The sequence below is a fragment of the Carettochelys insculpta genome, chromosome 10, assembly GCF_033958435.1.
Source record: "Carettochelys insculpta isolate YL-2023 chromosome 10, ASM3395843v1, whole genome shotgun sequence".
In the NCBI taxonomy this organism is placed as follows: Eukaryota; Metazoa; Chordata; order Testudines; family Carettochelyidae; genus Carettochelys; species Carettochelys insculpta.
Window position 1 is genome coordinate 3,810,895 of NC_134146.1, and position 263,191 is coordinate 4,074,085.

The 263,191-nt window shown below is 58.4% G+C and overlaps 9 protein-coding genes across 16 annotated transcripts; 4 read left to right on the top strand and 5 right to left on the bottom strand.

The window, feature by feature from the left end:
- Positions 1–21,462: 21,462 nt before the first annotated feature.
- Positions 21,463–24,874, bottom strand: CRYGS (crystallin gamma S). The gene is made up of 2 exons (XM_075004167.1): positions 24,699–24,874; positions 21,463–21,735 (listed from the first exon to the last, which is right to left on the bottom strand). The coding sequence occupies exons 1-2, from the start codon at positions 24,786–24,788 to the stop codon at positions 21,463–21,465; spliced, it is 363 nt and encodes a 120-aa protein (XP_074860268.1). The 5' UTR covers positions 24,789–24,874.
- Positions 24,875–36,624: 11,750 nt separating this feature from the next.
- TBCCD1 (TBCC domain containing 1) lies at positions 36,625–51,097 on the bottom strand. The gene is made up of 7 exons (XM_075004165.1): positions 50,582–51,097; positions 47,304–47,459; positions 45,271–45,637; positions 43,569–43,755; positions 42,931–43,428; positions 41,330–41,491; positions 36,625–37,240 (listed from the first exon to the last, which is right to left on the bottom strand). Exons 1-6 carry the CDS (start codon positions 50,915–50,917, stop codon positions 41,362–41,364), a joined length of 1,674 nt encoding a protein of 557 aa, XP_074860266.1. The 5' UTR covers positions 50,918–51,097; the 3' UTR covers positions 36,625–37,240; positions 41,330–41,361.
- A 504-nt stretch (positions 51,098–51,601) lies between these two features.
- Positions 51,602–73,938, top strand: DNAJB11 (DnaJ heat shock protein family (Hsp40) member B11). The gene is made up of 10 exons (XM_075004151.1): positions 51,602–51,714; positions 52,837–52,993; positions 57,360–57,457; positions 59,111–59,243; positions 61,700–61,842; positions 62,769–62,851; positions 65,343–65,400; positions 67,573–67,684; positions 69,010–69,169; positions 71,969–73,938. Exons 1-10 carry the CDS (start codon positions 51,647–51,649, stop codon positions 72,031–72,033), a joined length of 1,077 nt encoding a protein of 358 aa, XP_074860252.1. The 5' UTR covers positions 51,602–51,646; the 3' UTR covers positions 72,034–73,938.
- Positions 59,251–77,303, bottom strand: PROCR (protein C receptor). 4 transcript variants are annotated; one of them, XR_012646811.1, is made up of 5 exons: positions 77,162–77,303; positions 76,467–76,706; positions 75,475–75,756; positions 74,941–75,210; positions 73,937–74,181 (listed from the first exon to the last, which is right to left on the bottom strand). XR_012646811.1 is itself a non-coding variant. In XM_075004153.1 (4 exons), exons 1-4 carry the CDS (start codon positions 77,205–77,207, stop codon positions 59,288–59,290), a joined length of 666 nt encoding a protein of 221 aa, XP_074860254.1. In that variant the 5' UTR covers positions 77,208–77,303; the 3' UTR covers positions 59,251–59,287. The 4 variants fall into 4 exon arrangements, 2 of the variants coding, with proteins under 2 accessions (XP_074860254.1, XP_074860253.1); XR_012646810.1 differs by having other exon boundaries at positions 74,899–75,210; XM_075004153.1 differs by lacking the exons at positions 73,937–74,181; positions 74,941–75,210 and adding an exon at positions 59,251–59,385.
- Positions 77,304–91,179: 13,876 nt separating this feature from the next.
- Positions 91,180–128,412, top strand: PFKL (phosphofructokinase, liver type). 2 transcript variants are annotated; one of them, XM_075004569.1, is made up of 22 exons: positions 91,180–91,328; positions 99,228–99,301; positions 100,972–101,049; positions 104,247–104,436; positions 105,189–105,354; positions 105,575–105,619; positions 106,018–106,126; positions 107,944–108,039; positions 108,131–108,223; positions 108,602–108,727; positions 109,047–109,111; positions 122,617–122,680; positions 123,121–123,267; positions 123,392–123,462; positions 124,520–124,607; positions 124,995–125,147; positions 125,619–125,783; positions 125,974–126,035; positions 126,287–126,398; positions 126,589–126,688; positions 127,174–127,279; positions 127,499–128,412. In XM_075004569.1, the coding sequence occupies exons 1-22, from the start codon at positions 91,235–91,237 to the stop codon at positions 127,644–127,646; spliced, it is 2,352 nt and encodes a 783-aa protein (XP_074860670.1). In that variant the 5' UTR covers positions 91,180–91,234; the 3' UTR covers positions 127,647–128,412. The 2 variants fall into 2 exon arrangements, with proteins under 2 accessions (XP_074860670.1, XP_074860671.1); XM_075004570.1 differs by lacking the exons at positions 91,180–91,328; positions 99,228–99,301; positions 100,972–101,049 and adding an exon at positions 103,011–103,032.
- A 5,011-nt stretch (positions 128,413–133,423) lies between these two features.
- On the bottom strand, positions 133,424–140,025 carry CFAP410 (cilia and flagella associated protein 410). Of its 4 annotated transcripts, none has more exons than XM_075003898.1 (7): positions 139,797–140,025; positions 139,286–139,304; positions 137,961–138,007; positions 137,143–137,354; positions 136,412–136,583; positions 135,859–135,952; positions 133,424–135,178 (listed from the first exon to the last, which is right to left on the bottom strand). In XM_075003898.1, the coding sequence occupies exons 1-7, from the start codon at positions 139,955–139,957 to the stop codon at positions 135,029–135,031; spliced, it is 855 nt and encodes a 284-aa protein (XP_074859999.1). In that variant the 5' UTR covers positions 139,958–140,025; the 3' UTR covers positions 133,424–135,028. The 4 variants fall into 4 exon arrangements, with proteins under 4 accessions (XP_074859999.1, XP_074859998.1, XP_074859997.1 ...); XM_075003897.1 differs by having other exon boundaries at positions 133,424–135,175; positions 137,143–137,372; positions 139,797–140,024; XM_075003896.1 differs by having other exon boundaries at positions 137,143–137,372; positions 139,797–140,023.
- Positions 140,026–146,903: 6,878 nt separating this feature from the next.
- Positions 146,904–193,471, top strand: TRPM2 (transient receptor potential cation channel subfamily M member 2). Its single transcript, XM_075003642.1, has 32 exons — positions 146,904–147,093; positions 147,639–147,724; positions 150,380–150,548; positions 151,068–151,248; positions 154,312–154,478; positions 155,678–155,858; positions 156,259–156,320; positions 158,651–158,851; positions 165,820–165,922; positions 166,481–166,602; positions 167,078–167,428; positions 168,096–168,233; positions 169,109–169,238; positions 170,167–170,312; positions 170,907–171,019; positions 171,988–172,201; positions 174,448–174,566; positions 174,928–175,060; positions 175,211–175,382; positions 175,813–175,993; positions 181,851–182,032; positions 182,937–183,069; positions 184,982–185,069; positions 185,471–185,558; positions 186,042–186,193; positions 187,047–187,123; positions 187,696–187,797; positions 188,940–189,026; positions 189,683–189,788; positions 190,406–190,507; positions 191,476–191,592; positions 192,094–193,471. The coding sequence occupies exons 1-32, from the start codon at positions 146,929–146,931 to the stop codon at positions 192,217–192,219; spliced, it is 4,494 nt and encodes a 1,497-aa protein (XP_074859743.1). The 5' UTR covers positions 146,904–146,928; the 3' UTR covers positions 192,220–193,471.
- An 11,850-nt stretch (positions 193,472–205,321) lies between these two features.
- On the top strand, positions 205,322–206,107 carry LRRC3 (leucine rich repeat containing 3). The gene has a single exon (XM_075004591.1). It carries the CDS (start codon positions 205,322–205,324, stop codon positions 206,105–206,107), a length of 786 nt encoding a protein of 261 aa, XP_074860692.1.
- A 7,970-nt stretch (positions 206,108–214,077) lies between these two features.
- TSPEAR (thrombospondin type laminin G domain and EAR repeats) lies at positions 214,078–243,267 on the bottom strand. Its single transcript, XM_075004470.1, has 12 exons — positions 243,171–243,267; positions 235,547–235,767; positions 235,057–235,295; positions 233,397–233,487; positions 232,691–232,847; positions 230,842–230,973; positions 229,669–229,901; positions 227,272–227,458; positions 219,272–219,501; positions 215,651–215,838; positions 215,431–215,532; positions 214,078–214,231 (listed from the first exon to the last, which is right to left on the bottom strand). The coding sequence occupies exons 1-12, from the start codon at positions 243,265–243,267 to the stop codon at positions 214,078–214,080; spliced, it is 2,031 nt and encodes a 676-aa protein (XP_074860571.1).
- Positions 243,268–263,191: the final 19,924 nt, after the last annotated feature.

Sequence of the window (263,191 nt, forward strand, 5' to 3'; positions counted from 1 at the left end):
TGGTGGGACTTTCCACTGCCCCCTCGGCCAGACCCAGACCACATCCCAGAAGTACATTCTTATACACAGGTACAAACAATTCACACATCACTCCTGACGTATTGAGGTACAACCCTTCTACGTAGTCAGGTGCCACCTCTCACCTTGTACATGTTGGTTCGAACAAAACAACTCTATCCATCATATTACCCTTCTGCCCCTGTCATTGGGATGGGTCGGCCTGTTCTTTCTTATCTGTGGAATGTTCCAGGGTAGGGTGTTCTGGTACCATGTTCCTACTTCAATACGCTAGGTAGAGATGTTTATGCAACATCAACCCTCTTCTTGCCAACTTCTGTGAGCAACGCATTCCTTTAGCTCACAGCCGCACTTTGCTTTCTGTTAGCAAAGTCTTGCCCATTACTTTAGTTCAGGCCTAAGGCCTCATACTGGCCCTGAACATACTAAGCCCAGACCAGAGAATGCAAAGGTAGAGAGGTTCAGCCTGTAGGTTGAAGTAATTCTTGGTACCATTTGAACGAAAACAGGGAGAGTTACACCCATTGCCTCCCAGTCTTCCAGCTTCTCCCCGCTCAACTACCTGGAAGTGAGATTTAGGTTCTGGATCTCCCTGTTGCTGTAATATTCCAGACTCACCAGCCAAACAGAGTCCTATCTCATTGTGGGTTTTATTTTTCACGTGCTTTGTTTGACTCAAGCGGCTGATGGAATTAACTGGACAGTTGTGTCCTGTAATATTTAGTTTATGATCAAAGCCAGACTTGGTCATGGTCCTTTTTGCAATTGTATTTTATATGCAAAATGATCTATGTGTATTTTGCTTAAATGGCATCCACTGCTAGGAAAGAAGGACTTCTATGCAGCTACTTAATTCCGCTAGCTGCAATAATTTTTTTCTGCTAGCAATGCTTGTCTGAATCGAATATAGTTTATTTCGTTTTAAGAAGTCTTTTTTTTTTTTTTCATTTCAGGAAAATGAATGTTAGCACCAGATAAGAAACTATAGTCTGCTTTCAAGCAGGTTACAAGAAAACTGCATCTTGCATTACTAATCCTTTATCTTTCATGTTAACAAAAAGATTACTGACATATTTTTGAATGAAAGAAAATAAAATAGCAAATGCATCTAAAGAACTGTGTAACTTTCATGCAACACACAAATCAGTTGTTAAATGGGGAGAAAAAAAGAAGAGGAATGAAGGGGAAATTCATAATACATCCCCTTTGTAAAGTGAGCAAACCAACTTTCTGCAACAGAAGAAACTATTGCAGGACTAGAAGATGCCTCCTTTGTAGTCCAAGAACAATTATATTTTTAACCAAAGGCCCAATTCTGACTGCAGTGGGACTGCTTGTGAGTTCAGGATAAGACCAAACATCAACATAGTCCTTTCTTGGGACAAGAATTTGCATCCATCTGTGTGAAAATTCCAGTGGGAAATGGCAAAAGAAGCTACACGAAGCTAAAGCCGACGGGCCTGGTTCTCCATTGCCCTGAACCTTTGGGATAATTAATTCCAGTGAGGTTATTGCTGACCAGACTGCTCAGCACCTTGAAGGCACAATTGGAGCAAAGGCAATAACATAAACGGACTGCGGAAGACACGCAGAAGGAGCGTAACATATGCCACAACCTGGGGCACTTTAAAGTCCTTGAGAGGCATCCCGAACGCTGCCTCTGCAAGATCTTGAAAGTCAAGCAGGAAGACAGCCACACCAACGTCAGTGCTCTGGAAGAGGCAACGACCACTGGTATCAAGGCAATGATGATCCACTAGCAGCTCTGCTGGACAGGTCATGTGGTCTAGATGCCGGAGCATCACCTCCCAGAGCAGGTCCTGTTCTTTCCGCTGAAAGGAGGCGCCGTAACTTGGGAGGACAACGGAAGCGTCAGAAGGACTTGCCGAAGGATAATTTAAAGAAGTGCATAGGACTCCTCTCCATTTTGAGGGATCCTGGGTGAGTGTCTCCCAGGGTAGCTCCAAATGGAGAGACGTCCTCTGTGATGGTCCCCTGAATTTTGAAATTGCCCAACGAGAAGCTGAGGAGGAGAAACAGGCACGGGCAGAAGCAGAGACGGGCTTCCACTCGTGGTCAACGGTCTCCTGCTGTACCTGGGAACGTCCTTCCTCGCTGCCCTAGCACTTGTGGCTCCAGGACAGGCCGCATCAGCCACCTGAGGAGCCACAACGCCCATGGATAATGATCATAGTCAACAAAAGGGATTGCCATCGAGGCACGTAGGAGGGGAAGGGTGTGGGGTTAGCTGTGCTGTTTGTGAAATAGACATGACCCTTTATTTAGAGTAAATCATAATCCAGCCTGTAACTTGGGCGTTTTCTGGCTTTTATGCACAATCTTAACAGTCTGTTAATGTAGGAGGGTTTGGGCATTTTTTTCTCTTCATATTGCAGTATATAGCCCCTCCAGGAACAAAGGGGAATGCAACAGAAATTCCATCTTCCACATTCACACAATTCAAATTCCTACAGCGGAACAACATTTCCCCAGGGCTGTATTCTACATCTCCCATGTCGCATGTACAGGCAGAGTGATCAGAGACGTGGTGTGTTAACCTATAAATAGGGCTGGTACAGGTGTGCAACCTGGCAGAGTAACCTGCAGGGTTCCTCTAATTTTTCCCACCCCCTGTGTGGAATGCATTTTGTTGTGTGCACCCAGGCATGGGCAGAGGTGAACCACCAGTGGAAACACACGCTGCCGGCTGTGGGTGCCCTGCTACTCAGCTGGGCGGCATTTGAACCTCTCAGCTTAGAGGGACCCCTGGTTAACCGATGGGTCTGAACTGCCACCTTTTTTGCTCCCTGCCTTCTAAAGCAGCTAACGGCCTGGCCAGCCTGCAGCATGGGAAGAGGTAATACATGAGCTCCCCACATCCTCTCAGACCCTGGGATGGGCCAAGCAGCACGGCAGAGCTGGGAGATGTGGGGATTACAAGGGAAGGAAGGTATTTTAGCTGGAGACTTTCAGCCCACCACAGGAAAGGTAACGCTGGGGAGACAGGTCTGCTCCTGGATCGGCCTTGGCCGTGCTGTTGGGCCTTGAACAAGCCACCTCACCTCTGTGCCTCCAGTATGCCCGCCCTGCGTGCACACAGACTGGGAGCACTTCCCAGACCAGCCTGGGTGACTTCTGCTGCTAGTTAATCTGCAGGACGGAATCACGCAAGCTGGTTCCCCCGGTGCACTTTGTGGGTCTGTGGCCCACACACTGTCACTGGCTGTTTGTACTGGGTGTGTGCCTGGCAGCCCCAGCTGAGAGCAGAGCCCCCTTGCACAGTACCAGCGCCTCACGAGACAGCTGCTTGGTGGAGGAGTTAACACACGGGTCACCATGTCCCGCCACCACTACCTGTCCACCACCGTTCACCGAACACCACCGAGGCCAGCTGTATATCAGCAGAAGTCATCTGCTGGGGCCCTGTCTCTAACTCAGAGCTACCTCACGAGTGTCGGCCTCAGGAGAAACATAGGTAAAGCCACATGTCTCAACAACACCATGCACCTGACCCTCCCTCCCAACAGCATGGGGCTCTGCATGTCTTCAGCCACAGCCCTGAGGGCCAAGTTCTCTCCTTGGGCTTAACTCTTTACACCTCCCTAGAAAATCCAGGCCAGAGCCCCTGCTCTGTCTTTCCAATGGAAAATACATCCAGCAGCTCAGGCCTCCGCTGGCCCGACAGGAAATCCAGAACTGGAATTCAGCTGCCGGCTGCCAATGCAGAATCTCAAAACCCCCTCGACACCAAACTTCCCCAGAAACCCACGCTCCAACTCGCCCTGATGCCCACCACAGCCCTTTCTCCACCAGCCTCGCCGGGCTAGAAGAGGCCTTTCAATCTAAGCGATTCAGTATCATCCAGCCTAAAGTGCACACGGATTTCATTATTGTCCATCATTCAGCTTGACTGTTCCTGCAGTGGGACCTGGTCTGGCTGCAGCTTTTTCTGGGGAGGAGACAAGCAGCAGTGCCACCTAGCGGAGCCCCGCTGAAAAACCAACTACAGCCGGGTAGGACGTTCCATTAAAATCCCCCCAAACGCCTCCCCGCCTGCAGTGTCCATAACTGTCCCTCCCGCTGCAGGAGCTCACTGTACTGCCTGGTCTATAACAGGTCTCCTGAGCCACCTGCTTTCACTTCTGATTGACCCCCTGCATGGTGGCGCTGTAGGCCACTCCAGGGGGAAGAGGGTTCAAATGAGGCTGGAGGGCGCCCACGCAAAGCCAGCCAATCGGGGCACAGCAGGAGACAGCCAATCAGGGCCTGGTTGGGCCCAATATAAAGGCTGCAGCACAGAAAGGCACTCACTCTTGCTCTGGCCAGCGAGGGTGAAGGAGTAGATCTCAGTGTGGAGACAGTACCTGGGACAGAGCTGTGCTGGGCAGGCTCAGAGGAGCTGGACAAACTGCTAACTGCCCGGCGGGGGGCCTTGATGCAAGGGCCAAGCAAGTGCAAGGCTCCTGGGGAAGTGGCCCAGGAAATGGGAGCAGTAAACGGGGGAGGAGGATGGAAGATTGTTGCTGCCAGACGGTCCCTTGGTTGGGACCCAGAGAGGTGTACAGGCCTAGGTTCCCCCAACGCTCTGCGCCACACCCAGCCTCCATGAAGCGTAAGCTATACAGACTGCAGCTTGCCCCTGCGGTGAGGATCTAGACCTTGGCTGCGGTTGGCTGTGGTGGTGGGTGGGAGACAGGACTGCTGATACCTCCCAGAAAGCGGGAGAGAGACCGGGGTGGCGGGCACCACCAGAGGGCAATGTCTTGAAGAGGATGCCATGGTCCCAGGAGCAATGCAGCTCCTACGAGACAGCAGAGCCAACGAGTGAGACGCCGGCCAGAGGGGGGCACTGCTGAGGGTCAGAGCCAATTCCCGCTGTGACCAGCGGGCAGTGCCGGGGCCATGAGTGCTCCAACCTGCCAGTTACAAGGAGTTACTCCTGGAGGGTGGGGCCTTGAGTCTCCCAGGAGTCTCCGGTCATTGTTCACAGCCTGCGAGAAAACCCTGGAAGCTGCAAGCCTCAGAAAACTCCCCAACTTCTCCATCCAGTCACAGATTAGCCACAGGTCTCGCAGCAAGGAGCTGGGGGGTCCATAAGAGCCAGGCTTCCTGGATCCAGGCAGGCTAGGACAGCAGCTGGTGAAGGAGGAGGACCAGGAAGGGCCAGAAGGGCAATCCAGATAGGAGCTGGCACCCGGCCGAGCAGCCCGCTGGGTCTCGTCTTTGCTGCTGGGCTACACTGCAGGAAGCAGGATCGGCGCCAGTGTGACCCTGGTCTGATGGCTACTCGCAAACTCTTGTCAAATGTGCCAGCATCAGCGAATCTGGACGTGCTTTGCACAGGGGCAGTCCATCAGCCTTGGGTCGCGTGTGCACAGAGAGGGAGCTGGCCCCCTCTGCCCACCGCGTCAGACGCAGCTGCCTTTCCAAAGCACCAGCAGCAAGCTTGCCCCGGCGCAACGAGAGCTGAGCCGTTGCCCTGGCCGCTCTGTTGGGAAATTCTGCCCAATCCCCAGGCCTCGCAGAAAGGGCCTGGGATTTATGGGAGTTTTGACCTCCTCAAGCAAAAGTAACGGGAGGTCTTAGCACTCGGCCTCTCCCCTCTTCTCCTATCCCTATGTCGACAGTTCCTGAAGGCTCCCACAGCAGGTTGTTGCAGCTTGGAGATTTGTGACTCTTCCACCAAAGGGGATCTCTTAACTTAAAAGCGAAAACGCTTCCGGCTTGCCAGACCTACTAACATAACCCTGCACCTGTGAAAGAGCCGTTTGAGCAGCAATGAAACCATTTAGCAGGCGTGTGCCAACCCCATTCACTGACAAAACCAGCTGTGCACTACTCCCTCTACATTTGCTTTTTTAAATATTTAGTTTGTGGCTGAAGATTATAAAATCGCAGCTCTAAAAAAATTCTTCCATAGATATGTAGATGCACAAGCCGAGTATTCAACGTTAGTCTTAAATGCTTGGCTCTGCAGACTTCTAGTTCTTTAAATAAATTCTTCCAGTGGTCTTCTTCACCCTCAACTAAAATATGCATTTTAATTTTAATTATGAAACTTGCTTCCCAAGTCACCCTGTACTTCCTATCCATCCTATCGCCCCCTTACAGGTACAATGTTCCTTTTCTTCCAAACCGCTGAACAAACTTGTTTCTGTTTTACTTCTGACTATTTGAGGAATTAGGTCTCAGCAAATCTTCCCCCAAAATCAGCACCGTGCTAAGATATAAAGGCCTTTGGTGTGCCTGGCATCTTTGGAAACATATTTTAACAAGAACATATAGTTAAATTTCATAAAAAACGTGTCTTGTTACGAAGATCACACAAAATAAATTACTGCTCCCTTTTTCTAAAAGCAACAAGCTTTGTTGTGAACACACACTAAACTGCTCTGACTGGTTAATTTAAAGTAACGTCTTTGTTCCAGTGAGTTTAAGTATGTAGACATCTGGAACGATTACTTTATTAAGGCTTAAACATAAAATCAGCTTAGAAATACTGATGAAGAGAATGTAAAGCAGAGAAAGGCTGCATTGTGTAACCCGTAATATTTAATGTTGTATTCAGCAAGACAGCTGGTTTGCCCTTATACAGAGCTTTTGCAAATAAATCTCTGCAAACTTTGGGGAATATCAAAAAAACACTGACTGACATTTTTTATTCCCAAATTTAGTGCTTTTAATTAAAGGCCTTTCGCCTAGAATCAGAGAGTCCTCAGGCTGGAAGGGACCTCAGGAGGTCAATGAGCCCAGCCCCCTGCCCAAAGCAGGATCAACCCCAACTAAGTCATCCCAGCCAGGGCTTTGTCAAGCAGGACTTAAAAGCCTCTAGGGATGGAGATTCCACCACCTCATTAGGGCTGCGTCTACACAACGAGCTAAAACAGGTTTATTAATTCTGGGTTGTATCAATTTGATTTTGAGCAGCCTCACATTCCCACATGCTCCCCACAAAATCCACTTACTGCTGCCACCACACGTCTTGTTTAAAGCGAGAGATGCAGCAGTGTATTGTGGGAACCTGTCCCACAGTTCCCTGAGCCCTGTGGCATTCTGGCTCTTTTCACTGGTGTGGCATGGGAAGAAATTACCCTGCAAGTGGATGTGGGTATCTTCACACATTTCATTCATTCCATTTCCCTCCCATGTTAACCAGATGTCCCTTTTTCCAGGTGGGGCCTGACCTGCCTGTATCAGAGATGTGCTTTTTATAATTGAGGGGAGGGGAGAGGTAGCAAACCACATGGTGTGGCAGGGAGGAGGTACCAGCGGCTGGCGCCAGGCAGCATAGAAAAAAAGGCAGCTAGCAGGGGTGTACACAGAACCACAGACCTCAGAGTTTTCCTGTTGCCTAATTCCTCCCCACCTGAGAGCAGCGGAGACGGAAGAGGCCAGAGCGGAGAACTGTGGGACATTGTGGGGCACGTACGGGACGTGTCTGGAGGCTAATGAGTTCGATTTAAAGACCTGGCACTTCCTCACTACCCTTCATTCGGAAGTTTCAATTCGAACGGAACGCTACAGCCGTCAGGTTACTGCGATGTTGAGATTTCAATATTATGTCAGTTTTAATGCTCCATAAACGAGCTGATGGAATTGACAGTGAGGACAGGCACTTGGACAAATCGAGCTAACTGAATTAAAATTGATATTATCTCGTTGAATAGGCCTAGCCTAAGTAACACATTTGAGTGCTTCACCACTGTTTTTTCTAACAGCCAACCTTCCCCCCTCCCCTTTAACTTGAGACCATCGCTCCTTGTTCTGCCATCCGTCGCTACTGAGAGCAGCCTCTCTCCATCCTCTTTGGAGCTCCCCTTCAGGAAGTTGAAGGCTGCTGTCAAATCACCCCTCACTCTTCTCTTCTGCAAATTAAATAAGCCCAAATCCCTCAGCCTCTCCTCATGGGTCATGTGCCCTCATTGTTTTCATTGTTCCCTCCTAGACTCACTCCAATGCATCCACATCCTTTCTATACTTGGGGGGCCCAGAACTGGACACAATACTCCAGATGTGGCCTGACCAGTGCCGAGTAGATGGGAATAACAACTTCTCTAGATCTGCCGGAAATGCTTCTCCTAACACACCCAATGTGCCGTCAGCCTTCTTGGCTACAAGGACTCACTGTTGACTCATATCCAGCCTCTCATCCACTGTAATCCCCAGGTCCTTTTCTGCTGCACTGCTACTTAGCCAGTCAGTCCCCAGCCTGTAACAGTGCTTGGGATTCTTTCACCCCAAGTGCAGGACTCTGCACTTGTCCTTATTGAGCCTCATCAGATTTCTTTTGGCCCAGTCCTTCAATTTACCTAGCTTGCTCTGGACGCTATCCCTACCCTCCAACCTATCTACCTGTCCCCCGAGCTTAGAGTCATCTTAAAATTTGCTGAGGGTGCAATCCATCCCCTCATCCCGGTCATTAATAAAGATGTTGAACAATACTGGCCCTAGAATTGATCTTTGGGGCACTCCACTTGAAACCAAATGCCAACGAGACATAGAGCCATTGATTGCTACCTGTTGGGCCCAACCATCTAGCCAGCTTTCTATCCACCTTACAGTCCATGAATCCAATCCATACTTCCTGAACTTACGGGCAAGAATGTTTTAGGAGACTGCGTCAAAAGCTTTGCTAAAGTCAAGGTATATCACATCCATTGACCTCCCCATGTCCGCAGAGCCAGTTACCTCATCATAGAAGCTAATCAGATTGGTCAGGCAGGACTTGCCCTTGGTGAACCCATGTTGACTACTCTTGATCACTTTCCCCTCTTCCAAGTGCTTCAAAATGGATTCCTGGAGGATCCCTTCCGTGATTTTCCTGGGGACTGAGGTGAGGCTGACCAGTCTATAGTTCCCTGGGTTGTCCTTCTTTCCTTTTTTAAAGATGGGCACTACATTTGCCTTTTTCCAATCATCTGGGGCCTCTCTTGATCTCCACATGTTTTCAAAGATAATAGCCAAAGGCTCTGCAATGACATTTGTCAATTCCCTCAGCGCCCTTGGATGCATTAAATCTGGACCCACGGATTTCTGTATCACTAGCTTTTCTACATAGCCCTTAACCTGTTCTTTCCCCACCAAGGGCTCTACATCTCCTTCCCATACTGCATTGCCTAATGCCGTAGTCTGGGAGCTGACCTTGTCCATGAAGACAGAGGCAAAGCAAGCATTGAATACTTCAGCCTTTCCCACATCATCTGTCACCACGTTACCTCCCTCAACCACTAATGGCCCCACACCCTCTCCGTCCTCCTCTTATTGTTAACATACCTTCTTGTTGCCATTCACATTCTTTGTTAGCTGCAGTTCCAATTGTGCTTTCGCTTTACTGATTACTCCGCTCCATTCTCCAACAATATATTTATACTCCTCCTTAGTCATCTGTTCACGTTTCCACTTTTTAGATGCATCCCTTTTGAGTTTAAGCTCATCAAGGATTTACCTGGTAAGCCAAGCTGGTTGCCTACCATATTTGCTTTTCTTGCTGCACATCGGGATGGTTAGTTTTTGTGCCTTCAATAAAATTTCTTTAAAATACTGCCAGCTCTCCTGAATTCCATTACTTGTTATATTAGCTTCCCAGGGCATCCTGCCCATCAGTTCTCCCAGGGTGTATATTTTACTGCTCACCTTTCTTCTTTTTGTCACAACCTTGAAATCTACAATCTCATGGTCAGTGCAGCCCAGGTTGCCACCCACTTCTATTTCTCCTACTAGTTCTTCCCTGTTTGTGAGCAGCAGGTCAAGCTGTGCATGGGCCCTGCTCGGTTCCGTCAGCACTTGTACCAGGAAGTTATCCCCAACATTCTCCAAAAACTTCCTGGATTGTCTGCGTGCTGCTGTATTGGTCTCCCAACAAATGTCAGGGTGATTGAAGTCTCCCATGAGAACCGGGGCCTGTGATTTGGCAGCTTCTCTTCGTTGTCTGAAGAAATCCTCATCTACCTCATCTGGCGGTCTAGAGCAGACACCAAGCACAACATCACCTTCCGCTTCTAAGCTTAACCCAAAAACACTCAAAAGTGGCTTTTCTCCCTCCATATACTGGAGCTCTGAGCAGTCATACTGCTCCCTCACATCCAGTGCAACTCCTCCTCCTTTTCTCCCCTGCCTGTCCTTCCTGAACAGTTTATACCCTTCCGTGACCGTGCTCCAGTTATGCGAGTCATCCCACCAAGTCTCCGTTATGCCAATCACCTCATATTCTTTTGACTGTTCCAGGGCCTCTTGTTCTTCCTGTTTGTTTCCCAGGCTTCCTGCATTTGTGTTAGCTGATTGGCCTACTTTTTCCTTTCAAATTTGCTGTTCCTTCCTCCCTCCCCATTTACCTCAGGGCCGGTATCACTGTCCCCTGACGAACCTAGTTTAAAGCCCTCCTCACTAGGTTTGCAAGCCTGCCTGCAAAGATGCTCTTTCCCCTCTTTGTTAGGTGGATCCCATCTCTTCCCAGAAATCCTTGTTCCCAAAACAGAATCCTATGGTTGAAGAAAGCAAGTCTGGCACGCAGTGGGAAACATGCTCCCGGCTACTTCTCTGACTCCTTGCAAAGTTGAGGAGTACAGAGGTTGACTGTTGACCTCAGATAGTTCAGTTTCTCATGTCCCTACTAGACATGTGAAATTGAACCCCAGAAACTTCTGCATAGTGAAGACCTACCCCTTAGACATTCATTGGCGCCACTTCAGAGCACACTACAAACAAGAAAGAGACCCAAGTGGAGAACGTCTCTACTTTAGAACAGGCTTTTTTGGGTTTTAGAGGGCAAATGCCTTAAAATACAGTCCACAAAAATGGGCTTTGGCATCAATACCAGACAGAGAGAGCTTTTTATTCAGCATCTGGGCTAGCAACCAACCACCACACACGGATGTACCTCTTCCAGGGAGAATAATGAAGATACGTTGGCCTTCAGTGCCCTCTGCTGGTAATTTAAATGGGCTGCTTATTCTAGAGCTCTTCTAGATGACACGAGGAAGGACTTTTTGAGCATGTTCTGGAGGATAGGATTAAAAATCAGCTGGATCTGGACAGGCTGGAGAAATGGTCTGAAATAAATAGGATGGAATTCAATAAGAATTAATACAAAGTACTCCAATTAGGAAGGAACAATCAGCTGCACACATACAAATTGAGAAGTGACTGCCTAGGCAGGAGTACCTTTCAAAGGGATCTGGGAGACCAAGGGGACCACAAGCTAAACATGAGTCAACAGTATAACACTGCTGGACAAAAAGCAAACATCATTTTGGGGTGTATTATCTAGGGTGTTGTAAGTCAGGCGTGAGAAGTCATTCTTCTGCGCTACTCTGTGCCGACAGTACAGGAGTAGTGTGGCCAGTTCCGGAGACCACATTTCAAGAAAGATGTGGACAAACTGGTGAAAGCCCAGAGAAGCACACCAAAAATGATTAAAGGTTTGGAGAGCATGAGCTATCAGGGAGACTTTAAAAATTGGGTTTGTTTAGTCTGCAAAACAGAGGTCTGAGGGGCATGATAATAGATGTCAAGTACGTAAATGGTTGTCGTATGGTTGTAATCAAGTAATTCTTGGCCAAGGGCCCTGGATATCAGTTAGAGAATTTCAGTTAAATTATCTCTTCTACTTCTTCTTCTTCTTCTTCTTCTTCTCACAACCTGTAGCACCAAGACAAAACAGAACCAAACCACAAGAAGCTCATATTCAAAGACTACTTGACCCAGAGTATCATTTTGCCATTGCTGGGGGTGAGAGACAGGCTCTTTGAACACTGTTGTGGGTATATAATCCTGAATTCTTGCAGATGCTTGGTCAGGGTCCTGGCTCCCTCCTTGCATTGAGGCCCTTGGGATGTCTCCCAACGCCACTGGTGATCTGAGGAGCCTTGCTGGACCAGGGGGCTCCCTTCATGCTAGAAGAAGTGCGGTGGGCTGTGGAATCCTGCCTCAGGCCTTGTGAAATGTGGCACCCTAGCAAAGCCCAGGAACTATGTGCAACGCTATCTCAAATCCTGAAGCACTGCCTCCCTAGTGTACCTCTCCACAGCTTTTCAAACTCACATCTGGTCACCAGCTGTCTTCTAGCACATTTTACTCTGGCTTTCCAGCCACCTCCCTCACCACCTTCCAGTCTGCCCAGCACGCACCCACAAACTTATCTTCTTTGTCTGCTGCTCTTCACTAATTCGACATCCCAATCTTCATTGACTAAGGGTCTGACTCCCTGCAGAGAAAACCCCATAGCAGACACACAGGGGCTCCCAGAGCTCAGGCTGCAGGGCTGTTTCATTGCTGGAACCTGGGTTCTAGGATGCTTGGAAAGCTGTGGGAAACAGCCAGGGAACTTGCTCTCTGCCTTAGTCTCTCTGGAGGCAGCATGTGAGAGAAGACATCAGTAACAGGACATCATGTGCATGCTGCTTGTGACCACCTCTGCTGAAGGATTGGTGCATACAGTAACAAACATACAAGTCGCATGAAGCAAATTCCACATCAATGATTTCTCCTCAAATGAGAAACCGACCCGGAAGGCCCCAACATCTGCAGCTGGTCTTAAACTGCAGGAAGGGAGATTTAAGTTGGACATCAGGAGAAACTTACGCACTGTCAGTATTGTTAAGCACTAGAATAAATTGCCTGGGGAGGTTCTGGAAACTCCATCACTGAAGATATTTAAGAGCAGGTTAGACAGACATCTGTCGGGGATGGTCTAGATGGTGCTTGGTCCTGCCCTGAGGGCAGGGGACTGGACTTGATAAACTCTTGAGATCCCTTCCAGTTCTTGTGTTCTATGACTCTATGAAGTGCTTGGCCGAGAGAGACAACAGAAGAATCGCAACAAACCTGACAATGCTATTGCTAACAGCACACATTCGGGAAAGGTGAGGAGAAGGGAAAAACCGTGGAGAAAGGCCTCAGCTGCTGATGCTCCATGGACGGGAACAGGGCGATCCCATCCAGATGGCAGTGGCCCCATCCAGCCAGAGAAAGGCTGGAGACAGACCCCGAAAAGGGAGAGTTCTGTATCTCTTCACCCCAATACCTGAGGTTTGAAGGAGCCTGACCTGTGGAAAGGTTCCCTCTCCCCAGAGATTTCAGAGGAGTCTAATCTATGAGGCAACCAACTCCAGGGGTCAGAGACCCATCAGAGTTAGGGGGCAGTGCAGCGTGGAGCCTGAGGAGAGGGTGATTCATGCGGAGAGCTTCTTCCGAGGTGCAGACGATCCAGCTACTTACCCCCCTGAGTGTGCCCACCAAGTTCTGCCACTCTTAGCAATACACCCGCCTGGACTCCTCTGGCTTTCAGCCCATTCCCCGTGCATGCTAACCCCAGATGACCGCTGCCATCTGGTAGCTGGCGCGCCAGTACAGACAGGCAGCTAGGACCCGATCACTCTTTAAAGGTTCTTCAGGAGAAAGAAATCGCAGACATCCCACTGGGGCCCTGATATCTAAGCATCCAGGCAGAAACCCAGAGTTCTGCTGCTCTGGCTCAGAGATAACCATGCCCCTTGCTGAGCTGCCACCAGCCATGAGAAGTAACAAATTGATGGCATTCAGAGAAATATTCTTCATTTCCAACCGTATCACTCAGACCCTCTGGCACAAAGCGCCTGCTGTCTTATTAACGGCTTTTACCGGTTTGTCGCGCCGAATCCAAGGTGAGATGGGGGAGGGGGAGGAGGAGAGAGTGAAGCCCAGGTTCTTTTGGAAACTGGGAGAACACAGCAGCAGCCATTTACTGTGGTCTCGGAAGCAGAATTTCTTTGCTTGGTTATTGTTAGATTTCACTCTAGGAGACAGGTTAGCCCAAGGGCGAGCTGATTGTACCTCTGTAATATCCCACTCTCTCCCATGTGGGCCCCACAAGTTACAGGAACCCCCACTTAGAAAGGTTCTCACAAAAACAGGTGGTTGGGAGAATGTTTGTGACAACCCAGCGTCGTCACGCCAGGAGCTGCTGTGCACGGGCAGACCCTTGCAGTGCCATGGAGACTCCTAGAGGTCAGTGAGGTCCTGCCTGGGGGAAATGTTATCTAGGACTGGGGCCTTGCTGACCATGAGTCAAACCCCACACGGTGTGGAGGGACCCATAAAAACCTCTACAGCGGATGTCCAAGAGCTCTGATATGCACAGCGTGAAGGGGAAGAACATGCTGCTTCCACAGTCCCGTTAGGAAGCTAGAAGTTTCCCCATCCCAGCGGCAGACAAGGATGGCAGATGAGGTGGCCAGAGGTCCTGATGCTGATTTATCCCACCCTTCAGCAGCTTGATGCCGAAACACCATTTACAATTACAAAAGAGGAGAGGTGCAAACACTCAGTCCCCAGTCTGGGGTGAGCTGCTGTCCCAAAGGAGAGTCATGAAACCTGTCCTCCCCTCTCCCAACCACGTGTACGCATTGTACACTGCCTGTGGTGCACAGGAAAGAGTCCCAGAGTTTTGAAGAAACTGCTTACGGTGGTGGTAGCATCTCCATCGTTGGAGGTATTTAAGAACGGGCTGGATAAAGATCTAACAAGAATGGTCTAGGCTGTGCTCGGCGGGGAAATGGGCTTGATGACCTCTTGAGGTCCCTTCCAGTTCCAGTGTTCTATGCGTCTACGCTTTGTGATGGGGAGAGGTCCCCTTGCGATTGTTCCCCTGTGTGCCGATCGCTGACACCTATCTGCTTGCTCGCTGGGGCTCCTCCACCACCTGTCCTGCTGGGCCAGATTCTCTGGTCTCCCCCGGGCAAGGCACAGAGTTGGGGTTACCGCCAGCGTTCTCTGTAAGCTGGTCACGTGGCCAGCTGCTCAGGAGAGATTCAAAAGCTGCGTGTGCCTGAGGGGTCAGGTGGTGCTTTGGGTACTGCTGAGAAACCGGATTTGCGCACTGTGCTGAAGGGTCCCTTCCATCTACGCACAGATTGTGCTAACCCAGGGCAGGAAGCAAGGTCCCAGGACCCCTCAGAGGTGGGAAGTCAAAGCCTGAGCTAAGCCAGGACTCAAGCATTGTTGCTTTGGACTGTGGACATGGCCCCGCTGGACTCAAGCTCTGGAAGTCCTCCAGAAGTATCCCACAATCCCACAGGGCTGGCTTTCTTTGTCCTCTGGACAGGCCCCTTGGTGGTTAGTCAAGTTTTCTTGCACTGCGCCATGAACAAAGGGCTAGTAGTGTGGCCGCCTGTGGCTAGGAAGTCTGGGATACGTGTGGTTAGACACAAGCCCCTGTAGACTCCAGAGCTCCAGGCTGGGACCCAGAATTCAACGTGTCCTATTCCGCAGTTCAGCCGAGCAATGGAAACAGGGTCTGCTCTAGCGCCTCAAAGTTCTCTTCGCTCCTCAGGAATATTGAGTGACAACCCATTCGGCTAATGGCGCGCAAGATCAAACCACTGGAGCAGTTTTCATTGGCTGACCCATGATTCTGAAGCCAAGATGTTGTTTCCTAGCAACTCCTGAGACCGACTCAACCCTTGAGGGGCGTGATGCAGCACAGCCAGACACGGACATGCGAATAGTAAAGCACACAGAGGGCAAACATGACCTCCCACATCTCCTGCTGGTGTAGCTGGAGGTCATCAACATTCCGGTAGGAGTTTTCGCGGTGGTAATGTGCCCACTGCAGGAAGCCTCCATGAAAGGACTCGGTTTGTTCTAGTATCTGACTATTGCACACATCTATCGCTCGGGCGGGGGTCTCCTCCTCTCTGTGCTCCAAGGGAAAAAGACTTGATGCTTGTGGCTGATCCACATGACCTAAGCCGGTGAGAATTATCCTTCGAGAACGCACAGGAACAATACCCATTTAGACCAAACAGAGGCAGCAAAGACGCACTATGATTTGGACTAGGCTATCCAAATGTCTCGCATGCCCGGTGGATTAAGGGCGATGGAAGAGAGAAACGCCTCCTGCCAATTAATTCCGGGAGCGTAATTAACTAGTGGGCCAGTTCTGGAGGACCCTAAGCTTTTTAATGAACCATGGCATCTCTTTAATTTCCCCCACCCGTCTTTGATTATTAAAGTCAAGAGTGGCTGCTGTCACGTATCCCTTGAAGGGGGGTGGGGGGGAAGGAAAGCGAGAGAAAACCTGGGAAGGGTTCCTCGCAGTGAAATATGATAGATTAGCGTTTGCAGGGTAAAGAACGTAGGAGGGGGAGGGTATGAAATGTGAAATGTGTGTGTGTGTGTGTGTGTGTGTTTATATATATTCTCTTTTGACCTCCTTCTGCCCCATCCATCAGCCTGGGGTTGGCTTATTTTAACTAGCAGATTCTTTTCCCGCGGTACAACAGCCCCATCAGACACAATCTGCATGCCAATTATTGGAACAGACCCCCTGATACTAAGAAATGGAAATTAGCTGTCAAGCCAAGGCATCAGCAGCCCAGGCTTGGACTGCCTGCTTCTTCCATTCCCTCGGTCGCTGGCTCATATACATACCCGCTCAGTTCTGTGGGCAGCCGTGACAAGGGAGCCCCCGGTGGAAAAAGTCATCTAAAAAAAATTATAAGCAAAAAAGAAAGAAAAAATATTCCTGTTGTTCTTCCGATGAGTTGCCCACATTTGGGGTACAATGCAAAATTCACCAGAGGGCAAGAGCTGTTTGGAGGAGGGGGAAAAAAGGGCGTTCCGGTAATTGCATTGTGGTGGCGAGCCGACCGAGGGCTCCGGTAAAGGACGTGTGAGGAAAATGTTAATGGAAGGGCAAGTGGACGAGCAAATGGTTTGCACGTTGGAATCAGCCGCGCTGCTCTTCCGCTCAGCCACTGGCGCACGCGGGTGAGAGAGCAGCGGCCAGGTGGAATGGGGTGGCGATAGCCCAAAGGGGGCAAGATCGAGCCCGCAGGCTGCCTCCAGCTCACCTAGCACTAGGATGTGGCCCATATATTATTTATATTCCGCTACCAGAGCGCTGGCAGGGGCCAGGAACCGTGGGCTTTTTAAATAGCCTCAGGGCCCCCCAGGCAGCGGCCAGGCAGCGCAGTAGAGGTGGTGGCTGGGAGCCACAAGCCCGGAGCCCTTTACACCACTGTTATATAAAAAGCCCACCGCTCCCAGCTCCCACTGCTACGCTTGCTCTGGGCTATAAATTCTATACAGGCCAGACGCAGCCTGGGGGTGGGATCCAACCCACAGGTCGTGTCTTGGGCCGCCCCTGCAATCCAAGGTGAGTTTTTCACTCATGAGAAAGGTGCGGCCCTCGGCACCTTTCCCAAATTCGTGCAGTCCCCCCCTCCACCGGCAAAAATTATCGCCCACCCCTGGGCTAGCCTGTTGGAAGAGATTGCCACGGTCCTGGCCGCTTCGCCTTGATATGCAGGACGGTGGAGTGGCTCAGGCTGGGATCGCAGGCTCAAGCGAGAATGGTCTTTCCTGTCCACATGGGGCTCCATCCAGGGGCGTTTCACATCAGTATCTCTGCTCCCAGCCTCTCCAAGGGGCCCCCGAAACACGACTATCTCCTTAGACTTGATCAAACCCCACCATGTTGATTCCTATCTCCACCAGAAGGGGTCACTCCTTCCAGGGATGGGACATCCGCCCTCTGCTGGCAGAGAAGGGGTTAACAGAGCCTTCAGAGAAAGCAGCCTATAGGAGAGGGGCCGTGAATAGCAGCCAATCAGAGCCCTCAGACTCCTATAAAAAGGGACTCAAGGCAGAGCGGCCAAATAATGCCTGGAGCTCAAGGGGTGAGGGTTGTGCCTCTTGCAGCAACTTAGACAGAGCTACTTCAGGCGGACCCCAGGCGGCGAGGGGGGTGCCCGGGTGGCTGCTGGGACTGGGTCGCTGCAGGCCTGCAGAAAGGGTGAAGGCGGTGCCGGGGCTGTGGGGAAGTGGCCCAGGGAGGCCCAGCAGGAGTGAGGGGAACATGAGACATTGCAGGAGACGACAATCCACGGGGGGTCCCGGGGCTGGGATCTGGAGGAGAGGTCAGGCCCAGGTCCCAGGAGACTCCTTCCCCTGGGAGGGGGCACACGGACAGTGCGGAGGTGGGAGGGCCAGGAGGACGCCAGAGACACGAGGGGGATGTGCAAGCTGGGGACGGGGACAGGAGGGAGCACCGATCCGGCACTAAGGGACATGACGGGGACCCCTCCACCCCCACCCCGCAGCTCTCCTCGGAGACGCACAGCGCCACGTTTGCAGGGGCACCGGGGTGCCTGGCCCACACTCAGAAGGGGCCCTGATGCCTGCACAGTGGCACTGCCCTTGGTCAGCCTCTCCTGCACCCCTAAGGCCCTGCCCCCAGCTCACCCCTTTCTGTCCCCTGGCCCTACGGCTCCTCCCTCCCTGCCCCCCCTCCCCCCCCGAGGCAAGCTGAGGTGGAAGCAGCTGAGCAGTGGTGGGGTCTTGGGGTGAAGCAGGGGGCAGGGCCACGGTCACAGCCGTCCCTGGGGGGTACAGGGCCCCCACTGCAGTCCCCTCCCCTGCTCCATCTCTGCCCTGCCCCCAAGCAATGCAAGCCGGGGGGACAATCGGGGCCCTGGCACGAAGCAGCAGCAAGGGCCCCCCCCCGCGCCCCGCACTCCCTGCAGCAGTGGGAAGGGGTACCCAGAAGCGGGTAGAGGAGTGACGGGTCCCTCCCTCAGTGCCCTCGCGCTGGGAAGGGGTGAGCCGCAGAGGAGAGCAGCCGCTGGCAGGACAGGGTGTGCATTCACCTTCCCTGGCAGTGCCCCACGGGGTCAGCCCGGCGGCTGGTGAGGCACAGCCCGCAGAGCCCCTGGGCTCCCCGACCTCCCAGCTGGCGCTCTGGCCTCAGGCTGGGGCAGGGGGCTGCCCAGCGGGGTGCAAGGGGCGGCTGTGAGCGGGGGAAGCCCTGGGCACTCGTGGTCCGGGACAGAGAGGGAGGTGGGGGAGAAACTGTCCAGCCGGGGGGAGAAACGAGCTGCTGGTGCCCCATCACCTGTCTACCTGCAGCAGCTTCCCCTGCACAAGTCGCCCTCCACACGTTGAGTCCACGGCCCCCTGGTTAAACTTGCTCTGGGCCCTTCCCCTCACACCCAGCCCAGCGCGCCATCAGACCCCAGAGCCCGCCACCAACCAGGGCACCCGGCCGGCCCAAGCTGCGCAGGGGCCTCTCCTCAGGAGCAGGACCCTTCCCACGTACTCAGCGACCCACAGGGGGCCGGACGGCTCTGGATGCTGCCAAACATCACTTAACCTGCCTCACTGCCACGTAATAACCTCATCTATCACCCTGCACGAGACGCCCAGGCCTTGCTACGGGGGCTCTCCTGAAGCAGCGAATTTCATTAGCCAAAGTCCCCGCTCCCCTTGCTTGAAATGCAAAAGCTGAAGGGCTCCCCAGAGGCCCGGGCAAAGAAAATGCCCTGCCACACGGATATTTGTCATGTCCCGCACGCCGCGGCAGCGCCCAAGAAAGGTGAGCGATTGCTGGGGGGGCCCCGGCAGAGCCAGCCTGACACCCGGTGGCACAGCCGGGAAGCACACCTCTGCCGGAGATGGGCCCCGACCAGGACTGGCTGGAGAGAACGTGAACCTGAACCTTCCAAAGACCCGTTCGCTCCTGCCTTGCTCCTGGCGTTCACCCGCTCGGCTGCTCCCGGCTGAGAAAATTTCTGTGCCACTCCGACAGGCTCAAAAGATGAGTTGGTGACAGGAGCAGTTCCCGCAGAGGCACGCAAGAACAGCCACACTGGGTCAGACCAAAGGTCCATCCAGCCCAGTGTCCTGTCCGCCGACAGCGGCCAAGGCCAGGTGCCCCGGAGGGAGTGAACAGAACAGGAATCGTTGACTGATCCCTCTCCTGTCATCCATTTCCAACCTCTGCAAACAGAGCCCAGGGACACCATTCCTACCCAGCCTGGCGAATAGCCCTTGGTGGACCTAACCTCCGTGAATTGATCTAGCTCTTTTTCGAACCCTGTTCAAGTCCTGGTCTTCACCACACCCAGTGGCAAGGAGTTCCGCAGGCTGCCGATCCTCACCCTCCCGTTGGTTCTTTCTGCCTCACATAACTAAGGTCCGGCCTCCCTGTCCCAGCTAAAACTCCCCCTCATGCCTAAGTCACTCTGTTTCTGCTGCCTGGAGAAACAGGGTCTCGGCTCGCTCTTGGCGCCTCAGGATGTTGCTGCAAAGAGCATTTTCCTAGTGCATCATCCCGCCTCTCTTTGGAGCTCCCCACTGGCTCCCCCTTCTCTGCTGCATCCAGCCCCAAGTCACTGTCTGCACTTCAGGACTATTCGTGGCCTGTTCTCACCTCCTGGCATCCCCCATCTGTGGTTGTGACTCACACGCACCTTGCCCCCCCAGGGCCACCATTTCGAGCTGCCCGTCACTGCAGCTCCTTGGGGCTGGGGACCGACGAGGCCGTGGCACACTGAGCAGGCCAGGCTGGGCCACATGGGCCGGGGGCAGACTGCTTTGCTGCTGCCCAGGCTGGGCCTGCTCTGTCCAGAACTGGGGGGGGTCGGTCAGTAGGGGCTGTCACTTGGCCCAATGCACGAGGGTGACCATCTTGCAGCCTCCCTCATCCCACTTTCCTGCTTCTAGAAACCCCTCCAGCCCGTTCGGCCGTAGCCCCAGACCTGGGTTGGTGGGTGCAGGGAGGGGGGAGAATCTGAACTGCGCCCCAAGTGGGCCGGGAGGTGGGACTGTGTCGGGGGAGGGGGGGGACCAAGGCAATGGAGGCGGGAGCTCACCTACGATGAGTGTGTGAGGCCGCTAGAGAGGAAGACAAAGGCGGCTCAGGAGAGTCCATCTGTCCCTCAGACGTGGGCAGGTGCCAGGTGGAAATGCGGCTGGTTCCTGTTGGCCCTGGTCCCCGCGTCTCCGACAGGGCCTTGTTCTCTTGCAGGAAGATTCACAGGTAAGGTCGTGTGCCAGCTACAGCCCAGCCCTCCCCTTTGCCAGGAGCCTGAGGCGCTGCAGACGCTGTGCTGCTTAAGGCATCTGGCATGGGGTGCACAACCCCACACTGGGCCAGGAGGGGATGGAGAGCAGTCCTGGGCTGCTGGGATCTGCCCCACTGCCCCTGCAGGGCCTGCTGCGGCTGAAGGAGAAGCAGCGAAGCAGAAACCAGCCAGCCTTCGAGCCCAGAGGGCCATCCCCCGTCTGGGAGGCCCATGGGAGCTGGAAGTCGCCGGCCTCGCCCGGGATGCGAGGGAAAGGGAAGAGACTAGGAACTCAGAGCAGGGCAAAGAAGAGATCGGTGAGTCAGGGATTAAAGGGGAGAGATCAGGGTTAACCGGAAAGGGGGCCCAGCTCAAGGCTGGTGGTGCAGCCTGGAGGGGCCCCAATAGGAAGGACAGGTTGGGGCAAAGGCAGCGCAGTGAGGGGCGAAGGGGGTAGCAGGGGCTAGTGGCAAAGGGGTGCCAGAGGGCGGTGCAGAGTCTGGAGAGCCGGGGGCAGCCACCCTGATCAGAAATAAGGACAAGCCGCTTTGCATCAGCCACTCACTTTATTGACAGACTCCACTCCAGCTCCCTGTCAAAGAGGAGGGAGCTGCCCAGCCCCTCACTCCACAACGCAGCGGAAGGACTGCACGGTGGGGGACACAGCCCCCCAGTCAACTGGCTTGCGGTACTCCCCCTTCTCCAAGAGGTACTGCCTGCCCCGGAAGTTGGGGTGCTCATAGAAAACCCAGGCCCCCTCCAGCACTTTGCAGGCCTGGATTTCCCGGAGGTGGAACTCATCCATGACCGAGGGGCAGTCCCCCGAGGATTCGTGCATCTGCCCGCCGAAGTCCCCCTTCTCGAAGATCTGAATCCGGTGCTGGCCTCCGCTGGACTGGAAGAGGAGAGAGAGTCACAGCCCTGGGGAGCGCACTGCTGGGGGCAGAGGGACTGATCGCTCCCGGGACGGGCACTACCAAACACGCCCCGGGTGCCCTTGGGCTCTCCTGGCCCAAGTCTGGATTTTACAGCTGCACCTGTAGCGCCTCCTCTGCCGCCCAGAGGTGTGAACGCTTGGGGCACAGCCCTGCAGCATCTGAGGCTCTGGGACACCCACACACACACAGGGCTGGGCCAGGCCGGGCAGACCCCGGCTCCAGGGGGCAAAGGCTGGAGCCCTGCTGGTGATGGCTCAGAGGCGCAGCAGGGCGGGTGCTGGCCAGCTGCCTCTCCTTGGGACAGCCTGTTCCTCTGGCCCTGCCCACGGCAAAGGAATGCTTCTCTGGGGGAGCCTCCTGCAGCTCACGCTCACCTCCGGGCCAGCCCTGTCAAGCACCCATCACAGCTGCAGGCAGTGATACACCTGACCTTGGCGAAGGCAGCAAGGGAGGCCAAGCCTGCTAAGCCCGGGCCCAGCTGGCTGGGTTAACGCTCAGAATTAGGATGAGTTAAATACTCCATGGCAGGCTTTGATGCTGGAGGACCCACTCAAGCAAGCAGGAAGGGGCAGCTCTTTGGGACCAGTGGCAGAGGAGGTGAGGTCCTCTGCAGGGCCCACCCAGCTGTTGCAAAGCAGAGTCCTGTGGCCCCTGCAGGGAGAGGTACTCTGGCTGCCCCACGCCTGGGGGACGGGGGCTTGTGGTATGGATTTCCCTCTTGTGGTGGGGGCAGTTCTCTGGCCACTGGCTGAGTAGCTCCTTCTTTACGGCAGTTGGTTGCCACATGGCATTGCTGATGGCCTCCAGCCTTACACTGAGCCTCACCCTATCTCACAGGGCTGGGAGGGACCTTCAGAGGTCATTGAGCCCCATTCCCCTGCCCTCAGGCAGGGCCTATCGCCATCCCAGGCAGATTATTTTGTTTAACCTATTGGCCCAGCTCCCTAAACAGCCTCCTCAAGGATTGAACTCGCCACCCTGGGCTGAGCAAGCCGATGCTCAAACCACTGAGCTGTCCCTCCCCCCCGTGACCTGCGTTTGCAGGGGTGTCCTTACAGCCAGACTAGGGCACCCGCAGGCAGGAGCTACTAAGAAGCACTTGGTCAGCTCAAAGCCTGCCCAGCCAACCCAGGAAGGATGGTGTAAAGGGGCGCGGTGCACCACCCTGCTGAGCTGCGCGCTTTCCAGACTCGGCTTTGGCCGAAGCACTGGCTGCGGATGAAAGCTTCCCTGCTCTTCGCCGCCTGGCTGCGACCACGCGTGCCTCGCACAGGCTGGCTGGGCACGAGTGGCAAAGCCTTCCTTTGAAAGAGGGGCCAGAGAAGCCAGCCAAGGACCGCGCTCTGCGGGGGTAGCAAAGGGAACAGACTGCCCTGTGCTCAGGGTGTACCCTTTGGTTACCCCAGCAGGCCCAGCTGGCCTGAATGTCAGGCTGCTCCATGCAACCCGTTCATCAGCTCTCGGCAGGGCGCCAGCCCGCCCCTCTGCCATACACGGCAGCCACGGCTACTGAGTGGTCACGGCCCCTCGCCGACAGGAGCAGGCTGCCCACGGGCTGAGCCAGCACCATTGCAGATTGCAGGACGCACACTCCTGCGCAAGGGCCAAAGGGTGGATTCCTCGGGCCCAGGCCAGACCACTGAAATACCCAGCCAGAGCAATCCGGGACCACGGCAGAAATCAGAGCTCCAATAATCCTGCACTTGGTGCAGGTGCCAGAGCTGAGTCAGGGCTCAAAATCCCCGTCCCCTTTGCACTCTGGTCTTAGGGAGCTGGCTCGGGGCTTTTGCTCCACACTCAGCCCCAAGGGCTGGGGAAGGCCCGGAGAAGAACAGCCCTCCATGAACTGGGGTTGCGCTCCCAGGGGCTCTTTCCAACACTCCTTCCCTGGCTCCTTCCTGCTGCCAGTACATGGCGAAGGGGACTCTGCCCTCTACTGAAAGTCTGGTATCAAAATGCAATTGGCTTTGACGCCAGCCCCTGCTGCAGGTCGCGGGCGCCATGCCGAGCTCACGCACGGGGAAGCTGGCTGATTGAAAGGGAAGGAGCCCGCGGTGAGAACAGGCAGACCGCTGTCTCCTAACACACTTTGAACCCAGGGGAGGGGCCAAGCCATCTTGTTTGCAATTACCTTAGGCAGATGAGGTCTGGGAGTTTTGCATCCGTGGCGCGCTCCTCTGAGAACAACCCCTAGCTGGATCCCAGGCGCTCGGAGAGGGCTGGCCGCCTGCCTGCCTGCCTGCCCGCCAGCCAGCCCGAAACTGAACCCTGGGGAGGCTGGCTCTGCTGGTGGTTCACACAAACGCAAGCTGCTGCAGGCCAGGCCGGGCAGGGCAGGGGAGATTCTCCAAAACAACGGTCTGGGGAGCACAGCTCCCAATGTTGGAAATGCCCAGGGGGCTGGCGCCCCCAGCTGCTGCAAGCTACGTCTGCAGGGAAGAGGAGCAAGGGGGTATGGCGGAGCCCCCTCTCCTGCGAAATTCCACACCCCAGCTGCCTAGGAGCAAACTGCAGCAAGGTTATTCCCCTTGCAAACTACGCTGACGCCCCCACTGTTAGAGGCATCCACCTGCAGCTTGCCGAGAGCCTGCAGTCGGTGGGGGAGGTTCTCTCCATCTGTTGACATCAAATGTCTTTGCCCCCTGGGGCAGAGGCCTGGGGAAGCTCGGAGTCTTTCCCTGTGTTCAGGGGCAGACCAACCGGCAGCAGCGGCTGGACAGAACCACAGCTACGGCCCTCCTGGGAAGGCTTCTCTTTCTCTTCCTGTGCTCCCGGGGCTGGGGTTTGCCTTTAGATCACCACCTTCTGGGGATGCAGAAACTCTTCCATGTGACCCATTACCCCCGCTCCCAAGCAGACCTGGGAATAGCCCACCCTGTGCTTTGGGGGAGACTGGGGAGAAAGGGACGGTCAGACTTACTACATGAATGGCTTTGCAGGAGCTGAGGCGGTCATTCAGACCCATCCAGCGCTGGTACTCAGGGTACTCGCCCTGGGTCAGAATGTACATGTTCCCTGCATAGTTAGGTCGCTCATAAACCACCCAGGCGCCGCCCTCCACACGGATGGAGTTGCAGCGGCTTAGGAAGGCGTGGAAGTCTGGGCAGTCACTGTCACAGTCATAGCGCCGGCCCTGGAAATGCTTGTCTTCATAGAAAGTGATCTGAAACGCAAGCAGAGCAGAGAGAGGAGAGGTGCCGTCTCGCAAACACCCAGCAGCCCTGCCTCACTCCTTGGGCAACGGCAGCAGAGTCAGGGGGAGAAGGCAGAACTTCAAAGCAAGCAGCTGTTAGTTGAACCCCTGGAAGAAGAATGACTCCTTGGCTGCTGCCTTTAACGAAAAGGCGCCTCCTTAAACGTGAGCTGTGAAAGGGGGCTGCCCTGGGAAGAAACGACACCACTGAACGTTAGACGCGTTTGACCGACGTTCAAAGAAAGAGGAAGCAAGAGCGTTGTTTACATTTCAATTGCCGGCAGCAGGCCAGGTCAGCTTTGGTCACAAGGGCAGAATCGGCCCCCCTGTTTGTGCCCCAAACGCCGCAGCATTGTTTTAATTCTGCAGAATGAACCAGGCTGTTTCCAGCAGTAGAGCTAAGGGAAATGCAAAAGGAAACAAGCCCTCCAGAGGGGCACAACTCTTGTCATTTTAGCACAGGGGTGGTTCATAGCAGAGGTGAAGATTTTTTACGCTCCAAGCACTGCGTGTGGGGACGGCTGGTTTTAACTTATGCGTGTTTGTATGATCAGGGCCTTACCTCTAAACTGCATGATTTAGGTTAGGAAGGGAGGTTTGCATTGGACATTAGGGAAAACCTCCTGTCAGGGTGGTTAAACACCGGAGTAAATTGCCTGGGGAGGTTGTGGAATCTCCATCACAGGAGGTATTTAAGAGCAGGTTAGGTAGGGATGGTCCAGAAACTCTAGTCAGTGCTTGGTCCTGCCACGAGGGCAGGGAACTGGACTTGCTGCCCTCTCGAGGTCCCTCCCAGTTCTAGTGTTCTAGGGTTTTAATTTAACACCCCCCTATTCATGGCCTTTGTGTTTAACACACGGCAACTCGTCCCCACTTCCTGCGCCACAGGGCCACAACATGACCAGTTTGGTTTGCCACTTACAAAGTTCCGAAAGTAAAATTGATCACAAAGCTGGGATTTGCTGGGTTTCGAAACATATCGGGGAGGGAAATGAAATGCATTTTCCCAGAGAACATTTCGCTGCCCCCCCTGTGCAGGCTGTTTCCTCCCCACCTTCAAATACGATCCCTACCAGAACTGAGAAGCCCTGACTGTCACTCTCAGCCCAGACTAATTACACAGATCCATATGCCCAGCTGTAACCAGAAAAGGTCAGGGGACACGTAAGAAACGTGCTCCTCCCGACCAGCCCGCGCCTGAGCTCCTTTCCAGCGTGTCGACATCACCACAGGTGGGCACAGATCCTGATTTCCTCCCCGCCTGTCTCTGCAATGGCCTAACGACGTGCACACCTGTTGCCTGCGCTTGAAGTTACATCAGCAATGAGCAAACAAGTTACCGAAGGAATCTTTGTCCTTGGGCTTTAGCCAGGTCCTGTCCACTGTGCCCCACTACGCTGCCAGAGCATGATTTTGTGTTAGACCCCCACAGCAGTGCCCCCCTGCTCCCAGCAACAAGGTGCCCTTGGCCAGACAAAGCACCTTTCCCCCAGCTCGCCAGAGCTTAGATCCCGGGAGTAGGTGGGGGAGGAGAGTTCTACGCAAGCTGCTCTTGTGCCCGGCTGACACCAGGCAGGTCTCCAGCTACAGCCCCTTGTTCTGGGCCTGCACTGGGACTCAGCAGGAGCAGATCACACACTGCACCCATTTCGCATACAGGCACCCACCGTGTCCCCTGTGGGAGGAGGTTCAGAATTTGGCCCTCAATACCCAGGGTCACTCAGGCAGGCACCGCTCAGGCTCACGCCCACCGGTCACTAGGGAGAACGCAGGCACTGCACGCCAAGGTTGTGCCCGGCCCGTGTTTGGGTGCCCTACCCAGACTGGCAGGGCCTGCTAGCGCTCTAGAAATAGCGCCAGAGCCGGCACGCTGACGCTGCAGGGGTGTGGGCTTTGCAGCCCGGAGCTCTGGCCCAAGCCGCACCATCGAAGTGCTGCCTGCAGAAGGAGAGCTGGCTTGGAGGCCTGCTCCTAATCGCTGGAGAGCCAAGCTCTGAATCACACACCTCACACCTGTCTCCCCCGCCAGCCATGATGCGGACCTTTGCCCTGGCCAGCCTAACTCTGGAGCATACCTTGTAAAGCATACTAGCTGCTTGCTTTGGAGCTCAACTGCTCTGCCGACAGACTGCACCTTTCCCCACAAGCTCATCTGCTCTCCCCGGCACAGTGGCCCTCCCCGGGATGGCCAGGAGGGCACAGGCATTTGAAAGTCTCCCCAGCAGCCACGCCATCCACCTCCCAGCTCCGCAGAAACAGCCAGCGTGAAGGACCAGGAAGGCGAGACTGTCGCTGGGAACCCAGCCCTGTATTTTAAATACCCACCTGACGTAAGCAAGCTTGCAGACCTTTCGGTCACCTCTAACTTGACCTCCTAAAGAACGGACTCCCCTCTGCTCCCTCACTCTAAGGGCTTCCTGCGCTTCTGCCAGCTATCTAAACAGGCTGCCTCAGCAGCGCCCCTGCCCCGGGAACACCACCCAAACTTACCCTGGTTCCCGTTTTGGACATGCTCGTCCTAGGCACCAAGAATTCCAGAAGCAACTGCCCCAAGCCCGAATCTGGGGGCCCCTCTTGATAATGGGCCCCTTTTATACCAGACATTTGCTTTGTCATGAGAACGGGATCCAAGAATTGAGTCAGTGGTTCTTGGGCAAGGGATTGTTTCCAGAAAAGCCAGCGGGATTATGGGATAAAGGGAGGCTTTGCTGGACCCTTTATTTTTTGCTGTTGCACCATCAGAGCTGAACGCTTCGCCGAGTCAGAAAAGCAAACTCCAGCCAGCCCATTCCAGCTAAGAATGCCCCTGCCTGGGGACAGATGGGATGGGCCGGCTGCTCTCTCTCGCCTTTGAGGACTCACTGCTGACTGGAATCCTAAGTTCTCAGGCCCCACGCCCCACTGTGGAAAGGGACCACGGCTCATGAGGGCATGTCCCAGCTGCTGCCGGGTGTCGGGGGAAGTTCAAACACACGCTCAGCAGGAGGCAGACTGGAGAGAGCAGCCTCTGCTGCGGGAACGCTATCTGAAAACGAGCGACAGGAATCTCAGGGCAGCAGCAATCACACTGCACTTGGCAGCGTAGCCTAGTGGATAGAGCACAGGGCTAGGACTTGGTAGACCTGCATTCCCTGACTGGTTCTGCCAGCAGTCAGCTCAGTGACCTTAGACCAGTCATGTCCCCGTGCCTCAGTTTCCCCACCAGTGGAGTAGCGATAGGTATACTGACCCGTCAAGGGAGCCAGCAATCTCTAGCTAAAAAGCACCCTTCTTCCCGGGCCTTCACATTTCTGTTAGAAACACTCACCACAAACCAGGGAGGGGAGGGCTTTTATCCCCTGTGACAATGAGGAACATGGAGACCAGAGGGATGAAATGAGGTAACCACAGTCCCACAGGAAGCCCACGTCAGAGCCAGGACCAGAGCGAAAATGACTTGAGACCACTGGTCCCCCTAACCTTTTCCCTCCCTTTGCAGACTCTCTTTTCCACGCGCACAGAATAAGATTTGCTGTGGGCACGCAGGCTTGTGCCAATGTGCACCCGCCAGCTGCACAACACCTGGCTAGGGCGCTCGGCTAATCAGCTGGGCAGCAGAGAAGCCTCTCCTGATCGGCGGACGCAGAACGCAGCCCGAGACCACCCTTCTGAGGGACACGGCGAAGCCTTGCCATGGGTGCAGCGTGGCAGAGAAGGTGCTTGTGCCCCAGCTGTCACGCTCTGCTACAAACACCGCTCCCACGACAGGCACCCATCCAACGGCTTAGCGACACAAAGGCAGATGAATTTGGCACAGCAGCACCTGAATCACTCAGCCAGTCTTTTGAGCCTGTCAGAACGGATCCATCTCATCCCCCGCTCTTCTACACACTGAGCTGGTCCAGCTTTCAACCCTGCCCCCTCCACAAGCACCCGGAGGGCAGGAGCGTGAAAGAGATCTTCCTGCTGGCATCCCATTTTCCCCAGTCTCCTCCTGAGGGAGGCTCTGGCTTTGGCACGCTGATTCTCTGCTAGCAGGACAGGAGGCTGCTCTCCTTGTAATCCAAGAGCTGTTTAGGACAATCCCACAGCAGCTCCCCAGAGCCAGATTCCCTTTTGCTACCCCACGGCAGGGGGACTCCACAGCCAGCACCTCCATTTCTTCCCCGGGCCCAGGACGCTCACATCCGCCATTGGGGGAAGGGGCAGGGGGAGCCCCGCAAGGGGTGGGGAGCCTGTGACATTACTAGGCTGTGCTCCCACTTAGATCATCGCCATGCTGCAAACACGGGAGAAGCGGCATGTGATGGAGTGGGGGGGGTGCATGTGTAAGTCAGGCTGGATGTCCGAGGCAAGCAGCAGCTCCCAGTGGCTAAGGATGACCCTGGGGCTACAACTGGCAGATAACACCTCTGCCTGAACAAAGAGCAGGGAGGAGCTGAGCTGGGTTTTGAATCGGGGGCGGCAGTTAGAGGCGAGGAGAAGGGAGAGCTGGAAGGCAGCCAGCCTGAGGAGGGGGAAGCTACACCCCAGAGGGGCACCCCTCGGGGTCTTCCCCCCAGGACAGGTTGGAAGGACTGTCTCTGGCTGCTGTGCTGTTGCTTCTGTGACAAACTGGACATCTGTTGCCTAATAAACCTGCTGTTGTACCTGCTGAGTGAGAGTCACTCCTGCCAGCGGGCGGGGTGCAGTGCAGGGGGACCCCTGAACCCCATCACACTGGTGTCAGAAGTGGGATGCACTGCACCCACGGATGAGCTCCCAGCAGTGGCTGACTGAGCACCAGAGAAGGAAGGAGTCTCACAAGAGTCAGAGGGAGAACAGAGCCATTCCTGCAGCTGCTGCTGGTGAGTGGATACCCCGGGAGATAGCGGGGAGATGGATTATACCCGACTCCTGAAGGCAGAGCTAGCGGGGCTGTGCAGAGAGAGGGGCCTGACCGTGGGGAAGGCGACCAAGGCCCAGCTGATTGCACAGCTGGAAGAGAATGACCGATCCGGGGGGGCAGAGCCTGTCCCGGCAGAAAGTGGCCGGTCAGCCTCGGGAAGCATTTCGGATTCTCCGACAGGAGCGGGGGCTCGACGCCGTCAGACAGACGCGGTGCCCGTCAGGTCGCGCTCAGCTAGCGGTGGTCCATCGCGGGCAGAGTCCCCCACCGCAGAGCTGCAACGGCTGGAACTCGAGGTGAAATTAAAGGAACTGGAGCACCAGGAACGGGAAAGAGAGCGTGAGCGCCAGGAACGGGAAAGAGAGCGTGAGCATGAGCGCCAGGAACGAGAAAGAGAGCGTGAGCACGAGCGCCAGCTACAAGAGACACAGCGGGAGGAGAAAGAACGAGAACGGAAGGAGAGAGAGCGAGAGCGGGAGCATGAGCGAACCATGGCAGAGGCGAGACGCCAAGAGGCCCCAGCTGCGGTAAGCGGGGAGAGGGCCAGACGGCTCGGGGTGGCCAGTCACTTGGAGACGCGTGTGCTGGCCCAGTGTCAGGACCCAGGGGACATGGACGAGTTCCTTACCGCCTTCGAGCGAGCCTGTGAGTTGCATGAGGTTCCCCCAGATGAGTGGCTCCGGCACCTCACCCCCTTGCTGGGCCGGAAGGGCGCAGCGGTGCTCAGCCAGCTGGTGGGGCTGCAGCCTGGGGACTATGAACAGTTCAAACAGGCCCTGCTGCATAAGTTCGGGCTGACTCCGGAGATGTACAAGAAGAAGTTCCAGGAGGCGCAGAAGAGGCCAGAGGAAACCCACGTAGATACAACTGCCCGCCTGAAGCAATACTACCAGAAGTGGGCATTCGGAATGGGAGTCCAGTCCGTAGAGGACCTGATCGAGCTGGCGGTTGTGGAGCGATTCTACGAGATGTGCGCACCTGACCTGAGGGTGTGGCTCGTGGACCGGAAGCCAGGGGACTCACATGATGCAGGGAAACTGGCAGATGACTTCACAAACAGCCGGGCCAGGTTTGAAAGTGAGCCCCACAAAGAGAGGGAGTCTCGGAGAGAGAGGGAGTCCCGGAGGGAGAGGGAGTCCTGGAGAAACCGAGAATCTCCGAGAGACCGGTCCCTAACTGTACGACAGAGGGGACCACCTCTTGGGCAAGCCCAGGAAAGAGGGGCCAGCCACCCACCCCCCAGAGAGCCAAACAGAGCCCGGACAGAGCAGCCGGCCCGAGGGACACAACAAGACCCAGGCTGTTACCGCTGTGGGCGAAAGGGGCATAGAGCAGCCCAGTGCCCCAGGCTCCCAGACAGGTTGAGCAGGCCGGGGGGTCATGGAGTCAACTGGGTGGGGTCCCAGAAGTCAGAGGGGCTGGCGGCCAAGGCGGGTGGTGCTGACAATGGGCACTCGGATTGGGCCGAATCCGCCCCACAGACCAGCTCCTCAGGGGGACCAAATGCTCAGAGGCCAGTTTACAGAGTGGGGGCAGCGCTACCTCTGTGGAGCAAGTGTCTCAAACACCTCGAGGTAGACGGGAAAAAGGTCACGGGGTTCTGGGACACAGGCGCTGACGTGACGCTGGCCCGACCCGGGGTGGTGGCACCGGGTTGCATGATACCCGATTCCCACCTGACGATAACAGGAATTGATGGGACCCCTTTCAAGGTGCCCATGGCGAGGGTGCACCTGAAATGGGGGAAGAAGGAAGGCCCCAAGGAAGTGGGCGTGCACAGCCATTTGCCGGCAGATGTACTGATGGGGGCTGACCTGGAGAACTGGCAAGGTGAATGCCCTCGTGCCCTGGTCCTGACCCGTAGCCAAAGAAAACAAGGGGTGCACTCCCCAGACTCAGGGGTACAGGCCCAGCCAAAGCCACAGGGGCCAACCCTGAGAGAAAGGGGGCCCCCAAAAACCAGATCTCACAGGCCAGGGATGCTGGAGCCAGGCAGGGATGGGGAAGTAGGATCCGCTCCTGCCCGAGCGGAAGAATTCCAGGCAGAGCAGCAGAGAGACCCCTCCTTGCAGAAGCTGAGGGAACTGGCCAGTCTCAGCCCAGCTCCACAGCTGGGGGAGGGCTGCAGGGAGAGATTCCTGTGGGAAAAGGGATTCCTGTACCGGGAATGGGCTCCCAAACGCAAAGCGGAGCCATGAAAGGTCCAGAGGCAACTGGTGGTTCCCCAAAAGTACCGGCGCAGGCTGCTGTACCTAGCCCATGATGTCCCGCTCGCAGGACACCAGGGGATCCACCGCACCAGGAGAAGGTTGTTACAAAACTTTTTCTGGCCAGGAATCTTTGCAGCTGTCCGTCTGTATTGCCTGTCCTGCGATCCCTGCCAGAGGGTGGGGAAAAGCCGGAACAAGGGGAAACCTGCCTTGAGGCCACTGCCCATCATAAAGGAGCCTTTCCAGAAAGTGGCTATAGACATAGTGGGCCCCTTCAGCAAGGCAACGCGTTCGGGGAAGAAATATATTTTGGTAATGGTAGATTTTGCCACGCGATACCCAGAAGCAGTGGCCTTGACCTCTATCGACGCTGACACCGTGGCGGATGCACTGCTGTCCATTTTCAGCAGAGTGGGGTTCCCCAAGGAGGTCCTCACAGATCAGGGGTCCAACTTCATGTCGGCCCTACTGCAAAGCTTGTGGGACAAGTGTGGGGTCCGGCACACCTGGGCCACAGCCTACCACCCGCAGACCAATGGGCTGGTGGAGAGGTTCAATGGGACTCTAAAGCAAATGCTGAGAACCTTCATGAATCAATACCCCCATAACTGGGACAAGTACTTACCCCACCTGCTGTTTGCATACAGGGAGGTGCCCCAGGAATCCACGGGGTTCTCCCCGTTTGAGCTGCTGTATGAAAGGAGGGTACGGGGACCCTTGGACTTGCTCAGAGAAGAGTGGGAGGGGACGGCCTCTCCTGAAGGGGAGTCAGTGGTACAGTATGCACTAACCTTCCGGGAAAAACTCACCGAGCTCATGGGCCTGGCCAGGGAGAACCTCTCCATGGCCCAAAGGAAGCAAAAGGTCTGCTATAACCGTAACGCCAGGGCCCGAGCCTATGCCACCGGGGATCAAGTGATGGTCCTTATACCTGTGCGGCGGAACAAGCTGCAAGCGGCCTGGGATGGGCCCTTCAAGGTCGTCAAACAGCTAAATGACGTAAATTATGTGGTGGAACTGTCGAACCGGGCCCACAGCCACCGGGTCTATCATGTGAACATGATGAAACCTTACTGGGACAGGCAGAACTTGGTGCTGGCCGTGTGCAGACACTGGGAGGGGCAGGGGGATGATCCCTTGGTGGATTTACTCACAAGGACTGGAGCCGGCTCCTTGCTGGAGTCTATTCCCCTCTCAGACCAGCTGACCCCTGCCCAGCAGACGGAGATCAAGGAGGTGCTGCATTTGCATCAACAGCTGTTCTCGGACAGACCCGGACGCACTGACCTGGCTGTCCACCTAATAGAGACAGGCACCCACGCCCCTATCAAGTGTGTGCCATTCAGAGCCACAGGGAGGACGGCTCAGGACATAGAGCAGGAGGTTGAAAACATGCTGGCTCTGGGGGTGATCCAACCCTCGTCCAGCCCCTGGGCCTCTCCCGTGGTGTTAGTCCCTAAAAAAGATGGGTCTGTTCGGTTTTGTGTGAACTATCGCAAGCTTAACGCCATCACTGTCTCGGACGCCTACCCCATGCCCAGGCCTGATGACCTTTTAGACAAGCTGGGGGGAGCCCGTTACCTCACCACCATAAACCTCACCAAGGGGTACTGGCAAGTGCCATTAGACCAAGATGCCCGGCTAAAGTCGGCTTTCATCACTCCTGTGGGGCTCTACGAGTTCTTGGTCCTTCCCTTCGGCCTCAAGGGGGCACCCGCTACCTTCCAGCGTCTGGTGGACCAGCTACTGAAAGGGATGGAGAGCTTTGCCCTGGCTTACATGGACGACATTTGCATCTTCAGCCAGACGTGGGAGGACCATGTGTCCCAACTCAAGCAGGTGCTGGACCGACTCCAGAAGGCTGGTCTGACTATCAAGGCAGGGAAGTGCAAGGTGGGAATGGCTGAGGTGACCTACCTGGGCCACAAGGTGGGCAGCGGCTGCTTAAAGCCAGAGCCAGCTAAAGTGGAGGCTGTCAGAGATTGGCCAACACCCCAGACTAAGAAGCAGGTCCAGGCCTTCATTGGGATGGCGGGGTACTACCGGAGGTTTGTGCCCCACTTTAGCTCCATCGCAGCCCCCCTCACGGAGCTGTGTAAAAAGGGAAAGCCTGACAAGGTGGTCTGGACCGAGCAGTGCCAAAAGGCCCTCTGCGCGCTGAAGAAGGCTCTGGTCAGGGCCCCAGTGCTGGCAAATCCAGACTTCAACAAGCCCTTCCTGGTGTTCACCAATGCCTCGGACGTGGGGCTGGGGGCGGTGCTAATGCAGGTGACTGACAAAGGGGAGAAACACCCCATCGTGTACCTAAGTAAGAAGCTGCTGCCCCGGGAGCAGAACTACGCAGCCATAGAAAAGAAATGTCTGGCCATGGTGTGGGCGCTGGGGAAGCTGCAGCCGTACCTGTTTGGACGGCGTTTCACCATGTACACCGATCACTCACCCCTGACCTGGCTGCATCACATGAAAGGGGCCAACGCCAAGCTCCTGCGGTGGAGTCTGCTCCTGCAGGACTACGACATGGAGGTGGTCCACGTCAAGGGGAACAACAACACCATAGCCGATGCCCTGTCACGCAGGGAGGGCCCCGAACTTCCCCAGGTCACTGGCTAAGTGACCCCGCTCAGTGCGGTCTGGAAGGGGGAAGAGATGTGATGGAGTGGGGGGGGGTGCATGTGTAAGTCAGGCTGGATGTCCGAGGCAAGCAGCAGCTCCCAGTGGCTAAGGATGACCCTGGGGCTACAACTGGCAGATAACACCTCTGCCTAAACAAAGAGCAGGGGGGAGCTGAGCTGGGTTTTAAATCGGGGGCGGCAGTTAGAGGCGAGAAAAAGGGAGAGCTGGAAGGCAGCCAGCCTGAGGAAGGGGAAAGCTACACCCCAGAGGGGCACCCCTCGGGGTCTTCCCCCCAGGACAGGTTGGAAGGACTGTCTCTGGCGGCTATGCTGTTGCTTCTGTGAGAAACTGGACATCTGTTGCCTAATAAACCTGCTGTTGTGCCTGCTAAGTGAAAGTCTCTCCTGCCAGCGGGCGGGGTGCAGTGCAGGGGGACCCCTGAACCCCATCACACGGCATCATCCACTCTGGACGGGGTAGTGACCTGAGGGCGGAGGCGGGTTTGTCCTCCACCTCGAGGGCCAAGTCCAAGTCTTCCCGTCACTCTCCGCTCGAGCAAAAGCAATGCCCGTGCGTGGCAAGGAGAGTCCTGGCTGAGCAGCAGCAGGCCAGATCCCCAGCTGCCGTCCACCGAGGTCCCCAGAGCTCCACCAGTTTTGCACCAGGGACCCCGCTGGTGCTCCTCAGAGCACACCCCAGGCACCCCCTTCTCCCTGAGCGCTTTGGAGATGCTCCGAAGACGCAGCGACAGGGGCGTCAGATCCTGCTACCTGCCTTGTCCTCCTCCCCTTGGGCTGCTGGTTCACCTTTGCCAGGTGGGTGGCCAGGGTCCCATGTGCTCAGCCATGCAGCAGCTGGCCTCATTTGCCTTCCTGACTGTCAGCTGCTCTCTTCGCCATACCCATGAACACTGCAGCTGCTGATTCGGATTCAGGGGCTACAACTCGTGGCACAGGTGTTCAAGCTCCGGCAGAAGCCTGCACTTGAGACCCTCCACCCTCCCAGGGTCCCATAGCTCAGGTTCTGCCCCAGGCCCAATGCCACCACAGCAACTTTTCAGGTCGAGCCAGGCCAGGCATAGTTTAGGGCTTTGTTCCCTGCATAGATATACATGGACACTGGCTGTCTTAACAGCAGAAAATGAGAGCAAGGCTCCCGCCAGGTGATCTGCAGCTGTGGGATGCAGAAACACAGGTGACAGGAACTCTGCTCCAGCTGCCAGGAAGCTCACGGAGCCCCAGGGTAGAGAAATCACTCCTGCTGTTGCCAAGAGCATTAACAGCAGCTCGGCCCTGGGGGTGCTGGTGAAGACATTCTCTGTGGTGGGAAGAGCTGAGCTGAGCTGAGCTGAGCTGAGCTGTCGGACCCTGCTCTCCACTGCATGTGTGGGGGCTGTTCCCCGTAGCCCAGCCTGAGGGGGCCAAAGGAGCGAGCCCACCTGCTGTGCCTGTCGGGGCTGAACCCAGCACTCTATGCTGGCCTGTTGACTCACCAGTTGGAGCTGCAGTGGCAGGCTCTTCTAAAGGGGTGAGGGATGTGCGAGGGGTTGTGGGGAGGATGTTTTGTGAAGGTTGGTTCATCTAGGGGAGCAGGATGGCAGTGAGGTGGTTATGTCTGCCTTCTTCCTCCACAGCCCCTAGCCAGTGGCTCCCTCTCACCCTTCCTGGCACCAGCCCCAGCCAGTACCGCAGAGGAATGCAACCCCACCGCACCAGCACTGGGTGCTGGCCACTCTCAGCGGGACTCTGCCCCAGGCTGGGGCCTGGCTCACAGCTCTTGCTGCTGCCTCCAAGGACTCTCCCCCTGCTTCTTGGCAGCCACACAGCTCAATGTCAAGCCAACCCAGGAACTGCCAGAGGCAGAGCTCTGCCAGCCCAGCTGGATTAAGAGCGCTCAGATGTGGGGGACTGAACCCCCCTCCCCCCCATTACTGAGAAGTCTTCTCCCACAAAACACGCCTGGCTTCACTTTCAAGTCCATTTATTGAAATTTATTGAAAGCAAGGAGGCAGCAAAGACAAACTTAGGCAATTTCATGAATCTTCATCCTTCAAGCGCCAATGCCATTGCCATGTAAAAAGAGGCTCCAATTCATTTTAGACGTACACGAGTAGAACCACCCAATAACCCACCAACCATTTGCTCTTCATTTCTGGAAGAGCATAACGAGCTTCCCCGGACAGGGAGCACAGCCGCCAGCCTCTCGCCAGAGTGCGCCTTCTCAGGACACAGACACGCCCCAAACTTGGACTCTGCATTTAGCCTCCTGCTTAACAGGCTCACGGTGAGGTGCAGGCTTGCCTGAACTCTACCGTCCCTTACTTTGCAATCCTTCACCTTGTTTCCTCCTGAAGCCAGGTGGGATTAAGTGGGACAAGAACAGAGATACCCTACGTGTGCGGAAGGGGCCACATGATGCAGTGGTGCCCTGAGTAGGTTTGAAAAAGAGTTCAGCTCAGGCAGATGCTCAAGGTCCAACTATCTCGATTCATTTGCAACACCACAGGAGCGTCCAACTAAGACGGCCCAAAGCATTCGCCGGGAACCACTGTCAGTTTGTCGCCATCTGTCTTCACATCGCTGCAACAAAACAGAACTTTACTGCAATCGCCAGCAGTTCCGTAACTTTCCCTCCCCAGCCCACAAGCAAACACCTCCCTGCCCTCTGACAAGCGTGGTAATTGTACCCGTCCCATGGGCAAGTGGCCGGCTCCTTGTGCACCTCCGGGTACAAATTCAAGAGATTATAGGGAAACAAATTCTTTGAAGCATCAAGGAAGTGGCTGCTAAGGGCTTGTCCTCAGGGCAGTAATCCACAGAACGAGAAGCACAGTATAAAAGGTGCGTCACTAGTGTAAACCTGGGGTGGTTCTACCTTCTCAGTTGGCAACAGTGTCAACGGTCTTGTGATGCATCACGCACAGGGCATTCTTGGAGGGAATCCCCTGGTCCTTTGCTCCACTGAGCAGTGTGCATGCTGGGGTGCACAGAAGCCAGTGGAATTCAGGCCTTGGAGTAATTTCAGAAACAACCCAGGAGCCCCCTTTCTGATTTGCACATTTCTCACCGCCAGAGAACTGGGCATGGCAACTGGGCATGGCAGCAGCTGCCTGGGATGCAGCTCAGCTCTCGCCTTCATCCACCACCGCCACACCAAGCAGATAATGCAGCTCCAGTAGCAGCTCTGGCAGTGGTGGAGGAAAACAAGACTAAGGAAGACAAGGACAATAACTAGCGACTGCTGCTACAGGAGGTGTTCTCGAAGCAGGGCCACACTTGTCTGGGTATGTGCAATCAGCATGGACTGATGGGACGGGAGGACGCTGGACACCCAGCAATGAGAAAAGAATTTCAGGGTGGAGATGACTTTTACTGAGACTTATGCAGATCCGGCCTTGGAGGTGCACTGGCAGCATACAGACATGTAGTGCCCATACCCAGAGAGAGAGCTGGTGGTCCCCAATGCCATGCGGAAGCCGGCCACCCACAAAGCTACTGGTCTGTAGCCAGTTCAGGAGACTGCTGATGGCTTTGCAGGCATCGGGTTCCCAAACAGAATCGAGGCAAATAAGACCTTTGTGACAACTGCGGTCACCCGCACCGTGGCTGGAGCCTGTAACCAGAGGGCAAGTTCTCCGTGGTGTTCCAGAGACTGGTTGCCCGGGGCAAGCTCACAGACAGTGGCCTGGAAAGGCCCACAAAGTTAGGCTCTTTTGGCACTCAGCTCTAGTTACCGGAATGAATGGAGAGTTTGTCTCAGCATCACCTTGGACGTTAATGGCGTGTGGACTGCTCCGGTGATGCTGGGTGCATGAACCTATCACCTCAGGAGCTGCAGAACGAGCGCCGAGTGTGCATTCAGCCACCTGCAGGGAAGGTGGTGCTGTTGTGGAACAGGTTGGAAACTGGAGAAAAAAGCAAGCTGCACGGTGTATTTTGCACAATATTTGAGACAGGGAGTGAGAGGCTTCTCGATGAGTGGGAAGCCAAGGTGCAAAGGCTTGCACGTAAGTTTGAGCAGCCAGCAAAAACGTCCAGTGAAAAATGGAAACCGTATAGTATCGTCAGGGATGTTTATTGCTCTTGGACCTTCCGCCCTGCAAGCATGCCGCTGTACATCCAGCTGGTAGCCCGAGGGAGAGCCCCCTGTGAGCTGTGCAGTCCCTGAGCGGCGGGAGTAGTGGCAACCCTGATCTTATCTCATCTGTGCCACTACCCTTTTGTAAAACCCTGTGATTTAGCCAAAATGAACAGACAGGCTGTACACAGGGCGTCGCTGACGCCTTATGAACGGAGTTTTACACCAGCAAAACCCCTGCTTTAAAAGAACATTGAAGCAAAGCTTTAATGTGGCAGTGCCGCGGATGGCAGACAGCCTCCTCTTGGCCGCCTCTCGTTCTTGGAGTATCTGGTGTTGAATGGCAGGACTCTCAGTCCTCAGGAGCACTGGATGGGCTCCAAAGAGCTGGGTTCCCAGGAGCAACTGCTCTCCCTGCCTGGAGCTTGCACTGGGGGACATGGCTTCAGGATACAGTGGGGAACGCACACTGGTTTCCCAGTACCTCATGCGGTTCACAGGCTGAAGAACACCTCTGCGAGCCAGGACTGTCCGGGGGCCCACTCGCCGTACAGGCTAGAGCAGAGCATTCTGGGCCTGTACCACTCCCTGAACTACCTCTGCATTTCTTCTTCTTCCTCCCACAGCGCCTTTTGCCATGGCAACGCTGTCCCTAGCCTCGGTGATACTCCCTCCTTAAACAGTTCCCTCTCGAATCTCAAAACCAGCCACCAGCTCTTCACTGGCTTCTTTTTATTTGGGGGGGCGGGGAGGGGACCTGCAATGAAGGCTGAATACTTCATCCAATGTTGTCTGGTTTCCGCCCCCACACGCCATTCATAAAGGCTCCCTCTCTCCTTGAAGGTCTGCTCGCTGCTGGCGACACTGCTTAGGGAGTAGGGGAAAGACCAGCAAAGCAGTTCTGAGGGGCATTTCAGCAGACTAGGACAGCTTTTATCATCACATCCTTCTCACTGTGCCCACCCGGAGACTCTTCCCGTCTCGCTAGACCCAGTAAGCGACAAGTGCACGAGGAAGGCAGGACTGGCTGTGACGTACGCTGCTCTACATGCAGCAGCCTGGAAGTGGGATTCGGCATTACACTCCCGCTCTGGCTTTGCAATTTTGTTGCACAGAGGAGTAAGTGGAGAGCATATGGGACACGCAGGATAGTAATGCCCTGAGCTGAGAGCCAAGGACCTCATGCAGAGACACAGACTGGCCTTATTCACAAGGGCAAAGGGCAGACCAGTGAGATACAGTGTGAAGTCATTCAGAGAAGCATTGCAGGAGTGGAAGGGAATTATGAGCTACACCGAGGCAACAAATGTGCAATTGTCCCCCCATGAAGTCCAGCAAGGATGGGGGGAAAAATCCAAAAACAAAATTTCTCTGATTTTGCCTTATCTCCCCTGCAGCCATGCTGAAAGGCAGAGAAATGCACGCCAGGTTTTGCACAGACTGCCCAAAACATGAACTACTGGAAGTCTCTACGCAAGCCTGTAAAAAGTCATAAAAAGCTGCATGCTCGCCTTGGGGTCGATTGCTTTTCTGTGTCCGAAGGCGCCTCTCTCTCAGCAGGGAGCTGTAGGTAAGCTTGGTGCCTTTACAGGCAGACCAGCTCTAATCCAACTCCCCCTGAGTGGTCTCTTCTTTGTCCAGCACTGGTCGGTATCCTGCTGGTGGCATCTCACAGACCAATGCTTAGCAGCGCCCACAAAGAGATCCATAATGCGACGGCTGGCTGCAGGAACCCGCTGCACTGACCCCAAGATGGCGCTGAGATCCGGGACACAGCAAGGTGCTAAGTGGCTGCTGTACAGGCCACGGAAGCGTGAAAAAATGCTGACACAGGCAAACCCAGGAGCAAATGGGCAAATTCTGTTCCCCGGACAGTTTTTAAAGCAGGGAAGGAACTTCCGGTCCCCTTGAGCCCAGAGCACAGCGTGGTGTATAGGCGGACAGAGCAATGCCCTGGACACATACACAGCAATGGGAAATACCAGCCGGAGGACGGCCAAAGCAGCGCATGCTAGCACCGCACGCACACCGCCAACCACACTAACTCAATCTGCATGAAACGTGATACGCTTTGAAAGAGGATGCCAGCGTTTGTGGTATTCCTGTTCTCTCGTGAGCTGCGAGTACACAAACAGCTTCAGTCCAATCTCACACTACTGTGGATTAAAGCCCCGTGTAGACGAGCCCTTAGCGACCACGTGAGCAGAAAGGGTGCCTCAGAACCAGGCTGCTCTAATTCTTTTGGCTTCAGACCACACCTGAAGCGCGCACGCACACGCACCCCCGAGGTGAAAGTAAAGTGCTTCAACCTCATTTCAGGATGAGTCCTTCAGAAACCATAACAAAGATCTCTCTTTCCTTCCATCCCCATGGTCTTTTTGGCTAAAAACTGGAGTGGCACAAGGGAGCAGACAAGCTCGGAAAAGATTTTGGCTCCAAACTGAAAGCCAAAGCCAGATCTGAAGCTAGTGGAAGGAGACCCATGGACAATTTCAGACTCACTGTTCCCATCTGGATACCACGTGCGCACCCGTGTATGTAACGTAGTAGGAAGATTTCTCTATCTGTAGCAGAACAGAAGATGAACTCACCACCATTCCTTTCCTTGTCATAGGAGAACATCCTACCCTGCCGCTTGCTTGGAGCCAGCTGCAGGAGGCACAAGGCTGTCCAGCTGCTGACGATGTCCTGTGTCAATTAGCCATTCATAGAATTTGTTCTCCACCATTACCTGGAACTGCTTCCTCTGATCCCTGAAAATCAACAGCACATCAATAACACTGTAAGCAAGAGAGCCTCATCAGCTTTCACACCAGACTTCCAAACATCTCTCCTTGGCTACCCAAAGGAGTGGCCTTTTCCACCCTCAATGAAAATAAAGATCTGCAGTTACTGTGGCTAACAAAGCCACTTAGTTTGGTTCTCACACCGTCGACAAGGAGGAGATTGAAATTCAACTAACAAAGTCTATTAGTGAGAATGCCCCTGAAAGAGAAAGATTGCTGATGTTGATCTAAGCCCTGTGGATGCTGTTTACTGAAACCTCTGCCCTGTAGGACTTGCGCGTCATGGAGCTCACCGATCCTACGAGTTTACGTGACCGCTGTGGATACAGCTCTGGCTGGCTGGCCTCACACATCCGTGATTGTTTAGAGGATTTACCTGGCATGGCTCAGGTCCTTATGAAGCAGGAGAGGGGAAACCGTAAGTCAAGGAAGGAACGGGGGAAATCGAGGGGTACAAGCTGCGTAAATCTTGAAATCTGCACTGAGTGCAAAGAGCACTTTGATCAAATGTAGTATATGCACGACAAGGGACCCCACGGAGAGGCACTAAACAAAAGGTAAAAAATCTGGACGAAGCTACGGAATCCCTACAAGACTTTGGCTAGCTGCCCCTAAATATAAAAGCCATAGGCAGAGCCCAGAACGGGACATGCAGGGAGGGGTGTGACAGCTGAAACACAAGGTTGTTTCCTTCCCTTCTAGCCTTTAAAATTGACAGTCCAAATCTCTATCCCATTGTGCGTTTGTGAAAGTGTTTATGTTGCAATTTGGTTTCCATCAAAATGGCACCAAGAGCAAATCCTGGAGACCAGACCAGTTACAATTCAGACATGCAGTATCTAGAATCCTGCATGCCTACCCAGCCAATTTAGCATCAAAAGAACGTTTTAACTTTGAGGTGCTGAAAAAGCAGTAAGAGTGTCACGTAGTAGGCAAGCTCAGCTACAAAAGCATAGTGAGGCCTGGTTCTAGAAGGCTGGAGACTTGATTGTGTTAATAAATTTTACATGCAGGACGACAGGCTTTTGATCTTATGTTTGAGAAGTCGATATGTGAATCCCATAGCATGGGTGTTCTTTTGTTTCATAAACTCTTTGCACAATTTGTCCTGTATTTTGTAAGCATGGGGAAAAAACCATAACACACCCCCTCTCTACCCCCCCAGAAAATTTCATTCAGGGTAAGGTGGCAGGAGTTTTCAATACAAAAGCAGTACACCAAACTCTGGCAGCTCCTCTTGTCCTCCCCACACTCATGCATAACACACAGACTCAACAGCCCTCACGCAAGGGTGTTTTTGTTCAGCAATGTCAAGTGCATACAACCACAAATCTCTTTCACAAGTTCATCTTCAAGGTATCAGCCAGACACAGTGGCTTCCTCCAGGAACTGAGAGTATTACTCACTTTGTCAGTCCTGCCTCCTTCACAGTTTTCTGCCAGACTTGGATCTTCTGTTGTCTTTGACTCAGTGCCTTCTGGTACGCAAGTGGCAGACCCCCAGGCGTTTCTGTTGTGTCTCCTTCCATCTCGAAAGGAATAACAAAGGTATAAAACTCACTGGGTGGTAGAAGTCGGAAGACACTTGCATCGCTGTTCTCTTTGCACACCAGCATTGGACTGTCCCAGTAGTTAGGCACTGTAGCCAGGCCTGTCCGGGCCATGTGGTCCTCAAGCATTGGGTAATGGGTATGGTATGGCGCAAAAGTTACTTGCTGGTTACCCAAGAGAATCAGAGGGTTCGTAGGCGTGAGAATGTTGAAGGTGCAGCCCGTTGTAGAAGAGAGAGACAGACGGTGGCAGATGCCTATGACTTGGACATTATCACAGCTGTGGAGGTGAATGGCTGTCTGCACAGGGCCCAGGACAAAAGTGCTATTCCTGCACTTCTCAATGGTCACAGATCTGAAAGGGAGAAAGATCACAGTAAACCAGGCTTCCCAAGAACAAGACACGGCCACACAATGTTCCGGGGGGCAGCCACGGCTAACCTGTGCAACCCACTCAGACATGTTTTACTGCATCCTGGGAGAAAGTAAACTCACCGTAAAGGGGATAGCAGATATATGAAGGACTCATTGCAGCGATGGATCTGCACATGAGCACCCACCAGGGTATCTGAGCTCTTGGCCAGCGTCTGCTTGTAAACTTGGCTCATCACCACCATGCGGTGAACCTCAGGGACCATATGAGCATTGCAGGCAATCTTTGCTCTCTTGGTTGTTCCTTCAACTGCAGGCAAAAGGTACACGTTAGCCAGAAAAGGCACAGAACACCTGAACACACTTCCTAAGCTGGAGCACCACCACATTTCTCCTGGCAGCCACAAAATAAATATCTCAAAGCTGTATCAGTCACCCTGAGGCTTGGGATTATCTACATCTCTGCTCTCTTCCTAAGATTCCTCTTGAACACAACGGCTTTTTCTGCCAAGCTGAGAATTACAGCAGCCTGCAGGTTTTCACTGCTGTGTTGAATGAACAGACGCATTTCTGAGGCAACCCATTCTTATGCAGAGGTGTGCTCCCTGTAGGTGTTCGGCCCTTAGAGGACTTTGCTACCACCCGGTGCTTTTCCATCCTTACTGCCATGCACTCTGAGGAACACAAAGGATTAAGACTAGTTTTCTCCTCCCACCGCCAGCCCCCCGAAAATCTATAATTGCACGTTAAATGAGATCAGTAGTCTTTTATTCTGATGCCCACAGACAGCTGGCACCATTACAAAGGAAGTCCTTGAAGTTAAAGCACCGGCTTGTCCCAGAAGCCTGGTTCAATTTGCTCTGTCTCAGGGAATGTCTACGTAGTGAACAGGAGGTGAGAGTGGCAGCGCAGGCAGACTTAACTGAGATCTCTGATCTCGTAAGCTCAAGTAACAAGAGCAGCGAGGTCTTGGCAGCATGTGTAGCAGCATGGGTTAGTTCTGCTTGCCCAGGATCCTGCGTACATACTTGGACAGGTTCACTGCTATTGTTACTCAAACTAGCTGTGATCCCTAGATCAGAGCTAGCCTAGACACATGAATACATGCCGTGGCCACACGTCTCTGCTGCAGTGCAGATACTTCACCAACTGCCCCGAGACCTTGGGCAAGTCACTTAATCTGCACTGTGCCTCAATTCCCATTTGCCAGTTGGGGCAAATGATCCTGACCTCCATCACAGGGGTGTTTGCCTCTCAAGCATTAATTTATCTTCACTCAGGTACAACTGTGACTGAGGTCATGAAAGTCCCTAACCAGCCAGCGAGCCATCACACTCATGTAGTAGTCCCCACTTTGAAACAAGAGAGCAGTAATACTGGTCAGGACTGACTTACACTGACAGGGTTACATGGAGCAGCTTTCACAGCAATTCCACCTAACCCTGGGCTTAGCCTGTACAATCCACCCTTTGCTTTCACGGGCATTCACACTTCCTGTGCAGCAAAATGCACAATCTACATAAATACGCATCTCCAAGAATAAGGAAGTCTGCTAGCAACAGCCAATATATACCAGGCCATATGTAGTCAACAACTTGAAGGAGGGAGGCAGACATGTGCAAGGTAGAGAACAGAGAGAGAGAAATGAGTGCTAAACAGGAGAGAAGGCACTGCGCAGGATATGCTCATTCAGCTGTGAACTCCCCCTTCCCTCCTGCAAAGACAAGGACAAGGCAGGAGGGCAGCAATGCCCATAAACCTGACTCCTGACGAAAACAGAAAGTTGATACTAGAACTACAGAGCCAAGCCAAGGACTTTCAGTACCTTGCTGTGCCCATGCAAGTTTCTTCCCAGACTTGAGGCAGGCAGTTGTCCCAAAGGGGCTCCCAGTCAGACAGGCCCTAAGCCAGGCCTCTAGCTTGGGGAAAGAGAAGGTTTTGGTAATCTTTGAATAGCCATTCTTCACATGCATGGGTTGCCAGAGAGCTAGCTCATGAAGAGGATGAACGGTCCTGGTTTTGTTCACAGTCCCCTCAATGAGAAAGCTGAGAGCTCGAACCGCTTCAATGGTGACCAGGCTACTGTGGGTGGAATGGGAAGAGGCTGTGAGCTGGTCCGGATCCAGTAGCAGTTCCAGCAGATCCAACAGATGGTTCTGCACAAACGCTTGGTAGGTGTAATCATTCCAGTTCTTGGAAATCAAAACAAACACAAACAGAGGAGCGCTTACCACACTGATACACTTCCCCAATGCCACATCCATCGCATCCTGCTCAGATTCCACCCACCCCTCTCAACGGGGAAAGCAGCAGAAGCAGAGTATAAATTCCTTCTCTCACCGCATTAATTCTGTGGGCCTGCCCCTAACCACAGACTCCCACCGCAGATTGCCACTAAATGACACTGGATCTACTAGCCATCTTCAGAGGGAGAGAGGTTCTGTAACTGTACTTCCTGTAGCCCTGACTAACCTTTCACTGCATTAGTGTCCAAGTTCAGTACACAGCTGCTGGGAAACGAGAGCGGAAATAAACTGCAATGAACCCCTCACACATTCTAAGCTTCCATGAAGGCAATTATGATTCCTATTGGATCTGGATGCTTAGAATAGATGCAGTCAAGTACTACCTTAAGAAAAACTGGGGAAAAACCCTCAGACAGTCCCACTAAAACTAAACACTCATCTGAAAGGATCATTATAGTTCAGGCACTGAAGGTCTCCATAGCAAGGGGAGACCAGAATACAGGACAGCCAATGATGAAAACTGAGCTTGTTCTGCACAGGCCTCACTGGACCACACCAAAGTAGCTGCTCTTTGGAGTGTGTACGATGGATATCCATAAAGTTAATGTAAAGCAAGGGCATTTCCTCAATGGTTCACAAAAGGCAAGCCTCAATGAATATAAACCCCCATTCTGTGGGGGGACTGAAGCTGCTGAAATAGATCTGGCAGTTCCATTATATCTACTCATTTGCGGTACAGGCCAGTCTAGTTTTGAACCTGAACTGCAGTTAACAAAAATCATCCGATATAGAATGACGCTGAATGCCCTGAACAGCCTACGTACAGAGGACCATTCAGCATAAAGCCCCCGATAAGCACTTTCCCTCTCTTTTCTATTGTAAGCCTATTTTTAGTTTCAGATGCTTCGGAGTTGCAGTTCAACAATTTCTGTTCCACGTGACATTACTGTATTGATGCCGTGCTCATGACAGAATCCTGCTGACACTAGCAGTTGGCCTTTTTTCAAGGTGTGGATCAGGTACGTGTCTCTATTGTGCTGCTGTCCGTCTGCAATTCACTTTCAAATAGGATAGTACAGCACAATTGGCATGCCTGGCTAACTTTGGATACTTCTGAACGTGAGACGCAAGACTTAGCCACATACAGCTGATTATATCTGACTAGCTAATCTCCTTCGCTGAATCACAGCTTTGTGCAGCTTACTCAGACATTGCTCTAAGAATGGCTACCCTAAAAGCCATAACGCGTAATTATGGAGGAGCAGCCTCTGAAATGAACTAACACTTTCAGCTTTTTCACACTTGTCTAATTTAAAGGGCAAAGACATTTGAGGTGGGGGAGGTTAAGAAAAATCTATCACAGTTTGAGACCATATGTTCAGTCTGCAGCAATTGTTTATGGGCAAGTTAGATTTTTTTGAAAATTCATGTTACAGTGACCATAGGAGAAGGATCTTAACCTCATTCATAAGCTCAGCTGACTGAGTGCACCCATAGGTGCACACACAAGCCTTGGACAGGAACTTTCTCCCCCACAAAGCAGTTCTGCCTCCCACCCCACTTTAAGGTGAAGGTTTTGTAACCTCTCTGGGGACAGGGTTACAAACAATACCTTATTCTGACAGGTGGATTTTCCAGTCAGGTTGGCAGACTGAGATTTGGCCCTGGGACTTGGCCACTCTTCTCCAATCAGAGATGTCCGCAAGGAAACCTTGTTTAGCTGCTGAATGTATAAGAACAGCAGGAACTGCAGGGTGTCTACTGACAGCTGGCCAAGAGGGAACAGAAAATTAACACATGCCAGAACATGACCAATGCATGCACTAATTCAACCAAAGAGCCTACTCTTTTAGAACACGGACACCCGAGCACCTGAAATATCACAACCAGGACTCTGGTGTTACTATCAGCTATTAAAACAATCCTTAGGAAAGATGTTACGTACACACACTGAAATTGGGAGGTTTAAAGGCTCGACAAGTGCTTGCTTTCTACAAGATTTCTCTTTCTGTGATTTTAACCATACATCCCTTCTTCCCAAGCCTCACTGGTAGACACTTTACACCATGCAAAAAGCTCAGCCTCACTCACCATCTGCATCACAATATTGCACAGGCCATCGACAACCTCAGGAGACACTCATTCTCAAGCCTCTTCTTCACTTGCCACAGTTCCTAAAACAGCTTCTCCTTGGGCTCAATATGCAGTTTGGGACCCCATCAAACAAAAGCACTAAGCGCCACCACCCCCTCCCCGAGTGAAAAATTGACATAAAGTGTCAAATTTAAAAAAACGTAATTCAGTACAGCCTTTAACGAGCATGTTACAATTGTTTTCAAAGGAATGTTGTTTTGCACCCTCTACCTAGCACTAGCTCAAATGACCAACCTTTGTTCAAATACTGCCCCCTAAAGACCACATGTTTCAGAGAACAACATAACCCTCTTTTGCAGCAGACAAAATTGCAAAACAGATTTGTTTTGTGCAAAGTCTTACCAAAGACCCAATATACGACAGCATGTAGACTTTATGGAGGAGCACAAGACCCAAAGAAAATGACTAATGGATAGTTACATCTGGGCTAGGGAACTTCCTGTTTAAGCTCACAATGTCAGGAGTACCACATGGATTTATGAGGTGTGTTCTCCTTTGTATGCTTCTACACCACATGAGTTGGTCATAAAACTGCATTACTACTTCAGAAAACCTAAGGCTTTTCCAGAATAAAGGAAGGGAGATCAGGTTTCTCCCACAAACATAAGCCTTCATCCAGACCCTTTCACCAGGGCCACAATAAACAAACACTGAAAGAGTGTAAAGTTTATCAAAAAGAGTACAACAGGGACATGCAAAGGACAAATACTGGGTGGTACTTTTCTTTTTGGTGGAGGGGAAGAGATGTTCTATTGTATTTACAAAAAGAAAAGCAATCCAAACCATCTTCGTCTAAAGGAAAACAAAAAGCTTTCTTCTGCCTTCCCTCCTACCCGCTTACAAATTCTCAACCTGCGTAGACTTACGAAAACTAGAAAAATAAGTGAAATAACATTGCAAGAGGCAAGAAAAACAGGAGTGTATTTTTAATCAGGCTGTTTAGAACTCTTTTCTGGCAAGACCAACTAGCACATTAAAAGATGCCCTTGCTGAAAGGTTCCACCCTTTGTGGTGGAACATACATTCTGAGACCTTTCTTTTCAAACCTTCTCCCTAACAAGTCAGCCAGCAAAACCAATGAAAAAGTAACTGTCAGTCCTGAGAAAGCAAAACAAGGAATAAATGTAGATGCTCAGAGCTATTTCATGTAGCATAACAGGGCGAAAAAAAAAGAAGGAGTAAGCTAATTTAAATGGTTTGCAGGCCACCTTTCTGGAAATCCTCTTTGTGCACACTGTGTGGAAAACAAGTGTTAGAAACAAATCAGACCTGGGATTTCTATGCTTTTGAGAGTGTGATGGTTTTTGGAAACAGACCTATGAATATGGCATAACTCAAATATGATTTATACAAAATAATTCTTTTAAGGTATTACTGGAAAGCTTGTAATCTACTAAATGTGTACATATATTCTATCACCATGTATCATCCCTGCATTTGAAGTTGGACAAGAAGTACAAATCCCTTCACTAATCTAGATATGCTGAGTGAGGGCCATTTGTACTCCTAAAGGATCAGAAAAATGCTCCGTAAATAGTTTTGGTTTTCTTGTTTGCATGAACTATGTTTGGTCCTGCAAAGACGGGTGCTCAGGTCACCTTAGGTCAGAATCCATTTTGGATGCTGTACTTTTCCAAGGAGAAAAAGGTTTAACTGAACAGGAAGAATTCTGGCCTTGGGCAAAAATCTGCATATATGCAGGAAACCAAACCAAAACGGGCAACACATAGACTTCAGGATACCTGTATTTGTCATCTAAGACATCTGCTGCCATTGCTTGGAACCGTACATTAAGAAGGCTCAGACCCAAGTTGGGAGGCTACCCAGCTTGTGAGAAAAGATTATTAGAACTTGTTGGGTAAGAAACTGCATTAACAAGTTTCTTTGTGCATTATAGGCTTAACTGGCATAGCTTTTTTTTTTTTTTGCTTAATAACTTACTTTGACCAGTCTGCCATTACTTGCAGACACTTAAAACCTACTTTTTTTACACTTAATGACTTTTGCTTATTATAAACCCAGTGTAAATAAAGTATTAATGGTGCAACAACAGCTTTGCATCTCACTGATAACAGGAGCAAGCAGCTGATGAGCTCACACTGAACTTTATGCAGACTAAGACTGATTGGGGCTGTCCACAGAAATATTTGGTCAAGTCCCTTTGACAGAGCCCTCCCAGAACTGAGCTAAATGGGGTATCTTTGTTGCTCTGCTGTGGTTTGTGACCCCAATGCTGGGTCACGGTTTGAGGAGACCAGAGGGTCTGACTCACCGGGACAAGGGAGGAAGGAAGCTGCACCACAGGGCAGGCAGGCAGGCTCAATGATATTTCAGCCTGTCAAGCCACAGTCAAAGGGGATCTTTAAAACCAAACCCGTCAGAGGAAGTTCAAGCAAGACCCGGTATTTCAGATCAAACAGTCCCTCTAGAAAAGCGTCTGGGTTACACCCACCACACAAACGTTGCTGAACAAGACCTGCTCTGCGCTTTAAGAGACCAGGTGGCACTGCAGACGCAGCAGCGGGGCTCGCAGCGGGCAGACCCCGTTGCTGGTGTGACCCCCCGTCAAACGCAACCCTAGTGACTGGAAGGGCTGCGCGGCCGCAGGGGGGCTGCGGGCGATCTGACCGCACGCCACTGCCGATGCCGAGGGGCAAGGGGCCGCGGCCGGCACAGCCCAGGCGCGCCCAGGCCTGGGGAGAGCGGGGGGGGGGGCGCGGGAATTGCGGTTCGTGCCTTATTCCTCTGCGCCTCCAGCTCCTCTTCGGAGGCGCAGCCGGACGCCAGCTCGGCCCACTCCAGGCGCTGCTCCGCCGCGCGCTCCGCCAGGCTGTCGAAGAGCTCGAAGTAGAGCCAGGCCAGGCCCGGGGCCAGCTGCAGCTTCCCGCAAGCGATGTGCCGCCACCGGGGCCAGGCCAGGCGCGGGTAGCAGCCCTCGGCGGCCCGCGCGCGCGCGTAGGCGGCCATCTTGCGCAGGTAGTGCGGGCCCAGCTTGGCGGGCGGCGGGACCTGCAGGGCCCCCACCAGGAAGGGCTCGGTTTTCACCCACAGCTGCGCCGCGGCCGGGGCCATCGTAGCCGCCGCGGCGCCGGGCCGGGCCCTGCGGAGGGGACACGGGGCCCCGCCGGGCCCGCTCCCCGCGGCACAGACGGCCCCACGCCCGGCTCCGCCAGGCGTTTGAATCCCCAGCCGCGCCTAGCAACCGCGCGTGCGCACTGGGCGCCGACCAGAGAGAGGGGGGCTAGCCGGTCCCCAACCACACCATCGAGTCACGGCCTAGACGTGCCCCGCTCTGGCCACTGGGAGGATGGGACAGGCTCCGCCCTAGTCCTCCGCGCGGGGTCAGCCCCGTCGTCAGGCCCCGGCTGCTTTCAGTTCTTCCGGGTGGGCAGTCGTCGTGATTGGCCAGCAGGCAAGGGAGGTCAGGGATTGGCTAACCGCTAGCCCGGCACTCTCTCCTTAGTGCGTTCCTGATAGGGATGGCCTTTGGCCTTCCGGGCGTTGTGATTGGACACAAGGGCCGGTGACGCAGACAGTAGCCATTGGTCAGGCAGCGTTCCGCTGATGTAGAGGGATGTGATTGGCCAGTCCGGCCGGGCGGTTGGTGAAGTGTGAGATTGTGATTGGCGAGGCGTGCCCGGGCCGCGTGCTGTGCCGCTCGCCCATTGGCCTGCTCTCTTCGCCGGGCTCTGGTTCATATCTATGGTTACCGGCGAGTGAGGCTCGGCCGCTGCGGGACCCGGCCTGAGACCCCCCACCCCCCACCCCCCCGCTCCCTCGGCCGAGTGAGGCGCGGCCGCCATGGCCCCCCGCTCCCTCGGCCGGCTCTGCCTGCTGCTGCTCTACCTGCTGGGCGAGGCCAGCGCCGGGTGAGTGCGGCCGGGCCCGGGGCCGCCCCTGCCCTCACGGAGGCGCCTCCGCCGGCCTGTCCCAGCCGCGGCCCAGCCCGGGCCCCCGATCCACCCATCCCCTTCCTGCCCTCGCCCAGCCCGGGCCCCCGATCCACCCATCCCCTTCCTGCCCTCGCCCAGCCCGGGCCCCCGGGCCCCTTCCTGCACTAGCCCCCCCCCCGGGCCCCCGATCCACCCATCCCCTTCCTGCCCTCGCCCAGCCCGGGCCCCCGGGCCCCTTCCTGCCCTCGCCCAGCCCGGGCCCCCGATCCACCCATCCCCTTCCTGCCCTCGCCCAGCCCGGGCCCCTTCCTGCACTAGCCCCCCCCCCGGGCCCCCGATCCACCCATCCCCTTCCTGCCCTCGCCCAGCCCGGGCCCCCGATCCCCTTCCTGCCCTCGCCCCCCCCCGGGCCCCCGATCCACCCATCCCCTTCGTGCCCTCGTCCACCCCGGGCCCCTTCCTGCCCTCGCCCACGCCGGGCCCCCGGGCCCCTTCCTGCCCCAGCCTGTGCCCCCTTCCCTTCCTGCCCGCCCCAGCTTATCCCGGCCCACCCCCATCGCCCTCAAGCTCCGCCCCAACCTTCCCTTTCTGGCCTCTCTCCACCCTACTTCTTCCCTCACGCACACCTGGCCCACGCCCAGCAGGGACCTCCCCATTGTCCACCCCCCCGCCCCCGACACAGCACCCCACTGTTCCGGCTCCTGTCCGTATCTCCCAACGTAGCCCACATCCCCCCTTACTATCCTGGGCACCACCCATCCACCCCCAGCTCAGCCCCACTGCAGCCTTCCTGCCCACACCAAGCAGAGACCAGCCCCTGCCCGTGGGTGCCCCCTGAGTCCTTACTATTCTGGGCCCTACCCATTCTCCCCCCACATGCCCAGTACTCACCCTTCTTTTCCTGGCCGCCATGCCTACACCACAGACCAGCCGCTGCCCTGCCCAGCCCAGCCCCCTAGGTGTTCTAGGAGGTTTAAGTTTGGGTGGTCCAATGGTGGTGGTGTTATATGAGTACCTAGGTAGATGTCTTGCGCGTGTGGAATAGCTCGAGATGGCAGAGCCCAGGACTAGATACTTCCTTTGCTCTGTTTTTCTCAGGAGAGATTTCTATAAGATTCTGGGCGTGTCCCGCGGCGCATCAGTGAAAGACATTAAAAAGGCCTATCGGAAACTGGCTTTGCAGCTTCATCCAGACCGAAACCCTGATGACCCACGAGCACAAGAAAAGTTCCAGGATCTGGGTGCTGCCTATGAGGTCAGTGAGTTAATCAGGTATCTGCTCTGAATACTAATGCAAACATGGTTTTCCTGTGTAGGTGGACTCTCTTCGGCTGCCTCAGTTTGGGGAGGGTGCAACCTGTGTTCTTTCCCAGACATCCTGGGACAGCTACATTAATCTGCAGGGGTGAGCAACAGTTATGTATCAGCGGTAACGAATTGCTGCAACAAAAGTGAAAAGTCAGATTTATTAGCTAAAAACTGCAGGTGGGTTTGTGTCTAGGCTGGGGGCTTTGTGTCTAGGCTAATGGGAAACTGGTTTGAAATTGACTCCTGGTTGTCCATAAGTGTGCAGCTGAAGCTGGCAGGTTTGAAGTCTTAGAAGTATGTGTGAAATGGAAAGTGTCAGAACATTTGACAAACAACCAAGCTGTGTGATATCTGGCTTCTATTATCTGGTGCTCATGGCACAATTCATGTTTTCAGGCTTAAACTGAAAGCGGGGGTTATAGAATCATAGAACACTACGACTGGAAGCGAACTCGAGAGGCCATCAAGTCCAGCCCCCTGCCCCAATGGCAGGACCAAGTACTATCTAAACCATCCCTGATAGACATCTATCTAACCTGTTCTTAAATATCTCCAGCGATGGAGATTCCACAACCTCCCTTGGCAATTTATTCCACTGTTTGACCGCCCTGACAGTTAGGAACTTTTTCCTCATGTCCAACCTAAACCTCCCTTGCTGCAGTTTAAGCCCGTTGCCTCTTGCTCTATCCTCAGAGGCCAAGAAGAACAAGTTTTCTCCTTCCTCCTTATGACTCCCTTTTAGATACCTGAAGACCGCTATCATGTCTACCCTCAATCTTCTCTTTTCCAAACTAAGCAAGCCCAATTCTTTCAGCCTTTCTTCATAAGTCACATTCTCTAGACCTTTAATCATTCTTGTCGCTCTTTTTCTGGACCCTCTCTAGTTTCTCCATATCTTTTTTGAAGTGCGGTGCCCAGAACTGGACACAACACTCCAGCTGAGGCCTAACCAGCACGGAGTAGAGCGGGAGAATGACTTCTCGTGTCTTGTTCATGACACACCTGTTAATGCATCCCAGAATCATGTTTGCTTTTTTTGCAACAGCATCACACTGTCGACTCATATTTAGCTTGTGGTCCACTATAACCCCTAGATCCCTTTCTGCTGTACTCATTCCTAGACAGTCTCTCCCCATCTGTATGTGAAACTGATTGTTCCTTCCCAAGTGGAGCACTTTGTATTTGTCCTTAGTAAACTTCATCCTGTTTACCTCAGACCATTTCTCCAATTTATCCAGATCATTTTGAATTATGACCCTATCCTCCAAAGCAGTTGCAACCCCTCTTAGGTTGGTATCATCTGCAAACTTAATAAGCATACTTTCTATGCCAATATCTAAATCATTGATGAAGACATTGAACAGAAGCGGTCCTAACAGAGACCCCTGCGAAACCCCACTTGTTATACTTTTCCAACAGGATTGAGAACCATTAAGAACTACTCTCTGGGTACGGTTATCCAGCCAGTTATGCACCCACCTTATAGTAGCCTCATCTAAATTGTATTTGCCTAGTTTTTTTTTATAAGAATATCGTGAGAGACCGTATCAAATGCTTTACTAAACTCTATGTAGACCACATCTACTGCTTCTCCCCTATCCACAAGGCTCGTTGTCCTATCAAAGAAAGATATTAGATTAGTTTGACAAGATTTATTTTTTACAAACCCATGCTGGCTGTTTCCTATTACCTTACCACCTTCCAAGTGCTTGCAGATGATTTATTTAATTACCTGCTCCATTTGTTGTCTCACTGTGTCAGGGTGAATCGATCTTAGAAATGTACAGTGAAAGCTAAGAGATTTTTTGATTGTGTTAGGGGAGTACTTACTTGAGTAGACAATCTGGGAGACAAAGGTATTGACCAAGTACCTGGACTCAAAACTGAAATTTGATTAACTCGGCTTAAACATAGAAGCAAACCAGTAGTGAGGGCATGATGTTTCAGTGGTTAATTGTCACGTAGTGTCTTCTCAGTCACCTAAAGCCTTTAGATTGACTGAAAGCTGTTATAAAAATATGCTCCACTTCAGCCACAAGATATGGGTTTGATTCAGGCGTACTTACTGGCTGAAACCCTGTGACCTGTGCTAAACGATTGGTCCCTCTGGGCCTTCGCCTCAATTAGACCCCTTTTGGAGTCTCTATTTAACTCACACAGTGAGAAAGCATCCTTAAAAATGGTTCTGTCGCTTCTGTTGGGCTGTTTGGCCCAGCAGAGAGGAGTGAAGGGGCGGGAGATGTACCTTCCCAGCCACTGAAGAGCTCAGTGAGGGAATTGTAGGGAAGTAAAATCCAGTCAAATTCATTAACCGGTTATAAACGCTAGATGTAACCAGTTAACTCATTAAATGGTGTTGGGGAATAGGGGCTGCTCCAGCAGGGCTGCAGCACTCCCACTCACAGCATGCCAGGGACCAGGGCTGCTTTGACCTGCCTGAAGCATCCATGCCCACGGCATTGATGTGGGTAGGGGGAGCTCCAGCCAAGCCAAAGCAGCCCCAATCCTAGCACACTACAGGCTGGGCCATTCCAGCCAAGCCTCCCCTCCTGCCTTTCCAGCCGCCCCTTCCCTGCTAGGGCCACCGTGGACAGGACTACTTTGGGCCTGCTAGCATGGCCCTGCCCAGGGCCGTCCTGTGGGCTAGAGCTTTACAGGCTTAAAGTAAGGACCATCTGACAATCTCCTGCTTAGTTAAAACAAAAGCCCACAAAGCAGTAACTCTCATTGAGAATTCTACCCTTGCCATGTTTCATGTGCCAGCTGTTTTTGCTTTTTAAGTGTCTTTTAAGAAATGTGCATGTGGCTCCGGCCTCCTCCCCCTAATTCAGAACCGCTTAACCCAAAGTATTCCACCAACACAAAGCACTTCAGCTTTGGGCAGGCCAAGCAGGGAACACATCTGTTTGAAATGTATCTATTTTGGAAGCCACGAGCCTGCGAAGAAAGGTGTAGTAAAACCTTTATTTGTTTTTAACAGCCAAGATATACCTGTTGCTGCTGGTAATTATTCTCATACCAAGCTAAATCAGCAAGCAAAATCTGTTTAGTAGCGCTTAAAATTGCATTATAGTGCACCCTGCTAAGAGGAAAAGCTTGTGCCTTCCTTCTCACCTTTATGCAGACTGTCAGTAACAGACTCCAGTGCTCCATAGGTTTACGGCTCCGTCTCCAACAGACCCCTAAAAGCCGTATATATCCCACCTTTATCAAGCTCTCACTCTGGTGCAGAATTTTAACTTCCTTTTCACCTGCTTTGGGATCTAATTGTCACGTATTCCATGCATTTGGGACGTTATTCTGCCTTAACCCGGCCAAGGCCACTGCTCTCTCTCGTTCCCCTCTTCCCCCAGTGTTGTCCCAGAACTGAGTGCCCATGTTTGCACCACAGAAGATTTATTGTATATGGTGGCTTCGCTTTGGTGCTCAAACTTTAGATTATGGCTAAAAGGTTCTATAGACAAGTGTTCCCTCTGTGTGGCTGATTCTGGAGTAAGAAGTAGCAATACGATTCACAAAGAAGAGTGACGCGTCCGTGAAAGACTGCCGAAAGGACTCTATGTTTGATCTTCGCTTCTTCTGTCAATTCATTTTCAATTGGCCCACCATGAACATCTGAAATAGTGTTGAATTATATGTCTAGTTTTGTGTTTCAACTAGATGAGTACAAAATAAAGGTTTATAGCTCTTGTTTAAGTGAAAGCTGCTGATTATGGAGTCATAACCCAGCACTACCATAATACAAGCTCTCTGGATACCTCCCTGGCCTCTCGTTCCTAATCTACTATATATTTTAGAGAGCTTATCTGTCTGTGTGGTCAAGAGCTCTCCCTAAACGGTAGGCTCTAGAACCACCAAATTCAGTATATATCTTCCTTATAGCATAACTCAAAGTAACGTAAGGGTTTGGTTGTGCCAGGAAAAGATGTGCCTGGAATGGGATTTCTTCCATCAAACCATATCAAAGAAACGGAATCAGCAGGCCGGTGAAAGGGACCACCTGAGGGCATGACTCCCCCTCCTCCAGGACTGCCACAGCCCTAAAACTCCTTCCCCTGCACAGATGCCCTTTCAAGAGGGTAGGGAGCTGAAGTCCCCTCCCCCACCCCCCAGATTTGTATGAGGGCATTGCTAGCTATTCCCCTTCATCGCTGTCAGAGAGAGAGGGAAAAGTGAACAAACTTGATTGAGTTAAGAGCCTGAGCAACACCAGGTAAGTGTGCCAGATGAGGAATAAAGGCAGGGTTCACCTCCAATAAGCCAACTCACATACTCCAGTAGTGTTTATGGTCGCACATCTTCTGCCCTTCCAGGTGCTCTCGGACGAGGAGAAGAGAAAGCAGTATGACACGTATGGCGAGGAGGGATTGAAGGATGGTCAACAGGGTTCCCATGGAGACATCTTCTCACAGTAAGCTGTAGCCCCTGCAAACTGCTCTGCAGGCTGGGAAGGCTAATTTTGTCCATTGATACAAGGACACCACTATTCCTTCAGATTCCCGATGCTTTGTTGTTACTGCCCTGGGCGATAAATGGCTCAGAATTGACTGCTAATGACAATGGGTGATCTGAGAGGTGTATTCAGCACACGCTTTCTAGTTGCTGCTTTCACAAGTGCCACCTCTTCCTCCACAGTAACGAGCACAAAGTCCAGTTTTGTTCTGTCTTCCCCACTAACTAGCACTGATCACATGGCAGATTTGTTAGTGTGAGTGGTGTGTAACAAGGTAGCTGCATTAAATATGCATACACTTTCTAGCATCCTCTGGGGTCTGCCTGGCGGATTATCCAGGTCCAGATCATGTTTGGGAAGGGAGCGTAGTGAAGGAAAACTGTACAGCGTCTTTTCCCATACCCCCTGGGTGCGTCTACACTTGCAGTCCTCTTTTGAAAGAGGTATGCAAATGAGGTATAACTTTGCATGGTTGGCACCTCATTTGCATATTCTAATTTCGAAAGCGCTTCTGTCGGAAGAAGAAAGCCAGTGTAGACGCTGCTCTTTTGAAAGTAAACCCCCTCTTCGAAAGATTCCTTCTTCCCATTAAATAAAGGGAAGAAGGGGTTTTCAAAGATGGGGTTACTTTTGAAAGAGCAGCATCTGCACTGGCTTTCTTCTTTTGAAATTGGAATATGCAAATGAGGTGCCAGCCATGCAAAATTATACCTCATTTGCATATCTCTTTGGAAAGAGGAATGGAAGTGTAGCTGCATCCCCAGTGTAATTGCTAAATCTTGATCTCTTCATTCAATAGCACTTCAAACGGCATCCCTTGCGTCAGGGTAAACCTGTGGATTAGTCATTTCTGATGGTGATGTCTTGCTACAACTATTCTTGAGGGTGCTACTGTCAGCTGGTCTGCTTGAAAGATGAGAGCAGCCATTAGTGACTGCTTTGTAAAGTTGGGTTGAATAAAAAGAGAGGCCGTGCTTGTTTCTGTCTCTTACTTTTCTAAACACTCCATCTGCTCGGCCTGGATTCCACTGAAGCCAGTTAGATGGCTTCTTTAAAACCCCTGAGCTTCCACCCTCAGATGTTGTCTGAACATTAGTACTACATAGACGGGTGTCCCAATAGTTAGGTCTCTAACCCAGGACTTGGGGGCCTGGGTTCCTTTTCCTACTTTATCACAGGCTTTCTTTGTGAGGATGCAAGTGTCTTACCTCACAGTGCTTCAGTTCCCATCTGTAAGTGAAGTTAACGCTTCCTGCTTCACAGGAGATAAATGTTAACCTTTGTGTGTCTAAGTACTTCACAGGCTGGCTGGACCCTGTAAGTAGCTTAAATATGGTGCCAAAAATGTACTCCCAGTTGTGATGACTTTAAGAAAATCTCTCCCAAAACAATGGGTTTCTGTTTGTTTTTTTCCTTGTGTTTAAGGGAATATCATCCATGGACAGGCATTTGGGTGCAATGTTCAGTTTGCTTTATAGTTCTTATTACATGGTGGTAAGGGGCTTCCAGGGAATCTAGTACTGCGTTACTACAGAGATCTTGGTACGCAACCGTGTGGCTGGAGTAAACATAAACTTCTTCCTGAATAAATGAATGTCCATTATTCTGTAGCTTCTTTGGGGATTTTGGTTTCATGTTTGGAGGAAGTCCTCGTCAGCAAGACAGGAATATTCCACGAGGAAGTGACATCATTGTGGACCTGGAAGTTACACTGGAGGAAGTGTATTCAGGAAACTTTGTGGAAGTAAGTGAGACAGTCTGTTTTCAGGAGCTTTCCTGCTGAACCTTTCAGCTTGCTGTTGATTTCTGACCACATTGTTGGTGGGAACGGTGCATTCTTAGAAAGCCATGGAAATGGGTCACTTCCTGACAGAGCGTCTGAGAAGCTGTGAGGTACAAAAGAGACATGGGTGAGACAGGATGCTGGGATTTCTTATGTGTTACCTCCTGCTGTTGCTGCTTAGTACCCATTGTTGTCCTGGGACCCAAAGCCCTGCAGTGGAAGGATTGTTCCCAGTTAGGTCACTGAAAAATAACGGAAGGCTGCAGCACAGAGCTGAAATGTTAAACAAGATGGAAGTTTTTTAGCCTCTTGAAGGCGTCTCCGCTCATCAGACCAGGCCTCTTTCAACAAAGTAGTTACCACTGTATTAATCTAACTTAACTTTACATGACCAACCATCCGTGTCACAACCCACTTCCAAAATTCAGTGTTTTGCCAACATACGATGCTCTCATTATCTAGCTAGGTCCCTGCTGTTGGCAGTCCCCCCCCCCCCATTAAATGCAAAAAGCTATAATGATTGAGGTGTGGAAATCAAGCAACACAAAATTTATGGTTCCTAAAGCAATTACTCGTTCACTCACAGGGTACCATGTGTTTACACTGCAGTCAGATGTGATTGCAGCTCATGGAGATGTAACCCTGCTACCTATGATGAAAGATGAAAGCTAGGTTGGATGGCAGCCCTTGAAGTATGCCCTGGGCAGGAATGACTGGGCTATCTTCACGTGCTAATGTTGTTCAAGCTACCTTTGAGCTACCCAGATTACCCTGGCTGTAATCACACCTCACCCAGTGCGTAAACAGCACACGATATCATATGTATAAAATGTATACCTGAATCTATAAAATATGGCCAAATTGCAGTAGCTTTAGAAACTGTAACTTCCTGAATGTCAATATTATCTTAAGACAGTTTCACATTTAATTTCCAGAAGTTCTTAACCAAAAAAAAAAAAAAGATTTTATTCCCTCCCCCTCCAGCTAATATGTAAATGGACACAGGTGCATGTTGGGAGTACTTGCACCTGGACATGGCAATCCTGTTAGGTTTTGAACTCAGAAAAAAAACACATAAAAACACGTTATGAAGTAAAGTCAGGGACTCATGCTGTTGGGATGTGATCATCATACACTGCGCTTGCAAGCATTGTCTCTTCAGCGTCAAGAGCCTCTGCCTGATTTACAGCTTTAATCTAAGCTAGTTCAGAGAGAAGCCATATCTAAGCTGGTTCATAGCTAGAAATATCTGTTGTGAAAGGACTCTTTCCTAGTCACGGAAATGAATGGAGTTTTAGCCAGTTTTCCAAAATAATTCATCAAAGGGCACAAGATGTTTCAGCCTAATGTTACCTTTTCTATTCTGAGAGGTGCAGGCTTAAACAGAAAGTGACTCACAGCAGCATGGTGGCTTCTCTGCTAGCTTGGCATAATCAGCAGTAAGGGTGAACTGAAGACTGCATACAGCAGGCGTGGGGAACCTCCAGCCCCCTGCTTAATTTCATCTGCCTGAGGGTCACGGCAGGTCTCCAGCCCATGGGCCAGGAGCCCTGAGACTTTGAACCCACCCCCCACTATCCCCTGCTGCCCCACACATGGGTGGAATTCTGAGCACCGGTTCACCTGCCTGCAGGAGGAGGCCAGGGTGCCAGGCTGGTCACCTGTACCCACAGCCCCCAGGCACAGGTGGCCAGGGAAGCACCCGCTGTCACATGCCAACCCCCTGGCCCCAGCTCTAAGCCCCTTAACAGAGGCTGCACTTCCACCCTGAAGCCCTGCCCGAGGTTAAACCCCCTCCGACACCTTAACACCTTCCCCCACCCCTCCCTGCACCAGTGTTCCCTCTAACTGTTTTTCTGTCTGTGCATGGACTAAATTGTATGTGCCCCGAAGCATGTGTGGCTGTGCACCCCAATAGAAACACCTGCTGCCAGTGGGAGGCACCTGAATCTCTGCTGGGCAGCTGCCCTAGCACTCATCTTACAGCAAACAGACACTTACCCCCTGCCAAGCGTTGGAACCTGCTTCTGCCTCAGAGCCAACGCTTAAACCCCCAACCCTGAGCCCTCTCCTGCACTCCAGTGCCCTTGTACCCAGTCTGGAACCCACTCTTGTACCCTAAACGCCCCCTTGCTAGCCTCACCTGGGACCGAGGGGAAGCCCCGAGTCTCCATGCACACCCCAGGGGACTGTGTGGCCTGTGGCTGATTTTTGTTTCGAGTCAGTGGCCCCAACAGAGGAAAGGTTCTCACCCCAGCCTACAGAAGGGCATTTACTGGATCAAAGGCAGTTACAGTTTGGGGTGTAGCACATCTTTTTGGCTGTAAAAAGACTTGTTGTCCAGAATGTGCTGCTCGAAGGAACCTTGCTACTTGCAAAGCCTTGGAAAAGTTACATCTTTCCGGTGTTCCCTGCAGGTTGTCAGGAACAAGCCAGTGGCCAGGCAGGCTCCTGGAAAACGGAAATGCAACTGCCGACAGGAGATGAGAACCACCCAGCTGGGCCCGGGGCGTTTCCAGATGACACAAGAAGTTGTCTGTGACGAGTGTCCCAATGTCAAGTGAGTGTGTGGTTTCTACTTTGTGCTGCCATATGGCTGGCTAATCCCAGCTAGCTGGGGCAGGGACGGGTGCTTGGACCCAGGTGACTCACCCAGGGGGCTGACGTAGTTGGGGGAAAAGCAGCTAGTTTTCTTGTGTGCTTTGCGGTCGTGGCAGGAACACAAGGCTGCACTAGCTGAAAAGTCTTTTAACTTGCTTTTTCAGCTCCCCCCTCCTTGACCCAGGTGTGATGGAGTGGGGGGAGGGCCTGTGTGAGTCAGGCTGGATGTGAGAGGCAAGCAGAGCAGCTCCCAGTGGCTAAGGATGACCCTGGGGCTACAAATGGCAGGTAACACCTCTGCCCTGAACAAAGAGGAGGCAGGAGCTGAGCTGGTTTTTGAATCGGGGGCGGGAGTTAGAGGCTAGGGGAAGAGAGAGCTGGAAGGCAGCCAGCCTGAGGAGGGGGAAAGCTACACCCCAGAGGGGCACCCCTCGGGGTCTTCCCCCCAGGATGGGTTGCAAGGACTGTCTCTGGCTGCTGTGCTGTCGCTTCTGTGAGAAACTGGGCTTCTGTTGCCTAATAAACCTCCTGTTGTACCTGCTGAGTGAGTGTCACTCCTGCCAGTGGACGGGGTGCAGTGCAGGGCGACCCCTGAACCCCACCACACCAGGCAAGGGGTGAAGGTGGATAGGAACGCAGTTCCCCACAGGGATGCGTGGAGGTGCGGGTGGGTTCAGTAGCTTAGCTCTTTGCTGTCTGTAGTGCTTGACTGGCGGAGACAGCAAGAGATGCCCTGCTGGCCTCCACTCTGGGCAGCGTGCAATCAGCGAAGCAAGCAGCAGTGCACCGTGGGAGCGGCCCGGGCTAGCCCCATAAAACGAGTAACACCTGGCGCCTTGCTGAGCACGGCACCCAGCCTTCTGCTCTTTCTCCTTCTCTCCCCAGGCTTGTGAATGAGGAGCGAACGCTGGAGGTGGAGATAGAGCCGGGGGTGAGGGACGGCATGGAGTACCCCTTCATCGGGGAAGGTACGGAACTAGCTACTGCCACACGTGACAGCGGATGGTGCAGGCAGCAGTCAGGAACCTCGGTGCTTGCTGTGGGCTATTGGTTTGTACTTGTCCCTTTTAAGCAGTCGGTTGGTGTTGAGACTGCACCCGGAGGTCCCCCTCAGCAATGCCTTGCTTCCCCTAGTTTTCATACTCGCTGGCCGGCAGCAGGCAGGGAAGGCGTTCCTGTGACATATGTCCGCCCATGATGCGCAGCTCTCTTTGGAGCATTTTCCCCATTATTCCCTCTTCCAGCTCTAACGGCGTGAGAACGGAAAGCTGAGAGGGAAAACAGACAGAGTGTGCTCCCCAGGGACCTAAAAGTGCATGCTGCAGAAGCAGGCCCCGTTTCTGCCTGGAACCTGCTTGGTCAGCAAGTCTGCTTTATGCAGCCACTCTACTAGCCATTTAACAGAGATGCTTACACCAGAACCTCAGTTACGAGCGCCTTGAGAATGCAGGGTGTTGTCCATAACCCTCAACAAAACGGAATGGTTGTTCTTTCCGAAGCTTGCAACTTCGTACAGCTTCAAAACATAAAAATGCCGCATTTAACTGAACCAAGCCCAGAAACCATTCCCTTAGCTTGGCAAGGGGTTTTTTTCTAAACTCGTCCTTTATTTTTCTTGGTTGGTTGGTTGACGTAGAACTGTACCGTCGTGAGGTGTGATGCGGGGGCACAGGTTAAGTTTCTGCCACTGCCTGGTTGTTCCCTTCCAGTTCCAAATGAGGAGGTGTGTGGTTGACTGGTCAGTTCATAACTCTTGTGGTCATAACACTGAGGCTGTAGCGTAGCATTGTGTTGTCCTGTCATTGGTTGGCTGCAGCCATCTCTGTGATGCTAAGCAAGCCTAAGGATAGCTGCATAGGACTTGGCTAACAAGACAAATCCACATTGTCACAGTACATGGCCGCTGCTCCTGTGCTCCTCCACTGTGGTTGCTCAAGCACCCCTTACGGGTTTCCAGTTTCTCAGCAGTCACCTCTGTGGGCCAGCGGCTCACAGCTCGCTCCTTCCAGGTAAGGGATCTTCAGGCTGGCCCAGGTGCCGGTCTGCCCTGTGGTTTATCCCGGATGGCAGGCTGCCCAGAAGACCAGTGTCTGCCCAAATCCGTTCATCAGACACGTTTTTAATATAGTCCTTTGGATCTCAGGTCTCACACCTGTCACCTCTCTCCCCTCCATCCCGGGAGTTTGCGGGTAAGTCCGGCTGACAGTCGCCATTATCGTAGAACACTAGGACTGGAAGGGACCTCGAGAGGCTGTCGAGTCCAGCCCCCTGCCCCAGTGGCAGGACCAAGTACTGCCTAGACCATCCCTGACAGACATCTATCTAACCTGTTCTGAAATAGCTCCAGCCATGGAGATTCCGCAACCTCCCTTGGCAATTTATTCCACTGTTTGACCACCCTGACAGTTAGGAACTTTTTCCTCATGTCCAACCTAAACCTCCCTTGCTGCAGTTTAAGCCCGTTGCCTCTTGTTCTATCCTCAGAGGCCAAGAAGAACAAGTTTTCTCCCTCCTCCTTATGATGCCCTTTTAGATACCTGAAAACCGCCATCATGTCCTCCCCATCAATCTTCTCTTTTCCAAACTAAACAAGCCCAGTTCTTTCAGCCTTTCTTCATAGGTCACGTTCTCTAGGCCTTTAATCATTCTTGTCACTCTTTTGTGGACCCTCTCTAATTTCTTTACATCTTTCTTGAACTGCAGTGCCCAGAACTGGACACAACACTCCAGCTGAGGCCTAACCAGTGCAGAGTAGAGCGGGAGAATGACTTCTCGTGTCTTGTTCACAACACACCTGTTAATGCATCCCAGAATCATGTTTGCGTTTTTTGCAACAGCATCACACTGTTGACTCATATTTAGCTTGTGGTCCACTATAAGCCTTACATTAGATCCCTTTCTGCCATACTCCTTCCTCGACAGTCGTTTCCCATTCAGTATGTGTGAAACTGATTGTTCCTTCCTAAGTGGAGCACTTTGCATTTGTCTTTTTTAAACTTCATCCTGTTTACTTCAGACCGTTTCTCCAATTTGTCCAGATCGCTTTGAATTTTGACCCTATCCTTCAAAGCAGTTACAGCCCCTCCCAGCTTGGTGTCATCTGTATCATAGCAGAACCTACTACAGTGGACCTCAAAGATGTATAAACTTAATTCATCGGTGCCCCAGGAGTGTGACAAACCCTTGCTGTCTGTATCTGTTGTGCAGTCTGTAGGTGAGTCCTCTGCACTGAGTTCATGTCCAGCGTTCACTCAGACTCCCGAAACTTTGGTTCCTGCATCCCTGAAGCTGCCTGGCGGTGGGGAGCCTGGGGAAAGAAGGGAGTGGGGTTTTTGTTTAGAAGAAGTGCACGAGACCACGCCACAGAGTGAGCCAAGTCTTTCTCCCATCAGACAAGCTGCTGAGTTGCTGGTGAAGCGTCAACCCAGCATAACCCTCGCTGCTTCCTTCCTTCCACAGGTGAACCCCACGTGGATGGGGAGCCGGGTGACTTACGCTTCCGGATCAAAGTTCTCAAGTAAGTAACCAACTTCTCTCCTGGCAACCAGAAATAAAACTGACTAGTGGTTTTGGTATCCGTTTTGCCAGGTCAAGTGGCACCTATGTTAGTTACCTGTCAGCAGCTTCAGTGAGGCCGGGTTTGATGGAGGGCTGGAGGCAGGGCCCTGATGTTCAGAGGAGACTCCCTTTTGCTGTGTTTGGCCCAATTCCTAGAATTAAATGGTAGCTGGATGAATCCCACGGTACTTGGAGGCTCGTCTCCACCTCTTGCCCTGTGAATGGAAAGGTCCTTAGTCGTCCGCATCCCTAGAACAGGCAAAGGGAGCTGCTGGACAAGTCATGTGGCACCGTTTGACCTAGGTACCCCTTTGTGCCAGGCACAGGGCACAGGCATGCCCCTTGGCTGTCCTCTGCCCGCTAGCTGAGCGGAGTCTCACAGGAGTGCTCAACAATAGCCCGGCTCATGCTTGTTGTTATGATCACGGGGAGATAAACACAGGGAACATAGGATGGGCTGGGGTTAGGGTGCAACCAGACCAGAGAGGTGGTGTTTCGTCACCTGCCCTGCAACCCTTGCTGCCGGGCAGTGCTGTGCTGGTGTAGCTCCCAGCCTGGGGTGCCCACAAACAGCCACCTGTGTGCAGGTCGCACCCTGAGCTTGAGTGTGCTAAACCGGATCAGGTCACCGGGGAAAGCCCCCGGCAGGCTGCCAGCACTTCCTGTACCCACACATGCGCAGGTGTAGTCACTTGCAGCTCCTGCTGGTCCCGGATCACTGTGGGAAGTGGCGCTGGCGGGGACGCTGGTTCCTGCAGCTCCTATTGGCCGCAGAGGGCGATGTGTAGCCAGTGGGAGCTGCCAGGAGCCGTACCTGGGGACAGGCAGGTAACTGGGTGCTGGTGGCCCACCAGGGGCTGCTGAACCATGTCTGGCCAGCAGGCTGCTTATTGCTCACCCCTCAGCTAAACAGTGCTGGGGCAGCAGCTCTGCCTCCACGGACCTGTCTCCAGCCGCAGGCTGGCTACCAGCTACCCTTGCTGCTTCGGCTGTGCGTTACAGGGAGCCATGTCCTAAGGCAGTGGCTCTGAGCCAGGGGACTAGGGTCCCGCAGCACAGAGGCCAAGTCCAGGCAGAGGTACTCGGCAATGTTAAGGAAAATCCGCTAAAGCTGCGGGGTGGGAAGGGGGCTCGAGCAGGTATCAAGGGAGCCACGCAGCAAGGCCAGGCTTAGACTTGCCAGAGCGGAAACCCAAAGCCCCACCACATAAGGCTGAAGTGCAGGGCTCTGAGCCCGGCCTCCCTCCTGGGGCTGAAGCCAAAGCTTGAGAGTGAGCCTTGCAGGAGCCCTATGGCACGGAACCAGGTAGTTGCCCTGCTCGCCAGCCCTGGCCTTACCTGCAGAAAGCCATTTACTCTGACGCAGCTGGGCCAGGGAGCTCTTCTGGGGAAGCCTCCGGAGAAAGGTTGAGAGCCACGGTCCTGAGGTGTAAGTAAGCAACAGTGGAGCTCTTCCTCTGCCCCAGCAGGCCTGGTAGCTCTGAGTGCCTGATGGAAAAGGGGCTGGACTCCATGGAGAGTGCCTGTCGTGCCTGCAGCTGGGAGAGTCGGGGACTGCTCCTGGCAGGCTCCCTCCAGCTCAGGGCAGGTGCTAGCGAGGTGTCTCACAGCTTGGGTATGCTTAGGGAGTGTCCTGCCTCTCCCCTGCTTTCAGCTCAAGGCTGAGAGTCTTCGTCAACACGTCCCCTGGGGCAGGAAAAGGAAACTGAATCAGACTTATGAATGTCTTCTCTAGTCGTCTGCGAGCTGTGGGAGCTCTCTTAGGGGCGGGGAGCATGGAACCTGGAGGCTCTGCCCGACTGCTCAGGCCTGTGGCCGAGCAGAAATCTTCTTTGGAAGAACAGCTCCCGATTCTTCCGGTTTCATTTTTTCTCTCCCCAGTGAAAAACAGAGACATTTGGTTCCACTTGAAACAAAACCTTTCAAATACCGAATTGAAACGACGTCTTTTGACGGTTTTATTCTCTGTTCTTTTCAGCTGAAAGTGTGAAAAATCCACCTAAAGTCATGAGTTGTTTCAGTGCCCTGAAAGTGTGTGTGTGTTTGGCTTTATGCCACGAGAGTTTGGTTCAGCTTTTGCAGGGGAGGCAGGAGAGAGTCAAAGGCTCAAGTTCCTATGTTCTGTTCACAGGCACCCGGTCTTCGAAAGAAGAGGGGATGATTTGTATACAAATGTCACTATCTCGCTGGTCGAGGCACTGGTAGGCTTTGAAATGGAGATTGCCCATCTAGATGGGCACAAGGTAAGGCAAGAGTTGACTTTCATGTACTTTACCAGCGAAACTATTTCAGTAATGAATTCCCTATGTCCTGCAGAGAGACTGCTGGCTGTGGACAATCTTGATTCATTCAGAGATTTAAAAAGACCCATTGTGGCAATCTGGAATCTGCTCCAGAAGCTACAAGATGAGGGCACAATCCACAATTAGCCTCCAGCCCAGAGGAGCACTGCTAGTGGATGTTATCGTTTGCTCTGTGCCAGTGCTCTTACAAGTTGTTAGCCGATGGTCAGGTGAGATGCCACTCGGGCCCTTGTATTAATACGAGATTTCAACTGCTAGGGCAGAGCCCCACTGGTGACCAGGCTGAGAGCAGCTGAAAAGCAGCTGGGTTCTTTGTTTTGTGTTAGGTTTGCACAGTAACAGGAGGAGTCAGGTTACCACTTAATCAATTACTTTGTTTATTTATCTAACACTTAACCTCTTGTGGTTACAATGTTACTTTATTTGTTTACCTAGCGAGTTAAGCTCTTGTGGTTACAAGGTTTATACTTGGATTACAAATAGCTAGCATACACTCTAATTCAGAGATCTATACTTGTTAAATACGCACAAAAATGAAAAGTAAAATGCCTAGCAGGTCTTATTCTCACCCCTGCGTCACCAGCGTGGCTTGGCCAGTTTCTCTCAATCCCTTGGGAAGAAGTCCTTTTCCCTTTTTCTCGAGGAGTCAGGCATCCCTGGGGACCTCGGGGTACCACACCCTCCTGTCCGGCAGGAAAGATGATTGGAGCTCAAATGGAGGTCTGCCGGACCCCTCTTTTATATCCATTGGGTCATGTAGGCTTCTTCCTCGTTTAAAAAAAATGCCAATTGAATTAAACTGTCTGATGCTGGTTCTCACAGGGCGTTCAAGGGCTTAGTTCACACTTGCGAGGTAGACAATTGAGGGCATTTGTTTCTTAATGGGCCCAAGATTTTCCTCTAGTCTGGGACCAAGCGTGCAGGCGAATCAACTGATGGTAATTAGCCAAGGGCAGTCCGAGACCCAGCTATTACTTAGCCCATTGTTCTTATCAGCTTTGCTCTGGAGCATCAAAGACTAAGCATGTCTGTGCTCTCGGGCATTCCAGGGCTGGGCTGTTCCTTTTAACCCTTTTGTGCTCTGAAGCACCTAGGGAAGGCAAGATGGAGCAGAGCAAAAGGGGGGCGGGGGTTCTGTCTGTCTACACAAGTCCCTGTAGCAAATGTTACCGGCTTTGTGGCAGCCTCTAGGAGGGGCATAGCCAGAAAAGAAATGTGGGATAACAGGATGCTAACACTGTTCTCGAATTTCCCTTGCTTTGTAGGTGCACGTTGCTCGGGATAAAATCACAAAACCTGGGGCCAAGCTGTGGAAAAAAGGCGAAGGTCTTCCAAACTTCGACAACAACAACATCAAAGGCTCCTTAATAATCACTTTTGATGTGGACTTCCCCAAAGAGCAGCTGACGGATGAACAGCGGGAAGGTTTGTGCTTTATACGCCAACCACATCTCACACGTTTCTGACGACTGATAGAGCTTAGTCCTGTGATTTAGGGTGACTGCCTGCAGGGCATCCCCACGTGCAGCATAATACCATTGGCTAGGAGCACCGGGGGCAATTTCTTGTCTCCTCTGAAGCATCGGGTTCCTGTTGCTGGACTTAGAAGGCTACCAGATCAGCTGCAATGGGTGTGATACTTGTGTAGAATAGGGACCTGCCTTTGCATCTCCAGAGGGTGGCGACTGATGGGCCAGGCCCCTCTCACACAGGACAGAGAAGGACCTCATTTAGCCCCCAACCCCTACCAGCCGCCACTTCCTGAGCTTCTCTAATGCCAGAAGAGCCTTCCCTCCTCAGCACCTGCAGCGGGCGCTGCTGGGGTACTCCAGGAAGCTGCCAGGAGCTCCTCTTCCATGGATCCCTCGAGTAGGGGTGATGGAAACCACACGCTGGCATTAGCAGGGAGGAGCTGGCTGCTGGCCCAATGAAACAGGGATGCTCAGGAAGACTGACACTCTCCCCCCATTTCCAAGCAGCTTGTGGGAAGCGTCTGGACTATCTGGGGCTGCCCCGCCCCACTCAGGGCCACCGCCTGCATTTGCGGAAGAGCCAGGAGTCAGTCTACCTCCTGGGCAGCTGCCTCCCCCTGTGAGAACAGCAGAGTGCAGCTCCTGGAGTCTGTAGAGCGGAAGCCAGGCCCACCGTGGCACTGTCTGGCCCCCTTGGGGAGTGGAAATGCCGCCTCCCGAATGTTCCAGTCTTTTCCTTCTTAACAGCGAGGGAGCTCCTGCCAGCTGCAGCGCCCGCACCCCTCGTCCGTCCCTGCTCCTGTGGCCGTTATAAAGGTGTCTGCTGCAATCTCTCCATCACCCTTTCGGGTGGGTGCTGCAGCTTCAGCTCTTGGGCCAGGTGGCTTGCAGTTTCCCAGGAGCCTTGCTCTGATCTGTGCTGGCCTTCCAGGCTCCCTATTTCCCTTTGTTGCCTAGGTCAGAGAAGGAAGGCAGGCTGCTCTGCCCCTTCAGGACGTATTAGTGTAGCTGGGAGACCTCCCTGCACTGGAATGGGTCGCAATGTGCAGGGACACGAACGCTCCGCAAAAAAGCACAGGCTGAGAATTCCCTCCTGGCGAATGATTCCTGTCGGTGTAGCACAAAGCCAGGCAGAATAAATCCCCAGCCAGTGTAGGCTCTGGTGCAGGCTCTGCCTGCCAAGAAGTCACCGAGAGCAGGGCCCACCTAGAAGTCACGTCCGCCTCCCCGGCGCAGAGGGTTCCTCCAGCCGCCGGCCCCATCTCGTGTGGAGCACCTGAAGGCAGTGGCACTGTGGAGTAGAGTACCTCCGAGCGCAGCACTCCAGCCTGCACAGCCCATCGCTTGCTGCAGGACGGAGGAACGGCCTGGCGTACTCTGCGGCTGCCTTGCTTGGCCACTTGTCTTGTGCACACCTAGGTAATCAACAGGCACCATCGCTCCCCTGCTTCTGGTGCCCCAGTGCAGGGTGCAAACTGCACGGCCTCTCCTCATTGCACCTCCGGAGACAGGCCGCACTGGGGAACTTCCGCCACAGGATGGAGCTGTGGGGAAGGAACAGACCGGCCCTCCCCATGTTGTGTGTTTGGGCTGGTGTCAAGGCTGCCGGATGCAGTGGTAGCTGTAACAGAACGGCACCAGCTGGCTGACGGACTGACTGGCCAGCGCGCCGGAGACTGTCAGAACATCAGCCCGTCTTTCTGCTGGCCTCGTTAGGGTCAGCACCTGAATTGACTGAACGGCAGCTCGTCCGCCCAAATAGTCAAGAAATAGAGAGTCCCCTTCTCCCCTCTTTGTCTAGTGAGGAGAAAATGGCATTGGCACCGGCCCCGCTCCTGCTGCTGTTTGTAGTGTTAGAGGCCCTTCCTGCCCGCACTCCCACCCGTGGCTTGCAGCCTTTGCTAGGGGAGGGGCCGGCCTGTCCAGCTCTCCCTTGATCACTGGCTGTTGTGTTGTGGGTGCTGCCCAGCGCCTGTCGCTCCATGCCAGCCCTCACTGTCTCACAAAATACTGAGTACCAACAGGAGGTGTGAGCTGAGGGGCTGCCCAGCTGATTAGCAGCACGCCCGCACCAGGCAGCCTGTTTCCATCGGTGGTGCACATCCGCCCAGGCATTGGAGCACACAGCAAAATTTATTCTGCCCCAGATGAAAAAATTTGGAAGGAGCACTGAATACAACTTCAGATTAGTCCACTGAGGCCATCTGAAACCTGGTTTTACTAAGTGTGGGAGCCGGATTCCTGTGGAAAGCGAACACAGGCTAGGATCGCGTGGGACTCTTCTGCACCACAAGAGGCTATCCCGGGCTCCGCTTTTCTCCCTGGCCCGCAGGGTCTTGGATCGTGTATTAGGGAGTACGTGTGGGAGGCTCTTGACCGTCTCCTCTAGCTGCCTCCTGTCTGTACTGCCCCCACCCCCACTCTGCTGTCTTGCGTAGCTTGTAGCAGAGGTGACTGTCTCGTTGGGTCCCGACCCTGGTGTGTTTGTCCACCCGGGGGTGTGGGAGCATTTGTAAGAAGGCTGTAATAGAACAGCCTTGTCACCTTCACTCCATCTCCCCTTGCTGGGAGCAGAGGGTTAGCTGACACGGAGGCAGGCTGTGCTGGTTAACAGCCCGGTGAGCTAGCTGGGCAACCACCTGTTTGTATTCCGTGGCTTAGATGTGCCAGCGGGGTGCCCGGGTGACGTCTGTGCCAGATCAGGTCTGTGCATGTTGGCACTGGGTGTGATGACTGCTCCTTTCTCCCCCAGGTCTCAAGAAGCTGCTGCGCCAAGGCTCTGTGCAGAAGGTGTACAATGGACTGCAGGGATACTAACCCCACCGCCTGGACTTGATTGCAAATGAAAAGCGAAATCGGCGATGTTTATCTGCAGTCTGTTCTTCTGCCCCTTGCAGAAGGAAAAGGAGAGAGGGAGGCGGCGGTGGTGGTTCAAGCACATTTTTGCAAAGGGTGAAGGTGTTGGCACGGCTGAAGGAAAGCATTTCCTTTTGCAGGGTGTAACTGGTGCTGCCCTGTATCCCGGGCCGCGGAGCAGTGAGCAAAGCCCCCGGGCCAAGAAAAGAGGGTGGGGGGTTTGTGAAATTGGAAAACCGGGTTTTTAAATATATTTTGATGTTACTTTTCCGGACCCTCTCAAGGTATTTTCCTCATTTCTCTTGGTGCCTCTTGTGGTGGTCTTCCCCCAGTGATTCCTCTCTGCTCATCAGCCATCTGCCTGCTCCCCACAGAGCCCAAGGGGCTTATTCCTTCAGCCCCAGCTCCACTCTGAATGGTCGGTTTCTTTTGCCTGTGACATTCGCATTTGAGCCTGCCCTGTGACTTGTCTGTGAGAGATCAGCCCTCACCTCGGCCTTCCTGCACTGCTGTCCGACAGCCCATACAGACGCAGCCCTGCCGCACCTCAGCGGAAAGCGGAGCCAAGCCACTGGGCTGGGAGCAGTTTCCCAGGCCCTTGCTGGTGCCCCCTGCAAGGGTCAGCGGGCTCTGCTTGCCCCGGTCGGCTGGCCGCACTGGTGTGTCATTGTGGGCTCAGCACCCTAGGGAGCAGTAGCTGACAAACCCTGGGAGCATACCTAGCTGGAGAAGCTGGCGGCGTGGCACCTCGTTCCGTGACAGCCGGCTCCGCCGTGCTGGGGCTCATGCGCACCGGCCGTGGGGAGCAGAGCAGAGACCGGGCGGGGGGAGGAGTGTGCGCTGGGGTGCTGCTCTCTGCACACACAAGCTGCGTCCCGTCCCATCCCACCCCCCTGAATCCGGCCTGAGTGCTGTGCCCTCTCCTTCCTTTCAGCACAGCAGGTGGAGCTGTGCGCTGAGGCCCCAGCGCGGCCCAGCCCAGCCCCTTCTGCTAGGCCTCTCCACAGCAGCCAGGCAGGCACTTTCCGCACCAGCGGTCGGAGGGGGGCTGCTTCCGGCTGCTGCAGAGTTTATTGGCTGGGCCACCCCCTCCCCCCACCCAGCACCAGTGCTGGCAACTGGAGGCTGTTGGGCAGAAATCCGAGGACCCGGGGATGCTGACGTTTGACAGCAAAAAGCCCCAGGTCCTTGGCTGGGTTTTCGCTCTTCTGGCTGTGCAATGCAGGGTGCGGGCTGTCTCTCCAAGGCTGCGAGCCAGAGGGCAGGAAGAGCCCAAGCTGCAGGGCTCCTTCCAGCCCTCTCCCTTTCAGGCTGCCAGGGAAAGCTGGGTTTGGGCATTTGGTGAGTTGTTGCAGGAAGGCCCTGAGCCAGGCCGGATGGTGGGTGTTATCCTGAGCTCTACCCCCTGAACAGCAGCTCTGAAACACAAGAGGTGCAAAGAAAATTCCACACCCGATTTTAAAAATCCCCATCCTGCAGAAACCGCTGCCAAATCCCCATCTCCCCAGTCCTGCTGCTTCTCCTTCCTCTGGCCCAGCAGCACTCCCTGAAGGACGCCATTGCCAGAAAATGTTATCCCTGCCCGGAGGGTGGGTTCAGCCAAGACTCCTGGCCGGCAGGAGAACATTTTGCCCAGGGACAGCAGGCAAGCCCGAGGTGCAATGGAGGTTTCGTCTCCAGGTTTTTCGCTGCCTCTCTTTCCCTGCGTGGTTCATCTCGGCCACCAATGCTTCACCGTTCGTGCAGCCAGACCCCCTCTCCCACGGTCTCATGTCCTCACCCCTCTGCTGGTACTTCTGCTGGCCAGGTTATGACGGAAGGTCACAGAGAACGTTGATATGAAATAAATGCAACTGGTCCTCCATGGCTTTGACAATCAGGCCTGTTATTTATTACATGTGAGTTCAGGAGCCTGCCTCGGCGGCCCCCTCGTGTTTTAAATCTAGGTGGGCAGGTTTCCATTTCTGCCAGGAGTCGCTCTGCCCTCCTTTAGAATCACAGTCCACCGAAGGGCCGTGAGAGAAAGCTGCAGCCCCCGGGCTGCCGTGTCTCACGGTTTCATTGCTAGCTGCCTGAGTGGTGCTTCTCCAAAGCCTCCCTTCCCACTCCCTGCAGCAGGAGGGGGAGAAAGCCCAGTTATCATTTGAAAAATGGGTGTGAACAAGGGCCCCGGTGGTGAGGGCCACTTGAAATCCCTGTACTCCCCTTAGAGAGAGGAAGAGGGAAGTCAGGCCAGCCCAGTGTTTCTTAGTGCAGGACCCATTGGGTCATAGCCCATCTTGTGCTTTTTGGACCCCTTGTTTCGCCCCCTGGGGCGGGCGGTTTGCAGGCGTTTGGCCGGCTGGGTCACCCAGCAGCACAGCCTCTGCCTGCGTTCTCTGCGCCGCAGCCCCTCTCTGGGTGCCGGAGAAAGCCTTGGTGCTGGCTGCTTGCATGGGCCCCTCCTGCTGCACAGCCCCAGGCTCGGGCTACGCAAGCACAGCAGGAACCTGCCCACCCCACCCCATGGAGACGTCCTGGGAGCAGCTGCGAGGCCTTGCCCACGAGTTACACAGGGCGCTCCCCACCACCACCAAAGCGGGGCTGCTGGGCGTTCCAGTGGCCCTTCCTGGCCTGACACCCCCCAACACCCAGCTTCTGGCCCACAAGGTGTCAAGCGAAGGTCCCCCTGTGTCTCCAGCCCCACCCCGGCAGCGCTAGGCAACCCATCCGCGGGGGGGGCTGCCTGGGGTCTGTCTCATTGCTCAGGACTGTGGGCTTCCCTCCAGGCAAAGGAGGAATGCGAGAGGGCAGCCAGTCGGCTCTGCCCCCTCCCAGACCCCCTACCTGGGGACAGCTCCTACGGGGTGGTGCTTCACAGAGACCAACCAGGAGTGGTGGGAGGGGGCCGTCCTGCGTGTGGTCTGGTGCCAGCCGGGCACGGAGCTGAGGAGCGGGCACTCGGGAAGCGATCCACGTGCAGGGCTGAGGCGTGGGCTGCATCCCCTCCCTTGCCGGCAGGGCAGCGTCCCCCCCACGCTGCGCCCTATCTCTGCTCTCTGGTGCAGAGGAAAACGCCGACGGCCAGAGCTGCCAGGGCCAAGGCCCCAACGGTGAGGCCCAGCGCCAGGGGGGCGTGCGAGCGCCCGTGCCGTCCTTCTGCAAGACACCAGAGGAGCAAGTTCAGAGCCAGGCTTTGCTGATGGGGGCTGGCCTGGTGCATGGGGCCTGTCCAGGTTGCAGTCCCACGTCTCCTCCACTTGCCCTGGCTGAGGGCCCCTAGGGACCCACTGCCAGTGTCCGGGGGCCTGGGGGCAGGGATGTCCGGCGGGGATGTTGCGTGCAGTTCCCTCCCAGTGTGGCAGGCCCTGGCTGCGCACTGCTGGGACCCCCCATGCCCAACAGTCCTGTCCCACCACGTACCCGTCCTGGCGCCTTCCATCTTGCTGTGCCGTCTCACGAACTCCACACAGGTGGTCTCCAGGAAGGCCTGCAGCTCGGACGTGGTCTCTGAGTAGCGGCTCACCTGAGCGTGGGCAAACATGGCCAGCTCGTCCCCCTGCTTGAGCCCGGCCACTGCCCAGCTGGCGTTGGCTGCCTGGAAGCTCAGCAGGTCATCGCCGTTGAGGGCCACCTTGTAGAAGCTGCTGGAGGTGCCGTCCTGGGCGAGCTGGCAGCCCAGCAGGCAACGCAGGTGCAGGGGGTCTGGGAGGGGCAGAGCCAGAGGGGTCAGGCTGGCATAGCCCAGTGTCCCACCCCCTCCTTGCTTGGCTCAGCTGGCCAGGGAACCCCAGCACTTAGGGAGACTGCACCCTCATCTTTCTCCATCCCAGCCCCCCCGCTCACTTCCCCTCCCTGCCTTTGGCAGATGTGTCCCTCCCCTCGCTCTCCCGTTCCCCTCTTCTCCCCCTGGGCCTGATCCCTCTACTTCCTCCCCAGCCCTGCAAGCCCCCCACGCCTGCTCTCGGCCCCCCCAGCTCCAGCCTGCTGCCCACCCCACCCGGGGCCACCCCTGGTCGGGGCGCTGCTGTTTCTGGCATGGTGCTCTCCACGGCCCTGGAAAAGCCGGGGCCGTGTTCCTGGCCTGGTGGGCACGGCCTGCGGTAAGGAGCCCCCTCCCCATGCACCGTTCTCCTGTCCTGCACCGTGTTTCCTGCTGGCCAGTACCGAAGCCCCCACCCGCCCCCACTGGCAGGCGGCAGCGGCTCGGGGGGGAGCTGTGAACGGGGCCAAACGGAAGGGAACCAGGCGGCGGGAGCCAGGGTTTGAGTTGGCTCAGAACCGCTTTGCCCCCCAAGGGGGGTGTGCCGCGAGCCAGCCGGTGTGTGCTTGCTGCCCTGGTTCGGGGAGGGATGTCAGCCCTGCCTGCTGTCGGAGGGGCCCTTCCCCACCCGCCGTGCTGCCACCGGACTCACACTGCACGTTCCTCTCCATGGTGATCACCTGCACGAGGTCGCGGAATTTGCACAGGTAATCCTGCAGGCTGTGCTCCAGCTCCTGCCAGCGGCCCGGGGGCTCCAGCGGGAGCAGCTGGCTGGCCTGGAAGCCCTGCAGGCTGTGGCTGAGGGCCCCGTTCAGCGTGGCGTTGCCCCAGAACTCGACGGCGCTGCTGTTCGGGTGGTAGGACAGCTGCAGCATGGTGAAGCTGTGCGGGGCTGGGAGGGACAGAGCCCGGAGAATCAGCCAGCCAGCGGGCACCCAGCCACCCAAGCCCCCTCTCTGCTGGGCTGGGGTGCAGCACACCCCCAGCCTTGCCCACCGCCGGCTGCCTTGTCTTACCCCCCTCAGCCATGGACTCCCTAGCAGGCCACATCCTGGACCCCCCCTCCAGCGCTGCTCGGCCGAGGGTGGGGTGTGCCAGCTTCACTGGGCTGTGCAGACTGGCCGGCCCCAGCCTTTCCTGCGGGCCTTTGAAAGCGGGAAGAGCCTCCAGAGTGGGAAGGGGCCTGCCACTTCCCATGCCACGGGGTGGTGGGGGGACAGGGGCCTTGTCGGTGTCTGTAGGGAACTCTGGCCCGGGGTCCCCAGCCCAGCCTGTGGCCGCACCGCAGGGACAGGCTCCCCAGCAGCTGGGGTCCGCAGGGCTCTGCCCGGGGGGCGGCCCTCTTACCTGCCCCGTCTCCCTGGCAGCAGAGGAGGAGCAGGAGCAGTAGCATTTCCTGGGCCTAGCCTGGAGCTCCTGGCAGAGGTGCTGTGGGCCAGCCGGAGTGGGTGCCGCTGTGCCAAGGGTGCAGATCCAGGCTGTGGACAGCTGCGGCTGTGGGAGGGAGCCAGGGCTGGCCGGCAGGAAGAGGGTGGGAGTGTTACCGCAGCTCTGTCCCAGCCCTGCAGCTGCTGACACCCCTTCTCTGCCAGCCCAGGGCCTGGCTCCCCCACCCTACCGCAGGCTGGGGGCTCCTCACCTGCCAGCAGTCCTGAGCCCCAAATTCTGCCCTCCCCCCAAACGCTGCACCAGACCTGTGCCTTGTGCTTTCCCCCCGGCGTGTGTGTGCCCCGGGCTGTTACCCTCAGCTGCAGGCCAACTCTGGTGGGCTGACCAGAGGCGAGAGTGTCAGGGCTCCTGGGTCCCTTCGCAGGCTCGCAGGGGGAGGGGGGGCTGGGTAGGCCAGCCGGGGTCGGCGGTTCTGTGGGGGGGACATGCCGGGGGGAGGGGGAGGCGGGAGGGTTAGTGGCAGGGGGGCTGGCGGGTAGGACCGCCAAGGGTGACACCTGGTCCATCTGCTCTCTGCTGAACGCTTCTGTGCCTCAGTTTCCCCCTTGCAGAGTGGCTGTGGACCCCGCGGCGGGGGAGAGCGGAGGGCACAGGCTGGCTGTGCGCTACAGCGAGCCCGGCCTGGCCGCCGCCGGCGAGGACAGCCACGCTGCTCCCGCCTGGAGCCTTGGCCATGCTCCGCCCTGGGCAGAGCCTCGCCTCCAGCCTCGCCTGGCCTGCGTCTGCTTAACGCCTCCCAGCCCTGGCCTGGGCCTTACGCTGCTCGCCGGGGGGGACGCAGCCCCTGCAGGAGCCCGGAGCCCAGCCATGGTCGCCCGCGCCGGGGGGGGGCGCAGACAATCTGCCATGTCCTGATCTGGCCCTTTTACGCTGCCCAGTGGGAGAGGGCACGGCCCCCCCACACCTGTCCTGGGCAGTCAGGGTCTCCCCCATGTGAGCTCCCCTCCCCCGCATCACAGGCTTTTAACCCCTCCTGCTCCTCTGCGAGGGTCCCCGTCACGCCCAGGGGCTGTGTGCGCCTGGCTCCGGCCTGGGCTCGCCTTTCTCCCCGCCACCTGCGGCTGCCGGCCTTGCCCCAGGCGCAGCGTCTGCCTGCAGCTCTGCAGAGCCGTGCCATGCTGGTGGGGGTCCCCGGCCTCGCTCTCCCCAGCTCCACTCAGCTGCGCCCCCTGCATGGACCCCCCCTTGCTGCCTGGAGTGTCAAGGGATGTGGGGCAGGACCAGCCCTTCTGGGGGCAGTGGGATGGATAACCCATCTCCAACAACCTCCCTGGGCCCCAGCAAGCAGCCCCTGGCTCACTGAACACCACAGCCAATGGGGCAGCACCGACCCTAATGCTAGAGCCCCAAGGCCGGGTCAGGGCTGCCCTCCTCCGTGGCTGGGCAGACTGGCTTCGGGGAGGCAGAAACCAGCCTGGCAGAGTAACCTCGGCGTGGTATGGCACAAGTAGCACCACTGCAAGAGGCCTGTCTGTAGAGCGCCACCTTGCCAGCCCTTGGGACCTCACAGCGCAGCTTCTGCTATTTGCTGCCTTGTTTCAAGCCCCTGCTCCAGGAGTCATGGGATGATGGGCTGCCCTGAGCCGCCGTTCCCCAGTGTCCAGGACCTGACATTCAGGCATGTCCGGGCTTAGCAAGCGAGCTGTCTCCGCTGTGGGGGTGGGAGAAGGCTGAGCAGGTCGTACTACCTCTGCAAGGGGGTCTCACGCTGGCTGGGCACCAGGGGACACAGAGCCTGCATGCGAGGAGGGGCAAGGGTGAGGCTGGGGGGCAATCAGAGAGCTGGCAGAGCTCTGGGGAGGCAGGATGAGGGGTACAGGTGGCTCTGCTCGATGGTTCCCAGCCCGCTGGACGTTTGCCAGTCAGAGCCTGTCAGTGCGCAAGGCATGGCCGAGAAGGGAGCCAAACGGTGAGCGGCCGAGCAAAGGGGAAGCTGAGGCGCCCTTGCCACTAGGCCGGCTTGACTGTGGGGGAGGCCAGCTGAAAGCAGAGCCACTCCCAGCTCTCCAGTGCCTCTGGAGAATCCTTGGGCACAGCCATAGGCGCCCAGGCTGCCCGCGGGTGTGGGATCTGGGTGCTTTGCCCCCTCCCCCCTGCACGCACTCCAGCATGGGGCAGTGAATACAGCCGCCCCTGGGAAGGGCCGGTTCCCACAGGGAGTTGTGCTCTCGTGCTGCGTCTTTGACCCTCTTTGGCCTGGCTTCCCCAGGAGAGAACCGGTAAAATAACAACCCCCGGCCTCAAATAACGATGTTCTAGGCCTGCTTCTCTTGCCCCGCTGCTGGCAAGGCAAGTGGCAGCCCTGGCCTTTCATCCCGCATTACAAACAGGGACGTCTGCCACAGCACGCTGCCACCCCAGGTTGTGGCCAATGGGCCCTCTAACTTTTCCCATCCCGGGGTGGAATAAATTTTGTTGTGCACCAAAGCAGGTGCGGCTGTGCACCACCAATAGAAACACAGGCTGGCGGTTGTGGGCGCTCTGCCGATCAGCTGGGAGGCACTTGAATCCTGGGCGGATGCCCCAGCGTTCAGCTTACAGCAAACACTGGTTGAGACATGGCGCCTTGGCATAGACCCCTGCATGGGTATAAAATAGGTATCTGCATCCAGTCTGCAATCCAGAAAAATGCACCCCTCCCAGGACACAGATGCTTACGGCCAGGAAGTGGATATCCATGATTTGCTGGGCTCTGGTCACTGCTCAGGAAGCCCGTTTCTTCGTGCCGTATAGCCCGCCAAACCAGGCACCAGCCAAACTGCCCAGCCTCTGCAGACCCAGCTGGTGTTCAGAGTTGACACTAACCGAGCTTCGCCTGGCTTTGGCAGAACTCTGCTCCACTACAGCTGAAATTGCCGGGTTGGGGGGCACCCTACTGGGCAGCGACAACTCATTAACTCCCCGGGGACAGGCTGCACCCTGGACCTCAGGCATCCCGCCCATCTGCCCTGACTGCATATTTTGGTAAAAGGCTGGAAAATCTGCTGGTGGTGAGTGTGATGGAGTGGGGGATACCTGTGTGTGTGTGAGGGGCTCACAGAGGGTGGGGGGCTCCTGCTGAGGGTAACCCTGACAACCAGGTAACACCTTTGTGCTGCAGACAAAGGAGGAGGTGGAGCCTGAGGGGTTTGAATTGGAACTGGGAGTTGGAAGCAGTTAGTCTGCGCTGGGAGAGAGAGAGAGACAAAGGAGGGGGCCAGGCCCCAGCTCTGGGGGCCCCTCGGGGCCTCCTCTCCCCAACATGGATGGGACTGGCTGTCTCTGCCTGCTGTACTGACTCCTCTGTATGATGCTGTGTCCTGTCGGCTAATAAACCTGCTGTTTTCCTGCTGAGTGAGAGACTCTCCTGCCTGCGGACAGGGTGCAGAGCTTGGGGGACCCCAGAACCCCATCACACTGGTGTCAGAAGTGGGATGTTCTGCACCCCGAGGATGGAGCATCCAGCAGTAAGTGACCAGGGCCCCGGAAGAAGTGGGGCCTGCGAGACCCAGGTGTGCTGAAGGGCAGTGAGGTGCAGTTCCCCAAGGCAGAGGGGCCTGCGGCCGAACCCAAGCAACCGCGGTCGTGGTCCTCGAGAGGGGGTGTCACACCCGAGGAGGGGTTACTCCTGGGAATCTGTTGGAGTCGGTCCCAGAAGGTGGAGGGGCCGAGAGCCCAACCCCCAGGAACAAGTGACCCCTGAGGAGGCTGACGCTGAATGAGTCCTTCCCAAGACAGGGTGCTCATGGTCCCTGAGAGCGGGTGTCACACTGAAGAAGGGGTTCCTCTGAGAGTCTGTTGGAGTCGGTCCCAGAGGGCGGAGGGGCCTACGGCCTAACCCTGGGCAGCTTGTGACCCGCAAGGAGCCTGGCACACTGAAGGGATTCTTCCAGGAATCGTGGGGTGCAGAGGGCATCAGCCTGAGAGCCTGCAACCACGCTGAGCAACTCTGCTGTGAAGTGGCAGCACCTGGAAACCAAATCGAGATTAAAGAAGCTGGACAAGGCAGCGTGGATGTGCAGTGGCGGAGCTGAGGGCTGGGGAGAATCCTGCAGAGGTGAGCCCGGATCGGGGCAGGGAACCCTGGACTGCCTGGAGCTCTGAACCGAGTGGCCTGCCACAGCTCAAGGAGGGAAGGAGCGATTCCAACCCATCATCTACTAGTGGCCAAGACAGACCTGTGAAGAGTTTTCCAGGCCTGGGCCGAGGAAGGTGCCTGTGTGTCTGTGCAGGAAAGCAGCTGATCCACTGGGAATGGCAAGTTGTCTGTGAGAGAAGCTGCTCCACCTTCTGTGTGTGTGTGGAGACCAGCCAGGGGGCTGGGACAAAGGAGAGAGTGTCTCCCATTGTCTGTCTGTGTTGAACAGCAGCAGCAGCCTGGGGAGAGAGCAGAGCCTGCATTTGGAAAAGGTGCCAATTAGGAAACTAGCCCATTGTCTGAGGAAGATTCACCAGCCTAGGGTGGCTGGAGAAAGATCCACCAGAAAAGAGCATTCCAGGTGTGTCTCTGAATCCAGCCATGGGGGCTGGAGCAGAGGGAATGGCTCTGGGATGGGCAGTGGTATCCCTGCTAAGGACACTGGTCCTTGGTGCAAGAAAAGTGCTTCTGCTTCTGGGGAAGTGAATCCTTTGCCTGAGCCTGTGGGGGCTCGAGATGGAGCCAAGATCCCAGAGCTGGATCTGAGGGCAGCTGAAGCCCAGATGGGAAGTGGGCCCGCCTCTCTGTCTCTCTCAGGGGGAATGATGCTTTAACTTGGTCTGATCCAGTTAGTATCATCAGGGAATCCCAGAGACCAGACGATTCTGGTACTTGTTCTTTGCCTGATGCTGAGGTGTTACTGGGAGGGGGTGAGAGGACTCTGTCCTACCAGAGTCATCCTCTTGCCAGGACACAAGAACAGATGGGCAATGGAGTTATGCTGACTGATGAAGATAAAGGATCTGGTAGCAGAAGGGTGGAAAGCATTTGTACCTTCTTTTATTGGACTGTAACTGAATTCCAAACATGTGCTGGAGCATCTGTATGGGCTCTGCCTGCCTGATTTGAGAACGTGGCTGATGGACCAGAGACAGAAGCAGGGAGACCAACCAACCTGAGGAAACTAAAGGGACTTGCCCGGCTGCATCACATGAAAAAGGCCAATACCAAGCTCCTGAGTTGGAGCCTCCCCCAGCAGGATTACAATGTGGAGGTGGTGCACATCAAGGGGAGCACTGAGGGGGCAGCCGATGCCCAATCACGAGGGGAGGGCCTCAAACTTCCCCAGGTCACTGGCTGAGTGACCCCGCTCAGTTCGGTCTGGAAGGGGGGAGAGATGTGATGGAGTGGGGGATACCTGCGTGTGTGTGTGTGTGTGGCTCACAGAGGGTGGGGGGCTCCTGCTGAGGGTAACCCTGACAACCAGGTAACACCTTTGTACTGCAGACAAAGGAGGAGGTGGAGCCTGAGGGGTTTGAATTGGAACTGGGAGTTGGAAGCAGTTAGTCTGGGCTGAGGGAGAGAGAGACAAAGGAGGGGGCCAGGCCCCAGCTCTGGGGGCCCCTCGGGGCCTCCTCTCCCCAACATGGATGGGACTGGCTGTCTCTGCCTGCTGTACTGACTCCTCTGTATGATGCTGTGTCCTGTCGGCTAATAAACCTGCTGTTTTCCTGCTGAGTGAGAGACTCTCCTGCCTGCGGACAGGGTGCAGAGCTTGGGGGACCCCAGAACCCCATCACAGTGAGATAAGAGCGCGCGACTGACTGCGAGCGAGACAGGCTCCCTGATGCCAGAGGGGCAAAGAACTTCTGATGGAAACCCCACTGAAAAAGCCTGCTCAAGAGAGTTCAGAGCCCAGCAGAGCTTCAGAAAGATCCCCCGAAGCTGGGCAACAAAATGGTGAATCAATTTCAGTGCTGATAAATGTCAAGTAAGGCGCATTGGCCAAAGTAATCCCAACTCCACATCCAAATCGATGGGGACTAATTTAGCTAGGTATAATCACGAGAGAGAGAGAGAGAGAGCTTGGAGTCATTGTGCATAGTTTTCTGACCAGGTCCACTCAATGAGCTGTACCTGTCCAAAAGGCAAACAAAGCGTTAGGAATCCTTTAGAAAGAGACAGAGAGTAAGACCAAGAATATCTTATTGCCTGCACAGAAATCCAGGGTACGTCCCCAGCTGGAATATTGCATACAGTCGTCGCGCTTTAAAGAGTAACAATATAATTTATTAGGGGATGCGCTTTCGTGGGACAGATCACATCGCTGAAGAAGTGGTTCTGTCCAGCAAAAGCTCATCACCTACTAAGTCCTACTGTTACTCTGTAAAATGCTACAGGACTGTGACGATACAGACTAACACAGCTGCCTCTCTGCGCGTGCAGGTGTGGTCACCTCATCTCAAAAACAATACATTGGCATTGGACGCGGTTCAATGCAGAAAAAGGGCAACAAAAATGATTTGGGGTTGGGAACCGGGGCCATACGAAGAGGGGTTAAAAAGACTGGGACTTTGCAGCTTGGAAAAGAGGAAACTAAGCAGAGGTATGATAGAAGTCTATAAAATAATGACCACTGTGGAAAAAGGGAATAAGGAAAAGTTATTTACTTGGTCCCAGAACAAAAGAGCGAGGGGTCACCCGAAGACCAACGAAAGGACGCTTTACTTCCCGCCGGACATAGGAGGCCTGTGGAACTCCTGGCTGGAGGAGGTTGTGAAGCCCAGGACTTGAACGGGGCTCAGAAAAGAGACAGATACATTCATGGAAGTTAGGTCCATCAATGGGCAGGATTGGTGTCTCTGGCCTCTCTGGTGAATCCACGTTGACTGTTCCTGATCACCTTCCCCTCCTCCAAGTGTTTCAGAATGGGTTCCTTGAGGACCTGCTCCATGATTTTTCCTGGGACCGCGGTGAGGCTGACCAGTTTGCAGTCCCCCAAATCCTCCTTCTTTCTGAAAGATGGGCAGGTCGCCTGCCTTTTTCCAGTCCTCCAGGGCTTCCTCAAGCAGTCTAAGCTTTGCAGCTGGACAGATATCTGATTCACCGGGGTGTTCGCATGGTTCAAGATGTTGCACTCAGGAGGACGTGCTTCGTAGTCAGACTTCGGGAGCAGCTGCACCCCACGTTATAGAGCAAGAGCAAGGGTTTGCTGTGGAAGTGCATAGCTCACCCCGGGCCGAAAAGCGGCATTAATTAGTGGAGAGAGCTGAGCTGTCAGACAAGAGAGCTCATTGAAAGCAAACGAGCCATTGTGCAGCATCAAAGAGGAAAGACTTTGTCAAGCGCCTGCCTCTCTCACGAAGAGGAAATGGGCTCAGACACTTGTCCTGTCGGTCTGAACTGCGGGGGCGGGCAGGGGATAACTATGGCTGACCAGAAGAAACTTTATTCATGTGTTGCTTAAAATCTGAGGGGCAAAGGCTTCCAAACATAAGCAAGGGGCTCTGAGCTGTGTACCGCGAGCTAGGCCTAAAGAACATGTAAAGAGTGAATACCAAAGCAGCCGCTATCGTCTTCCAGAATCTGCAACCGTATCTCCTTTGCGTGCGGATTTTCACTGCTTCTACCTTGTAAAAACTCCTTTCTTTTTGTAGTTAGTGAATTAGTTAATTTATTACCGGACTGGCTACAAGGGTCTGGTAAGAGATCTAGGGTGCGATAGACCTGCTGGGGTAAGTGACTGGTCCTTTGGGACTGGGAGTTACCTGAATATTGTTCTGATTCTTGGAGCGAGGGACCCTCTATTGCAAGTTCGTCTAGGTGGCAAGATAGAGTGGCGTGCCCTGGGGGATTATCTGAGACTCCACGTTAAGGTTCTTAGGGTGCTTTAAGAGTTTATGCATGGTACTGGGTTGGTAAAGACCAAACCAGGCCAAACCAATCTGATAGCTTGCTTGGATAGCGTATCAAGTCTTGTGTCTCAGGCAGCAGTGGTGGATGTGGTGTACCTAGACTTTGAGACAGTCCCACATGATCTTCTTGTCAATAAACTAGGCAAATACAACTTAGATGGGGCCACGATAAGGTGGGTGCATAACTGGCTGGATAACCATGCTCAGGCAGTAGTTATTAATGGTTCACAGTCATGCTGGAAGGGCATTTAGATACTGGCCTAGAGAGTACACTTATCAAGTTTGCAGATGATACCAAGGTAAGAGGGGTTTGCAAGTGTTTTCGAGGACAGGGTCAAAATTCAAAATGATCTGGACAAACTGGAGAAATGGTCTGAGGTAAATAGGATGAAGTTCAATAAGGTCCAATGCAAAGTGCTCCACTTAGGAAGGAACAATCAGTTTCACACACACAGAATGAGAAGCAACTCCCAAGGATGGAGCACTGCAGAAGGGGATCTAGGGGTCACAGTAGACCACAAGCTAAATATAGTCACTGTTGGGAAAAAAACTACAAATATTCTGGGATGCCTTCACAGAAGTGCTGGGAGCAAGACATGAGAAGTCGCTCTTCCGCTCTACTCTGCGCTGGTTAGGCCTCAGTTGGAGTATTGTGTCCAGTTCTGGGCACCACGTTTCAAGAAAGATGGGGAGAAATTGGAGAAGGTCCCGAGAAGAGCAACAAGAATGATGAAAGGTCTAGAGAACGTGAGGTCGGAGGGAAGACTGAAAGAACTGGGCTTGTTTAGTTTGGAAAAGAAAAGACTGAGAAGGGACATGGTAGCGGTTTACAAGTATCTAAAAGAGCATTACAAGGAGGAGGAAGAAAAATTGTTCCTCTTGGCCTTTGAGGGTAGGAAAAGAAGCAATGGGCTTAAACTGCAGCAAGGGACTTTAGGAAAAATGTCCTCACTGCCAGGGTGGTCAAGCACTGGAATAATTGCCTGGGGAGGTGGTGGAATCTCCATCACTGGATGTTTAAGAGCAGGTTAAATGGACACCTCTCAGGGATGGTCTAGGACTCTAGACAGTGCTTGGTCCTGCCGTGAGGGCAAGGAGCTGGACTTGATGACCTCTCGAGGTCCCTTCCAGTTGTAGTGTTTTCTGGTTGTATGAACGCTGATTCTAGAAGACCCCACCAGTGTGGGGTTCTCATCCTGTTTCCTGACAGTCTGCCCCGCGGGTGGCACTCCAGATACGGAACGATGCTCAACAGCTGCCTTGAAACAGCTCATCCAACAAGTGCAAAGATGGAGCTGGGCATGGAAACTGGGCCCTCTGGAGGGCCTGTCAGTGGTGGGAGGAAAATATTCCCCCAACACAGATATTTAGCAGATGCAGGGCTGGTGACTAGGATGCTTTAAGCACCACCTTCAGCACCGCCAGGGAAATCTGCTAGTGCTTCTTTGCTGGATCAGCGAGAGAAATGCAGCCGTTTCAGCGCCTGCCTGGCCTCCTACTCTGTGCATGTCCCGAGCCCCACACTGAGCCCAGACCCGCCCACCCCAGCAGGCCTCCCCCTGCGCTCTCGCCCAGTAGCTCTTAAGCAGTTGGCATAAGGGGAAGAAGAGAGAGGCTCTTCGGCAGCCCTGGAGGGTGGCAGCAGAGTGGGGGGACAGCAGTAAATGGGGAACAGCAGGAGAAGCAGCCTACAGCCCAGGACAGTGGAGAAAGGGTGGTTGGGAACCCTTGGAAGCTCACTGGGACTGGGTGCTTCTGGGGGCCCCCACCTGCCCCCCCACCAGTGTCACAGCAGGTTCCAACCCCCTCACCCCAAGAAACTGATCCCCAGGAGTCTAGACATGGGCATGGAACGGATGGTCCTAGTTTGCTTTGGTGTGCGGCTGAGGTGCCAAAGAGCTCCTGCAAGATGGGCCAACCTCTGCAGGTTGGTGGGGCCAAGTGGCTGTCCTGGCCTTGCTCTTTGCAAACAGCGCTCATGGCAGACCCGGCCAAAGCCCCGTCACCTCCACTGCACGCAGGGCATGGCCCAGCCAAGGCAAGAGCTGAGCTGTCTTCTGAACTCTTGCAGCGCATTGATGGTCATAAACGCCGGTGAGAGGTGTGCACGGAGCTAGGACATTTAAGGAATAATGTGACTATATTGAGAATTATGCCCTGATGGTCTTTAGATTTAAAGGGGTCACCAGGCCCTGATACTACTCACTGGCAGCCTAGACTAGACGCTCAGTCGTGCAGAAGACACGGTCATTAGAAGACAAGTCATGCAGAAGACACGGCCACGGGTAGCTTGCAAGGCAATGCCAGGCTCAGCTGTCCGCTATTGCTCCAGCCCTGACCTGTCCTGTCTTGTCCCGGGTGGACTTGTAAGTTCAAACATTTTATACTGTTTTTTGATTTTGAATGCAGTTATGTAATGGAACCAAATCTACATTGTAAACTGCACTTTCATGATTGAGCGTGCTGCAGTATCTGTACAAGGTGAATTTCCATCAACTAATGAAAATCCTAACCAGCAACTATACACCGCACCACAGTCACTCTAACTCAGGGACCCATCCATGCAACAAACCTCATTGCCAGCTCTGCCCACATATCTACACCAGCAGCACCATTACAGGACTTAACCAGATCAGCTACACCATTGTGGGTTCATTCAGCTGCACATCTACCAATGTAATTTATGCCATCGTGTGTCAGCAATGCCCCTCTGCTATATACATCGGACAAACTGGACAGTCTCTACGTAAAAGAATAAACGCACACAAATCAGACGTCAGAAATGGCAATATACAAAAGCCCGTAGGAGAGCACTTCAATCTCCAGGGCCACACAGTAGCAGACTTAAAAGTAGCCATCCTACAGCAAAGAAATTTCAGGACCAGACTCCAAAGAGAAATTTCTGAGCTACAATTCATCTGCAAATTCGACGCCCTCAGCTCAGGCTTAAACAAAGACTGTGAATGGCTGGCTAAATACAGAAGCAGCTTCCCCTCCCTTGGTGTTCACGCCTCCAGATCAACTGCTGGTAGTAAGCCTCACCCTTGCTGACTGAGCTAACCTTGTTATCCCCACCCTTGCTCTGGCTTATTTATACCTGGCCCTGCAGATTTCCAAGACCAGCATCTGATGAAGTGAGTCAGTGCTCACGAAAGCTCATGCTCAAAACTTTTCTGTTAGTCTATACGGTGCCACAGGACCCTTCGCTGCTAATGCAGAAATGTGAACACCAAGCGAGGAGACCCCGTGTTTCTAGCTGGCCAGTCACTCCCAGTCTCTGTCTGATCCTTTATCGATGGTGTCAAATCGCTGAGTGTCCAGGGGGACTGAAGTGTTCTCCTACAGGATTTTGTGCTTTTCCGTTCCTGATGCCTGATTTGTGCCCATTTGTTCTTTTGTGGAGAGTCTGCCCAGTCTGGCCCACGTAAATGGCAGTGGGGCATTGCTGGCACACGGTAGCATGTATTACATGCGTAGATGCGCAGGCGAATGAGCCCCTGCTGGGGTGGTTGATGCGGTTAGGTCCTGTGATGGTGTCGCTGGAGTAGATACACAAGCAGAGCTGGCACTGAAGTCTGTTGCAGGGATTGGTTCCTGAGTTAGAGTTACTGTGCCGCGGTCTATGGTTGCCGGTGAGGATTTGTTTCAGGCCGGCGGGCTGCGTGTCAGCGAGGACAGGCCTGCCTCCCGACGTCTCAGAGTGCTGGATCATTGCCCAAGATGGGCTGGACATCACTGAGGATGCGCTGGAGAGGTTTCAGCTGGGGGCTGTATGTGATGGCCAGTGGTGTTCTCTTGTTTTCCTTGTTGGGCCTGGCTTGTAGCAGGTGGCTTCTGGGTACATGTCTGGCTCTGTCAATCTTTGGCAGGCCAGGGGTGCACGGGGGTGTATGGAGGTCAGTGACACACGGGGTGCATGGGGGGTCACTGACGGGCAGGGTGCACACGAGTGTATGGAGGTGAGTGACAGGAGGGGGTGTACGGGGGGTATGGAGGTCAGTGGCGAGGGGGGTGCACAGGGGGTTCATTGATGGGCAGGGTGCACAGGGGGGATATAGAGGTCAGTGGCGGGTGGTGCATGGGGGTGTATGGAGGTCAGTGGCAGGAGGGGGTGCACGGGGGGGTCAGTGGCGGGCAGTGTGCACGGGGGCGGTCAGTGGCGGGCAGTGTGCACGGGGGCGGTCAGTGGCAGGCGGGATGCATGGGGGGTCAGTGGCGGGCGGGGTGCATGGGGGGTCAGTGGCAGGCGGGGTACAGGGTTAAGTGGCGGGGGGGTGCACAGGGGATCAGTGGCTGGTGGGGTGCACGGGGGTCAGTGACAGGCGGGGTGCATGGGGGCGGTCAGTGGCTGGCAGGGTGCACGGGGATCAGTGGCTGGCGGGGAGCATGTGGGTCAGTGGCAGGCAGGGTGCACAGGGGTGCATGTAGGTCAGTGGCAGGGGGTGCATGGGGGATCAGTGGCAGGCGGGGTGCACGGGGGTCAGTGGTGGGGGGGTGCACAGGGGTGCATGTAGGTCAGTGGCAGGGGGGTGCATGGGGGGTCAGTGGCGGGCGGTGCACGGGGGGTCAGTGGCGGGCGGGGTGCACGGGGGGTCAGTGACAGGCAGGGTGCACGGGGGTCAGTGGCAGGCGGGGTGCACAGGGGGTCAGTGGCAGGGGGGTGCACGGGGGTGCATGTAGGTCAGTGGCTGGCGGGGTGCACGGGGGTGCATGTAGGTCAGTGACAGGCGGGGTGCAGGGGGGGTCAGTGGCAGACGGGGTGCACGGGGGGTAAGTGGCGGGCGGTGCACAGGGTTAAGTGGCGGGCGGTGCACAGGGGGTCAGTGGCAGGCGGGGTGCACGGGGGTGCATGTAGGTCAGTGACAGGCGGGGTGCAGGGGGGGTCAGTGGCAGACGGGGTGCACGGGGGGTAAGTGGCGGGCGGTGCACAGGGTTAAGTGGCGGGGGGGTGCACAGGGGATCAGTGGCTGGTGGGGTGCACGGGGGTCAGTGACAGGCGGGGTGCATGGGGGCGGTCAGTGGCTGGCAGGGTGCACGGGGATCAGTGGCTGGCGGGGAGCATGTGGGTCAGTGGCAGGCAGGGTGCACAGGGGTGCATGTAGGTCAGTGGCAGGGGGTGCATGGGGGATCAGTGGCAGGCGGGGTGCACGGGGGTCAGTGGTGGGGGGGTGCACAGGGGTGCATGGGGGGTCAGTGGCGGGCGGTGCACGGGGGGTCAGTGGCGGGCGGGGTGCACGGGGGGTCAGTGACAGGCAGGGTGCATGGGGGTCAGTGGCAGGCGGGGTGCACAGGGGGTAAGTGGCGGGCGGTGCACAGGGGGTCAGTGGCAGGCGGAGTGCAGGGGGGGTCAGTGACAGGCAGGTTGCACAGGGGGTCAGTGGCAGGCGGGGTGCACGGGGGTGCATGTAGGTCAGTGACAGGCGGGGTGCAGGGGGGGTCAGTGGCAGACGGGGTGCACGGGGGGTAAGTGGCGGGCGGTGCACAGGGGGTCAGTGGCAGGCGGGGTGCAGGGGGGGTCAGTGGCAGGCGGGGTGCACGGGGGTGTCAGTGGCTGGCGGGTGGTGCATGGGGGGTCAGTGACAGACGGGGTGCACAGGGGTGCATGTAGGTCAGTGGCGGGCGGTGCACGGGGGTCAGTGGCAGGCGGGGTGCATGGGGGTGTCAGTGGCTGGTGGGCGGTGCATGGGGGGTCAGTGACAGACGGGGTGCACAGGGGTGCATGTAGGTCAGTGGCGGGGGGTGCACGGGGGTCAGTGGCAGGCGGGGTGCACGGGGGATCAGTGGCGGGGGGTGCACAGGAGGTCAGAGGCAGGGGGGGTCAGTGACAGGCGGGGTGCACGGGGGTGTCAGTGGCGGGGGGGGTCCACGGGGGTGTCAGTGGCTGGCGGGCGGTGCACGGGGGGATCAGTGGCGGGGGGTGCACAGGAGGTCAGAGGCAGGGGGGGTCAGTGACAGTCGGGGTCCACGGGGGTTCAGTGGCTGGCGGGCGGTGCACGGGGGGTCAGTGGCAGGCGGGGTGCACGGGGGGGGGGGTCAGTGGCGGGCGGTGCCCGGGCCCGGCTGTCGCTGGGGCGGGGGGCGTGTCCCTGCGGCGTTCGCTCGCTCGGGGCGGCGCTGGGCTGCGCGGTGCTGGCGGCGGCTGCAGGCCCGGCCGGCGGGATGGCGGCGGCGGCGGCGCTCGAGCTGGAGAAGCTGCGGATGGCGGGGGCCGGCCTGGCCCTGGCGGTGCTCACCAGCGGGGGGGATGCGCAAGGTGAGCGCTGCGCGCGGCCGGGCCGGGCCGGGCCGGGCCGGGCCGGGCCGGGCCGGGGCAGAAACCCCCCCGCCCCCCGCGGCTGCGCCCCCCGCCCCGCTCCGCTCCGCTCCCCCCCCCCCAGCCCTGCCGGCCCCGCAGCTCCCCACGGGCGGGGGCGGGGGGCTCTCGGCTCGCACGTGCCCTCGCCGGAGTCACGTGCGCGCTGCCGTGGAACGGGCCGCCCGTCATGGCGCCGGATCCCCCCTCCCCCCGCAGCCCGCGCGGCACGTGGGGGGGGCCCGGCGCTCTCCCGGGGGGGGCTGCGCCCTCCACCCCCCTCGCCCTGCGGAGAGCGGCCCCTCCTCCACCCCCCCGGGGGGCTGCACCCCCCATCCTCCTCCCCCCGGGGAGAGCCGCCCCTCCTCCACCCCCCCGGGTCTGCAGCCCCCATCCTCCTCCTTCCCCCAGGGAGAGCTGCCCATCCTCCTCCACCCCCGCCGGGTCTGCACCCCCCATCCTCCACCCCCCCGGGTCTGCACCCCCCATCCTCCACCCCCCCGGGGAGAGCCGCCCCTCCTCCACCCCCCCTGTGGGGCTGCACCCCCCATCCTCCACCCCCCCCGGGGAGAGCCGCCCCTCCTCCACCCCCCCCGGGGGCTACACGCCCCATCCTCCACCCCCCCCGGGGAGAGCCGCCCCTCCTCCGCACCCCCGGGGAGAGCTGCCCCTCCTCCACCCCCCCATCCTCCTCCCCCCGGGGAAAGCTGCTCCTCCACCCCCTCCAGGGGGCTGCACCCCCCATTCTCCCCCTGGGGAGAGCTGCTCCTCTACCCCCCCCGGGGGTCTGCACCCCCCATCCTCCCGCAGGGGAGAGCTGCTCCTCCACCCCTCCAGGGGGCTGCACCCCCCCATCCTCTCCCAGGGGAGAGCTGCTCCTACCCACCCCCGGGGGGCTGCACCCCCCCAACTTCCCCCAGCAGGGAGCTTCCCCCCAGTCCCTTCCACCCCAGGGGCTGCACCCCTAACTTCCCCAAAGGGTTTCACCCAGCGCCCCCCCCCACCCACACTGCCCGGGTGACGCTGAGCCCAGGCGGGCATTACACGGCCGGCAGAGCTCACAGCAAGGCCAGCGCTGCCGGTCTGCCTGGGGCAGAGGAACCGAGTCCCCATGTTGCGCCTCTTGGCGGCCACTGCCCTCGGCAGCCATGCACATGGCCGTCCGTGGAGAAGAAGGGTTCCCCTTTCACGCGGGCGACAAGCAATCGGGGCCCCAGCATGCCCTGGCCGGGCCGGGCCAGACCCGCTCTGCTGGTCTGAGGTCACACTGGTAGATTGGGGGACGGGGCAGAGGATAGCCAGCATCTGGGGTAGCCAGAGGTAGCCAGCATCTGGGGTAGCCAGAGGTAGCCAGCATCTGGGGCTGGCGCGACACCTTTCCTGTGTCTGCCAGGTGTGTTGAGATGTCACCGCTTCCACTTGGGCAGCATGTGGCGCAGCAGGGCCCTCTTGGTTAGTCCTCTGGCTCCTGGAATAACCATGTGAGTGAAAATAAGATCAAAGAAATGGGAACAGGGCATCTAAATTCAATACCCACGAGAGTCTGTTGTAGAGATCTGAGCACAGGGGGTTCTTTTTACTAAGGCACAAGTGCTTTTGATTCAAGAAGAGCAGCAAGGGCGGTGTGGAACCTGCAGCCTGCTGCAGGTTGGACCTCTCGAATCCGGCACCCTCGGGACCTGACCGGTGCTGAACCAGAGAATTTGCTGGCCCGTAGGAGGTCAATGTGGCCTAGCACATTACCAACAAACCCCCTGCTTGCCGGGCTCCTAGAAGACACATGGGGGTAAATGACAGCTAGTGAACAGCACAGAACACGGAGAGCCAGGGCTGGTGGCTGGGGACAAGCTTTATGGGACCACAGGAAACATGGTCACCCCCATGATAAGTGGACATCCAGCTAAATAAAATCATGCTGGGCCATGGATGTTGCCAGACGAGAGTGCGCTGGATTAGAGAGGTTCTACCTGTACTGTCTCTCCTAACCTCTGCAGTCCAACCCCAGCCTTCCAAAACAAAGGCTGAGCTAGGGTGTCTGCTTCCACCACCCCCATGCGCTGACAAAGCAGCAGCTGCTGTACACAAGCCGTTTCAAAAGCAGAAGGAATATTATGGGGCTAATTCCAGCTTCACAAGCTCAGCTGTGTAAGCGCTAGTGGGACGAGTTTTTATTCTGGCCTCGGTCGTGATGTATATTTTCATTCTTGCGCTCCGAAGGGCGGAACCAGCTGTGCCCAGGCAGTCCAGAAATGTCACCTTGGGACAGAGAGCAGTTCTGGAAAACTTGAGCCTGGGAGGTGAAAGTTTTGGGTGACTCTCTGCCCTTGAAAACAAGGAGTTACTATGCAAATGTTTTCGTACTTTTTCCGCTTCTTTTCAGTTAACTCCCGCTTGCGGAGTCCTTTGTCATTTCTTACTGAGTAATCTGCCTAATTTAGATGGTAAAACCTTACGGCACAGCCTTTGTCTCTTCACTTGTCTCAAACGCCGCCCACACCAGCGGTGTATGTAAACCATCATAATTGCTTCTGGTTCCATGCCCTACGAGTAACACCCAAACAATTCCTCTTGCCTTATCGCTGACGTCCTTCAAATGCCTGTAGTTACCACATTCCCCAGCAGCAATCATTTGGCAAAACTCTGTGCACTTAGCTCGCCCAGTCTGGCCTTCATTCCTCATTTTTTTTCCTTGCCTCAGTTTCGGAAGCCTACTGTGGCAGTGCCATTTCTCTGCATGCCGTGTGAGTGTGCTCTGCCACGGGCCAGAGCTTCAAACTGAGCAGATTGGCTCAGATGCCTTGATTTCGGTGGGGTTACGCTGATTTACAGGAGCTGAGGATCTGATGCAGCATATAGTGATAACCCACCCTTTGCTGTTATTGATTCAGGGAAGCATGCACACCCCTGCTTAAATTTAGACCATTGAGCCCATGCCAAAGCACTTCCCTCTTGCCCAGTGCGTTTCTCTTGCAGATCCCCATGGCTGGGATTACAGCATTTTTCCTCTCCGCAGGTTCATTCTCAGCCATAGGATAGACTCATAGGTGGGGTGTGGATTAGGTTGTTTTATATGCTGCAGTCCAAGGATTAGCTAAAGCCAACAGGCGATTCTGCAGAGCACTGGAATTCTGGGAGTGACCAGGCCTGAAGAAGAACGAACGTTCCAAGTTGCCTCCGGCCTGCAGACGAGGGCTTGCACAATCTTTCCTTGCAGCTTCTCTCCAGCTTCGCTGATGTTTATCTGGCAGGGCAAAGAGCGTGTTAGTGGTGACAGGTACTGCTCTGATTTCAGAAGGAGGCTGGAGCGTGTCTTACGGTTAGGCTGATTTAAGGATGAGCTGGTGTGATCGTATGTTTAAAGGCTCCTATCGTTTTTTGGTAAACTTCCTTAGAAGCAGTAAGTACGGTACATAGCTGGAGTTGTGCACAGTGGATCCAGCCCTGCAAACACAGTGCAGCTGAGTAACTCAACTCACAAATAGCCCGTGGGAAGTTAATAGCTGCCAGTGAAGTGACTCGTGTGTAAGCGTTTGTGAGACCTAGCCCGGGATAGCAAGGGTCCGCAGACCCTGGGAGCTGTGTCTAAGGTTTCCAAAGGGGGCTGCACCTCCATGTGAAGTTTTTGTGGAGGTCTGGAAGTGGAAGGAAGGCTGGAAACCGCTGCTCTAGGCACCATCCAGAGAAACACGCTGCTGGCGGTGGGCGCCCTGCGAATCCCTCCTGGATGGTCACCCCCGCGCTCAGCGCATCGGGACCACTGGCGAGGAGGGTGGTGTCCAATAGAAATTCAAAGATCGCCGCACATGTGGTTGTCGTCTTCCTGTATTCACCACCTTAGTGTCCCTGCCCCTCCCCCAGACACCCCCCGGCCCAGGGGCCAGCAGCCTTTCTGAGGCAGGGTGCCGAAACTGGACTTTTCGAGATGAGTGCCAGTGATACTTTTAAAAGTCTCTTCCTAGTTACATAAAGCTGGGTAGAGCCATCCCCAGCGAGCCCTGGGCCTTGGGCAGCTTGGAAGCATGGGCCCCCCACACCCTACAGGCCCTGACCTTTGCACCCTCCAAACCTCTGCCTAGACCTCCCCACCCCTCTGCCCTGCATCCCCCATTGTCAGCAGGGTCTCCGGCCCTGGCCCAGTGCTCCAGAAGGGCCCCATGACAGGGACTCGGTCTCTGGCCCCATGCGCTGGGGTGCCCCCACAGCAGGGGCTCAGGCTCATGCCGCACAGCAGGGGCTCAGGATCGGGCTACACCAGGGATCCTGTGGCGGGGCTCTGGCCCTGGTGCCATGCTCTACGAGCCCCATTCCACCACGCAGGCTCAAACTGGCCGCTTGTGGCGAGCGTGTTGTACACCGTGGGGCGAGGAGTTGTGATTGCTTCTCCCCATGGGTTGAGCACCGCGCTTACACTGTTCACCCTTCTCCCCCACCCCCACCCAGTCCATTACTCTGGGCTCTCAGTCACTTAGATTGTCAGCTCCTGCGGGGCTGGGTACTGCCCCGTTAATGTTCATGTGACATCCCTGCCGTCTCTGATAGCCTGAGCTGCTGGTGTCCTAGTTTCGCTGCCAGAGTCAATAGCAGCGCAAAGTACAGCTAACTAAGGCGTGAACAAACTGTTCCACTTCTAACCTGTTTTTTCCATCCGCCCTTGCTGAGGGCAGCTGGCATGGCACTCCATGTGCCTGACGAGCCCCGGGAGAGCTGCAGCTTCCACCTCTGTTTGCTGGACTTCCTTCTCCTCTCAAACCACCCTCTCTGCTTTTGTTTCCCTTGGAATCGCGGGGGCGAGCTTGTAACTTTGAGCTGGGCTTTTTGCACGTCCCCCCCAAAGCAAACAAAGATCCCCCGGAGAAACCCACTTGTTCAGTTTCCTGCAGTGAACAGGAACCTCCAGGGCAAATGGCATGGGGGTTCTGCAGAATTTGAGCTGCCTCTTTAATAAACCAGTGAATCCAGCCCGACTGCACAGGGAGATGAAAGAGCCAGGAGCACAAACTGTCTCCCCTCCTTCAGTCTGCAGGGACACCCAAAGAACGGTGCAGACTTAGAAGGGGAAAGAAACTAAAAGCAAGAAGGTCACAGCAAAGTGCAGTTAAACAGAGGAAGAAGAAAGGTGGAGACAAGTCACTTTTAAATACCGCAGCCCTCTTTCTGAAAATGACAAGGGGCACAGCTGCACTCGTGTAGCTTGCCAGGGTTTGCGGGACGCAAATCTATTGAATCAGATTCACCTCTGGCGGCGACGGTGGAGGCAGCCCGGTATGGGCGCAAATGAAGGGCCGCCTTGTTTGGCAGTGCTGTCTGCTGAGCCAGAGTTAACGCATCCTGAAACTTCACAGGAGGCATCAATGCATGGAGGTTTGTCCCAGACAGTGTTTGCTTAACTGCCAGCCACCCTATCCCCATTTGCATGCAGGCGGTCAAACAACTGAGAATTGGTACGTTGCCTTCCAAGGGGCCGAAATAAACTCGGACGGACGGGTGCGCACAGAGACGGGGGACCCCACCTGTTCTGGCGCTGGGAGAAGTAACAGGAAAAGGAGATGCTGTAGTGGCGAAATAGGAACCGTAAGGGCCCTAAGGTGTGTCTGAGCCCGGTGATGAGCACTTGTGTGCAGAACTGGTCACCTTTTGTCGTGTCACATCAGCTGTGGAGAGGCCTGTCTCATGGTCAGTCAACAGCCTTTCATCTCCAGGCTGCTGGAGTCCGTCTGAGTTAGGTGCAGGTTGAGCCTCTCTAGCCTGGAAATCTCTTGGCCGACAACATCTGTAATCCAGACGACCACTTGTCGTGGGTGTGGCCCAGTTCCCTGTGGTCCCATAAATTTTGTTTCCAGCCAGCGGCCCTGGCTCTGAGTGTTGTGTGCTGTTCTTTAGCTCTAACTGACCTTTAAATGACTCCTAAGAGCCCAGCAAGCAGTGGAAGTGTTGGTAACGTGCTCAACAATATTGACCTCCTGTGGTCTGGCAAATTCTCTCCTACAGCACCCGTCAGGTCCTGAGGGTGCCGGACTAGAGAGGTTCAGCCTGTCCAGGAAAGTACCTACACAATACTTTCACCCCCCAGTTTCAGCTTTTTGGCAGCAGAGCATCCTGCCAGCAAAGTGGTGTTTCCATTTGCCTTGCTGCAGTAAAACTTCATGGGGAGAAGGGAAGCTCCAGCACCCACGACCGACAAAAGTTTTGTCAATCAGGTGCAAGCGTAGGTGTACCTGCTGAAGTACCAGTCTGCGCTGTCTCTGGTCCTCGGCAGGGTGAATTAATTTTAAATCAAGGTGATTTAATCACCCAGTGGAAAGACTCAGTTTAAATCTATTTTAATCAGCTTTTGCATTTGTACTTCAGTTGTGTCTAAAAGAGGCACACACTCATTGCTTGATATGAGCGTGAAAACATTGACTTGCAACTAAATAAAGCCATGATGCTATATTTGGTACCTCTTTGTGCTTTCCAGGAGGATGTACAATAACGCTGTATGTTATTTAAGCAACCATATAGTTGAATATTTTTGGATTCATATAAACTACATTTGTAGTAGGATGCAAAATGGTGAATTACATATTGCTTATTTACCAATTTATTATACTAGGTAATCACCTTTTTGTTAAGGATTTGTATCACACTGCAGTTAGGAGGGTCACTGTAATTTCATTCAAACAGACATAACAGCATCTGTTTGGAATTTGTTTTTATTAAAACAACCTTGCGTGTTTCGGATTTATAAACATACCAAAACATGTTTCACGGTTAAAACGAAATGATTCTTTAAAGAGGGATTAACTGCATTCTTTTATGTAGACCAGATGTTTCATTTTGTTTGCATTATAACACATTTTTCTCTTCAAAAATAATAGTTTTTAAAAGAAAAGAAAATCCAACTTAATTGAAATAATCAGATTTTTGTTTTATTTTTAAAAAAAAATCCATTTTAATCCCCCCTCCTCCTAATCCAGCACTTTCCCAAGGGGACGAACTTGTTTTTGCGCTCAACGACGAGGTTGGAGTGGCTCAGCTTGCTGCACTCTACTCCCACAGCGTTTCAAATGTGGGGACGCGCAGCAAGCTCCAGGGTGGAATTTGCTGTGGCTGCCAGTCTACTAGCAGTAGCTGAAAGAGAGCATGAACCAAAACCAACAGAAACCAAGCAAATTATGCGCCCCCCCCCGCAAAATAGCCACCTCCTGCTTAGTCCTAAAATTACTTCCTCCTTTCCTCGGTCCTGCTTTCATGTCTGTCTTCTTCCTCATCGTCTCTAGTCTGTTCTGTCTCTCCTTTCTACATTCCTTCCACCCTCTGTATTTCAGTTTCTCCCTTGGCCCCGCCAAAAGGCTCTGGAGCTGCCCCTTTAACCCGGCAGCGCAGGTAAGAGGTGTAGCCATATGCCATGGAAATGCACGCGCTAACACCTGTCGCCAATGACAAAGAAGGCTTGCAGGGTTTATACAAGGTTTATAATTCATCCCCGAGTGAAGCCGGACATCAGGTGACTGCTGGGACGACCTGGAGATCTGTGTGGTCACACTGCAAGGGGGCGGAGATGCTGTGAGCCTGTTTATTCTGTTAGGTCTGCCTGGGTTAGCTGGAGATGTGAGGAAGTGGCTACTTCCTTGTACGTGGAAGGCACGTCCCCGTGTGAAGCTTTCCTGCTCCCCGTCCACGTAGCAGTTGTTGCACTGAGGAGAAGTAGTAGTAAACATATACTCTTTCTCCCCCAGCTTTGTGATGGCCGTCACCATTATGAACTGGGGAGCTGTGACCTAATAGCAGCCTGAACCAGACTGAAAGTCATGAGTCTGTGCTGTGGGCCCAGGTTTGACTTGTTCGGGAGCTGGGGTTAATTTTGTCCTCCTTTTCTAGGTATGAATGCTGCTGTCCGGGCCGTGACTCGCATGGGAATATACGTCGGGGCCAAAGTTTTCCTGATCTATGAGGTTCAAGTCTGTTTTTTATTGGGTCGGTCTCTGGGGTGGAGACTGTGCATCTTTGGGCTGCGAATGGCTGAGGGCCACCTATGGAGAAGCCCCTGTCTCTTAGCTCCGTGGTGCCATGAACCTTACAGGCCTGGGCGTTCCTTTTAAAGGCCCCCTCACTCTCCCTGTCTCGCTCTGCCTCGCCCACAGAGCGCCTCCATTTTAAGGCAGAGCGCCGCCGGGTTCTTGGCGCCGTCGCTGGCTGCTGTGCGTGCAGGCCAATTGGCCGGCTGCGTCCAGTTGAGGCGGAGGGTTTTCACGTACTGCCGAGGCTGGCCAGTCCCGGTGTGGAAACCGATGGATTGAGACGACTAAGGCTTTGAAAGCAGGCGTGTTCCCCTCTGGGACTGGGACGCTCTAAACCCCTCAAATGCTGGAGCAGGCTGCTTCCTTGCAAGCCCATTGTCCTTTCCACTGGTACCAGTGGCTCAGACCCCAGAGCTTTAAGCTACTCTAGGTTGCCTCAGGGGTGGTGTTTAGCCTTGGCCAGAGGAGTTTTCCCCCCAGTAGCTTCCTTCAGCGCAGCCGGTGGAGCTTGTTGCTGGTTGATTAAGTCTCATTCCATTTTAAACAAAGCAACGACCCACTTATAACAGATGGTCTTGGAGGTTTCCTGTACCGTATCCTTCCGCCACGCAAAGTAGTACCTAGTGCAATGATAAGAACAAGGAAAGTCTCCCCTGTTCTTTGGTACCTTGAAAAGCAGTCCTGGAGCACTTTAAAGACTAACAGTGATGTACTGGGTGATGAGCTTTCGTGGGGCAGACCCACTTCTTCAGGTCTGTAGAATTTCCAGGCCAGGCCCAGTTATATAGCACAGAGGTCCCAAACACTGGCAATAAAAGCTGTCGAATCGTATACATGAAGTGACGGAAGGGGGTGAGGGGCCCCGGCTTTGTCCCGCTCCTTCGATGGCAGCTGCTGCGTGCTGCTTCCAGATGCCGCAGCAGCCCCAGCCGGTGGATGGGCACCAGCCTGCCTGTGGCTTGGGAGTGTACCACGCAGTAAAATTTTAGCTCTCGTGGCCTCCTTCCCGAAGGGCACTTCCCACTGCAGGCCACGGAAGCCTCTGGCGGCCAGGTGCCTGGTTTTCCGCTGGAAAGCCAGTCGGAAGGGGCTCTTACCATGTCCGGTCAAAGCCTGGCTCCTGCGGGCGGACAAGGTGAGGAGGTGCTGGGGGGCCAGCTCCTGTGTGCATCTGGTGGCTGCAGCCCTGGCCCTGGCCCTGCAGGTGAGTCCCTCCCCATGCAAGCAGGGAGGGGGAGAGATAAGGAGCAGTGGGGGAGGGGGAAGAGGTGGGGCAGGGGCGGGGCCTCAGGAGAGGGGCGGGGCAAGGGAGGACAGGGTGGGGCAGTGGAGTAGCAGCAGGCATGGGGAGATGCTCGCTGGCAGAGGGAGGAATTTCCAGCCGCCCGTTCCCTGCCTCCCTGGGGTCCTGTTTTACAGTCTCACCCAGGGGCTCCCTCCCATGCTGTGTCTGTCTCCCCCATCCCGGGCCCAGAGGGACACGTGGGCCACAGGGGACCAGTGAATCGGATTGTCCACGCAGGAGCCGCTGGGTGTTGCTGGCTAGACAGGCCTGCTTCTGGGGGAGGCCCTCTCACGTCGGCCTCTTTGCCTCCCCTTTGCAGGGCTACGAGGGGCTGGTGGAAGGAGGAGAGAACATCAAGCAGGCGGACTGGCTGAGTGTCTCGAACATCATCCAGTTGGTAAGACGTTAACGGCCGCTGCGAGTCACCAGGCCTCTCGTTCCTTCAGCTGTAAGTGCAGCTCAGGAGCGTGGCTGGTGCACCTGCCCCAGGTTGGGATTCCCTCTGCGGGGGTTCGGAGCTGGAGACCGTTTCCTGAAGTGGCAGTGTCCTAACATACACGGTCCAAGTACCAAGCGTCTGGGCCCCCGCCGGTCCTGTCTACGCCGCGCTCTCACGGCGCTTGGTTTTCAAACGCCGTTTAGCTGCTCGCATTGGGCACGGCTAAGCCCTCTTCTAGTCTAGTTGGATGGAGTCTGGACTGGATCCCAGGGCGTGCTCCTTAGCCAGGCGATAGAGGCTGTCCTCCCTGTGCTAGTGATGGCAGCCGCAGGCCCCGAGTGTGCTGGGAAGTGGGGCGAGTGCTCCAGACTCAGCTAGCCAGAGGCAGTGTGGAGAAAGCACGGAGGGGAAGTCGGCAGAAACCGGCCGGCAGCAGCAGTAGCCGGAGAGAACACCGCAGAGGTGATGCTGCGTTAAACCTGCTAAGGGCTGCGTGTCCCTTCCCAAGGTAGGGAGCAGGTGGTCTTCCTCCGTCCTGCTTGGGAACGGCGAGTCACACCCTGCAGCAACGTGCCTTTGGCTCGGCCTGACTCCAGTGTACGATTTAGACACACGTCACCTCTCCTGCCTTCCTGCTCACTCTGTGCCTCTCACATCACGGGCCTGCAGCAGCTTTGGTCTGCGGGGCCAGCCCAGCCGAGGCCTGGCACCCCGGTGTGCGGTCACTCGGTGCTTCGGTGTTAGCGGTGTAGACAGCCCCAGGCTGGTAAAGACGTGCGTGGCGCTTTCAGGCCCACTGTCCCTCTGCTGTACCGTTAGCTGTGTCAGCAGTGCCATTGTCTGCTGTGTGGCGGGGATGGGACCTAACCACGTATACAGCCGGGTCCCTGAACCAGGCTGCAGGCTCGGCATTGGTTTGGGCTCTCTCGGCTGCATTCCCTTCTGCCGTGTGGAGGAAGTGGGTTTTGTCGGCGTTTTCCCTGGCAGCCTGTGGGCTGCCGTGTCCGAATGTTCCCTGGCTTTGCCGGAGGGGCCTCACACAAGGACCGAGGTTTTCTTAGCCCTTCGGTGAACGAGGGGTTGGTGAATCTTTAATCAAGGCACCTGAAGCCCCCATGTCTCCCACGTGTTCCTGAGGTGTGAGAGGCCAATAGGCTCTCCCAAGCCCAGGATCCAGTCTGGAGCTGGCACAGCTCAGCACACACTCACCCCGACGTTCTCCGTGGCCCCTGGTGGCAGCGGTGGGGGGCTGGTTCACTCCAGCTAGGGATCCAACAGAAGGAAATTGAAACCGGTGTCCAAGCCCAGCTAGAAACACAGGAGAGAGGGAGACCAGAGCAGATAAGCCAGCTCTCCGCACCTCCTTTCGTCACTGACAGCAGGTGTTAGCTCTTGTCCCCCGCCCTCCACAGCTAGATGGGCTTCTTCAGTGGCTTCTCTCTTCCAAACCCAGCTGCTGCGCCGGGGTAGGTCCCGCCTGCCCCACCGAACCAGCCGTTTTCGAAAGCAACTCTGCGGCATGGGCACTCACAGCCAGGCCAGTGCCCAGAATGCGTCCCCGCGCCGCGGCGGCCTGGTTCTTCGCACAGCTACAGCCCCGTTCAGCCTCCCGCCCGCGGGGGTGCCCTGGTTCTGCCGCGGCCTGGAGTCACGGCCCGTTGGGAGCTTGGGGGTCCTTAATCAGGGCTTGGACCCTGACAGGAATACCAGCTTAGCCTGTGTTTAAGAGGCAGGGGAAAACCCTGCTCTGTGTGGCTAGTCCCTTTGCTCCCCAGCGGGGATCCACCAGGCACCCAAGAAAGGTGCAGTCACTCTGTAGCCAGCCCAAGCTCCGGCAGCCTCCCTCCGTCCCTCGAGCTCCTTCATTCTGTTCTCTTGTGTTTTCTCCCCTCCGCCTCTAGCCTCTGCCCTGGGCTGAGCAGTCTGTCTCCCTGCTCCCAGGTAACGCCCCGGAGCTGCATGCTCCCGCTCTGTGTGCTGCTGCCGCTCCCCCCGCCGGCATGCCGCGCCTCACTTCGCTTGGCAGCACTGCCCGCTCCTCCTAAGCCTGGCCCTGTCACCTCCGTGCCCTGGCCAGGTCTGCCCAGGGGCCTGGCCTGGCCCCCGTGTACGTCAAGCCAGCCATGGGAGCGAGCGGGCGGGCGTCTGAACCTGTGGCATTTTGTCTCTTCTCGCTGTCCTCCAGTGCTCTGTGTTTTGCACGTGCCCGGGTTTTCACCACCGTGGTGCTCTGCTGAGCTGGGTGCTGCCACCATGCCGTTGTGAGTGGGGTGCCAGCCTGGCCCTGTGCAGACGGAGCCAGGCAGCAGGGTTGAAAAGCAGCCGTTAGGGTTAGTCTATGGTCAGGCTGGGAACAGGCAGGCTCCTTGCCCCTGAAACCACCCAGAGCCTTTTGCAGGCTGGGCTGTGACCCGGCACAAAGCAGGGCGACCTCCCAGCAGGGACCTGGCAAGGGGCCGGGTTGCCAAGCGCCCAGCAGGCGTTGGTTCTCCTGGCCGCCGGAGGCGTCGCCAGCGCCTTCCGAAGCATCTGCTGGCCAGGAGACAGCAGTTAGCGGGGCAGGGGCAGGGGCACGTTGGCTCCCCTGGGGGCAGGAGATTTGCAGGGGAAGTGCCTGAGGCAGCGCAGCCGCAGAGAGGGCGGAAAGCCGGGCTGCCACGCGCTGCTGAGGAGGCCCGGCCCAGAGAGCAGCCGTCCTCGTGCCGTCTCCTTCCGCGGGGAGGCGGCGGGCGGCCCATTTCCAGCACTCGGCGCCGCCCCGCCTGTCTTCTGCCCTCGCAGTGAGGGGAACCCTGGGGTGGCTGCGGCTGCGGCTGCGGCTGCGGCTGCCCTGGGGGAGAGGAGGTCGCAGCGCAGGACGGCCTGGGGCAGCGGAGGGGCAGCTAGCTGGGAGGCTCTCCAGCCAGTGCAGCGCTGACGGACAAAGGTGCAGACCTAGAGCGCCCCATGGTGGTAGGCCTGGTTGGCTCTTGGTTCCCTCCCCTTGGCCCACAAGTAAGCTGCCTGCCCTGCCCCGGCCCTTAGCTGTGGGGCCAGGATGCTTCCCGTGGCTGAGGCCACGCTGGCTTGTGCTGCTGAGGGCCGGTCCCACCCGGCTGGCCCCTGGCCTCCCCCCGTGGGTTGTTCCCTCTCTCACCTCACTCTGCCGTTCGTAGGGCGGCACCATCATCGGCAGCGCCCGCTGCAAAGCCTTCACCACCCGCGAGGGGCGGCTGCAGGCTGCCCACAACCTGGTGCAGCACGGCATCACCAACCTGTGCGTCATCGGCGGGGACGGCAGCCTGACGGGGGCCAACATCTTCCGCACGGAGTGGGGCGGCCTGCTGGAGGAGCTGGTGAAGAACGGTAGGTACCGGCCCCCGCCACTGGCGTCACGGGCGTGTAATGCAAGCACCGTGCTCATCCCGGGGGCCGGGTTCCCTGGAAAGTTTGCCATCCGGGTGCAGAACAAATTCTGTTCCATGGGGTGTGCGGGTGCGCACCACCAGTAGAAACGCAGGCTGCCGGCTGTGGGCACTCGGCTAACCAGTTGGGCAGCACGCGAATCTCTCCTGTGCAGCCGCCACGCGCTGAGCGTACCAAGAAGCCTGGAGAAGGCCTCATGCAGCAATGAGACGTCACCAGGTTCATAGACTTTAAGGTCAGCAGGGACTTCAGGATCATCTCGTCCACCCTCCGGCATGTGGCAGGTCTTTACTTTTTGCCCAATGTGTTGCGCCCAGGCACTTGGGCTTGGCTGAAGCATCTCCCAGAAGGGCCTCCTGGCTGGGTGTGAAGATGCCGAGCGCCGGTGAAGCGGCCCCTTCCCTCGGCGAATGGGCGCTGGGTCTTGTGCCTCCCTCTGTGCCAGGTCGCGCTCAGGCACCAGGTGGAACCGCCACCGCCAGGGACTGCAGTTCTCCGGGTATCGGGAAGGAAGCCGGGCGTGAGTGTGAGGTCCGTTTGATGGCGTTAAAGAGGAGATCACTGCGAAATTAACCACAATCTTCAGGCCTGGTTTTTTTCAGGGACTCTCCTTCGCGCAGCTTGTCAGCTCTCCGCTTTTCTCGGGGATCTCTCGGGAGCGCTGCTGGACAACGCTTCTCTCTTTCACCTAGGTAAGATCACCGAGGAGGTGGCAAAGAAGTACTGCCACTTGAACATCGTTGGCCTGGTCGGCTCCATCGACAACGACTTCTGTGGCACAGACATGACGATCGGCACAGACTCGGCGCTGCACCGCATCATGGAGGTGATCGACGCAATCACCACCACGGCCCAGAGGTGAGCGGGGCACCCCTCACGCCTGCCTTCCGCTCGCGGCAGGGACAAGAGGGGTCATGCCAGGGCGCCGTGCTGAACAGGGGCCTGGCGCAGCCCAGTCCGTGCTTTGGGGGTGCAGGGGGACCTTCTGACGACTGGACATGGCCCTGTGGAGAGAGACTCGCCCAAACGCTGTGCTCCTCTTCCCCAAACACTGATTTTCCTCTCCCTCTCTCTGCAGCCACCAGCGGACCTTCGTGCTGGAGGTGATGGGCAGGCACTGCGGGTAAGGGGGGACCCTGCTCTTGGGGCCTGGCTGGGAGAGCAGAAGAACTCGGGTTGGGGTTGGAGGGGAGTGGAGGGGACAGCGCTGTGGGCGCCGGGAGGTCTGGGCTGTCCGGATTGCGCTGCCCAACAGCCAGGAGAAGACCCCGTCAGTGGCATGCCCTGGGGGCTGGTGGAGCGACAGCCGCCAGGCAGCAGTTTGCTCTGGTAGAAGGGAGCCGCTGCCAGCTGTGCGGTTACCGGCAGAATGGTGACCGTGGCGCCTGCAGGCGGAAGTCTGGCCACGCCCTCACGCGGTCCGGTGCTGTCACGTGGACACGACAGTCCGAGCCCCAGCAGCATCGTGTGTGGCTGTGCTCAGCCTGACGATCAGCTGGTAACCTGAGTGTGCCCCGCTAGGTACCTGGCGTTGGTGTCTGCCCTGGCCTCGGGCGCCGACTGGCTCTTCATCCCGGAGGCCCCTCCTGAGGACGGCTGGGAGGACTTCATGTGCGAGAGACTTGGGGAGGTGAGCGCTGCTCGGGAGCTGGCAGCCGGGGACAAGAGCTCGGCTCGGGCGGTCCAGAGAAATACCTCTCTGAGCTTCTCTCCTGTCTCCTCTGGGACGGCTTCCGCCTCCCCTTTCCTCCTCCTCTCCTTCCCTTATTTACCTTCGTCCTGCCAGTGGGCAAAAGGACACCCCCAGGCCACAGCAGGAGTCTGTTATCAGTATCACCAGTCCAGCGTTCTCAGCCAGACGCCTGGTAAATCTCAGCTCAAAGCCCCAGAGGGCTGCTCCGGCGCTTGGGCAGAACGCACGTGGAGCGCGTGGGCAAGGCTGGCTCGGACACGTAACGCTTTGCCTGCACGGGTTCTTTGTCTGTTCTGCTGACTGCGTGATGGGCCTGCCTGCCCACCATGGGCCGCTGCTTCCTGTAATCTGGCCGCCGGGGCAGCTGCTCGGGAGATTCAGGTGCCGCCCCACAGATTAACCCCCAGCTGGGTTTTGTTTCTATGGTGACGCGTTCCTATCTGCCTCGGTGCGCATGGAAAAAATCCACACGTGGCTGGAGGAGCCTCGGGGGAACGTCACCGTGGGCCCCCCCCGAATCGCACGCAGCAATGTGTGTGGCTGTGTGCAGCCCTTGGCTACGTCTACACGTGCACCCAACTTCGAAATAGCTTATTTCGATGTTGCGACATCGAAATAGGCTATTTCGATGAATAACGTCTACACGTCCTCCAGGGCTGGCAACGTCGATGTTCAACTTCGACGTTGCTCAGCCCAACATCGAAATAGGCACAGTGAGGGAACGTCTACACGGCAAAGTAGCACACATCGAAATAAGGGAGCCAGGCACAGCTGCAGACAGGGTCACGGGGCGGACTCAACAGCAAGTCGCTCCCTTAAAGGGCCCCTCCCAGACACACTTTCATTAAACAGTGCAAGATACACAGAGCCAACAACTAGTTGCAGACCCTGTATATGCAGCATGGATCCCCAGCTGCAGCAGCAGCAGCCAGAAGCCCTGGGCTAAGGGCTGCTGCCCACGGTGACCACAGAGCCCCGCAAGGGCTGGAGAGAGAGTATCTCTCAACCCCCCAGCTGATGGCCGCCATGGAGGACCCCGCTATTTCGATGTTGCGGGACGCGGATCGTCTACACGTCCCTACTTCGATGTTGAACGTCGAAGTAGGGCGCTATTCCCATCCGCTCATGGGGTTAGCGACTTCGACGTCTCGCCGCCTAACGTCGATTTCAACTTCGAAATAGCGCCCAACACGTGTAGACGTGACGGGCGCTATTTCGAAGTTACTGCCGCTACTTCGAAGTAGCGTGCACGTGTAGACGCAGCCCTTGTCTTGTTGATCGGTTTCCATCATGGGCCTGTTTTCTCGCAGGCCAGTGTCTGCAAGGGTCCTGTTAGACAGCATGAAGGTAACAGTCTTTCGACAAAGCTGATGGATGGGGTGAGCCTCCCCGCTCTCCCGTAGGGTTTCCACACATGGGCCTGCTCTGGGCCTGGCCTTGTTCCTGGCTCCTCTTCCAGGGTCTGATCCCGAGCTGCTGTGAATCGGAGCCGCGAGGCCAATTTGCGCCTGCCGAGGAGCTGACCCTCCGGGAAGGCTACCGCCTGCCTTTCTGGCAGAGCCGGCGCCACAAGGGCAGGGAAGCAAAATGTGCCGCAAAATACAAGTCCAGCGGAAACGTGCCAAGGAGAGCCCCGAGAGGCTTGGCAGGTTGGGCCCTTCCAGAGCACGGAAGGACCCCTCCGAAGACTTGTGCAGCCTTCCTGCTTCAGCCAGCTGTGGTTATGGGCGGCCGTTGTCTTTCTCTCGTGGCAGACCCGCAGCAGAGGCTCCCGGCTCAACATCATCATCATCGCGGAGGGCGCCATCGACAGGAACGGCAAACCCATCTCCTCCAACTACGTGAAGGACGTAAGTGACGTGCTTGGGTGCGTGCTCGTCCCTCGGGCCGGGGCAGTCCGCCGGCTTGTAACGAACCCGCTCTCTTCTCTCGGCGGAGCAGCTGGTCGTGCAGCGTCTGGGCTTCGACACCCGGGTGACCGTCCTGGGGCACGTGCAGCGTGGCGGGACCCCCTCGGCGTTCGATCGCGTGCTGGTAGGTGCAGCGGGGGCTTGCGTGGGCGTGGTCGCGGTCGCAGTGAGGGGGCCGGTGCGTCCGCACTGGGGGGAGCCGGCACGGCGATCAGGAAGGGGGCCGCAGGGGGGTTCGGACATGGGTCGGGGCAGGCTGTCCAGGTGGTTTTGTGATGAGCGTGGCTGGGGGATCTTTCAGGCGCTCTTGTGCCCCGCCAGCCCCGCCCATCCTCGGTGCGTGGTGTGTTTGTGTAGCCGGCCCCTCGCGACGCTTCGTGTGGCAGGCTCGGTTCCCTCCAGCCTGTCTGTACGAGGCTTCCCGCTAGCACGGGGCGTGTGGCAGCAGTGGGACCGCGCTAGGGAACCAGCCCGCTCACCGAGGCTCCCGTCTCCTCCGCAGAGCAGTAAGATGGGGATGGAGGCCGTGATGGCGCTGCTGGAGGCCACGCCTGACACGCCCGCCTGCGTGGTCAGCCTGTCCGGGAACCAGTCTGTCCGCCTGCCCCTGATGGAGTGCGTCCAGGTGGTGAGTAGGTGGCTCTGGGTGGACAAGTTCAGCTCTGTCTCGTCTGTGCTGCAGCACGGGACAGCAACCGGCAAAGCGCGTGAGTCGGGAACAGAGAGTGGCTCTGGAGAGCTGTGCATCCCGGGTCTGTTCTGGCTCTGCGGGCGGGGTTTGAGGTGTCGTTAGCGCGCACAGCTGGGTGTCGAGGCTGATAGTCCCACTACGTCCCTTCTGCTTCTGTCCAAAGCCGGGTCCGGGAGAATCTGGTTCTGTCCGTCTGAAGACGTGACAAGCTCTGCCTTTTTCTCACCGAGACGTCTCTGTTCCGCTTTCCGTTCAGACCAAGGACGTGCAGAAGGCGATGGACGAGAAGCGGTTCGAAGAGGCGATCCAGCTCCGGGGGAGGTGAGGTACTCGGACTGCGGCAGAGCAGCAGCTCTGTGGTTGCGCCTTCCTCACCTTTTCTAGGGGCCGTGAAATCCCCATGCTTGGTTGGATGGTCCTGAAATGTGCCGTGGGGGGTGGGGAGGTGGGGTAGCATGAGTGGTGTGAATTTGGGGTCCTTGGAGCCTGGGGTTCCTGCGCTGCAGCTGCCCCCACAGAAGTCATGTGGTTACAGAATCCCCTGGTTCTCCAAGTGCCCGGTGGGTGCTCCACTCAGGCCTTGCGGCACCTCCGTGCTGCCGATGGAGAGACTTTAACAGAGCAGTGCCCCGTCGCACTGCGCATGCGCGCTGAGGTGAGGGTCCCGTGCCCCGGTCGCTGCCTCAGTTCCTTTTCTCCCGTCCCCGACGCAGACGGAGATCAGAGCAGCTTGAGGGAACGTGGCATTTTTAGCGTTTTTGTGTCCCTTTGGCTCACGAGTGCGGTCATTAGTCTGTGTTACGTATCTTCTCCCTTAAAAAAAGCACCTAAACTGGGCAAATCAGCCATGGTGTTATCCCCCTCACCAATTTCCACCACGTCGGGGCCAAGGGCAGCATGCCTCGCACACTTACCATTCCGGGCACTCTACGCCTCAACGACAACTCAGTCCCAGGTGTTCACCACCTCTTTCACCAAACGCCCCGCCCGCCTGCCCGCCCGTTCTCACTTACCTCCCGAGAAGGTTGCACAGGACGAGAGGACTTACCTCATTCGGACTTTGAGTATTCTTCACGTGACCCCAGATGGTCACGCGCTGAGGCAGTATTCCAGATTCCTGCATCTCCACCGGCTGGCGATCTAAAACAATACTGGAACTATTTCAAGGGGTAGCTCAGGCACCAGACCTCCCGCTGCAAGAGGTTCAGGACAAACAAGCTAAACTCTTAACCATACTACAACCCACTACATCTTCAAAGGCAGCACTACCTATCAGCGAAGCCATCCTCCAACCCGCAGGGGCCCTTTGGCACAACCCAGCTTCTGCGCCACCCACTAATCACAGGGCGGGCAGGAAATACCTTGTCCTGGCAAAAGATAAGGATTTCCTTTACATGCATCCGCAACCGGACTTTCTGGTTGTGGATTCAGTGAACCGTCAGGCAAAAAACCCACAGTTCTTCTTCGAGTGTCCCCGTGGGTGCTCCACCATAGGTGACGGCTTGGCCGGCGCCGCAGATCGGATCTTCCAAGCAGTTTCTGCCGGGCCGCGCATGCGCCGGTACGCGCCGCTCCCTGGCGCGCTCCTGGCCATGTGCGCGATCCGGTCCCCGCCAGTTCCTCTCAACCGCCGTCGGCTGCAGACGGAATCCGACTAGGCTAAAGCCACATAGCGTATTCAACGACTTTATTTGTTTTCTCTTTAAAGTTTTTCAGTTCTTAGGATACCATAAGTAACCGGTTGTTATTTTGCAAAAAAAAAAACAAAAAAACAAACAAGCTACGGAGGGACAGCTCAAGCCAGTCCCAGTAACCAGCGCCGGAGGCCGGGAGCTAGGGCCATCAGCCCTCCTGCGGAGGCAGGCCATCGGACGGGGAAACAGCACAAAGAAGTGCTAAGTACCCACAAGCAAACTCAAAGACTCACCAACAATGTCCGCCTCAGGCTTTAAAAAATGTGAGTCCTGCCGAGAGGCGATGCCAGTGTCCGACGGGCACAGTCTATGCATAAGGTGCCTGGGGGAGTCCCATGTGGCACAAAAATGCGCCTTCTGTGCAAAGTTAACGACCAGAGCACGGAGAGACAGGGAGATGAGAATTAAACTGCTGCTTCTTGACAAGGCCCTCCAGCCAGACGTGCCGGAGCGGCCGCAGCAGGAGGGACCCTCCGGGGCCCTTAGAAGGAAAGCTGCCTCCCTCACTCCATCTGCGCAAAAACGGAGGAAAGTTTCTCCAACCCGATCCCTGCCGGCAGTAACAGTGAGCGGGACGGGAGGAGCGAGCAGCCCCCAGCCGCAGCAACAGCTGATCGGCGGCGGCACGGAGAGCCACGTGGAAGCGGCTCAGCCTCCGATGATCAGCCAGCCGCCCCGCACCGCAGGCAGGGCGGCGGCTAAGCAAGCGCCGGTACCAGCGGCACCGCAGACAGCGGCACCGATCCCCGGGGAACCGGCGGTGCAGGGAGCGCAGGCACGTAGCCTGCAGGCGCACAAGGACTCCGCACGTGTGGCACCGCCCTCGAGCGTGCCTAGCACGGTGCCGACGGGGCCGGGATCCCCCGCCCATCAGGGGGCGGAGTTACCTCCTCAAGGGAGGGGGAAGGCTGCACACAAGAGGAGGCATTGCAGCCCCTCTCCAGACAGGGCTGTGGAGCTCTTCTCTCACAGCCCTCCGCTCATGTTGCAGACTCCAACCAGAAGGCAGGGGCCCCCCCTAGCCTACCCGGAGCCCCCTTCTCCTTTCCTGCAATCAGCCTCCCCATGGCTGGCACCCCCCCTCGCCCTTCCTGGGATTTGAATCGCTGGACTATTATGCAAAATCGCTCTCTCCAGTGTCTCGACAATCCCCCTCTCCCAGACACACAGGGTACGTGCAAAGGGAATGGTCAAGGTCACCTTCCCAGGAACAGTGCCTATACTACCATGGTCGTCCCTTCCACGCGGGGCATGGACACCATCGGCAATCTACCAGGGGGAGATCCCCACATATTACCTCGTACCCCCGAGGGCAATCGCGATCGGGGACGGAGACTCAAGCATCCCAGGGGGGGCTGGCCGTGGACCCACGAGATTTTCCCTCGCAAACCTCCAGCGAGAGGGCGCACCATCACCATCAAGAACCGGAAGGGTCCAAAGAAATGTACCCCAGCGGTTCCTCGTTTTCCTCCCCGGATGAGGCCACGGCCTTAGGGGACGTCCATCCCAAGGACGATCTCAAACAGTTTCAGGAGCTGTTTAAGAGGGTAGCTTTCACGCAAGGCATCCAGACAGCACAAGTGCAAGAGAAACATCATAAGCTCCTTAAAAATTTGAGCTCCCCGGCCTCCTCCAGAGTAGCAATCCCGCTTGATGAAGCGATCTTGGAGTCCGCCACTACCATATGGCAGACCCCGGCAACTATTCCGCCTGTCCAAAAGAGAGCGGATAAGAAATACTTCGTGCCGGCGAAGGGCATGGAGTTCTTGTTTAGCCACCCCCAGCCAAACTCCTTGGTGGTGGAGTCCTCGCAGCAAAGATTAAAAACATCTCAATTTAAAACAGGGGGAATGGACAGAGATGCCAAGAAGCTAGAGCTGTTCGGCAGAAAGGTCTACTCCTCCTCCACTTTAACCTTGCGAATGGCAAATTATGCAGCGCACTTGGCGAACCATAATTTCGACAACTATGCCAGATTAACTTCCCTCATGGACTCGCTTCCAGAGGACAAAAAGCCGGTCCTCAAGGCCATAGTGCAAGAGGGCTACGCGGCGGCGAGGATGGAAGTTCAGATTGCTTTGGACGTTGCGGACACGGCAGCACGTTCCACAGCAACTGCAGTGGTGATGCGACGGGAGTCCTGGCTCCAGACCTCGGGCATACCGAGAGATCTGCAGGCGAAGATAATCGACCTTCCCTTCGACTTGCAGAAACTGTTTGCTGAATCAACTGACTCGGTCCTTCATTCCAGTAAAGACTCAAGAGCCACACTCAGGACCCTGGGGATTTACACCCCTCCATACTCAAAGAAAAGGTACTACCCACAGCAAAGGCGGTACCAATACCAGCAACAGCGCCCCCAGTATCACAGGGGTTACGAGCAAGGGCGGCATCAGCAGCACCAGCAGTACAGAACCCCCAGGCGACGCTCACAACAGGGCCGTACGTCCTCGGGGCGGGGCCAAAGGCCACAAGTTTGACATACAAATCCAGGGCTGCGCCATCACCACCATTGCACAAGATCATCCGAAACGACTTTTTCACCATCGCCTCCGACCATTCTACGACCAGTGGCAAAGGATCACCACAGACAAATGGGTGCTGGAGATCATAGCCACGGGGTACGCCATCCCCTTCCAGTCGCTCCCGCCGCCGCGACCCCCGCCCAAGCCCCACCCCCAGGAGGCCTCCCATGTAGCCAGGCTCAGGCAGGAGGTGGCCCACCTAGAGTTCATAGGGGCGGTGGAAAAGGTGCCGGAGCAACTGCAAGGGAAAGGGTTCTACTCTCGGTATTTCCTGACGGAGAAAAAAACAGGAGGCTGGAGGCCCATCTTAGACCTTCGTGGCCTCAACAGGTATCTGCGCAAGCAACGTTTTCGGATGATCACTATTGCCTCCATCCTTACAGCACTGGACGATGGAGACTGGTTCGCAGCCCTCGATCTACAAGACGCGTACTTCCACATAACCATTCATCCGGCTCACCGACGTTTTCTCCGGTTCATGGTGGGCAACGAACACTTCCAATACAAGGTCCTGCCGTTTGGCCTTTCCTCGGCCCCCAGAGTCTTCACCAAGACCTTGGCAGTGGTGTCAGCCTACCTGCACAGACAGGGGGTGTTTATTTTCCCGTATCTGGACGACTGCCTGCTCAAAGGGACCTCGAAAAGGGAGGTCCTCCGCATGATACGCGTCACAGCAAACACGTTCTCCGCACTTGGCCTGGTTATCAATATGGCAAAATCAAAGATAGACCCCTCACAGGACATAGAGTTCATAGGGGCTCGCATAAACTCAGTCTCGGCGAGAGTATACCTTCCAGAGGCTCGCTTTCGAGCCATCGGTTCCCTCGTGCAGGTCATCACCTTCAGCCCTACGGTGCCGGTCTTGACGTGCTTGCAGCTGCTGGGCCACATGGCAGCGGCTACGTTTGTGGTACAGAACGCCAGGTTGCACATGCGCGGCATGCAACATTGGCTGGCAAGTGTATACAAGCCGGCAGTACACACCGTTCACAGGGTGGTGTCGCCCCCACCTGGGGTGCGCGAATCCCTGCAATGGTGGGTAAACCCCGGGAACTTGCTAACAGGGGTACCCTTCCATCAGCCGCAAATATCGGTTTTCCTCACTACGGATGCCTCCCTCATAGGGTGGGGAGCGCACATGGGCGAAGAGGTGGCTCAAGGACTGTGGTCACCCACGGAACAGTCTCTGCATATCAATGTTTTAGAGCTCAGAGCAGTGTTCAACGCCTGCAAACACTTTCGAGACCGTATACAAGGCAAAGTCGTCGGGATCAGTACAGACAATACCTCCACCATGTTTTACATAAACAGGCAAGGAGGAGCTCGATCCCGTACCTTATGCGCGGAAGCGATCCGCCTATGGAACTGGTGCATCGCCCACGATATAATCCTGAGAGCCTCCTACTTGCCGGGCACGCACAACGTGAAGGCAGACCAGTTGAGCAGACGTTTTGCGCTCACCCACGAGTGGCAGATCCGTCCCGATCTACTACGGCCTATTTTCCACGCATGGGGGTTTCCCCAAATAGATCTGTTTGCCACTCAGCACAACAAACAGTGCCCACGATTCTCCTCCAGAGCAGGGCTGGGCCGGGGGTCCCTGGGGGACGCGTTCGCGATCCCGTGGGGAGGCCCCCTGCTTTACGCGTTTCCCCCCGCAGTGCTGATCCACAAGGTTCTGCAAAAAGCCAGGAGAGACAAGGCTCGGATGATCCTGATAGTCCCAACATGGGATCGCCAACCATGGTTCCCCCTACTCCTGCGCCTGTCGGACCGCCCACCGATGCCTCTTCCGGTGGCGCCGGACCTGCTCACGCAAGCCCAGGGGTCCATAGTGCATCCGCACCCCCAAAGCCTGCGACTGCAAGCGTGGCTAATCCATGGCTCAGCTCCCTAGAGAGCACATGCACAGTGGAAGTACAGCAAGTCCTAGAAAGTAGCAGGAGGACTTCCACTAGGAAAACCTACAAACAAAAATGGACTCGCTTCATGGCTTGGTGTTCTACCAAGCAGCTGGCCCCCCTTTCGGTGCCTATACCTACAATTCTAGAGTATTTACTGGACCTCAAGAGAGCAGGACTCTCGCTATCCTCGTTAAAGGTCCACCTGGCCGCCGTCTCGGCGTTCAGACATGAGGAGGGAGGGCACACGGTGTTCGCCCACCCTATGGTTACCAGGTTCCTCAAAGGGTTGGTAAACCTATACCCCCCTCGGAAACCGATTCCACCTTCGTGGAGCTTGGACCTGGTGCTTACCACACTCATGGGACCACCGTTCGAGCCCTTGGCCACGGTTCCCCTTCGCCTCCTTACAGTAAAGACGACCTTTCTTCTTGCAATTACGTCAGCCCGTCGGGTGAGCGAGCTTGCGGCAGTCATGGCAACGCCACCCTGCACTGTCTTTTCCAAGGAGGCGGTAACCATACGGCTGCATCCAGCCTTTGTTCCCAAAGTTTCTTCCGAGTTTCACATCAATGAACCTATTGTTCTACCCTCGTTCTATCCAAAGCCTCATAACTCCAGCGAAGAGGCGCGCCTACACCTCCTGGATGTGAGGAGGGCGCTAGCCTTCTACGTAGACAGGACCAAGTCCTTCCGAAAATCGGATAGACTCCTGGTCTCCCTCGCTCCCAAATCTAAAGGAGAAGGTCTCTCATCGCAGAGAATCTCAAAGCACATTGTATCCTGCATAAAAATGTGCTACAAGCTCAGAAAGACTCCTTTGTCGGCCACTCCCAGGGCTCATTCCACCAGGGCGGTGGCAGCATCAACAGCCTTTTTCAAGGGTGTTGCATTGAAAGACATTTGCAGAGCGGCGACCTGGTCATCCTACGACACGTTCGCCAAACATTACGCCCTTCACAGGGTATTCCAAGAGGATACCCGTCTCTCCGCGGCGGTCCTCTCGGGGACCAGCTGCACATAATCCGATTACCCACCACCTATCTGGGTTACTGCTGGGTAGTCACCTATGGTGGAGCACCCACGGGGACACTCGAAGAAGAAAGAGAAGTTACTCACCGTAGTAACGGTGGTTCTTCGAGATGTGTCCCCGTGGGTGCTCCACTTCCCGCCCATCCTCCCCGCTTCGGATCTCTGTTAGTGTTTTGCAGGGGCAACCGAGGCGGTTGGTCGAGGAACTGGCGGGGACCGGATCGCGCACATGGCCAGGAGCGCGCCAGGGAGCGGCGCGCACCGGCGCATGCGCGGTCCGGCAGAAACTGCTTGGAAGATCCGATCTGCGGCGCCGGCCAAGCCGTCACCTATTGTGGAGCACCCACGGGGACACATCTCGAAGAACCACCGTTACTACGGTGAGTAACTTCTCTTTTAAATCAGCCCTCACAGACAAAGAGCACAAGCGTCTGGAAACTTTTGGGCGTGGAGTATATTCGTCCACTACGCTCCAGTTCTGCCTGTCAAACAACACAGCCCTCCTGGCTAATTACGATCATATCGGTTCCACACACGTGCAGGAGCTCCCTGGTAAGAAGAAGCCGTTCCTTCACTCCTTGATCAAGGAGGGCTTGGCAATAGCTAGAACTGCGCTCCAGGCGGCTATGGACGTTGCAGACACAGTGGCTAGAACCACCGCTGCCCCCGCCGCAGGGATGCTCAGGGCTGCATGGTTACAATCATCAGGGATCCCAGGGGAGCTTCAAGTGAAGGTAGAAGATCTCCCCTTCGGTAGGAAACTGCTTTTTGCAGTTAGCACAGGCGAGGTCCTGTGTTCCATAAAAGACTTCGTACGCTGGGGGCATGTACCCCACCTAACAAAAACTGCAAGTTTGCATCATGTCACAGGCCTAGAGATTACAACTATAACCACTGTAGGCAACGCCAGAGGCCTCCCGACAGCAGGTCTAAACAAGGCTCGAGCAGAGGGAGCTCCCAGCAAAACCACTCTTCTGTGAGCCGTCCTAACTCTCACAAACAGCAAACTGGGAGCTTTGGTCGGGGTTCTGAGCGACCACCCCTTCCTGCCAATCCCGCCAAAGGCAATTTTCCGTCACTGCCTGAGACCTTTTTACCACCAATGGACCCAAATCACAACAGGCAAATGGGTCCTGGAAATGATCAGATTGGGCTATTCCATCCCCTTCACATCCATACCTCCCATCCATCCACCCACCCTCCCTTTTCAGGGACCCTTTTCATGATCTCCTATTGCAAGAGGAGGTGCAGAAACTGCTCACCTTAGGAGCAATAGAACCTGTCGCCAAAGAACATCAGGGCGAGGGTTTCTACTCTAATTATTTCCTTACCACCAAGAAAATGGGGCTGGAGACCCATGCTAGATCTCAGGAATCTGAACAAGTTTATTCGCAATGCAAAGTTCAGAATGGTAACCTTGGCAGAATGGTAACCTTGTCCAGTGCATACCAGCATTGGACAAGGGGGACTGGTTCTCAGCCCTCGACCTCCAGGACGCTTATTTCCATGTGTCTATCCACCCGTCCCACAGACAGTTCCTCAGATTTGTTGTGAGTCATGAACATTTCCAGTACAGGGTCATCACTTTTGGCCTCTCCATGGCCCCTTGAGTATTTTCAAAAACACTGGCTGTAGTCACAACGTTTCTCAGAAGACCAAACATCACAATCTTCCCTTATCTAGACGACTGTCTCGTCAGGGGCCCTGCTTACCAACAAACTATTATCGTAACTACCACCAGAGAACGTTTTTCCTGACTGGGTCTTCTAAGCAACAGATATATATAAAGCCCACACAAAATGTAGAATTCATTGGGGACAGTCCTAAACTCCTTCACGGACCTGTCAACGATCAAGGTTCCCATGGATCTGCCATCTCGTTCACTTGGTAAGGCAGGCTCCCTTCTCGACAGCCAGGGCGTGTTTCCAGCTACGGGGGGCACATGGCAGCAACGACGTTCGTAGTTCAGTTTGCAAGGTTACTTGTGCGTTGTCTACAACGTTGGTTCACGCTCAGTGAAATACCTGAATGGCACAATCTCGAAAAGGTGTCTCGTGCTTCTCCCACAAGTACTACAATCCCTGGAAGGGCGGACGTCTCCCGCCAACCTACTTGCCAGAATCCCGTCCATCGATCGGACCCTGCAGTGACTGTAACAACAGGTGCGTCGCTTGTAGGCTGGGGAGCCCTCTGTGGCGCAGCATCGATACAGGGAACGTGGTCTCAGCACAAGGGACATTTCCACATCAATATCCTAGAGCTCAGGGCCATTCGCAGGGCCTGCACCCACTTCCTTCCACGGCTGAGAGGTAGAACTAGCCAGGCCCTCATGGACAATGCACTCTCTAAGTTTTACTTCGGCCAACGGGGGTGCTCAATCGCACTGTGCAGGAGCTCTCAAGTTCTGGAATCAGTGCCCCAAGAGCCAAGGAACCCCAAAAGCAATGTACGTACACGGGGCATGAGAATGTGAGAGCCGACAGACCGAGCAGGTACTTCTCAGATCCACACCAGTATTCTCCTCTCAGTTTTCTGCACACGGGGTTCTCCAGCTGTAGACTTCTTTGGAACGCCTCACAACCGCAAATGCCACAGATTTCGCTCCTGAGCGGGGCTAGGCAAGTGACCACCATTCGCTAGATGGGCCCTCTCCTCTGTGCATTCCCCTCTATTCTAGTCAGAGCGATCAACAAAATCCGTTCGGACAGGGCCACGGTGATCCTAATAGCTCCAGCCTGGCTGAGGCAACCTCGGTTCCCCGATCTACGCTATCAGTCAGTAGATCAGCCAGTCCCTCTGCCTGTGGTTCTGAATCTCCTGACGCACCACTGGGACAGAACATAGAATCATAGAACGCTAGGACTGGAAGGGACATCAAAAGGCCATCGAGTCCAGCCCCCTGCCCCAATGGCAGGACCAAGTACTGTCTAAATCATCCCTGATAGACATCTATCTAACCTGTTCTTAAATATCTCCAGCGATGGAGATTCCACAACCTCCCTAGGCAATTTATTCCACTGTTTGACCACCCTGACAGTTAGGAACTTTTTCCTAAAGTCCAACCTAAATCTCCCTTGCTGCAGTTTAAGCCTGTTGCTTCTTGTTCTATCCTCAGAGGCCAAAAAGAACAAGTTTTCTCCCTCCTCCTTATGACACCCTTTTAGATACCTGGAAACTGCTATCATGTCCCCCCTCAATCTTCTCTTTTCCAAACTAAGCAAGCCCAATTCTTTCAGCCTTTCTTCATAGGTCACATTCTCTAGACCTTTTAATCATTCTTGTCGCTCTTTTCTGGACCCTCTCTAGTTTCTCCACATCTTTTTTGAAGTGCGGTGCCCAGAACTGGTCACAATACTCCAGCTGAGGCCTAACCAGTGCAGAGTAGAGCGGAAGAATGACTTCTCGTGTCTTGTTCATGCCACCTCAGCATAAGGACCATCAGACTCACAGCATGGCTTCTTTGTGGTGCCGGAATGAGGAAGTCACCTGCTCGGACAGGGTCAAACAAGCCCTTCCAAACAGCTGGCATCCTGCTGCTAGAGGCACCTAGCAAAACAAATCTTCACCTTTCTAGCAGTGGTGCACGACACACAACTTACACCTCGGTACGGTCCCAATGTCTACATTGCTGGAGTACCTTATGTACCACATTGTGTACTGGGACTGCAGGAGATTTGCCCAACGGTGCATCCTGTCGTACCATCATGGGACCTGTCTGGTCCTAGATGCGCTCACCAGACCACCTTAGCTACCGCATCACCACAGCTGCGTCTACACGTGCACGCTACTTCGAAGTAGCGGCACCAACTTCGACGTTAGGCGGCGAGACGTCAAAGTCGCTAACCTCATGAGGAGATAGGAATAGCGCCCTACTTCGACGTTCAACGTCGAAGTAGGGACCGTGTAGACAATCCGCGTCCCGCAACGTCGAAATTGCTGGGTCCTCCATGGCGGCCATCAGCTGGGGGTTTGAGAGATGCTCTCTCTCCAGCCCCTGCGGGGCTCTATGGTCACCGTGGGCAGCAGCCCTTAGCCCAGGGCTTCTGGCTGCTTCTGCGGCAGCTGGGGATCTATGCTGCAGGCACAGGGTCTGCAACCAGTTGTCAGCTCTGTGTATCTTGTGTTGTTTAGTGCAACTGTGTCTGGGAGGGGCCCTTTAAGGGAGCGGCTTGCTGTTGAGTCCGCCCTGTGACCCTGTCTGCAGCTGTGCCTGGCATCCCTATTTCGATGTGTGCTACTTTGACGTGTAGACGTTCCCTCACTGCGCCTATTTCGATGTTGGGCTGAGCAACGTCGAAGTTGAACATGGACGTTGCCGGCCCTGGAGGACGTGTAGACGTTATTCATCGAAATAGACTATTTCGATGTTGGCTGCACATGTAGACGTAGCCCACAGTATCTGTCAGTGAAGGAGGTTCTCCTGGGAGTGATAACGTCTGCTAGGAGGTAGGAGAAACTGCTTCCCTCCTGGAGGAAGCGCCTTTCATGACCCGTACTAAAGAGAAGGGGGTACTTGGGCTCCACCCGAAGTGCTTTCCGGAAGTTGCAATAGACTTCCACGTGAATGAACCCATTTACCGACCTGTCTCTTACCCTGAACCGCGGAACTCCCCCAAGCAGGCAATGCTTCACTCTCTCCATGCAAGGCGGGCACTTGCTTTCTGCCTTAGCAGGACCAAAGAAACTAGGAAGTCCACGAGAGTCTTCGTGGTGTGGTCGGGCCTCGCGCAGGAACAGCTGTTTCTGGCAGGACCTGTCCCAGTGGACGGCAGAATCGGCAGGCACTGCACACCAACCCGCCGCAGGCTCTCGGGGCTCTCTCCACACGGGCGATGGCTGCAGCGACGGCCTGCCTGAGTAATGTTCCCTTGGCAGACATCTGCAGGGCGGCCCCAGGCTCCTTGGCTCAGCATTGTGCGCTGCAGAAGGGCCATTACCTCCCCCAGCCTTGGCAGAGGCCGTGCTAGTCACGGAGACTCCAGTACAGGGGGTGCTGGCGCAGTCACCTGAGCGGCACTCGAAGGGGAAGGGGTCGTTACCCTCCTGCAGTAATGAGTGTTCTCCACGAGGTGACCCTGCTACCCATCTTCCCCCCACCCCGGCTTGGAGTCTGCAGGGACTTCAGGCAGGAAAGGGGCAGAGGCGCCGGGGCGTGGCTCTGTTAAAATCTCTCCCCTCGTCAGCGCCGCAGGGCCTAGGCAGAGCGCCCACCGGGACGCAGCTCGGAGCGCAGCCGTCACTGTGAGCGAGTAACGTCCCCTTCTTCTGATGGGCCTGAGGCAGGCTGGGGGCTCTGATCCTCCCCTGACTGAGCCCCCGGCCGTGGAGGAGCGACGCTGACGGAGGTCCGGAGAGCGGAGCTTGGAGCTGTGGGTGGCCGGGCAGGAGCCGCACTGCCTGCCCAGGGGAGTGAGAGACGCGGACCAGGCTCAGGGTGGGCAAGGCCCTGCAGCTCCGCTCTCCTGCCTCCAGCTGGCCCTGATCGCAGTGCGGGGGGAGTAGCCAGCAGAGGGGTGGGGGTCGGCGCTGTGCAGTGGGGGAGGTGGGGGCAGCTCTCTCTCCCCAGCCCCTTGCCGGCGGATCGCCGAGGAGGGAGCTCTGAGCCGTGCCGCCAGGCCGGGGGAGGAGATACCGCTGGGCCTGGTAGTCGCTGCGACGGAGGCCGGGCCGCAGGCGGCTGAGTCCTGGCGTGGGGGGCTCCGAAGCGGGTTTGAAAAGCCGGGGAAGGTGTGCAGCAGCGTCAAGGCCCTGCTCAGGCTGCGGGGGGCAGCTGCACGTCAGCCTCTGCAAAGAGCAGCTGGCAAGCGAGAGAGCCCAGCCCGGCGCCGCAGCCTCCCTCGGCGCTCGCCCGCCGCTGGCCCCGGAGCAGCGCTCTGCTTTCTGTCTGTCTGTCTGCTGCACCTGGCCTGAGCCCCTCCATGAGCCACCGGCCTGGCCCAGCCCCTCTCCACACCCCCGCAGACTCACGGCTCCCTCCCCTTCCGAGACCCTGCCTTGGCTACGTCACAGCAGCCCCTGCCTGCCAGCAGTCCCCCGGCACCCTGCAGCCCCAGCGAAACGAGGCCGCTCTGTGTGCGCTGTCCCGCGGCGCCCTGCTCCCTTCAGTCGGCTAGTACATCCCTGGCCGCTCGGCGGCTCACATCTGGGCAGTGCTCTGTGCGTCCCCCGCTGCCTGGACCACTCCCCAGGTGCCTGCCAGCTTCGGGGGCAGAGTTAAGATTACACGGAGGGTGTGAGCCTGGTGTATATCAGTCTAGAAGGGCGTGAGGAACTGCCCTTCGTTAGCAGAGTGGGGGGCAGTTAATTAGCAGTCCAGCCTGGGCAGGCGCATCGTCAGGAGCTCCTCTGTGGAGCTGCTAATCGTTCAGCTCTCCGGTAGACGGTCCCTCCAGCCCCGCAGCCGGGGTCCGAAGGCTCGGGCTCCAGCAGGGCCCTGGAAGTCTCCTGAGCCCGACTCTGGCTTGTCGCTTTCCAAGGCATCGGGCGCTTCGCTTCGGGAAGTAGGACGGCAGATGCCATCGTGGGGCTCCGGCGTCGTCAGCACAGCTCTAGCCCCCGCCCCCCTGCGGTCGGCCAGCCCGGAGCTGCTCTCCTGCACGGCCCGGGGAAAGCCGGGGCCCGGCTGCTCGCTGTGCGGAGGCGGGGGCTGGCTCACGTGGGGGCTTTCTTTGCAGGAGCTTTGAGAATAACTGGAATATTTACAAGCTGCTGGCGCACCAGAAGAGAACCCACCCCAAGGTAAGAGGGGGCCGAGTGTGCTTGGGGCTCAGCTGCCAGAGGCTAGACACGGGTACAAAAGGGGCTGCCCCACATACCCCGAGCCCATCGCATGCTGCAGGGCCGCGCCACCTCCCCCCGGCGGCTCCTGCGCTCCCCCGGCTCTCCGGGCCGCCGGCAGTGAGCGGGCAGAGCTGCTCGGGAGCTGGTCAGAGGAAGGCCCAGCTGCCTCTGCCCCACTGCTGCGGGGGCTGGCAGGGCCCCTCCTGCAGCCATGCTCTGGTCCGGAGAACTTGTGGTCGCAGTGATCCTCGAGCGCGGCGCCCTGGTGCCCCTCGGGGGTGGGGTTGCGGGGCCTGGCGGCGCCCTGGTGCCAATCAGGGAAGGGGCCGGAGGGGGCTGGCAGCGCCCTGGCGCTCTGGCTGGCTGGGCTAACAGGCTCCTGGGCTCCCTCCCCGCAGACGCAGTTCAGCCTGGCCGTCCTGAACGTGGGCGCCCCGGCAGCCGGCATGAACGCGGCGGTCAGGTCAGCGGTGCGCATCGGCATCTCCCAGGGCCACACCGTGTATGTGGCCAACGACGGCTTTGAGGGCTTGTCCAAGGGCCAGGTAGGCCTCTCCCCTGGGGCGCTGCAGCTCCGCCACGGCCACCCCGACCGGGCCGTCTCTTCGCTGCGGGGTCAGGGAAGGGCCGGGCTGGCACCGGCGTGAACCACTGCGCTGCTTCTTGCAGATCCACGAGGTGGGCTGGCACGACGTGGCCGGCTGGCTGGGCCGCGGCGGGTCCATGCTGGGCACCAAGCGGTAAGTGCTGCAGGGGGGCAGGCCGGGTGCGAACGGTGCCCCAAACGGAGCTTCTGGCCGGAGCCCCCGAATCACCTCCCAGCCTTCCCCCGCTGTGCAGAGGAGAAGAGGCCTGCTGGGAAACACAGCCCCCCACAGCAGCAGGCCCGGTGCGTCCCTCGGCTCGCCGCAAGGGGACTAACCCCGGCCTGCTCGGCTGTCTTGCCACAGTGGCCTGAAGTCCCCAGGCTTAGCCAGGCCACCAGGCTTCTCCCTCCCGCCCCGCTGGGCTGCCCAGCCACAAGGCGCGATGGGGCTGTGGGAACCCCGGGGAGCCAGCCTGAGCCCCTCTCCCCGGCTGTCAGTGCGTCCTGCAGCGTAGCCCGGGGGAGAGGTTCCACGTCCCCCGCCTGCAGTAAGGGCTTTGCTCAGCGGGGCCGGGGCTGAGGGCTCTGCCCGTGGGGGTGCCCAGCCCAACAGCCTGCAGCAAGTGTCCTCCTGGCCCGGACAGCTGTGAGTGCAGCTGCTGGCACCCCTGGGAGACTGGGAGCAGGGGGGCCCGGGAGATCCCTCCCGTCTCGCAGCTCCCTGGCGTGCTCAGCGTGCCACTCGCGCTCCGGGGCCCTGGCAGTCGCGCGTTGTGCCCAGAGGCTTGCGTCTGCCGGCATTGCTGTGAGGGGTTCTCTCTCCGAGGGCCTCCCAGTCACGAGGCGGGCGCCGGGCCTATGCAGCTCTGTCCGTCAGCAGCGTGGGGGCTGGAAGGGACCTCTGCAATCATCCGGTGTGACCTCCTGTAACGCAGGGCTGGGAGGGGCTCCTGGCACTGCCTGCATCCGGCTGAGCTAGGACAGCAGAGGTCCACCTGGCCCCACGTCCTGGAACAGCAGCTGCTGCCGGGGGCCCCAGGGGAGCGGAGGGAACAGGTGCTCAGGCGACCAGCCTGTTGCCCGTTCCCAGCTTCTGACTGGGCGGCAGGGAGGGGTGTCCCTGGAGGAAGCAGGTGGCTTCTGCCTGGTGCGCGCTGTGCCCTGGGGCAGGGCGGCGGCCAGCGAGCAGGGGCCGTTGTTTGGCTTTGCAGAACTCTTCCGAAGACCTGCATGGCGAAGATCGTGGAGATCGTGCGGAAGTTTAACATCCACGGCCTGCTTGTCGTCGGGGGCTTCGAGGTGGGGGAGGCTCGAGCGCGACCGGCGTCCCTGCTGGCGGGAGGAGGCCGTCCCCACCCCAGCAGGCTGGCGCTCTCACCAGCCATGGCAGAGGGGGTCCCCTAGCCCCCCAGGAGAGCTGAGCCCCGGGCGGCTGATGGCCGTGCGAGCAGAGCTGGGGTCTCCTGAGTTCCAGCCTTGTGCTTTAGCCACGGCCTGTCCCCGCCCCAGGGCCGTGTCCCTGCACGACACTGGCACAGGCTGGCCGGGGTTCCTTGTGGCGGCTGGACGTCTACGGGGGGACAGATGGGCGCTCCGACGGGGCGGGGCGGGGCGGCCCGGCTGGGGAGGGGCGGGTGGGCCTGGCTCTGCCGGGCTGTCCCGGTGCCACCGGCGCTGCCCCTGCAGGCCTACGAGGGCGTGCTGCAGCTGGTTGAGGCGCGAGGCCAGTACGAGGAGCTCTGCATCGTCATGTGCGTCATCCCGGCCACCATCAGTAACAACGTGCCCGGGACCGACTTCAGCCTGGGCTCCGACACGGCCGTCAACGCCGCCATGGAGGTGAGGCGCGGGCAGGGGCGGTGCTGCTGGGGGGGCGAAGGTCTCCGGCCCCTGGTGCAGCCGTAGGGGGGTGCCCGCGCTCTCCCCACAGGGGCTGCCCTGTATTTCCAGCAGGGCCACCCACCCAGCTCCCCAGCTGGCTGGGGAGCCCCCAGCTCCTTGCGGCCCAGGCTTCTCCCCCTGCACCCCAAGGCACCCCTCCTTCCCCCACACTGCCTGGGCAGCCCCCGTTGGGCAGGGAGGTCCCACCCGGACAGGCCCAGCCACTCTAAGGCGGGGAGACCAAGGAACGTTTCCCCTCCCTGGGCCCGCCCAGCCCAGTGCCGGGCTGGCATTTCGGGGCGCTGAAAGCAGAGCTGTCCGGCTCCGAACCGCGGCTGGTTCCCCTGGCAGCCAGCTGCCGGGTTGTGCCGCTGTGCCCCAACCTGCTCCAGCGGCGACGCCGTGCTAACGATCCCCCTCCCGACCCAGAGCTGCGACCGCATCAAGCAGTCTGCCTCAGGCACCAAGCGCCGCGTCTTCATCGTGGAGACCATGGGGGGGTACTGCGGCTACCTCGCGACGGTGACCGGCCTCGCCGTGGGCGCTGATGCCGCCTATGTGTACGAGGACCCCTTCACCATCCACGACCTGAAGGTGAGCTCAGGTGCTGGTGGGCCGGGGCTGGGGCAGCGATTCCCTGCAGGGCCCAGCTGTGCAGCGCTGCCCAGATGGGAGCGGACTAATCCCTGGGCCCTGCCACCCCCCGCATGCTCCCCGGGGCAGCCAAGGCCTGGCCCTGCCTGCGCTGGGTACCCTGCTACCCCGCCTTGCGTCCCTCCTGCAGGCCAACGTGGAACACTTGACTGAGAAGATGAAGACGGACATTCAGAGAGGCCTGGTGCTCCGGTGAGTCGGGCCGGGCTCTGCTCCTGCCGGCGCCGCGCTCCGAACCCGGCCCCAGCTGCCGGAGAGGGGTTAGGAGCTCTGCCCCGGTCCCTGCAGCCCGGGGGGCTCAGGAGCACGCCGGCTGTGGTGCGTGCACAGGGGAGACGGGTGTGCGGGGTGGCTCTGGCCCAGCTGTCGGGAGCTGGACCTGGGCGTGGGCCGTTCCCGTGGAGCCGGCTGCCTGGCTAACGCTCTCCTCTGCCCGCTCCCAGCAACGAGAAGTGCCACGAACACTACACCACCGAGTTCCTCTACAACCTGTACTCCTCCGAGGGCCGGGGCGTCTTCGACTGCCGCATCAACGTGCTGGGCCACCTCCAGCAGGTAGGCCAGAGCCACTCCCTGGGCCCCTGGCCGGCCAGCGCGGCGCTCCCGGCTGCTCTGCAGTTGTACGCTCCGCCTGGCGGCCCTTGCCCAGGCACCGCTGCTGGTGCTCCCCAGGGATGTGCCCCCCGCTCCCCAGCAGCTGTGGCACAAGCTCCCTTGGTTCCTCACTTAACCCGTCTCCCCCCAGGGCGGAGCGCCGACCCCCTTTGACCGGAACTATGGCACCAAGCTGGGGGTGAAGGCCGTGCTGTGGATGACGGAGAAGCTGCAGCAGACCTATCGCAAGGGTAGGTGGGGCGCCGCGGCAGGGAAGGTGGGCCCGGGGCTCCTCGGGGAGGGCTCTCCTCCCGGGCGCCCGGCCAGGGCCGAGCCAGGCCCAGTGAGCTGGGGAGTGGCTGTGTGATGTGTCAGCCCAGCACTGCTCCCCTTGCCCCTCTCAGGGCTGAGGCTGGAGATGCCCATCCGCCCGTGAGGACCTGGGCCAGCAGGCTGTGTGGAGAGCCCAGGGCCGGCCCGCGACACCTCCGTCCCTGCCCCTGCCTGGCCCAGCAGGCCCTGCACCTCTCCCACGCATCGGCCCGGGGTTCTGCCCATCAGATCGATGTGCTCTCTGCGTCCTGCTGCTGCGGGTATCCGGACAGGCAGCGCCCTCACTCCGCTGCCCGCCCACGCCGCCAGGGCGCTGGAACAGGCTGGAGCGGCTCGTTATGGGCCGGCCCCGGCTTTGGCACCGCTCCGTGCTGCCGCTAACCCCCCACCCGCCGTCCTGCAGGGCGCGTCTTCGCCAACTCGGCCGACTCGGCCTGCGTCATCGGGCTGCGGAAGAAGGTGGTGGCCTTCAGCCCCGTGACGGAGCTCAAGAAAGTCACCGACTTCGAGTGAGTCTTGGGCTGGGAGGGGTGGGGGGGGCCCTGCTGGGAGCTGGGGTCCCCACCAGCCAGGCCAGGCAGGGGCCGGAGACAGGCTCGGCGTCACGGACAGGGCCTGCGAAATGCCAGGGGTGGGGGGGGCTCCATCTGCCAGGCACCCCAGTCCGTGGGACGGCGCCTGCGCTGCTGCCGGGCAGGGGCTGACTTCTCTCCCTCCCGCCTCTCCAGGCACAGGCTGCCCCAGGAGCAGTGGTGGCTGAACCTGCGCCTGATGCTGAAGATGCTGGCCAACTACCAGATCAGCCTGACGGAGTACGTGGCCGGCACGATGGAGCACGTCACCCGGCGCACCCTCAGCATCGAGAAGGGCTTCTAGTGCCCCTCCAGCGCCCCTGGACACCGGCCCCGGGCCGGGGGGGGCGCCAGGATCTCCCGCCCGCTGGGAATGACACCTCCTGTCCTCTCCTCTCCTGTCCCGTCCCGCCCCGCCCCGCCCACTGGCCGCAGGGGCCTGCCACCTGTTTGGTGCTTGGCAGGCCTGATTCCTAGCCAGCTCTGAGGACAGCCTGGAGGGTGCTGAGGTGCCTAACCCCCTTGGTTTCAGTGGGACAGAGGTGCGAAAGGCCCTTCAGGGTCTGGGCAAGGGCCAGGCCCCTATGGGGGGCACAGGCTCACACCCCCTCTGCGCGGGGCAGGGCTGTTAGGTTACCCTTATCTAATGTCTTCGGTGTCTGCTGATGGTACGGCCAAAGGTGCCGCTGTTGGCGTAGGGCAGGGCAGAGCCAGGCTGCCCCACAGGCCCTGTTCTTCCCGGCCAGGCAGGTGTCACCTCACTGGGGTACTTGCCAAATTGTGCTTCTTCCTGGCAGCTGGCGTCTCCCAGGGCCCTGACGCCCACCCAGCCTGTGGTGCATGGCCAGTGCCTGGGAGAGGCCATTCCACACCAGGGCTCGGCCCGTGGCTCTCCCAGGCTGGCTGCCTGCCAGGCAAGGCACCAAGCTCCCCTCCCGGCCCTTGCTGGGTTTCCCCTGGGGTGAGCCGCCGACCCTCCCATGGCTGGGCGTGTCCAGTGTTCTCTGTGCAGTCCTCGTGCTGTCTGTCGAGCTGCTTGTGTCTCCCACGGATAAAACCCGCTGAACCCACAGCTGGCTGGAGAGGTGCTTGCGCCCGGGCAGTTCTCTGCAGCAGGGCTGGGGGCGGCTGGCGAGGCTCCCAGCCCTCTGGTGCTGAAGTGGGGAGAGGAGGGGGCAGTCAGGGGCAAGGCTGCGTGTTGCAGGGGCCTGGGGGCAGTTAGTGCGAGGGAGGAGCGTGGCGTGGGGCAGGGCCGGCGTGTGCTCGGCGGGCAAGGTTGAGCTGCCAGGAACGCAGCCTGGAGGGCAGGACTGCGCCCAGCAGCTTGGGCTGGGGCAAAGTGAAATCTGCCAGCCTTGTGTGCAGGGCGGGGGGCAGGCCCACACCTGGGCTGGCTTAGCCTCCCCCGAGGAGTGCCATTAGCGAGGGGGACCCAGAGGTGAAGGCAAGGGCCACGCACACAGGTGAGGCGGGCAGTAATTCCAAAGGGAGGCGGCTTGCCTGCGGGCACCCAGCTTTGCAGCCAGTAACCTCCCTTTAAGAGCCCCAGCGGGACAGGAAGGTGGGGTCTTTCCCCGCCTCTGCCCTTACAGCTTCGCCCAGAAAGCAGCTGGGCAGGGCCACCGCCCATGTGGTCCCTCAGCTGGGTGGAGACACCAGAGCGTGTTGATCGTCACACAAAGGGCAGTGCGTGTAACACCCCAGTAGTCTTCACGAAGCTTGGACCCCAGCTGCACGCAGACGAGATTAACCACCGTATCGGCACTGACATGCAGGGGATGGTCCGGGGCCTTGCCACGCGCCGGCAACTGATCTGCCAGCATCACCCCGAGCATCTGCTCCAGTCACAGATGGGGAAACAGGCCCAGGAAAGCTGCAACTTTCCCCTGGCCCAAGAGCAGAGAACAGACACCCCATCTTGACTCCCAAGGCAGTGCCCTGTGGGGGGGGGGCGGGGGGCAGGGTTCCTGGCCAGCTGAGCACGCCGGTGGCCACCCCAGAGAAATGCAGGTGCCACCCAGCTGGCAGAGCGCTCACCGCCGGCAGCGCATTTCTACGGGTGGTGCACATCGGCACCTGCCTTGGCACACATTTATTCTGCCGCAGGTGGAAAAGATTAGTGGGTGCGCTGAGCGATCACACAGCCAGAGGGTGCTGACCCTGCACCGGCTGTGACGTGATCTGTGCTCTAAGCCACTTGGCTCACAAGTGCGTTTGAGGCGTTAGTGACAGCTGGCTGTCAGCCTTCCCGCAGCGCCATCCAGCAGCACTGGGGAGTCTGGGAATGAGTCCAGGCCAAACTCGCCCTGTGCTCCCAGCGCGTTGCTCCCTGACCGCCCTGTGGCCCCTTGCGAGTTGCAGAAATACACAGCAGGCTCAGGCTCCATTTCTAGCAGATGATCAGCAGCGCCAGTTCCTCCCAGAGATCGGAGAACACGGGCGTCATACGGCTGGAAAAACCGACCCGGAGAGCCCGGGGGCCCCCGGCAAAGCACTGCAAATCAGCGTCACCCCGCAGCTTTCCTCCTCCCGCGGGGCGGAAGACGAGAAAAAGTGCTGGCCCCAGTCTGGCAAGATCCCACTGAAATGGCGCACACGGGCAGGCAGCGCTGGTGGGGACCAGAAGCAAGTGCCTGTTCTCTGATCACAGGGAACCCAGCCCAGAGCTCAGCCACCGGGCATCCGGCCCATTGCAGCTGCTCAGAGCTCGGCTCCAGGGAGCCTGCGTTGGGGGAGAGGCCGGGAGCGCTGAGCCAGATGGAAACCGTTTCGGTGGTGATTGGCACAGGGACTTCAGCCTCCCAGTGGTGGCTGATTCCCCACAGCCCCCATGGGGCCCCTGCCCCACATCCAGCCGGTGGAGAAATAAGTACCGCCTGGAGGCTGGGGCTGCCAGCTCCTGATGGGGGTGCCCCAGCTGCTGGCCCAGAGCCAGTATCATCCCCAGCAGTGGGCTTAGGATGGGCCCCACTTGGCATGTGGCTCCACTTGCCCGTTTAAGGTAGGGGCGAGCCCAGCGCCAGGGCTGGGGGAGAACTGCAGCAGGAAGGTGGGCTGGGGGAACAGAGGGAAGGCCTGGGGCCGTGGCAGCTCCTGCCACTGAGCCCTGAAGGGCCAGGACCCCGTGTCGGGGAGGGGCCTGCAAGGGTCGCTGCTCCACCCTTGGCCCACCTGAGTGGGCAGATCCAGGGTGCGTTTAGACGGATGACTTCAAAGGTGGCTAAACCACCCCACCAGTCCCTGCCAGAAGGTGAGTTCCAGGCAGACCCCCGGCCGGAGCGCTGGGAGAACCGGGATTGGAGGGTGAGTTCCAGGCAGACCCCCTGGCCGGAGCGCTGGGAGAACCGGGATTGGAGGGTGAGTTCCAGGCAGACCCCCTGGCCGGAGCGCTGGGAGAACCGGGATTGGAGGGTGAGTTCCAGGCAGACCCCCTGGCCGGAGCGCTGGGAGAACCGGGATTGGAGGGTGAGTTCCAGGCAGACCCCCCCCGGCCGGAGCGCTGGGAGAACCGGGATTGGAGGGTGAGTTCCAGGCAGACCCCCAGCCGGAGCGCTGGGAGAACCGGGATTGGAGGGTGAGTTCCAGGCAGACCCCCTGGCCGGAGCGCTGGGAGAACCGGGATTGGAGGGTGAGTTCCAGGCAGACCCCCGGCCGGAGCGCTGGGAGAACCGGGATTGGAGGGTGAGTTCCAGGCAGACCCCCTGGCCGGAGCGCTGGGAGAACCGGGATTGGAGGGTGAGTTCCAGGCAGACCCCCGGCCGGAGCGCTGGGAGAACTGGGATTGGAGGGTGAGTTCCAGGCAGACCCCCCCCGGCCGGAGCGCTGGGAGAACCGGGATTGGAGGGTGAGTTCCAGGCAGACCCCCCCCGGCCGGAGCGCTGGGAGAACCGGGATTGGAGGGTGAGTTCCAGGCAGACCCCCAGCCGGAGCGCTGGGAGAACCGGGATTGGAGGGTGAGTTCCAGGCAGACCCCTGGCCGGAGCGCTGGGAGAACCGGGATTGGAGGGTGAGTTCCAGGCAGACCCCCAGCCGGAGCGCTGGGAGAACCGGGATTGGAGGGTGAGTTCCAGGCAGACCCCCAGCCGGAGCGCTAGGAGAACCGGGATTGGAGGGTGAGTTCCAGGCAGACCCCCTGGCCGGAGCGCTGGGAGAACCGGGATTGGAGGGTGAGTTCCAGGCAGACCCCCGGCCGGAGCGCTGGGAGAACTGGGATTGGAGGGTGAGTTCCAGGCAGACCCCCCCCGGCCAGAGCGCTGGGAGAACCGGGATTGGAGGGTGAGTTCCAGGCAGACCCCCTGGCCGGAGCGCTGGGAGAACCGGGATTGGAGGGTGAGTTCCAGGCAGACCCCCGGCCGGAGCGCTGGGAGAACCGGGATTGGAGGGTGAGTTCCAGGCAGACCCCCGGCCGGAGCGCTGGGAGAACTGGGATTGGAGGGTGAGTTCCAGGCAGACCCCCTGGCCGGAGCGCTGGGAGAACCGGGATTGGAGGGTGAGTTCCAGGCAGACCCCCGGCCGGAGCGCTGGGAGAACCGGGATTGGAGGGTGAGTTCCAGGCAGACCCCCGGCCGGAGCGCTGGGAGAACCGGGATTCGAGAGTGAGTTCCAGGCAGACCCCCGGCCGGAGCGCTGGGAGAACCGGGATTGGAGGGTGAGTTCCAGGCAGACCCCTGGGCACAGGGCAGGGGCACCCTGGACCGGTGGGTGAGTTCAGGCAGATCCCCAGCTAAACAGCTGGGAGAACCGGGATTGGACAGTGAGTGCCAGGCAAGTCCCTCGCCAGGGACCTGGGAGAACTGGGATTAGAGGGTGAGTTCCAGGCAGACCCCAGGCCGGAGCACTAGGAGAACCGGGATTGGAGAGTGAGGTAGAGGGGCTTCTACAGCTACAGCCCCTGAAGCCAGTAACATGTGAACTCCTGGGCATGGCTCCAGTCCCCCCCTCCTGCCACACCAGCCTGAGTGGTCACGTGCCCCCACATCCCCCCGTCAGGTTGTTTCCAGTCACCCACCCTAGCTCAGCTGGGTCCCTAGTCCTACACCAAGGCCTGGGGCTGCCCTGTGCTGGCTGACTGTTCGAGCTGGCTCCCCCAGCCAGGCGAAGTGTGGGCTAGCCTCAGAGAAAACGTCGCCCTCAGCGTCCTGCCAGCCAGAGCAGGAGTGACCTGGCAATCCAGGGTTCGGTCTCCCCACGTTACCCGCACTTGACTGGAAGTGCGGGGTGGGGGGCAGACCTGGCCACTCACTCCCTGCTCTTCAAACTCGGCCGAAGGGGTGAAAGTAGCATGGGTCTCACAGGCATTGTAACACACCCCTCAACCCCAGGGGCAAGGAGCAGGCAGGGGAGGGGTGTGAGGGTTGGGGTAGCTAAGGGTGAAGGGGGCTGGGCAGGCAGGTGCAGGAGTTGGGTATGCGGGGGCAGGGGCAATTTCAGGAGGGCAGAGGGGATGCACCCCCGCCCCCCAAGCCAGTCACTGCTGCTGTTCTTCCCTCCCCTGGGCTCTCAGGGAGCAAAGACCAGGCGTGCAGCTTGCACAGAGCTCCCCTCAGCAGCTGGGCACTTCCCCTCACTCCCTGAGTCAGAAGCAGGAGATGCAGTGAGCGTCCCCCTTGTTACCGCTCAGGGCGATCTGCTGTCAGAGGGCACCTGACTGCTCACCCGGGCAGGAGAGGCCAGTGATTTAACCCCTCTGCTGCACCACCCAAACCCTGGGCACACCCTGGAAAAAGCCCCCTCGGCCAAAAGCGCTCCCGACCCAGCCGGGAATGCCCCAGCCTTGCACACGCTGCGCTTGTCACGGCAAGGGCTTTGCCCAACTCTGCAGAGCGCTGGGCAACTGCATTCCAGTACACCACTGTGGCGGATGGCCCCTCTGAGCTGGCAGCGTCCCCACCCCTGTGCCCCAAGCCCCCGGCATCCTCTGCCAAGGCAGCTGAGCTGGAGGCAGTGGGGAGCAGCGGGCTGGGGGCATAAGGGCTGCAAAGCGATTTTGTGAAGCTCTCCATTACCAGCAGGCTCAATGGAGGAGCCACTTGGCAGTTTACAAACAGCAGCCATCAGAACGGAGAACTCAATCGTTATGGCTGGTCTGACAATCACACAGGTTGCTATAGTGTCATTTTATGGTGCTTGAACCCTCACCCTCATCATTCCAGACTCTCCTAGTGCCGGGAGATAAACAACAGGATGGACTGCAGCTGCCCCTGGTACAGGACAGCTCTGAAGGACCTCGAGAGATGTTTTGCAGGAAAAAGACTTGAGGAAAACAGAAGCAGGAGATGGGAGCCTTTGGAATGGCCCTTGGAAACAGAGTGCTAAAGGGCTCCCTCTTTGAATGTATTTAGGGACCTAATTCCTACAGAGCCATGGGAAATGCAGAGCCCTACATTTGCAAGGTTAAACTCTGTTTTCCTTCACAAAGGCCAGTAACAGGGAGCTGCCCCGCCTGCTACAGACAGCTGTGCTACATCTATGCTGAGACCTGGCCCATGCAACAAGTCCCTGCCCTGGGGCTGCTGAAGGAACGGGGTGGCGTCCATACAGCATGCAATCCGCTCATTACCCAACGCCCCGCCCTGTGCATCCCATGTAGCACTGGGGCTGGAGTTGCACTAGGAAGATAGCAATTGCATGGGATCTTTGCAACAACCTGGTTAGCTACTGCCCAGGGTGTTGGCAGGGTACAGCTGAGGCTGCGCAGAGCGTGGTTGGTCCGTGCGATGCAGTCGCTTGGAGAAACAGCCCTATTCCAAGCAGCTTTGTTCGCCCCAGCTGTGACTGGACAGGGGCAGCGGTGTAGTTAGCGTTTAATAGTGCTGGACATTTAAGTTCAGTCTCCGCAGAGGCCTCGGCTTGTCGCAGCTGCTGCCATGCTCAGAACACCTGCGCTAGTTTTCTCTGCCTCGGTGGAAGTTTTCCGTTGCCTCGGGGAAGGCTGCCGGAAGAAGCGGTGATGGAATGCAGAGAACGTTCAGCAGGCAGGAGTCAGGCTGATTTACCTCCCAGCCCTGTTGCAACAGGATACTCCCTGGAATTTCCCCAGCCTGGCCAAGAGGGTGCAGCTCCGCAGGCAGAGAAACTAACCAGGACAGGGCAGGAGCTGAGCTGAGAATAAACTAGCAGTTTGACTCCCAGCATCAGAAATTGCCCCACAAATTGAAGTCAGTGATTATTCCTGGGACGTCTGTTCAGAAGCTTTTGCGAACTCATCTTTGTTGGCAGGAGTGGTGCTCAGCCTCTTCCCACTCGGGCAGGCACGGCCGGGGCCCTGGCAGTGACCATGCAGCACACCAGGGACAGGCACACCCAGGCAGTACTCTGGCAGCCCCTCTCGGAACAAGCCCGAGAGCAGTAGCTTTGGCGGCTGCTGGGCAGCTCTCTCTGTCGTTCCCAAGGCAGCAGGCCCAGCGCGTTCTGTCCTCCCTTTACCCCAGCTCGCCTTTATTTTCAGGCCCCCTGGGGAGTGCTGGTGAGCCTGTGCGGATTCAGCCACGTAGGCCGCGAGTGGGACTGCACCCCTTGTATAGGATGGGCTCGGAAGCGCCCAGCCGAGGGGCTGCTTTCGTCCTCCAGTCAGCACCGTGCTCAGGTGAAGGGCAGCAGGCGAGAGCGAGGCCTGGAGTGCGTGTGGGCAGAACTGGTGCTGCTGCCCTGGGTCCCCACGACGTGGCTGCTTCAGCAACGGGCGCATCACTCTTCCTGAAGCTCCTTCTTCAGGGCGTGAAGCCTCTTCCCCACGGTCTGGTGGACCGTTTCCAGGCCTTCCGCGTCCAGCTCTCTCACCAGCAGCAGCACAGCACTCAGGAGGTTGTTCTGCCGAGACAAGAGACGCTGGTCCTGCTGCGGCCGCACAGCAGGCTAGTCGGTCGTTTGAGGGCGGATTTCGGAAAGACTGCAACGGCCACCCTGCTCCCCACCCCACCTCCCACCAAGCAGGTCGCTTCCTTGGGTGCCAGATTGCAGGCCTGGGGGACAGACAAGTACTGCAGAACCAGGATAGGCCAAGGTCTCCGTCAGACCTTCCCTCCTCCACAGAGGCAATGGCTGCGAGCCTAGGCCCCACCCCCAGCCATGCCAGGCCAGACGCCCGCTCCGCAATCCAATCCTGTGGACTGTCACTGCCACCTTCTGGCCACCCCCCAGTTTGTCTCCCTGCAAGGCGGCTCTGGCGTTCAGAGCGGAGCTCAGCTCCCATCACGCAGCCACCACCTATCCTGGCCCCTTGTTGTACTGAAGGCACAACAGTGTCCTAGGCACAGGGCTCCCCTCCCCCCATGCATGCTCCCCAGTGACACAGGATGGATCTCAGGGACCAGCTGGTCATTTCTGCCCCAACCCAGCAGCCCGCAGAACGCTTCTCCCACAGGCGCGCGACCAGCACCCACTGCCCCGCTGGTGAGTTCCAGGCAGGGCCCGCAGCTGGTAGCACAGAGCTACCAGGAGACAGGAACGCTCGTTCCTTAGACGTGACCGACACGTCAGACAGCAGCAGCGGCGCAGCTTTTTAAACAAACACTCACCCTCTTCTTCCTGCTGCCCTCCGTCTCCCGGGGCAACACGGACAAAAAGTCTTCTCTGGGGCCAGGCTTCGGGCCAGGCTGCTCTGGCATCTTGCTGGGGAGGGGGGGAACAAGGCAATGCCCACACTGGAGAAGAGCCCAGGGCTGGCAGGAGCCAGCCCCCAGCGCCACCCGGAAAGACACAATCAGATTCCCCGTGCTGGAAATACAGGCGAGACGTGAACTGAGGCACAGCCCTGGGTCTAGATCAGGGATGTGCGGTACCAGGCGGCACGTTTAAAAGGAAAAGTGAGCGGGGCCATCGCTCACAGGCCCACAGCCCTTGGACTGCAGCCTAAGGAAGGGCCTATTCTGTACGCTTCAAGCTGGTGGAAAATCAGCTCAGCTCCTCTATCTTCACTGGTGCTAGGTGGGGTCTGACCACCTGTGGAGATGGCTCGTGGTATCTGGGGGCTGGCCATCGAGCGTGGGTCTGACAGGACTCCATTCCCCACCCCCTTGTGAGATACAGGTTGCGCGAAGGAACCCCACCACATAATAAGCGAGCGCTCACTGTGTTCCCTCCAGGGGGGAAGTCAGACGTTCGCTCCCCAGCTCTGTCGTGACCTCTGGGGGACGTGAGTCTCTGGTTTCCAGGCAGCCGTTCTTCAGGTTTCGCTTAGCTGGGGGGGCGGGGATCTCCTTCCCGTCCACCAGGGCCTGTGACAATTCTTCCTCCGTCACCACTGTCAAACCCAAGTGGCACACGTTAGGCGCCTGGTCCGATGCGCGAGGGAGTTCTACCGTCGCTCCACACTGAAACGCATCGCTGCGGCTAGCAGCGACTGCAGACAAAGGCTCTCGCTCTGACAGCCCAAGGGAACGACAGAGTGGGAGCAGATGCCCACAGCCGCTCTGCTCTGCGAGAGCGAAGCAGAGCCTTGTAACTAACCAATGGCACGGGATGGGGGATGACGACTGTGAAGACAAGTTTGGTGACCAATTCCCTGTGTGGCATTGCTTACCGCCGCAGTGGGAAAACGCTGGTGGAGGACACACGCAGAGCTGCCTGCATCCTCCTGCACAGACCGAGCGCTGCCGAGTGGGTTACTCCTGTGCCGCCTTATCTCCCACACAAGCGGAGAGAGGGAGTTTTTACGACGTAAGGACGCAGCTGCCCTCAGGAGCGAGCGAGCATGGAATTACCACCACACCCCAGCCAGGCTCCCCGCAGGGTTTGCAGCCGGCCAGACCCTCATCTGTCCCGGGAGCTTTCTGCCCTGCCATCTCTTTGGAGACGCCCACCTTGGTTGTCAAGCTTCTGCAGGTTGGGCAAGTTGCGCAGCACGGTCATTCTGTAGTGGTGAGGGTCTGGGCCGCAGCAGGGATTCTCAGACAGCCACAGGACCCGCAGCCGGGGCAGGTGCTTCAGGTGGAAGAGCTCGTTCAGGCTCAAGATGCTGTTCTTCCGCAGGTAGAGCTCACACAGGTGCTGGCACTGACTCACGGGCTCCAGGCTGGAGATACCATTCACACTGGATCAAGATTACAGAGACAGGAGAAACCAGACGTTGCTTTGCAGCCTTTCAAATTACCAGCTCCACCCTCCATCTAACTTTCGGGCAGAGGGAGGGCCCCTGCAACACTGCAGTCCCTATGTCTGCACCCTGCCTCCGGCAGCAACCTGAACACCTCCTCCAAGGCAGGGCGGGGCGGTGCATCCGGGGTGCCCAGCAGCCCAACGCAGAGCAGCTGAGATAGCACTGGGTAAGAAAAATAGTTGATTGACCAGAGAGGGGCCAACTGGGCTACTTTTTGAACCCCAGGGCTCCAATCCAGCCGTCGGCCGAGCACAAACAGGCTCACAAAGCCTTCCCAGCCTGCCCCATGCAGAACGCAGGTTTCTGTAATTCAGGGAAAGACTCAGTCAGCCTCAGAAATAAATGTGCTCCGCACTTCGGTCCCTGGGAAATACTCAGGCCTGATGAGCAGGTAGGCACAGGCTCAATCTCCAGGTCAGTGAGAAGTACCATGGGCCCAGGGCTAGGCTGTAGTCAGCAGCCGGGCACAGGACTGCCTCCGTCCCACCGCCCGCTGCGCTCAGCTGGCAGTCCGACACCCACCTGAACGTGATCACTTCAACGTTTGGCAGTTCCCGGCATATTGAAATCTAGACAGAGAAAGATGCAGTAAACAAGTGAACTTCTGCTGAAGAGGTCTCTGTAGAACCAGGGGCTCATTCAGACCACCCCACCAGCACGCTACGTGATTTGATTCACTAATGGGTTTACGCCAGCATCAGCCTAACCAGATTTTATACCCGGAAAGAGTTTCCTGCATCCGGCTACTCCTCTGTCAGTCCCCAGGCACAGTGCAGCCTGTCTCTGGTCCATCGTGCCCCCACCATGCTCAGAAACACAGCACCGCTACGCTTCCAGCGCTCCGAGATCCCCCACCCGTACACACGCAGGGCTCCGCACTCCCAGCGCAGAAGGGGCTGCGTCCTCTCAGCGCATTGGACGGTTCGCACCCGGGTTGCTAGCTTGTGTCATCGGGGTCACACGGCTCTTTTCAGTGAGCGGCTGGAGCAGAGCCACCCAGGCGAGGACACGCTCCCAGCTGTGGTGGGGATGTACCTGAAGCTGATCCCCAAGTGCTCACAGGTGTAAGACTAGTGAGCTATGGAAATCACAGCCGACCATTTAAACTGTGCTCCCAAGACCTCAGACCGAACTTTCTGCTAGTCTAGATTGGTGCTTCTTCACTTCTAGGGGCGAGCAAAATCAGACGAAAGGTGCCGGGAGCTCTGAAGCTCAGAAAAGTGAGAGACGAGACCAGAGTTCCCTGTAAGCTGAGCACTTCTGCAGCCCCCAGCTGATTAGCAGAGCATCCGCAGCCGCCCGCCACGAGCGGCAGGTGCGTCTATGGGTGGTGCACACGACAACATTTATTCCACTCATGGATGGAAAAAGTCAGAGGGAACCCTGGGCTGGACCCGTTGTTCTGAATGACGAACAGGTTAAGGGGCCAGTATGTTAGTTCTGCAGACCAGGCAGATGCAATTGTTTTGGACAAGGGCTGCAGATGGGGGTGGCTGGAGCTGGACAGGGCTACACTACAGTAAAATTTCTAGCCCCCTCTCCACACACCTTTATGAGAAACCTCCTAGATCGAGGAGCGTCAGGGGTCCAGTCCCACTTTCTGACTCACAGCTCCCCACAGGGGCACTTGGCTCCCCGCACTCCCCAGCGAGCGGGCAGAGCTCACCCCAGCGGCTGGCAGCAATCGGCTATGCACCGCGGCAGCGCTCAGCTCGCCCTCACTGGCGCCGGCTGCCAGCGCAGGGGCCCAGTCGCACCCGGCTTTGGAGGGCGCCTAGGGGATGGGTTTGGGGAAGGGGCCCTGGGAAAGGTGGGTACGAGAACAAGAGGGCAAGAACAGCACTTACGTCCGTGAGGCAGCTGCCCCTGCAAGAGACAAGGGGAAGGGTTTGGTCAGTGACACGGCAGCGGGGAGCCGCGCTGAGAAACAGCGTCAAAGGCGGCGAGGGCGGGGACGCGCGGGGGGGGGGGTGCCCGCTCTGGGGCGTCTGCAGCCCCCGCACAGCGCTCGGTCTCCACGGTGCCCCAGGACTCCCTGTGGCCGGTGGGGGGGGGGGGGGGGCTCAGAGGCGCTTTTCACCGGCAGCAGAGAACGCGGGGTGTTTCCGGCCCCCCCCGATGCACGCGCCGTGGGGCTGGGGGGGGGGCGGGGTCAGATCCTGCCCCCCCCCCCGCTGCAGCGCCGCTCCCAGCCTGCCCGCGCGTGGGCCCAGCAGCTGCGGGGCCGGAGCCAGGGGGGCGGGGCCAGGACGCCCCTCGTGCCCCGCCCCCCGGCACGTCTGCCCCAAGGGTCGCTGCGGCGGGGGCGCTGGTCACCGCTTCTGCGCATGTCTGCGGACCCCTCCCCCGGCCCCGCACCAGCAGTTGAGCCTGCGGACGCCGTCCAGCTCGGCGGCCTTGGCGCGCGCCAGCACCGCCTCGCGCGTCAGCTTCATGGCCCCGGCCCGGCCGCGCCGCGTCTCCAGGGGCGGGGCCGCCGCGCCGGACGCGTCTCCAGGGGCGGGGCCGGCGGCCGCCATCCCAGCCCTTCGCCCGCTTCCGGCTCCGGCGGGCCCCCGCGCGGCCGTGGACTCCGCCCACCCCCGACGGCGGCCGCGGAGGGCCCAGCGATGGGCGGCTGCAAAGACGGGCCGCGGGGGGAGGGGCGCTCGCGCGGGTGGGCGGGGCCAAGGCTGGCTGTCCCCATGGGCGGGGCCAGGGCTGCCTCGCGCCGGTGGGCGGGGCTGTGAGCTGCGCAGAGAATTCTGCCCCACGTGTTTGGCCGCAGCGCTGGGGTCAGTGGGCCCGATCTGTGATTGGGCCCGATGTGCAGAGGGTCAGTGGGCCCGATCTGTCAGTGGGCCCCATCTGCAGAGGGTCAGTGGTCCCAGTCTGCCAGTGGGCCCCATCTGCAGAGGGTCAGTGGGCCCGGTCTGCCAGTGGGCCCCATCTGCAGAGTTCTGTGGGGCAGGCGGGCGGATGGGCAGGGGGGGAATCGCAGGTCGTGCCCCCCGCAGTGTGGGACATGGGGCAATGGCTGAGTTCAGCTCCCGGCAGTAGGGGAGGCTCCAGAACTTGAGGCTTGCAAGCATTGTTTGAGGAGGTCAGTAACTCAGCGGCTGTGAGTCTATTACAGGGCAGGGGGGCAGGGGGGTTTCCTGCTAATTTTTCCATCCGTGTGCAGAATGCACTTTTGTTCTCTGTACCAAGGCCTGGGCGGATGTGCACCACCCATAGAAACACAGGCTGCCCTGTGGGCTGTCTGCTAATCAGCCAGGTGGCAGCTGACTCTCTCCTGGCGGTGGCTTCAGTACTCAGCTCTCAGGGAACACTGGCCTGCAACACACAGAAGGAGACAGTGCCGGACTGGAGAGGTTCAACCTGTATGTTAGACTTTTCCTTTCCCCGAGCTGTCGTAACTGCTCCAAACTCCCGTCATTCAGTTAGGTCCTGACCCAGCGCTTACTGAGTGAGTGGAAAACTCCGGGAGATCAGGCCTTGTGTTTCCGTTGTTTTGTAGCTCTTTGCTGCCTTTGGGGAGTGTGTTGGTAACACACGAGCAGACCAGCTCCTACCTGTTCCTATTCTCAATGCTTCAGCAGGATTTCCCAGTCCTGGAGCTCCGTGGGCTAAGGTAGGGCTGAGCTGCCTCTCCTCAGAGAGCAAGGTGAGGGCTGAACATGCTTCAGCTCAGCTGTTCCCTTCAGAGTTGTTTTGATGTGTTTAAGGAGCAGCCTGGTGAGCCCCGCCCAGTCTGTCCGTAGCTGTTAATTGCACTGTTTTTCTCTCCCTGTTAATCTTATAAAATATTTACAAGACACAGTGTTCCAGAACTTCAGTCGGAGTCGACTCTTGGCCCATCGGTGACCACACGGAGGAAGAGCAGAACACGAGGGAGCACTATGTGGGACAGAACCTCTCCTCAGTGCATTGAAACCTTTCCAGAAATTAACTCCTAATCATGGTTCTCAGCCGCGGCGAAGGGTGGAAAACCACAGAAAAGGACAGAAAGTTTTCTATCCCGCAGGAAAGTGGTGCAGAGTCTACAGGCAGCCAGTGGGCAGGGGCTGCTCTGTCTCTGGCACAGGACTGCCAAAGGTCAGGAGCCAGGGAGTGGGCAGTCAGGCCTAGTGGTCGGGGCAGTCAAAAGTCAGCTGTAGAGTCAGGAGCCAGCAGTCAAGCCCGGGTCACCACAAATCCAGTTTCCACCAGGGGAGTGGCACTTGCGCAGTGTCGGGTCAGACGGACTGACCGACTCAGGCGGCATCTCTGTGGGTGTGGCACCGGCAGGCAGTGCTCCCACCCGCCGTCCCCGGCACCTTCCATCGACCCGCAGCCCCTCCCAGTGCCTCCTACCCATCGCTAGCAGCTGGTCTGTGGCATGCCAGAGGCTGGGGGCGGAATGGGGATGGGGCGCAGGAGACAGGCAGGCCAGGGCAGGCAGCGGTGATAAGAGCTGCCCCAGGCCCTGGGGCAAGGCGGGAGGAGGCCCAGCTCTGTGCCCTGGAAGGAGCCTGGCCCAGAGGAAGGGGGGGGCCTAGGGCATTCAGCCCCCAGCACTGCCAGGCCCACGTTGCTGCACCCACCAGCCACATGCAGAGATGCTGCCATGGCAATTCAAAGGGTCCCAAAGTAGGGGACGGAGCTCCAGACCCCTCTGAAATGCCAGGCCCAGGGGCAACTGCCCCTTTTACCCCACCCCCAGTCCAGCGGGTCTGGGGGCAGGGAAAAGGCAGGACATGGGAGCGGACTTTGGGGCAGGGGTCAGACGGGGCAGAGCAAGGGGTTGAGCACCTGCTGGGCCTAATGTTCCCTTTATTTTTTCTCACCCATGTATGGAATATTTTTATGTGCACCGAGGCCTGTGCAAATGTGCACCACCAGGAGAAACACAAGCTGCCGGCCATGGGGCTCTGCTCACCAGCTGGGCAGCAGCTGAATCTCTCCTGGGCGGCCGCCCGCGCGCTGAGGTCCCAGGGAACGCTCCTCATTTAGAGCCCAATAGCCGGGAGGTTGCATGGGAAGCGGGAATGGGTCGGCTCAGTCCTTCCAGATGGAGTGTCTCCTGCGTACAGTGCTAAGTGTAGTCGGACTGGTGCTGTCCTCAGGGCTCGAGGCACTGGAAATAAATGGCTGCAAGCGGAGCTGCTGTTCCAATCAGCAAGTAGCCTTGCAAACGGGCGCCTGGAAATGACAGCCGGCCCCCAGCGGGAAACTGTGCAGCACGGTGCAGCTTCTGCAGCATCACTTGCCGCGTGGAGCTGACGCTGCAGGGGACAAAGCCCCTCCTCCGGCTGTGGATCGGAGATGGGTCCTCTGCGGCTCACAAAGGCTGCGCTGCACACCCAGACGTAGCAAACTCTGGCTCCCTCCTTGTGCCAGAAGCTCCCCGGCAGGTCTCGGGACTGCTTCTGCAGTCTGATTTGCTGGAAGGCTGCCAGCAGCTGCCCGTCTGGTCTCCTCCTCCTAACTGCAGTCAGGTCAGAGATGCCTCAGCTGATTCTTCTCCCATCACCTGGGGCTCAGCGGTTGAGCTGACCAGCCTGGAGCAGGAGCCGGGAAGCCGTTGCCCATGTCTGGCCCGGCACGTCTGAGCAAGAGGTGGATGCATGGCAGGGCCGGGCAGGTACGGTGTTTGGCATGTACCCTTTTGGGGTTGGCTCACAACAGATCTTCAGGCACTTGTGCCTGGGCACGGAAGCTGCAAAGCCAGGGAGCCAGGGCCTTGCAGGAGGACAGGGCTGACAGAAACGCCCTGGGAGCTGTGCAGAATTGCTCACGCGTGAATCCCTTCGAAACCGCCGCGAGATGCGTGGGGGTGCCCTCCCCGCGCCGGGCACACATTCGCACGAGAAGGCCTGTCTGCTTGTGCGGCCTGGGAGAGATGCTGAGTCAGAGTGGGGGTGTCCCTCTGTGCCGGTCCCTGCGTACGCGCTGCCAGTGGCAGGGCCCTGTGCGAGCGCCCTTCAGCCGAGGCTGGATGGCCGGGCATGGCTGGCTTGGTTAGGGTGTGCCGCACGCCTGACTTTCCCCCTGGCCTCTCTTTTCAGCCCCACAGTTCTGCAGCGGCAAACCGACCAGGCCACGTGCGACCGCCCCATTACCTCTCAGTGACGCGTCGCTGGGCCTCCACGTGGCCCTCGTCCCCGCCCCTTCCACTCAAGGCTCCGGCTCTTTCTGGAGTGTGGAGCTGACCCCCCCCCGCCCCTCATCCTTGGCCCCCAGCCTTGCGGTGGCTGTCGGCCCAGCTGATGGGGAGAGAGCTGCAAAATAGCTGTAGGAGCCGACTCTTCTCATATGGCGTCCTTGGCAGGGAATCGGCGACTGGAGAACAGCCTGCCTGGGGAGCAGACAGGTGTCTCCCAGTCCCGGTGGCCTACGCTGCTGCATCCCCTAATATAAGGGCCGGAGAATGGAGGCTGTGTTGGAGGAGGCAGGCAGGCAGCGATTCAGAAAAAGGAAGTACAGGCTCCTGAGCATGAGCTGCCAGGGCAGCTCTGCAGCCAGACGGGCTAAACCAGCCCTTGGATCCGTGAGCAGGACAGTCGCAGGCAGGAGCGGGAGGGCTGCTTTGCTGCTGTATTTGGCCCTGGCACAACCGGTGCCGGCACACGCCCAGCGTTGTTGGCCACAACTCAGAAAGGACGTTGAGCCGGGCGGGGTCAGAGAAGAGTCAGCAGAACGGGTAAAAGGCCCCGCCCCAGAGTGACCCTCCCAAGGCTGGCCAGGACTAATGGTCAGAGCTGGGTCACAGCTGGGGGGGTCTGTCGTCGGGGTCCAGGCCAGGGTCACCTCAGGACCAAGCGGCAAGGTCCAAACCAAGCCAAAGCCAGAGCCAGGTGCTCAGGGCTAGGCGTGGCCATGGCAGCCACAGGAGTCTTCCTGGAGTGCCCAGAGGTTGTATATGAGGGGGAGCCAGGAATCTGCTGCCTGTAGTCCCATGGGCTGTGTTCCCAGCTGGTTGTGTGTGGTGGACCTGGTGACGTAGCTGTTGCAGTAAGTTTAGCTCAGCTGAGAAAAGGCTGCGGGGTGACTCGCTCGCAGTCTGCAGGCGCCTACCTGCGGAGCTGCTCATGAGCTCTGGAGTCCAGCAGACAAGGTAGAACAAGAGCCAAGGGCTGGCATTTGAAGCTAGGTGAATTCGGACGAGAAATAAGGCAATGACTTTGAACGTGGCATTCAGTGCACAGCTAGGGCCGTTCTGGGGCATTGGGCCCAGGCTGTGCCACCCACCCCAGCATCTCAGGGCCCTTGATGGGGAGACGAAATAAATTAGCAGTTCCAAGAAAACAACTCTATGCCAAGAGCACAACATTTAATCCCGTCCCTTTACCGGGAAACTGGCTTATTATTCCCTCCAGACCCTGCCCGACTGGGACGGGGCGAGCTGAATCATTCTGCTAGGAGTCTGAGTAGATAGGAATCGTAACGAACGCTTTGCCGTTTTATAGCACCATTAGCGAAATTAGCCTCTCGGCACTGGGCGTGTAATTGTGGCTTTAAACCTCAGCTGCACTTACAGTCTGTCACCCCATGGCCCGACCGAATGGCTTCTTCCACTCTCAGTGCAGAAGGCAGGGGCCTCCAAGAAATTTAAAGTCTTCTGCTTAAAATTAAAAACAAGGTCACAGAGTACCTGACCCTGGGTGACACGCTGCCAACCCCCTTTGAGGACACCCTTGGGATGTCACCCTGTGGGGTAGCCCCAAGCTCCAAACCTTCCTTCAGGAGAGAGCTTGCAAACAAACAGCAGTGTCTTAATAGCCGACCTTTCCATCCCGGGCAGGTGCACACAGAACCTCTTGCCTTCTAGGACATGGGAATCCAATCGGAGTCTTAACAGGGTGATTTTATTAGCAACACAAGGATGATGTACTTGGTAATGGAACTTGGTTGCAAGGTGTTACAGAGCAACTCTAAAGCGGTGGCTTAAACTCCTTCCCTGGGAGTGAGTGTGAAAGTTACAGTGTAAGCAGTGGGTTGTACATCAGCCGGGAGAAGTCCCACAAACCAAACCCAGAATTTAAAAACTAGTAACCTGATTGCATCTGATAAAGACCCCCATTCTGCTCACATCGTGCTTGCCGTAAGATTCAGTCCCTTCTAGAGAGGGATATTACTGAAAACTTCCACGCCTGGCACCAGACTTAATCCAGCTCTGTGTCTCTCCTCCGGCCACGCGAAGGACAAACCACTGTGCCACTTCAAAAATCCCCCTCTTCCCATTGGCTTCCTTACCGGCTTGCCAGTACTCCCTGGAGATTTTCAGGTATCTTTGGATTTAACCCTTTGCAGGTAGTTTACTTAACTGAACACGGGGAGGTTCAGAAAAGGGGCAGTCCAGCAGGGCTCCCATCGGCAATGTGCCTCCAGCTTGCCCCGGATCAGGGAGGGCTTGGATGGTGCTACCCCCTTTGAAAGAAGCGAGCATGCGCTCCAGCTGCCTGCCATTCTGAAACCACCACCAGGAAGGTATTCGCTGGGTGGGGGGCGGCTGAGGGGTGAGTCCGGGTGGGCAGAGCAAGCCGGACGAAGGCGGCGAACTGGTGTGTAGCTAGAAGGTCCTTCACTCTCCCTGTCAGCGTGAACAGGGAAGACACACAGAATTTCTAATCTCTAGGGAAGGGGGACTGGCTAGAGGGGGCATTTCCCATTTGGTGGTGTGCCGGCCTGGGGCTGGGCCAAGTGTCACCGCTCGGCTGCGTGTGGGACTGTGATGGGTTGAGCAGATGAGGAGCTGAATCTCTGCTCTGTGTCTGGAGGGTAACGAGAAAGGCGGCAATGTCTGTGGCTAATGGTGGGCGGCTGACTTGGCAAAGGGTCTGGGGTTGTGTCACTGGCTCGTATGTCATGGGGCGGAGAGAAAAAATGAGCCCATCCTCTGATGATCTAGCAAGGAGCCCCCAGCTGAGCTTATGTGCTGATCTGAACACGCATATATGCAGTGTATCTTCCGGCTTAGCTTTTTAATTAAGCTTTTCCCCATCTCGTCCTTTAACTGGCTTCGTTTGCGGCGCGGAAGGCTTAAAATGCCTATTAGGAGCAACTTTCTAACGATCAGGAGAATTAAACACTGGACCAGGTTACCTGGGGAGGTTGTGGAATCCCCCCAGCGGAGGTTTTGAAGAGCAGGTGGGACAAACACCTCTCAGGTTTCCGAGGTCCTGCCTCCATGCAGGTGGAGGGACTGGATGGCCAGCTGAGGTCACATCCAGCCCTACGTTCTGGGGTCACTCACTGGGCCGGTTGTAGGAAAACAAGCCTTGAATATGGAGTTTGCACTGGGTGGCTTACACTGTAGGCCTAGCCCAGGTTTGAAACAAATCCCACAGCGTGCTGGGATCGGAGGGAGAGATTCAGGTGAGGAGCGTCGCACAGCTGACGTTTCTGCTGCGCGTGTAGAGTTTTCCGTTGTGTTGCATTGTAGGAGGTCCCGGCGTAACGAGCTTCAGAGGCTGCATTCAGGCTGATGAGGGACCTGCCCATAGCTGGGGGTGGCAGGCAAACCAGAATGCTACCCCTGGAGCTGAACGGAGTCTGCCCTGACGAGGATGACAGCTATGGGGTGCAGCCCAAGATCTGCGACCTGGAAATGGTCCCCAACCTCAGACACAGCAATAGCGGCTTCTGTAAGAGCAAGAGGAAGGCTGGTTTTGCTGCTGGCAGCAATGACAAGGTGAGTTTAGACTGTGTCGAGGTTCGGGGGAAATCCCTTGACCGTGTTAGGTGTAAGGGGCAGAGGCAGGAGACGTTCCAAGTCCTGCAGTGGGTTGTCTGGATAGCACGTGGGACTGGTCAGGAAGGGGCTCTCAGTCCAGGACCAGAGCAACATCTGGAGGAGATGGTGTTCGGGGTCATTACCAATAGCCTGGCCAACAGACAAAGTGCCCTGGGGGCCAGGCTCACGTGGAGAACTGTTCTGTTGATCTCCTGCATACAAGGTGAAACCCAGCCCGCTAAGGGCATCGCCCTCAGACCCAGAGCTGTTCTGACGCTTCTGGACTGAAAATGGGCAGGGCATTCACGTACCTTAACCCTGGTCTGCAGGGGCCCGTGGGTCCCCTCTGGCCAGCTCCCAGCTCAGGTGATGCCCCTTCAATCTACCCGCTTCCAACTCTAAGGGAGGGGGGGCTTCCTGACAGGAGCCACAGCCTCTTTCTTCCTGCTCTTTGCCTGAAAGCATTTAAGCCTGCCAGTCTTCTTGTTCTCTCCACACCATAGGAGAATCTCAGCTCGTGGATTCCTGGAAACATCCGCAAGAAGGCGTGTGTGTGCTTCGTTAAAAGTGCCCAGATGTCAGACACCGGGTGAGTCAGATACACGGCTGCTCTGCCCCTTCCCTCTGCGTCTCGCTTTTCACCCACACGGCAGGCAAATGGAGTTTGTGTTCAGTGCTAAGCCCAAAGAGAGGAGGCAGAGGTGGTCTGGGAGCTGTCCAAAGAGAAGAAACAGAAAATATTTCTTCTCCAGGAAATCACTGTGTCTTCAGCTGACTGCGCAGCTCTCAGCCCGGCTGCCTGAAACATTGTGTTGTCCATACTGCTGAAAACTTTGATGGAAGGAAAAAATAAGTTTTTTTTTTATTTTTGTCTTAAATTAGCCACAGAAAATGTAGATTTTTTGGCGGCCATTGGAGAATGGGTATATTTAGGTTTGGAAATGAAGCTATAGTACCTCATGGGAGCTGTAGTTCAGAGGCCCCCTCAGGCGGGCCATTCAGCTGGCGCCTTTGGGGGTAATCTGTCCCCTCTCCAATAGCGAGAAATAGCCAGAGGTGAGTTTGTCTAGGGTCATGGATGGGAGAAGCCATTTTGAAGAACAGCCACTCTGCTCCCATTGGGGGTGACCTCACGCGGGCTTGCAAGGTCATGTGGCATGACATCGTATTCACCGTGCGGGCAAGGTCACACCACTGGGGTGGGTCCAGGCTATTCCTGGAAATACGGTGGTCACCCTCCCTCCCTGTCTTTCTCCAGACAACGTATCTGCCGTGACGTGGTGTAATAATGAACACTTCCACCCTTAGAAAAGTGCTGTGAGAGCTGCCCATGGCAGGCACTGTGTAAAGAACCAGGTAGTCTAATTATGATACATAGATACCTCGTAGAGCTGGAAGGGACCTTGAGAGGTCATCGACTCCAGCCCCTTGCCCTCACAGCAGGACCTAGCACCACCCCTGACAGGATGTGTGTTTTCTTAATCTAACCTGTTGCAGAGCCTTGAAATGTCCCCCCAAGGGCTGAACTCACCACCCTGAGTCTACAGCCCCTGAGCTAGTCTCTCTACCCCATTATGTATAGACCGAGCTTTGTAGATATTTCCCATGATGCACCACAGCCTCCTTTCTTGGAGAGGGCGGGGTGGGGCATCATGAGAGCTCCTGGTGATGGTGCATCATGGGATGTGTAGTACAGCTGGAGAGCCCCATCCTGGAGAGGTGGACGGGCGTGCAAAGCAACTGATCTGCAACCCCACGAGACTTGCTGGCAGCATTTCCAGAGGGAAGTATTTGGGGTTTGGCCAAAAATATTTCATTTTTTTGGGGGCTGGGGGGGGCCAGGTCTCCGTTGTTTAACAGAAACGTGATTGTTCCTGCTGAAGGCAGACGCTTCCGCAAGAGCTCTGCTTTGGTTCAAATCCCACCTAAGTGTTGGCCAGCCCTAAGCTCACGTCGGGCTCAAAATCTGGGCTCCTCCTCTCCCGGGCAAGGGGAGGCGCAGCAACGGCTTCTAAGCATGGGGCAGAGGGTAAAGGCTCGAATCCTGGCGACTGAATACAGCAGGGCTGTCCTGCAACTCAGCACGCAACGTTGTGAACCTGGTAGTAAGCCTCAGGAATCCTCCCGTCTTCTCCTTGCGGATTGCGCTAGTGAATTTGCATTTACGTAGGAAAATGCACTACGGCCATGTATTCTTGTGATGGGATTCCTTGGGGAACAAGCCGGACTTGGGGTACCACTGTACCTCTTTATCTCTCCAGCCTGGACTGTCTCAGGTTTTGCTACGACCAGCAGCAACCCCCTCCAGGCTCCGTTATTACTCAGCCCAAAAACCTGCGTAGCCCACAGCCAGCTAGGTTGCACGAATACCTCCATAGCCACTCATGTATGACACAGAGAGAGGCACCAGCCGATTTTCCCCAGAGCTGAGCCGTCCCGCCCTGCTCCAAAGCCTGAGCAGCGTATGTTTATGACCCCGCCAGCCCCTCTCTCAGCGTGGAGAGGACGTGCACAAGCAGGTTGGCGGTTTCCCGTCGACATGCTTTTTGGGTGGAAAATGCAGCTTTTGTACAGTTAAGATTTTCCGTAGGGAACATCTCAGTTTGGCGAAAGTTTTTCAACGTTCCAGTGCGGGGGGAGAAGCATCAGGAACCATTCCCTTTGGGAGAGTTCACCATCTGCTCTTTGCCCGGGTGGTGCATTGCCTCCTGGGAGCTGTAGGCTGGGCTCCGGGGCCAGACCGCAGGTCCTATGGTGAAACCATGTGGTGGTCCTTCAGACCATGGGAGCTCCCTGTAGCGCATCACAGCAGATGCGGTCTTCTCCCAGACATCTGCCATTGGGACACGAAGCACCCAGCACGGCACGTCCCACGAGACGGCGCAAGGCACTGCTGAGATGTGCAGTTGAACCGACCCAGAAGAACGTCGTGATGTGCCATTTCTGAATCAAAACGTCCCAGAACTCTTCATTCCACTTTCGTATTATGTATTTCGGTCTAATTTGGGGTGAAACAGGTCCAAATGTTGGAAAATGCCTCAGGGGGGAAAGCTGCTCTGGGCAGTGGTCCACTCTGCCCAATGGCCTCACCCTCGCAGCGATTCCTCCGCCCCAGCCAACGGCTGATGGGCAAGCCGGGAGGTAAATATAACATCCCCGGGGCTGGGTAGCACAACGGAAGCCGCTGCCAGGCTGGGATTAGCAAGGGCCTGTGAGAGCCAGGGCTGATGCTGCTGTCTTGCAGAAGGGTGACGTGTGAATGCGGCTACCCCAGGGAAGAGCACCTGGAAGAGGCTATGAAGCCGTCCCTCTTCCTGGAGAAGGCGTGGGACCCCCACAAACACGTCCAAGAAATGCCGACGGATGCATTTGGGGATATCAGCTTTGTGGGTCTGGGGCCGAAGGTGGGAAAGGTGGGTCTGTCCCTAGGGTCTTGGGGACGGGGACCCCTCTGGGAACCCCGCAGCTGGGCGCTGTGGCTGATGGAATGGGCGTACTCGCTGCTCTTTGGTGGGTAACCGCGAGAGGCCCCAGAGGCAGAAAGGATGGGTCACCTCCAGCACGCTGCCGGCCGCCGGAGCAGCTCCGGGGAGGGGGCCTCAGACGCTCCCCCTGAAGCCGTTTGGTGGGGCAGGGTCCAGTGGGTGGATCCTGGCGGGGTCTGAAGCCCAGGAACAGCAGCCAGCTCGGAGTCCGTCTGACTCTGCCTGGGGCCAGCAGCAGCACACGGCCTGTTGGCCTCTCAACTCCCCATGGAGGGACACCAGGCAGTGGTGCACCCTGGCGCCAGGCCGGACTGGCCCTGTGGCAGCACAAGGGATGGCCTAGGGGGAAGCCGGATCTGTGCCCTGTAGGATGGGTCCCCGGGTGGCTTTGCTGCTTGGTGAGTAGGTTTCACTCCGCCCTCCCCTCCACATCTGTCCCTCCCCCAGTACGTGCGTGTCTCAGCGGACACCCCTCCCGGCCTCATCTACCAGCTGATGACCCAGCACTGGGGCCTCGACGTGCCCAACCTGCTCATCTCTGTGACGGGGGGAGCCAAGAATTTCAACATGAGGCCCCGGCTGAAAAACATCTTCCGGCGGGGACTGGTCAAGGTGGCCCAGACGACAGGTAACACGCGCCGGCAGGGCGGGGCCCTGAGGGCGGGCGGAGGGTCGCTGGGCGAGACCTGCTGGTGTCCGTCTCCCCCCGGGGGAAGCGCTGAGGGTGAGCTGCTGAGGGATGCGCAGCCCCCCCGGTGGTGAGGGTGGTGGCTGGCCCCGAATGCAGCAGAACAGGAGGTGCTGGAGGTCCGGAGCGAGCTAGTTCCGCTCCGTGAGGAGCGCAGCCCTGGCCCGCAGGCCGCCCGGTCCCTAAGTGGCAGGCGGCGACACCGGCTAGACACCGCAGCTGCCAGCAGATCAGTCTCTGCAGGGCCCTTGGTTCAGTTACCAGAGTGCTGCTGGGCCGCTCAGCACCGTGGGTATGTGGCCGTGCACGGCCTGGCTCTGCGGCAATGCAGGGGCGTCAGTTCCCTGCCTTCCCAGCCTGCGCTTGACCCCCGTTTCGCTCCAGACACTGTCCCCACCACCGAGGACCCATCCCTGCCCCATCACTCCGCCTCTTCCTGCCTCCCTGTCCCGCCCAGCCCATGCCTCCTGCCCACTGCTGAGCAGCTGATGGCGGTAGCGGGGAGATACGGAATGGGAGGCGGGACAGCTGAGTGGCAGGGCTACCAAAGGGGGGGAGGGATGGGGAGGGGGAGGGGCTGAGTGGCAGGGCTGCCAATGGGTGGGGGGAAGGGGAGGGGCTGAGTGGCAGGGCAGGTAATGGGAGGGGGAAGGGGCTGAGAGGCAGGGAAGCCAATGGGTGGGGGGAGGGGGAGGGGCTGAGTGGCAGAGCCGCCAACAGATGGGAGGGATGGGCAAGGGGGAGGGGCTGAGAGGCAGAGCCGCCAATGGGTGGGAGAGGGGGCGGGGCTGAGTGGCAGGGCCACCACACCTATGTCCCCCCGCCTGCCCTGGCCCCTCTCTCACCTCACCTGGGCAGCCGTGCCCGATGTCGGAGAAACTGAGGCACAGGTGGGCTTCATGAAACAGGCAGAGAAGCCCCCTTTCTCGCAGCGAGCAGCCGAGGGAGAGCGATGGCTGCAGGGACAGAGGGGCTGGAGGTGGGACTCCCTCTTTGCACGTGCGCTGCAGGGTGCGGGCAGGACTTGCCGCGTGGGTAGCGGCGTTGGCAGGCCCTCCAGCTGGCGAGCTGACCTGTGTGGCTGTTCGTAAAACCGGGACGATGCGCTGCCCCCTGCTCCTTAGCCGTCTCCAGCCACGTGTGAGCTCCTGCAGCGGTAACCGGAGCCCCCGAGCACCTCTCCCGGCGGCCTGCCCTGCCGGACTTGCCTTTCACACAGAGTCTTTAACGAGTCACCCTCCCGCGTTGAAATGGTGGGCTGCCTCGTCCTTGCTCGGACGCGGGGATTCCAGCAAAAGTCATGCAAATTCGCTCCCTCGCTGCAAGTGTTACCCGCACCAATTGCTCATCCCTTCCACACGCAGGGCCGCACACACCTTCACCCAATCCGTAGGGCTCAAGGCAGGGCCCTGTTCACTGCAACTCCCACCCTTACCCAATTCCTAGGGCTCAGGGCGTAATTCCCTGCGGGTCTGCAGGAGCTGCGCCGCTGAAGAAGCCTTGCACGGTTATAGCCTCATTCTCTGTTTATTTACAATTACCTAGAAAGCAGAATACATGCTAAGCACGCAGTATCACGCCCACCTGTCCTGATAAGGCAGGCAGCCTTCCTCTGTTGGAACTGGCAAAGTCTCTCTCTGGATGCTGGTTGCTGCACCTCAGGGTCTTGGAGGGTGAAGCCTCCTTAAGATGTTCCTTCTTCCATCTACCCTGCTCAGTGTTCTTTCCGTTCCTTCCTGCTTCATGTTCTGTTCTTCCTCCTTGGACCCCCGTTTAAGTAGTGAAACTTGAGTCCTGCTTAGCCATACCTTGACCAATTATTTTAGTACAATTGTACTAAGCTGGCATAACCGACGGTAACAGAATGACCTAACCAATCCTAACCCACCACCTTAACTGATTTACACCTTGCAAAATTAATTATACAGCAGATGGGAGCAATCGCAAAACCAGTCGAAAAGGGAAGACCATCACCGTGGAATGGTGATTCCACAACCTCAGCTATTGATAAGTCGTTACCTGCCAGAGGAAATGCCGTTAGCTAAATAGTAGCAGAGAGGGAGCCGTGTTAGTCTATATACTATCAAGACAAAAAAGCAGTCAAGTAGCACTTTAAAGACTAACAAAATAATTTATTAGGTGAGCTTTCGTGGGACCCACGAAAGCTCACCTAATAAATTATTTCGTTAGTCTTTAAAGTGCTACTTGACTGCTTTGCTGTTAGCTAAGTGTTCTTTGCTCATCTTGAGATCTGTTTAGCCGTGGGCGGCATTAGGATGTGGTCTTCTTCTTAACCACCTGATGTGGTACTATTGTGCTGACGTGTAGATGGAACGTGAGTGTGTGACTTGTAGCTTCACAGTTAGCGGCTGCAGCTCTTTATTCTGGCTACAGGCGAGCCCTAGGCCTCTCAATACGGCTAGAGAAACCATGTTGGTTAGATTGTGACACAAGGCCCCAGAAAGTATTTACGGCAGCGTAGCAAGACAGGTCTGCCCAGACGGCCAAGCCATGTTTCCACTAGGGTTTTACAAAGAAGTGGTTCATGCATGGGCGTTCCCTGCTGGTAAAACCCACCTTTTGGGCAGTGAAGGGCGTAAGGCTGCCGTGAGAGACAGTCCTGCCCTGAAGCATTCACAGGCTGCACCTCCGCTGGTTGGACAAGAAGAGTCATTGACCCGGTGGCCATGATGCAGAGGTGCACCATTCCACAAGCTCACAGGGGAAGTCTTCAGGAGGGCAGGGGACCGAAGCCCAGACCTTCTGCACCCCAGGCCTGACCCCCAAAACAATCCCTCTTCCCTCTGTGCCTCTGCAGCGCACCGTCCGCTCGTCACAGTGGCTTTCCCCTGGGGCTGTGGGCCCTCCCCAGGAGGTCGTGAAGCCCAGAGAGGTCACAGCAGAACGGCACAGGCCTCAGGGAGAGTCTTTGACACCTGGGTGCCAGGGGGTTTCTCCAGGGCTCTGCAGGCCGGGTAACCAGCCGCCGGGTGTCCCTGTCAGGCGCCTGGATCATCACAGGAGGGTCCCACGCCGGCGTCATGAAGCAGGTGGGAGAAGCTGTGAGAGATTTCAGCATGAGCAGCAGCTGCAAGGAGGGCGAGATTGTCACCATCGGCATAGCCACCTGGGGGACCGTGCACAACCGCGGCAGCCTCGTCTGCCCAACGGTGAGCGCCCGGCCTCGGCGGGGGGGGGGGGTTGCGGCGGAGAAGGAGGAGGGAGGTACGCCGCTCTGCAAGGGAGCGGAGAGCAGCTTCGGTGGCTGACCCAACGTGGCCACGTGCGGTGCAGAGGGACAGACCGGCAGCACTTCCAGGTCTTCTTTGCACTGAGACGCACCTTCTGGGGAGACCACGGCCCTGCCGTCACCCAGCAGCTGAACATGTGTGTTCTCCGCAGGCCTCTGCCCGGGGCGGATCTTGGGAGAACACGGCCAGCCCCCCTGGGGCCCAGACTCCACTTGGGTCAGTTTCCTGGCCAGGTGGATTTGAAGTTGATCAGTTTCCGATGCTGCCATCTGACGGGTCATGGGGCTGCATGTGTGGGGGCCCTGCCCCGAAACGCAGTTGAGATTGGGGGTGGGGAGGTCACAAGGCTGCTGTGGGATTGTCTTCTGCCCTGCTGCTGGCAGGGGTGTTCCCTTCTGAGCGGTGCAGTCAGAGAGGAAGGCGCTTGGCCGGGCCCCCAGCTCTAAAGCCACCAGTAGCAGACGTGAGGGTTAAGGGCAGGCGGACGGGTTCCTGTAGGTCCGGTTCTGCTGAGAGGCTTCGGCGGTGACGGTGGGTGGGGGGAAAATAACAGCCGGAGTTGCAGCCTCCTCCTGCCTGGGAAGTGCAGGCTGGAGCAGCAGAGCAAACTGCTGCCAGGGGAGGGTCTTGGAGGAAGCAGCCCCTGCCCATCCCTGACTGAGACTAGCCGCGGGAGCCCTGCGCAGGGGAGGAGCCCCCGGCTGGGTGCCAGATTTCACAGGCAGGATCAGGCTTTGTGTCCGGGAATTGGGTAAGGGCCATTGGCAATGAGCCAATGGGAAGAGCCCGATTCCGCGGCCAGGATTCCCCAAAAGGGCCAAGCGGGGCTCCGACAGACACCCTGAGGCACGGCCGTAAGCAGCCTGCCTGGCGGAGGGCACCCGGAGAGAAAAACAAACGTCTCCTCTGCAGGTGCAGCCAAGAGCCAGCTGGCTTCTAGCTCACGTTGAAAGCGGCTCCTGCACTGAGTGCTGGAGGTCCCAGCTTTGAACCCTCCTATGGGCATTTAAAATTAAACCGGCCGTCAGAGGTTCCCGCTTAAGGCACTAGCAGAGCCAGAAGGGCCCAGTGATTGTCTCCCCCGTTGGTCTGTGTCTCTTTTCTCCGTCGGTTTGCAGGGTGGCTTCCCAGCTGAGTACGTGGTGGATGAAGACAGCCAAGGGAGCCTGTCCTGTCTGGATAGCAACCACTCCCACTTCATCCTGGTGGACGACGGGACCCATGGCCGGTACGGTGTGGAGATCCCCCTGAGGACCAGACTGGAGAAGTTCATTTCCCGGCAGACGAAGGTGAAAGGAGGTAAGGGCAGCAGAGACGGGCAAGGCAGCGGGAGAGCTGCCAGAGGTTGGCACCGGGGCAGGGGCAAACCCTCCAAGCTCTCTCTGGCCTCTGGCGAGGAGGGGTCTGTGCTCGCCTCGGTGCATTCCGGGGTGTGAGGAAGTCGAGGGAGCGGCGGGTGGGAGGAGGAGCTCGGCTTTGCTGCCGGGGTGCGTCGGTGGCACACAGGAAGCTGGTGTTTCTCCTGCCTCCTGCTAAGCTGCTCTGTGGGAGCCGCTCAGGGTGGGCTGGAGACACCACAACTTGCCTCTCCTTTGCGGCTGTCGGCAGGAGAGCCCCGCTGGCCGGCCTTAGCAGGGTGGGGGGCCTGGGAGAGGCCAGCGTCCTTATGGAGCTGACTTGCACCTCTGCCTCCTTGCAGGGGTGGCCATCACAATACCTGTGGTCTGCGTGGTGTTGGAGGGAGGACCTGGGACGCTCGATGTGAGTACGGGGGAGGGCCGGGCCCGAGCCCAGCGTCGTCCTCTCAGACAGGCCAGGCAGGAAACCAGAGCTGCCGGGAATTTGCTGCAAGGCCTCCCACGAGGGACTGGGTCTCAGCTAGCGGCGGGCGGGGTTTTGGATTGGGGGTCTGGTGGGCGCCGCTCCCCGAGTTTGGGCTGCACTCTGTGATCGTCGTGGAGGAGGTGCAGGCTGGGTGGAGGTTGGAGGGGGGGAGGGTGAAGGAGGCAGCTGTGCCCGGGGGCAGAGGACTGGGGGAGGGAGGGGCTGGGGTGCCAGAGGCAGGCTCTGGCTGGGACATTTACATGGGCGGCTCCTGGCCAGCCGCCCTGCAGGGCCCTGAGATGGGCAGCCCCAAACCGCTCCAATCCGCTGCCTGTTCCCTGTTGCTCTCTGCTCCGGGGAGGCTCCTCTCGCTGCTCCTGCCCCCCAGCAAAGTCTCTGAGCTCCAGTGGGCCAGAAATCATGGACCAGCCAACGGGAGCTGAGAGGTTTGAAAGGGGGTAGGAGCAGCACATGACGCCCCCCTCCCTCCTAGCATCGCCAGCTGAGAGCAACAAGGACAGGGAGGCTCTTGATGCAGCAGCCGGCTGCTCTGTCCCTGATGCATCTGTGGGTTGGATCCAGTGGCTTGCCGGGCTGTGCTTGGTCCGTGGCTGGATGTGGCGGCTTGGCGGGCCGTGCTCGGTCCGTGGCTGGATGTGGCGGCTTGGCGGGCCGTGCTGGGTCTGTGGCTGGGGGTGGCGGCTGGGCGGGCCGTGCTCAGTCTGTGGCTGGATGTGGCGGCTTGGCGGGCCGTGCTGGGTCCGTGGCTGGATGTGGCGGCTTGGCGGGCCGTGCTGGGTCCGTGGCTGGATGTGGCGGCTTGCCGGGCCATGCTCGGTCCGTGGCTGGATGTGGCGGCTTGCCGGGCCGTGCTGGGTCCGTGGCTGGATGTGGCGGCTTGCCGGGCCATGCTCGGTCCGTGGCTGGATGTGGCGGCTTGCCGGGCCGTGCTGGGTCCGTGGCTGGATGTGGCGGCTTGCCGGACCATGCTCGGTCCGTGGCTGGATGTGGCGGCTTGCCGGGCTGTGCTTGGTCCGTGGCTGGATGTGGCGGCTTGGCGGGCCGTGCTGGGTCTGTGGCTGGATCCGATGGCTTGGCGGACTGTGCTCAGTCCGTGGCTGGATCTGGCGGCTTGGCGGGTTGTGCTCAGTCCGTGGCTGTATCTGGCGGCTGGGAGGGCCGTGCTCGGTCCGTGGCTGGATGTGGCGGCTTGGCAGGCCGTGCTGGGTCTGTGGCTGGATGTGGCGGCTTGCCGGGCCGTGCTCGGTCCGTGGCTGGATGTGGCGGCTTGCCGGGCTGTGCTTGGTCCGTGGCTGGATGTGGCGGCTTGGCGGGCCGTGCTGGGTCTGTGGCTGGATCCGATGGCTTGGCGGACTGTGCTCAGTCCGTGGCTGGATGTGGCGGCTTGGCGGGCCGTGCTCAGTCCGTGGCTGTATCTGGCGGCTGGGCGGGCCGTGCTCAGTCTGTGGCTGGATCCGGCGGCTTGGTGGGCCGTGCTGGGTCCGTGGCTGGATGCGGCGGCTGGGCGGGCCGTGCTCGGTCCGTGGCTGGATGCGGTGGCTTGGCGGGCCATGCTGGGTCCGTGGCTGGATGCAGTGGCTTGGTGGGCCATGCTCGGTCCGTGGCTGGATGCAGTGGCTTGGTGGGCCGTGCTGGGTCCATGGCTGGATATGGCGGCTTGGCGGGCCGTGCTGGGTCTGTGGCTGGATCCGATGGCTTGGCGGGTTGTGCTCAGTCCGTGTCTGTATCTGGCGGCTGGGCGGGCCGTGCTGGGTCCGTGGCTGGATGCGGTGGCTTGGCGGGCCGTGCTCGGGCCGTGCTCAGTCCGTGGCTGGATGCGGTGGCTTGGCGGGCCATGCTGGGTCCGTGGCTGGATGCAGTGGCTTGGTGGGCCATGCTCGGTCCGTGGCTGGATGCAGTGGCTTGGTGGGCCGTGCTGGGTCCATGGCTGGATATGGCGGCTTGGCGGGCCGTGCTGGGTCTGTGGCTGGATCCGATGGCTTGGCGGGTTGTGCTCAGTCCGTGTCTGTATCTGGCGGCTGGGCGGGCCGTGCTGGGTCTGTGGCTGGATGCGGTGGCTTGGCGGGCCGTGCTCGGGCCGTGCTCAGTCCGTGGCTGGATGTGGCGGCTTGGCAGGCCATGCTCGGTCTGCGGCTGGATGCGGCGTGCTCCATCCGTGGGTGCCTTGGGCGTGGTCCACAGGAAGGCTCCCATTGAGTGAAGTGGGTGTAGGTCAGCCCTGCTCTCCCTGCCTGGCTGGGTTGCAGACGATCTACAACGCGATCACCAATGGCACCCCCTGCGTGATAGTGGAGGGCTCTGGGCGTGTGGCCGACGTCATTGCGCAGGTGGCCAATCGGCCCGTCCCGGAGGTAACCATCGCCCTGATTCGGAAGAAGCTGAGCGTCCTCTTCTGCGACACCTACGAGCTCTTCACCGAGGGCAAGATCGTGGAGTGGACCAAGAAGGTGAGATGCTGCCACCCTGCCTGGGTGCTGGCCGACATCCCCAGAGCTCTCGCGTCACAAGGGAGGGCAACGCGTCGCTCCCTCAGGCCGCTGAGTCGTGGGACCCCATGTGTGAGGCCGGGGAGCCTTCTAGGCCTTAGCCCTGCGCCCACCGTTAGGAGGAAGGGAGCCCGTGCCCAGTACTCGCCACTCGCCCCGGATACATCCATCAAGCCCCATGCAACTGAGCACAGAGTCAGAGCGCACTAGGACTGGAAGGGACCTCGAGAGGTCGTCCAGTCCAGCCCCCTGCCCTCACGGCAGGACCAAGCACCGTCTAGACCATCCCTGTTAGGTGTCTAACCTGCTCTTAAACATCTCCAGCGATGGAGATGCCATCACCTCCCCAGGCAACTTATTCCAGTGCTTGACCACCCTGGCAGTGAGGAAGTTTTTCCTAATGTCCCTTAATGCAGTCGAGGCCCGTTGCTTCTTTTCCTACCCTCAGAGGCCAAGAAGAACAATTTTTCTCCCTCCTTCTTGTGACACGCTTAGGTACCTGAGAACCGCTACCATGTCCCCTCGCAGCCTTCTCGTCTCTAAACTCAACAAGCCCAGTTCTTTCAGCCTTCCCTCGTGTGATGGGGTTCAGGGGTCCCCCTGCACTGCACCCCGCCCGCTGGCAGGAGAGACTCTCACTCAGCAGGCACAACAGCAGGTTTATTAGGCAACAGATGTCCAGTTTCTCACAGAAGCAACAGCATAGCCGCCAGAGACAGTCCTTCCAAACTGTCCTGGGGGGAAGACCCCGAGGGGTGCCCCTCTGGGGTGTAGCTTTCCCCCTCCTCAGGCTGGCTGCCTTCCAGCTCTCCCTTCTCCTCGCCTCTAACTGCCGCCCCCGATTCAAAACCCAGCTCAGCTCCTCCCTGCTCTTTGTTCAGGCAGAGGTGTTATCTGCCAGTTGTAGCCCCAGGGTCATCCTTAGCCACTGGGAGCTGCTGCTTGCCTCGGACATCCAGCCTGACTCACACATGCACCCCACCCCACTCCATCACATCTCTCCCCCCTTCCAGACCGCACTGAGCGGGGTCACTTAGCCAGTGACCTGGGGAAGTTCGGGGCCCTCCCTGCGTGACAGGGCATCGGCTATGGTGTTGTTGTTCCCCTTGACGTGGACCACCTCCATGTCGTAGTCCTGCAGGAGCAGACTCCACCGCAGGAGCTTGGCGTTGGCCCCTTTCATGTGATGCAGCCAGGTCAGGGGTGAGTGATCGGTGTACATGGTGAAACGCCATCCAAACAGGTACGGCTGCAGCTTCCCCAGCGCCCACACCATGGCCAGACATTCCTTCTCTATGGCCGCGTAGTTCTGCTCCCGGGGCAGCAGCTTCTTACTCAGGTACACGATGGGGTGTTTCTCCCCTTTGTCAGTCACCTGCATTAGCACCGCCCCCAGCCCCACGTCCGAGGCATCGGTGAACACCAGGAAGGGCTTGTTGAAGTCTGGATTTGCCAGCACTGGGGCCCTGACCAGAGCCTCCTTCAGCGCGCAGAGGGCCTCTTGGCACTGCTCGGTCCAAACCACCTTGTCAGGCTTTCCCTTTTTACACAGCTCCGTGAGAGGGGCTGCGATGGAGCTAAAGTGGGGCACAAACCTCCGGTAGTACCCCGCCATCCCAATGAAGGCCTGGACCTGCTTCTTAGTCTGGGGTGTTGGCCAATCTCTGACAGCCTCCACTTTAGCTGGCTCTGGCTTTAAGCAGCCGCTGCCCACCTTGTGGCCCAGGTAGGTCACCTCAGCCATTCCCACCTTGCACTTCCCTGCCTTGATAGTCAGACCGGCCTTCTGGAGTCGGTCCAGCACCTGCTTGAGTTGGGACACATGGTCCTCCCACGTCTGGCTGAAGATGCAAATGTCGTCCATGTAAGCCAGGGCAAAGCTCTCCACCCCTTTCAGTAGCTGGTCCACCAGACGCTGGAAGGTAGCGGGTGCCCCCTTGAGGCCAAAGGGCAGGACCAGGAACTCGTAGAGCCCCACAGGAGTGATGAAAGCCGACTTCAGCCGGGCATCTTGGTCTAATGGCACTTGCCAGTACCCCTTGGTGAGGTCTATGGTGGTGAGGTAACGGGCTCCCCCCAGCTTGTCTAAAAGGTCATCAGGCCTGGGCATGGGGTAGGCGTCCGATACAGTGATGGCGTTAAGCTTGCGATAGTCCACACAAAACCGAACAGACCCATCTTTTTTAGGGACTAACACCACGGGAGAGGCCCAGGGGCTGGACAAGGGTTGGATCACCCCCAGAGCCAGCATGTCTTCAACCTCCCGCTCTATGTCCTGAGCCGTCCTCCCTGTGGCTCTGAATGGCACACACTTGATAGGGCCGTGGGTGCCTGTCTCTATTCGGTGGACAGCCAGGTCAGTGCGTCCGGGTCTGTCCGAGAACAGCTGTTGATGCGAATGCAGAACCTCCTTGATCTCCGTCTGCTGGGCAGGGATCAGCTGGTCTGAGAGGGGAATAGACTCCAGCAAGGAGCCGGCTCCAGTCCTTGTGAGTAAATCCACCAAGGGATCATCCCCCTGCCCCTCCCAGTGTCTGCACACGGCCAGCACCAAGTTCTGTCTGTCCCAGTAAGGTTTCATCATGTTCACATGATAGACCCGGTGGCTGTGGGCCCGGTTCGACAGTTCCACCACATAATTCACGTCATTTAGCTGTTTGACAACCTTGAAGGGCCCATCCCAGGCCGCTTGCAGCTTGTTCCGCCGCACAGGTAGAAGGACCATCACTTGATCCCCGGTGGCATAGGCTCGGGCCCTGGCGTTACGGTCATACCAGACCTTTTGCTTCCTTTGGGCCATGGAGAGGTTCTCCCTGGCCAGGCCCATGAGCTCGGTGAGTTTTTCCCGGAAGGTCAGTACATACTGTACCACTGACTCCCCTTCAGGAGAGGCCGTCCCCTCCCACTCTTCTCTGAGCAAGTCCAAGGGTCCCCGTACCCTCCTTCCATACAGCAGCTCAAACGGGGAGAACCCCGTGGATTCCTGGGGCACCTCCCTGTATGCAAACAGCAGGTGGGGTAAGTACTTGTTCCAGTCATGGGGGTATTGATTCATGAAGGTTCTCAGCATCTGCTTCAGAGTCCCATTGAACCTCTCCACCAGCCCATTGGTCTGCGGGTGGTAGGCTGTGGCCCAGGTGTGCCGGACCCCACACTTGTCCCACAAGCTTTGCAGTAGGGCCGACATGAAGTTGGAGCCCCTGATCTGTGAGGACCTCCTTGGGGAACCCCACTCTGCTGAAAATGGACAGCAGTGCATCCGCCACGGTGTCAGCATCTATAGAGGTCAAGGCCACTGCTTCTGGGTATCGCGTGGCAAAATCTACCACTACCAAAATATATTTCTTCCCCGAACACGTTGCCTTGCTGAAGGGGCCCACTATGTCTATAGCCACTTTCTGGAAAGGCTCCTCTATGATGGGCAGTGGCCTCAAGGCAGCTTTCCCCTTGTCCCGGCTCTTCCCCACCCTCTGGCAGGGATCGCAGGACAGGCAATACAGACGGACAGCTGCAAAGATCCCTGGCCAGAAAAAGTTCTGTAACAACCTTCTCCTGGTGCGGTGGATCCCCTGGTGTCCTGCGAGCGGGAAATCATGGGCTAGGTACAGCAGCCTGCGCCGGTACTTTTGGGGAACCACCAGTTGCCTCTGGACCTTCCATGGCTCCGCTTTGTGTCTGGGAGCCCATTCCCGGTACAGGAATCCCTTTTCCCACAGGAATCTCTCCCTGCAGCCCTCCCCCAGCTGTGGAGCTGGGCTGAGACTGGCCAGTTCCCTCAGCTTCTGCAAGGAGGGGTCTCTCTGCTGCTCTGCCTGGAATTCTTCCGCTCGGGCAGGAGCGGATGCTACTTCCCCATCCCTGCCTGGCTCCAGCACCCCTGGTCTGTGAGATCTGGTTTTTGGGGGCCCCCTTTCTCTCAGGGTTGGCCCCTGTGGCTTTGGCTGGGCCTGTACCCCTGAATCTGGGGAGCGCACCCCTCGTTTTCTTTGGCTACGGGTCAGGACCAGGGCACGAGGGCGTTCACCTTGCCAGTTCTCCAGGTCAGCCCCCATCAGTACATCCGCCGGCAAATGGCTGTGCACGCCCACTTCCTTGGGGCCTTCCTTCTTCCCCCATTTCAGGTGCACCCTCGCCATGGGCACCTTGAAAGGGGTCCCATCAATTCCTGTTATCGTCAGGTGGGAATCGGGTATCATGCAGCCCGGTGCCTCCACCCCGGGTCGGGCCAGCGTCACGTCAGCGCCTGTGTCCCAGAACCCCGTGACCTTTTTCCCGTCTACTTCAAGGTGTTTGAGACACTTGCTCCACAGAGGCAGTGCCGCCCCCACTCTGTAAACTGACCTCTGAGCATTTGGTCCCCCTGAGGAGCTGGTCTGTGGGGCGGACTCAGCCCAATCCGAGTGCCCATTGTCAGCACCACCCGCCTTGGCCGCCAGCCCCTCTGGCTTCTGGGACCCCACCCAGTTGACTCCATGACCCCCCGGCCTGCTCAACCTGTCTGGGAGCCTGGGGCACTGGGCTGCTCTATGCCCCTTTCGCCCACAGCGATAACAGCCTGGGTCTTGTTGTGTCCCTCGGGCCGGCTGCTCTGTCCGGGCTCTGTTTGGCTCTCTGGGGGGTGGGTGGCTGGCCCCTCTTTCCTGGGCTTGCCCAAGAGGTGGTCCCCTCTGTCGTACAGTTAGGGACCGGTCTCTCTCAGATTCTCGGTTTCTCCAGGACTCCCTCTCTCTCCGGGACTCCCTCTCTTTGTGGGGCTCACTTTCAAACCTGGCCCGGCTGTTTGTGAAGTCATCTGCCAGTTTCCCTGCATCGTGTGAGTCCCCTGGCTTCCGGTCCACGAGCCACACCCTCAGGTCAGGTGCGCACATCTCGTAGAATCGCTCCACGACCGCCAGCTCGATCAGGTCCTCTACGGACTGGACTCCCATTCCGAATGCCCACTTCTGGTAGTATTGCTTCAGGCGGGCGGTTGTATCTACGTGGGTTTCCTCTGGCCTCTTCTGCGCCTCCTGGAACTTCTTCTTGTACATCTCCGGAGTCAGCCCGAACTTATGCAGCAGGGCCTGTTTGAACCGTTCATAGTCCCCAGGCTGCAGCCCCACCAGCTGGCTGAGCACCGCTGCGGCCTTCCGGCCCAGCAAGGGGGTGAGGTGCCAGAGCCACTCATCTGGGGGAACCTCATGCAACTCACAGGCTTGCTCAAAGGCGGTAAGGAACTCGTCCATGTCCCCTGGGTCCTGACACTGGGCCAGCACACGCGTCTCCAAGTGACTGGCCACCCCGAGCCGTCTGGCCCTCTCCCCGCTTACCGCAGCTGGGGCCTCTTGGCGTCTCGCCTCTGCCATGGTTCGCTCATGCTCCCGCTCTCGCTCTCTCTCCTTCCGTTCTCGTTCTTTCTCCTCCCGCTGTGTCTCTTGTAGCTGGCGCTCGTGCTCACGCTCTCTTTCTCGTTCCTGGCGCTCGTGCTCACGCTCTCTTTCCCGTTCCTGGCGCTCACGCTCTCTTTCTCGTTCCTGTCGCTCACGCTCTCTTTCCCGTTCCTGGTGCTCGTTCCTTTAATTTCACCTCGAGTTCCAGCCGTTGCAGCTCTGCGGTGGGGGACTCTGCCCGTGATGGACCACCGCTAGCTGAGCGCGACCTGGCGGGCACCGCGTCTGTCTGACAGCGTCGAGCCCCCGCTCCTGTCGGAGAATCCGAAATGCTTCCCGAGGCTGACCGGCCACTTTCTGCCGGGACAGGCTCTGCCCCCCCGGATCGGTCATTCTCTTCCAGCTGTGCAATCAGCTGGGCCTTGGTCGCCTTCCCCATGGTCAGGCCCCTCTCTCTGCACAGCCCCGCTAGCTCTGCCTTCAGGAGTCGGGTATAATCCATCTCCCCGCTATCTCCCGGGGTATCCACTCACCAGCAGCAGCTGCAGGAATGGCTCTGTTCTCCCTCTGACTCTTGTGAGACTCCTTCCTTCTCTGGTGCTCAGTCAGCCACTGCTGGGAGCTCATCCGTGGGTGCAGTGCATCCCACTTCTGACACCAGTGTGATGGGGTTCAGGGGTCCCCCTGCACTGCACCCCGCCCGCTGGCAGGAGAGACTCTCACTCAGCAGGTACAACAGCAGGTTTATTAGGCAACAGATGTCCAGTTTCTCACAGAAGCAACAGCATAGCAGCCAGAGACAGTCCTTCCAACCTGTCCTGGGGGGAAGACCCCGAGGGGTGCCCCTCTGGGGTGTAGCTTTCCCCCTCCTCAGGCTGGCTGCCTTCCAGCTCTCCCTTTTCCTCGCCTCTAACTGCCGCCCCCGATTCAAAACCCAGCTCAGCTCCTCCCTGCTCTTTGTTCAGGCAGAGGTGTTATCTGCCAGTTGTAGCCCCAGGGTCATCCTTAGCCACTGGGAGCTGCTGCTTGCCTCGGACATCCAGCCTGACTCACACATGGACCCCCCCCACTCCATCACACCTCGTCGCTCACGTTCTCTAACCTTTCATCCCTCTTGTTGCTCCTTCTCTGGACCTTCTCCAATCTCTCCACATCTGTGCGTGCACTGTGGAAATTGTCCTGAGTGTGCCCAAAGGACACCGGGGGAAATCCTGACCCCACTGCCACTGGAAGAGCTTTGCCATTGACTCCTGGTGGGGAGAGGGTCTGATTGCCCCTCCAGCCTCCCGGCTAGCGCCCGGCTCTCTGTGCAGTCCCAGGAATGGGCAGAGCTGTGGGCAGGGACTCAGCCTGCAGTTCGGTGCCAGAGACGGGAGTTGTAGAATGAACCTCCAAGGGGCTGGGAGGGCGGACAGGGATTTAGCTCACGTGGGCCAGAAGAGCCGGCAGATCGGAGGCAGCAGCAGCGTATCTGCGTTAACCCTGCGTGAGCTGGGTGGCCCAGCGGGGGATGAAGCTGCTGCTGCCTTAGGCTGCCTGACCCGCCGCTGTCCGTTGCAGATCCAGGACATCGTGCGGAGCAGGCAGCTCCTGACGGTTTTCCGGGAGGGCAAAGACGGCCAGCAAGATGTGGACGTGGCCATTCTTCAGGCCCTGCTCAAAGGTGAGGGGCAGGGTGGGCCATACCGGCTCTGCTGGGGCGACTGAGGGGCCCAGCCTGCTCCAGCCTGCTGCTGGTTTCACGCCTGAGCTGGCCGTGGGCTCCCCAGGGCTGACCGTGCCGGCCAGCCCCGCTCGGAGCAGTGTCTCTAGGGCGGACGGGGGAGAGCGAGGTATCAGCAGAGGAGGGAGGTGCAGTAGGCGTTGGCTGCGTGTGCGTTCGTGCTCCCCGTGAGCTGCCCCAGCTCTGCACAGACAGTTCGCCCCACCGACCCCAGGGAATCCCACAGCCGCGGGAGGGGAGAGCGGGGCCGCAAGTCGGCGGCACGGGAAGGGGTATCTGGGGGATGTCTTCCAGTGTCTTTTTCCCTGGGTTCATCAGCCTCCCTCGCCCACGGCCCTCTGGGCTCACCAGGTGGGCGGTGGGCGGTGGGCGGTGGGCAGGCCCTGCTGGCTGGCTGGCTCCGGCCAGGGGGCTGGCTGTGGATGTTGTTTTTCCATGGGCAGTGAGAAGGACCGGGGGGCGGTGAGCGTTCCCTCTGATTTGTGCCTTCATCTGCAGCCGCCCGCAGCCACGACCGCTCTGGCCGCGAGAACTGGGACCACCAGCTGAAGCTGGCCGTGGCCTGGAACAGGGTGGACATCGCTCGGAGCGAAATCTTCACCGACGACCACGAATGGAAGGTGAGAGGCGCCTGGCCCTGCCCGTCCGTCAGCAGCAGGTGGGGAGCGGAGGGCCTGATTCCCAGGTACTGCCTGGACTGTGAGCTCAAAGGGGTCATCGTGGCCGTCTCGCCGGAGCTCCTTAACCTCGCAGGCCACAGGCCTTCCCTCGCCCGTTCCTGTCATAGGTCCCGAAGCTCCCCCTGAGCTACCGAGGTCCTCAGAACTCGGCCGAAAGGCTCCAAGTCGTGGAGACTCCACCCCTTACGCCTGTGCTGCAGAGGAAGGCGGAACGCCCCCGAGGTCTCTGGCCCCGTGCCTGGGGGAAGGGACAGGGGGTGGGAGGCCAAGGCCTGTCAGGACGTGCCATGCTGCTCTCCCCACTCCCCCAGCTGCGCCCGGCTTGCGTCGGCATGGCCGTGCGCTCCCCCGACGCTCCGGCGCCCCCCGGCCCGCCGCCGGGCCGGCACTGACGGGGCTGTCTCTGGCCTGCCAGCCCGCAGACCTGCACCACGTGATGATGGCCGCCCTGATCGCCGACAAGCCGGACTTCGTGAGGCTCTTCCTGGAGCAGGGCGTGCGCCTGAAGGAGTTTGTCACCCGGGACACCCTGGTGTACCTCTACGAGAACCTGGCGCCCTCCAGCCTCTTCCACGGCAAGCTGCAGAAGGTGCTGCTGGAGGAGAAGGAGGCCTCGGCCTGGGCCAAGGCGCCGCGCCTCCAGCTGCACCATGTCTCCCAGGTGCTGAGGGAGCTGCTGGGCGACGCCACGCAGCCGCTGTACCCGAAGCCCAAGCCGGTGGAGCGGCACCGCCTCCCCATCGCCGTCCCACACATCAAGCCGAACGTACGGGTCTCCCCGGGGGGCGGGAGGAGCTGAGGGGCTCACTGGGAGGGAACGCCGGCCGGCCAGGCCAGGGCTACGGGCAGGTGGCCAACCCAGCACCGGCAAACCCTGGCACGGATGTGTCAGTGGTCCTCCGCGCAGGCCGGCCCCCGGTGCCGCACAGCGCAGGCCTCCCCTCCATGACCAGCTGGTCCTGGGGGCATGTGTGGCCCTCTGGAGCTGGCCCCGGGGTAGGTATGTGGGTGTCGCTCCACTGGGGCGAGCAGTCCCGCGCTGGACGAGCCGATGTCTTCCTTTGGGTCACCCGGGGAAAGTCCCTCAGAGGCTGGCCCCTTCGGAGGCAGAGCATTGCCTGGCCCGGAGCAGGGGCCCGATTCTGATGCCAGCCGCCTCGGGTGGCTCGAGGGCCGGGAGACCCTTCCACGGCAGGAGCGTGTCCCAGCCGCGCAGCACGGCTGTCCCCGACCGCCCATGCGCTAGGGACGCCCCAGAGGTTTGCAGGCCAAGCGCACGAGGCCAGGGTGTGCGTGTGTGCGGGGCGGGGAGCAGAGAGCCCACGTCCTGGCGCCACAGCCCGCTGCCTTCCTGCCCCTGCCCGGGGCTCCCGTCTGCTGTGCCCGCGGGCGCTCCCCAGCGAGCCTGGCTCTAACTCTGCCGCCCTCCCCAGGCGCAGGGCATGAGTCACCGCTCCCCCTCCAAGGGCTCAGCCGGCCGGGTCGCCTTCACCATGGACCCAGTCAGGGACCTCCTCCTGTGGGCTGTGGTCCAGAGTCGCAAGGAGCTGGCAGACATCATCTGGGCCCAGGTGCGAGGACCCTGCCCGCCCCAGCCAGGCTGCTCGGCCCACCTGGCCTTCACTCTCCCTCTGCTGGGGAGAGCAGCTGGGCTCCTGCCGCCGGCCCTTCCCGGGGCTGGCCATTTCCCTCCAGCGTGTAACAGCAAGGACGAGGCGCCGGGTGGCTACAGCTCACCGGCCTGGCTCTGGCTAGACCGCATACGTCCTGGGCCGAGACCGGCCTCCCACCCCCCAGCTGCTCGATGCTGGGCCCGTGTTCTCGCGAACAAGGACATGGCACAGCTCCCTGTGGTGGGGAGGCCCTGGCCTGAGCCTCGTAGCGAGCGCGGGCCCCTTACCCGGAGCAGAGAGGTGGTGGAATCTCCATCCCTGGAGGGTTTCAAGTCCTGTCCCTGGCTGGGAGGATTTAGTCGGCGTTGGTCCTGCTGTGGGCAGGGGGCTGGAGGTGGTGACCTCCTGAGGTCCCTTCCCGGCCTGGCATTGTGCGAGAGCCCCCGCTCCCAGCCTGGGCTGCGGTGTGTCAGCTGCAGGGAGCAGTCCCTCCCCAGAGGCTGCGTGGGGAGTGGTGCCGCGGCCTGGCGTGTTCCCCGGCGGGAAGGGAGGAGGTGCTGCAATGCCAGGGGTTGGGCCAAGGGGCACGTGGAGGGCCGGTGGGCTGAGGCAGCTCCGGGCAGGAGAGAGCATCCCTTCCAAGCACTGCTGCGTTCCCCAGCGATGGCCCACAGCCCGCGGGCACATCACAGCCCGGGCAGGGGCCAGAGCGAGCTGCCGAGCCAGGAGCCCCATAGCCGTCACTGCTGGCCTTGCTGGGGAACGCTGGCCCAGCCCCCGGAGGGGAGCAGCCCACCCTCGCTAAGCCGTGCCCCACGCTCGCTCTCGCTCAGAGCCAGGACTGCATCGTGGCGGCCCTGGGCTGCAGCCGGATCCTGAAGGAGCTGTCCAAGGAGGAGGACGACACGGACGGCGTGGAGGAAATGTTGGCCCTGGCAGAGGAGTATGAGCACCGGGCCATCGGTGAGTGCTGGGGTGGTGCTGCCGGGGGCTGGGCCTGCGCCGTGTGCGCTGTGCCCCCCGGCAGTGCCTGAGGGCGGTCATGGCACTTGGCTTGGGAACTGAGGGCCCCCAAGCTGCCCGTGAACCCCTAGCCCCGGCCTGACCCCCCTCTTCCAGAGGCCCTGCCCCTCCCACCAGAGCCCAGAGGGGCCCCCCCCGAAGCCAGACCCCAGCCGGGGGCCACAGAATCTCCCCAGCCCCAGAGCACCGGGTGGGAAGCGGGCAGCTGAGCGGGCGGAGCGGCGTGCCCCCGCCCTGGAGCACGGGGGGACGAGCGTGGCAGGGCCCCCCGGAGCTCCTGCTGGGCAGATGGGCAGTGAGCCACCCCAGGCCTGGAGCGCAGGCCAGCCCCTGTGGCCCAAGCTCAGCCCCAGCCTGGGGCCCTGGCAACCGGGAGACAGTCCGGGAAGCAGGAAAGGGCTGGGGGCGCCTGGCCATTCAAGGCTGCTTGGGAAGACGCAGCCTCCCCGGGCCTTTGGTACCTGCCCCCGTGGGAGGGTCAGTCTCTGCTCCGGGTAACTCCCCAGCAGCATCCGCGCCCCCGGAACGGCAGCTCTCCGTCCAAGTCCGGTCCGGTCCCTCCCCGGGAAATGTGGCTGGTGCTGGGCAGGAGAGGCGGGAGCGGAGGCTGCAGCACAGGGGTGCGGCTGGGCCCCACCAGGGGTGGCTCAGAGCGCAGCCGGGCAGGCCAGGGTGGAGTTTCCCCCTCGCTGCTGAACACGGAGGCTCTCGGGAGAATATTCTGGGGCTGGGCTGAGTGGAGCTGCCCGAGCACCAGCGCCGGGAGCCGCCCCTCTGCCCCGCAGAGCCGGCCCTGTGATAGGAGCCCCGTCGGGCGCTGCCCCTCTTCGGCCCGGTGCCCACACACGGCGCCGCTCTCCCCCTCCAGGCGTCTTCACCGAGTGTTACCGCAAGGACGAGGAGAGAGCCCAGAAGCTCCTCGTCCGCGTCTCCGAGGCCTGGGGCAAAACCACCTGCTTGCAGCTGGCGCTGGAGGCCAAGAACATGAATTTCGTGTCCCACGGAGGCGTCCAGGTGCGTTTCCAGGCGGGGAGGGGCAGCCCCTCCCCCACCCAACACCAGGGCCGGTACCCGCTGCCCGGAGCGGGGCTCACCGTGCTACCAGGAGAGGGGCCAGGCCAGGGCCTGTGCCAGCTCTCCCAGCACAGCAGGGCACGTCTGGCTGCTCAGGCCTAGCCTGGTGCCCTGCTCCATGAGCACCCTGTGCCCATTGTCCACACCAGGCTGCCTGGGAAGGGAGAGCCCAGGACCCCGCTCAGAGAGGGGTCGTGCCGTGCCGCGCCGTGCCGTGCCGTGCCGTGCCGCGCCGTGCCACGCAGGATCCCCTCGCACACGCTGCGTGACCCCCTGAGCACCCTGCCCTGGGCTCCCCATTTCACTGGCCGTGTCCTCTCTCCGCTGGGGGCACTGACTGAGCCACACGAGCCTCCGCCATGCAGGGCCGCTGGCAGCCTCGCCAACCTCTCAGCAAGCCAGTCCCCTTCCCCCTCGGGCTGCGTCCGGCTGGGCAGGCCCCAGGTTGCTCGCTGAGCCCTGCAGGCTAGGGCAGCGGTTCTGTGTGGGGCCAGCCCCTAACGCCGTGTGAGCTGCATTTCCTCCCTCCCCCAGGCCTTTCTGACCAGGGTCTGGTGGGGGCAGCTGTGTGTGGACAACGGGCTCTGGAGAGTGACCCTCTGCACGCTGCTCTTCCCCCTCATCTACACCGGCTTCGTGGCCTTCAGGTATTGGCAGCGCTCCGGGGCGGGGCTGGCACCGGCTCCGACCCCAGCAGCCAGGCCTCAGACAGCAGCTGGGGCGCTCCCTGCGGGCGGCAGGAGAAGGGACCGGGCTGCTTCCCTCTGCCTCTCCCTGTGCTGGGCACTGGGCTGGCCCATGGGATGGCAACCGTTCTCCCATTGCTGTGGGGGGCATGTGCTCCACCCCTTCCGCCCGGGTCTGTTCTACCCCCCGGCTCCTGCTGGAGCCCGAGCCCCCTGCCCTGGGCACTGTGCCCTCTCCCCAGCTCAGGGTCACCCGCGCGCCCCCAGCCCCCGGCAGCTGAGCACTGCCCTGGGTGAAGCGTGCGCAGGGCTGCTCATCCCCCGGGGCGCCGCCGGGGGGACCAGGCAGGCTCTAGCCCTCCCCTGAGTTTTGTCGGGGGGCCACCCAGCGTAGCTCTGAGCTGCACCCAGCCTGACGGGGCTGGGATGGGCTTGGGGCTGGGAGCAGCTTGTTCAGAAGCAGGTCACAAAAGGCTTGTCCCCAGCGAGAAATGACAGCTGCCGTGGCCTGGGGGGCGAGGTGGGAGGGGCCCCAGCTCCCCACCCTGCAAGGGGGCGTGGCCAAAGGCAGAAAGGGTGGGGCCTGTGGCACTCAGCCCTGGGCCTCCCTCCCGCCACGCTCGCAGCGGCGCAGCACTCTGCGGCATCGCAAAGGGACCTGGCGCTCCGGACCCCTTGGAAGTGCCAGGCCTGGGGGGTCTCCCTTTGCCCCCCTCCCCCATTGGGCTAGCAAGCCGGGGGGGTGAATTACAGCGAGAGGGGCAGCAGCCTCAGCCAGGCAATCCTGCCCGTCCCTGCAGGGCTGGGTCGGTCCCACCGGGACCCATCCGCTCAGAGCCCGGCCTCTCCCGCTTAGCCGGCACATCCTGCCCCGCTGCCCTGGGACCACTGCCTCACCCACCCCTTCCTGCTTCCTCCCCCCGACACAGGGAGAAGAGGCTGCATCCCCTGAGCTGCCTGGCACGCACCCGTGCCTTCTTCACGGCCCCCGTGGTCATCTTCCACCTGAACATCCTCTCCTACTTCAGCTTCCTCTTGCTCTTCGCCTACGTCCTCGTGACCGACTTCCAGGCGACGCCGTCCTGGCGGGAGTACGTCATCTACTTTTGGCTCTTCTCCCTGGTGTGCGAGGAGACCCGCCAGGTACGGGGCGGGCTCTGCGAAGGGGCAGGGGGGACCGGGGGGGACGCCGCAGTCCAGGCTCTGTGAGACGTCCCTCCCGGTCAGCGAGGGCTGTCGCCCCAGGGCCGGCCGGAAGGGGGGCTGGCTGCACTCAGCTGCGCGTCAGCCCGCAAGGACCCTATGGCCTTCGCCAGCAACGCAGGGGTGTCGCACCCCTCAGTCAGTCGCACTCCGGCGGGCCGGGCACGAGGGGATCGTGGCAGAAAGGCTCTTTGGACCATGTAGGCCTCACGTCGCACACCAGCGAATTCCCCCCCCCGAACCACGCCCATATCAAGCTCAGTCACTGGCCTCCACACGCCTTTCTGGAGGAGAAGGACATGAGAACGGCCACCCTCGGTCAGACCAAAAGCCCATGTAGCCCAGTGTCCTGTCTGCCGACAGTGGCCAGTACCAGGTGCCCCACAGGGAGTGGACAGAGCAGGGAATTCCCTCCCATCCTGGCTAAGGGCCATGGAAGGACCCAGCCTCCAGGAACGTATCTAGATCTTTTCTGAGCCCCGTTAAACTCCTGCTCTTCAGCACGTCCTCCAGCCAGGAGTTCCGCAGGTTGAGTGTGTGCTGCTTGAAGAGACGCTTCCTTGCCTCTGCTTTACACCTGCTGCCTGTCAAGACCTTCCAGTCAGTCCCTCTGGAAGACTTCAGGGGACAGCGAACCCACCACTTCCCATGGCCCCGCTTGGCCTTCTGGTGTTTGTCGGATGTCGTTCGCCCCCGGCTGCTGACCTCCCTTTAAAGACACCGAGGCTCCCAGTGTCGGCTGCACTCAGCTCTTTCACGTCATCAGGGCCCACTGGGAGCACATACCCAGGCCACCTGTCTGAGGCTGGCAGAGGATCACCATTGCTGTTCAAAACACAGTCCTTTGCTCCCGTCTAAGACCACCCGACTGATATTTCCGCTCTGTTGCTTCCAGACATTGGTTCCCCTTCCACCTTCTTTGCAAGATTACAGAGCCCTTCTGCACCCAGAATTGTCTCCCCTGGGTTGTGGGTGCACGCCTGGCCCACACTGGGGGGAAAGCTCTGTACCTCCAGTGTTTCGTAGTCGGCTTCCGCTTGTCGGGCTCTTCCACATCTGTAGCATAGCATGAGGGGCTAGCGGGGTGGGGGTCCTTTGCCAGCTTGAAGCCATTACAGAGTCATTGCAGTTCAGGGCTGAATGAACAGGCAGGATGATGCAGGAGACCCCGACCCCTTCAGGGGAAGTTAGTGGCATTGATAAATTCTGACCAGGGATGGATGGGTGCAGACTGGGCTGGGGAGAGCATCAGAACACCTTCCTCACCCCCAGCGCCCAGGCTAGAGAGGGTTTTGATTGACCCCTTCCTGTGGAATGGCCGGGGGTACTTTTGGGCTGAGTCGGGGAAAGGCGGAGAAGTGCCCAGGGTGTTAAGACCTGGGACGAAGGCGTTTAGGTTCAGTACCGAATTAAAGAACCGGCAGCTTTGCAGACACAGGGGTATCCCCCAACTTCCTGTCCCATCATGCTCTGAGCCCCTGTAAAACCAAGGGGGATATTTTGGGGTGGATCCAAGAGACCTGGTCAAGAGCAGGGAGGGGATCTTCTCAGCACACCTGCGGAGGGAATGCCAGCAGCTCCCCGTAGAAACTGTCCTGGCGCGATAGCCTAGGTGAGAAGATGACAGTCGGGGATTGTTTCTGGAGGGCAGAGCTGTCCTCGTACGTTCGTCCCACAGCTCCGGCAAACCCAGGGTCTGTTCTGTGACCCCACAGGATGACAGGGGCGTCCATGCACCTAGGCCAAAATGCACCAGCTGAGAATCTGGCCCATGTCTCCCAGCTCAGTGGCCAGGCCACATTAGAACCTGGGTAGGAGCGCACCAAAGGGCCCCAAGATTGGAGCGTCTGCGCCCCACTGTCACTCAGTTCACAGAGCAATACCCTCAGGGTTTGGTCAGAAGGAAAACAATGGGAATGAACCAGCCGGGGGGGTGGGAAATGACCTCAGTCCTCAGCAGCGGCTAGGGGAGAACAGTGTCAGACGAATGCCACCAGAAGAGGAACCCTGGTGCCAGCACCACCAGGAGGGGGAAACTCAGTATCGATTGAAGCCCATTCCCCCATTTTCTCCCACCCCCACCTTCCAAAGCCAGCTCACGTTGCTGGGGTCCCCGTGTGACAGGGCATACGCGTCACCTACGTTCTAGTCACTGAAGCGCGCAAAGCCACTTCTTTTCCTTACAGTTTGTCCGTGACCCTGACGGCTTTGGGCTGCTGAAAATGGCTTCCTTGTACTTCAGTGATTTCTGGAACAAGCTGGACATTTGTGGCATCGTGATCTTCTTGGCAGGCTTGACCTGCCGGTGAGTACACAGCGTTCTGCAGGATGGGGTCAAACAGCTGCTTCCCGGAGGCGCTGGGAAACCGGGGAGGGAGTTTGCAAAGAAAGCTGCTGGAGTTTTTTAGTTTAACGTATAAATTCGGAAGCGGGATGGAAGGTTTCATCAAAACGTGGGCTGTTTTGAGCGGTGCGACTGCTGCTTTGTTCTTCTCTCGGGTGGGTTTCTCCGCCCGCTCGTTCCCTCCCTCGCTCGGGTGGGACTCTCGAGGTGGGTTTATTTCTTCCCCAGGAAAGTGGGTCGTGGTTTTTTCTATTTTAGAAAAGCCGTAACGTGTGTTAACAGAAACGCACTGATGTGTCTGCTTTTGCCTTGCCTGCGCCAGATGGATCCCATCCACTTCATACCCGGGACGGATCATAATGTCGCTGGCTTTTATTATTTTCTGCTTGCGGCTGATGCACATCTTCACGGTCAGTAAAACCCTGGGGCCCAAGATCATCATAGTGAAGAGAATGGTAAGAGCTGCTCTTCCCGGCAGCAGGCGCACTGCCAGCGGGAGCAGAGGGCATGCGACCTGTGAGCCATTTGTGATTTGTTCCGCGAGAGGCTGTGATCCCTGCCTTTGATTTGCCTTTCCACTCCTGCTCTGTCTCATGGCTTTGCAGATGAAGGACGTCTTCTTCTTCCTCTTCCTCTTGGCTGTCTGGGTCGTGTCCTTCGGCGTCGCTAAGCAGGCGATCTTGATCCATAACGAGGAGCGGGTGGACTGGATCTTCCGGGGCGTCGTCTACCATTCCTACCTGACCATTTTCGGGCAGATCCCGTCCTACATCGATGGTACGGACTGCAGCGTTTCTCCCGCGGGGCCCCTGGACGGCGCCTGGCGCGTGCATTCCAAAGCTGGGCGTCTGTTACGGCACCCCAAGTTGTTAAGCCCCTAAAGTAGCCTTCGTGGCCCTCGTTAGCACAGATTCACACTGCCTGGCTTCGCGTCCAGGAACGACACCCGCACAGAAGCAGAGTGTGCAGATTCCGTTGACTCTAACAGCACCATGGATATGTTACATGGTGCATTTTGCACAAGTTCTGCGTATTCACAAGCCCACGTTCATAAAGCCCGGGTGGGCACGCCAGGCTGCGGTTAATACGCTGCGGGTGAGGCGGGCTGCTGGGGCCACGCGGAGCGGGCCGGAACAGCAGCACATAACGCAGCACCGGCGCGATGGCGGAGCTGAGCTTTTGGAAGCTCAGGGCTCTCCTCTCACAGGGGTGAACTTCAACCTGGAGCAGTGCAGCCCGAACGGCACAGACCCCTACAAGCCCAAGTGCCCCGAGAGCAATCAGGACAGGCGGCCCATCTTCCCCGAGTGGCTGACCGTCATCTTGCTCTGCCTGTACCTGCTCTTCACCAACATCCTCCTCCTCAACCTGCTCATCGCCATGTTCAAGTGAGTCAGGCCCAGCACTGCCCTGTCCCTGCTGTGCTTTGGGGGCTGGGGATCCATGGGGCTAAGAGACGGTGCCTGGGTGCTGTCATAACCAGGAGCCAGCTCCGTGCTGGAGCGTGCCAGGTCCCAGGGCAGCGGCAAACCACACAGGGGCTCCAGCGGCGAGACCTTGCAGATACAAGCGAGGGTGGCTCCCGGGAACCGCTGTGACACATGGCTGGCAGGAAGAGGGAAGGCCTGCGCCCTGCTCCCAGACCTGCTCCTGCCTGGCCCTGGCCAGGGCAGAGCTGTGGGAGGTGACTGCTGGGAACTGTAGAGCCTTGCTTAGCTGCTCCAGCCCTCTAGCCTGGCCCTGGGGGTGCTGGGTTCCTGACCTGCATGTCTACAGCTCGGTTCAGGGGCCCCCGGTTCACTGACTTGTATGCGGTGCCCTGACACGCATGGGGGGCCAGAGTGGGGGCCCTGCATACACTGGCCTGCCCTATGGAATGGGCTGCGGCCCCCAGGTGCACTTGTCTGTGTTGGGGAGCGGTGAATTGAGGGGCTGAGCGTGCCCTGACCCGGCTGTGGAGGTGGAGTGGGGGGTCCCAGCTGCCCTGGCTGACACACAGGCTAGCTCCCGGGTGCATTGGCTCACACGTCTGGGGTCCTGCCCTAGGTGCCAGTCAGAAATCCCGAGGAACTAGCCAGCTGCCTGGGAGCGGTAGTACAGACATCTTGGTGGGCCCACCTTCTCTCTCACCCAGGCTGGGGTCTGCCGGCCCCGCTGTGGGAGCATGCCCACCTCTCCCCGATGGGGTGGACCACCCCCATGCACAGCAGCAGGAAGGGAGGCCAGGCTCGAGACGAAAATCTGGTGAGGTGGGTAGAGGGCTGGGCCAGGGAGCTAGGGGGAGAGGTAGATACATTGGAGGGTAGAGACAGGATTCAGAGGGACCTGGATAAATTGGAGGACTGGGCCAAAAGAAATCTGATGCAGTTCAGTAAGGACAAGTGTGGAGTCCTTCACTTGGGGCAGTAGAATCCCAAGCATTGTTATCGGCTGGGGGCCGACTGGCTGAGCAGCAGTACAGCAGAAAAGGCCTCAGGGGTGTTATGGTGGCTAAAAGGCTGGATATGAGTAAACAATGGGCTCTTGTAGCCAAGAAGGCTAACGGCATATTGGGGTGCATTAGGAGGACCATTTTGAGCAGATCTAGGGAAGAGGTTGTTCCCCTCTATTCGGCACTGGTGAGGCCACATCTGGAATATTGTGTCCAGTTTTGAGCCCCCCAGTATAAAAGGATGAGGATTTGCTGGAGCAGGTTCAGCGGAGGGCAGGAAAAATGATTAAGGGGCTGGAGCACATGACCTGTGAGGAGAGGCTGAGGGATTTGGACTTGTTTAGTTTGCAGAAGAGAAGACTTAGGGGTGATTGTGATGGAGTGGGGAATACCTGTGTGTGTGTGTGTGTAGCTCACAGAGGGTGTGGGGCTCCTGCTGAGGGTAACCCTGACAACCAGGTAACACCTTTGTACTGCAGACAAAGGAGGAGGTGGAGCCTGAGGGGTTTGAATTGGAACTGGGAGTTGGAAGCAGTTGGTCTGGGCTGAGGGAGAGAGAGACAAAGGAGGGGGCAAGGCCCCGGCTCTGGGGGCCCCTCGGGGCCTCCTCTCCCCAACATGGATGGAACTGGTTGTCTCTGCCTGCTGCACTGACTCCTCTGTACAATGCTGTGTCCTGTCGGCTAATAAACCCGCTGTTCTCCTGCTAAGTGAGAGACTCTCCTGCCTGCGGACAGGGTGCAGAGCTTGGGGGACCCCAGAACCCCATCACACTGGTGTCAGAAGTGGGATGTTCTGCACCCTGAGGATGGAGCATCCAGCAGTAAGTGACCGGGGCCCCGGAAAAAGTGGGGCCTGTGAGACCCAGGTGTGCTGAAGGGCAGTGAGGTGCAGCTCCCCAAGGCGGAGGGGCCTGCGGCCGAATGCAAGCAACTGTGGTCGTGGTCCTTGAGATGGGGTGTCACACCCGAGCAGGGGTTACTCCTGGGAATCTGTTGGAGTCGGTCCGAGAAGGCAGAGGGGCCGAGGGCCCAACCCCCAGAAACAAGTGACCCCTGAGGAGGCTGACGCTGAATGAGTCCTTCCCAAGACAGGGTGCTCATGGTCCCTGAGAGCGGGTGTCACACTGAAGAAGGGGTTCCACTGGGAGTCTGTTGGAGTCGGTCCCAGAGGGCGGAGGGGCCTAAGGCCTAACCCCGGGAAGCTTGTGACCCGCAAGGAGCCTGGCACACTGAAGGGATTCTTCCAGGAAGCGTGGGGTGCAGAGGGCATCAGCCTGAGAGCCTGCAACCACGCTGAGCAACTCCGCTGTGAAGTGGCAGCACCTGGAAACTGAATCGAGATTAAAGAAGCTGGACAAGGCAGCGTGGATGTGCAGTGGCGAAGCTGAGGGCTGGGGAGAATCCTGCAGAGGTGAGCCCGGATCGGGGCAGGGAACCCTGGACTGCCTGCAGCTCTGAACCGAGTGGCCTGCCGCAGCTCAAGGAGGGAAGGAGCGATTCCAACCCATCATCTACTAGTGGCCAAGACAGACCTGCGAAAAGTTTTCCAGGCCTGGGCCAAGGAAGGTGGCTGTGTGTCTGTGCAGGAAAGCAGCTGATCCACTGGGAATGGCAAGTTGTCTGTGAGAGAAGCTGCTTCACCTTCTGTGTGTGTGTGGAGACCAGCCGGGGAGCTGGGACAAAGGAGAAAGTGTCTCCCATTGTCTGTCTGTGTTGAACAGCAGCAGCAGCCTGGGGAGAGAGCAGAGCCTGCGTTTGGAAAAGGTGCCAATGAGGAAACTAGCCCATTGTCTGAGGAAGATTCACCAGCCTGGGGTGGCTGGAGAAGAAACCACCAGAAAAGAGCATTCCAGGTGTGACTCTGAATCCAGCCATGGGGGCTGGAGCAGAGGGAATGGCTCCGGGATGGGGCAGTGGTATCCCTGCTAAGGACACTGGTCCTTGGTGCAAGAAAAGTGCTTCTGCTTCTGGGGAAGTGAATCCTTTGCCTGGGCCTGTGGGGGCTCAAGATGGAGCCAAGATCCCAAAGCTGGATCTAAGGGCAGCTAAAGCCCAGATGGGAAGTGGGCCTACCTCTGTGTCTCTCAGGGGGGATAATGCTTTAACTTGGTCTAATCCAGTTAGAATCATCAGGGAATCCCAGAGACCAGACGATTCTGGTACTTCTTCTTTGCCTGATGCTGAGGTGCTACTGGGAGGGGGTGAGAGGACTCTGTCCTACCAGAGTCATCCTCTCGCCAGGACACAAGAACAAACAGGCGATGGAGCTACGCTGACTGATGAAGATAAAGGAGCTGGTAGCAGAAGGGAGGAAAGGGATCCTAACCTTCTGTCCAGTGGTACTGGCTGTCTGCCTGGAGGGGGATTACGTGGGAATCTGCCTAATGGGCCAGAAGTGATCCTGGGTGTAGGTGAAACCCAGAAGCTGGTTGTGGCTCAAGGGAGCAGTGCCCCTGTGGAGCCAGACAGGGGTGAGTTATTGTTTGGGGGAGCTCTTGAGGAAGAAAATTTCCCTGAAACTTTTCCTAACCCGTCTGTGGGAACTGCAGAAAATGGGAGTGAGGTGAAGGAAAGTAAACAGGAAAGGTGCTTGTCTGTAAGATTCAGAGCAGCCCTTTGCCTGGGGAGAAGTTTGTTTCAGCTCCTGATGGCCAGGACCTGCCTGAGTGTGAAACCACTGGCTGTGCTCTGGAAGGGTCCAAAGCAGGCAGTGTAAAAGTTTCTCAGGAATTGGAAGCTGGTGCAAGTAAAGTGAAAACTATCAGGTAGTGTAAGCAGCCCTGTGAGAACCAAGTAAAACAGCTGCACAGTCAGTCTCTGTAGGATGCAGGAGAGGTTCAGCAATTCCCCATCTCCAGTTGCTAGAAACACTTATATTCTCACACTGGACTCCAATTCTAATTCCATGGGGAGGCAGTAGTTGGAGGTGGAAGGACAAAGGAGCTTTGGGCCTGGTGGGCCAGTAAGGGATAAACAGGGATTCCTCCATGTGAATTCTGCGTCTGGGACTCACAAAACAACTTTTAGAATCCAGGCTGGCTGGGAGGGCGAAGTCTCCCTGAGATCATCAATGGCCCAGCTCTTGTTAGAAGGGAGGGCACAGCCAGAGAGATCAAATTTCCACCCCAGGGGGCAAGGGAGAAAATTAAAACTTGATGGTGCTAAAAAAGGCCTCAGCCATTTATCCCCAAAATACCAGATTCTCAAGGATGTTGCACAAAGGTTGTGGTCTACCAAAGAGCAACGTAAATGTGCAGTTGCAATGGGGTTGTTCTGTTACTCACGCTGACTGCTGTAACCAAGGGGTGCTGCTACCAAAAGCTGTAAAATTGTACCATGTACTAAATGTTTAAAAAAAGCCATTTAACATGATAACATTGATGTGGAAGCATAAGTTGTATGTTGAAGGAGTCTGTAACTCTAAAATGTCACCATTGTTCCCTGTAACTAGTCTTGCAACCTCTCACATGAGGAGGAACATTCCAAACCTATTGTGTGGCATGGAAGGGGAAACTGAGGCACACAACCATTGTGGTGGTCTGGCTAAATGCCAAGGGTGGAAGCATTTGTACCTTCCGTTACTGGACTGTAACTGAATTCCAAACATTGGCTGGAGCAGCTGTATGGACTGGTGGGCAGACAGGGCAGGGCCCAGCCCAGAAAAGAACTATTTGATCTGTTGGTGCTGCAGCATCTGTATGGGCTCTGCCTGCCCGACTTGAGAACGTGGCTGATGGACCAGAGACAGAAGCAGCAAAACCGACCAACCTGAGGAAACTAAAGGGACTTGCCCGGCTGCATCACATGAAAAGGGCCAATACCAAGCTCCTAAATTGGAGCCTCTCCTAGCAGGATTATGACATGGAGGTGGTGCACTTCAAGGGGAACACTGAGGGTGCAGCCGATGCCCAATCACGAGGGGAGGGCCCCAGACTTCCCCAGGTCACTGGCTGAGTGACCCCGCTCAGTTCGGTCTGGAAGGGGAAAAAAATGTGATGAAGTGGGGGATACCTGTGTGTGTGTGAGTGGCTCACAGAGGGTGTGGGGCTCCTGCTGAGGGTAACCCTGACGACCAGGTAACACCTTTGTACTGCAGACAAAGGAGGAGGTGGAGCCTGAGGGGTTTGAATTGGAACTGGGAGTTGGAAGCAGTTAGTCTGCGCTGAGAGAGAGAGAGAGACAAAGGAGGGGGCAAGGCCCCAGCTCTGGGGGCCCCTCGGGGCCTCCTCTCCCCAACATGGATGGGACTGGCTGTCTCTGCCTACTGCACTAACTCCTCTGTACAATGCTGTGTCCTGTCGGCTAATAAACCCGCTGTTCTCCTGCTAAGTGAGAGACTCTCCTGCCTGCGGACAGGGTGCAGAGCTTGGGGGACCCCAGAACCCCATCACAGTGATTCAATAGCAGCCTTCAACTTCCTGAAGGGAAACTCTAAAGAGGATGGCGAGAAACTGTTCTCAGTGGTGTCGGATGGCAGAACAAGGAGCAATGGTCTGAAGTTACAGGGGGGAAGGTGTGGGTTGGATATTAGGAAAAACTGCTTCACCAGGAGGGTGGTGAAGCACTGGAAAGCGTTGCCTAGAGAGGTGGTGGAATCTCCAGGCCTAGAGGTTTTTAATCCCAGCTTGACAAGGTCCTGGCTGGGACGATTTAGTGGGGGTTGATCCTGCTTTGGGCAGGGGGCTGGACTAGACGGCCTCCTGAGGTCCCTTCCAGCCCTAGGAGTCTATGATTCTACGTGCCCATCCCTGGCTTGCTGCCACCCTGTCTGGCACCCGCTGGCCTGACCGCAGCTAATCCCTCGCCCCCCAGCTACACATTCCAGCAGGTGCAGGAGCACACCGACCAGATCTGGAAGTTCCAGCGACATGACCTGATTGAGGAGTACCACGGCCGGCCTGCAGCTCCCCCGCCCTTCATCCTCCTCAACCACCTGCAGCTCTTCGTCAAGAGGGTCCTGCTCCGGCAGCGGCCGAAGCGGCCGAAGCAGCTCAGTAAGAGGCTCCTTCCCCGTCCCAGCCAGGGGCCGTGCGGCAGGGCCTCGCGTCCCTTAGGCCAGGTCGGGGTGACGGCACATCATGGTTCCAGAAGCCTGCAGCAGCAGTGACTGGGATCCCAGGGCAGTGGGGAGGCGATGCCCTTACCTAGGCAGCCCGGGAGGTGGGGGAGATGTGTGCGACACAGCTCCTTCTCTAGCTTGGTGGGGCCCATGGTTCTTGGCGGATTATGTGTCTCAGAGGCTCACAGCTGCCCTCAGTTTAGGCACCGCAGCACAGGCACTAGAGAGGAGAGCAAATTCCAGAGACTCTTGTGCTCCTCCAAGTGATTTGGGCAGGCCAGGCCCCTCCACCAGTATCAGTCCTCCTCCTGTACCGGATCAGGGATGGGAGAGCAGGGGGAGCCCGGCCCACCCTCTTCTTGGGCTCCAGCCCAGGGGCCTGCCTGCAGTGTCTCCTATATCGAGCTACGATTCCCTGGGCCAGTTCCCACAGCGGTCCCCAGCCCCCTCCTTACCAGAGGCTCTTCCCTCTGGGACCTGCTTGAGCTGCCCTTCTGAGACTCTCCACAGCTCCTTTTCCCATCTGCTCCTCATGCGCCCTGAGCCAACAGAAGAGGAGCCTTTTTACAACCAGCCTCAGCTGAGTCTTCGTCGGCGCCAGATACTTTAATTGCCCTGACTGATTCTAGCAGGTCCCTGCGGGTTCTGGATTAGCCCTTGCTAGTTGTCTCCAGGAACAGTCACCTATCTAATCTGGGGCTGATATATTCCCTTCTGTCACCCTTCTGTAGCCCTCTGGCCTGACCCTGTCACAAGTGCCGTGGCCCCAGTGGCACAGGCATGGGTGGGAGCTGGGTTGGGTTCTCTGCCCAGGCTCAGCTCTTCCATGTCTCCCACAGAAGAAAAGCTGGAGAAGAACGAGGAGGCGGCCCTTCTGTCCTGGGAGATGTACCTGAAGGAGAACTACCTTCAGCATCGGCAGAGCCAGGAGAAGCAGAACATGGAACAGAAGATCCGAGACATCGCTGACAGGTACCAGCCTCTCTCCTGGTGTGCCTCAACTTGCTGTCCAATCTCTTGCCTTTTGGCCTTGTGCCTGCATCGATGCTTAATTCAAATAACTCTGCTCCCTCCTGGGGCTTGTCCCGCCATTGTCTTTCTACCGAGCAGTCCGTCTCCCCTCTGCCTCGGTTCAGTCAGGCGAGGAGGGCGCCTAAGGCAGGTTTCCCGTTCCCTCGTTCAGCCTGGTCTCCCTCCCCTGCATCTGTCCCAGGCTGAATTCATCCTTTGTAAACGGGGTGGGGGGACCAGAACTGCTCCCAGCATTCCACCTGAGCTCGCATCGGGGCCTCGTGCAGTGGTCCTCATACTGCCTGGCCCTGCTGCAAATACCTCACCTGATGGCTTCACGGAACCGTAGAACATTGGAACCGGAAGGAACCTCGAGAGGCCGTCGAGTCCAGCCCCCTGCCCCAATGGCAGGACCAAGCGCTGTCCACACCATCCCCCCAGGTGTCTGTCTAACCTGCTCTTAAATGTCTCCAGCGATGGAGATTCCACAGCCTCCCTGGGCGATTTAGTCCAGTGATTGACCACCCTGACAAGAAGTTTTCCCTAATGTCCAACCTAATCCTTCCTTGCTGCCGTTTAAGCCCAATGCTTCTTGTCCTGTCCTCGGGAGCCAAAGAGAACGATTTTACTCCTTCCTCATTGTAAGGCTCTTTTAGGTACATGAAAACTGCGGTCATGTCCCTTCTCGGTCTCCTCTTTTCTAAACTAAACCAGCCCAGTTCTTCCAGCCTTCCCTCAGCGCTCACGTCCTCTAGACCTTCCATCAGTCTTTAACCATCCCGTCTGCTGCTCTTCTCTGGACCCATTCCAGTTTCTCCACCTCTTTCCTGAAATGTGGGGCCCAGAACTGGACACAGTACTCCAGCGGAGGCCTGATCTGCGCAGAGCAGAGTGGAAGGATGAGCTCTCATGTCTTGCTCACAACGCTCCTGTTAATGCATCCCAGCTTCTTGTTTGCTTTTTTTTTTCTCCCCCCCAAGAGCGTCACAGAGCTGACTCGCAGCCAGCTGTGATTCTGTCACTGCAGGAGCCTGTCTCGCACTGGTGGCTCAGAGTCATTCTGCGACCAACCGATACAGCCAGGCCTTGCTCCTCCCCAGCCTATGGCGGGACTCTCGGTGCTCGTCCCTAGAGCCGTGACCTTGCACTCTGCACCCTTGGGTTTCCTCCCATTTCTGCTACACCCGGTCACAAGCTTATCCAGGTCCTCTTGTACGGCGTTCTGGGCCACGTCCCTACTGGCAACGCCGCCCTGCTTTGGGTCATCTGCACGTTTCATCAACACAGCCCCGCTGCTTGTGCCAACATCAGGAAAGTTTTAAATAAGGTTGGTCCCATGACTGAGCCCTGAGGAGCTCTTGTAGTTACCTCCCTCCAGCCTGAGAGTTCTCCATTGCAGTCACCCCTTCCACCAGCCCCTGCCCCACCTTTCAGCTCTCGGATGAGGCCTCATCTTCTGCAGTGTAAGTCCGAAGCTCACGGGGGTACTGGCCCACCTGCCTTACTGAGCTGTGGCTTAGAGCAGCCGAGGGCGGCGTTCAGGCACGTCTCGAAGGAGATGAAGTTGTCTCCTGCCACTTGTCTCTTGCAAAACTGCTGCAGTCGATGCCCGGCGCCTCTGTCCTTCACGACGCTCTCTCCGAATTTGTCCCGAGACCTGGCACGCCGACCAGGGCACGTGGCCAGCGCCGTCGCTGCCTGGGGCGCTGTTTCGCTCTGGTGAAGAGCCCCGTGGGACAGGAGGAGGAGCAGGGGTGGGCATGGCCCTGCGGGGTCGTGGGGCTGGCAGGCAGCACAGGGCGGGTGGGGTTTCTGGGCAGCGCTCGTGGGTGCCTCAGTCACGGAGCAGCCTGCCCCTCTCGCCTGCTGGCAGGGTGGACGAGCTGGCGGAGCTGCTGGACTTGGATGGGGTGAAGAGGACTGGCCTGGTGGAGCAGAGGCTGAGCGGGCTGGAAGAGCAGGTGAGGCTGCGGGCACGGTCAGAATGGGGGGGCCAGGAGTGGGTCATAGGATCGAGCGGCCAAAACACCACGTGCCAGATCCTCTAGGAGCTTGGCCGCTCTTCGGGGCGGTCGGGTGCCAAGCCACCCCGAGCCCTGGCTCCCCTTCTGCCTTAGCCCCTTCCGCAGAGGAAGGAAGGCCAGCAGCTGGGATTACACAGGGGGCTGCGTGCCGGGGCCCGTCTCCTGCAGGGGCGCCCCAGCCATGCTCCAGCAGCCGGCCACGCGCCGTCTCCCACTCCGAGGCACGTCCGGTAAAGCAAGCCGACACCCACGCACGGCCCTGAGCCGGAGACAGCAGCCCCAGCCCTGCCCAAGCTGGGCCGGAGCAGCTCCCTGAGGGCCTGCCCTGCTCTGCCTAGGTGTCCCAGAGCACCAAGACCCTGGCCTGGATCGTGCGAGCCCTGCGTGGGAATGGCTTCGGGTCAGAGGAGGACGTGCCCCCCCTGGGTAAGTCCAGCTGCTCTCTGGGGTTTGCTGGCTCCCCCAGGCATCACGCCCCAGCCCCAGCCCGGCTTGAGGGGACAAGCGCAGCCGCCGGTGCTGAGCAGGGCAGGCAGAAGGAGCGCGCAGCCTCCTGCGTGCTGGGGGCGGACGGGGGCGCTGTTCTCATAGGGCTGCTCCTGTTCCGTGCAGCCAGGGAGCTCTGCACCCAGACCGGGGGCTCCCACGTATCCCGCGTGGGCTGTGCCCTGTGCTGGCTGCCTGCCCCACAGCGCAGGAGGCTCCGACTAAACCACCCCCTCCACCACCTGGGCAATCGCCCTTCCCGCCCCCTCTCCCGCCCCTGCCCCACAGGTGTCCCCCCCATGCTGGAGCCAGGCTGTGGGATGGGGAGGGGGCGGTGGGCCTGTGCAGCTTCAGGAGCCCCATTGCTTTCACCCCGCTCTTCCCCTGCTGCACGGGGGCCTGGGCTCTGCACCTCTCTCCCAGTGGCCAGCAAAGCCCGGGAGCCGAAGGAGTACGACACGGAGGAGACGCCCCAGGGGCCGGCGGCTCTGTGCCACGTCGGCGCCCGCCACCTCCTCTATCCCAGCTCCTCTGCCCTGCGCTTCCCGGTGCCCGACGAGAAGGTGCCCTGGGAGGTAGGTGGGCGCCCCGGCAGGGAGAGGGGCTGGAGCAGTGACGCCTGCGGAGGCAGGCGGGCCTAGTGGGCAGAGCACAGAGGCTTGGGCCCCTGTTGGCCGCAGAGGGGCCTATGGCCATGGTCCGGCCGGAAGCCAGATGGCCTGGTCAGCCGAGCGGGCAGCCCAGCAGCTCCATGTGCCGGTCCCAGGCCAGCTAGGGACGGAGGGGCAGCATGAAATGCCACGTTGGGCACCTCCCGCTGAGGATGCTGGGGCCCCCTTGCTGTGCCAGTGTCTGCCCGGGCGCCCACACTGACCCGCTGCTGGAGGTGGCAGGGCAGTGGGGCGCACCGGCGGAGAGCGATTTGGGCCGGTGCGGGTGTCAGCGGCCTGAGGGCCTGAGCGGTGCCGCCTCGTCCCCCAGCAGTGCTGGGCGCTCACCGCAGCTCAGGGGACGTGCCCCCAGCGCCGGGCGGCACCTTTTCAGGACGCCCCCCGAAGGGCAGCGGGTTGGCGCTGCCTTGGTGGTGCCGTGCCGGGGTGGTCCCGGCGGAAGGTCCGAGCTCTGGCACCACCGTGCCCATAGCCAAGGCCCAGCTTCTCCGCTGCGTCATGCAAAGCTCGGGGAGCTGGCAGCTCCGTTCCCACCCCTGCCACGGCCCAGGATCAGGCCCTGCAGGACACCTCTCCTCCCAGGGCCCAGCCTGCCGCCTTCGTCTGCAGGCTTCAGCAGAACTCCTTCGCCGGAGACAGCCAGCGCGCCAGGCAGCCCTTGGCCCCCGCCGGGGTGGTTTCTCGGGGCTGCCTCCGAGGCTGTGCGGGCCCTGCTGGAGGGAGGGCTGGGGAGCAAAGCAGTGTGTGTGCTCCACAGGTGACCTTCCAGCTCTACGACCCCCCCTTCTACACGGCCGACGGGCAGGGGGCAGCCGCGCAGGACCCTCTCACAGAGTGAGTGCCGGAGCAGCTTGTCTCGCCCGTTGCCTCAGCTCTCTCCCAGCCCTGCGTGGCCACCGCCCCCACCGGCTGTCTCTGCCCAGCCCCATGTGATGGGGTTCAGGGTCCCCAGGCACTGCCCCCCGGCTGCAGGCAGGGGGGACTCTCGCTCAGCAGGTAGAACAGGAAGTTTATGAGGCGACAGAGGCCCAGCTCAGCACGGAGGTGTCAGTGCAGCCGGCAGAGACAGTCAGTCCCACCCATCCTGGGGAGAGGAGCCCGAGGGGGGCCCCAGCTGGGGTGTAGCCCCCCTCAGCCCAAGCTGGCTGCTTTCCCTCTCTCCCCTCAGCTTCCCACTGCCGCCTCTGATTCAAACCAGCTCGGCTCCTCCCTGCTCTTTGGTCGGGACAGAGGTGTTACGTGCCAGCTTAGGGCTCATCCTTAGCATGTGTGAGCTGCTCTGCCTGTCACACACACATCCAGCCTGCCTCCCACTCCATCACCGCCCGCTCCCTCCTGCCCGCCGTTCAGGCCTGGTGCCCAGCGTCCGGCGTGCTGATGGGAAGGGGCTCTGGCCTGTCTTCCAGCTCCCTGGAGGCTCTTTCCGGGATAAACTTCAACGTCATGGATGGCGCCATCAACCGGCAGAGCTTTCACGGCACGTACGCCATCCAGAACCGGCTGCCGCTGTGAGTGAGCCGGGCAGGGGTGTGGGGGTGTCTTGCGTTAGCCAAGGTTGCCTTGCCTTGGCTTCGGCTGCTGCCCAGCCGTCTCCTTCGGCCATTCGCCAGCCTGCTGTCCCCCAGAGTCCCACAATACAGTGCAGCACCATGCTGATGGGAAGCCAGGAGGAGACTTGGGGCGGAGGGGGCTGAACCCCACTTGCAGGGGCCCTCCACCTTCCTCAGGGAGCCCCGTGGCCCTTGCACCCCTCCTCCAGCCAGCCAGAGCTTCTGCGGCCCACCAGCAAAGCCACCAGAGCTGCATGAGAGCCGTGGGGTTCCCTCTGGCAGCCGGAACAGAGCACCCTGTGCATGGCACGCGGGGTTGGGGGCTGGAGCTGGGTGGTGGCTCGCTCACACAGAGCCTCCTGGCTGTTCGGGGGAGGGAGAGGTGGGGGAACCCGCGCCCCTGGGAGCGAGGCAGCCCCAGCCCCGAGAGGAAGCCCTCCACCTCCCAGCTCATGGTGTCCGCACAGCCCGGTGGGCCCGCTCCTCTGTCCCTCTCCTGCCCCGAACAGGCTCCTTCCTCTCAGGACAGGCTCTGGCAGCCGGCCTGGAGGGGGGCAGCCTTCTGACGCCGGCAAAGCGAGGAGTCGCTGGGCGCCTGCCTTGGAAGGACGGGGCTCCTCCACCTGCTCCCCCTCCAGGCGGTCGCTTGCCAGCCAGCCGGGTGGTGCTGCTGCACCGGGACAGGCTCTGCGCTGTGGGACTGACGGCCGCGGGGTGGGCTCAGCAGATCCCTGCTCCTCGCTGGCAGGCCATCGACGCTGGGGCAGAGGGCCAGGTTCCTGCTGCCCATGGGCCCCCCACAACCTCCTCTCCAGGGCTGGGGCCCAGCCACATGTCTGACGGGGCCTCTGGCATGGCGGAAACCACTGCCAGGCTCCCAAGCCCACCCACGCGCTAGCCGGCCGTCCACTTAGAGGCCTCGAAAGAGTCCGGCCAAGGGCTCTGGGGAGCCAGGTGAGAGCGCCACGGAGCAGGAGACACGGCCCTGGCTGCTCTCCTGGAGGCAGCCCGGCCTTTGAGCGTGCCCGCTGGGCTGGATGGAACGGGCCAGTTGTCTGGGCGCAGGGGCACCGACGCCGCTCTGGCTCTGTCTGCGCTAGGAACCCCATGGGCAGGACCGGGCTGCGAGGCCGAGGGAGCCTACGCCGCTTCGGACCGAACCACGCGCTGCACCCGATCGTGACGCGGTGAGTGGGGCGCAGAGAGCTCGGCCGGCACCTCGGGGCAGGGCGCCGCTGGCGGGCACGGTGTGGCGGCCAGAGGGGCGCCCTCCCCTGGCCGAGCTGGGAACTGCACTTCTGGAAGGGGCAGGGCCGCGGCCTCTGGCCTACGGAGGGTGACTGGTGGCTAACCGATTGCCATGCTTCGTTTGTGATAACGAGGCCCGTTCTGCGGTTGCAGAGCCCGGTGCTGCTGTAGCGCCAACGGAGCTTTGAACGCTGGTCTTACGTAGCGCTTGGCGTAAACCCCACCTGACCCTCTCCGACCCCTGGGCACTCACTAGCTAAGCTGGGCTGGCTGCACTCTTAGAGGTAATATCGCATCCCCCACAAGGCAACGGGTGTGTGGTCAGACATCCAGCGCGCACGTAACCTCCTCTCTCCAGAGCTGGGCGTTCCCCTTGGGCTCCTGCCACGAGGGAGCCAGGAAAACGGGCCGCTTTCTAAGTGGCCGAAGAGCTAGGGTCACGTAACCCCCTGGATGGTGTTCCTGAGAGCCCAGAGGCTCCGGCAATGCCCGTCAGCTGCCTTCCTAAGCACTGAGCCAGCTCCTCGCTGCCACGCCACAGGCAGGCCCAGGGGAATCTGCTGCGCGGGCAGCATGACCCGTTTCTCTGTTGTAGCTGGAGGAGGAATGTGGACGGATCCATTTATAGAAAAGGCCTAAAGAAAATGCTGGAAGTCTTCGTTGTCAAGTGTCCCTCGTCAGAGCACTGGGCCCTGCCAGGGGTGAGTGGTAAGGAGGCTGCCGGCCTGCCCGGCGCTGGGAGGGCTCAGCAAACAAAGGCAGGCAGTTCCGGGCAGAGGCGTTAGCCGCCCTAGGCACGTTACCAAGATGTAAAACACGGTCAGGCCCTTTGATCGTGCACAGGAGGAGATGCAAGCTGACGCACACCGCCCCCGGCCCCATGAGATTTATCCTCAGCCTGCCAGAACAGCCCTGGTGTCCCTCTGGCCTGAGCCTGGTCTGTGCAGAATGCACCTTCTGAAGTGGCAGGCTCCTCCGAGCGGCACTTCGTTACCCTGGCCCAGCTGGTGAGCGATAGTCCGTACGATTCTGCTCCTTGACCAGCCAGCTCTTACTCCGGAGAGTCCGACCCTCCTGGGGCAGTGAGTTCCAAAGGTGAACTGCATCCTGTGCCAACCTGTGGCTCCTCACGCGCCTGAGGAATTCCTGCCGGCGCGTCCCCTCTCTCTTCTCCCGGAGACGGCCGGTGGGACGCTCCCGGCTGGTTCTTCAGCCCGGTCGTGGAACTCCTGCTTCCTTAGTAGCAAGCGGGAGGCCTTTGCTGCCGCTGGCTGGCTGTGCTGGCGGAGCCCAGACGTAAAGGTCCGGTCCTGTGCAGGGGTCGCTGGAGCCGGGGGAGTCGCTGCCGCGGAAGCTGAAGCAGGTGCTGAGGAGGGAGCTGTGGCCACAGTTTCAGATCCTGCTGAGTCAAGGTGTTGAGGTAAGCCCGGCTGGCCCTGGCTTGGGGATGCAGGAGGTCTGTTGCCATGTTGATAACATGCTGTGATGTAGTGGGGGATAGGTGTGTGCCTCGCAGAGGGTGTGGGGCTCCTGCTGAGGGTGACCAAGGCGACCAGGTGACACCTCTGGGCTGCAGACAAAGGGGGCAGTGGAGCCTGAGGGGTTTGAAATCGGGTGTTGGAAAGCGGTTGGTCTGGGTTGGGATACAGACAGAGAGAGAGAGAGACAAAGGAGGGGGCAAGGCCCTGGCTCCAGGGGCCCCTCGGGGCCTCGTCTCTCCAGCATGGATTGGACTGGCTGCCTTGGCTGGCTGCACTGACCCCTCTGTACGACGCCGTGCCCTGTTGGCTAATAAACCCGCTGCTCTCCTGCTGAGCGAGAGGCTCTCCTGCCTGCGGATGGGGTGCAGAGCCTGGGGGCCCCTGAAACCCACGAGACATGCCGGCCCCTCCCCCGCAGGTCGGGGTGGCCCCAGCAGGGCCCGGCTGTGGGTCTGCGTGCTGAGCGGTGGCAGAGTGTGGGGGACCGAGGCCAGGGGAAGAGCAGAACAAGCCCAGGTTGACCTGCAGGGCACAGCTCCCGCCGACGCCCCGCAGGACCGTCCCACGCCCGGGATGTTGGATGTGGGAGTGGGACTTTCCCACAGCCCTCACTCCAGCACCAGGAACAGCCGAAGTTCCCTAAAAGGCGGGGGCCTCCAGCACCCGAACCATGGCCACCCCTTCCCCCAGTGCCCACACCCACGCAACACCCCTTCACCCCCCTGCCTCTGCCCCCCGCGGCCCCACCTCCTGCTCCCTCCTCTCCGTCTCTCCCGCGCGGCTTGCCCTCATGGCTGGGGAAGGGTCAGGCCTGACCACCCCCCACCCCGAGCCAGGTCGCAGCTGACGCCTGCTAACACCTGCAACCCAAGGGGGAGCCCTGCCCAGCTGCCCCTCTGCCCCTCAGGCGTACAAAGGCTACGTCGACGACCCCAGGAACACGGACAACGCCTGGGTCGAGACCGTGGCCGTCCACGTGCACTTGGCTGATAAGAATGACATGCAGCTGAACCTGGTAAATGTTGTTTGGCCCCATCGCCGCCAAGCCCTGGCCTCGCCCCTGGGGTGGGGCTCAGCAGGCGTCTCCCCCAGGGCCAGCGCTAACACTCAGTCCAGGGCTTTGGAGGGTGCTGGTCCGAGCCACGGCGCATGGGGAAGGGCCCAGATCTCAGCCGTGTGGTGCTGTGGCCCCCTGCCCGCAGGTCTGCGGTCCTGCTCCCTCCTGCTTCTGCCGCATTCACACCCCCACGCACGCCCCGATCCCAGCCGGGCCACTGCTGTGCCCTGCAGGAGGGGGACCAGCTCATCCATGGCCAGGACATCCCCCCGGGACCCAGCTGTTGGCCAACACCGCCCGAGTCCCGTCGTCAGAACCTCGGTCGCTAGGGCGCACGCTAGGTCACACTAGCCAAGGCTTGGCAAGAACCACGGCCGGGCAGCCAGCCGCCCCGGGCCGGCTCGGCTGGAAACGCGCACTCGATAGCGATGGGACCCGGCCTGTAACCTCTTCCGCTCCCTCCCCCAGTTTCTCCAGGCCAGCAAGCCAGAGACGTGCATCCGGTGGCAGCTGGTGGACAGGAGAATGCCACTCTACACAAACCACAAGGAACTCCTGCAGAGGGTGACCGTCCTTTTGGGGGCCCATTACTGACGCTGCAGCCACCGCCGCCTGGTCCGGAGCCGGGAGAAGCGTCGCAGAGATCTGCCTGTCTGGGCTGCTGCTCCCCTGTTGCTCTAGGTGGGGGCTTAGGTGTCACCCTCCGGGCTCAGCAGGACCACGGGTAACCTGCCATGCTGCTTGACTCTCCTTCTTGCTCTCTTGGGTCCTTACGCGCGAGCCCTCCCCTGAGACTTAGGTGGCGGTGGCTTGTGCCAGGCCACCCCCAAGCAGAACCTGTCCCGGTGCGCAGCAAACTTGGCTGGCACCATCTCCTGTTGCTCCGGTGTTGGCCTGCAGCTGTACAGCGCCTGAGGCGCTAGCGGAGTTAGCCAGCAGCTGGGGACGTGCAAAGGGACCCCACAAAGGGGCTTAGCACCCATCGGCGTGCGCAGTGGCCTGGGTTTGCCATCCCGGGTGAAGAGCTCATCCCTGCTGTGTGGGGCTGCCTAGGACCAGGGCCAGGAACCCCGCAGTGCATTCCTAGCACTGCTGCAGCTTCTCTGAGGAGCGCGGGCCAGTCACCGAGCACAGGACTCACAGGGGTGCTTAGGCACCGATGATGTTGGGAGGGGTTCTGGGCACAGCTGAGGGGCAGGCAACCAAGCCTGGGTAAATTGCTTAAAACTGGGCCACTTACAGCCCAGGCTGAGGTATCCTGCTGAGGAAGGCAAACCATGCCAGCCACAAACGTCCCTCTGCCAGACCCCTGGCCAGCCAGAGCCACACAAACAACCGCCCAGGGTCCCCAGCTGCTCCGGACCCCCAGACCAGTCCCCCCGCTCAGGTGAGAGGCTAGGAAAGTCGCATCCAAACAGATTCTTCCGGCCCCAACGGGGCCAGCCGCAGTCCCAGGTGAGCGTGTACGTAGCTCTGACCCAAACCAGCACGCTTGGCCGGTCCTTTAGTTGCTAACAGCTCAGGGCTTATTAACAAAGAAGGAGAGAGAACCGCGTGTAGGTGGTACACTACAGCCATCAGTTAGAGCTATTGAAACGTTGCCGCCCAAGCAGGGTGGCGGCAGGCACGTGATAGCAAGGAATTCAGCCCAGGCGAGGGGCTCGCTGGTCTTTGTTTCTTGCGCTGGTCCTTAGACCAGCAACAGAGGTCCCGCTAATTTTTTTCCCTCTGTGTGTGGAATAATTTTATGTGCACTAAGGCAGGTGCAAATGTGTACTACCAATAGAAACACAGCTGCCGGCTGTGAGTGGCTGTCAGCTCCCAGGATAGCCGGATTAAAACCAGTTCCAAACAAACTACAAAAGCGTTTGCCTCTAAAGGTGCGTAGTGAGACGGTCTGTCCCTCCGTCTGCCCCTTCGCCAGCTGTGGGGCAGCGCACGGCAGTTTGGCTCCGTTCACCAAGGGCTTAAGGCACCGAAAGCCCAGATTTAGGTGCCTAAAGCCGAGTTGTAGTTCTCACAAATCCTGCAGCTGCCTCCAGGCATTTCACTGGCAGTAAAACGGTCCCTGGGCCAGGCACCAACGGTTCTGCCGCCGAGCCTGTGCCCGGCTGCCTCCAGCCCCCTGTGCGGCTGCCTGTCTCCCAGCACACGGCATGGACTGAGAGACGGGCGCTGCCTGCCTATGCCACGGGTGGGGCTGAATCCAGTAGGAGCGCCCTGAGCGGGCCCCACACAAGCTCCCACCAAGCAGCAGGGGCAGGGGGAGGAGCTCCTCAGAGCCCGGCGGTTCGGGCACGCCCCCCCCCATGGCCCTCCCCACTGATGACGGGATTTGACTAGGGAACTGTCGCCTCGGCACAAGGGCCTGGCACTAGCTGGTGGGGACCATCCCGCCAGCTCTCCCGCTGAAGCGTAGAGAAATAATCAGCGTCATGGGCCCAGCGCCTGGGTGACTGCACTAACCAGTAGGCGATACACTCACTCTCAGGCATGGGCGCTCTGTCGGCGTCTCTCCACCAGCGGGCAGCTTTAACCAGCGGGGCTGAGAGAAGCCCACAGCCGGTGAAGGGACAGATGGCTACTCTGATCCCTTCTCTTCGGGACGGGCTGTGGTCGTGACCCAGGGACTTTGATGGCCATGCCCAAGCCCATCGCTAGTCCTGCTGGGACTCTTTTCTGGTCAGCCTTCACCTGCTCAAACAGTTCCTCCCACCCCGAGCAGCGTGCGCAGAACCTCAGCCTCTTGCCTGACAGGCCCCAGCGCAGCGGGTTTGCGCGGTCACGGAAGGGGACAGGTGACGTTCTCTCTGAACCCCCTGCAACTGGCCTTCTCATAACCGGTCATCGCGGCGCGCGGTCCCAGGCCAGGGGTGCGCGGGTCACCAGGCACAAGCGGCCGCCTGAAATGGTGGCAGTCGTCGGTTTAGCCTGAAAACACAACACGCGAGCGCCTGCCGTGCATGGGAGCAGAGCTGAAGATCTGCAGCTTCCCCCAGTAAACCCCTTTGCCTGGTGACAAGGGCTTCAGGTCAGGGCCTAGGCTAGCTGTCTGCAGAGCTGTTGAGCTGGGAGCCGGCACACCCTACCCAAAGGCTTTGCGTACGAGTTCCTAGGTGGCTGCTTGCTCCAGTACAGAAGTGGCTGGGCACGGCTGGAGCACACAAGAAGCCTCGGTCAGAGCTCAGCAGGGCCACCTTCCTGCTTCTCTGGCCTGGCTTTCGCTACAAACACCATCTGATCCTTCCGCCTGGCACGGGCCCTCAGACTGGCCATCTGGGCTGTCTTGGCATCGGCGAAGGCACCAGCATGCTTAACAAGGACGCAGACCGTCCATGTGTGCAGAATGGGACCCAGGCAGCTTGCGTCTACACAGGTGTGATTCCATAGAACAATGCCTGAGGTGCAGCCTTTCAAGTGAGAGGAAACTCAGCCCCAGCCTCTCCGCGCCCCCCCACGAAGCCGTCTTTGCCTGCTCACCTGCCCTGCCTCCTCCGGGGCTGGGCTGAAGCCCGCAGGCCATAAGGACATGCAGTGGCCGTGTGGCAGCCCCCCGGAAGGGATGCCATGACCTCGGCCTGACCTCTGGGCAGCGACCGGGAAATAATCATAGAATCCAAGTGCTGGAAGGGGCCTCAGGAGGTCATCGAGTCCAGCCCCCTGCTTCAAGCAGGATCAACCCTGTGATGGGGTTCAGGGGTCCCCCTGCACTGCACCCCGTCCGCTGGTAGGAGAGACTCTCACTCAGCAGGTACAACACCAGGTTTATTAGGCAACAGATGTCCAGTTTGTCACAGAAGCAACAGCATAGCCGCCAGAGACAGTCCTTCCAACCTGTCCTGGGGGGAAGACCCCGAGGGGTGCCCCTCTGGGGTGTAGCTTTCCCCTCCTCAGGCTGGCTGCCTTCCAGCTCTCCCTTCTCCTCGCCTCTAACTGCCGCCCCCGATTCAAAACAAAGCTCAGCTCCTCCCTGCTCTTTGTTCAGGCAGAGGTGTTATCTGCCAGTTGTAGCCCCAGAGTCATCCTTAGCCACTGGGAGCTGCTGCTTGCCTGGGACATCCAGCCTGACTCACACATGCACCCCCCCCACTCCATCACATCTCTCCCCCCTTCCAGACCACACTGAGCGGGGTCACTTAGCCAGTGACCTGGGGAAGTTCGGGGCCCTCCCTGCGTGACAGGGCATCGGCTATGGTGTTGTTGCTCCCCTTGACATGGACCACCTCCATGTCGTAGTCCTGCAGGAGCAGACTCCACCGCAGGAGCTTGGCGTTGGCCCCTTTCATGTGATGCAGCCAGGTCAGGGGTGAGTGATCGGTGTACACGGTGAAACGCCATCCAAACAGGTACGGCTGCAGCTTCCCCAGCGCCCACACCATGGCCAGACATTCCTTCTCTATGGCCGCGTAGTTCTGCTCCCAGGGCAGCAGCTTCTTACTCAGGTACACAACGGGGTGTTTCTCCCCTTTGTCATTCACTTGCATTAGCACCGCCCCCAGCCCCACGTCTGAGGCATCGGTGAACACCAGGAAGGGCTTGTTGAAGTCTGGATTTGCCAACACTGGGGCCCTGACCACAGCCTCCTGCAGCGCGCAGAGGGCCTCTTGGCACTGCTCGGTCCAGACCACCTTGTCAGGCTTTCCCTTTTTACATAGCTCCGTGAGGGGGGCTGCGATGGAGCTAAAGTGGGGCACCAACCTCCGGTAGTACCCCGCCATCCCAATGAAGGCCTGGACCTGTTTCTTAGTCTGGGGTGTTGGCCAATCTCTGACAGCCTCCACTTTAGCTGGCTCTGGCTTTAAGCAGCCGCTGCCCACCTTGTGGCCCAGGTAGGTCACCTCAGCCATTCCCACCTTGCACTTCCCTGCCTTGATAGTCAGACCGGCCTTCTGGAGTCGGTCCAGCACCTGCTTGAGTTGGGACACATGGTCCTCCCACGTCTGGCTGAAGATGCAAATGTCGTCCATGTAAGCCAGGGCAAAGCTCTCCATCCCTTTCAGTAGCTGGTCCACCAGACGCTGGAAGGTAGCGGGTGCCCCCTTGAGGCCAAAGGGCAGGACCAGGAACTCGTAGAGCCCCACAGGAGTGATGAAAGCCGACTTCAGCCGGGCATCTTGGTCTAATGGCACTTGCCAGTACCCCTTGGTGAGGTCTATGGTGGTGAGGTAACGGGCTCCCCCCAGCTTGTCTAAAAGGTCATCAGGCCTGGGCATGGGGTAGGCGTCCGAGACAGTGATGGCGTTAAGCTTGCGATAGTCCACACAAAACCGAACAGACCCATCTTTTTTAGGGACTAACACCACGGGAGAGGCCCAGGGGCTGGACGAGGGTTGGATCACCCCCAGAGCCAGCATGTCTTCAACCTCCCGCTCTATGTCCTGAGCCGTCCTCCCTGTGGCTCTGAATGGCACACACTTGATAGGGCCGTGGGTGCCTGTCTCTATTCGGTGGACAGCCAGGTCAGTGCGTCCGGGTCTGTCCGAGAACAGCTGTTGATGCGAATGCAGCACCTCCTTGATCTCCGTCTGCTGGGCAGGGGTCAGCTGGTCTGAGAGGGGAATAGACTCCAGCAAGGAGCCGGCTCCAGTCCTTGTGAGTAAATCCACCAAGGGATCATCCCCCTGCCCCTCCCAGTGTCTGCACACGGCCAGCACCAAGTTCTGCCTGTCCCAGTAAGGTTTCATCATGTTCACATGATAGACCCGGTGGCTGTGGGCCCGGTTCGACAGTTCCACCACGTAATTCATGTCATTTAGCTGTTTGACGACCTTGAAGGGCCCATCCCAGGCCGCTTGCAGCTTGTTCCGCCGCACAGGTAGAAGGACCATCACTTGATCCCCGGTGGCATAGGCTCGGGCCCTGGCGTTACGGTCATACCAGACCTTTTGCTTCCTTTGGGCCATGGAGAGGTTCTCCCTGGCCAGGCCCATGAGCTCGGTGAGTTTTTCCCGGAAGGTCAGTACATACTGTACCACTGACTCCCCTTCAGGAGAGGCCGTCCCCTCCCACTCTTCTCTGAGCAAGTCCAAGGGTCCCCGTACCCTCCTTCCATACAGCAGCTCAAACGGGGAGAACCCCGTGGATTCCTGGGGCACCTCCCTGTATGCAAACAGCAGGTGGGGTAAGTACTTGTCCCAGTCATGGGGGTATTGATTCATGAAGGTTCTCAGCATCTGCTTCAGAGTCCCATTGAACCTCTCCACCAGCCCATTGGTCTGCGGGTGGTAGGCTGTGGCCCAGGTGTGCCGGACCCCACACTTGTCCCACAAGCTTTGCAGTAGGGCCGACATGAAGTTGGACCCCCTGATCTGTGAGGACCTCCTTGGGGAACCCCACTCTGCTGAAAATGGACAGCAGTGCATCCGCCACGGTGTCAGCATCTATAGAGGTCAAGGCCACTGCTTCTGGGTATCGCGTGGCAAAATCTACCACTACCAAAATATATTTCTTCCCCGAACGCGTTGCCTTGCTGAAGGGGCCCACTATGTCTATAGCCACTTTCTGGAAAGGCTCCTCTATGATGGGCAGTGGCCTCAAGGCAGCTTTCCCCTTGTCCCGGCTCTTCCCCACCCTCTGGCAGGGATCGCAGGACAGGCAATACAGACGGACAGCTGCAAAGATCCCTGGCCAGAAAAAGTTCTGTAACAACCTTCTCCTGGTGCGGTGGATCCCCTGGTGTCCTGCGAGCGGGAAATCATGGGCTAGGTACAGCAGCCTGCGCCGGTACTTTTGGGGAAACACCAGTTGCCTCTGGACCTTCCATGGCTCCGCTTTGCGTCTGGGAGCCCATTCCCGGTACAGGAATCCCTTTTCCCACAGGAATCTCTCCTTGCAGCCCTCCCCCAGCTGTGGAGCTGGGCTGAGACTGGCCAGTTCCCTCAGCTTCTGCAAGGAGGGGTCTCTCTGCTGCTCTGCCTGGAATTCTTCCGCTCGGGCAGGAGCGGAAGCTACTTCCCCATCCCTGCCTGGCTCCAGCATCCCTGGCCTGTGAGATCTGGTTTTTGGGGGCCCCCTTTCTCTCAGGGTTGGCCCCTGTGGCTCCTGTGACTTTGGCTGGGCCTGTACCCCTGAGTCTGGGGAGCGCACCCCTCGTTTTCTTTGGCTACGGGTCAGGACCAGGGCACGAGGGCGTTCACCTTGCCAGTTCTCCAGGTCAGCCCCCATCAGTACATCTGCCGGCAAATGGCTGTGCACGCCCACTTCCTTGGGGCCTTCCTTCTTCCCCCATTTCAGGTGCACCCTCGCCATGGGCACCTTGAAAGGGGTCCCATCAATTCCTGTTATCGTCAGGTGGGAATCGGGTATCATGCAGCCCGGTGCCACCACCCCGGGTCGGGCCAGCGTCACGTCAGCACCTGTGTCCCAGAACCCCGTGACCTTTTTCCCGTCTACCTCGAGGTGTTTGAGACACTTGCTCCACAGAGGTAGCGCTGCCCCCACTCTGTAAACTGGCCTCTGAGCATTTGGTCCCCCTGAGGAGCTGGTCTGTGGGGCGGATTCGGCCCAATCCGAGTGCCCATTGTCAGCACCACCCGCCTTGGCCGCCAGCCCCTCTGACTTCTGGGACCCCACCCAGTTGACTCCATGACCCCCCGGCCTGCTCAACCTGTCTGGGAGCCTGGGGCACTGGGCTGCTCTATGCCCCTTTCGCCCACAGTGATAACAGCCTGGGTCTTGTTGTGTCCCTCGGGCCGGCTGCTCTGTCCGGGCTCTGTTTGGCTCTCTGGGGGGTGGGTGGCTGGCCCCTCTTTCCTGGGCTTGCCCAAGAGGTGGTCCCCTCTGTCGTACAGTTAGGGACCGGTCTCTCTCAGATTCTCGGTTTCTCCAGGACTCCCTCTCTCTCCGGGACTCCCTCTCTTTGTGGGGCTCACTTTCAAACCTGGCCTGGCTGTTTGTGAAGTCATCTGCCAGTTTCCCTGCATTGTGTGAGTCCCCTGGCTTCCGGTCCACGAGCCACACCCTCAGGTCAGGTGCGCACATCTCGTAGAATCGCTCCACGACCGCCAGCTCGATCAGGTCCTCTACGGACTGGACTCCCATTCCGAACGCCCACTTCTGGTAGTATTGCTTCAGGCGGGCGGTTGTATCTACATGGGTTTCCTCTGGCCTCTTCTGCGCCTCCTGGAACTTCTTCTTGTACATCTCCGGAGTCAGCCCGAACTTATGCAGCAGGGCCTGGTTGAACCGTTCATAGTCCCCAGGCTGCAGCCCCACCAGCTGGCTGAGCACCGCTGCGCCCTTCTGGCCCAGCAAGGGGGTGAGGTGCCGGAGCCACTCATCTGGGGGAACCTCATGCAACTGACAGGCTCGCTCAAAGGCGGTAAGGAACTCGTCCATGTCCCCTGGGTCCTGACACTGGGCCAGCACACGTGTCTCCAAGTGACTGGCCACCCCGAGCCGTCTGGCCCTCTCCCCGCTTACCGCAGCTGGGGCCTCTTGGCGTCTCGCCTCTGCCATGGTTCGCTCATGCTCCCGCTCTCGCTCTCTCTCCTCACGCTCTCTTTCTCGTTCCTGGCGCTCGTGCTCACGCTCTCTTTCCCGTTCCTGGCGCTCACGCTCACGCTCTCTTTCCCGGTCCTGGCACTCCAGTTCCTTTAATTTCACCTCGAGTTCCAGCCGTCGCAGCTCTGCGGCGGGGGACTCTGCCCGCGATGGACCACCGCTAGCTGAGCGCGACCTGGTGGGCACCGCATCTGTGTGACGGCGTCGAGCCCCTCCTCCTGTCGCAGAATCCGAAACGCTTCCCGAGGCTGACCGGCCACTTTCTGCCGGGACAGGCTCTGCCCCCCCGGATCGGTCATTCTCTTCCAGCTGTGCAATCAGTTGGGCCTTGGTCGCCTTCCCCACGGTCAGGCCCCTCTCTCTGCACAACACCGCTAGCTCTGCCTTCAGGAGTCGGGTATAATCCATCTCCCCGCTATCTCCCGGGGTATCCACTCACCAGCAGCAGCTGCAGGAATGGCTCTGTTCCCCCTCTGGCTCTTGTGAGACTCCTTCCTTCTCTGGTGCTCAGTCAGCCACTGCTGGGAGCTCATCCGTGGGTGCAGTGCATATCCCACTCCTGACACCAGTGTGATGGGGTTCAGGGGTCCCCCTGCACTGCACCCCGTCCGCTGGCAGGAGTGACTCTCACTCAGCAGGTACAACAGCAGGTTTATTAGGCAACAGATGTCCAGTTTCTCACAGAAGCAACAGCATAGCAACCACAGACAGTCCTTCCAACCTGTCCTGGGGAGAAGACCCCGAGGGGTGTCCCTCTGGGGTGTAGCTTTCCCCTCCTCAGGCTGGCTGCCTTCCAGCTCTCCCTTTTCCTAGCCTCTCACTGCCACCCCCGATTCAAAACCCCTCTCAGCTCCTCCCTGCTCTTTGTTCAGGCAGAGGTGTTACCTGCCAGTTGTATCCCCAGGGTCATCCTTAGCCACTGGGAGCTGCTGCTTGCCTCAGACATCCAGCCTGACTCACACATGCACTCCCCCCACTCCATCACAAACCCCCACTAAGGTATCCCAGCCAGGGCTTTGTCCAGCCGGGACTTCAAAACCTCTAGGGGTGGAGAATCCACCACCTGTCCCAGTAACACATTCCAGTGCCTCACCACCCTCCTGGGGAAGTAGTTAAAGAACATGAGAACGGTCCATCCAGCCCAGTAGCCTGTCTGCCGACAGTGCTCAATGTCAGGTGCCCTGGTGGTGCGGCGGGGGGGGAGCGGAACCAAAAACAACGATCAAGTGATTTCTCCCCTGCCATCCATCTCCAGCCTCTGACAATCAGAGGCCAGGGACACCATTCCTACCCTTGGCTAATAGCCTTTTATGGACCAAACCTCCATGAATTTATCTAGCTCTTTCTTAAAGTCTGTTACAGTCCCAGCCTTCACAGTCTGCTCTGGCGAGGAGTTCCACAGGTTAACTATGCGCTGAGCGAAGAAGAACTTTCTTTTATTAGTTTTAAACCTCCTATCCATTAATTTCATTTGGTGTCCTCTAGTTCTTGTATTATGGGCACAAGTAAATAACCTACTTATTCACCCTCTCCACACCTGTCAGAATTTTATATACCTCTATCACGGCCCCCCTCAGCCTCTTTTCTAAACTGAAAAGTCCCAATCTTCTTAGCCTCTCCTCATACGGGACCTGTTCCAAGACCCTAATCATTCTAGTTGCCCTTTTCTGAACCTTTTCCAGTGCCAGGATATATTTTTAGGTGAGGAGACCACATCTGCACACAGTATTCAAGATGTGGGTGTACCATAGCTTTATATAGGGGCAGTAAGATACTCCTTGTCTTATTTTCTGTCCCTTTTTAAATGATACCTAACATCCTGTTTGCCTTTTTGACGGCCTCTGCACAGTGTGTGGATGTTTTCAAGGAACTATCCACGATAACGCCAAGATCTCTTTCCCGATTAGTTGTAGCTAAATTAGCCCCCGTCATATTGTAAGTTTAGTTGGGTTATGTTTTCCGATGTGCGTTACCTTACACTTACCCACAGTACATTTCATTTGTACACAGTACAACATTTGTACACAGTACATGTCATTCATTTCATATCTCATAGGTCTTGTGCTCCAGCCCCTTGATCATTTTTGTTGCCCTCCGCTGAACCTGCTCCAGCAAATCCACATCCTTTTTATACTGGGGGGCCCAAACCTGGACACAATATTCCAGATGTGGCCTCACCAGTGCCGAATGCAGGGGAACAACCACCTCTCTAGACCTGCTGGAAATGCTCCTCCGAGTGCACCCCGGGATGCCCTTAGCCCAGCCGAGGCTCAGAAGCGCAGGGCTGAGCCTCACACGCGGGTGTCCCAGCTGAGGCGTTGGGCTGGCCCACAAGCCTGGCTGGCTCGGGCAGGGTCTCCGCTTGGGTTTGACAAAGCCAGGCCGCTCTGCGCCCCGGAGCTTGGGAAGCCGAAGCCGCGGACAGGCACCGCCACCCACGCCGCTGTCTGCAGCGCCTGCAAGGCCAGCCAAGCTGTGACCCCCATCGGCGCCAGCCCCCGCCACTGCGCCCTGCCTCGGGCTGCGGGCGGCGGGGAGGAGGGGCAGGCGCAGCGCTGACGCGAGCTGCCTGGGGTGCCCCCACGCCGGAGCGAGCAGTGCGGCCCCCGGGGGAGTCTCTGCTCGTCCCCTCCTACGGTCTCATGGGGCGGTCCCCCCAGCACGTGGGGCGTCCGGGAAGGGCCCCTCGCCGCCGGCAGGCCGGGGCCTTGCTCCGGGGCATGTGCCGCCTGCGCATCCCCCAGTCTGGCCTCCCCCGTGGGCGTCACCACGGCTCCTGAGCAGCGGCGGGACGAATCCAGGCCTGGCCCCGCCCCGGCCACCACCCTGCCTGGGCCCTTGGCACAGAGGGGAGCTGTGCTGTGGGGCAGCCGGGCAGGACGGGAGCCGGGTCGCTGGGGGTCAGGGCTGATGGGAGGCGCAGAAAACTGTGGCCTTGCCCCACGGAGCCCAGAGCTGCTGGCTCCAGAGAGGGGACCCGCGGGGCGCAGAGGGCTGGCCGGCTGGGGCTCACTGGGAGGTGCCCGTGGTCAGACCCAGGCTAGTGCCAGCGGGCCGAAGGGGACAGAGCCAACCTCGGCCAGCCCGAGCGGCACACGGAGAGGACGGGAGGGCGAGCCAAGCCCTAGAGCTCCGAGTGCCAGGCCGGCTCGGAGCCGCAGCTCTGCCCCTGCGTGGCGGGGGACGCGGCGCACCGCCCGTCTGTGCCGTTGCTGGGGTCCGGGCCTCGCCGCCCTTGCCGCCTGGGGCTGAGACTCCAGCAGGGAGGCCTGGGCCGTTCCCAGAGCCAGGGGAGCCCCTGGCCCCGCCAGTCTCTTGGGAGCCGTCGAAATCTCCCCACCCCCCGGGAGATGAGCCCACGCTGCAGCCAGAAATGCGGAGGGACTCCGAAAGCACCCGAGCGACAGCCGCTGCACCCCTGCCCGCCTGCTGCCGACTGCCCGCGACGCGCGCCCGGCGCCTGGCGGCACCAGGGGCCTGCGGGGCTGCGGGGGCGCTGAGCAGAAGCCGAGTTATTACGAGGCTGTCCCTTTAACAGACGCCGCGGATGCTCGGGGAGGATGCCGGTGACAGGCAGAAGCTGTCCAATTGCAGCCCAGCTGCCAGGGGCAAAGGGAAGCAACAGCGATGCGGCCATGAGGACCCATCCGACAGCAACAAGTGACGGGGGCGCCGCAGGCCGGAGGGACAGGCTCGCGCGCGGGCGTGGCAGCTGAAGGGCACTCGCCCCCCCCACCCCGGCTGCAGCTCGGCCCAGGTGAGGGGCCTGGTCCTTGCTGGCTTCGCCAAGGCGGCAGCGCAGCTGGCAGGCCAGGTGGCTAACAGCGCCCTGCCGCAGCTGGGCCGAAGCACCCGCCCTGCCAGCCACGCGGGCCCTTCCCAGCCCGGGCCGAACGCGCTCGCCCCAGGCGGCGCAGGGACGCGCAGGCGGCTGCTGGGAGCGAAGCGATGGCTCCGCGGGAGACGCAGCCGGGCGGAGTCGGGGGTCGCTGCGGCGGGACGCTGCCCCGGCTGCTCTCCGAGCGAGCTTTCCGCTCCGGGCCTGGCGGCCGCCTCTGCGCGCCGCTCTGAGCGCAGCCGCCCGCCCGGCGGGGGCTGACCCGGACGGGTTGTGCGCCTGGGCCGCCCCGGCGCAGAAGGGGCTGCGGGAGTCAGCCTGGCCCAGAGCCACTGAGGCAGCAAACCCCTTTCGCGTGAGCACGTGCGCGAGCCCCGGCCTCTTTCAGCCGGTCTTGAATCACGGGCTTCGGCGCTGGGCGGGCCGGGGACCCGCTGGGGAGCGGCGCCGCCTCTCGCCCCTGCCGGGGGGCTGGACTGGACGGCGCAGCCGCAGGGGAGCGAGCCCCGCGCGTGGGGGCTGCAGCAGGGGAACGCTGCGGCTGTGCTGGGCAGGACGGCCGGGGGCCTTGCACGGCTGAGCTCTGCCCCTGGGGGAAGCTGTTGGTTCTTGTAACTTGTGCCGGGGCTGCCCGGAGCCCGGGGCAGCTGATCGCCCTCAGCAGCGCTTTAATGCAGCTCAGCCAGCGCGCTCCGTGCCGAGGCCCAGCTGAGGAAAGCTGGGCCAGGCCCCGGCGGGTGTTTGTCCAGCGGGGCAGCGCGGACCAGAGAGGGGCGCAAAGCGCGCGGGCCGCTCTGTGACCACCCCTCGCAGATCTGAGGACTCTTCCGAGCCCTCCGCGGGAGTCAGCCTGCCCCGTTGTCTGCCCGGTCAGGGTTCCGAACCCGCTGAGCCCGGGTGCGTCTCTCTCAGGCGCCCAGCGGTGGGAATAAACGGCCCATTTTCGAGCCGGAGAGAAGCAGATAGAGGTGTCACCGCGGGGCTCGTACTGGGCTGGGACCGGAGCTGCCAGGGCTGTCGGAAACCTCGCTGGGCCTCGGTCGGGGGAGCTGGCTCTGGGCCCCTGGAATCGACAGAGCTGAGACGACACGGTTAGGGGAAGGGCTCCCGGGTAGCGGCTTAACCCAGGGCTGGCGTTGCCGCCGCAGGTCCCACGCACACAGAGATCTAAGGGCTTCACAATGTCCAGAGAGATCGTGTCAATTCCCCCTCCCTCTTTTTCCTGCCAGCAACAAAGAGCAGCCGCTGGAAGGCGAGAGCGCGTGACTTGTCTCCAGCGAGCTCCCGCGCGCACCTGGAGAGAGATGGGCTTGAGCGAGCGCCGGCGAAGGCCAACACCCCCCCAGCAGCCATGAGATGCTGAGCAGAATGTTCCCAGCACGCCCAGCCCCTTCCCTGGCACAGCTGTTGGCCACGGGGGTCTTCCTCTGCCTCTTCCTGGGCGCCCCTCCTGCGGGCACCTCCTGCCCCCACCCCTGCCAGTGCACGGGGAACTCGGGCGCCATGGCCGTGCTGTGCAGCTCCAAGCACCTGGACGAAATCCCAAAGGACATTCCCAGAGACGCCGTGTTCGTGAAGCTCGACGCCAATAAAATCACCCAGATCCCCAACAACGCCTTCAAGCACCTGAGCCACTTGGAGGAGCTGGATCTGTCCAGGAACGCCATCGAGAAGATCGACCTGGCAGCTTTCCGGGGCGTCGCCGACGGGCTGCGGACGCTGGATCTGTCCAACAACCTCATTCAGAGCATTCCCAAGGAAGCCTTAGTCAAGCTCAACGCAAAGATCCGCCTGTCCAACAACCCCTGGCACTGCGAGTGCGCGTTGCAGGAGGTGCTCTGGGAAGTCAAGCTGGATCCCGAGTCGGTGAACGACATCACCTGCCAAACCTCCGTGCGGGAGGAATTCGTCGGGAAGCCGCTGATCCAGGTCCTGGACTCTGGGGTCAACTTCTGCAACATCCACCAGAAGACCACGGACGTGGCCATGTTCATCACCATGTTCGGCTGGTTCGCCATGGTCATCACCTACGTGGTGTACTACGTGCGGCACAACCAGGAGGACGCCAGGAAGCACCTGGAATACCTTAAATCCCTGCCTAGCGCCCAGGTGCCCACAGAGAGCATCAGCACGGCGCTGTGACGCAGGCCCCCAGCGCCGCGCCGCGCCGCGCAGTGTCTCGGCTGGGCAGCGAGCCGCCCCCGAGCGGGTCGCACGCGCTTTTCTGCGAGGTTTTTAACGGGACATTTGCGAGAATCGCGACAATGGACGTTGTTACCGCCTGGCCAGCGGGCAGCAGCTCGCAGGGAGCCAGCGCCCCGCTCCTGCTCCCGCCTTCCCGCGGCAGGCTGCTCCTCGCGCACGGGGACCGCGAGATTGGGCCTGGTGCCCGCGGGAGGTGAGAGCGCAGAGCCCGCAGCCCTGCTCGCCGAGGGTGCTGTCCCGGCAAGCGAGGACCGCTCATGCCTGGAGGGCGTGCGGAGACGTTAGGGTGCCGAGCGGCCGCCGTCTGCTCAGCACCAGCAGCACACAGCGCCCACCCTGCAACTGACCCAGCGGGGCATCCCCGGGGCCAGGCGCAAACAGCTGCCCCAGAGCGCATGGCCCTGCCCCGACTCCAGAGCCAGGGCCCCTGCTCCTGCACAGAGAGAGGGGTCAGCCGCCCCTGCAGCCCCGGCGCCGGCTCACTCCTTCTCGGCTCGGCTCAGCTCGGCACGGCACGTCCTGCCCCGGTCACCAGGCCGAGCCCGGCACCCACACACGAGCGCCCAGGGTTAAAGGCCGGGGGGGGGGGGGTGGCTGGAGATATTTGGAAAAAATGTGACAATCAATGCTGCCAGCGCTGTGTGTGTGTGTGTGTGTGTGTGTGTGTGTGTGTGTCCCCACGCTCCCCGGTTTGTGTGTGTGTGTGTGCATGAGTTAGTTACCATGCTGACAGCTCTCCCTGTGTGTGTGTGTGTGTGTTAGTTTCCATGCTGACAGCTCCCCCAGCGTGTGTGCGTGGGGGGAGGGTATGTACCATCCTGCCAGCTCTGTGTGTGTGTGTGTGTGTGTGTTACCATGCTGACAGCGCCCCCAGTATATATATGTGTGTGTGTGTGTGTGTGTGAGTGTTACCATGCTGACAGCGCCCCCAGTATATATATGTGTGTGTGTGTGTGTTTTAGTTACCATGCTGACAGCGCCCCCAGTATGTGTGTGTGTGTGTGAGTGAGTTACCATGCTGACAGCGCCCCCAGTATATATATGTGTGTGTGTGTGTGTGTGTGAGTGAGTTACCATGCTGACAGCGCCCCCAGTATATGTGTGTGTGTGTGTTAGTTACCATGCTGACAGCGCCCCCAGTATATGTGTGTGTGTGTGTGTGTGTGAGTTACCATGCTGACAGCGCCCCCAGTATATGTGTGTGTGTGTGTGAGTGAGTTACCATGCTGACAGCGCCCCCAGTATATGTGTGTGTGTTTGTGTGTGTGTGTGAGTGTTACCATGCTGACAGCGCCCCCAGTATATATATGTGTGTGTGTGTGTGTGAGAGTGAGTTACCATGCTGACAGCGCCCCCAGTATATGTGTGTGTGTGTGTGTGTGTGTGAGAGTGAGTTACCATGCTGACAGCACCCCCAGTATATGTGTGTGTGTGTGTTAGTTACCATGCTGACAGCGCCCCCAGTATATATATATGTGTGTGTGTGTGTGTGAGTGAGTTACCATGCTGACAGCGCCCCCAGTATGTGTGTGTGTGTGTGAGTGAGTTACCATGCTGACAGCGCCCCCAGTATATATATGTGTGTGTGTGTGTGTTTTAGTTACCATGCTGACAGCGCCCCCAGTATGTGTGTGTGTGTGTGAGTGAGTTACCATGCTGACAGCGCCCCCAGTATATATATGTGTGTGTGTGTGTGTGTGTGTGTGAGTGAGTTACCATGCTGACAGCGCCCCCAGTATATGTGTGTGTGTGTGTTAGTTACCATGCTGACAGCGCCCCCAGTGTGTGTGTGTGTGTGTGTGTGTGTGTGTGTGTGTGTGAGTTACCATGCTGACAGCGCCCCCAGTATATGTGTGTGTGTGTGTGAGTGAGTTACCATGCTGACAGCGCCCCCAGTATATGTGTGTGTGTTTGTGTGTGTGTGTGAGTGTTACCATGCTGACAGCGCCCCCAGTATATATATGTGTGTGTGTGTGTGTGTGAGAGTGAGTTACCATGCTGACAGCGCCCCCAGTATATGTGTGTGTGTGTGTGTGAGAGTGAGTTACCATGCTGACAGCGCCCCCAGTATATGTGTGTGTGTGTGTGTGTGTGTGAGAGTGAGTTACCATGCTGACAGCGCCCCCAGTATATGTGTGTGTGTGTGTTAGTTACCATGCTGACAGCGCCCCCAGTATATGTGTGTGTTTGTGTGTGTGTGTGAGTGTTACCATGCTGACAGCGCCCCCAGTATATATATGTGTGTGTGTGTGTGTGTGAGAGTGAGTTACCATGCTGACAGCGCCCCCAGTATATGTGTGTGTGTGTTAGTTACCATGCTGACAGCGCCCCCAGTATATATATGTGTGTGTGTGTGTGTGAGTGAGTTACCATGCTGACAGCGCCCCCAGTATGTGTGTGTGTGTGTGTGTTAGTTACCATGCTGACAGCGCCCCCCGTATATGTGTGTGTGTGTGTGTGAGTGAGTTACCATGCTGACAGCGCCCCCAGTATGTGTGTGTGTGTGTGTGTTAGTTACCATGCTGACAGCACCCCCAGTATATGTGTGTGTGTGTGTGTGTGAGTTACCATGCTGACAGCGCCCCCAGTATGTGTGTGTGTGTGTGTGTGTGTTAGTTACCATGCTGACAGCGCCCCCAGTATATGTGTGTGTGTGTGTGTGTGTTAGTTACCATGCTGACAGCGCCCCCAGTGTGTGTGTGTGTGTGTGTGTGTGTGTGTTAGTCTGTGGCGGGGGGCGGGTTAGCCAGTTACTGTCTGTCTGGGGGCTGGGTTAGCCAATTACTGTCTGTCTGGGGGGGGGCGGGTTAGCCAGTTACTGTCTGTCTGGGGGGGTGGGTTAGCCAGTTACTGTCTGTCTGTGGCGGGGGGCGGGTTAGCCAGTTACTGTCTGTCTGGAGGGGCGGGTTAGCCAGTTACAGTCTGTCTGGGGGCTGGGTTAGCCAGTTACTGTCTGTCTGGGGGGTGGGTTAGCCAATTACTGTCTGTCTGGGGAGGAGGCGGGTTAGCCAGTTACTGTCTGTCTGGGGGGGGCGGGTTAGCCAATTACTGTCTGTCTGGGGGGCGGGTTAGCCGGTTACTGTCTGTCTGGGGGGGGCGGGTTAGCCAATTACTGTCTGTCTGGGGGGCGGGTTAGCCGGTTACTGTCTACTAGGGGGCTGGTTAGCCGGTTACTGTCTGTACAAGTGTTCTGGACGTAAGGTACAATGGGGCGTTGATGTCTGGTTTCACTATGGGCATGTGACCCTCTGTGTATGCAGCCAAGGGTGGGCGCAGCCTGGGGCGACCCTGGCCCGTCTCTGGAGGAGGGGCTGCTCCACGAGCTCGGCTTGGGGATAGGTGGGTGTTTGTGTACACACCCGCCAGGTGCGGCTCGCAGGGCTCTGGGCCTGGCTGGAGCAGGAGGCTGGCGGCGAGGGCCTGCCTGCAGGGGTACCGGTCCGGAGGGTGGCTGCAGGGCTGGGAGCAGGAACCACACTGTCCCCAGTTCATGTCCTGGCTGTGGTAGGGGGCCCAGCCGGCCCTGGGCCTCGCGGGGTGCTGTGGTCCGCGAGGGGTAGGGGCAACTCGGCCTGTGGGGTGCATCCCTGCAGAGCCCCAGGCTGGCGGCTGGCTGGGGCCTCATTCCCCACCTCCCTGGCCTGTCCCAGGACCCCCACACCTGCCCTGCTGCTGGTGGGAGGGTGAGCCCGGGAGAACAGGAGTGGCCATGTCAGGCCTCCCTCGGCCCCTGCTGAGGGGCTTAGCCCCCATGGGCTGGCCCCGAAGCGGCTGAGCGGCAGGAGCCCTGAGCACCCGTTCCCAGGCCCGCCAGCAATGCTCGTCCCTCTTGGGCAGGTGGGAGCCAGGGAGGAGTGAGGCAGGCCCTGCTGTTTCCACCCACGCTTCGGCACCCGCCAGAAGCTCTCTGCCCAGGCTGGGCTCCCAGGGACCGGCCAGCCCGCCTGCCTCCAGCTTGCCGAGCTGCTCGCTCACAGCCCCGGGCGCTAACGGCGGACACGCAGGCCCGGTGGCCATTCCGACAGCCTCCCGCCGCCCTCCGCAGACCGGCGGCTTTCACAAGCAAGCGGCCTCCTACATTCCCACCCAAGTGCCTGCTCTGCTCCGGGGACGCCCCGCTCAGGCTGGCACCCGAATGCGGGCGCTTTTCTAACCGGCCCTTTCTCAGTAAAGTCAGCCTGAACTGCCCCGTGGCTTGGGTCGTGGTGTGGCACGGGCCGGGGGGGCGGCCCTGTGGGGTGGCACACACACAGGCCGGGGGGGGGCAGCGACTGGTGATACGCCAAGGCCTGGGGCCGCCTGCGGCGTGGCGCCCGGGCCCGTGCCCTGGCTGCTCAGAGCAGAAATGCAGCTCACGCCCCAGCTGCCCGCAGCGCTGGCCTGTTTGCACCCCGGGATGTAGGCTGCAAGGAGGGCCCGGCTCTCAGTCAGGGGGTCTCGCCCTGCCAGCCTGCCAAGCCGCTGGCTTCCCCCCCATCCCATTGCTCAGCGACCTCCCAGTGCTCCTCCCAGGACGAGAAATCACAGGGCTGCTGGGGTGTGCAGGGGCTTGGGCAGGCAGGAAGCTGGCAGCCCTGCTGGAGCTGACCCCTGGGGGCAGTGGCGGGCAGCCCCTTGCCTGGGGCACTGCTCTGGGAGCTGTTATCACCAGGGCTGCTGCAGGGTGGGCGTGTTGCAGGCTCAGTGCACAGAGCCAGCTCAGCACCTCCTCTGGCTCGCTCTCTGCTGGCCCCCCAGCCCAGCCTGGGCCGGCTCTGAGGTGGCCCCGGTGGCTGTTTGAGGGGGGCTTGGCTGCAGACTGGCGGTCTTGGCCCGGGTCGAGGTGTTCCCGAGTTGTCCAGTCTGGACCCAGCCTGGCCCCCACCGAGTCCAGCCAGCCCTGGCCTCTGCCACGCACAGTAAGTCCCCCAGGAGACAATCGGCCTAGTTCTCAGACACTGGGAGTGGGGGGCGTCCAGCCTCTCCCTCACCTTCTGAGTTGGGCCGAGCGTCCTCTGGGCTCCTCCACAAGCTCACGTGCCCCTTCGCTGGCTCCTCTGTGAAGCGTGGCGGCCGCTTGGGCCCAGGAAGGGAGAAGGGCAGCAAGGCAGCCCGAGCACAGAACAGGAGGCGACCGCAGCTGAGGGATTCATTAATTAACTACCGCTCCATTGCCCTACAGCGTCTGCAGCCAGCCGAGCGGTCGGTGCCCGTCTTTGGCTGGGCTATAATCAAGCCGTCCTGCAGCAGGCGCAGTCTGCAGGGCTGGGCTGAGAGAAATCTGATGAGGTTCAACAGGGTGACGCGCAGAGTCCTGCACTTGGGACGGAAGAATCCCAAGCGCTGTTGCAGGCCGGGGACCGCCTGTCTAAGTAGCTCTGCAGCAGAAAAGGACCTGGGGATTACAGTGGATGAGAGGCTGGATATGAGTCAACAGTGTGGCCTTGCAGCCAAGAAGGCTAATGGCACATTGGGTGCGTTAGGAGAAGCGTTTCCAGCAGATCCAGAGAAGTTATTGTTCCCCTCTGCTCGGCACTGGTGAGGCCTCATCTGGAGTATTGTGTCCGGTTCTGGGGCCCCCTGTACAGAAAGGATGTGGATGTGCTGGAACGGGTCCAGCGGAGGGCAACCAAAATGATGAGGGGGCTGGATGGAGCACATGCCCCATGAGGAGAGGCTGAGGGATTTGGGCTTATTTAGTTTGCAGAAGAGAAGAGTGAGGGGCGATTTGGTGGCAGCCTTCAACTGCCTGCGGGGAGCTCTAAGAGGGTGGAGAGAGGCTGTTCTCAGCGATGTCAGCCGGCAGAACAGGGAGCAACGGTCTGAAGTCACAGAGGGGGAGGTGTAGGTTGGATATTAGGGAAAACTCTTTCCCCAGGAAGGAGGTGAGGCGCTGGAATGCGGTACCGAGGGAGGGGGTGGACGCTCCATCCCTAGAGGTTTCTAAGTCCCGGCTTGACAAGGTCCTGGCTGGGACGACTTAGTGGGGGTGACCCTGCTGTGGGCAGGGGACTGGACTAGATTGGCTCTGTTTCCAGCAAGCGAGGACATTACAGGGCGGAATCAGGGAATTCATGCAGCTGACCCTGCTGTACGCGCTGCCGACAGCTCTGCTAAGGGAATTTGTTCTCAAGCAAATTGCACGAAGCAAACACAGTCTGGCCAGCTCAGGGCTTGTAGCGGCAGCCCGGCGCTAACCAGCCGCTACAATGCATTGGGTTTGCAGGTGAGGGGGAAATGTTTGGCACTCCCACGAGCGAGAGCGCAGGTGTTTTCACGGGGCTCTAAAACATGCCCCGTGCTCACAGCAGACACCGCGGCTGTGTCCTCTGGGGGCTGGGAGTTTGTACTTCTCCAGCCTCACACAGATACGGTACGAAAGAGGCTGGCTGAAGGAGCGTTCGTCTCACTCCCGAGCGCCTCGGGCTGCGGGCTGGTTCCTGTCGTGCTAGGGGCAGCAGACACCGAGCGAAAGACGGACCCTGCAGAGAGGTGGGAGGTGGTTTGGCCAAGGTCAGTGGGCACTGAGAAGCCCGGTGTCCTGGCTGCCGGCTCAGGCCCTGTGTAATACGGGAGGTTTCTGGGGGCGGTGCTGAGAGGGTCAAATCAGGGAGAATCGCCACGTTCCCAGGCCAAGGCATCCCTCGGCTGCTACCCAGCTGAGCCGACTGGGCCCAGCCTTTAGGATGGGAAGGGCTGTGAGCCACAGAGCAGCTGGTGGGTGGCGTTGTTCTAGGAAGTCAGCCCCTGCGCTGAGGGCCAAGTCCTTGGTGCAGGCCTGCAGCAGAGGCGGACGAGGCACGCAAAGGGCAGTGCCCCGATGATGCTCCTTGCTGGGTGGTGTCATTTAATCTAGGGCTGGAGCTGCCCTGACCGGCTCCGCGCCCCTGCCCCCAGAGCCCAACACCGTCTCCGGCTGCCCCACCGCCAGCGCTTGGTTCTTACCCAGGGAGCCGGCAGAGCAGCCAGGCAGCCCCTGTCGGCTTCCCCAGGACCGGGGAGCCCGAGAAGACGCACCCAACCCTCCCAGGGGCTGGCGGACCTGCCTGCTGCTCGTCTGCACCCCTGGGCCAGGCAGCGCACAGGGGCCAGCAGGGCTGCGGCAGTGGGAGGTGGAAGAGGCACTGGGGGGGGGGGGTTGCAGCACCATTCAAACGTGGCCCAGCTGCCCTCCCCGCCTAGGCTGGCCCACGGCAAACACTCACTGCAGCCGCCGCTGCTCCCACACCCACGCTGCAAGGGGCGGTTCTGAACGGCGCCTCTCAGGCGGGGGAGCTGCCCGGAACCCGCTGCTGGCAGCTCCCCCCCAGCCCAGCTGCCCCACTGGGGTGCATGTCCTGCTGCAGGGGCAGGATGTCCCAGGAGAGAGCTGGGAGAGACCGGACTCTTACGGCGCCTCTGCAGGTCGGCTGCCGGCAGCAGGAGCAGCCCAACTCGCTGGACCGGTGAGTGCACCGACCCAGGCCCCTTCCACTGGCCCTGGCACAGGGTCTGTCCCCCCTGCCGGTCCAGCGGGATGGCGAGCGAGCAGCTCGGCTTTCCCAGGGCACCGCAGCGTGCACGGGGCAGAGCGCACACGAGGCACGGGGAGGTGAAGGCGGAATGTGACGCACTGATGATCCTTGGGCGGCACAGCCGGTCCTTAGGCCGCAGGGCTGCTCTACGTTTTGCGCCGAGCCAGCTCCCGGAGGCAGGAATGGAAAAGGGAGCTAGAGAACCACCTGTCCCCCACCCACCCAGGCCCTGTGCAGCGCATTGCTCCGCCAGCCCAGGGGTCTGGCACCGAGGGCCTTGTGTCAGCCGCAGACTTCCCCGGCTCTCCCGAGCCGGCGTATTTCCTGCAGGGGGGATAAGCCTCAGCCCAGCGGAGCCAGGCAAGGCGCTTTCCGGCCTGGGTCGGCCCCCGCTTCCCGGCAGCAAACGGGCGGTCAGATGGTTTTCAGCTTCAGCACCTTGGAGAGCGGTTCCCTGGCGCTGGAGTAGAGCAGGTAGGCGCCCTCGGCGGCGCGAAAGGCTTCCCAGTCTCGACAGCCAAAGGTCGGGAGACGGTGAGCGGCGACGAAGCCTTCGTAGCCTTGCCACCTGCAGCACAGAGGAGACAGGCTAAGGCGCCCGCTGGCAGCTCTCCACCCTGGGGACTCTGACGGGAGGTCTCCGCTGCCGTCGGGGGTGGGCGTAGCTCGCTCCTGCAGCGCCCACCGCGAGGCTGCCCTGGTTGGGCCAAGCTAGCTCGGGCACGTCCGTGCGGGCGGCAGTCACACCTAGGGCTGCAGTGCAGCCAGCCAGCCATTTCAAACAGGAAATACTGGCCCGCAAAGATGCATTGGCTCGACACAGCCGCGCCCCTTCTGGCCCCCATCACCCGCTTCCGCCGCTGGAATGGGACGGGAGCAGAGGCAGGTTGCGGTGCAGGGGGCTCGGCCCTAGACACCGCGTGCTCTGCCGCCCCACAGGCCAGGTGCCTGCTCCAGGGAGTCCGGGCCTTTTAGCACCAGGCTGGTGGTGGAAAAGTCACCCGGCGGTGACCTGGTGGGCGGGTGGGGTGGACCTCAGAAAACAGATTTGGTGGCCTCGGTCTGTCCGGGCTCCAGTGGGCAGGATCAGCCCCTCTGCACAAGCCCAGCTGAGGTGCAGGGCAGCCCAGCTGTGGCGGCAGCCCCCGTCAGGCTGGCGATGGGGCAGCAGGGGCGGGGCTGCGGCCCACACAGCCCTGGTCCCGAGCCTGGTCAGGTGGGAGCTGTGGAAAGCCAGTCGGAACAGCCTTGGCGGGATCCCCACTAGTGAACCCAGCACTTCCACTGGCCAGAAGGGAGCAGCAGACGGCACCACCTGGCTCCTCCTCCGGCGCCAGGGCCCGGTTTTGCGGCTTTCGGCTGGCGGGGCCAAGCTCAGCGTGGAGCAGCAGGAGGCTCGTTTTGCGCGAGGGCCATTCAGAGGTGCGCCTCCGCAGCCGGACAGCAGGAGCCCAGGGACAGCGTGAAAAGCTCCTGCGTGCTCTGCTCTGGGCAACCCGCCCCCATCAAACGGCCCTCTCACTTTCCGTGCAGAATAAATGTGCCCCACTAGCAGAAACACCCGGGGCTGGCTGCGGGCACTCGGTAACCACCTGGACAGCATGTGAAACGCTCCTGCCCAGCTTACAGGGAACGCTGGCAGCTGTGCAGAGCAGCGCAGCAGACCAGGGCGAAGTGAACCACTCCGGCTTGCTGAGCCGTCTGTTCAGCCGCACCCCCCCGGGCCACTGACGGATTGCCCCCGTGGCAAGAAGGCACCGGCGCTACCTGTAGATAACGCTGCTCGCGGAGAAGGTGAATCCGTCGAAGGAGTTTGCCACCACCAAAAAATAATCGTCTCCAACAGAAAAGAACTCCCAGTCCAGAGCGCTGTGGTAGGAGCAAGCACATGGCGGGGTCAGCGGAACCAGGCCCTGCAAGGCTCACCAGCCCCCTTCAGGGCCGGGGCCTTGGGTGGACGTTTCTGCACAGCAAGGGGCGCTGGTACCTGTAGGTGAGAAGGTCCTGAAACTTGACAAACATCTGCGCCGTGGCGTTCAGCTCGTAGATGGAGGAGTTGATGGCGTAGACGCTGTTCGGAGCTGCCGTCCCACTGTCATAACTGTGGCTGTTAGCCACAGCCAGGAAGCTTCGACCTCCGATGCGAAAGACCTCCCAGTCAGCAGCGCCAAACGTCTAGGGCGAGATGGAAGAAACCAAACAGCGGTCAGATTTCTCTCGCTTTTAGCCAGCCCTCTCACGCCGCCCCCCCGCCCATGGCACCGCTCTGCACGGCCTTCTCACAAGCCAGGCAAATGGGGGCTACGAACAATTACTACAAGACGGGTGTACGACTTGTTGAAAGCCCATGCTCTGTGTTTTGCTGTCCAACCGGGAGGACATGTGCAGCGGGGTCCTGCATCCAGTGTTACTCCATCGTTTCACTAACGGCCCGGGTGAGGGAGTGGGAAACGTGCTTGTCAGATCTGCAGCTGACGCTGAGCTGGGAAGGGCTGCAAGCGCTCAAGGGCGGGGGGGTCAAATTCAAAATGACCAGGCCAGATTGGAGAACTGGTCTGAAAGCAACTCAGTAAAGACAAGTCCCAAGTACTTCACTCGGGAAGGAAAACCGAAATGCACAACTACAAACCGGGGAAGATCTCGATTTGTGACCTCTCGAGGTCCCTTCCAGTTCGAGTGTTCTACGATTCTATCGATAAATGACCCTGGGGATTTTAGCGGCTGACAAATTGAGTTCGAGTCCTCGACGGATGTAGTTGCAAAAATGGATGTAGTTATCCTGCTTGACTTGATGCTGTCGAGGTCCCCAGCTGGCCACAGTGTCCTCTTCTGCATGGATCAGCTCAGGAAAGATGTGGACCACTGCGGGGGGGAGGGGAGTGGTTTAGAAAACCTGAATCCGACGAAAGGTTAAAAAAAAGCGGATGTGTTGAGGCTGGAGAGAAGACAGTGGAGGGGGGACCCAAGAACAGCTTTCCAGCACGTGAAGGGTTGATGTGAAGGGGATGGGGCTCGACGGTTCTCCGTGTCCACAGGAGGTAGGACAAGTGGTAACGCAGCAGCGAGGGACACCGGTGAGGCATTAGGAAAACCTTTCCAGCTCTGAGGCAGCTGAGCTTTCAAACAGGCTTCCAAGGGAGGGTGTGGAATCTCCATCCCTGGACGTGTTTGAGAACAGGTCGGATGACCACCTGCCAGGCCTGGTCTCAATTTATGTGGTCCTGCCGCAGTGCAGGTGGCTGGACTTGGGTGACTTCTTGAAGTCCCTTCTAGGCTGAAATTTCTATGGCTTGTTTCAATGGTTGTCTCAAACTTAACACCCACGTGCGCGTCAGCCCATTGGAGCCCACCTTTCCGCAGGGCATTTCAGCCCAGGCTCTACTTCAACAGTCTCTTTACAGTGAGTGCAGAGCGTTAAGACCACTGGGTTGAACAGGGACAATTTGCCCCTCCAAGACCTCAGGAAGCTGGGAGGTGTCGCACGGGAAGAGGAAAGCCTTGCAGAATGCGACACCGCTCCTCCCCAGCAGCTTAGCACTGTGATGCTGCAGGGCGATCAGGAATGAACGTCGTGTGCGCTGTTTCCGAGAGGGTGATCCCGAAGACACAACTCACAAAGTAACGTGAGCAAAGCCGTGAAAGAGAAGCGATTCTGGCAGGTGCTTTGGAAGGACAACTGTCCTCCTCGCACCGCCACAGTCTCTGCCTGATGACCTCCCCCCTGTTGCGAAGCAGACAGACAGGAAGCCCGACCTGTTTGAGTGACACGCTTGGGAAGAACAAGAAGTCTTGTGGCACCTTATAGACTAGAGGTGCCACAAGACTTGTTGCTGTTCTCGAAGCTCCAGGCTAACACAGCCACCTCTTGGCTACTTTACGCTTGGGAGGATCAACTTTCGGGGAATTGGATTTTGAGGCTGGAGCAAGCTCGGCTCTGATTCTGGACTTGGCCCTTTCTTTAGCTCCTGCTGCTTTGGGAGGGCTGGGGACTTTCACAAATCCCCGAGGCAAATTTCAAAACCCAGCTGGGAGTTTGCAATGTCCCCTTAAAAAGAGATCCGCCTTCCCAGGCCGGGGGCCGTGTCTGGGGCTGAAATGCGTCTCCACCTTGTGAGGACGCAGCTGCCACATTTCCCTGCGTGCAATCTGGAGCTGGTTAAAGACGCGTCTCTGAAAGGCAGAAGAAACCCCTAGAGAATAACTGCTCCCCGTGAAAAACAGCGCCCCTTCCCCCAGCACCCTGAAGCACGTCCTGCTGCTGGGACCTGGCTCGTTCCTGTCCCGGAGTGCCCCGGGAAGCCCGGGACTCCTCTCGGACCACACGGCCATTGCAGCACAGGCTGCGCGGGTTTAAAAATCGCCCCGCACCGAGCAAAGGCCCAACTGCAGCGATTCTGAGTCTTCCAACGCGCCGGGGGCGGGCGGGTCGGCTGGTTTCAGCCGGTGGCTCCCGCTCGTCTCTGGGCCCCGGCCTGGCTCGTGAGGAATAAAGGCTGCTCGTCAGCAGGCGCAAAGCTCGCTGCAGCTCCCGCCAGACCCCGGGAGCTGGTCTCCTGCACGCCGCGCTCAGCACGCAGGCGGCTGCGCTGGGAGCTGCGCGCGCGCGCTGATCGGATGAGCCCAGCCCGGGGCCGTGTTCTTGCTTTGGCCGCCCAGCGCCTCCAGGGGGTGGGGACGGGGCAGAACGACCCCTGCCAGGACTCAGCGGAGGCTGCCTCGCCCCGTGGGATGGCGGCGACAACGCAGCCAGGGGCAGAGTGCCGGCGGCCGGGGTGTCCGTCGGCGGTGCGCAGACCCAGCTCTGCAGCCAGGGCGAGCCGACGCAGCTGGGGAGCCTGCGGGCTCGGGTGCTGGCCACGTGGTTCCAGGCCAGGGCAGCGCCCAGGAGGAGCGGCTGCGAAGGTGGGCAGCAAAGAGCCACCCCCTGCTCTCCTCTGGCCGGATGGCCGAGTCTTGGCCCGGGAACCCACCGGGGGGTGGGCACCGCCTTCCCCGCAGCCCCAGACGTGCCTGGCACCGCCCCCGTTGGTTTCAGCCGCCTGGTCCTACCTCCCCCCACCCCACTCCCTGCTACGGAAACCCTGGACCTGGTGCGTCCCCCCCATTGCCGTTGGCAGAAGTGCGCCCTGCCCAGGAAATGCCTCTGTCGGTCCTGGAGGTGCCGCAGGACCGCTTGTTATTGGCCGTACTGCAGCCCACAAGGGCTGCGCCTCCGAGGCTGCTCTGTGCGCTTAGCCCCTAGCATTGTCTCAGATCCCTGCGAGGCAGGGGAGAGACGCCAGGCCATGCCAGTCCCGTAGCCCAGGAGAAGAGAGAACCAAGCTGGAGAAGACGTTCCGGTGGAAGCAAAGTGCTGCGTTAGTTCTCAGCACTGATTTTGGTCGGCCGGGGGCCCACCCGCAGAACAGGTCGCAGCGAGTTCCGTGTTGAAGGGGATGTTCTCACCAGCTTTCGCCGGTCCCTGCATGGGAGACGCTCCTGCTCCGTCCCCCAGCGGGGAGCCAGGCGCCTCCGTGAAGGACCAGCGCCCACTGGCCTCGCGCCGTGGGGAGGCCCCACTGAGCTCACTGGAAAGGGAAGTCCAGTTTGACCAACAGCAGCGTCTTACCTGGATTGACTGAAAGAGCTGGAAGGAGCCCCCAAGCCAGAGGTAGATGTGGGAGCAGATCTTCGTGGATGTGCCGTTGAAGGCGTTGGCCACCACCAGGAAAGAGTGCGGTCCGACGGTGAAAAACTCCCAGTCGTAGGCTCCGGAGGTAGGAAGGGTCTGGTTGGCCTCGAAAAGCCCAGCCCTGGGGTTCCACCGGTACACGACGCTGCCGATGTTGTGGTTATCCCCTGGGAGCGACAGGAGGAGGAGAGGGCAGCAGACGGAGAAACGAGACAGTAACAGGACAGAGGAGGGAAGGGGCAGGTGACGCGCCTGCAGGGAGGGCAGGAGGAGGGAGCCCCTAACAGCCCCTGAGGGACTCGTCTGTCCCAGGCAGTGGAGGCACATGTGCGACCAGGTGGCGGGTGGAACCCAGCAGCAGCTGCATTCACCCGCCCAGGAGTGAGCAAGGCCTGTGCAGAAACCTCCCCGCTGCCTGGGGCAAGTCTAGCAGCGCCTCGGCGGCGCAGCCGTCCAGCTCCGGAGCTGGGTGCTTGGACCCCACCGAAACGCGGCACTGCACAGGGAACGGGGCAGCGGGGATGTGCCCCCTGGAGCGGGTGAGGCCCTGCGGCGTGCGAGAGCCCCGAGGAAAGCTCGTCCCTTCCGTTGCACAGGACGGACCGAGGAGACCTTCCCGGTGTGCGCCCGGAGACGGGCGCCGCCGTCCAATCCCGCCTGCCCCCGCCCGTGGCGCTCCCAGCTCGCACGCCGAAGGGCGCGTCTGGGCTGCGCGAGTTCTGCCTGCGAGCAGCGTCCAGCCAGGCGGAGAACAGCCCAGCCCAGCGCAGAGCCTGCTCGAGCCGTGCCGGAGGGTGGAGCTGCCCCGGCCGGATGCGAGGTTTGCTCGCGGTGACCGTCGGGCCCGGCTGTGCCGAGTGCCCCTGGGCTGCAGGGCTGCCAGCCCGCTGCGCAAGCAAGAACGCTTCCTGCCCAAACACCACACCTGGCAGCGCAGTTCCCCGCGCGAGGCGCAGCCAGGCGTGGAGGCAGACACCCAGCTGTGCGCACCGCAGAGAGGCGGGCAGGCCGGCCAAGCGCTGCCAGCCGTCCCTCTGCCACCGTCACGCGGAGGGGGAGAGCTCTCCACCCCCTCCTCGCCTCCCGCAGCAGCACCCCAGGCCTGCTTTCCGGACATCCGTCGCGCCTCTCCTCTGCGGAGCTACTCAGCTTCCACCGCCACACTCCCCTGGATCGCGGCGCTGCCAGGGGCTCACTCGAGCCGGCCTCTCGGCCTCCCCACGATGCACAAGCGCTGCAGCCGGCTGGGAATAGCTCAGCCCAGCTCTGGTCCATCAGCACACGCAGCTGCACCAGCCTCAAAATGCGGCACAAAACCACAGGCCGTTGAGAGGGTGCTCCCAGGACCCCGCCTGGGCATCTCCGCGATGAGAGAGTGGCGGCTTCCCCTTGCAAAAGGGCTGCTGGTTGCACGGGACGCCCGACGAGAACGCCGGATACAAGCTGGTCTGCTGGGCTCAGCGCAACCAAGCTCCCCTGCAAGTAAGCCTCGTTCCTGCACTTCCCTCCCCGGGGAGTTCCGACGTGCGGAGGAGGGTTCGTCTGCAACCGGACTGAAATTAACTCGTGAGATCGCAACCCAGTTTCTGTTCTCCAGCCCGGTCAGACTAAGGACACCGCCCGGGCAGAGGCATCGGCAGGGACCGACCCTGAGGAATGAACTGAAAGAGCCGAGCGCTTTAGTCCGGGCGCAGCGGCGGATCTCCACGTCTTTCACGCGGCCAAGTCAGCAGCCGGGGACAAACACTATCGACGCGGGTTAGGGATGGTTCTCACCCTCCGCCAGGCACCTTACACGTGGGCAAAGCACGTGCTCTGGGACGCAACGGGGCTCTCGGCCGGGACAACCTCTCTCCGCTGAGACTCGCTGAGGGCAATCGACTGGCCGGCTGGTTCCCAGAGGGGGTGCGACGCAGGGCTCCTCCTGCCGCAGGGCCGATAGTTTTCATAGGGTGCAGTCCCCGGTCAGGGCCTCTGAGCCCCTCCGCCTGTGGGTCTGGGCCGCGCTGCTGCAGAGCCGGGCACGTGGGGGGGGGGGAGCTGGGCTGATTTATAGAGAGGAGGCTGAAAAATCTCTCCCCTTCCTCTCCGGAGCAGCGCAGCGATTCACACGCGCCGGTCCGAACCCGCCTTCTCTCCAGGCTTGCGAGGAGCTCCCTTGTCCGACCGCAGAGAAGCGGCCTTGCCGGCTGCTGCGGTGAGTTGCTGCGGCAGCAGGGAGAGAGCGAGCGAGGTGTGCAAGGAAATGGACTCCAGGCGCTCTCCGGTACGAGCACGATGGTTTCTAACGCCCGTGTAGGCACAGGAAAGCTGCAGCCGAGCCCTCTCTCGGCCTCCTGTGCTCCAAGCTGAACAGCCCCAGTGCGGCACGTTAGCACGCGGGCCGAACCGGGCTGGGAATGGGCTGGGTCGCTGTCGGGGCTCGTTTGCACACTTGGCTTAATCTAATCCTTGGCCTTCCTCCTCTGCCCCTGCTACCCCCCCGCTCCCTGATGGGCTCACCTCGTCAAGCCGGGACTTAAAATCCTCTAGGGATGGAGATTCCACCACGTATCTAGGTAACACATCCCAGCGCCTCGCCGCCCTCTGGGGAAATAGCTTTTCCTACTGTCCAGCCTACGCCTCCTCCTCTGTAACTTCAGACCGTTGCTCCCTGTTCTGCCGTCCATCGCTACCGAGAACAGCCTCTCTCCCCCCTCTTTAGAGCCCCCCTTCAGAGAGTTGAAGGCTGCTATCAAATCCCCCGTCCCTCTTCTCTTCTGCAAACTAAATAACCCCAAACCCCTCAGCCTCTCCTCATGGCTCATGTGCTCCAGCCCCCTCATCATTTTCGTTGCCCTCTGCTGAACCCACTCCAGTGGGTCCACATCCTTCTTATGCTGGGGAGCCCAGAACTGGACTCAGTACTCCAGATGTGGCCTCACCAGTGCTGAGTAGAGGGGAATAATAACTTCTCTAGATCTGCTGGAAATGCTCCTCCTAATGCACCTCGATATGTCATTCACCTTTTTACCTTCTTGGCTACAAGGGCACACTGCTGCTTCATACCCGGCCTCTCCTCCACTGTAATCCCCAGGTCCTTTTCTGCTACCCTGTTGGTCCCCACGCTGCAGCAGTGCTGGGGATTCTTCCGTCCCAGGTGCAGGACGCTGCGCTTCTTTGTTGAACCTCATCACATTTCTTTTAGCTCAATCCTCCCATTGGTCTAGGTCACCCTGGACCCTCTCCCTCCCCTCCAACATATCCATCTGTCCCCCTAGCTTCGTGTCATCTGCAAATTTGCTGAGGGTGCGATCCATCCCCTCTTCCGAGTCATTAATAAAGATGTTGAAAAGTGCTGGCCCTAGAACCAATCCTTGGGGCGCTCCACTTGAAACTGACCGCCAGCCGGACATTGAGCCATAGACCACTACCCGTGGAGCCCATTCATCAAGCCAGCTTTCTATCCATCTTACAGTCCATGTATCCAATCCGTACTTCCTGAACTTATGGGCAAGAACGTTGTGGGAGACCGTATCAAAAGCTTTGCTAAAGTCGAGGTATATCACATCCGCTGACTTCCCCATGTCCACAGAGCCTGTTACCTCATCACAGAAGCTAATCAGATTGGTCAGGCAGGACTTACCCTTGGTGAACCCACGTTGACTGCTCCTGATCACTTTCCCCTCTTCCAAGTGCGCCAAAATGGATTCCTTGAAGCTTCCCTCCATTATTTTCCCAGGGATTGCGGTAAAGCTGACGGGTCTATAGTTCCCTGGATTGTCCTTCTTTCCCTTTTTTTAAAGATAGGCATTTGCCTTTTTCCAGTCATCCGGGATCTCTCCTGACCTCCACAAGTTTTCAAAGATAAGAACCAAAGGTTCTGCAATGACATCTGCCAATTCCCTCAGTGTCGTTGGATGCATTAAATCCAGACCCAGATAAGCAGCTCAGCTTTTCCTGCATCATCTGTCACCAGGTCACCTCCCTCATCCAGTAACAGCCCCACACCCTCCCTGATCACCCTCTTATTGTTAATATGCCTGTAGAAACCCTTCTTGTTGCCCTTGTTGCTAGCTGCAGTTCCAATTGTGCTTTCGCTTTCCTGATTACCCACCGGCATTCTCCAGCCGTATATTTATACTCCCCTTGAGTCTTCTGTCCAAGTTTCCGCTTATATGCATCCCTTTTTCAGTTTAAGTTCACCAAGGATTTCCCTGGTAAGCCAAGCTGGTTGCCTACCATATTTGCTTTTCTGACTGTGCATCGGGATGGTTTGTGCCTGTGCCTTCAATAAGACTTCTTTAAAATACTGCCCGTTCTCCTGAATTCCTTTCCCCTTCATATCTGTTTCCCAAGGGATCCTGCCTATCAGTTCTCTCAGGGAGTCGAAGTCGCTCTTCTGAACTCAGTGGTCTGTATTTTACTGTATTTTACTGCTCACCTTTCTTCCTTTTATCAGGATCCTGAAATCCACAATCTCATGGTCGCTGCAGCCCAGGTTGCCACCCACTTCTACTTCTCCTACTAGTTCTTCCCTGTTTGTGAGCGTCAGGTCAAGTTGTGCACGGCCCCTGGTCAGTTCCTTCAGCACTTGTACCAGGATGTTATCCCCAACATTCTCCAAATACTTCCTGGATCGCCTGCGGGCTGCCGCATTGGTCTCCCAACAAATGTGGGGGTGATTGAAGTCTCCCGTGAGAACCGGGGCCTGTGATTTGGAAGCTTCTCCGAGCTGTCTGAAGAAATCCTCATCCACCTCATCTGGCGGTCTAGAGCGGACACCAACCACATCACCTCAGTTGTTTCCACTTCTAAGCTTAACCCAAAGACTTTTCTCCCTCCACATGCTGGAGCTCTGAGCAGTCACAACCGCTCCCTCACACACAGCGCGACTCCTCCTCCTTTTCTCCCCTGCCTGTCCTTCCTCAACACTTTATACCCTTCCGTGACCGTGCTCCAGTTATGTGAGTCATCCCACCAAGTCTCCATTATTCCAATCACCTCATACTCCTTTGACTGTGCCAGGGCCTCTGATTCTTCCTGTTTGTTACCCAGGCTTCCTGCATTTGTGTACAAACACCTTAGATAATTAGCTGATTGCTCCACCTTCTCCTTTTCAATCAGGGGCCCCTCCTGTGCTGTTCCTTCCTCCTTCCCCACTTACCTCACAGCTTGTTTCACTGTCCCCCGAGGAACCTAGTTTAAAGCCCTCCTCGCTAGGTTTGCAAGCCTGCCTGCAAAGATGCTCTTTCCTCTCTTCGTTAGGTGGATCCCATCACTCCCTAGCAACCCTTGTTCCCAAAACAGAGTCCCACGGTCGAAGAAAACAAATCCCTCTCTCCGACACCACCTGCGCAAGCATGCATTTACCTCCGCAATTCGATGGTCGCTACCTCGATCCCATCCTTCAACAGGAAGGATGGACGAGACCACCACTTGTGCTCCATATTCCATGATCCTTCTCTCCAGAGCTACAAAATCCGCAGCGATCTGCTCAAGGTCATTTTTGGCCGTGTCACTAGTTCCTACATGGAGAAGTAGGAAGGGGTAATAATCCACAGGTCTGACGATTTTTGGAAGAAACTGTGTGACGTCCTGGACTCTAGCTCCTGGTGAGCAGCACGCTCCCTGGGATTCCAGGTCTGGATGACTGGAATGACTCTGTCTGGACAACTGGATGACTCTGTCCCTCTTAGGAGCGAGCCCCCGACCACCACCACCCGTCTCTTCTCTTGGGAGTAGCGGTCGTAAAATCCCCATCCCTAAGACTATGCATCCCATGCCTTCCAGCCAGTGGGGTCTTCTGAGCCTGTCCCTGTCAGGTCTCTGCCACAGCATTCTCTATTGTATCACCTCTGCAGACAGCCTGAAAGTGGTTGCTTATCTCTGCTGGAACTGAGATACCTGAACTGGCTTTCTTCTCCTGGAGGTTGCCTGTTTCCAGTTTTCTTCCTCGTTTAGCACCGCCTTCGCTGGCTGCTCAGCCTGCTGTGCCTGTAGTACTAAACGCTGCCTTCTGTCAAGGAACCTTCACCTTCTCTGATGGACTGGAGGGTTGATATTTGGGCCTCAGGTCCTCTAAGCTTCTCTTCCAAGACGGCAGCCAGCTTGAGCTTGGTACATATGAAATCCCGTGTGTCTTCTGGGAGGACGACAAACGTGGCACATGCTGTGGAGGTCACCACAGCTGGGTTGTCAATAGACTTGTCACTATCTGTTTTTACCTTTCTTCAGAGAGTTCCCTCAGATGTTTTTAGTGCCGCCTTGAAGGACAGAAGAGAAACCACATTTTGTAGACATTTTAGTTGCTCTTCTCTGGACCTTCTCCAATTTCTCCCCATCTTTCCTAAAATGTGGTGCCCAGAACTGGACACAATACTCCAACTGAGGCCTAACCAGTGCAGAGTAGAGCAGAAGAACGACTCCTTGTGTGTTACTCACAGCACTCCTGTTAATGCATCCCGGAATCATGTTTCCTTTTTTAGCAACAGCCTCACACAGTTGACTCATACTCAGCTTGTGTTCCACTATGGCCCCTAGATCCCTCTCTTCAGTCCTCTTTCCCAGGGAGTCACTTCCCATTTTGTATGAGTGAAACTGATTGTTCCTCCCTATAAGGAGCACTTTGCATTTGTCCTTATTGAACTTCATCCTGTTTTCCTCAGATCATTTCTCCAGTTTGTCCAGATCATTCTGAATTCTGACCCTCTCCTCCAAAGCACTTGCAAACCCCACCTGCGCTGCAGACTTGATAAGTGTACCTCTATGCCATCATCTGCATCTTTTACGAAGATATTGAACAGAACTGGCCCCAAAACCGACCCCCGTGGAACTTCACTCATTAGTCCCTTCCAGCAAGGCTGTGAATCATTCATAACTACTCTCTCTGAATGGTTATCCAGCCGGTTATGCCCCCACCCGATAGTAGCCCCGTTGGGTTGGATTTCCCTAATTTATTGATGACAAAGTCATGTGAGAGTTTCAAATCCTTTATTAAACTCTAGGTATATAGCGTCTACTGCTTCCCCCTTATCCACGAGGCCTGTTATCCTATCCAAGAAAGCTATCAGGTTGGTTTGACGTGATTTGCTCTTGACAAATCCATAATGACTGTTCCCTAGCGCCTCGCTATCATCCAGATGGATTTGTTATTAATCTGTGCCATCATCTTTCCATCATTGTAATGGACTGTGAGGGAAGAAGTCATCAATGAATGACAGGGGATAGGGGTTTCTTTGGTCTAACAAGGCAGAAGCTGGGCCTGTGAATGGCTGGCAGGAGTGGAAGTTTCCCATGGGATAAAATGAACCATTGTACACCCTTCCTCCCTGTGACGGGGGATTTCACCACGGCCACGTTTCTTTTCCTTGCCACAGAAAATCTCACCAGCTTCTAAGAGGTGCTAGAGACTCTTGTGGTTAAAGGGCTGGAGCTGGGAGGTGGTTTCTGCTGCTATGCAATGGCCTTCTTACACGGTTGTGGGCACAAGATTTAATCATTCCATGCCCCAGGTTCTGCCCCAATAAGACCGAGATGAAGGTATTTCTTTCCCTCTCTCAGTTTCTGGAGAGTGCTTTGCTGTCTGTAGGTGGAAGGGGTGAGAGGGTTCTGCAGGTAAAAGAGAGTCTGTTTTATGGCCTTCATTTACAGTCCAGGGTCTGGATAAGTGAGGTCTCATGACAAGGATCAGCCTCAGCTGACACCCGTAGTTACTCCTCCACCTGCTTTTTCCCGACAGGTGGAAATGAATCTCAGTATCCAGGGTATGGATGTTACGGGTGAATTCCTGCCTTACCGAGTCACTGACAGAACCCCCTTTGATGGCACTGGGGCCAGGATCTCCCCCCCGCCAACACTCCTCTTGTGGAGGTGCATGCTCCAGAAGGGGGAACATCTGGCTGGCTCCCGCTAGCCCATCTGCACTCGACGCCTACCGAAGAATAAGCACTAGGTACCTTCTCTGTGGTTGGCCACCGCGAGGAAGGCCTCTCCCTCAATCTCAAAGGCCTCCCAGTCCCTAGCGCCGTGCGTGGCGATCCGCTGGTACGGGAAGAATTTCTCTGTTCTGTGGCTCCACTTGTAAATTACAGACAACTCCTGACCCCTTTCGTTCTGCTCAAAGTTAGCCACTGCTAGGAAGATCTGAAAAATAACAAGCCAGGACATCTCAGTGCCTCCCACTTACAGGGACCGATCCAGCGTAGGTGCAGTGAAGATGGGGCGCGCTTTGGAGCATGGGGCTGGGGACAGCGGATCTTGTTTTTCTCTAAAAATGAAACCATCCAGTTGCTTTTAAGATGGCCAGAGATGGAGACTCTTCCATAGCCCTTGTTCACCTGTCTCAGGGACTCACCACTGGAACTGATCATGTGCCTCATTTCTAACCTGCAATTGTCTCGTATAAACTCCCACCCAGTCAATCTCTCTTCTGTCTTTATTGCCTTGCTTGAAGAGCCCGTTAAGTGCTGCACACGGGTACGTACAGACTCCAGGGCCACCAACAGGCTGGGAGGCAAAGGGAGTAGCTACCCTGGGCCAAGGACTCCCTATAAATCACTGTCATAACTCCCAGAGGCACATGCCCTCAAGGGATGACAGAGAGGCTAGCTCCTCCCACACAGGGATGACAGAGAGGCTAGCTCCTCCCACACAGGGATGACCGGAGCGGCTAGCTGCTCTCCCCAAGCCCTGCCCAAGGCCTCACCCCTTCTGGGAGACCCAGCGCCAACTCCCCGCAAGGCCCAGCAAAGTCTCATTAGCCCTGACAGATGATGACCAAGTCACCCCTTAACCTTCTCTCCAGGAAACTGAACAGAGTGAGCTCCTTGAATTTGCTGTGATAAGGCTGGTTTTCCAACCCTTTACTCATTCTCCTGGCTCTTCTTTGACCCCTCCCCTACTGATCAGCAAGACCCTATTCCAAAAGCAACCAGCCACACCCTTGATAAGTGATCATAGAATCCTAGATCCAGAAGGGACCTCAGGAGGTCATCTAGTCCGGCCCCCTGCCCAAAGCAGGATCAACCCCAACTAAATCGTCTCAACCAGGGCTTTGTCAAGCTGGGACTTAAAAACCTCTAGGGATGGAGATTCCACCCCCTCTCCAGACAATGAATTGCAGTGCTTCACCACCCGCCTGGTGATATTTCCTCATATCCATTCTAGATCTCCCCTAGCACAACTGGAGACAATTGCTCCATGTTCAGCCATGCATCACCACCGAGAGCAACCTCTCTCCATCCTCATTGGAACCCTCCTTCAGATAGTTGAAGGCTGTTATCCAATCACCCCTTACTCTCCTGCGAATTACATAAACCCAAATCCCTCAGCCTCTCCTCCTAGGTCATGTGCTCCAGCGTCCTCCTCATTTTGGTTGCCCTCCTCTGGACCCAGTGATGACACCAGTCACCTTGCAATGCGTGTTCACTTTAACAAGAATGGGATCACTTTGTCTTTCATACAAATCAAAGCTTTTAGCAACCCCGGTGTAAATATGAGCACAGCGGGATGTGCCTCAGGCAGGAGAGCAAGAGAACACAAGCCGCTGAGAAGCTCAAGGCACACGCTTTTGGCATCAATCTAAGGGACTCTTCAGCAGCTTCCTCCTCCAAGAGATATTTGACTATCTTTGGATCTGCTTTGGGAAGGCTGACACACTGCGCATGACAAGGCCAATGGAAATGCCAGATTTCTCCAGGAAGGGCCCCAGAGACAGAGAAGACGCCAAGATCTTCGTACTTCTTAAAAGGTCTTTCGAAAGAATCCACGCCAACTTTTCTCTTGGTAAGATTCTATCATGTTTTTGGAGAGCTGGGGTCCCTACTTACTCATTACTGACAACGTAGAGAAGATCTACTGAGATCGAAGGACAACAACTGGGGTACTCCTGGGGTCAGTTAGAAGTTTTGTCCTGAGACAGAGTGAAGTGGCAGAGACTTGTGGATAGCCTATGCTCCACCCAGAGAAGAAGGATCTAACTCAGTTCTCGCTCTAAGGCCTCCACAACAGAGACATCCAAAATCCCCAGCACGACCTGAGGAATTCATCCATGATCACTGAGAAAGGGATCTGCTCTTTCCCTTGCCACACAGGGACAAGATCATGAGGCAGGTAACACTGCAGAACCATGTGGCATGGAATGAGAACGCAGAAAGGAAGGGAGGGAGGCCCAGACAGGCCGCTCACACTGGGTCTCTCCCCTAGGACGATGAATTCCGGTTGCGGGGAGCTGGGATGTAACTGTTTGGAGATTTGGGTTGGGTCTACACTAGACAGAGTCGATTGTAGACATGCAATGCCAGCTACAGCAATAACCTGATGCCTCACCCAAAGAACCTTACCAGTGGAATTACCTTTTTTCCTATGGTGAAGTAGCACCAGGATTGAGCTTGGTAGGTGTGGATGTTTTGGTAAGACAGGAATTTCCCATCTGTCCATTTGTAGATCGCAGACCCAGGTGGTGTGTAGCGATTGGCTGTGGCTGCAAAAAGCCCCACCTTTGGAATGACAAAGACCTCGATGCCCATGGTTTCAGAGTTGGTCATCAAGTTCTGATAGTCTTCTACGTAGTCCAGCTTCTCTCTGACTAGGAAAGGAAAAAAAAGGAGGTCAATGAAAACTCAAGAGCGCTTTAATTTAATGGTCCTCCATACTTCAATGGAAGGCTACTTGATTACTTCGTGTGCGTGGCCCTGAGTAGCCAAACCATAATTCCCGCACTGCAGAGCTTAAGGTCCAAGGGGAAGGTAATTTGCTGTTGGTCTCTACCAGCACGCTCTCATCCGTGGCCTAGTGGCATGACAAGCATTGGCCTTCAGACAAGAGGTGGCGTGGACCACAACACTAGGTGTCCAGAAACAAGATCAACAGCAGTTTTGCTGAGTTCTGGACACACCCTCGGGGGCCCTGATCCCTCTAGCGATACGGTTGTGTGGGAACACAAAAAGCCCCACCAAGCAGTCCTGTGGCACCTCAAAGGCCAGCAAATTGTATTAATGAGGTGGGGTGAGCTGTTGTGGGTCAGGCCCGCTTCATCAGATGTGGAGCAAAAATAAGGATCCGGGGTTTATATAGCAGGGTGCGGGGAGGAGGCGGGAGTCACCTGCCATGAATAGAACTTGTGGAAAGGGTTAAGTGGAGTCCTTCTGTCCTTTCTATGACTGTCAGTCACTGGAGAATCCAGGGAACTGCCCTCAGGTGGCAGGTGATTAACAGAGACGAGGGCGCCCCTCTCGGGGTGACGCTCCACAGGCTGGGTGTGTACGAGGGGCGGGTTTCACAGGAACTCCACACTCGTCTCCTCAGAAGTTCCCAGCACCTCCCAGAGAGCTCACCAGTCGCCTGCAGAAGCCCCACAAGGCCACTGTAGCCCCCCAGGCCCCGAGGTATTTGATTCGATTCAGGTCAGGACCCTTTATCTGAACCCTGTGAGGCGTGGGCAGGAGGAGAGGACCGAGTCCCCCCACACTTGCAGTGAGCCAGTGCGGCAGAGCTGTCCCCCACCCGCCCCGTCGCACAGCCCTTACCTTCCAGCACGGCGACCCAGGTGCTGCCGTCACAGAGGTACAGCCCTTTCCCAGAAGCGTCAAACCAGAACTGGGCCTTGGCAGACTGCGTGCAGGGTGGTCGGCATCCCAGAGTCACTTTCACCTCAGCCTCTGAACGCAAAACAAAAGCCAACGTGTCGCTTTCCCGGCCTCCAGACGAGGGAAGATCAGCCGTTTACAAGTACCCCAAAGAGGGGTGTGATGGTGCCGGGGGGGGGGGGTGCATGTGTGAGGCTCAGGCTGGACGCGTGTGAGACAAGCGGAGCGGCTCCCAGCGGCTGAGGATGACCTTGGGGCTATAACCTAGGCTGGCAGGTAACACCTCTGCCCTGAACAAAGAGGAGGGAGGAGCTGGGCTGGGTTTTGAATGGGAGGGGGAGGTAGCAGCTGGAGGGAAGAGGGAGCTGGAAGGCAGCCAGCCTGGCGAGGGGGGAAGCTACACCCCAGAGGGGCCCCCCTCGGGCTGCTCTCCCCAGGACGGGTTGGAAGGACTGTCTCTGACTGCTGCACTGACTCTTCTGTGAGAAACTGGGCCTCTGTCGCCTCATAAACTTCCTATTCTACCCGCTGAGTGAGAGTCACTCCTGCCTGCGGCCAGGGTGCAGCGCAGGGGGACCCCTGAACCGCATCACAAGGGTCACAAGAAGGAGGGAGCAAAATCATTCTCCTTGGCCTCTGGGGCCAGGACAGGGAGCAAGGGGGCTCGACCCGCAGCAAGGGAGGACTGGCTGGGACCTTGGGAAAAACGCCCTGGCTGCCAGGGTGGTCGAAGGCCGGAGTAAATCGCCTGGGAGGCTGTGGAAGCTCCATCTCTGGAGATGCTTGAGAGCGGGTGAGCCGGACACCTAACAGCCTCGCCGGTGCTCGGTCCCGCCGAGAGGGCAGGGGCTGGACACGAGCAGCTCTCCAGGTCCCTTCCAGTTCTCGTGGTCCATGCGAGGTTCCGCTGGGCCATTCGAAGCGGTGACCGGAGCCTGCTGCCCTGGGTCACCCGGCTCGGGGGTCTCCACCCCGGCAAAGCAGCTGCGCACGCGCTCAGCGTCTGGCGCACCAGCTCGCCCCCGGGGCGCCCGTGAGCGCAGAGGGCCTTGAGGTCAAGCACGCGGCTCCGCCTTGTGCCGAACGGCGAGAAAGGCGCTGGCGTCCCGCGGGGCAGGGGCAGGTAGCCCGAGTCTGTCTCTCTCTCTCTCTCTCTCTCTGTCTCTCTCTCTCTCTCTCTCTCTCTGAGCTATTCCAGCCCTGGGGTGTGCCCCGGACCAGACCCCAGGCGAGAGCGTGCAAAGGCACCAGAGGTTAACTCGCATGTGGAGCCCCGCGCCCTGCAGGAGGACCAGCGCTGAGGCTGCAGGCACGTTCCTTCAGAAGGGGAGAAAACGTCATTTGTAACCCTTGTCTAGCTCAGCACTTCTGCCCAGCAGGGCACATGCCTTGCGGGCAGCCTCGCGCTCTAAAGTCCTCCAGGACGACCCTGCTCCTAAACGTGCCACTGCGTTGAGACAGGCTCCTGGCTGTCCTGCGCTACCAGGAAGTGCGTTAGCTTGTTTCTTGCTCTGGGAAAGAAGGCAAGTTAGGCTATTCCGTCCAAGCGCGGCTCGGGAACCCGCTGGGAGCCCTCACGGTTGCGCTGTCCCATGGCCGATTCTGCAAGTTTCCAAGCCAAGCAATGGGATAAAATCAAAGGGGACACAAAAATTCCTCCCCCGAGACGCTGGACACCTCGCAGCTCCTGTGGCTTGCGGAGCAGGCTGTGCCCTGTGCTCCGTGCAGCCGCAAACGCCATCTGCTCTCAAACTCTGCAGGCGAAGCCCGTCTGTCGCGCACCACTGACCGTCGGGGTAGGTCAGCATCGCGCTGCTCGCCGGTTTCACGGGGAGATGCTGGAGGACGCGGGGGGTGGAGAGCTCTGCAAGCGTCCAGTCTGAGCTGGTGCACATCCTTGAGGTAGCGTCAGACCCCGGGAGCAGAACTAGCTGCCTCAGCAAGCCCTGGAAAGAGACGCAAAAAACTAGGTAGGTCAAATCCTCCGAGACGGCGGGGAACGGGCAGCTGGTGGCGACCAACATGCATGGGGACGGCGCTGTACTGGGGGCGGGGGGCCTAGAAACACAAGAAACCAGCAAACCCCGCTCCTAAAGGGCCTCCACGCTCGGTACCCGTGGAGGGGCCAAGGGCAGACGGAGCCCCCGCCCCGTCATTGCATCGCTCTCGGGTACTTGCATTTTGTACCTGACAGGCCGGGGCCCCGCAGCCCCTCAGCTGCGGGAAACAAAGGCCCAGGAGCCAGAATCACTCCGATGCTGGGGCTGCCCTTGCAGGGCCTAACAGAAGGGCGGGCTAGTCCCGGCCGCCGGCGCTCGGGGAGATGAGCCCAGCACCCAGCACCAGCTGAAAGGAGGCGCCGACCAGCACCACCCGCGAGCTGTCAGTTGCAGGCCCGAGATCTCCCCCCGAAGAAGGGCCCCAGATGTCCCTGGCTTGTTCGGTGCCCTTGGCCAGGGCTGGTTCCCCCCGGAGCCGAGCCGCCCCGGCCTTACCGTGAACAGCCCTTTCCACCTCCTCCTGCTGCCCACATAGAAAGTGGCTCCCCCCACGGCCAGGGATGCGGGGAACGGCGCGTCCGCTTCCCTGCAGCGGTGACAAGGAGAGGCACATGAGCGCAGCGCGGCCAACTTCAGGGCAGCCCCGGCTGGGCCCGCCCGGCCTACGGAGATTCGGGCAGTCGTGCTCCCGGCTGCTCGGAAGACAAACGGGAGCTGCCAGGCCGGCTCAGAGCAACGCTCACCCACGCGTGACACGGCCGGGACGGCTGGTCGTACCTGGCCTCCCACCGAAAGGCTTTTAGCGCCGTGGTGGCTTCCTGGGGCAGGGAGTTCCGCAGGGTAATTCTCGGCTGGGCACCAGAGGGTTTCCTTCGCTCGGCTGCAAGGCTGCTGCCTTTGCACTGCGGCGGAGACTCGCACGGAACATCCTGCGGCTTTTCAAACAGCCAGCCCTGGACGTGGGACCTCAGCGCGATCACGCCACAGCCGCTTGCCAAACCCCTCCCTCCCGCCCCGTGTGTAGCACTGTGAGCACCTGCCGGGCAGGCGCCCAGCTCCCCCTACCTCCCAGCTCACGGTGGGTGGGGAACTGGCCCTGGGAAAGGGCAACAAGAAGGATTTGGGGGTTGGACCAGGTGCCGTGTGAGGAGAGGTGAAAGGTCCGGGCCTTTCCGGCTGAGGATAGAGGAGACCCAGGGGGACACGCGAGAGGCCTACGAAACCATGACTGGTGCACAGAAAGCGAAGGAGGAAGAGCGATTTATTTGTTCCCATGACATCAGAGCCACTGAAGTCAACGGGCAGCAGGTTTAAAGCGAACAGCGGGAAGTGGCTGGTTTTTTCGTGCAGCGTAGGGTCACCTGCGGAACTCCTCGCCGGAGGAGGCTGTGAAGTCCAGGACTTCATGAGGGTTCCAGAAGGAATTAGCTCCATGCCTGGAGGTCAGGTCCATCCATGGCTGTTAGCCAGGCTGGGGAGGAACGGCGTCGCTGGCCTCTGTTCGGCAGAGGCTGGAAATGGGTGGCAGGAGAAGGATCGCTTTGGTGATTCCCTGCTCTGTTCACTCCCTCTGGGGCATCTGGCACTGGCGGCAGCCAGGACACTGGGTTGGACGGGCCTTTGGTGTGACCTACTGTGCTCAAGAGATGGACGCGAGGAGGCACCTTCTCTTCTCCAGTCCTATCTCCCCCCGCCCCACCCGGCACACCCGCCCAGTGCACCTCCCTGCCAAGCCCAGGGCACCTCTCCAGGGTGAGCGACAGCCATGAGCTCCCCACGATGGGCCTCCAGCCAGCTCCGTTCTCCACTGAACGCCGTGGGAAAGGGGGGGCTCTGAACCCAGCATGTCCCAGCGCCGCTGCCCGAGGGGCGCCTCGAGGAGGGCAGAGTCCCTGGGAAACTGGCTGCTGTTTCTGGGCACGCTGTGAGCCGGCCAGCGCAGGGTTCTGCCCTCCCGGACTCCCGGCTTGAGAGCCAGGCCCGGCCCGGGTTCTGTCCTTTGCGCGGCCCTGGGAAGCAGCCAGATGCTGCGCGGGGGCGAGCAGGCTGGAGGAGACAGAGCGATGGCACAGCCTGCAGAGCCCCCCTGCGTGCAGGGTTCCCGCCCCCCGCCCGCGCCCCAGAGGTGCCCTGGGATGGCTCTTCCCATACGTACGCGTCAATGCGGGCTCTGCAGTCCACGGTCAGGGAGAAGTGGTGCCCCGACACGGCCAAGACAAGCGTGTGCCACTGGCTGTCGGCCAGGGAGATGCCTTGGAAGGCGACCTGGGTCTGCCAGCCGCTGGAGAGCCCTGCGCTCCAGAACAGGAAGTGCAGCGTGTCCGGCGAGTACCGGACCCCCACCAGCACCCCGGCGCTCCCCTGCCGCATCACAGTGAAGAGGTACTCAGCCCTCTGAAAAAGCAGGGAAAGGGCTCGTTCGGCGGGGGCGGGGGCGCAGCGGCTGCCCGGGGAGGACCATGCATGCAAACCCCTGTGGTCACCCGTGGCGCCGGAGAGCCGAGCGCTCACGTGCAGGAAGGAGAGCTTGTAATTGACACACAGGAGGCCAATGCAGGTACCGGCCATTTGCCAAAGCGGGGGGGCGGGAGCCACGCCCAGGGTCTGGGTGCAGGCCCCTGATCCATGGCGTGGCTGGCGTTTACCTTGGGTGGGACGCTGAGGACCCTCAGCGTAATGATGATGGAGAATTCCTCCGGGAAGAAGTCACAGTAGAGGAAAAGCTGGGAAGTGGGGAAGCTCAGGGCGCGGTGTGCTGATGCAGAGAACTGAAACCCGCGCGCCCCCTGCACTTGGCACGTCCAGATCCCACTGCTCACACGATTAGCCGGAACCACCTCAGAGAGAATATCCAGAGGGCGCAGATCTGTGGCGGACAATCAAAGAGGCAGGTCACTCACGTTGCACGTGGCCCTTACAGACGGCATGAAGACCACTAGAGCTGGACAGTTAATAGAGTTTTCCATTGGGGGTACTGAACCAGGGAAAAAAAGCTGGCTCAATTTATAACCAATTTTTTAAAAGTTTTTGTCGCATTAAAAATTCGTCTTCAATCAACAGACGTTTTGGGTGGATTCATAATGATTTTTTGAGTTTTTCATTTCAAATTGTCTGTTTTCTGGTGTTTTCCCCCCTTTTTCTGGGTGTGTTTTTGTTGAGCACACATGAATTCAAAACGAAGAGGCCAAAACAAGGCGTTTCTAAAAGGTCAAAAGGAAACGTGTCGACTTTTTCAAAACGAAACTTGGGTGGGGGAGTTCCCCTTGGCCAAAAGCCATTGATTGATCTCACTTTGCTAATTGTTCTGGAGCACCAAAAAAATGCTGTCGCTCCCCAGCAGATCTCTTCAGCTAGATCAGTAACCAACCCACAGAGCTGCAGTCATCAACACCTGGGGCGAGGTGGGCGGCTGATGGCTCCCATGTGGGGGAAGGAGAGGTAACATACGAAAGCCCAAGAGCGCCGCTCCCAGCCCTTGTGTACCCGCCAGCCTGGACTGACCACTGTCAGCTCCTCCCGACTGCTCTCCTGGCCTGTGGTCTATGTCTGGCCCTCAATAGGCCACGTTCCTGGAGGTCCAGGCCAGCAGGGGCCCCCAGATCACAGCCTGACCGGTCCAGCACAGCCCCCCCCAATATTACCCAGCTAAGTGCCTGCAGTGGGGAGATGGGACACATGGGGGCGCGACTTGGCAACCAGCCAACGGTTGCTCCCAGATTTTGGGGGGAGGCGCTTTTTCCAGACCACTCTGGGAGCTGCTCAGCTACCCACACACCAAGCCCAACCACCGGCGTGAAACCCTCAGCTTACGGCCTGCAGGCCTCGAGGCAGAGAAGGGCAAGGCCGCCGCGTGCCGGGGCCGGGCGCTCGGAGAACCCTGGCGAAGTGACCCGCACCAGGTGCTGCAGGGGAAGGTGAAACCTCAAGGTCGCTGCTGATCTGATCTGATCTGACCTGGGCCGGGAAATTCCTTCCCAAGCCCGCTGCTCCTGAGTGTCAGCCGGCCCCGAGCGGTGAGCGAGAGCCGGCCACCCTGAGCAAGAGGGGTGCGGCGGAGCAGCGGCCCCCCCCGCCCCTCACAGCGGGACCTCCGACGTGCCGGGGAGGCGCCCATCTGGCAGGTCCTTTCCCGGGACTCCTGCGCGTCAATGGCCACTGCCCGACTGGCGCACAGCCCACCCGTCGCGCCCGTGAACGCTGCCCGGCGTCTGCCACCTCCCCTGGGACGTCCTCCACCGCCCACGCCCTTCGCACCCACCCTCGCACCCCAGAACCAGGAGGGACCCCGAGAGGTCATCAGTCCGGTCCCCTGCCCGCCTGGCAGGGCCACGCCGCAGCTCTGCGACCCCCACCTCGCGCCTGGCTCGCCTGCTCCTCAGCACCTGCCGGGATGGGAGCGCACAACCTCCTGGGCGCTTTACTCCCGCGCTCCCCGCGGCACTTCGGAAGAATTAAGGGGCTCGGGGCTGGCCGGAGCCCGGCGTGGGAGCCAGTGGGCTGACAGGCAAAGCCTCCGGCCGAGCTGCGGCGCCTGATCGCTAGCCCTGGGGCGGCCCAGGAGCCCGGCTGCTTGAGGGGTTGCTCCAGGAGCTGGCACCGCACCCCCGCTGCAGCCGACACGCGAGAACCCCCCCATCCGGGGAGCCAGAGCCAGACTCCCGGCCCGCGGCGCGCTGCTCCGGCACCGGCGCAGCCCCCCAGCCGCGCTCCGACTCCGCCAGCCCCAGCCCCAGCCCCAGCCCCAGCCCCAGCCCCAGCCAGGCGAGCGGATCGGAGGGTCCTTCTGAGCGCGACGCCCGGCCCCGGCCCCGGCCCCGGCCCCGCACGCGCGGGAGGCTGACACGAAGCCGTCCCAGCGGCTGTGGAGCGGCCGCCAGGCGAGACCCCGGCGCTGAGCTCACGGTGCCCCACGGCCCGGCTGCAGGCGACCCAGAGGCTCCCAGCGCAGATCCGGGTCTGCTCCGCTGCCCTGGGGGGGACGGGCACCTGCGGGCCTCGGAAAGCCCCCCGGACACCACCGGGTGCGCCAGCAACGCGCGGCGCGGACCACGGAGAGGGCACAGCGCGAGCGCAGGAGCCAGGCTCGGCCGAGAGCCCGCGCGCTCCCCCCGGGCAACGCCCAGCGGCTCGGACGGGATAACGCGACCCCGCCTGGCTCGGCGAGCCGAGCGCTCCGGCGCCCGCCCGGGGGAGACGCGGGTGGTGCGCGTCCGCGCAGGCCCCGGGGAACGCAACAAAATTCATTCCGCTCGCGGCTGGAAGAAATTAGCGGGACCCGTCCCAAAGCGTGTCCCGGCCGGGCCCGTTGGACTCCGCTGCGCCCTGGCCCCGCCGCGGGGCTCGGCAGCGACCTCCCGGCTTCTCCCGGGGCCAAACGCGGGCTGCGGAGCTCTCCTGCCGCCGGGCAGCTCCCCGCGGAGGGTGCCGGCTCTGCGCTCGCTTGCGCGGGGGCATCCGGACGCCGCTTGCGCTCAGGGTGTGACACCCGCCCTGCCCCTCGCTCTCCGCCCGGCGCGGTGTGGTTCCGCTCCCCTCTGCGGGGGACCGCCGCAAACCCCCCGAGCCCTGGAGCAACGGCTGCGCAGGGCCCAGCCCTTTGGCCACCTACGGATCCCGCCAGCGGGCTGCTCTCCCATCCCGCAGAGCGAGGGGCTGCCTGCGCGCCCCAGCAAGGAGCCGGAGGCGCACGGCCGAGCGTCAGCGACTGGCCGGGCGCGGCTTTCGGCGCAGGGCAGCCAGCCACGGCCGCTCCGTTTGAGGCAGGATGGGCCTTCAGCGGGCACGTTTGTCTCTCTCGCCAGCTGGTCCCGTAAGCAGCCCCGCCTCGCCCGCCCCGTCTCCCTCGGACCTGGGACCGACGTGGTCCCCGCGAGGCAGCACCTGCGGGGGGCGGTTCTGTGCCTGGGGGGGGGGGACAAGGCGCTGACAAGCCCCGGAGAGGCGGCGGGTTCGTGTGTGTTCAGTGCAGGAGGAGAAGCCCCGCGGCGCTCGGATCGTCCGGCTCAGGCGCTTTCGTGGGCAAAGACAAAGGGGGCCCGGGAGGCTCGCAGGTGCCGCAGGGCGTCTGGTCGGTTTCGAAGCCGCCGCGTTACTCCCGCAGCGCCCTCAGCCGCCCGGGTCCCGGCGCAGGGCCCCAGGCTGCGCGGCGCAGCACCAACGCAGGGCAGGGAGCAGGACGGGCCCACGAAGCTCCCACAAGGCGCCAGAGCCGCCCAGAGGCCCGAGTCTCCGCCCGGGCCGAGCCCCACCCGCCGCATCGGCTTTGCGCCCGAGGCGGGAGGCGAAGCCGCAGCTCGGGACACTTGCCCGGCGCGGAAATCCCGGCCCGCGCTGACGTGGAAAGCGACCCCGCGCGAAGGCGTCACGGGTGGGATGTTTAACCGCCTTGCCCACGAGGTAACCGCCTGCGGAGTCACCGGCTCCACCGCCGGCAGCGATAGCGCTGCGGAACCCCCGTCCTGTTCCGCTCCGCCTCCTTTACTCTGCCCCCGCAGGGCTGGGTCCCCGCCAGGCAGCCCGGCTCCCCCGCGGTTACCAGCGGCCCCAGCGCGCCCAGCCCAGAGCGCACAGACAAACCGGCTGTCGACGCAGCAGCCCTAGTCCTGCGCTTTGCCGGCCGCTGCCCCGAAGCACAGGGGAAGTCAGAGAGCGCATCGCGCCAGGGCCCTCTTGGTGAAGCAGCAGGCCCGCGCTGCCCGCAGGTGTAGTAGGTTGTTATCCTCCCCGCCATCCAAGCCCCCCAGAGCTGAGCGGTGCCCCGGCGGCGCTGAGCTGAAAAGCCCGGTCTCTTCCCAGCCCTCAGGGGCTCCTGCCCCCAGGCAGGCGTAGAGCCGTGGGGAGCCCAGAGCCCCCCGGCGCTGGACACACTCAGCGAGCGCTGCCCGGGCAGGGCTGCACCCGGAGGTCCAGCTCCCGCCCCCGCGCTGCCTTAGGCTCTGCGAGCGCCCAGGACCTGCCTCAGTTTCCCCAGCTGCGAGGCGGGAGGAGCAGCGGCTCGCGCACCGCCCGGGGCCGTCGGTGCTGGCAAAGCTCGGCAGCGCTGCGCACCGTCAGCACCCGCAGCAGGCGCCCCGCGAGAGCCGCGGTGACTCACTCCAGCGGGGTCCCGGCACAGCCTGCCCCGAAAGGCTCCGGGCGCGACGCGGGGAATTCGGGCTCACGGCTCCGGCCTCACCTCTGTTCCCCCAGGTGGTTTAGACTGTGTGGGGCTGTGCCCGGTCCGCAGAGCAAGAGCGCCCGGGCGACGCTCACCTGGCGTAGCAGCAACGCAACGTGCGCGGTGTCCCTCCAGTCCCTCAGCACCAGCCCGGCTGGAGCAGACTCCGCCAGCCCCGCCTGCAGGGCGGCCCCGGGGCTTCGGGCTGGGCAGACCCCAAGGGAGGGACGGGGCAGGCCGACAGCTCCGTCTCCGCACCGGCCCTTCGCTGCTCCCGCACCCGCTGCCCCCTCCGAGCCCGTTCCACTCAATGTCCGGCCCAGCCCCAGGCCCTGGCTCAGCTCCAGCCCCACCGTGCGCTCAACGCCCGCCCTGCCCAGCTGGGCCCCCCGCGGCCGTCCCCTCCACACACTCCTCGGCACCTGCCCGAGTCCGGCTCCCCGCCGCCCGCTTCCCCACCGGCGGAGCGCGCGGGCAGAGGCGCAGGCGCTGGGAATGCTGCAGCGCGTCCGCACACGCCCCGGCGCGCACAAAACTTATTCCGCACGCGGGGGGAAGACGGACGCGGGCCCGTTGCGTCCCCCGCACAGCAGCGTCCTGCCCGGTCCCGGCCCTTCGCTGGGGCCGCCGCGGGGTGCGCCCGGGTGTCCGCGAGCACAGGAGAGCCGCGCAAGGGCCGCTCCCCCCGTGGGGCCCGCGCTGTTCACCGCCCGGCAGCCGCCAGCGAACCCCACGCGTGCAGCCCTCGCGCCCCGCCCGACAGCCGCGGAGCTGAGCCCGTCCCCGGGCGGGGCAGGGGGGGCCGGCCCGCAATCGCCGGCTTCAGTCGGTGCGCGCCCCAGGCTGGGGGCGGCGCCACATGGGGGGCCCGAGGGGCAGGTCTGGCCCGGGGGTGGCGGTCCCCAGCTTCGGCGGGGCAGTGCTGGGGGGGCACACGAGCCGCTCCCGCTGCGGGGGGCCCAGTCCCGGAAGCGCAGGGCCGGAGAAGAGCGACGCGCTCGCGGGAAGGTCTGGGGGACCGGAGCGCCCAGGGCAGCGGAGGGACCGGGCGGCTTGAGCTCAGCAGAGCCGCAGCGGCGGGGGCCTGGGGCGCGTTGCGAGGGTCACAAGGAGGGAGAGAAATTGTTCCCCCGGCCTGCGAGGGCGGGACAAGGCGCAAGGGGGGACCGGGCTGGGCATCAGGGAGCGCGTCCTCCCTGCCGGGCGGGCCAGGGGCGGAAGACATCGCCGGGGGGGGGGACCTCCCCGGCTGGAGACGGTATCGAAAGGGGCGTCACAAGGAGGGCGCGGGGGAGAACTTGTTCTTCTTGGCCTCTGAGGATAGAACAAGAGGCAACGGGCTTAAACTGCAGCAAGGGAGGTTTAGGTTGGACATGAGGAAAAAGTTCCTAACTGTCAGGGTGGTCAAACAGTGGAATAAATTGCCTGGGGAGGTTGCGGAATCTCCATGGCTGGAGCTATTTCAGAACAGGTTAGATAGATGTCTGTCAGGGATGGTCTAGGCAGTACTTGGTCCTGCCATGGGGGCAGGGGGCTGGACTCGACGGCCTCTCGAGGTCCCTTCCAGTCCTGCTGTTCTATGACTCTGTTTAGGAGCAGGTCGGACAGACACAGACACCTGCGGGGATGGGGGAGACCAGCAGTTCCCGGACTGCTCAGCATCGCGCCCCCTCTTGAGTTTTGAGGCGCCCTCACCCCCGCAGCCCCTGGACCCGGCCTCCCCCGAGCCCCCCCCCGCCCCTTCTTCACTGGCATCAAACCCCCCCCCCACCCCAGACCAACACTCCCACTTCTCCTCCACACCCACCGCGCAAACTTCATAGGAAAACGTTATTCAAAATTAAAAATGAACAAATGGTTTTCCTGGGGCAGCCCGCGCTGGCCAGGAGCCTGCCCCCTCCCCCGAGCCCTGCCCCAGCCGCCTGCCCCCTCCCCCGAGCCCTGCCCCAGCCGCCTGCCCCCCGAGCCCTGCCCCAGCCGCCTGCCCCCGCCCCCGAGCCCTGCCCCAGCCGCCTGCCCCCTCCCCCGAGCCCTGCCCCAGCCGCCTGCCCCCTCCCCCGAGCCCTGCCCCACCTGCCTGCCCCCTCCCCCGAGCCCTGCCCCAGCCGCCTGCCCCCTCCCCCGAGCCCTGCCCCAGCCGCCTGCCCCCTCCCCTGAGCCCTGCCCCAGCCGCCTGCCCCCTCCCCCGAGCCCTGCCCCACCTGCCTGCCCCCCGAGCCCTGCCCCACCTGCCTGCCCCCTCCCCCGAGCCCTGCCCCCCCTGCCTGCCCCCTCCCCTGAGCCCTGCCCCACCTGCCTGCCCCACCTGCCTGCCCCCTCCCCGGGCCCTGCGCTGCCAGAGCCGCCCGCCCGAGCCCCACACTGTGGGGCCAGCCACCTGCTCTCCCCGCCGGCCGCTCGAGCCCCCTGCTGCTGGGACCAGCTGCTTGCTCCCAGCCACCCACCGAAGCCGCCGGCCAGCTGCCCACCCAAGTCCTGCGCCGCCAGGCCAGCCACCTGCGCCCCACGTGTCCCACAAGCTGGCCAGCCCCCCGCGCCCCGCAGCCCCCGAGCCCTGCCCCGCCAGCCCCGCAGCCCCTGTGCCCTGCCCCCCGAGCCCTGCCCCCCCAGCCCCGCAGCCCCTGTGCCCTGCCCCCCGAGCCCTGCCCCCCCAGCCCCGCAGCCCCTGTGCCCTGCCCCCCGAGCCCTGCCCCCCCAGCCCCGCAGCCCCCGAGCCCTGCCCCCCCGAGCCCCGCAGCCCCTGGGCCCTGCCCCCCGAGCCCTGCCCCCCCAGCCCCGCAGCCCCTGTGCCCTGCCCCCCGAGCCCTGCCCCGCCAGCCCCGCAGCCCCTGTGCCCTGCCCCCCGAGCCCTGCCCCCCCAGCCCCGCAGCCCCTGTGCCCTGCCCCCCGAGCCCTGCCCCCCCAGCCCCGCAGCCCCCGAGCCCTGCCCCCCCGAGCCCGGCCCCGCCTCCTACAGAGCCAGGCGTCCCCAGCCCCCCTCGCCGCAGGCAGCTCCACCTGGCTCCTCGCCGGCTGCTTTTTGCAGCGCCTGGTCCCGGTGCCCCCGCGAGGGCCGGGGATTTCTGCGGGCCCCAGCCTGGGACCCCAGCGCCTGCCCGGGCCGCAGCTCCTACCTGTGCAGGGTCTCCAGGGCGAGCCCCGGCTGGCCAGGGCGCCGGCGAGCCCCGGGGGCAGCAGCACCGCCCAGAGCAGCAGGCGCAGGGCGGGCATCCGGCAGGCGGCTGCGGCCTCCCCACCGCCCAGCCCCGCCAGAGGAAGCCGGGCAGCCCCGGGGCGCAGCGTCCGCGCCGCTGAGCGCCCCCGGCCCCGGGGGATCGGCCCGCCAGCGCCAGCGCCAGGGGAGCACCGGGCCGGGCCAAGCGCTGGGGCAGCCCCGGCTCCGGCTCCGGCTCCGGCTCGGGCTCCCGCGCCGCCAGCGCAGGGGCGGGGGCTGGGCTGGGTTTGCTCTCCCGGGCGGCCAAGGAAGGGCCACAGAGCCGCGCACAGCCCCGGGGCGTCTCCTCCCCGCCCCTCCCCAGCGCCAGGCGCCCCCCGCCCCGCCCCTCCCTCCCCCAGCGCCAGGCGCCCCCCGCCCCCTGCTCTGCCCCCCTCCCCGCCCCTCCCCAGCGCCAGGCACTAACGTTATGCCGGGGCTCACTGGCTCCCCCCGCCACCACACCCCCTCCCTCCAGGTGCCGGGGAGCAGTCGGGGCACGTGGTTGCCCCCCCCGCATGGCAGGGTCTCCCACAAAGCGCTTATCCCCCCCACCCACGTTCCCAAAGGAGCCCCGCGCCCAGGCCCGCGAGCCCGGGGCGATGACCTCGGCTTAGGGCGCACGGGGGCCGGTTCAAAGTCGCTCCTGTTCAGTGCCCCCCTTACGGCCCAGCCACAAGCTCTGCAGCGTGGGCGCGGGGGTTCTGCAAACGTCTGTCTTGGCCCGGGCACGGCCCCCGGCTGCGGCGCTCACGCAGCGTCGGGCCCACCGCGGGACGGGCTGCGGCTCTCAACCCAGCTCCGCCGACGCCACCTGTGTGGGTTTCATGCCGTGACCATCAGAGCGTCCCGGCCCTCAGGGACCGCTGGGCAGCAGGAGGGCGCTCTCGCAGCGCTCCGCAAGGGAACGCAGCAGGCGTAGCTCCATTTCACAGCTGGGGAAACTGAGGCTGGGAAGGCGATGGCACTTGCCCGCAGTCATGGAGCAGGCCAGGGGCAGAGTCAGATCTAGCCCCCATGTCTCCTGTGCTCTAGCCACTAGACCGTACCGCCTCAAGCCAACAGCCCCACAGGCAGCTATCTAAAGCTACGTGTTACACCCACACCTTCAGCCTCACTCCTATTTACACTAAGGCTGATCCATGTTGTAAAGGTAACCGACGCTCCTTGCAAGGCCCCTTCCCGCCGCTAGCAAGGGGCCTTTATGCCAACGAGGCTCTGGCTTGGTGAGGTCCATGGGGTTATGCACTGTGTGAAGTTAAGCATGTGGTAAGCAGTTGCCACCTCAGGGCCTTAACCCTTAGCCTGCACTTACATAGCCTGATTTCCAGGCATGCCAACAAGTGGCATCTTAGAGCCCGGGGACAGTTAGGTGCTCTCCGATGCTCTTCCATGGAAACAAGCCTGTGCCAGTCACTTAACAGCTGCATTCAAATGCAAGCAGCAGCAAACCAGCAGAGATCACTTCCCCTTGGTCTACTGTGGAGGAAGCCATTTCTTAACCGCTGGGTCAGACCTGGGCTCTGATCTCAGACTGGGACTAACACCAGCTGCTTCGAAGGAAGGTGTTAGGCCCTCACCTGACAGACTAACAAACTTTGGAGCATGAGCTTTCGTGGGCAAAGACGAAGCCAGAGAGGGTGTGCGCATTACAACCCTGGGGCAAAGGCAGGCGAGCCGGGGCCTACGCCTTTTACACCACATTTCAAATGTGCCCCTTCTCCCCGGGCCACTCGGCCCTGGTGTCAGCATCCCGCTGAACAAAGCTATTTCACGCCACCCGTGCACAGCTCCTTAAATGCACCAGTGCCTGCGCGCACTCCGGGCCCGAGTCTCTGCTCCCGCTGGCGGAACCAGGGCAGGGCCCCAGAAGAGGCGGGTGGGAAGGGGGATTAAAATGCCCTTCCCCAGACAGAGACCTGCCTCAGGATGCAGGACACCCAGCGTGAACTAACGAACGAAAGAGGCCGAAGGAAGGCGGGTGAGAGCCAATCGCGGGCACCTCCCTGGAGTCACGCCCAGCTGCTTAGTGCTTGAGTGACAGATCAGAGCCCAGTGCTTGTGTGTCAGGCAACCAGGCCAGTGCTGGCACCAGGAGCAGCCTGGGGAGCCCTCCAGCGGGCCCAGTGCACGGAATAGCCGTGCCCATGCAATCGCTGGCCCCAGCCCGCGGAGCTTGGCATTCCAGACTCTACAGGCCTTGCCCCACCAAGGGGGCTGTCCTGGCCCCGCAGGGATCCGCGCCGGGAGGGGGCAGCTGGAGCGAGAGGGCCAGCGAAGGCACTGTCTCCCCCTCTGCACCAGGCACTGCCGGCTTCAGAGGGGACTGGGGGCGCCACCAGTAGGGTAGCCCCAAGGGAGCTGCAGGGGACACAGAACTTCTTGGGCGGTGGATCTCTCAGGCCTGTGGGGGTCCTGGGGATGGTTAGAGGGGCCTGGGGCCCAAGCTGCTTCAGTAGGATGCAAACCCAGCTCCCCCTCTCCAGCAGGCTGAAGGGAGCCTGCAGAGATTTCTCCCCCAGGCCCTGTGCTGTGCTGCTTCCCATGGGGGGCGCCCAGCCCAGCTCTTTCCATTTCAGACGAGACCCTGGTGCTGGGCTGGCTCCGCTCTTCTCTGCAGCTGCCACGCAACCCCGTTCCCCTAACGTAGGCCACACCGGCTCCACACCACACGGCCTCTGGCTGCTTTCCAGACCTCCTGTGTCCCTTCGGTAAAAGCCAAGGGGTGAGGTCCCGGCCCCAGCGACTCAGTGGCAAACCCCTTGGGATCTCCACAAATGGAATTCTGCATCCCACTCTTTTTGCCTGCGCCGGAGCAGAGGGCCCAGCTTTCCTGAGGCTGCTGGTTGAGGGTTCAATGCTGCAAGCTGCCTGGAGCCGTCTGTGTCTGTTGAGGGTCCCGGAGTCACAGGACCTCCGCCTGTGGCTGGAGGGGACCTGTACCCGCTTGGTTTGCTTTGGCCATTGGCCCAGCTTTCTGCTCTCGTTCTGAGGCAGCTGAGGAAGTGGATGCAACATTCAAACACTGGCCCAAACACCCAGGCACCAAACAGCTCTTCGGCCACGCAGCTGGTCGAACGAACGACTAACCTCTACTTTGGCGAGTGCGGTCCGGCAGGGCACCTTCATCCTCTGGTATTCCTCGGCTGGGGGCCCTCATCGGTGTCAGGCACAGGGCAGCCTGCCAGCTGCAATGTTTGGCACGGCGGGACGTGGATGTGGATCGTGTTGGCCAGGGCGGATGAAGAACAGGCGAGGCCCTGAGACAACCCAGTCACAAGGGGCCCCCGATATATCAAAGTCTTAATATAATGTCACTATTCAAGCTTTAAAACCTATTCATGCTTCCTACTCCTCACGCTGCGTAATACAATGACATGCAAATTAATTTTAAAACAAGAACGACACAAGATTTCTTTTGTTCCATTCAAGCCAACGGCTGAAACAAAACCATTGATCTTGGCGACATCCATTTCTTATGACTATTTACCTTTAGTATTGCATTGGTTCCTGCCCACTAGTGAGGCCAGGGCCCTATTGTGCCAGGCGCTGTACAAACATAGAGACCATTAGCACCCATCTCCAAGACATTGCAGTGTAAAAGCAGGTACGCAGTGGGTGTCGAGACCGACAGGCAGCTCAGTGTGGCACAGGCCAGAGAGGGTAACACCCTCCTCAGCTTGGCTTAAAGGCAAATACACCGCAGGTGTTTAGTGCAATTTCAGAGCTCTGTGCCTGGGCCACCGACATAATGAGGCCTGGACCCTGGCTGGGATATTTTTGTATCAATAAACACATGAATGGTGGGAGAAAATGGATTTTTAACCTAATACCTTTTTGCAAGGTTTATTGTCATAAGGAAAAATATGGAAACATTTATCAAAATAAGTATCTAACTTCACCAGTTGCTTAGATTCTTCTCCACCACCTATCGCCACAGAATCTGGGCTCCTTCCCTCCACGTTGTCCTGGAAAACACAGCGTAAGAGAAGCTGGAATTAAGCATTATCAACACCCTCAATTTAAAACCTGCAAGCCCAGCACGGCCTCAGGGTGCAATGGATATGGATTCTTCTTGGTGGTCATCCCATACCAAGTAGGACATTTTCATGTCACCCTCCTACCTGTGAGCCCGTTGATGGCTGATCAGCCCGATTCTGGAGCTGCAGGTCTTAGCACAGAAGCAGCAGGGGTGAGGAGCTGTTGGAGGGCACCGGGGCTGTTTTTGCTGCTCTTTTCTTCTTCTCTGCCCCTCCTTGTCAGCGCTGCAGCAGGGCCTCTCAAACTGCGTTGGATTACTGCTCTCCACTGGGGACAATCCTGGGCAAGATTCTCCCAAGTGTTGACCGCGATGCTTCACTTTTTTGTGCACGCCTTCAGCACGTCCTTATGTCACTTCCGCTGGTTCCCAACGCTCCTCGGTCCTTCCTCCAGTTCAGAAACAGAATGTGTTCTGGGAGGCGCTGATCAGACCTCCGAACCACATGACCAGTCCAACGAAGGCGTTGATGAATGATAACGGCTTCAGTGCTGGTCACGTTCGACTCTTCCAGGACGCTGGTGCTCGTGAACCTGTGCTCCCAAGCGAGACTTCGGATTCTCCTGAGGCAGCATTGATGCTATTGTTCAAGTGCTTTCAAATGGTGCTTGTACGTTTCCATGTTTCACGTGCGTACGGTAGCGTTGGAACAACCACTGCGTGGTGTACAAGGAGCTTTGGCTGAGAAGAGATGTCCCGGTTCTCAAAGACCCTTTGTCCCAGGCAGGCGGAAGCAGAGCTCGCACAGCTCAGACAATGTTGGATTTCTGCATCAATGTCAACTTTAGCGGAAAGATGACTTCCAAGGTATGAGAAGTGCTCCAGCAGTTCTCCGTCGGCTTCAAGAGAAGGCACGTGAGATTGTCCCATCAGGGAGGGTTGGTGGAGCACCTTGGTGAGGCTGAGATTTTGGTATTCTTTGGCGAAGGTTATGGATAACAAGCAAACGCTCCAGTCACAGATTGAGCCAAAGCCCTTTGGAGTCACCGTAAAAAATTCCATTTTTCAGCAAGCTTTGGACCAGAGCTACAGGGCGTGTTAGATACATGAGTCAGGAGCAGAATCCTCTTTGTTTAGGCTACTCATCTGCCAAGCTCTGTGGACCCCACTGGGAGGTCCAGGGACTGGTGCGTTGGTTACTTCCAAGCTGTGTTTTGCAGAAGGCTGCCAAGGGGACCCAGGCAGCTACCAGCGTCCTTTGAAAGAGCCATTACTTGCTTTTTATCTCATTTGCAAGCCCCTTTCGTTAAAGAAATAAACCGAGCTCCCGAGGCCAAACCCTGCTTGCAGAGCGCTGCCCACACGTCCCTGGCCCTTCTCCCGCACACTAGCGATTTATAAAACACAGCCTTGGCCCATGTGGGGAGAGGTTGTGGGTTGGCAGGGAGTGCGGTGCACTCGGTGTTGAGAGACAGAGAAGCATTAGAGCTCTGTAAACACTCCCTCGGCCAGGAGCTACCCTTAGAATGAATATGCAAACTGACGGATTCTCTGCACTGCAATCTAATTAAACAGTGACTGCAGGTGAGCTGGGCATGGCAGGTGATTTTGAGCTGCTGTTAGAGGTTTGTTGGCTCTGGACTTGAGCATGGAATGTCAGTGCTCTAGGTCAGCGTCTCACACTTTTTGAGACCACAGAAGACAAAACAATATTTTTTATGCAGAGCACCTATGAAAATTTTCTGCATCAAAAAAAAAAAAAATTGTCAGACCAAAAAAAACCAAACACCCCAAGCAGGAACATACACAGCAAAACCAATATGAAGTAACTTAATCAGGAATCACAGCAATGAAGTAGTAACATTGTACCTGGTTTTAATAACAGAAAATATAGTCTTGTTGTAAAACTTGGAACTGTCTTCCAAACGCTCGTGGGATGCCTGCAAGTTGGTCAAGGACCACCAGCGTTCCGTGGAACATGCTTCAAGAAACACTGCTCTCAGTAAGTAGCCTCAGGGGGGTGGCCATGTTAATCTGCAGCTTCACTGGAAACAAGAAGTCCTGTGGCACCTTAACAATTTGGCTTGAGGTAAGGAAGACAGGCAACGTCAGCGAGCTCCCCTTCTGAAGCGCTTGCAATGCACAGCTTCCTGGGAAGTGGATTTAGTACATGATGTGGACAGCTGCTGACTGGCCTCTTGCATGGAAAGGGAACGTTATTAAAACATTAACAGCAAGTCCTGAAGGCTGGCAATGGGGGAAGGCAGCCTCCATTGTTCTGGTTATTTGTGTTGCACTGAAACAATTGGAAGATCAGACACGAAGATCCTGGGGGTGGCCCCAGTACCGCCAATCCCAGGGATCAGTCGCGAAACGTAAAAAGGTCTGGTTGTATGCCAGAAGCCCCTGCTGTCCCCAGTGGAGTTATGGACTCCCTTGCAAAGAGTTTGGGCACCGTGGAAAGTGGGTCTTATCACAATCTGAATAGACGCAACAGACACACAGTGGTCAGGGAAACTCAGGCCCAGGGAACAGAACGGATTTGCTTACGGTCACAGTGGTAGTGCTGGGAACAGAAACCACCCAAGTTCCCTGACTCACCACAAAGTGCTCTGCCTATTAGGCTACCTTCCCCTGCAGAAATATGCTACATTTCAACCTTAATCACCTTGTGAAACAGATATTACGTGCAGACCTGGCGGCTCCAGCGCATGGAACCTATAGGGAATTCAACTGTACTGTTAAAGACAGACCTGGGAAAAGATCTGGTATGAGACACCCCTTCCTTCTGCCTCTGGCACGGCAGCAAAGAGGAACATGCTCTTTGAAGGGCTAGCCCAGGCCTGGCTAACAGGCTAATTTTCTCTTGCTTGAAAGGAATAGTTTGTTAAAGGCTGGGACAGACCAAGCAGGAGCTCCTGATGACAGGGCAGCCTCTTGTCCAGAGGCAGAGTAACTTCTGGGCATTCGTGGCGCTTCTGTTCCACAGATCTTGCTAATACTGTATACTGGGCCCAGTTCAGAGGGAGAAAGGGCATGGGCCTCTGGAGTGAGTGGTGCTGGAATTGCACTGCAGACTCCACCAGACCCAAACCGGGGCTGCTGTGAATATATGCCAATCTCACCAGAATTCGAGCAGTGCATTGGGCTCATGGCAGGCCAAGTGCCAGGGGGGCTAACTGCTTACCTGGCATGTCCTGGTGGACCTGCAGCAACCTCTTCCTTCACTGCTCCTGAGCTCAATGGCAGTCTCTTCTTAAATTCCGAGGCCAAACCATGTCTCAGGGGCACCTCCTGCCTAGGAGGAAATGGCCCTGCACAGCCTCTTGAAACCTCCAGTTGTTCTCAATCCATGAGTGTCCTTTACATACTCACAGCTAAATACTGCACATCCCCTGGGAATTCATCACTACAACCATGCGTAAGTCTTCACCTCGTTGCCTTTTCTACCTCTCCTTGGCTGTTGAGCTTTTAAGCGGCTCTGTCCTGGGGCTGGTGTTTTTGCAAAGGCAGATTTGTGGCATAAATTAGGGTCTGGGGCCCGCGCTACAGAACAGATACAGACGCACCAAAGAGAGTCCAATGGAGGACAACCAAAACGAGGAGAGGCGGCTGGATTTGGGCTTATTCAGTCTAGAGACAAGAAGACTGAGGGGTGATTTGATAGTCTTCAACTTCCTAAAGAAGGGTTCCAAAGAGGCTGTTCTCGGTAGTGACGGATGGAAGAACAAGGAGCGATGCTCTCAGGTTGCGATGGGGGATGTCTAGTTTGGATATTAGCAAAAACTATTTCCCCAGGAGGGTGGTGAAGCACTGGAATGTGTTATCTAGAGAGGTGGTGGAATCTGCATCCCTGGAGTTTTTTAAGTCCTGGTTTGACAAAGCCCGGGCTGGGACAATTTCATTGGGGTTTGTCCTGCTTTATGCAGGAGGCTGGAGTCTATGACCTCCTGAGGTCTCTTCCAACCCTGTGATTCTATGACCATGTGAGTGCAGGGTGATGCACAACCTTATCACATGCTCAGCTTAACCCAGGGTAACAGAGGATGGGCACAACCCTAAGGTGACCACATGTCCTGTATTGTCCCTGACATTTCCTTTTGTAAGGCCTGTCCCAGCTCTCCCAATGTGTTTTTGGTCAAAACTCTGCATCTGTCCTATTGTGCTTGCCAATGGATGACACCCCCAGTTTTGCCAAAACTGTAGGTGCAACCTGTCTGGTGGTGTGGTGGAAGGTGTGTATGGTGGTGAGTAGCAATGCCCGGTCTTCACAGGAGACAGGTCTTGGGAGAGGAAAACAAAGGGAGCATCAACTGAACCTTATAAAATGAAGTGCAAATATGTAATTAGGAAGGCTAAAAAAGAATTTAAAACAGCTGGCCAAAGATTCAAAAACTCAACGTAAAAGGTTGAAGTACAACCAACGCGCTAAACAACCAGTGGGGCAACTAGACAAGGAGGAGCCTGAACGAGCACTCAAGGACAAGGCCACTGTGGGGAAAACTAAATGAATTCTTGGGGTATGTCTATACTTATCAAAAAATCAGCCCCTTCAGGGTCTACGTTCTGAGGATGTGCCAAATTGAACCATCAGGGCTCAATGATCAACCTTGGCATGCCTCCTCCTCAGGCGGAGTAAGGGAGGTGGACGGGAGTTTCTCCCATCGACCTCCCTCTGTGAGGACTGTGATGGAGTGGGGGGGGTGCATGTGTGAGTCAGGCTGGATGTCCGAGGCAAGCAGCAGCTCCCAGTGGCTAAGGATGACCCTGGGGCTACAACTGGCAGATAACACCTCTGCCTGAACAAAGAGCAGGGAGGAGCTGAGCTGGGTTTTGAATCGGGGGCGGGAGTTAGAGGCGAGGAAAAGGAAGAACTGGAAGGCAGCCAGCCTGAGGAGGGGAAAGCTACACCCCAGAGGGACACCCCTCGGGGTCTTCCCCCCAGGACAGGTTGGAAGGACTGTCTCTGGCTGCTATGCTGTTGCTTCTGTGAGAAACTGGACATCTGTTGCCTAATAAACCTGCTGTTGTACCTGCTGAGTGAGAGTCTCTCCTGCCAGCGGGCGGGGTGCAGTGCAGGGGGACCCCTGAACCCCATCACACTGGTGTCAGAAGTGGGATGCACTGTACCCACGGATTAGCTCCCAGCAGTGGCTGACTGAGCACCAGAGAAGGAAGGAGTCTCACAAGAGCCAGAGGGGGAACAGAGCCATTCCTGCAGCTGCTGCTGGTGAGTGGATACCCCGGGAAATAGCCGGGAGATGGATTATACCCGACTCCTGAAGGCAGAGCTAGCGGGGCTGTGCAGAGAGGGGCCTGACCGTGGGGAAGGCGACCAAGGCCCAGCTGATTGCACAGCTGGAAGAGAATGACAGATCCGGGGGGGCAGAGCCTGTCCCGGCAGAAAGTGGCCGGTCAGCCTCGGGAAGCATTTCGGATTCTCCGACAGGAGCAGGGGCTCGACGCCGTCAGACAGACGCGGTGGCCACCAGGTCGCGCTCAGCTAGCGGTGGTCCATCGCGGGCAGAGTCCCCCGCCACAGAGCTGCGACGGCTGGAACTCGAGGTGAAATTAAAGGAACTGGAGCACCAGGAACGGGAAAGAGATCATGAGCGCCAGGAACGGGAAAGAGAGCGTGAGCACGAGCGCCAGGAACGAGAAAGAGAGCATGAGCACGAGCGCCAGCTACAAGAGACACAGCGGGAGGAGAAAGAACGAGAACGGAAGGAGAGAGAGTGAGAGCGGGAGCATGAGCGAACCATGGCAGAGGCGAGACGCCAAGAGGCCCCAGCTGCGGTAAGCAGGGAGAGGGCCAGACGGCTCGGGGTGGCCAGTCACTTGGAGACGCATGTGCTGGCCCAGTGTCAGGACACAGGGGACATGGACGAGTTCCTTACCGCCTTCGAGCGAGCCTGTGAGTTGCATGAGGTTCCCCCAGATGAGTTGCTCCGGCACCTCACCCCCTTGCTGGGCCGGAAGGGCGCAGCGGTGCTCAGCCAGCTGGTGGGGCTGCAGCCTGGGGACTATAAACGGTTCAAACAGGCCCTGCTGCATAAGTTCGGGCTGACTCCGGAGATGTACAAGAAGAAGTTCCAGGAGGCGCAGAAGAGGCCAGAGGAAACCCACGTAGATACAACCGCCCGCCTGAAGCAATACTACCAGAAGTGGGCATTCGGAATGGGAGTCCAGTCCGTAGAGGACCTGATCGAGCTGGCAGTCGTGGAGCGATTCTACGAGATGTGCGCACCTGACCTGAGGGTGTGGCTCGTGGACCGGAAGCCAGGGGACTCACATGATGCAGGGAAGCTGGCAGATGACTTCACAAACAGCCGGGCCAGGTTTGAAAGTGAGCCCCACAAAGAGAGGGAGTCTCGGAGAGAGAGGGAGTCCCGGAGGGAGAGGGAGTCCTGGAGAAACCGAGAATCTCAGAGAGACCGGTCCCTAACTGTACGACAGAGGGGACCACCTCTTGGGCAAGCCCAGGAAAGAGGGGCCAGCCACCCACCCCCCAGAGAGCCAAACAGAGCCCGGACAGAGCAGCCGGCCCGAGGGACACAACAAGACCCAGGCTGTTACCGCTGTGGGCGAAAGGGGCATAGAGCAGCCCAGTGCCCCAGGCTCCCAGACAGGTTGAGCAGGCCGGGGGGTCATGGAGTCAACTGGGTGGGGTCCCAGAAGCCAGAGGGGCTGGCGGCCAAGGCGGGTGGTGCTGACAATGGGCACTCGGCTTGGGCCGAATCTGCCCCACAGACCAGCTCCTCAGGGGGACCAAATGCTCAGAGGCCAGTTTACAGAGTGGGGGCAGCGCTACCTCTGTGGAGCAAGTGTCTCAAACACCTCGAGGTAGACGGGAAAAAGGTCACGGGGTTCTGGGACACAGGCGCTGACGTGACGCTGGCCCGACCCGGGGTGGTGGCACCGGGCTGCATGATACCCGATTCCCACCTGACGATAACAGGAATTGATGGGACCCCTTTCAAGGTGCCCATGGCGAGGGTGCACCTGAAATGGGGGAAGAAGGAAGGCCCCAAGGAGGTGGGCGTGCACAGCCATTTGCCGGCGGATGTACTGATGGGGGCTGACCTGGAGAACTGGCAAGGTGAACGCCCTCGTGCCCTGGTCCTGACCCGTAGCCAAAGAAAACGAGGGGTGCGCTCCCCAGATTCAGGGGTACAGGCCCAGCCAAAGCCACAGGGGCTAACCCTGAGAGAAAGGGGGCCCCCAAAAACCAGATCTCACAGGCCAGGGATGCTGGAGCCAGGCAGGGATGGGGAAGTAGCATCCGCTCCTGCCCGAGCGGAAGAATTCCAGGCGGAGCAGCAGAGAGACCCCTCCTTGCAGAAGCTGAGGGAACTGGCCAGTCTCAGCCCAGCTCCACAGCTGGGGGAGGGCTGCAGGGAGAGATTCCTGTGGGAAAAGGGATTCCTGTACCGGGAATGGGCTCCCAGAAGCAAAGCGGAGCCATGGAAGGTCCAGAGGCAACTGGTGGTTCCCCAAAAGTACCGGCGCAGGCTGCTGTACCTAGCCCATGATGTCCCGCTCGCAGGACACCAGGGGATCCACCGCACCAGGAGAAGGTTGTTACAGAACTTTTTCTGGCCAGGGATCTTTGCAGCTGTCCGTCTGTATTGCCTGTCCTGCGATCCCTGCCAGAGGGTGGGGAAGAGCCGGGACAAGGGGAAAGCTGCCTTGAGGCCACTGCCCATCATAGAGGAGCCTTTCCAGAAAGTGGCTATAGACATAGTGGGCCCCTTCAGCAAGGCAACGCGTTCGGGGAAGAAATATATTTTGGTAGTGGTAGATTTTGCCACGCGATACCCAGAAGCAGTGGCCTTGACCTCTATCGACGCTGACACCGTGGCAGATGCACTGCTGTCCATTTTCAGCAGAGTGGGGTTCCCCAAGGAGGTCCTCACAGATCAGGGGTCCACAGCCTACCACCCGCAGACCAATGGGCTGGTGGAGAGGTTCAATGGGACTCTGAAGCAGATGCTGAGAACCTTCATGAATCAATACCCCCATGACTGGGACAAGTACTTACCCCACCTGCTGTTTGCATACAGGGAGGTGCCCCAGGAATCCACGGGGTTCTCCCCGTTTGAGCTGCTGTACGGAAGGAGGGTACGGGGACCCTTGGACTTGCTCAGAGAAGAGTGGGACAGGACGGCCTCTCCTGAAGGGGAGTCAGTGGTACAGTATGTACTGACCTTCCGGGAAAAACTCACCGAGCTCATGGGCCTGGCCAGGGAGAACCTCTCCATGGCCCAAAGGAAGCAAAAGGTCTGGTATGACCGTAACGCCAGGGCCCGAGCCTATGCCACTGGGGATCAAGTGATGGTCCTTATACCTGTGCGGCGGAACAAGCTGCAAGCGGCCTGGGATGGGCCCTTCAAGGTCGTCAAACAGCTAAATGACGTGAATTATGTGGTGGAACTGTCGAACCGGGCCCACAGCCACCGGGTCTATCATGTGAACATGATGAAACCTTACTGGGACAGGCAGAACTTGGTGCTGGCCGTGTGCAGACACTGGGAGGGGCAGGGAGATGATCCCTTGGTGGATTTACTCACAAGGACTGGAGCCGGCTCCTTGCTGGAGTCTATTCCCCTCTCAGACCAGCTGACCCCTGCCCAGCAGATGGAGATCAAGGAGGTGCTGCATTCGCATCAACAGCTGTTCTCGGACAGACCCGGACGCACTGACCTGGCTGTCCACCGAATAGAGACAGGCACCCACGCCCCTATCAAGTATGTGCCGTTCAGAGCCACAGGGAGGACGGCTCAGGACATAGAGCGGGAGGTTGAAGACATGCTGGCTCTAGGGGTGATCCAACCCTCGTCCAGCCCCTGGGCCTCTCCTGTGGTGTTAGTCCCTAAAAAAGATGGGTCTGTTCGGTTTTGTGTGGACTATCGCAAGCTTAACGCCATCACTGTCTCGGACACCTATCCCATGCCCAGGCCTGATGACCTTTTAGACAAGCTGGGGGGAGCCCGTTACCTCACCACCATAGACCTCACCAAGGGGTACTGGCAAGTGCCATTAGACCAAGATGCCCGGCTGAAGTCGGCTTTCATCACTCCTGTGGGGCTCTACGAGTTCTTGGTCCTGCCCTTCGGCCTCAAGGGGGCACCCGCTACCTTCCAGCGCCTGGTGGACCAGCTACTGAAAGGGATGGAGAGCTTTGCCCTGGCTTACATGGACGACATTTGCATCTTCAGCCAGACGTGGGAGGACCATGTGTCCCAACTCAAGCAGGTGCTGGACCAACTCCAGAAGGCCGGTCTGACTATCAAGGCAGGGAAGTGCAAGATGGGAATGGCTGAGGTGACCTACCTGGGCCACAAGGTGGGCAGCGGCTGCTTAAAGCCAGAGCCAGCTAAAGTGGAGGCTGTCAGAGATTGGCCAACACCCCAGACTAAGAAACAGGTCCAGGCCTTCATTGGGATGGCGGGGTACTACCGGAGGTTTGTGCCCCACTTTAGCTCCATCGCAGCCCCCCTCACGGAGCTGTGTAAAAAGGGAAAGCCTGACAAGGTGGTCTGGACCGAGCAGTGCCAAGAGGCCCTCTGCGCGCTGAAGGAGGCTCTGGTCAGGGCCCCAGTGCTGGCAAATCCAGACTTCAACAAGCCCTTCCTGGTGTTCACCGATGCCTCAGACGTGGGGCTGGGGGCGGTGCTAATGCAGGTGACTGACAAAGGGGAGAAACACCCCATTGTGTACCTGAGTAAGAAGCTGCTGCCCCGGGAGCAGAGCTACGCGGCCATAGAGAAGGAATGTCTGGCCATGGTGTGGGCGCTGGGGAAGCTGCAGCCGTACCTGTTTGGACGGCGTTTCACCGTGTACACCAATCACTCACCCCTGACCTGGCTGCATCACATGAAAGGGGCCAACGCCAAGCTCCTGCGGTGGAGTCTGCTCCTGCAGGACTACGACATGGAGGTGGTCCACGTCAAGGGGAACAACAACACCATAGCCGATGCCCTGTCACGCAGGGAGGGCCCCGAACTTCCCCAGGTCACTGGCTAAGTGACCCCGCTCAGTGCGGTCTGGAAGGGGGGAGAGATGTGATGGAGTGGGGGGTGTATGTGTGAGTCAGGCTGGATGTCCGAGGCAAGCAGCAGCTCCCAGTGGCTAAGGATGACCCTGGGGCTACAACTGGCAGGTAACACCTCTGCCTGAACAAAGAGCAGGGAGGAGCTGAGCTGGGTTTTGAATCGGGGGCGGCAGTTAGAGGCGAGGAGAAGGGAGAGCTGGAAGGCAGCCAGCCTGAGGAGGGGGAAGCTACACCCCAGAGGGGCACCCCTCGGGGTCTTCCCCCCAGGACAGGTTGGAAGGACTGTCTCTGGCTGCTATGCTGTTGCTTCTGTGAGAAACTGGACATCTGTTGCCTAATAAACCTGCTGTTGTACCTGCTGAGTGAGAGTCTCTCCTGCCAGCGGGCGGGGTGCAGTGCAGGGGGACCCCTGAACCCCATCACAAGGACGGCCCGATAAATCGATCTTGGATACACTGATTCCAGGTACACAATTGTCACAGATGGAACTGCAGATCTAAGATCGATTTTTAGGTCTCGTGTACAGCTGCCCTTGCTTCTTTCTTCCGGGCTGAAAATGTGAGGGAGATTCCCAAACCTGCGCCACTTTCTGGGTGACAAATCTGAGGAAGTGTCCCAGATTGAGGTGTCATTTGAGGCTTTGGAACGCACTGAAACTGAACAGTGGGAAGTCACCAGGACCAGATGGCATTCACCCAAGAATGCTGAAGCAACAGAACTAACAACTGTGGTTTGTAACCTATCATTTAAATCAGCTTCTGTACCAAATAACTGGAGGATGGTTTATGTGATGCCCATTTTTTAATACGGGCTGGAGAGGTGATCCTGGTAATTACAGGCCGGTAAACCTAACTTCAGTACCAGGCAAACTGGTTGAAACTATCGTTAAGAATAGGATTGTCAGACACACAAATCAACATAATTTGTTGGGAAAGAATCAACATGATTTTTGTAGAGAGAAGGCACACCTCCCCAATCTACTACATTCTTTGACGTCAACAAACATATGGACAAGGGGGATCTAGTGGCTATAGTTTACTTAGATTTTCAGACAGCATTTGACAAGGGCCCTCACCAAAGTCTCTTAAGCAAAGTAAAAGCTGCCAGGCGTAAAGAGGAAAAAGTATCTGGCTAAAACACGGGAAACAAAAAGAGTGCTTAGAGTCAATGTGGATAGTTCTCTGCAAACATCCATTCGACGTGCAGCAGGCGAAAAAACCAAACAAAAAAGCCAATTTCCTAATGATTGCCATGTAATGGAGTGGGGGGAGTGCATGTGAGAGTCAGGCTGGATGTCTGAGGCAAGCAGCAGCTCCCAGTGGCTAAGGATGACCCTGGGGCTACAACTGGCAGGTAACACCTCTGCCTGAACAAAGAGCAGGGAGGAGCTGAGCTGGGTTTTTGAATCGGGGGCGGCAGTTAGAGGCTAGGGGAAGAGAGAGCTGGAAGGCAGCCAGCCTGAGGAGGGGGAAGCTACACCCCAGAGGGGCACCCCTCAGGGTCTTCTCCCCAGGACGGGTTGGAAGGACTGTCTCTGGCTGCTGTGCTGTCGTTTCTGTGAGAAACTGGGCTTCTGTTGCCTAATAAACCTTCTGTTGTACCTGCTGAGTGAGAGTCACTCCTGCCAGCGGACGGGGTGCAGTGCAGGGGGACCCCTGAACCCCATCACATGCCAACATTCAGGTAAGGGATTGAGAAGACAGAAACTATCATATTGCCTCTATATGAATCCATGTTACGTGCACATCTGGAACGCTGTGTGCAGACGTGGTCACCTCACCCCAAGCACATTTGTCTTATTTTAAAGGTGTAGCCCTTCAAAATTCATGGCATTGATCATTAAGTTGGAGCTTAACGCTGAAGATGGTGCTGAGGATTCCCCTTTATCCCCACCCCGGGCCTTCCAGCTGAGTCTTTTTCATGTGGTTTCAATACTTTGAAAATACCACTACATTAAAAGGACCTCTCATTTCCCACTGCGCTTTGGCAGAGGGTAGCGGATGAACTTATAAAAAGGATGCTGCTACTATCCCTTTAAACTACCGAAGCCTAAAGCAAATAACCCAAAACCACGGAGGTAAAATCCTTACACGCTAAGTTCCTTGTACGTATGTATCACTGTACGGCATCACAGGCTACACCACAGTCATACGAATCCTGGAACTTTTCCTTGCAACAAACCCCGCTGCCAACTTGGTCCACATATTTATTCTGGGGATACCGTCACTGGACCTAACCATGTTAGTTACAAGATCAAAGGCACATTCTCGTGCACTTCCAGCCACATTACATATGCCATTATGTGCCAACAATGCCCTGCCACTGTGTACGTTGGACAGACTGGGCAAAACCTTCGCCAACGAATAAACGGACACAGAGCAGACAACAAGAAACTCAATACACGTAAGCTGGCCAGTGAACACTTCAATGGAGTGGGCCATTCTGTTGAAGACCTGAGACTGTGTGTCCTGGAGCAAAAAGAATTTAAAAAACAGATCAGAGCAAGAAATTTGGGAGTTGGAATTCATATTCAAATTCGACACATTAACATGTGGTCTGAACAGAGACAACAATTACCTCACGCCTCACAAGGACTGCTTCCCTTCCTTTGATACTCATAATTATCTCAGGCAGGACCATTAACATCCCCCCACCCTCATCCTCCACCTACGTATTTGATTTGTCAGTTTTTATTGCAATTTTTTTTTGATCCTCTGTAGCTATAAATGTCTGATCTGAAGAAGTGGGTCTGTCCCATGAAAGCTCACCACCGAATAAATCATCTTGTTAGTCTTAAAGTGCTACAGTTCTGCTGCTCTGTTTTGTACGGCATCTGTCATTCAGACGCTCCTGCAAGAACAAGTTCTGACTGATTTTTTTTTTTTTTTTTTCCAGAGGCTGACAAAGGCAAACTGATGAGAACAGTTACTCAGGGCTAGCCCCGGTATAGACCTTGTGATCATGAATCTCTGCGACAGAGAAAAGCAGTTTCTGAGCAAGTGAAGTCCAGGCACTAACAACACAACAGCATCTTTAGAAAACCAAACTCTGCAAGCTGCCCCTCCTAAGCTGGCAGAAATCACTAAGGTGCTGAGTTAATGGCACAGCCGTCAGAGATGCAGCATTTCAGCTAGGCACAAATGACCGTCGGCATGCCTCAAGTTAGTGAAACACACTGATCTTTCAGGATGAAAAGCATCAATGTGCAGTTATTTGATTCACTTACAGTATCTGAATCAAAGTTTTATTTTCCATTTGCAACTATAGGTTGAACCTCTCTACTCTGGCTCCGAACCAGAGAATTTGCCAAAGTACGGGAGGTCAATACTGTCTAGCAGCATTACCAACACTTCCACTGCTTGCTGAGCTCTTAGAAGACATTTTGAGTAAACTACAGCTAAACAGCAGCACAGAACACTGAGAGCCAGGACTGGTGGTTGTCAATAAACTTTAGGGGAACACAGGGAATTTGGCCACACCCGTGATAAGTGATCAATTGGCTAACTAAAATCATGCCAGACTATGGATGTTGCTGGACAAGAGTGTGCTGGATTAGAGAGGTTCAACCCATAGTACACAACTCCTAACATGCTGCATGTTGTTTAAATGAAATGTAAAGGTCTTGAGGAATAAATGGTGTAGTAAGGTCAATATGACATTCAGCTGTTTTTGCCAAAGCCTCAGCGTGACAAACAGAACAAAGAGATCCCTGTCTAATCTATTAGAATTCTTTGAAGGGGTTAATAAACATGCGGACAAGGGGCACCCAGTGGACATAATATACCTAGATTTCCAGAAAGCCTTTGACACGGTCCCACACCAAAGGCTTTTATGTAAATTAGGTGGTCATGGGATAGGAGGAAAGGTCCTTTCATGGATCGGGAATTGGTTAAAAGACAGAAAACAAAGGGTTGGAATAAATGGTAAATTTTCACAAAGGAGGGGGGTAACTAGTGGTGTTCCCCAGGGCTCAGTCCTGGGACCGATCCTGTTCAACTTGTTCATCAATGATCTAGAAAATGAGGTAAGCAGTGAGGTGGCAAAGTTTGCAGATGATACCAAGTTGTTCAGGACAGTCAAAAGCAAAAGGGATTGTGAAGAACTACAAAAAGATCTCAGCAAACTGAATGATTGGGCAGCAAAATGGCAAATGAAATTTAATGTGGGTAAGTGTAAGGTAATGCATGTTGGAAAAAATAACCCAAATTACACGTACTACATGATGGGGTCAAATTTAGCTACGACAGATCAGGAAAGGGATCTTGGAGTTATAGTGGATAGTTCTCTGAAGACATCCACGCAGTGTGCAGCGGCAGTTAGTAAGGCAAATAGGATGTTAGGAATTATTAAAAAAGGGATCGATAATAAGACAAAAGATATCATACTTCCCCTATATAAAACTATGGTACGCCCACATCTCGAGTACTGCGTGCAGATGTGGTCTCCTCACCTCAAAAAAGATATATTGGCATTAGAAAAGGTTCAGAAAAGGGCGACTAAGATGATTAGGGGCTTGGAAAGGGTCCCATATGGGGAGAGGCTAGAGAGACTGGGACTTTTCAGTTTGGAAAAAAGGCGATTGAGGGGCGATATGATAGAGGTATATAAAATCATGAATGGTGTGGAGAAAGTGAATATAGAAAAATTATTTACCTTTTCCCATAATACAAGAACTAGGGGACACCAAATGAAATTGATGGGTAGTAGGTTCAAAACTAATAAAAGGAAATTTTTCTTCACACAGCGCACAGTCAACCTGTGGAACTCCTTGCCCGAGGAGGCTGTGAAGGCCAGGACTCTATTATCGTTTAAAAAAGAGCTTGATAAATTTTTGCAGGTCAGGTCCATAAATGGCTATTAGCCAGGGATAAAGTATGGTGCCCTAGCCTTCACAACAAGGGCAGGAGATGGATGGCAGGAGATAAATCACTTGTCTTCTGTTCTCCTTCTCTGGGGCACCTGGCATTGGCCACCGTCGGCAGATGGGATGCTGGGCTTGATGGACCTTTGGTCTGACCCAGTATGGCCATTCTTATGTTCTTATGTTCTTATCCCATTAAACGAACAAGGCACATTTCAGGTCTCAAACTAACCACCTTTAAAAAATCAAAACAGAAGTTATTAAAAAGTTGGTGGTTTAAATCAAATGTTCCTTCTGCCAATTTTAGTGATGACTTGAGCCATTTTGGCTTGGCAAACCTGTCTTGCCTTGCAGTGCTAACACGTTTCTTTCAAGCCTCCGTTCCATGTCACTAAACAACTCCCCCCTGCCCCCGAGAGTGCAGAGATTCAGGAAGATGTGGACATTTTCCAAAGGCAACTGGGAGTTGGATGCCCAATTCCCACTGAACGTTTATGTGGGATGGGCACTGATTAGCTCATTTCCAGAGTCACAAAAACTGGTGCCAACACAACCCTACAGTGGGCATTAACCCTTCTGCCACAGCTGAGCAGTAACTTTTTGAGATCATGAGACCTTCATGCCCAGTGCAGGATTCCTGCATCTTCTTCTAAAGCAACCATGATCTGTCCACTGTCCCAGACAGGGTGAGGGATACAGTGGACTTTGCATCTGATCCCACCTGGCAATCCTTATGCCCCTGTGTGTCTTTGACGATCACAGAATCAGAGAACACTAGAGCTGGAAGGGACCTTGAGAGGTCGTCCAGTCCAGTCCCCTGCCCTCATGGCAGGACCAAGCACTGTCTAGACCAACCCGGATAGGTGTTTGTCTAACCTGCTCTTAAATATCTCTGGTGCTGGAGATTCCACAACCTCCCCAGGCAATTTATCTCAGTGTTTAACCAGGCTGGCAGTGAGGCAGTTTTTCCTAATGTCTAATCTAAACCTCCCTTGCTGCAGTTTAAGTCCCATTGTGCCTTGTCCTGTCCTCAGAGGCCAAGGAGAA

What these genes read in the sequence shown, in the direction of transcription:
- PROCR (XM_075004152.1), bottom strand. Translation starts at nt 77,207, where the DNA reads ATGCTACTGCTCCTGCTCCTCCTCTGCTGCCAGGGAGACGGGGCAG. An exon ending in CATGGAGAGGAACGTGCAGT is followed by an intron (nt 75,757 to 76,466) that starts GTGAGTCCGGTG and finishes TGCCCCTCCCAG; the next exon opens with ACCCCCTGCACCTGCGTTGC. An exon ending in GATGGAAGGCGCCAGGACGG is followed by an intron (nt 75,211 to 75,474) that starts GTACGTGGTGGG and finishes GGTGTCTTGCAG; the next exon opens with AAGGACGGCACGGGCGCTCG.
- TRPM2 (XM_075003642.1), top strand. Translation starts at nt 146,929, where the DNA reads ATGCTACCCCTGGAGCTGAACGGAGTCTGCCCTGACGAGGATGACAGC. An exon ending in TCATCATAGTGAAGAGAATG is followed by an intron (nt 175,061 to 175,210) that starts GTAAGAGCTGCT and finishes ATGGCTTTGCAG; the next exon opens with ATGAAGGACGTCTTCTTCTT. An exon ending in TGCTGAGTCAAGGTGTTGAG is followed by an intron (nt 190,508 to 191,475) that starts GTAAGCCCGGCT and finishes TCTGCCCCTCAG; the next exon opens with GCGTACAAAGGCTACGTCGA.
- TSPEAR (XM_075004470.1), bottom strand. Translation starts at nt 243,267, where the DNA reads ATGCCCGCCCTGCGCCTGCTGCTCTGGGCGGTGCTGCTGCCCCCGGGG. An exon ending in TCCTCAGCGTCCCACCCAAG is followed by an intron (nt 235,296 to 235,546) that starts GTAAACGCCAGC and finishes CTGCTTTTTCAG; the next exon opens with AGGGCTGAGTACCTCTTCAC. An exon ending in GATGCTGACCTACCCCGACG is followed by an intron (nt 230,974 to 232,690) that starts GTCAGTGGTGCG and finishes TTTTGCGTTCAG; the next exon opens with AGGCTGAGGTGAAAGTGACT.
- CFAP410 (XM_075003896.1), bottom strand. Translation starts at nt 139,957, where the DNA reads ATGGCGGCCGCCGGCCCCGCCCCTGGAGACGCGTCCGGCGCGGCGGCC. An exon ending in GTTGAAGTGATCACGTTCAG is followed by an intron (nt 137,373 to 137,960) that starts GTGGGTGTCGGA and finishes ATCTTGATCCAG; the next exon opens with TGTGAATGGTATCTCCAGCC. An exon ending in GCAGAAGCTTGACAACCAAG is followed by an intron (nt 136,584 to 137,142) that starts GTGGGCGTCTCC and finishes TGGGTTTGACAG; the next exon opens with TGGTGACGGAGGAAGAATTG.
- CRYGS (XM_075004167.1), bottom strand. Translation starts at nt 24,788, where the DNA reads ATGTACATTCTGACCCAGGGCGAGTACCCTGAGTACCAGCGCTGGATG. An exon ending in CCTGCAAAGCCATTCATGTA is followed by an intron (nt 21,736 to 24,698) that starts GTAAGTCTGACC and finishes CTCCTCTTCCAG; the next exon opens with TCCAGCGGAGGCCAGCACCG.
- TBCCD1 (XM_075004165.1), bottom strand. Translation starts at nt 50,917, where the DNA reads ATGGCCCCGGCCGCGGCGCAGCTGTGGGTGAAAACCGAGCCCTTCCTG. An exon ending in TGGAGGCGCAGAGGAATAAG is followed by an intron (nt 47,460 to 50,581) that starts GCACGAACCGCA and finishes CCTCTTGGCCAG; the next exon opens with CTGTCAGTAGACACCCTGCA. An exon ending in ACTTGCATGGGCACAGCAAG is followed by an intron (nt 43,756 to 45,270) that starts GTACTGAAAGTC and finishes TTTTGCCTGCAG; the next exon opens with TTGAAGGAACAACCAAGAGA.
- DNAJB11 (XM_075004151.1), top strand. Translation starts at nt 51,647, where the DNA reads ATGGCCCCCCGCTCCCTCGGCCGGCTCTGCCTGCTGCTGCTCTACCTG. An exon ending in CTGGGCGAGGCCAGCGCCGG is followed by an intron (nt 51,715 to 52,836) that starts GTGAGTGCGGCC and finishes TGTTTTTCTCAG; the next exon opens with GAGAGATTTCTATAAGATTC. An exon ending in GTACCCCTTCATCGGGGAAG is followed by an intron (nt 62,852 to 65,342) that starts GTACGGAACTAG and finishes TTCCTTCCACAG; the next exon opens with GTGAACCCCACGTGGATGGG.
- LRRC3 (XM_075004591.1), top strand. Translation starts at nt 205,322, where the DNA reads ATGCTGAGCAGAATGTTCCCAGCACGCCCAGCCCCTTCCCTGGCACAG.
- PFKL (XM_075004569.1), top strand. Translation starts at nt 91,235, where the DNA reads ATGGCGGCGGCGGCGGCGCTCGAGCTGGAGAAGCTGCGGATGGCGGGG. An exon ending in AAGTTTTCCTGATCTATGAG is followed by an intron (nt 99,302 to 100,971) that starts GTTCAAGTCTGT and finishes TCCCCTTTGCAG; the next exon opens with GGCTACGAGGGGCTGGTGGA. An exon ending in ATCACCACCACGGCCCAGAG is followed by an intron (nt 105,355 to 105,574) that starts GTGAGCGGGGCA and finishes CTCTCTCTGCAG; the next exon opens with CCACCAGCGGACCTTCGTGC.